The 288,358-nt window shown below is 41.4% G+C and overlaps 1 protein-coding gene across 2 annotated transcripts; it reads right to left on the bottom strand.

Moving 5' to 3' along the window:
- Window positions 1-65,164: 65,164 nt before the first annotated feature.
- On the bottom strand, window positions 65,165-187,170 carry ZEB1 (zinc finger E-box binding homeobox 1). Of its 2 annotated transcripts, none has more exons than XM_065830699.2 (9): window positions 187,059-187,170; window positions 90,472-90,672; window positions 85,232-85,294; window positions 83,442-83,603; window positions 79,608-79,810; window positions 74,457-74,562; window positions 71,180-72,993; window positions 69,426-69,606; window positions 65,165-67,629 (listed from the first exon to the last, which is right to left on the bottom strand). In XM_065830699.2, the coding sequence occupies exons 1-9, from the start codon at window positions 187,114-187,116 to the stop codon at window positions 67,085-67,087; spliced, it is 3,333 nt and encodes a 1,110-aa protein (XP_065686771.1). In that variant the 5' UTR covers window positions 187,117-187,170; the 3' UTR covers window positions 65,165-67,084. The 2 variants fall into 2 exon arrangements, with proteins under 2 accessions (XP_065686771.1, XP_065686772.1); XM_065830700.2 differs by lacking the exon at window positions 187,059-187,170 and adding an exon at window positions 186,105-186,248.
- Between the last annotated feature and the right edge of the window lie 101,188 nt (window positions 187,171-288,358).

The following is a 288,358-nucleotide window of genomic DNA, read 5'->3' as shown; positions in this document are numbered from 1 at the left end:
AATATCGTACATGCCTCTAACTTTATTTGTCTCCAGCTACAGCTCTAGAGACCAGATCCCCACTGCAGCTGGTATGTGATCATGTCAGCTGAGCTGCTGCTGGAGGAAAGACTTCGCTTCATCTCTGGGATATACGCTGAGTAAAACAGTGCCTAGAAACCCTACTTTGGCAGGATCTGCACATCTTCAGCTAGTTATTGCATTTTTTTCACATAGTCTGCTTAGAAGAAAGTAATTGTAACAGAAACTGCTCTTGCAAGCAGCTGGTAAACAGCAGAAAGGGTTGAAATTTTACTTTGGATTTGAAATGCTGTTGCATGCAAGAAGTGTTTTCAAATACTTCTGAAACCTAACATCTAATTTAACTCACCAAAACAGATGAGCAACAACATACGAGCCTGAAAAATAAAAACATCTAAGTTTTGCCAGCCCTTCACAGTGATCTGCCAAAGAATAAGTATTTTAGTTTCAAGTCCTTAAAGGGTATTTGCTCTGAGAATGAAACTGGAAAGTAAAAAATAAATTATCTTTTCATTTATTTCTCTGGTAGCATTCCCAATAGTGCTGAAGTAATGCAGGCAGGCTGGGCTGCCTTCTCCCCCTTATTAAGCGTACAGGGGCTAGGAGGCACAAGCAGGGCTGGGGGACACTGCCCTGGGCAGGGCAAAGCCCCACTCCCCACTCAACCAGACACCTCTCTGTTCTGCTGTTACTTCTCCCTGATATTAGACAATGTACACTTAGGTTGCAGAGTAAAAGTCAGTCAATTTTCTTCAGCACAGTCTAGGGCAAAAATGAGTATAATGCTGCTTTGCTCCAGACAGGGGTCTTTTTTTTTTCTTTTTAAACCCAACCCTAAAATTCAAATTAGCCTCCAGCTCCAAGCCTTTACCACCAGGGCATGAATGCTAAATAGCCTGCTCCCAGTCCAATCTGTTCACTGCCTGGCTAATGATTATTCTCCATAGAAACCCTACCAGAGTCAGTTATTATTCTCTCCTCATGCACTTGTATCTCTCTTGTATTTATATAAGATTAAGTAGCCCTGTTAGGTTTTTACCTCTCTGATTGGAGCTTATTTTAACCTCAATTAAGCCATCAGCCCAGCTTTCTGAAGGCAGAGCAATAGCATAGCCATTATCATTCTCTCCACCTTTTGTATGAAAATGATGTTGAGGATTGGTTGCTTTGGGGATTGCTCGGTGGCAGGTAACCAGCGCCGAGAGTCGGGGAGGATAAATGGTGCCAGACTCCCAGAGGTGCCGTGGCACTGTGTAATTATTGTTCCAGACAGCTGAAAGCAGCAGGGTTTCTGGTTCCCCTGCTTAGTTTCAGTCTGCCATGATTGCTGGCACAGAAAGATGCTGATTATAAGTAAACATTAATTATGCCCTGCTACCCCACTGCTAGCATCGCTGGGCTTGCAAGCAACAGAAGCACAGCGCTGCACTCGGCTCCCACGGCTGAAAAGTCAACTATACAGATTTCAACATCCAGATTTTCAATGCTGTTGCTAAAATAATGACTCATGTACTTATTCTTTGAAGAAGGTGAGCTCAGGTGATGCAACAAGCAATTCTGTTATCTGCTCCGGAGCAATAATTTTAACACCTTTAAAGGAAAAAAAAAAAAAAACCAACAAGGCAAATAAAACTTATCAATCATCCTATATGTCAAGGTGATTTTTTTCAGATGATGTGCTTTTTTAAAAATGGCAGCCTATTCCTTCCTCTTTTTTTATGTGCCTTTGAGATTTCTTTTTTTCTCTGCTAAAGGAGGCTTGAAAATGCAGAGCTCCCAGCGTTGCAGAGGGCATACAGAGCTCCTCGAGTCGTGTGGACAGTTACAAAGTGATTTCCATGGCACTCGAAATGCAGCCTCCGACGCTGATGGAATTTCACTGCGCTGTGATTGCGCCGCACTGCAGTGAAATAGGTTCAATTTGATTATCTGGCTATTCCATTTCGCCTATATTTACAACCTGCCTGACCTCTGGGGGAAGGGGAGGACGGGCAGCCAATCATGCCGGAGACATTTCAAAAGGTCAAAGCAATACAGCGTTTACCACTATAATTCACAGGCTCTACAATTCGAAGACCGTGCTCTCATGACAAAAATTGGCAGAAGAACGTAGTTAATGTGAAATATTTGTCCATTCCCAGAGCAAACACAAAAAATGGAGGATGTTTTAAAAATTCACCCCTTTCTCCTTTTGGCACATGAAGTGCAAGCGCATAAAAGCAGCACACCGGCAACATCACATTTTTTAAAAGTTACCTTGGCCAGTGCCAAAAGGTTTGTGTTGGACTGGCTACCTGGGAGCTGCCCCCTTGTATGTAGCCTTAGCTCTGACATTAACACACTTACAGCTCCATGGGGATGATTTGAATGTGCTGCTGCTGCCAACACCGCTCCCAGGTGGGTGTTCCCTCCGCACCTTGTCTCTGCCATCCCCACCGACAGCGAGGCCGCATTATCCCTCCTACATCACACCAGTGGCTTGGGGGGCACGAGGGAAGAAAGCACTTCACAAATTTTAATTAATCTTCATATGCAGCCCTCCCATTCTGAAGTACAGGTTCATTAAGATCATAAACAACCACCACCCTTTCCAACTGGTTAGCTAATAAATGATAACTCCAAAGCATTATTTTAAAAAATCTTAGAATCATAGAATCATTCAGGTTGGAAAGTACTTTTAAGATCATCGAGTCCAGCCATAAACCTAACACTGTCAAGTCCACCACTAAACCATGTTCCTAAGAACCTCATCTACACGTCTTCTAAGCACCTTCAGGGATGGTGACTCAACCACTTCTCTGGCAGTCTGTTTCAATGCTTGCTAATCCTTCTGGTAAAGAAATTTTTCCTTATATCCAATCTTGTATATTTAAAAGAACTCAAAAGTCTGGGAGGAATAAAAGCAGCTTCAGGCTTCTACTAGTCAGTGCAGCTACGCAGTTCTGACTTTTCCATCTCTCACAAATCTGGGTCCCAGGTCTGGGTGGCCACACAATCTGGACCCACATTTTGCCTGTTTGCATTCAAACACTATTTAGTCTTAAATCCCTGCTGAAGTTACGCTTGCCAGAGCTTTTGGGGCCAGAGGCAGTGTGAGTTATAACAGTTTCATTTTGAAACCAGACTGGTTTTTGTTTGTTTTAAAGTGAGCACTTTGTATGACATCTCCTGAGAACTCCCATCTATCATTTTACACGTTATTGGATTAATACAGGGGAGAGTGGAGTCCAAAAGGCAACTGTAAGACCTACTTCTTAGCGTCTTTCATCTTTGTGGGAAGGATCTATTTGAGGCAGCCTAACAGAGCAGACCTGCATCAGCTCTACAAGTCAGCAGACATCAGAAACACAAAGTGGTTCTTATAGCATTGAGATGCTGCATCAAGCTCAAAAAGGATTGTGCTGCTGCTCTCCATGGCTGCCACAAGTTTCTGCTCCTCTTCTGTGTCCCTAACAGAGGTTTCTGGTAACACCCCATCACTTCACAGAGCCAAGCAGATGAGGTTTCTGTCTGGGACAGGGTGAGCACTGGTTTGACTACTGCTACTTGGACTATTTCAGGCAGAAAATACTCTGTTCATGTAGCTCCCTTCACTCTAAAAGTCAGCAACACACCCCACCACCACCTTCTGCCCAGTCTAAACGGGGGTATTTGATAAGACACCAAAATAATAGCAGCTTGCAGGGAGGAGAAGAAGAAGAAACAAGACCTATGTGCTGTTGAATGTAAGTCAAAAGAGTAAGGAAGCAAAAAGGAGAATGACAGTGATGCAGACCATGCTTGTGAAGCGTGTTCAAGTCTCACACACAGATTATCTTCGCCGCATACCAGCTCACTCTCACAGCAGTACCCAGCTTGGGCCAAGGTGCAGTTATCTGGTTAGAAGGTGGTTGAAATGAGCTTTACACCAGAGGTCAATACTGCTTCAAGGTCACAGCAACTGGTGCCAGCTGGGTGTGCAGCAGGACACAGGCAAGGTGCTCGGGGGTCTTCAAACCAAGCTTAACCATTGGCACAGGTTTGGGGTTTTTCATACACAGAAAAGGTTACAATTTGCCTTCACCTTTAGTTCTGTTTAACCATTCTTGTTTTTTTTCCATCTCCTTCCATTTCTTTTTCCTCATGATTCATTTTGTGTTTCCAGTCCTCAGCCAGGATCGCTCACCTTCCCCCACCCCTTTCCCAAAGCATCTCAGTATTTATAACTATGAACAGTGAAGGCTGTCCAAAATTCTTTAATACAATACTATTTTGAAGTGGATTATAAAACCATCAAAAGCAGAAAAGTTGGGCAAGTTTTACTATGTGGTATTTCTGCTTTGGTTTGTAACCTTTGAGAGACACCATCACAAAATCTGCCCAGAGAAGTCTCAGTAGGAGCTCAGGGGAAGACCCTGAGGTGACAGACACTTCATTAGGGAGCATTAGCACATCTATTGTTCAAGACAGTAATATAGAAAGTTGTTGAGAGATCACCCTTATGCTAGTGGTGGCCTTTGCCATCTCTAAGAGATGACCAAATTTGGTCAATTTATGAGCGTTTGAAAACTCTCAGACTGCACTCAGGCAATCAATGCTGGCTGGAGTTCGACAGCTAGAATATCTCTGTGCTGAATGTGCTCTGGCTGAGGGGCGGTGAGAAGTGGACTGAGGTTTCCACGGCTCCCCTCGTGGGGCACAAGCAGTGGGAATAAAAATCTGTGGTGTCAGACCCGGGATGGGGACCAGGGGCAGGGCTGCAGCGTTTGGCTGGGGTCTCACAGAGCACTGGGATGAAACCGTCTGCTCAGGACCATCTTCATTCATCAGTAACACTTGTTTGTGCCTGAGGTTAATGGGTGGTTGTACAAAAGAGGCATTATCATGCAGTTAGTAAGACTGGATTTGTCAGTAAGGGACCAAAGTAAAATTGTTTTAGAAACCTTGATTTTAGAGTTCCTTTTCTGTTAATGCTCAACAAACCTACTCAAAGCTATGTGAATAGACAAGATAAAAACTCTTGCTGTAACTGGGCTATTGAGAAGTTAATATTCACTTGATTTAAAGTATGCAAAAATTAAGGCTTCTGTGAGTAACATGTTCATGGCACCGTGAGTGTCAGAGATGTGTCTTTATTGTTCATCGAAACAGTTCAATTATTTATAACTCCATATCACATTGCCAAGATTTACATGCCTGTTCAAATAACAGAGTTGCTTAAAAGACCAAGATGATGTATTTATAGAAAAAGCCTGTGTAATTGGCATAACCTCATCTTGGCTGGGCTCTATCATAGATTGTCCCTAATATTAAATTACTGGGATATGGAGTAAAAAGGAGATAAACCCAGAGGGTAAGGCTGGGGGTGGGGAAAGTTGAGAAGTATGGGAGACAGTGCCTGCTGAAGCGAGCTTTTCTCATGAGCAGCCTGGAAAGAAGGTTCAGCAAAAACCTTTGTAAAAGTGAAGCAAAGGATAAAAATAGCAAGGCAAAAAAAAATGAAAACAAACTAAAAATACCCAGACCAGGAAAAAAATGTATCTCCAAGGCAGCATGAGAGAGTAACTCAGGAAATGTTTCTGCAGATAAGACAGCTCAGTAAAAAAAAAATGAACAAAACAACAACCGACCCCTCAATCCTGCAACTTGTGTATTGATCATGGGAGGATTGTGTTTACTGTGGTGTCAGCCACAGCAACCAAGGTGAAGGAAGGGCGCTGTGTTGCTTTTACAGCTTACAGAGACCACTGCCGCTGCAGAAATTGGCCTGGAAAAAAGAGTCAAAATGCACAAAACTGCCAAAGCCATCACCTGAAATGTCAGACACATGCGCATTGAGCAGAGCTGGCGAAAGGCGACGGAGGAATATCAGGCTGAGGTGGAGGTACAGCCTCCGGGTGCAAGGTGGCTGGCAGGAGCCGTCCAGGCCAGGTAAATAGATGCCCATAAGCAATATGAAGAAGCATTATACAAAGTTACTTATAGAAAGCCTAGAAAAGAAAAAAAACATCCTGTTGTACTTCTTGCTAGCACGCCTCCTTTCCTAATTTGTTTCTATTTAATTCCGACAGTGAGCAGAAGAAAAAACTTTAAGAAGAAATAGGACAAACTTCTAACCCAGCAGAGAGTCCTCCAGGCCATTTACAGCCTTCCAGACAACTACAGTTACACAGCCCTGACATTCCTGATCTTTTACAACAAACTGGGCATTGAAACAAGATTTTCCATGTTTGCTTTCTTCATGTTGCAAAAATTAGAAAGGAACAAAAAATTACAGGCTGCACCGAAACACGCAGACCCAGAGGGACATTCCTGAGCGTCTGCCCTGCTTCAAACCCCGAGCTGGCACATTTAACTCAAGCTGCTCTGGATACCCCAGTCATGTTGATGACCACCACAAAGCTTTCCTGCCATGGCTGTAATTTCAGCAGCAGGTTAGTGAAGAGCCATGGAAGCATTACAAGAGCCCTGTGGTCCAAATGGTCAGTCAGTGCCACCATCCCTCAGAGGCACTGGTGTCTGTGGCTCTAGGGTCCCTGGAGCTTTGCCTGCTGGAAACAGAGTCAGAATCATAGAATTATCAAAGTTTTGAGGTTGGAAGGGACCTCTAGAAGTCATCTAGTTCACCGCCATGCTTAAGCAGGCTGCTCAGGATTGTGTCCAGATGGCATTTCAATATCTCCAAGTATGGAGACTTTACCACCTTCCTGGACAACCTGTGCTGGTATTCAGTCACCCTCACACTGAAAAAGTGTTTCCTGATGTTCCAAGTGAACCTCCTATATTGCAGTCTGTGCCCATTGTCTCTGGTCCTGTCATTGGGCACCACTGAAAAGAGCCTCACTCCATCCTCTTTGCACTCTCCCTTCAGATATTTATATGCATTGATAAGATCCCCCTGGGCCTCCTCTTCTCCAGGCTGAGCAGTTCTAGCTCTCCCAGCCTTTCTTTGTGGGAGAGATGCTCTAGTCCTGTAGCCATCTTCATGGCCCTTCACTGGACTGTCTCCAGTACGTCCATGTCTCTCTTGCACTGAGGAGCTCAGAACTGGATGCAGCACTCCAGGTATAGCCTTTCTACTGCTAAGTAGAGGGGAAGGATCACCTCCCTTGACCTGCTGGGAGGGATAAGGCAGCCTGCAATACCATTGGCCTTCTTTGCTGCAAAGGTACATTGCTGACTCATGTTCAGCTTTGGGTCCATCAGGACCACCAGGTACTTTTCTGCCAACCTGCTTTCCAGCTGGGTGGCCCCTAGCACATGCTGGTGCATGGGATCATTCCTGCCAGATGCAGGATTTTACACTTCTCCTTGTTGAACTTCATGACACCCCAGGCTGGCCTGAGCTGAACCTGTAGCCTTGCATAATCTGACCTGAAGTCTCAAATCTGGCATTCCTCCTCTCCACCTGCTACCTTGCAGAAATGTGATCTAGGAGACTTGCTCTGTACTCAGTTTAGACTGTGTTTGAAAGTCTCCTTTCCCACCAAATAAGCACTTCATGGCAGTATCAGTACTGCTGTTTCTTCCCTTCCGTTTCCCCAAGCTTCACCATCGGAGCACTTGCACAGCATGGACAAGCTCAGCATTCAGCTCCTTGCCTGGCTCAGAAGGTACCAGAAGCCCCCACGCTGTGGTTGCTCTCCACTCACTGATCATATGATGACCACAGCCACATGAACAGCAGTTGTCCTCTATAGCAGGCCACGCAGCCCAGCATCTGTGCTTGCTCCTCATCCCTCCTCTACATAACCGTAGGGCTCTTCTTCTGGTGTTGAGGCACCTTGACAGGAGAGCACAGCCACACCGCTGGCCTGAGATGGACCAGAACTCAGGGGAGCAATAGTGGCCACACAAGGTGGGGGAAATTGTCATTCAAACCCCATTTCTTCAACTGGCATGATGCTGGAGCCATCCTGTCTGCCTCTGGCCAGGTGTGGAAAGAAAAGGCTTTTCCCTCAGCCCATCCTCAGTGACCACTTCAGGAAAAAGTCTCAGCAATGAACACTCCAAATAGCAGGACCCATGGCCCTAAGCAATTCACCTCCTGTATGCCAGGCTATGTAACCCCCCTTGGATTATCCTTTTCTCTGAGGACCACATACCCACCAAAGAGAAAGTACAGCTTCACATTACAGATTGCTAAAGACCGGGTGCTGCAAGGAGTGGCATTGCAGCAACCAAAAGTTTTTGAGCCCATAGGTCTTAGGTTCTTGCAAAGAATCAGCTGCAGAGGGGAATAAGACCCAACCTGCCAGGACTTCCTTGGTGGCTGGCAGGCAGAGAGTCTCCAGCCTCCTCCCTTCCCACCACAGGTTTATTGACTACTGGAATCACGGCTGCACTCACTGCCAAAACAAAATGAACATTGGTGCTCAAATTGCTAACAGATGTCGGGACCATCTCAGAAAATACATAAAGCCCTAAATTGGTCTTTCACTGAGAGATTAATATTATAATGTCATCCCGGCGCAGTGCCGCTCACAGGAATCTGCCAAGTCAAAGAAAGTAACTAACACAGTTAAGACTGTGCTGTAAGTCCAAATAAGGGAAGAGGAAAATGGAAGTTTATCTTAAGCTATCCTTAGCTCACCTTACTGTGTCTAGATGTGGTAGGTTGTCAGAGAACTGTCTAAGCATCTTGGGGGCAGGTACACAGCAGACCAAGTTCTTCAGCTCCCAGCTGAGCAAGACATGCCTGATGCTTGCAGACTGGAGCTCACTGGGAACCTTGGCAAAGCACGGTTGGATTGTGAGCCCACGTTTTTCAGTCTCCTGAAGTGTCAAGACACAAGGTGAATTTGGAAACAAACCCAATATTGCAAGTCTTATGCAGAAAGGTGTGAGACTTTTGCTACTCTCTCACTGTGTCTTCTGGACATTTCAGAAGGGTCTGAAGAACGCCTCGCTAGAAAGACCACTGAGAAGCATCCTATGGTATGTTAGCTGATTTATAAAAGGCAGAGAGTTAAGTGTCAGCATAAGGACAACACAAAAGCCATGAAATTTTGCATTGACTATGATCTAACACCACAGACCCCTTACATGTACACAAAAGCCACCCTCAGGAAGAAAGATCACATTGGTTGAGAGGAGGAAGACGGGTAGTAAGGCTGTGAATCCAATAGTTTTGAAAGGAAATTATCATACCTAAATAAAAGGGCCACTAACACTGAATTATTCAAGTAAGAGTTTAGTCTGATCTGCTGGTGCTCTTTGACATTACATTGGTGCAAAAGAACTCCCTTGAGACACAGAGTTTTAAAGGAAGTCCTTGACATGTTTTGCCTTAGAAATTAGTGCCTAAGATGCAGCAATAGAAGGAGATCAAGGTAAGCAAGAGTTGGTTACAAAGAAGGAAAAAGGCAAAAGGCAAATGGAGCTGGGAAGGGTCAATAAGCATGAACAGAATGCAAAGCAGACTGTAGCAGTTACATTGTCATCTTGCTCTTATGCCAGTACTGTGTTTTGAAAACAGTGTTTTTCTGTTCCCTGCGGCATAACCCACAAAGTTGCAGGCTTGCTGTGCCAAAAGCCTTCAAGTTAACATGCTGTATATTTACATCATTAAAGAAATAAGAGGCCACTTCATTCATGGTATTTAAGCCTATATATTTCAAGATCTAAACGGATTTTGAGTGACAAGGCTTAGTAAGGTTATTCCATAATTACCTACTATGAAATTCCTCTAAAGCTTCTGACTGACTGCTGCTACAGGCACATACTGGCTTAGCCAGACTGCTCAGTATAGCAAATTCACTCTCCTGCAAGTCTCTGTATTGCACACATCCTTATGCTTACCCCATCCCTATCTCAGATCAAAGGTGCCGCTGTGTCCTGGTTCATAGCATGCCAGGAGCTGAAACTGGAAGTGACATGTTTAGAGAGTGGTCATTTAGCACTAGCATAGTCTTCATGAGTTTCTACTCACCTTGATATTAAACAGGTGTTAAACAGTAGGCAATTTTATAAGTTTCTTTTAACTGGAAACTGTCTTGAAAGCAACAAAAATCTCACAGAGCAGGTTTTGTGAAGTGTCAGAGGGAAACGTCTGTTATTTGAAACCCTAATAGGAGGAAAGCACTTCAGGTAGAAACTTCTTTTTTGCACATTTTTCCCATGCTGGGAAGTGCTCCTTTGGGGCTCTCACTCTTGCCTGCCTGCAGCTTTGCTGGTTGAAGGCTCGATTGCAAGAACAGTAGGATCTGGAGCTGCTAGAGGTTCAGGCAGGACTTGAGCCACCAGAGAGCAGTGAGGGTGAGACAGGTCAGCATTACACAACCCTTTCCTGGCACGTGAGGCCTTGCCACAGCCTAGCACCTTTTCACCTCCCTAATTTGCTGCATTTCCAGTGAAACCTGACTTTTAAGCAACACCGATGTTCATTAAATTGTGTTGCTTTGAGGGAAAGAAGATTATTTTAGGGCTTGGCCTTTATCTGCAGTTTACTGAGGACACCAAAGAGGACTCCAAATACTGGGAGTAACAGATAGGAATGAATGGCAAGTGCTTACAGTGTATGGGGATTTACGGAAGATTTGGCGAGGAGATTAGTTAAATGTAAATATGCTCAAGTGACTTGCACCTGTCTGTAGAAAAAGCACATACATCACACTAATTGTTTTACTGAACTTGTGTGCTTGATGAGTAGAACCTCTGTGTTAGATAACATAGGCCTGTGAGAAACTCTAGGCACCTTATCACTATGTCTGAGATCCCTGCTTTGTTGTGAGAAAGAGCGGGAGGCTGCGCCTGCCTAAAGCCTTGAAATACAGGGGAGCTCAGCAGGCCCAGCGATCTCCCAGCAGGGCTGAACTGACCAGCGCCTGCGTTCCCGCTTGTGTCACCTCTGCCGGGGAGCTCAGGTGTGGCTACGGAGATCCCCCAGTAGAGAGGTAACTAAAATAAAACTTGCTCTTTGCAATGCATTTGTGGCCTCTGGCTCTTCTTGTGACGTGCCTGCATATGTGTACACATACAGTATAGACAGATTAATCATATTCCTCCTCTCAGCATCTACTATTGGCCACCAACCACAGGCAGCTTAGACAGGGATTATCATAAGGGATAAATTTGAGGTGGCTCCTGAAAAATGGTGTTTCAGTTGTGATGCAGCCCTGGCTGCTCTGCTGGGGCTCAGGGAAGGGAAATGATACTTTGCAGGGTATTATGGAGCTGGTGTTTCAGCCTCCCCTAACATCCTGTCCTTTGCTGCCTCAACCTCAGGCACAAGGGTGTTGTGGGTCCCTCGTTTCGCACAACCTCAGAAACTCTTGACAAGAGCAGTTCAGTGTGAAGCAGTGGCTCCTAGGAGAGAGCAAAGGGGTCGCTTTTCTGTCTATACCTGGGGCTCGGGGTATGACCCAAGTCTGATTTACACCTTGATATTATTCTTATGCAGAACGGGGACATCTGAATTAGATCAGCAAGACAAAATATACTCAGATTTTTGTTTCTACAGTCATTTCTTTATTCTCCAACTCAGCCTGAGAGCAGTAGGGGCTGGTATCCTCCCATACCAGGAGAGAGAGATTTGCAAGAGGAGCCATCAATTTTTTCCTCTCTGTCCCATGAACTGGTGATGATCAAAACAGAAAACAAACCCAGTTCTGGGGGATTCCTATTAGCTCCGTTCGCCTTAGGGCAAACTCTCAGAGCCAAAGACACTAGCTGTTTACTGTTATGCTGTCAGCTTTAAACTGCTCAGTGTGACCGTTTTGGGTAGAATAAATAGCTTTTGTTTCACTCCTCCACTGTCTTTGGCTCCTCCATGTACGGGTTTATTGGATTAAAGCACACAGATTAGGGGGATAAGCTAATCAACAAACAGGCATCAAACTCCACAAGGCTGCAGCAGATGGTGGTGCAGTGACCCTGTCAGCTCATCCTCCACACCTGGGAGCATCAGTCCTCCCAGGGCACACCACTGTTGATGTAGAGATGAGTTTGCTTTACCACAGCACCACAGCACCACAGCACAGGCCCAGATGAGAAGTCACATCCACATCCTATTCATTTGGACTCACCTTCTTCTAGGTTTGTGTGGTCCCATTTGGTCTGTGTATGCACCGCGCAGATCTCCTGGCATAATTTTAGACCCCAACCAAGTACTTGCAATGTCTGTCCTGTCAAAAACCTCAGGTGACCTCAGCCCATGGCCTGTGACATGAAAACCTATAAATAGGCCACGCAGGCATTTGTTAGTTACACATTTTCATGGGACCCTATTTAGCCAACAACAGACAACTGGCACAGGATGGAGGTTACGTATGCAGCAAACCCTTACCAGGCATCCCTGCACTGATTCACATGGGCACAAAGACCATGTGCTAGCATGTGGGTTGCTGGCAGGACCGGAGAAGCTGGCTGACACTTGTTTCTACAGCCTTCCAACCTTTAAACAACAACAACAACAAAACCCCAAAACCTTTTGGGTTTTTTTGGGAATGGAAAGAGTGACACACGTACACACATAGGCACTTTCTTGTCCAGGCGTGGGCTCAGCCAGATATGGTCTTTTTGTTTTTCTTCTGAGTAATCTCTGGAGACATCACACTTGAATTGTCCTGGCTCTTTGCACAGGCTGTTTGTTGCTGTGCCACATCCCCATGGTATTTGCTATAAGCTACGCTCCTAAAAGGCTTAGCATGAAGTCCCAAAGTTATTTGACATTCATCTGCTGCTCAGTTCCAGGGAAGGTTACCTTGAATAGGCTGCAAAGTTATGATGTAAATACATGTAGCTTTACATTACAGAGCTAAATCAGCCCTGCCTGGGGAACCCACTGCTGAGCCCGTCAGGGAAACCCAGAAAATGCTTCTGCAACCATCCTGCAAAGTGTCCTGTACTCCCCGGACACACAAGATTCCTCTTTTGGCAGGCCATCGAACCCCATGCATCATGCTTCACAGGTGGGGCAGTAACACAGCCACCTCTTTGCTGCAAGGTACACAATCAACCACCTTTTAATGTGGCCATTGCAGTCAGCCTCTCCTCCTTCCACCTGCTCCCCCGTGGTCCTATTTCCCATGTCCTCTCCAAAAAGTGGTTAGTGATACTGTTGCGTGTCCATCCATAATCCGTTCACGTGCTGGTCATAGAAGAAGCACTTCTGATGCGCAGACATTGGGTCACAGGGCAGGCAGTGGCTTTGAGCACCATGGATTAACTTCATGAGTTACAAAATAAGAATAACCATTGTATTTTCATAATTCTTCTAAAAATTCAGAGCGGAGCAGGAAACCTGACCTCAGTAATTGCCTTCTCTGCAGAAATAATATGAAATAAAAAGAAGACAGCTTCTCACCCAAAGGAATAGTTTTAACCTCCTATGAACCCATAAAGGTGTTGCAAAATGCCCATATTTTATCTCCAAAGACTATACTAGGCTGAGACAGCACAGGCTGACCCAGCTGGGCATGGGCTCTAAAAGCAAATAATGTGCCCTGAAACACTATTTCAGCATGTGTTCTGATTAGAAATATCACCAAAAGAGAAATCGTAGGTGAACAGATAGACAACCACTTCACCTTTCAGGGAAGTCAAGACTGCCCTTTCTGGTGCCACAGTCACTGCTGCACAGACTTAAAAGCCCCAACCGATTCTCACCTGGGCTGTTCAAGCCACATTCTCCAGTCTCTGTCCCACTTGTCTGCTTTCAATTGCCTGGATTTTGTGGACTGAAACATGTGGATGTTTAGTGTAGGAGCCTTTTCCCTTACAAAACCCCAAGTCTTGAGTAGTCATGAGCTTTGTATGAATGATTTAACCTTCACTAATTAGGAGCACTCTTTTTAAGGATATATTTTTTAGGCTATACTGACATCTGCAGGTGCACCATAATGGAATTTGGAAATTAGACATGCTATGGTTGAAAAATCAGCCTCCAGGTTTGCAAAGAAAACGATGATTGCACTGCTCTGAAGGGAATAGAGGAGCGGTGCAAGCTCCCACGAGATGGTGCTGTGCAGTTCAGTGCCCGAGCTCTGCTGCCAAACCTGCGCTGATGCCCTAAGAGCAGGCTGAATTACTTCTTGCTCATGAAATTGTTCTCAGGTCAGTAAATCACATCAGGCCAACACAGCAAGGCACCTGCAAGCTGCAGGTCCTCAGGATTAGCAGAGCTACATTTAAGGATATTTTTACTGGTATTCAAATCTATGTTAACCAATGCTTGCCTTAATTTATTATTAAACTAGAGCCAGAGAGATCTACATTTGGAAAACCACAAAAGATTGTACATGGGGATGAGGATCAAGTTACCTTAGGTCATTGTTACTTGAACTTAGAAACACCCATCACAACTGTATTCAGCCCAGAATACAATGTGCTTTACAAATGTTCTTGTTTTCTACAGTTCTGCTCTTATACTGAAGTATTATATTTCTGCTTGCTTGCAAAACTACAGCAACGCGTCATGTGTTCTTCAAAATCAAGAAGGATTCGGGGTCTCTTGCCTTTAATGCAGCTGTATACAAAATACCCATGAGAGATGCAACTTGAAGCAGTTGAAAGGTAAAAATGGAGCCCAGGTGCCAAGACAAGAGGGTATTTCTGTGGCCTAATGCACGCCTGGAAGTTACAGAGCTGAAGAAAATTGACTGAAGCTTGATTACCCATGGCAGTAGTATAGTGTAACAGTTTTGCAAAGGTGAATTGTTCTTAGATGACTTCCTCATAAAGTAAACATACACACAGAACTATCCTCATTTTCCTATCAAAGACATTGTTCTTAAACGATTTCCTCATAAAGTAAACACACACACAGAACTGTCCTCATTTTCCTATCGAAGACATTTCTGGCTTGTAAAAGGATTCTATTACCAATACAGGACTTTCTGTTTTATCTCATCCTCAAAGTATTCCGCAGCATGAGGAGCTGGACAGCCATTGAGTTACTGCTAGGTATTCTTGAAGTATTAAAAAATAAAAAATCCACAAAAACAACACACAGTCCTTTTAAATAGAGAAACTTCCAGTATCTAAGCTGCGATTCATTTGTCTCACATCAGGTTAAAGTTCAGGTTCTTCACCCACTGCCTAACGGGTCTTAACAACCCCACAGGCCCACCTTAGCACAGGAGTCGCAAAGGAGAGGGCTGCAGGGAGACAACCTGTACCTTCTCCATCACAAACCACCCTTGTGCCGCCTGTGCTCAGAACCTGTGCCCCTGAGCCCATGGGGCACCTTGCAACTCATCCCTGAGGCAGCAGGGACTGATCCTGGAAGCTGTTATTTTTAAGGTGAGATTGGTGTGGTTTAGTAACCAGTTATAAGAAGAAATATGTGTCATGCAAATAAGCCCTGTCAGCTGACACACAGAGCAGCAGGAGAAAGCCAGGGATTAAGACACCCCTCTTTCTTGTGCCAAAGGCCAGACTCTGCTCAGTTTGTGTTTCCAGATGCTCCTGCTGAAGTCAAAGTAGCTACTGGAGCAAGTACAGAGAAGGTACCTGGACTGTGTGTGTGGTAACGTTAGAAGATGTTCTCCCCCATCCCCAAGACACTACCTCCAAGTGTCGTCTTAGTGACCACACTGATACAGAGCTGCCTTTGCACCATTTCTGAGACCCGATCGATCTGGTGGGTACATGGAGCAAAAAAGGTGCCTTCTCTCCTGTGAGAAGAATGGAAAAGGACTCAGGCAGCCTGCTCTTGCGTGGAGGGCTAAGTATCCCTGTCACAGTGTACAAGAGGAGACAAGTCAGTTAACAGAGCTGTCCTCTGCACCATGCTTGGAAGGAGCACCACAGAGAGGGCCTGATGCCTTGCAACAGCTCTCAAAAAATAGCAGCAGAGCTTAAATATGACCCCAGTGTGTGTTAGAACAGGGTGTTGATCAGTTGAGGGTCAGGAACCTGTAAGCACAAGCAATGAACTCCTACCAAACCATGCACTCTATACATGCCTCTCAGGGCTAGATTCACAAAAAAGGGTTTTTGAGGTCTGAACTGTCAACTAGCACCCGTCACCTTGAGTTACATGCCTAAGCTTTCTGCACACTGTATGACTGCAAGGAGTCTATGGAGTGAGGAAAACCAAACTGCAGGGTGAGGAGTTAACCTGCACAGCAATTTGGAATCTGGAAACACTCAGGACAGGTCTGTCTTGTGCACCTCCCTGGGTACCCAGAATAAGATATATAAGTCCTGCAGTAAGAGCAGTGGTTTATCTTCCACTGAGATTCACACCCTTGGAGCTATGGAGTCTATATCCCTCCAGGCACAGATTTCTGCACCCTTTTATAAATCCCGTAATAGCTCATTCTCTGATGAAGCAGGAGGCAGAGGTACAATGCAGAGGTACAGTTCTCCTCTGTTCCAGTGGATTCGGGCATGCCCCTCCCAGCCTGTGGTGCTCCCGCATGGGGGTCCGAGGTGGAAGCAATGTAGCTTTGCTAGCCTTGCTAGCAGGAGTCTTTCCTTTTGCAGCACAAGAACAGGACAAGGCTGCAGAGCTGGAGCTACAGCGGATCAAAGAGACAGAAACTCCCTTAGCAAGTCAGGTATGAAAGTTTGCTGGAGGCTGCACTGAGTGTGAACTGAGCTTCTCTTCTCTGTCCATTTAACCACCACAATGAACTACCCCACCTGGGGAAAAACTGGTCCTTCTGATTTATCTGTGCTGGGAGGGAGGACTTCAAACACCCTGTTAATAAGATGAAGGCTGAAACCACATGAATATGGACAGATCTTCATTGCTTTCTCTCATTTTATGCTGGGCATCTGGACAGGGATCTTGCCCTATGTGTGACCTGTGGAGCAGCTCAGCAGCCCAGAGGACATGCCCCAGAAGTCCTCAGCAGCACAGCATCTCCCAGGAGTTCATCACCTGGCCATAACTTTGCTGTGTGGATGCTTGCATCCTTGTGGTCAAATTCGATGATACAACAAATCTATCCTCAAAGCAAGCAAACTAGCCATGAACCCACCATTTCCGTCACAGCTTTATACATCTAGAGAAAACCCAAATCTCCTTGTCTTTTCATTTCCATAAGAGAAGCCCTGGGGCAGGTAAATCCTGCAGCACACCTGTCATACCGTGTGTGCAGCACAGCTGACCGCTACAAACAGGAGACATCCATGAAAAAGATGAGGAGGAGAGGATGAGTCCAGTTCTTATACTGCCATCCCAGCAATAGTAAAGACCTTGGAAAGCAATCCACAGGAGAAGGACACAAGTGCCAACTACCTACTTCTCTATGTCAAGAAGATTGTAGTACAAATCTCATAACAGGTGGAAGCAAGGTCATAAAAGCCACGGCCACAGGGCGAGTCTTCCTCTTCTTTTATGAAGATTGGACATTTAATAAAACAGGGAAAATTCACTGTGAGCAAGACCCGCTGAAGTTCCTGTGCTGAGGACTGTGCTTACTTGCTGACATGACGCAGTTTAGTGCAGCAAAGAGCAAAATGAAAGCAGATAAAATTCTCATCCAGTCTTACTTGTGAAAAGTGATGAGGAGAGTTGTCACGGAGGCACCCCGAGGCTAATTTAAGGGACAACAGGGTCCAAAACAACTTTTATTAAACCGGTGAGAAACAGGGTTTTAGCACTCCAAAAGTGACTTAAATATAGGTTCGGGTATCAGTTGAGGAAAATTATTAAGGGGCAGCAACTGGTACAACAGGCGGTCCACAGAGTGCATGCACGTGGCTTCACCCAAAACAATGCCGGAACCACCCCCAAGTCCCAGAGGAGTACACACTTGCCTGAACACGGTGCGGGATTATTCTTAAAGAGATACAGGTAAAGCGTACGCTCGCGATTCCGCAAGGGTAAATTTATAATACACTCGCAATTCTGCGAGGGTTAATTTACTTACACGTGCGAATGTGCACGGAATACTACACGTGCTTATGTGGAAGCACGGGAGGAAAATACACTCGCGATTGTGCGAGGATAAATTTATAATACACTCGCAATTGTGCGAGGAAATAAAGTTACACTCGCGATTGTGCGAGGAAATAATTTAAAGTACGTGTGCAAATGTGCACGGAATATAAATACACTCGCGATTGTGCGAGGAAATAATTTTATACGTGCTTGTATTAAGCACGGGAAGGACAAATATACTCGCAATCCTGCGAGGGGTTTTAGTCACACACGTGGCGACAAGGCAAGCGGGGTCTCCATCCCAGGGAGGGGGGGTCTCGGTGGCAGCATCTTCCTCGTGCTCCGAGAGACCGGCGACAATGGGCCCAGTCTCGACGAGAGAGTCCCGTTTTTATACTGGCTGATCAGACCTGACTGTAGGCATTCTAGAAGCTTCTCTGCACCCCCACACCGTGTGTGGGGTGCCCCTGAAGTCTCCAAACATCCCCCACACTGGTCACAGGTGCCCAGCAACTCACTGGGGCCTTGGCACTCCCTTCTCCTAATGGCCCTAGCCAGGGTGCTCTGGGCCAAACAAAAGAAGCTGTTAGCCTCAAGTAGCAGAGAGAGAGGGAGATGTGCCTACTCCCTCCATACTGAAGGAGTGGGGGGAGAGAGGGGGGTTTGCATTCTGCCAGAAGAGTAGAAAGTAAAACAAACCTGAGTCAGGACCCAGAATGTATCTTTTGGTTTCTGTTTTTTGATGGTCTAAATCTAAAATCTGATCTGACTGCTTCTGAAATGAAAGGAATTCAAATTCAGGTCCAGACTTCATATTTGAATCCAATCTAAATAAAACCAAAAAGGACAAAGTCTTCTGCTGTCTGAAGATTAGACACCTTTATGTGCCAAAATGTCTGTTACCAAGCATGAGTTTAGCACAATTAAAAACAAAACAAACCAAAATCCAACCAACCAAACAAACCCAGAGGGGGCAGTGGATTGCATTTGTTTGATTTTTAAGCAGTGATTAAATAGTCTAGAATGGAAAATGTCACCTATGAGGAAATCAGACACTAGCCCAGCTCTGAAACTGGGAGCTTTCCAAACTATTAAAAAACCATGTAACATGTTGTCAAAATAAGCTACAGGTAAACAAGCACACAACAAGTGAAAAACGTGACTGCAAGGGGTGTGATGACAGTTCTGTTTGCACAATACATTAATTTCAAGGTACTTGAGCATCTGTTATATATTTAGTTCCTTTCTGCTAAAGACAATAAAGCAGATGAGCATCACTTACACCTAAAAGACCATATGTTTGTGAGATGCTAGGATGTGCACTCAGTAGAGAGAGAAATGCTTTCACTTCAGGGCAGAGCAAAGTAGACTGAATTTCTTCTTTGCACAAACTGCTCTTTATTATCATAAAGTTACTTATGCAAGTGATTTAAAATCATGTACACAGAACCTGGGCTAAATGTCTCTTCTTCCTTGCTCTCCAAATGTTAAACAAGAGTTTTCCTATGGCTTTTGTGGACAAATAAAGTATAGAAAGGAAAGTTAAAATTGGCTCCTTTCTTCTATCCTTTTTACTCCATCCTTTCCTAAATTGTCAGAAGGGGAAATTGGAAATGAAAAGGTGGCTTGCAGGCAGGTTTCTGCTGTTAAGGAGAAGCTTCCAGGTGCTTTGCTTAAAGCCTCAGTTTGAGACAGGAAAGGAATAGGCAAATTTCTGTCTAAAATTACTGTTTATGATGTTCCCATTCCCCGAAACACGACGGATGCTTTTGCTCCCACTGTTTGAAGTACATTCTCATGTATTGAGGAAGCAATACCTGAGGAAAGCAGTGACACCCCTTTATTCAGCATGCGTGAGGCCACACTGGTGGTACTGTGTCCAGTTTTGTACTCTCAAGTACAAGATAGACATTGATATACTGACTCACGTCCAGTCGAGATGGTTGGAGACTGGTGCACGTAATGCACCAGGAGAGGCGGAGAGGGCTGGACTTGCCTGGCCTGGGGAGGGACGGCTACCAGGGCTCCTGCAGCTACCTAGTGGGAGGAAATAGAAGATGGACCCAGACTCTTCCTGGTGGTTCACAGCAAGAGGCAATGAATACAAGCCAGCACATGAGAAATTCCAGTTAGCTAGTGATTTGGGAGTTACCTGCCATGAGTGAGGTTTGGGTGAGATCTCCTCCCGAGGTCCCCTCAATCTACATCATTCTGTGATTCTCCAGTTGGGTACTGCTCCATGGAGAAACAACCCACCTTCACACTTCAGGTTTTGATAGGAAAATCAACAAAAGGGAGAGAAACCATACGAAAAGGAAGATGCATTTTTGACTACATGGCTTCCAGGACACTTCAGCTAGAAAGGCCCAAGCAGGGAAACTCCCCCACTTGTAACTGCAGCAAGGCGAAGTCCATTTCTCTCAAATACTGAATGTATCCACTCTTTTCTGACCACTGCATTGTTGAGCCAGTCAGGCCTCAGACTGGAGAAAGGTTACAAATGTAGAAACAAAATTTAGCTGCATGCACTAACTGGCCAAATGCTTCGGTATTAGTGTAGGTGCAAAAGTAGGGCTTCAGAGGAATTTCACTGCAGCTGAGGAGGCTGGTCAGGTCACAACAGCAAAATCTTGCTAGCTGTGAAGATTGCCAAACTGCTTGCTGAAAGCATTTTGAAGTGTTTAGAAAACAAATAAAATGACACTTTTCCAAGTCGAAGGAATCCAGGTGCTACACATGATTGTGCTACAAAGACAGAAAAATTATCTCTGAAAGACATTGAGAGGGACTATGTACATATGTGTGTTCTGTAGTGCAGAGGTGCAAGTGTTATGGTGTAACCTTGCATTATAAGTATGCGGAATGATAACAGAGGGGAAATTCTGTATTAAAAAAACCAATGGATTTACGGCCTGAATGTGTTTTCTTTACAAGTAAAGCATTGGCATTCCAAATAGTACTTAATGTGTTTTATTAAATATACTAAATATTTGTTCATTAAGGAACCATACAGCATTCTCTTGTTGATGTCAATGGGGACTATTGACACATTCAGTCAGGAACTAAAGTCCAAGTAGTGTTTTTTGGAAGAACAGAATTGAAGCCTTGGTTTCAGGAAAGGGTTAAACAGAGATTCCCAGTAAAGGAGAGCTGGATGGTTATACAGTAAACAAACCTGCCAGTGTCTCAGGGCTGGTGATTTAAAGGTGCCCTTTTAGCATCCCCAGGCCCTGGGGAACAAGAAGTGGTCAGACCTGGGAGCCATTTTTCTGGGCCATGCAGGCTGGTCCCTCTCCGCGGCTCCTCACTTTCCCTTGCACCAGTGCTCCCAGCAAGACAGCACTGGTGTCAGGGGGAGCAGCCCTGGGGGGACACATGGCCACTCAGTTGTTCTCCTTGGGCAGGCCCCAGGGCTCCTGGAGTGACATGTTGTGTTGGCCTGGGGCATTTGTTGGGGAGCAACAGAGCAGTATAGACTCCCTAGCAGAAAGCCAGTGCTGTTCCCTCTCACTCTCCTGCTGCCTCCTCCCCAGAAGCCCAGAGCCCCCAGGGCCCACTGCCTGGCACTTTATTCCTCTTGTGAGTATGAGCTTAGAGCACTTCGCCCTTCAGCCCTTCCTGAGCCCTCGAGGGAGCAGCTAATGGAAGACCTGGCAGAAGATGCAGATGCTCATCAGCCTGGGGCCCCTTGCACCACCTTTGGGGATCCCCCTCCACCGGAGGCTCCGGTCCTGGGAGGAGAGCACGCTGGCATCAATAAACATTTATCAGCGGTGCCATCATCAGTGCATATGCTTTTTAAAATAAAGAACGTGAACCTAAATAAAGACAGGGAATGTATATATATATATATATAAACAGCAGGAAACACTGGAGACTTGGAGTAGCATCTTTCCTTCTGCATAAGCACAACAATAAACAACAAATGCTTCAACTAACAGCTATAAATAGCATATCATGCGCACACTCAGATGATTTACATGCTTGCCCTGGAGTGATTGAGCTGGAATGAATTGCAGCTTGTTCCTCTTCCTCTGTGGCATGAGTTCTCCCATTACCTAAGCTTCATTGTTTTTACATGTTTTATTCGAGGGCTTCACGCATGACTTGTTTGCTGCTCAGTTCCTTCCCATGTCCAGCTTCCCTCCTTGCCAGCATTTCCAGCAACGGAGATGACACCTGATGGTGAGATGATCAATGGCTGGTTTCCTTCCTCCCCACTCGTCCCGTCCCACACACAACACAGCCCAGCAGCTTCCCAGATGTTCCCACTTGTTTTGTTTTCCTAGGATATGTGAAAATATTTCAAATCTACCAGTGGCTGGAAGAAAATAATTCAGACCTTAAGCAACTGTGCTGATTTTAATCATATGTGTTTCGTTGAAGAGAGGACTCACACACACATACTGTACACACTCTTGTCACACATGAGCATCTATACATGTTTTCTTATGCAAATAACATGTTTCTTCTGTTGGCTACTCTTGGTATGAAACAGTATCTTTTGAGTCAGAAAATATCTCATTGAACCAAAAAGAAATTTATATTATTTGGATTGTTATGGCAAAGGCACTGATGGAAATTTCCTTTGGGAAAATACATAGCACCTGAAATTTCTCCCTACATTCATGAACATATATAAATGAGTCATGATTGTATGAACTGGTAATCAAGAAGATACAGTATAACTCCCCTTGCTATCCTAGCTTCATAGCTATAGAATTGCATGTGTCTTCTTTAAAGCTTTCCTGACACCTCACTAAACAGAGGCCAGAAAAAGGGAACTACCTTGGTAAAACACGCCTTCGTCCTGAAACAGGAGTTCGCAGACTTTAATCTGATGTGCCAACTCTCAGTCTTTTGAACTGCAGCTCCACAGATGAATGCCATCTCCTCTGCAACCCACATGTTGCCGGAGGTGGTTCAAAGACATATGGGGAGTGAGAGGCTGCTAGAAGAAGACAGCACCGCTTCTGCTGGAGGCAGGAAACGAGCCAAAGGAGAGCTTGTGATGTACAGATGAAGTCAGGACTGTGCTTGCTTAGCCCACTGCTCTGTCAGCCTTGGCAGCTCCCACAGGAAACCATGGAGTCACAGCCATCGACTGAGAACTGTTGGCCCAGGAGAAGTCGTCTGCTGCTTCGATATTTCTTGTAGGGAGATGCAGAGGCAGACCTCCCGGTTTATCCCAGCTCCATGAAGATTCAAGTTTCTCAAGCAGCTGTAACATTTGTGAAGTGGATGTGTCTGTGCTGAGGCTCCACGCAGCTGCAGGGTGCCGCAGAAGGGCTGGAGGCGCTCCCACTCATGACGGTTGTTCGCCTGCAGCTGGATTATGCACATGGTTGCTTACAATGTCCACAAAAGGTTGAAGAATGCAGAGAAATCATCTCAGACAATTTTTTATTGGTGTTAAAAAAGGAAAAGAAAGAGACTCTCACAGTGGAGAGCATCAGTTCGTGGCCAAGCATGTGTCTTTGGGACTAGAATAAGTGGTGCCTCCACCAGAGGAGATGAAAGATTATATCTCCTGCCAGGCTGGGACATGACACCACCTCGTGCTTCTGCCTTACCACAAGTGACAGGACAGCGTCTCCTGGAGCTGAGGTCACCAAAATGAGGGTCTCAACCTCTTTGTCCATTTGTCAGTAGAGGGCAATGTAGTTACAAATAACTGACCTGCTCCAGGTCCCCACCCAGCAGAAGACATAGCCCTTACCTAGTATTTTATATTGCCACGTGTTACCTAACGGTGTATCCTGCCGTTATGTGCCGTGTTTAACATACCAGTAACGCTATGTCATGCAGCTGATACTAGAATTAAGGTCTAGGATATTTGTTTATGAAGGCAGGTTCCCTTGTGATCACTGCTATTTGTGACAGGGGGCAAGGAGGGGACACAGCACTGGAATGGGTTTCCAGTAGGAGTTTGTTTACTGTACGTTCAGTGCACTGGTTTATCAGGCCAGAGAATAAGTTATAGCTTCCCAGCCTGCCTGTCTGGTTACAAATTCCAGTCTGTTCCTCCAAGCTGAATATAGAGAGCAGCTGGCTGAAGCTAAATGAATAATACTGCCTCACAAAACAATAGTGGTGGGCTCAACATGTTGCACAGACATCTATTTTGAGTTTGGATATTTAAAGACTTAGGAGGCATGACAGGCGCATTTATGGGGCAGCAATTACCAGCAGCCTGCAGCCTGTGCCTTGGATGTGCACAGATTAACACCTTCCTCCCTGCGAGTGTCAAATACTCTAGTAAAGAGTTCACCTCTACAAAGAAAGTGTCTCTGAAGAGCTGACGAGTCCTTCCACCTCTTGTACATCCAGCATTTGCTCTCTTTCATCACCTGACTACAGCTATGTATCCCTGCATATACCTGTATTCCAGGAGACTGGATTCCTATTTTGAGTAGAACTTGCTAGCTCCTACTCATTTCAGAGGAAGCTGAATGTGTACAGAAAAGTTACTTGTATAAATTCGTAGCCTGACCCCGCAAAGGATGTTCTGGAAAGTATGGCTCTCAGGACACTGTCAAGACAGATTGATCCAATCTCATGCAGAGCAGTCCTAGGACAAGGCCTTAAAATTGACTTGTTTTCCAACTCAGTACTATAGAACCAGATACAAGTAGTCAAATGAACTTGCCAGAGGTTTTATAAGCTTATGGTACCTTCAGGTACTTGGAAGCTCCAAACTTTGACTATTCTCTTCAACAGGAAGGAAAAAATACTCTCATTCAAATAGTGATTAAGGGAAAAATTCAAGCTTTCTTAAAAAGCTCACTGGTCAGTGGCCCTGGGGTTAGAGAAAACTCCCAGTCACAGTAGGAAGTGACACTATAACCCACCTTTAGGGGCTGAAATACAAATGAACACAGGATAGGAAAGCTCCGGGTCCAGGCTACAGCTAATTAGCAGTGTGGACTGGCTCACAGATAGCTTGTCCACTGACGCATTAGTAGTTTTATGACAAGTAACTCAAAATACCTAGTAAAAGACACTGAAACAGATTTTAAAAGAACACTAAGAAATTCAGAACAGCTATTCACATCAGCATTTGCTGTCTTTTTCCGCAGTTTTGAAAACAGCACTATCCTTGCATTTTATGCAGTTCTGCATGCAGCGGACAACTAGGACAGTGAAAACTAGCAGTGGACAGAAAATCCCAGTGAAAAATACAGTATGCCACACTTCTGACTTTTGTCTGAAGATGGCACATGATGCAAATGCTTCGGTTTCACCAATAGCGTCCATATTAATGAAGCTGAGCATGTGATTAAATGCTTCGCAATATTATCAGTATTTAGCTGAGGCTTTTGGAAAGCTTAAAAAAGAAGTGTATAATCATTTTGTAAGATACAAACAGATTAAGGCTCAGGTTGTGATTTCCAGAAAACTAGCAGCAGCAGTGCAGCAGAATTTAAAGTTCACAGCTGTATTTGTGTCATAAGGCTTACAGTAGATAATTAAGGATCATATTTCCACAATTCAACACTGCACACCTATTTACCTGGCTAATCTCTCTGAGGTCTCAGTGAAGAGTGAAAGGCTCCTTTATTGGGTAAATCAAAGACCCTAACCTGGAACTGTGTTCTGGAGCACAGGCTTGAGGAGAGCAGGTGGCCAGTTTCACCTGGACAGTGCCTTAGAGCCACAGACTCATTTAGGTCGGAAGGGAACTCTGGAGGTCACCTTGCCCACCTGCTGCTCAGAAGAGGGTCAACTACACCAAGTTACTCAGGGTTTTGACCAGCTGGGTTTTGAACATCTACAAGGATGGAGACCCTAGGAAACACGTTGCAGTGTCAGCAGCTTCCCCTGTCCCACTGATGGAAAAGGTTTTCCCACTGTCTAACTGGAATTTCCCATGTTCCAGCGGGTGTCTGTTGCCTATTGCCATGCATCACTGAAGAGCCTGGCTCAACCTGCCCTTTCAGGGAACCCCCTCCTGAAAACTTGCCTTCTCCATGATGAACAAATGCAGCTGTCAGCCTCTCCTCGTGCATCATCTGCTCCAACCTCCTCACCGTCTCTGTGGCTGTCTCTGGACTAGCTCCAGTTTGTTGATGTACTGTCCAAAAGTGGACACAGTGCCCCAGATGCGGTCTTATATCCCTCAGCCTACAACCTCTCCTCCTGCTCATACAGCTCAGCATGGAGCCAGCTGCCTTTGTTGCAAGGGCACACTGCTGTCTCATGTCACATGTGTGGTCCACTGGGACTTCCAGCTCCTTTTCTGGCAAACTGCTGTCTGTCCGCTTGGCCTCTGGCTGTCCTGCTGCATGGGGTTGTTCCATCCCAGGTACAGGACTTCGTGTTTGTCTTTGTTGAGTTTCACAAGGTTTTTCTCAGTTCATTTCTCCAGCTTGTTAAGTTACCCCTGAACAGTGACAGCTCTGGTCTCCAGTATATAAATTGTCCCCCCCATTTTGGTATCATCTGCAAACTGCAGGGTATAGGTATAGGAAACAATTAGTGGGGAGAGGTGCATCTAGGTACTCCAACCAAGCCGTGCTTGAAGTTTTCTCTGCACAAGACGCTATGGCAGCCATCATGCAGAGCCCTCCTGGGAGTCAGAGCGGGGACAGATGCTGAATACCTGGCAGTGCAGGGTCCACTGGTGCAAACTCCTGCCACTTGCAGATGGTCTTTCTAGGTGCCTCTCATATTTCAGATAGGCAGAAGTGTGGGACTGCAGTGACTGAATGTCTAGGCTATGTGTCCTGCTCGATCCAAAGGATTTATTGTTACAATAATGTAATATTAGGACAATAAGCAGGAGACAAAATGTCGTTGTGTTTGTTATCAATCCTTTTGCCATCAGCCCGCACTGCTAAATTTTTAACAACTAAGGGCATGGAAAGTAACTGAAAATATCTAATTCAGCCAACAGTTTCCCCTGATTTCAGCAGTTCCCTATCCCACTTCTCATCCCAATTTTAGAGGGCTTTTCCTGTGACCAGCTCTGTCCTCCACTGACCAGGTTGCAGCTGATCCAAATGCGGCAGGCTAAGTGCTCTGTTCCTATCTCTGACAATGTTTTACTGCTCTGGAAACTTTGCCAGAGCCATGTCTCCAATTTGAATTTGATCTAATAAAAGTCACAGCGTCTAGACGGTGAAGCAAACTGCACGGGGAGTGCACCGAGTCCGACCTCCACTCACGGCCGCAGCGACACAGCGCGGTGCCACACGACTCCGTGCCGTGGCCTCCTGCCCGGGTGGCTGGAGACGGCGCTTTGTGTCCGCTGGAAGATACCAAACCCTCTTCTGTACCAGGGAGAGCCCTCCAGCAAGAACAAACCACTTCTCCTTACCTCATGCAAATGTTATTCAGCACAAAAGGTTACGCCGTTTCCCAGGGATGTGATTACAAAGTGGAGGAGACACACTCGCGTTGCTTGTTACTAACTGTTTGGTTAGTTAGACAACTTAAACCTCCTCTCTGTGTGCTGAGTTTTGGCAGTGCCGGCCGTGCAGGGCCTCCAGCTTCTCCCTGCGGTGTGCACAGCGCGTCCTGACTCCACACTAAATAAGCTCCCACCTGCTGCAAGACCTGAGGAATCACTTGCCATTGCTTACTTATAAATAGCATACACCTAATCTGAGTGCTAAATTAAATTAGACTTAAAATATTCACACGATCTACACCTGGTTCCCGTGAATGGCAGCTAACAGCTACATTAGCAAATGCTCTTTTTCTGTAGCAAAGCTCTCCCCTCCGAGGCAGCTCTGGCAGAGCTGCTGGCTCCGAGGGAGCGCAGCAGGGAGGAGGGATGCGCTGCCTCTGCCCCTCGCTGCTGCCACGTCTGCCATACAAGGGGGCCACCCCTGAGGGCTGCTGCTGGTTTTTCTGCCTTCCGAGATTTCCCAAGTTTGCTATTTTTATATCATGCACAAAGTACCAGCTCCTTTTAATTTTAAATATTGAAAAAACAGAGAAAAAAAAAAGACGTCTTGTATTTTCAGAGATGCTGAGAGAGTGTTTACTGGGCACCTTTGAAAACACAAGCCAATATTTATTCAAGGTATCTAATAAGTCTTTAGCTAAAATCTTTCATTTTCTCAGTGACACACTGCATACAGAGATCGATGACATGGCCTTATGGTTTAAGGATTGCTGCGTAATTGTTTCCATATAATAATATGATAATAGTTGCTGTATTTTTAGTATCTAACTTTGGCTTAAATGGCAAATTGCCCTGCTAGACTTCCAAGGAACTACTGCAGGAGACAACAGCTGCTGCTGTGCAAGCGGTTCAGTCAGCAGAGCCTGTATCTGAGCAAGTTATGCCCAGGCCAGGCCACTGTGCCTGTCGTTACTGAGCTGGATGGTCCCGAGATTTGCAAGGCAATGAAAGCTGTTAGCAGGTTTGAACAGTGACCAGCCTGGGCCAAATCCCAACAAAAACCATCTCCCCAAAGAAAACTTTGAAACTCCTCTGTTTTTAAATTTAAAACAAACAAACAAACAAACAAACAAACAAAAACGAAAACAGAAAACCAACAAAAAAAAAACCACCCCACAAAACATTTTCATTTTTATTTTAATATTGACTTATGCTTATCAGAACATAAGGAAAGGTAATTCAGAAAGAAAAAAAAAGCGCCTTTATCTCTGGCCTGAGGAAAGTATTTGGGGGTTCACTGTTTTGTAACAGTTTTGGCTGCCAGATTAAAAAAAAAAAAAATCCATTATTCATACAGCTCTCTTCAGGATCCCTCAGCCTACATGTCCCATATGGCAATGTTTAGGCTTTGAGAAGTAGCAAATATCAAATATTTGATACAATTTTGGAGTGGGGAGAGGCGAGGAAGACTAAGCAAATGTTTATAATTCAGGTTCTGCTTAACCCATGTTAAAAAAGTCTTTGAAAACCACTATGGAGGCAGCGTTTAATGTGTTTAACTCAGGACTCTATCTCCTGGCAAGCTGGAACCGAGTGAAAGGCATTAAAAACAGCTTTCACAAGCTCTATAAAGCCCTTGTACACTTCCTTTCTGCTGGCTGTTAGGTGCCTTGTTCACAGTGGTGTGGAAGCTGCCAAATGCTGTATCCCTGTAAACAGGACGCCTAACTTGATCACTTTGGGAATGATAAAATAGCAGTAATACTCAGGGCACCCAAATAAATGACAGGCAAAGTTACAAATAATAGGTATAAAATATTAATCATTTGCAAATTGTCTATTATATGCTGAGTATTGTGTAAAAACAGAGATGCTGCCTGTTCCGACAAGCATATAGACCTTGGTTTTTGACCACTACCCTGCAGCCAGACTGCTGTGGCTGAAGGGTGAGCCACTGCTTTCATGTGCACTTTTCACCAGCAAATCTACGCATTAAAAACTACTGCCTAAACAGCAGAGCCACCCAGGAGGAAGGATGAAAGGGAAACCAGGATTTTGAAAATGGACTTTCTATTCCCTGCTTTACCTCAGACGTGGTGAGCAAGCCAAAGGCTCATGTTCCCTGTCTTTGAAAGACCGATGACAGCACTCCACTAGCCTGCAAGGATGGTGAATATATGTACTTTTAAGACTGAGACACTAAAAAGACAGAAGTGTCCTAGACAGATACAGAGTAGACAGGCTGCCCTGGAAAGCCCCAAGTGAGGAATATGGCTCAGTATTTGCAAATTATAGTTGACACTTGTTTTAGGACTTAGTATTTTCTGGCAATAATAACACTCTCAAAGGAACAGACCCACAGTCTCTTGCAAATCATGCACTAGAGCAGATGTCATACTTCTGATGCTTTGGTCCATTACATGTATTTTTGGAACTCTAAAAACTCATAAAGCCTCCAAATGTAGATTGAACACCCTATCTGTGTTGCAACATAAATATGCATAGCTGAAACCCTGGTTATGACTGTCAATACTAACCAGAGAACCCTAATGTGCTTAAATTTAAGCCCACTTAATTTGCAGAAAGCTATTCAGGTGCTGTCAATCAAGCTGGGAATTTGAAGAATATTTAAGTTGTTGATTAAGTACTTAACATTACAGGTTAATGCAAAATTGTCTGTCCTACTTTTCATGCGGTTATATGATGACCTGTATAAATACCGGAGTTCTGTCTCATTCCTTCCACTGCAATTAGATTCATGTCACCCTGAACAAGCTAGGATTAGTGGAGGTACAAATGTACGTTCCCATGTCAGGCTGCCAACTAGTGACTCACTTGTGCTGCTCATTTGTCCTCACCAGAGAGATGCAGATGTTCCCCACTTATGCTTGTGAGACCCAAATAAAGCGGGAGTAAAAAGGTAGAAACTCCGGGGAGCTATTCCTCTTTCCAGAGCTGTAGTGAGGTCTCCTCCTGTGGGAAGGGAGAAGGATCATGCTGACAAAGGCCTGGATGGGAACAGGCGGGCTCTTCCAAGAGCCTGGGCTTTATCAGGGCTCCAAAGGGCTCTGAATCAAGGTGAAACTGGCAACACTAGATCCCTCTCTGCCCACAGCAGCTCCCAACTGAGAAAATCCCGACCCTGTTACCATTTTGCACAAGAAAGCAGGAAGGTGCAACTCTCTCCCCTCTAGAGGCTGGGGATTTGTATGCAGGACAGCAGGTCAACATCACAGAGCAGAACAACGTTTGCACTGCCAACACCAGAGCTTTCATGGTGAGGCTTTGATTTCTTTTTTCTTGAAGTCACAAACTCTGCAACAAGAGTTGCAGGATGTTTTCAGCATAAATCAAACAAAAATACACACAAAAACTCCCCACCAGCTTTCTAACCCTACATCCTTAAAGAGAAATGCCAGAAATGATGACCCAATGCAATGTAAAGACCTTAAAATTCAGAAGGTCTCCAATCCTTCTTGTAGGCTATTGCAAAATCATGTGATTTTAGGCAGATGGACACACTGAATGTTGAGGCTGCCAGCATTGCTTTGTTGAGCACCACGTAGGCCAGGGCAATTCTGTATTTCTGAACTTAGAGGTGGAACTGGCCCAGACAACAAAACAGAACTAAAATATACCCGTTACTACTAATAATGCATAGCCTGTGGTACTGCAGGAGACCATATCTGTCCCTCCAGACACCATGTTAGCAGTGCTGTGCTACAAAGCTTCTATGCAGGTGTGTTTCTTTCTTGTGAGCCTCATTTAGGGAAGAGGAAGATGAAGACCTTAGATGCCCTCTGTCCTCACAGGTGTTACTTGATGTGTTTCAGACCAGGAACAGTTCACATTTACCTCCCCATGACGTTGTGTCAAGAGCTGAAAATATCCAGTGCGGGGGTTGAAACTCATTAACTGGTTGGGGCAGAGGTCGCCCAGTGGCAGTGTCCTCCACCTCCACATACATTCGCAGAACCCACCTCATCTCCTTCAGCTGCTGACATGCCATCCCCATAGCTGCTGCAATTACCTACTCTTCTATGTGACACCAGGGAAGAGTATCATTGATTTGTTGGCTTTTTAAATGGAGTTTAGCAGCTAGAAGGGAGGTGGAACAAATGTGGCATTGTCAGCCAGTTCCCACAAATAAACACCAAATGGTTCTCAAACTGTTACTGGGAAAGCAGCTGATAAAGATGATATGTAGTGACATATATATGGACTCAATGTGATGGAGTTCCTGGTACTATTCAAGGATTAGGATTTTTGGGGTTACCTACACAAACCTATATATTTACCTAGTCAGCTTCTCTGCAGCTACAGAAATCAGACTACTGCCTGCCTATTTGACTACTAGACTGTAAGGATGCAGTGGGTAATTAAAATAATATATTCTTACAATGTGATGCTCATGTTCATAAAAGGCCTAAAAATCTAGGTCTTGTCACAATGACACATGGAGTATGAGCCTTTGGGTTAGTTCAGTTCTAAATGTACACAAGAACTGAACCAGTATGTTGCTTAGTCCACAGTTAAAGAAAAATGCTTGTGACTTATTTCTATGTGTTTATTTTAGTATGTTTTCACTTCCCTGGGAGTTGTTTTTTTAACTGTATTCCCAGGGTAGTCAGGATGTTGGTAAATATTCATTGGCAAAAACATCCCCACATGACTGGAATTCACTCTCAGCAGGCATTAAATTGGAACAGAGGAACAAAGGATATGCCAGACTTGATCAGACCACTGGTCTGTCAAGCCTGGTACCCTGCCTCTGGCAGTGGCCCATTTTTACGCTTCAGACAAAAGAAAAAAAAAGGCACCTGTCTGGAAATGCATCACAGATACTTAATTCAGACTTACTACATCATCTTGAAGTAGCTGAGACTGGAGTTACAGAGAATAAAACAACTTTATACTGTATTGCAGGGAATGATTGCATTCACTTAATTTTTGCTGCACTTTATTGATCATCTAATTAGGAGAGACCTTACTTGCAGAGACCTTGCAGCTTCTCAGTTTCTCTGGGCAGTGGCTTCTCAGGGGTAATTCTGGCAGGCGAGTGTCTCAGGAATCGGTCAGATTTGACTCTAGCAGGTTAACGCACAAAAACCGCCTTTCAATTACAGCTCGATAGCCCAATTCCGGGAGAGCTGGGCAGTACTCTGAAGTCAGCACCTTGGGTGGCCTTTGCAGAAACTGATTGCAACAACTAGTATATGCTTTTATTACCATAGTTTATTTTGTATTAAGGCTTCTCTATGCCACCCTGCTCAGGACCCACAGTGGTGGCCCATGCACAAGCCTGTTTCAGATATGATGCTCCCTACCTTCACAGACTTTAAGGTCCAGAAGATAAATTATGGTGAGTGAATGAAATTAGTAAGCCAGTAGGAAGGTGGAAGGTGGACTAGTATATTCATTAGGAGAAAATTAACGTGTTTTTCCCACACTGGTACAAGAACAGATCTGATCTGCTCATTGAGTATGTGGTTTTATTGGTGGTGTCAGCAGAAAAGCTGAGGTTTCAGTGACATGGAAACTGAGTGATGCTCTCAGCCCAGATGCATTGCCCTCTGGAGCAGTTCTGGGGCATGCTGATGAAGTAGGTGCTCAGCACCCAGGCTAGAATGGCAAATACAGGCTCTTAGAAAGCCTTAGAGACACCCAATGCTGTGTTCTTCATGGGCAACACACAAATAATACAAGCATGCCATATCTTTGCATGCACATGTGCAGGTCAAGTCTCTTCAGGTCTGTAGGCAAGCAGAGCACTTCTGTTTCTAGGTGAGGAAAAAGGGTCTTCAGACACACTTTCTTCAGATTTTGAGTCCCCCTGACTCAGGCCAGTCTTAAGCACTTCAGCTGAGAAACCTTTGATCACCACTGCACTATAAACACAAGGGGTCTTTGTCATTAGTGCTTTGCTTTTGACCCTAATAAATTGTAAGCACGTATGTTGTGTGTTGGTGCTGTGTGAAGCTAGTGCGTGTGAAAAGTGGTGCTCACAGAAGATGAATGCGGTGAATGCCACTGGCAATAAATGAGTGACTGCTGGGGAAGGTGGACACAGTGAAAGGGACCAGTGCTTTGACCTTAAAAGCTGTTCTGAGTACATCCAGTCTATATGGAAAACTCAGTCAAGAATGGACATCTGTGTTTTCAGTCTGTTAACTTCTATTTGACAGCTTGGGTTTTGGCAGCCTGAAAAGATTAAAAAAAAAAAATGCAGCCCAGACGGGGCTACCCTTGCACTAACACAGATAGCTGTGAGAGGATTAGAGATGGAAGGGTGGCTAAGACGCCAGGCGCAGCAGTAGTGGTGGACCCAAAGCTCTGCGAACAGCCACGGTGCTTGCTTTTCCTCAGCTGGTAGGTATTTCTTGGAGGATCTGAGCTGCCTGGCCTCTGGGCAAGGGTTTGCGAAGTGCCTGCGTGGAAAACATTTCCATCTGTGCTTCTGCACGCAGCTGCTGAAGGAGAGGAGCATGGCCTTGGAGTCCAGCAGCGCTCTGCACACCCCTTCTCCCTCGGGCATACCCCGGCCTGAGCAGCTTTGCTGCTGATTTTGAGCTCTTCCCAATGCTTTTAGAGCTGGTAGAGCTCTTCTCCTGGCCCTAAGGAGTGTCTGCTTGCTGAAGGTAATTAAAAAGAGGAGCTCACGTATCTGACTGTCATGGGTTATAAAACTGGATGAAAAATAAAAGTGTTGAGCCACCAATAGGTAACATGAATGTCCAAGTCTGTAGCCGTGGTCCTATTGCTCGATAAAATTTTTTTTTTCATTGCCTTAGGAAAGGAATCAAGATTTTCACCTGATTGAGCCTGTAACAGGACAGCAGATTTAGAGGAAGGCACTTGTCAACTTTTTGCTGCTAAATGGCTAAATGTGAAGAGAGATAGATGTATGCAATACTCATGCCAAGACATTTATTAACCCTTGCCACTGTTAGGACTGTGTCAGACCAAAATACCCTTCGTCACACTGAAGCGTCTAATGGTGATATGCTGATGATGATGATATGCTAATGACAAAAGATTTTTCAGGTGTTCTCCTTCCGCCAGCAGCAAGACTGAGGAGACCGCTGTGTTGATTGTAGAAATGCATATATCCTGATAAAGGTGTTCTTCTGTGCTCTGAGACAGGAGCTCAGAGTACTGTCAAATGTCATTCTGGAATAAGTCAATTTGGTGGAGGGGACAACTGTTCTAAGACCCAGCAGTGCTGTTTTCTGCCAGTGTGGTGAAGGCAGGAGCCAGCTGGAAGGCAAGGGTCTGCAGGCTGCTCTGCTCCAGAAACTCACCCCATAGCTGAGTGGCAGCACTAGCTGAACCTTCCAGACCTCTGAGAGCCTGTGACCATTCCAGCTCAGGGTCATTTAGCAATAACGGCTGACAGAGGGAGCATTTCTTACAAGCAAACATGCAACTGCAGATGTTTTGAGGCTGAAAAATAATCCAGTCAGTAAAGAGCAATAGGAAATGCCAACCTGGCTGGCCATTGTAAGTAAATAGTTTGTTTAAAGTTGTGACTGGTAAGAGGGCAGAATTACATTTCAAACATATGTAATGTTTATAATGAAGTAAGGAACAGAAAAGCATCATAAAAGCCCAGTTCTATTCTCTGGCAAGGACGGAAACACTGACCATTTGGAATTATTTTTGATTACTTCTCTAGAACAGCATGCACAGCCCTTATGGAGTGTCCAAGCTGCCATGTGGCTTGTTCAGAGGAGTCGCAAGTGTCTGAGCAGACATATGGTGAGGTGAAGAACCAGCTGGTGCAGGTTGACGCAGACACTGCCAGCTCACTTTCTGCCACTGCTGGGCAATTAGGCACATCAGGACCTCAGTGATTTTTTTTTTTCTCTCTGTGTTTGTAAGTGAAAAGACATAAAATGTCTGCATGGCTCACACACACTTTCCCTGCCATTGTCCTCATCTGTGTTCCCCTCCAGCAGTCACCAGAAAATAAGACAAAAATAACACTGTTTGAGCTGAATGTATCTCTGTGCAGATGGATCATGTAATGCCCTCTGCAGTATTCAAGTCTTGCCTTGGGACTGCATATGGCTCATGGGTGAAGCAGCCGCACAAAGAGAGCTGTTGTATTGAACAAGTTCCTTTGGCACAATAAAAGTCTCTGCCATAAGAATAAAGCTCCTTTGTGCAGGGAGCAAACCATTTCCACTGTGCAGCGGCGGAAGGAACAACCCTGGAGACTGGGCAGCATCAGACACTTGCCATCATCCTTTCCCACCATGAGGCAACTTTCTCTGATGCTGCCTTCTTGCAGCAAAACACACAGCAGCACTGATTTCAAAGAAAAAAGCCACCGAAAGACGCCTTCTCCTGGATCTGCCTCTGCTCCCAGGCAAAGAGGCCAGTGGTGGTCACACTGTGGTGGGGGGAGCTCAGAGGGTGCAGAGCTGAGACCTCACTGCTGCACGGTAAGGGTGAGGGGCCGGGAATTGATACCGTTGAATATCTGGAACAACCTGGGACATTCTGTCAAGGATGCCAGACATGGCTGGGACACCAGGAGCTTGTCACCCCTTCTCCAGGGCCAGGGTTGCAAATTGTGTGCCAGCTGGAGCTGGAAAGCCCCAGACAAGTGCTTATACTCCGTGCAGAGACGCCTGTTCTTAAATGCTCTCCTGATGCTGTTCCAGATCCAGCTCGTGAGCTGAGGGAGCCCCTGCTGCTGCTCCTTCCCATATGAAAAGCAGTCTGTAAAGGCAGCGGCACTTGTGAGGCCTGTGCTCAAAACCACATCTAAAAACAGACCGTGTCAACAGAATATCAAACCAGACATCAGCTACCTCTAAAACCACATGCAAGGCCTGACTTTAAGCTGAATCTGCCAAATGTGCATGGCAGAAAGGCTGGTGTGACCACATTTCCTGTTGTCCCCAGGCCCAGGGCACTGTGGTGCCATGAAGCGGAGCTTTCATCCCTGGCAGCACTGGCGGGGGGACACAGCAGACTCAGCCACTTCAGTGCAAGCGCTGCCATCGCTGCTGGTGATGCCCAGCCCTGCAGCTGCTCCCTGGCAGGGCATGGGCTGTCCCAGTGCTGGGATGCTGAGCTGGGACAGTCAGCATGACCCAATTCCTGTCTGCCATCACAAGCACAGAACACTTTGCTGGCTCCTAAGGTGGGAGGTGAAGAGGAGCAATCCTAAATGAGTGTGGTCTGCAGAGAAACAGGAGCTGCTGGGTGTTTACTGGCAGCCAGCCCTGTGCGCACCTCAGTTTCTCATTGAGCCACACAAATAAAGCTTTTGTCTGGGTCTCTTTGCAGCAGGACCTGTGTTGGGTAGGAGGACCTTTCAAAGAGGCCTGGGTGATGCAGACAGAAGCTGCGGGTAGAAGCAAAAGGCTCTGGATTTCAGGGTTCTTGGTTTGGGGAAGGGATGCTGATGGTGGGAAAGCCAGGCTGAAGAGAGCTCTCAACCCACCATGATCGCTCCTATTGACACGACGTGAGATGCAGCCCAGTCTCCTCTCCTGGGCTAAGGAGAAGGCTGATGGCTCCCAGGTACCTCTGATGGTGACTGCCAGGGCTTTGTCTGTGAGTGGTGGCAGCTCCACTCCACTGGAATGTCTGGGGAACTTGTGCCTTAAAACCGACCCTGGCTCCAAAGCAATCAAGTGCCAGGAGTAGAGCGGACAATTAGAGGGACCCATGGAGAGCAGGAGAGGCTGCAACGCTGTTCATTCCTTGTCACTTCAAAACGGTTTTCTTTTCTGTATGCTTAATATGCAAATATTTAATGGGGTGTATTAGAGCATAACATCCATAACTTGAGACCTTTCAGTCAAGATTAAACAGCTGCTGAATCTTTCTTTTCAAGGCCCAGCACAGTTGCGAGCCTGCCCTCCCCAGTACATGATTATGGGATGCTGCTGGGGCCTTTTCCGCATCCCTCCCCCATGATGCCTCACTGGCTCCTGCAAAGACCCTTTTTTTTTGTCTTTCTACAAGAGACTGTCCTCACCGTTCAAATGGAGCAGGAAAAAAGAATTGTGATTTATTAGCTCTGGCGTAGAGGGCAAGGTTTTGACCTCAGGTGTGAATGTGAGAAAAATATTATTTTCCTGACAGCCAGTCCTCTTGGAGTGAATTAAAACTGCTATTGTGAGGAAATGGATTAAAGCCATTTCAGCTTTTATGACAATATCAAGGCAGTTACTTTACAGAGCATCTAGGATGTAGATTCGCCCCAAGATGCTTTATAATCATCGGTTTAAAGGGAGAGAATTTGCCTGCAGAGATGAATCAATGGGTGTATTTTATGAAACATTAATGACTGCTTTTGTAGATGTAAATTTGAGGGTATGCGACTGCATCTTTCCGTGCTGTCCTGCAGCTGCAACTTAAGCTCCTTTGCTGTTAGTGAGGATCATAATCCAGCAACGCAGTTTTGCTGGAGGAGCTTTACATCATCTTCTAATGTAAACAATATTGTAAGAGAGCCCGACAGCCCCACAGGATTTTCATTGAGCTATGATTGATGTGGAAAGGGATGGAACTGCAGTGATTTTGCATCAGTCACAGCTCTCGCTTGGCTCTAAAACTGACCCTGTTAGCACAGTCTGACTTGGATCATTTGTCTCAGAAGTACCAAGGGATTTTAAAACAGCTGTGGATTCAACCATTTCAAATGGGAACATATTTTTGGTTTGTGGTAAGAACAACATAAACCGTATGTGTTTCAGAACTCAGGCCTCAACATTCCTGGTTTGTTTTGTCAGCGCGTCTTTGCTCTTCCCAGCAGCATTCACACATGTGGGTCCACAACGCCTTTTTTTTGATTTTGTTTTTCCACTTCAGGTCTTCCTCCCTGTGTTTTTCCTCCCTTCCCCAAAGAAAGAAAGAAAGAAAATACATTCACCTTTGCTTTTTACAGCTAGGCAAGGTTTAAGCTGCAGGAATGCTTAGGCAAAGGAAGTATTTGGTTTTTAGCCCGTGATGTATCCCTCATCTGATGTGTTTTCTCCCAGATGCTGTTGATTGTACAAGTGCCCACTGGTAAAAGCAAGTACCAAACATCATGACAGAGCCCTGTGCAGTAACTGTGTACCGCCAGCCCTCTCTCTGTGTCCAGCTGGGTATCCCATTTCACTAATGCAAAATTACTCTGTTTTTTTGCTCTTCTCCCCAGTCCTTTCCATCACTCTTCCCTTTCTCCTTCGGCAGGTTTCTTCCCCACTGACATCTGTTCCAAGGAATGATGAACCAAGCTTTGGAGCAATTACCACAGTTTGCATTTCCTGAACCAGCTTGCAGTGTGTGTATTAAAAACATCAGCACTAAAAGTCAACAGGGTGTAAAAGGTAACAGAATCTCCCACCTCAAAGCTAATGATGTTTTGCCATCTGAACAAGAGCTGTGGATCTTAATTTTCTGGCTCCTTTCGCATTTGTACAATTTTCAGCTGTTGCTTAATGAAGGCCGCCTGGTTCCCATAATGTGATATTATATTATCACAATGCTCACGTTAAAGGCTTCATATTTCACCCCAAGCACCTGTGGCTGCTCAGCAAGGATGAAAGCTCTAATGTGCCAACTTGCATTCAGATTTTGCATCAGGAAAAGCCTGATTTTGGAAATGCACCTCTCCTTGTGGCTGAGCGCAGCAGGGGTTGGGGAGCCGGCGGGCTGCTCGGGGTGCCTGCTGTCCGAGGCAGGCTCTGTGCTGCAGCCAGCGCCTGGGGATTAATATCACAGAGAGAGCGAGAGCCGAGTTATTTCCGCAATCTGTTCGCATAATGGATGTGAATGTCAAGATGCCGCCATCTGAAGTATGAGCACCTTGGAACAAAACAAAAAATTACTGGCGGTGTCAGCTTTCAGGAATGCTTTTCAGAGGAGGTGGAAAGCTGCACACGCAGCACCAGCTCTCTTCAGCATCTTCCTTTCTGATAAAAGGGTGACCTCAGGCCCTCTCCTCTTCCTCCACAGGCAGTCACACATGGATCTCTCATAAAGTACACCCTCTGCACACTTACTACAATGTGAGCAGCTTTTTGATAGGTGGTGTCTCAGGGTGGCACCCTGGTGGGGGTGGATTTGTTGCTCTAGTGTGTGTGGACTCTGCCAAAGGGCTGTGAATCAGAGCATCTGCGAACCCTGCCTGAGGTTTGATTCCCCACTTTGCTGCAGACTGCCTGGAGCTCGTGTTGGACATGAGACATGGGCTTATTTGGCAGTGTCCCCTGCACAAACACCATGTCTGGATCTGGGGCTCTAGGACCAAACTGAAGCTGGAGCAGGGTTTAGTGCTAGCCAGGAGATGTCTGTAACCACCCTGGATCACCAGCTTCTTGGAGGGAGGTTTAAGTACTGTCCATATCATAACCATCACTGCAGTTGGTCAGAGTAACTAGTCTGACTATTAGCTCTGATTACACTGAAGAACCATATGCTCTCTAGCTGTTAAAATAGTTTTTGCTCAGTCTGGAGACATGAGTAGAGAAAGCTGAGTTGCTCACATGTCAGCCTTGGATCCCCAGCAAACCTAAGCCACAGGGCTGTAGCACTGTTATATGGCATTAGTAGGAAATTCCAACTTGTATTTCTTAGAAAAATGCTATTGACTTTGCAGTGGGTCAGTGTGTGGAAGAGTGCTGCTCCCCATTTGGAAGGATACGAGCCCAAACCCTGTAAGAGCTTTGTAATAGGGCCATGGAGGGCAGAAAAGGAGTTTTCCCAAGGGTTCCTAGCTGTTAAAAATAATACTTTTCTCCTAATCAGGCACTCCTGCCCAAAAGGGCCACCCAAAAATTTTGTTGATGGGCAGCCCTCAAAGCCTGGATATCACTCCTTCCCTGCCCCAAGTCAGCTGCAAGGAGATCACCGATACTGACAATATTAGATGCAAAATAAGTATTAGACCCCTAGATCTGACCCCGCCCATGGCTTATCAGGGTACTTCAAGGGTCAAACAGTATTTCCAGTCTCCTGCCCCATGTCACCAACTTTTCCATCATGTAATGAAGTTTCATTTCTAGGAGAACGGGAGTGCTCTGGTATTCAGACCTGATTGCCTGATTTGAATTTATATTATTCCGTCAAGGTAATAGCAAGATCTGGGATCACGATCTCTTGGAATAATTTAGTAAGCCATACGAGGTCACTATTGCTTCTTACAAATATGCCTAGGACATAATTTACCTGGCAGTAACTTGACCTGGAAGAGAGAGGTTTATCTTCTTGGCATGCTGTGTCTGGGTAACTTGACAATCTCTACATAAATTTGAGATCTTTCATTCTCCAGCTGGTTGTTATTACTTATAATCTCTTAATGCAAAAAGTATTCCTTTCAGAGGCCCCTTTCCTTGCCTTTCTTATTATTATTTTTTTTTTTTTAAAAAGGATTTATTGCATGTTGTTTTGTCCTAGGACCTCAGGCCCACGCCCTTGTAGCCATTATAATTTGGTAATTGCACCAAAAGCTTTTGTTATGTTTTAGGTGCCACCTCACTTTTAAATGTTACACTATATTATAACATAAAATTTTCAGGAACCATTGATTAAAGGACCTATGTTGAAAACCTTTCCTTGTGAATGCATCCTGTAGCATTGCTTAGAATCTCTTTTGTGGGGAGATTATAAACAGAACTGGGGAATCACAGGATTATGGTAGAAAAGGGAAGAACTGCTGCAGGGATTGCTGGGGGAGGCCTGACCCCGGTCTCTCCTGGGGCAGTACAGTGCGGACTGTACACATCCCACTCCATCCCTCTCTGAGCGTCGGAGACCAGACATGGGTCAGTGTCTGCCTGCACCCTGCAAGTACACGGCCCTTCTCCATGCCTTGGGACACCCTCCCTGTCTCTTGTGCCCTTCCTTGGTGCCAGCAGGGACTGAGTGACCCCTTGTCACTGACTCAGCCGTCTGCCAGCTGCTCCCTTCTGATGTCTGAAGCGCTGCTGTTAGCTGAAGCACCGGGAGATTTCTGTTGCCCTTTGAACCTCTCTGGCTGCTGGAGCATGAAACACCCCCTCAGTATTTCCATGTTCTAGAAAGGGCAGTTTCACTTCCCTTTTGGGTTTTTGAACCCTGGGAGGGCAGCTCACTGCAGGCTGCACTTCTGTTCCTGTACCAGAAGGAACCAGCGCTGAAGAGCTGCCCTGTCCTTATGATCAAGTGTTGCGGGATGTCCTGCGCTGTCTTCATCTCCATAAAGGCAGTGGGGGAGAGAGAAAGCCCAACTGAAAGAGACTTGTGCCTCTGGTGTCTGCCCATTGCTGGCAAGATCCACTGTATGAACTGACTGACGTGTCCCACTTGTGTCAATAATGGGTCCACAAGCATGTGGTGACCACCCCTGTCTGTGCACCAAGGCTTCCCCAGGGAATCCCGGAGGCCTGGCCCATGGACAGGCGCACTCAGGTGATTCCCATGGGACCGGGATGCTGGGGAGCACTGTGGGGTCAGCCTGCCCTGCTGCACAGACACAGGACCTGAGAGTTGGAAGACAGCAGACCCTTGGTGTCCGGGCTCAGCGTCACTGCCAGGATAGAGGGTTGGTGTCTTGACAGGTCCAGCACCAGCACTGGGCCTAAAGGATCGGCACCAAAATGCAGTCACCTGGAAGGCAAGAGGAAGTTCTCTGAAAACGATACTGTTCACTTTTCAGAACATATTGGCCGTGAATAAACTATATTGCAATGCAAACATCCAGTTTGATATAGACATTATAGTTGTTGCCTGGGTCTACGCACTTTCTCTCAACAGTCTTTTATCTTTTCTGCTATGACCTAAATCACTATCAGTGTCTCCTTCATTTTAGCAACACGATGAACAGTGGCAGCCTCAGAAATACCCGTAAAGAGTGACTAAACCCTCACCCACACTTTTAAATTGGGGCAGCTGAGAAAGAGCTTTTATGTAAGATGATGCAGAGCACTACCACGATACCCATCAGGTTGGATTTTTTTTCTTCCTCCCTTGCCTCAAGACATTGCAATTTTAGCTTGTATTTGCTTTTTTTTCCAGCTCATGACTCCACTTCTGACTGCAAGGCATAGCCTCTGAGCAGGGCTCTGCTGATGTCTGTAACATCGGTACAAGGCTGCCAGGGAGCAGACAGCATGTGATCAGCAGAGGCTAAACTGGGACGCTGTGATTCAGATAACCAGCTTCCCTATTTCTGGCTCTGCTTTGAGGTCCAGGTTCTGCCACTCCTTGTCTCGGAGGCTGGGGTGCAGGGCCACGGCATCCCGCCATGGCCAGCAACCAGTGCCCAGGACCATGTAGAAGCAAAACGTGCATGAAGCAGAGCATCGGCTATGGAAGAGGAGTCAGCAAGAGGACTGGGCTGGAAATACCCCAAGGAACAAACATTTTTATTAGTCCCATTGCAGAACTTCCTGCTTCTCTGGTGCTGAGGAGCTCTCGGCCCCGTGCAAAGGAGCTGTTCTGTCCCCTCTGCCACTGCCCTTCCTGTGCATTTCTCAGCAACTGTCCCAACAGACTGTCACCCCCAGCTCTTCCTCCAGACACTTAGTCAAGTACCTGTGATGGATGGGAGGTAGAGGGGGATGGTCCTTAGAAGTTTATCCAGCAACCTTCAAACTACGCAAAACTCTACAACTTCAGCAAAATTTTAATAGGCCCCTGGAAACTGTGGGTCATTTTTTATTGAAAGAGAGGTTTAGTTGAAAATTCAGGGCTATGTCTCCTGTTGGACTATTACTTATGATGAGTGTAATTGCTTAAAGCACTCCTACATTTATATAGTCCTAAAATTACATTTGGCCCTTTGAAGGCAACAGAGAGGCTGATGTGGCCCCTGGTGAAAATAAGTTTGACACCCCTGCCTTACAGTGAACTTCACTTTTAAATTACAGGGCAGTGTCATAAGAAAGGAGCATAATTTAATTCCCGTAAGAATTGCCACACACATCTGAGAGAGATGCTCTTCCTGCACAGCCTGCCAGAGGCCGATGTCTGAAGTGCACAAACCTACAAAGGGCAGAAAGCAGAAACGAAAGCGCCGCTCGCCAATTTGCACTGCATAAGTGCTAAGAAAAAAAGATTGCTCAACACAAACCACCTATTTAATTCTCATCTGCCATTGAAAATATACCAAAACTCCTATATAAGGCCATTCTGTCATTACAAATATTATGGCTGATGACAAAAAGGAGTGGGATTAAAGCTACTCTCGTTTGATGTTCAGTAGGTGGCTCTGGAAGAAGCAGCTGTTGCTGCATTCCCACAGGTCCAGTGTAAAAGCTTTAATGGGGCAACAAACAGTGACAGGCCTGAGCCATGACGGTGGTTGCAGGTGGCTGGTCCCTGCCCCAGCCAGCAAGCCTGTGGCACAGGCAGACTGTTGGGGCTCAACATCTGTGTGAGCTTCGCAGCTTCTTTGGCCCAAACCCTCAGCCTAAAGCCTGTGCTCAAAGACCAACCCAGCCCTGTCTCTCTTCCTAGGCCCCTCTGGCCTCAACCGGCTCCTGGCATAGTTTTCTTTTGCCCTTGTTTACAATTTCTGTGATTTCTGTCTCCCATGCATCTCTCTTGCTGTCTGTGCCCTGCCAGATGTGTCTTCCCCACAGCAACTCTCCCGTTTTCCTTCATCCCCTCCTTGCTTTTCTGTGCCCCAGGTAAATGGAGCTCACTGCAGCTGGGCTGCTTCATGCCCTTCTCATCATCTCTGCCCAACTTCTGTTGATTCTTCCTTCTCACACCTCCTTGTGACCTCCTGCATTGAAGACCAGTTCCACCACTGCCTCTGGGTATCTGCATTTGCTTTAGAGAATCCTCCTGCTTCCTGAAGGAAGTATTAGACTCAAGAGGACCCAAAAAGCAAAAATTTGGGTAGCCCTCCTCTATCAGCAGTTGGGAAGAAACTTCTTAGCTTGACCTGCGAGGACTCCTCTATTGTCTTCACCATGGGCATCTGCCCTAGCAGAAATGACTTTCTCTCCTGACTGCTTCTCCGTCCCACTCTCTTCTGCTGTGCTTTTTGCCTGTGGGTTCTCATGTCCTTCCCCACCAACCCTTCGCTCACCAGGCCTTTTCCCACAGACATCCTCCCTGTACCACTGTATGGTTTGATGGTAACAGCACCAGGTGCACCTCCGCCTCTCAGTTGCAGCCATGCTGTGCCATGTGTCCTCTGCACCTGCCCAATGACACCCCAGGCCTGACACACACACATTTGCGTCCTGCTGCTGCTCTTTGACTTTGACCAGCCACCCACCAGGGTGGCAGGACACTGCCAGGAAAACATCCCTGGTCCCCACCTGGCCTTCTCTTTGCTGGGCTTTCCTTTTTGTCCACCTTCCCTCACTCCATCACAGATTTTGTGTGTTAATGTGCCCCGTTTTGATTTTTCAGTCCACTCTGAGGGGTAACAGTTCAGCCCTCTTCTTGATCAGGTCTCACTTTATTTATTTTTGTTTCCTTCTTAGAAATCTTCCCCACTCTCTCCAGCTCATGTTTTTTCTGTTGGTCCCTGCTCCTGCCTCTCAAATAAATCCTCCTCCTTTTTTTTTTTTTTCCTACCGCCTCTTGCATCTTATGCTGAAAGGCATATTTAGATTGGAAGAGCTGGGGAAGCTTGTGCTTTTCAAGTTTCAGCAATGCTCTGGTCTTGGCAGATTTCAGTGATGTTGTAACATATTAATCTATTGCCCGGGAAACAGAAGCACCCCACCTGCGTCCTGCCCTGCCCTCGGCAGTGACAAGAACTTGGACTCGGCTGGGTTTGATGTAATTATTCCTCAATATGTCTCTCTGGGCTTGTTATTTATTCCATGTAAGATCCACTTCTACCTTTTCATTTCTGACACTGACCACATCTCTCCCGCTGTGCCCTCTCCCTTACTCTTATGTCAGCAGATCATTCCAGTTCATTTCTTAGCAAAAATTATGTGTCTTCATAAGTCTCTACCACCACACTTCTCTTTCCAGTCAAAAGAAAACAGAGGTGAAATGAAACTAAATTACTTTGGGTGTTTTCCTTTGTATATATGTAATGTCATTCTGAAGAGCACTTCAAAAAAGTTACAGAAGAGCTTGTGATAACTAATACAATGCAGTCAAGCATTTAGCACCATACTCTTTGAATAATCTGTCATAGGGAAGAAATTATCATTATATCAAGAAAATGTATCAAATCCCCAAAAAAACTAACCATCCTGACATCAAGATATCAGTTGATCATTTCAGTCACTCGCTGCCACATAACCTGGGTTATTATGCAGCAAGTCCATGTCTGAGCCCTTTTCTTCATTGAAAACAGTGGTTTGCCACACCATTCATGAAGAACAAGCCAGTCCAAGAGCTTTGCTCCAGCGATATTTGCTATTGGAAGTTTCAAAGGAATATCTAATCTTCACTTGCATGAAATAAGGCATATTTTTGCTGATTCTACTTGGCAATGAAGTTATATGCTTAAGGAGAAAGGTTGCCTCTTGTGTAGTTTTACAGTCCCTAGCATAACCGCAGGTACGGATATTATTGTTAGAAGTACATGAACTCTATGCTGCTGGTTTGACTGCTGAAAAAAAACACTAAAGCCTTATCTGAGTGGAAAGTTTTCCCTTGTCCCTGTGGTTTTGGGTGCTGTCTGTCTTTCATCTTACTCCATTCCCCCACACAGTGTGAGCCAGGGGTGAGCCAGGCACGTTCTGCCGTGCCTGCAGCACAGGAAAAGCATTTTAAATTCATTGTTCACCAGCATGGTGGTGAGGAGTCAGCTGAAGCTGTGTCAGGAATCAAAGTGATTTTATGTGCCGTAACTCCAGAGGAGAAACACATGCTGCAGCAAGTACAGGGTCTAAAATAATAGACACTAGGGGGAAATAAAAGCATATCAGTGGGTGGACTGTTAAGCCCACACAGTCAAATCCTGAGAGGGTCTTAAGCCCTCACAAGCAACTCCTGTTAGCTTCAAGAGGACTTCAGGTGCTCACCTGCCCTCAGGATCTGACTACAAGGCTTTTACTTAATGAAAAGGTCTCCACTGACTGAGTGGAGAGTGAAAGGTTTTTGAGCAAAACAAAGTTGTTTTCCTGGATTTGTGGAGCAGGCGGCATGGATCATGGTTTGTAACAGCAGTACCTCTTCCCCTGGAAATGGCTCCTGGTGTTGGGAATACATTGCTGCTCCTGGACTCCCTACAGTGAAACAGTGCATAAAACGGGGAACAGAAAGAGTTGTTGTCAGAAGGGCTCATAGGTAGCAGATGCCTGTGTGGCTCTCTGGAGGGAGGAAAATCTCCTAATTCATACAGCTTTGGACTCATGACTCTTCTACAAACTGCATATTGTACAAAACAAAACTTATATTTAAACGAAAGAGACTTCTTTTTTTTTTTTTTTTTTTTTTCCATGTGGTGTGGAGGGATTCCCATATGACTCTTCCTAGAGATGCAAAGTGATTGCTAATAAAACAGTGCTTGTGCATTCCACAAGGGTCAAATCTTTACCATGAGACTGTCTTAATGTTATTACTAGTATTATTTAAAGACACTGAACAGAAGTGCAGTAACTCGGAATATTATTTTCAGTAGTTCCAACAATGTCTGCAGCACACCTGTTCTCCATGGTCATTTCAAGCAAGCTCTGGCTCTGTTGTTATTGGCTCCATATCAAGAGCCAGCAAAGCAAAAAATTTTTCACTTAAGCCCAGACTTACTGTTCTCCTGTCAGCTTCCCTGTAATGTATTACTTCACCATGTCCTTTGACCTCTTGAATGTCTTTGTAGAGAAATGTAATTAATTGTGAGCCACAGCTTAGCTCCAGGGGTTCAAAACAGTTTCACGTGTTTACTCAAAACATTAACTTTTTTCCTTTTTTTTTAATTTCCAGGCAGAGAAGGTGATGAGGGTTAAACAAAGCATCGCTCCTTCCAAGAGCTCCAAATCCCAGCAGGGCTGGAAAGAGTTGATTGGAGGGAGGGGGGCGGGAGTGGTGGACAAGGGGGTTTCTCAGGCAGACCCCAGCAGCCAGAGCTGTGCCTCGGAGCTCAGGTGCAGGAAGGAATGAGGGACATCTCTACTGCATAAACAGCCTCAGCCCCAGGGCAATCAGAAGGAAAAGGAGATGATGTTCTAGAAAAAAATACAAACAAAACTATGGTCATTGAGTACATAACTACCTAAGCTGTTAAAGATGTAGGGGTATGATGCTGCAGCCCTGTAGGAAGCTCTCACCATGCAGGATGGACAGTGTGGTCCAAGATCCCACCAAGAGAGCCATGGGGAACCAGCCATGGTGTGCAGCACCAGGCAGCCCTGGAAGCTCATGGTGTGGGTGTCTGGCAGCAGCAAATCTGTTGCCTGGCGTTCAGTGCCCAGCCCTTGCCCTCAAGCAGAGGGTTGTGAGCAGGAGACCCAAGACCAAGCTTGCAATGCAATAACCTTCAATATACTGAGCAACTGGGCTGTGAACACTATCATGGGTTCCTGTGCTGGCCTGAGGCGCTGGCAGCTGGGGGCTGGGCCAAGGCTGCTGCACCCTTCTCTTAGCACCATGGGGGTGCAGGTGATGGTGGACCTCTGCAGATCTTTCTGTGTTTTGAGGGAGTGTAATAAGCTACTGCTGCCAAAAGTAATGTCATCACTTGCACTTCTTGTGCAGGCTCCCTAGTGGGGAGAACTCGCCTAATACAGTGATGTCCCAGGGAGCCAGGTCAACACCAGTATCTTTCCTTCTCACTGGGAAACCAGGACACAGAGGAGGTGTTCAAGTGACCTGCCACTTTCCTTATTCGCACATTAATTCATGAGGATTGTCATACAACTGCTGACAAATCTAATCACTGGAGGAAGGTCTTATTCACTCGTCACACTAATAGCACCTCTGTAGCAACTCTATGATACAGTAGAAATCCTGCTTCATTTGTGGATTATTTTCAGAAGACCCAAGGAGTTTCTAGACACCCTGAAGGATGCAGTTAATCTACTTTCTCCATCCTCTTTCTGCCGCAGAATCGTTTCTTGTGTTGCAGGACATGGTCACAGCCCATCTGATGGCAGCTGTTGCAAATCTCAGATGTGGGTGCTGTTAATCCTACAGGAATTTTCTTAGGAAGTGGAAGAGGGAGGGCAGTTGTATGTAGATAGAGGAATAAACAAAAAAAACCCTCATAAAGCTTCAGCACATTTCTATTTTTCAGGCACCTAGAGCCATCCAGCACCATAAGCAACCAATAACTGGAGGGAGAGATATTCAGTAATAATTAGAGATGCGCTTGGGTTTATATTTTGAAAGGGATGTGAAGTTTCTAGTCCTTATGAACTTAGCAGAAGCCTCTGAGCTGGTACTCCACAGAAAGCCTGATAAACCTTTGCAAGACCAGTCGGTACCTTTGTAGTCAATGACAACATTGCCACAGTAAGAGCTTTAAAGAGCTATGCTGCCTCTTACGTTGCTGAAAGACCAACTATTTTGTACCACTCAGGCTCTTTGAACTAACACCTCTCCCCAAGCTTACAGCACCTGACACATCTGCCATCAAGGCTCTTCGCTGCTTTCTTATTGCTTTTCCCAAGCAAACTCTCCTATAAATTAATTTTTTTAATTGACTTTAGTTGGAAAAGAAATCTGGCTCCATAAGAAAATCAATGTGTAACTTTGCAGGAATGTTATACCGTCTCCAGTCACTGGAGATCCGCGTGTCTCTACACCCTTTTACTTTAATTCCATTTCCTCAAGTAGTCCTGAAAACACTCTTGCATGGAAATTAATGGGAAAAAGGTCTAGATCTAATGTCAAGAAAAGTGCAAAACTAGTTGGAAAACAGACAGTGGGGTTTGTTTTGGTTTGTTTTTGTTTGGTTGGGTTTTTTTTTAATCAAAATTTCATTGTCATATTGAGAAGATTAAGTAATGTTCCAGCAAGGTTTGTCACAACTCTGGCGCAGAGTAGGTAAAGGCAGAGGATAAACGTTACTATAAAGACCGAATCTGGCATGTAACATTGTGCATCAGCTAAGAAAACACAAAATCTCACAGCTCAACTCTGATCTAATCGTGACACATTTTACAGCTGGATGTCAGAAAGTTCTTTGCAGCTTACTTAATGGTGTGACGGAGTACCAAAATGTCAGGGTGACGCCTCGAGTCTACAACAGGAACCAAATGCTTGATGTTAATGCACGACACCTCCCAGAAGGAGGATGCAGTAACCTGTAGAAGTTTGCATACCTGGGGGTGCACTTGCCTTGGTTGCTTTCTGTGCACACCATGAGAAGCAGCGTGCTCAGTCCTGGACACCAGATTAGATCCCAGTGCTCCCTGGCTGCTGCACACCACCCACCACACTGCCCCAGTAACCTGATCGGCAAACCCAGCACTGAACCGAGCTTCGAGGCCACTTCACATCTGGTCCTTAGTGGGAGTGGATTAACAACCAGTTCTGGAATAACGGTTGTAGTGAGGGACCAGCAGAAGCAGCTCAGAAGGCAGTAAACAACCTGTACAATTTTTTTTTTTTAATCTGAGAACTGTCTGCTAAACATCCAAATCATTATTATATCTAATAGGAAGGGAAACCAATAGTAATTTATCTGAAGCGTTATGGTAAACTAATTCTCCCTGCCTCTCAAGCAGAAGTCCCTACAGCCAAAGCAGATTGGCTACTCTTTTAGTACCCAAACTAAGATAAATGATCCTCTTGTCCATGAGTCATCTATACCATTTCCAATATGAAGACAAGATTTGAATTCAGATTGATCCTGAAAAGCCCAAAGGAACAGACAGAAATCAAATAGATGACAGCAAAAAGCACTTAAGAGAGACATGTCGAATGCAAAAGTCCCAAACAAACAAGCCCAACCTGTGGCACCTGCCAGGCAGCAGGGTGCAGAGAGACCCACAGCCTTTAGAGATCCAGAAACCGGGGTAGTCCTTGGTCTTGTTTACACACAACACAAAAAAAGGCGAATGTCATCCCCAGACACACCTGCAAGAGTGTTTTATGTAAGACACGGAAGAAATTATTGTGCTCTACTTGGCACTGGTGCGGTTTCAGATGGAGTTTAGTGTCCAGTTCTCAGCACCATGCTTTAAGGAAAACTAGAGTTGCATAAGGTCCAAAGGAGCTCATGTGAAAGACAAAAGGGTTAGAAAATGCAATCTGAGACAAAAGGGTGATGGAGTGGGTGTCTTCTGTGTGGAAATGGGAAGATGAGGGAAACCTCAAAACGCTTAATTGTCAGGCAGAAACGTGACTTCTTTCTGCCTGCTATAAACTGGCGATGTGAAGTGTGATGTCTACTGCTCTCTGCTTTCATTTGGTGGGCTTGGTACAGCAGGACTATTTTTGCAGTGCAAATTTAGACCACCTGTTAGAGCATTTTCAGGACTTTAATATGTCCCTAGAGGAACCAGACTTTCCTCAGATCAAAGTCCCTCAAGATTCCCCTCAGGATCTGGTTTTGTGGTCAGCATCCATTACAAACAACTGCTTTTGAACACATTCAGTTGTCTGGGAGATTGTATGGCTTAGTCCTACGATTTAGCTGAGACAAGCTCTGGGACATGACAGTTCTTACTGCACAGCACCAGTCTTCCTAGTGACTTCTCGGTCTAGGAAACGCAACCTGGGTACACAGGGCTTGAGTCATTTCCAGTATGGGCATCTCCTGTGGTACACCTGCCAGGGCTGGCAGGTACGAGACAGAACCTACATAAGACCTGCATGTTTCTGGAACAGCAGTTGGACTCAGGTGGCATTTCCAAGAAGAAAATGGCAACTAGCCTGTGCTCAAGCAGCTGAACTGTGCCCACTGCCCAAGGAGGGCAAGCAGCATCGTAACAGCAGTGTGTTCATTAAATCACATATAACAGGGGCACTCAGTGTGTGGGTAAAGAATTACACCATGCTGCAGTGACACCACTGGGCAGGACATGGGGTTTCTGTCCATTCTACGACAGAGGCTCCCAAACTGAAGCCTGGAGCATCCACAAGCACAACTTGTCCAAGGACCCAACTGTAATGTGGTGCCCAGCAGGGCTGGCAGCGCAGTGCACGTGTGAAAGCCAAGGAATGTGGCAGGACAAGGGGGCTGGCTGGGATAGCAGCTATGTCCCCAGCAAGTCACTGCAGCCTCATACCCCTGCAGGCACTGCCTCCTCTGCCCTTGCTGGAGCCACCACTCCCAAACCCTCCACTTACCCAGGGTACGGAGTTGGCACAGACCCGCATCCTGTTTCTGGGCCATGCTGACCAAGAGTACAATCATGCACACTTCCTTCCACATTTATGCAGAAAGCATTCACCCCACATGCATTTCCACTGTATTTCAGGCCTTGTGTAGTCTTGGCAGAAGTGGATGGATTTTGCCCAGAATACACAATTTAGTGCTAATTATCTCTTCCTGCTGGGCTTCAGAGCACAGAGCTTTCAGCTCAAGAACAACAGCTACAAGAGCTAATGGATTGCTCTGTTACCAGGAAGCAAACCCTTTGCAGAGCGTGGAGGATCCTGCTCCACTGCAGGTCCCAGGGAAACTCTGCAACAATAGCAGGATGGAATTTGTTAACTCTTCAGGGAAGGAGAGACCATGGTCAGCATCATAATTGCCTTCCGCTGGTACTGCTGGGGGAAACACCCCAAGACAAAAGAGCATCTCACCACTCCCAAGGCACAGCAAATTATGTTGTAAAAGTAAGGGAAGAAAACTTTCCTCATTGAGTCAGTGAGAGGCTGTAAAAGAGAAAAGGAAAGAAAAACTGTGGCTGAGAGTCATTCACTTCCATGTCACATACAGTAAAAATCCATATATTCGGCTCTCATTTAGGGTTTAAACTGTTGCTTTCTGAATCCCATTTCTCACATGCCTTTATCTCACATCTAGGCTGGCCTATGGCCTCTCTGCTAGGACTCCACTGACAAACCACTTATTTTTTGGTGATGATACTCCCTGAGATGTGAAAGAGCTTCTACCACGCTGCTGGCAATTCGGCATATGAGAGTCATGTTTGGAGCCAATAATTTAATTCACCTGCACTGGCACTTAACCATCCAGCAATAACCACTGCAGAGGTGCTCTCTGCACAGCTAATTTAGAAGCTTTATAGACCTACATATGGTGATCATTGATTCTAGCACTGACATGTTACCTGAAGGAGGGTCCAAAGCACCTGCTAGCATAGTGAGTATTTTGGCTGATGGTGACCACATCTTAGCTTCTCTTTCAAATGCAGTTTTTTAGGTGTAGATGCTCACCTACTTGAATATCCATACAAGTGTAAGAAATAAAATACTGAAATATAGAGCAGATGCTTCAGTATCTTGGACTAGATCCATTATTGACACAGGACCAACCAACATCACACTCTTCTCAGAGACACTTTCTCACTTGTTCATATGGCGCACAGATGCAGGTTGCTGGCAGCCATCTCTAAGGCAACGAGGGCAACTTCCAGATTTCCAGCTACCCTTTGTCTCCATTTCTTGTGCAAGATTCTGGACAGTATATTCTGGTTTGGGTCTCTGTGGTTCTCACACTAACCTCCCTATTGCTGTATTTGACTCCCTCTTGAAAACAGGGTAAGGGAAACACCACTGGATGAATGGAATGACACTCAGCAATGGAGGCAAGGAATGATGTCCAGCCCCGGCAGCATTATCGAAGGCCACTGAGATAATTCTGTGACCTGACTGCCAACCTGCAGAGGTTTTAGTGGCAGCTCTTCTAGCAAGCCTGTTACTACCAGTAGCAAAGGTCTCCACAGTGCCAAATCGCAACTACCAGCACCAAAAAGCACAAGGCTGTAAGGAGTTTAGAATCCTTCTTCATGAGTCAGCTGAGGAAACAGCTGGACAATACCTGACACCCCTTTGCCGAGGTGGTCGCGAGCATCCTCCATCATGTTCAGATGCAGTTTCATGTCTCTAGAACAAGTTGTCCTGCAGTGGCTCACTGGGAAACACCTGAAGAAAAAAAGAGAAATACCAGGTTGATTTCATGGAAGATTTTCATCTGTGAAACAAAGGTAAGTAATTCTGCTGCTTTGTGACTGGTGGTTTTACCATGAATTATTGCACAACAGGCCTAAATAATGCTGAACTATGGCTGCCCCCAGTTTTATTTGGCTATAATGCTTCTGCTTAGCTCAGTGCATCTCAGAGAGGTTGGTTATGAAGAACAAAAGCCTTTCAGGATGCAGTCTGCTTGCACATGGACCCTTCCAGCTCAACCTCAGTAACAAGTATGTGAAGTACATATTGAAGTCATTCTTCAAAATGTTTTGTGTCATAACATTTCAAATTGAAGTAAGACTTTTGCTTTTACAAATAAATATTGAGATAATTGTATTAATAAACATAAAGCAAAACTGTATATTTTAGCCAAAAAAAAAAAAAAAAGGCAGAACGTGCTCTTCCTATCCTGCATGTGTACAGCCCCAGTTTCCAGCATGAGCAGGTCCATGGGGGACCACTGTGGGCAGCTGCAGCAGGGGACATTAAAGCAGCTGGACACCCCATCCCCAAGGCCCTGGGAGCCCCAGCCTCAGGCTTGCAGAGGCCCATCTCTCCCAAGTCCCTGCCTGGTTGGCCTCTCCCTACTTCTGGCACATTTTTAACAGAGTTTGCTGTGCTCCTTTTCTGTCCAGGTGGTCTCTACCCTAGTACTGTCCCAAGAGACAGGAGTGACCCCACCTCAGCAAACCTGCTGCCCACTTGGTCCAGCAGAAAAAGAAGGAGTTGTGGCAATGCCCACCTTTGAAAGAAAAGCATTTATTTGCCTCTTCTCATGTAACACTGGTTTTCCACCAACACCTTCCCCTTCCATCTTCTCAAAGGACAAGATGCTTGTTTTATTTCCCTTCCTTCTTTTTTTTTCCTTTGGTTGTAAATGTCGAACAGGCCCAGAGATGTGTGTCTGCTTTTGCGACATGTTTTCAAGCCCAGTGACCTGGGTGTGCTGCAACCATAGCAGAGTTGTATTGCATGTGTGGGTTTTAACTTGATGCACAAAGAGTGCAGGAAAGCCATGGCCTCCCTTCCCTTCAGAGATCTGAGCAGTGAGTACAGGACAGCCCATATTTCACAGGGCATCTGGTGGCATAACACCAGGTGGCCTCCATACTGCAGGTGATGCTCCAACCCCATCCGCATGGCTACAGCTCTGCTCTCCTAGAGCTCCTACACTTCACCAGCTCAGCATTGCTGAAAACAGACCCCACAGCATGCCTGTGGATAATAATTTATACTTATATTTCCTGTAAAGACAGGCAAACTGGAGAAGAGACAAGAATTTTTTTTCCTGCTGTAGAGATGTTTCAATTATTTTCACCCTTGAATCTGATGTTTGTGATCCAGGATTTCTGCCTCCCTCCCCACTTATTCCTGCACTGGGGTAGGATGTGGGCACCTGGCTGGCCCCTGTAGGTGGCTCTGCCACCTGGCTTTGACAGAGTGGGACAATGTAAGGCAGGAACAACCCCTTCTGATGTCTACAAAAAACATGGGTTTTTTTATTCAGTAGGGCAGTGCACAACTCAACTGGAGGCGGGGGGAATGAGGCTGATCTTTGGGAAGTTCTCGGAAGCTTTTCTGACCATCAGTGGATAGCTATAAAAGCACTTGTGTGGGGTCAGCTCTGAAAACACTGCAGGGGTTTTGTATGGAGACTGGGTGAAAACCAATGAGGCAATGGACATTGATGCATTTCTTTTTCGTTGTCATGGCTGGTAGAACCAGCTGGTTTATTTATTTGCTGACATGACGTAGATAGCAAAAGCTAGGTCTAATGTAAGTGCCTGTAACAGCCCTTGGCCCCTCCAGCAGGCACCCAGAGGTCTGGGCTGCCCGGGCATCCAGGGCCACCCCAGTGCCACCAGGTCTGTTGTTTTTTCCTGCCCAAGGAAACAAGTTGAAGGACACCCAGTTTTTGGGAGATCCCAAAAATCTCACAAAGAGCCTGATCTGCTGGTTGTGCTCAGAGCCCATGTCATGAGGGCTGATGATTTCTGCCCCTTATGAAATGCAGGCACAGCCAGTGTTTTCTTCTAAAGCTTGGGTGGAGGAGGTACCTGTCCCTTATCCAGCAGCTTGTAATGAAAGCACTTGCCAAGGGTGCTGTATTGTGCTCAGGTTGGAGCTCCTCGTCTCCTATTCCATAATGGTGGCTGAATGTGCATGGGCATCTCTTCTGCCAAGGGAGCGGTCTTCATATGGGATCAGAGACAGGTTCCCTCTGGTGCCTGTGCTTGTTTGTATGTCTCCTTTCCCCATCTTCTCCTTTCAGCCAGGTCCTGAAATACTGTCTAAAAAGGAAAACATCCCCAGCAAAAGGAAAGGGAGTGCCCCAGCCCTGCTCTGAAATAGCCTGTGTCCACTGGGTCACACTTCTCAGTCACTGAGGTGATGATGGGTGGATGAAATAGGATATCGAGTTCCTCCTGCTGACATGAATAATTTTACCTTTTGGACATGGGTAGGATTGGGGTTCGAAGTAGCACAGTGAGCCCTGCCCAGCTCATGTCAAGGACAATGCAGATTCTCAGGGAGAAATCTGTGTTTTGGAGCATGCGTGGACAGAAGGACCCAAGCGCATCCCTGAGCCAAGGCACTGCCAACTGATTTGCATCACATTTTGGTGCACCCAGTTTTCCCTTTGCATTGTATAGCTTCCCAAGAGAAATCCTTGGACTTTATTCCAGGGTCAGACCCTCGAGTCCTTTCTCATGTCTAGCCTGTAGTCTCAGCGTGATGACATCCTGCTGCCAGTGGCTCATTTGTAAGCAAGGGAAAAACCAACCCATTCTAATTTTGAATATGCTAAATGACTAATAGAGCTAATTGTGGCCTCTGCTATTGTAACAGCTTGAAAGTGAAAAAGAGGTATTGACGCAATAGGGCAAAGGACGTTTTCCATCTCTGGCAATAACTCAGCAGCCCCGTGCCGAGAAGGCGCCGTGCTGCCAGCAGCCCACTCTCGCTGGGGTCTTGCTCACCATTGTAATTTACTTTGAGTTTTGGCCATCAGTATGATCTTAAACACCATCACTTTTGGCTTCATTCTGGCACCAGAACATACAGAAACCCTGTGATGGATAAAGCAAACCCGGAAGAGTAGAATACTTGTAATCCAGCCTCTACTTTTTATTTTTACCAAAAGCAGCAGCACGCAGAGCACAGACATAGGAGTGGGGAAGCACTGTTTTAAGTCAACCAGCACAGGAGGTTGTTCATAGCTCAAAACTAAAGAAGCTTTTAGTAATAGCTGGAAGTCTGTGCAGCCACATACACAGGGAGCAAAGAAGTTAGTTCACACAACACTGTTTACACTGCATTTCAGGGTGACAAATATCAGTGCAGAACTAAGAGCAGAGCAAACCCAGTAGTCTGGGTTTAACTGTGAGCTGTTGCTGCTACAGATTGCAATGAGAGCCTCTTTCCTAAGTTGTTTCCCCACCATTGATATTTGGGCACGTGTCTTAGCCAAATAAACTCCGCACAGGTTGTTGCTCTTCGGCAAACCAGCTTTAAATTCAAGTGGAGAACATTTCAGAAGGGCAACACCAAGTGTGTTAAGAAGATGATGAATCTTATCAGTAAGCATAAAACATCTTCAAAAAGCAGTTCAGCCAGATCCACTACCAGGACCAAATTGGTCCCTCTGAGCTAATTCTTACTTTCAGCAGTTGTATATGAAACTGTGGCCCTCAGAAGCGCCAGCCTGGCACTGCTGTCCTCCAGAGGCAGGGATGCTCCGGGCAACCCAGGCTGTAGCTGAGCACATGCTCAGCACCTGCTTTACACCAGGGTAAAAGAAGCAACCCCACACCCACATCCTCCCTCTTGCCCCAGTAAAAGCTTTTGTGTTAGTCAGTGAACTGATCCAGCTGAAAAATAACCCAGGAAAAATGACTGGTTACTTGTTAACTGCATCAGTCCTGATGTGGCTGTACCAGCCTGGGAGAAGGCAGATTCTCCGTTCCAGCAGCAGCAGCACTCGCTAATACTGATTGCAATGGCTGTTGAATTACAGGCTCAGTATTTGGAAAAAGAGTTCTTGGGAGGTTTAAACATATGCTTTTGGGTGTTCCCAGACATTCACCTGCATCAGTGTGCAGACTAATCCATCAGAGCCCACAGACTGAGTCTTCCTTCGCCTGTATTGCTTGGGGAGTGTGGTGAAACAGGCTTAAACCCACTTAAATCATTTGCACTGAGCTGCACACTGGTGCAGGAATAACATGGACATAATCCTGGATTACCCTGTTACAGCACTCATGAGGGACATATGAAACCTGTGCTCAGCTTTTCCATCTAAAGGAGGAGGTTCAAAGGCAGAATGCTTTGTTCTGGCCCGTTTGGAAGACACAGACTCCATTATGGGTGAGTTCTACTTTGTGTGACAGAATTTCGTATTTGCTTGGCTGGAGAGTAAACAAATAAATATAATTCTTAGCCTGTGACAGAGATGAGGGTGACAGTCCTGTTGGCAGTGGCCAACGTAAATAATGGCCAGACACTGTATTTAGTACCATAATTCAAGTTTCCTTTTTAAAGGGAGTGTAATAGTCAACTACTAATTAGAAATTCATACTTACTTTCGTGTATTTTTTCTTTTCTCTTTTGTCCTCTCGAATAACAACACTAACAAGAGACCAACCAAACTAACAAAACCCTATATCACCTTCCCTACCTTTTTTGGCTGGACAAGCAGCGGCATATGCTGTAAATGGTTCAAAACTGCACTTAGGATAGGAAGCAATTGAATAATACGTGTCTTCGCTTAGTGAGGATGTTAGTTTGGTCCTCTGCCCTAGGCAGCCAAGCTTCACAAGTCATGCAAGGACTCCACATCTTTGACACATCATCTTTTCTGTCAAAGTTGGCCAGGAATAGCCATCAGGACAAAATATATTGTAAGACAAGAGAAGGGAACATGTAACACAGGCTCACAAATGCCATCTCTTAGGAGACCAAGACCTAAACCAAAATAGGTGGTTATAACATATTAATAACAAGGGAATAGTATTTTGAAAGGATACTTAATTTATTACTGCCAGTTTTTGACTAAGAAATATATCATTATCCCAAATTCAGAGCACCCCAGAGATTATACAGCAGCATTCTTCCGGCTCTTAACACTGCTGGCCATTCGGCAGAGCATCGCCGTGTGCTGCAGGACACTGCTGGCAACATGGACCTTTTTGGGGGAGCTCTGCTTTCCACAAGGACACCTGGGCCCTGCATGCACTCAGCGAACTCCACATCAGGTAACACCAGATGTCTAATCACCTAAGTAGGAAAGTGGGCAAAACACACTTCAGAGGCTACAGAAGACAGCCCATTTAGTAGAATTACAGGAGAAGCCAAATTGTGAAATATGAAGGCATCAACCATGAGAAATCCCACAGAAATTTAAAATTTCTGCTTAGACAGAAGTATATGATGAGATCATGGTTCAATGGTCTGATTGACTGCATAAGCCAGTTCTGCTATGACAACGAAGGTCGGCTGCCTCCTGTTTAGGTGTTTTCAAATGCTTGTTTTTCCAGCAGTAGAGACAGTCACTGAAGCACAACATGACATGAGATTAACCTTATTTACCTACAGCAGTCACAAGGGGTGCACACAGGTTTGGGTGGATTTGGCCTATGGTGCAAAACTGAGAGCAGCTGGGTGGAAACCAGGTAGCAGGAGGAGCAGAAAATGAACTTGAACAGCACTTTTCAATATACAGTTTAAAAATTCAAGAACATAGATGGTCTTCAACATATATTTCATGACCAAAAACATGTATTTGCATTTTTGACATCAAATACTCCATATATTTTCAATTAGTTTTAAATACCATGAGCTAAACAGATGCAGATTTCCCTGAACCAAATACATTCCCATTATCAGAGAGCAAGCAAATCAGCACTGCCATTCTTTAAACAGAGATGGCAGGGCCACAGTTAGGAATGAGATTAAATGCTCTAAAAAACTACAGTTAAACATTATTTAAGTTTTTGTTCTCCTTAACATTAAAACCATCAGAATATTCTAACTGCAAAGGAGAAAAGATAGATCCTGCAGTGGTATTGCTTACAGAAATAATCACCAACTGAGCAATTTCTGTAAAGAAGAATTATTCATACATGGAACAATTTGCTGCAGTGAGGTGGGTTTTCCCCTCCAGGCCCCTGGGGGTTACAGCTGAAGTCCCCACTGGGGAGCCATCATGACCCAGGCAACATGTCCCTGATGGGTGGCCCTCACAAAAAAATCTACAAGGAGCAAGACGATGTGTTGGGCCAGCAGGTGCCATAGAGAATCAGCAAAGTTTTTATTTCCCCTCCCTAAGAGCCGCCATCAGAACCTGAACCATCCCCAGACCAACAGCACAGCCAGCACTGAACCCATAGCAGGAGCCCTGCATCAGCCCATGCAGGGGGCAACAGGACTAAAACATTACTACTTTCTGGGAACAGCTCTGCAAGTAAATTGCTGGTGGCAACCAACCACCAAGCCAAATGTCCCACCAGCCCTTTTTTGGCATCCGCTGGCCGCAAGTAAGATGCTTTTATTGTATACAAAGTCTGAGTCTTTGCTGCTCGAGCTGAAAGAACAGGCCTTGTGACTGCAGTGTAAGAGGATAAGCTTCTCATGCAGTGGAGCTGCTAAAGTGTGAGGCCGCTAAAAATAACAGAAATGCTTCATTTGCCATATTCCTTCAGAATATAATGCATGGTAAAGTAAAAGGCAGGTGGCTTGGCCACATTAGAGACCTTGGTTCTCTTCCCAAGTCTGCCTGAAAAACCTTGTGCAAGATATATTAATATTCATCAATTCATTTATTTTTTTTTTTTTTCTCTCCCCTAAGCCAAGAAAACTGGCCTCATAATCAGGATTGGGAAAGACATAGAAACTGTGAGAACACTCATCACAAGTGTAAATGCCAGAGTTCCTTGTTCCTTGGTTTATAAAGGGCCTCTCACTAAGCTTCAGGAAGTTTTAAGAGCACCTGACATAACAGATTGTCTCAAAGAAAAGAATGCCAATACAAAGAACCCTGATTAAAAAGATTTTAAGAGAGATTCTAAAGACAATGTCATGTTTTGGGGAACATGAGTCACCACTCTCAAGAATTTATAATTTAGACGGAGGGCTGGCCGTTCTCCATCCCCAGGTGATGCAGGCCAGCAGCTCCTCCAAAGCACAGCTGCTGGCTCCTGCCAGAGGAATTCTTTGGAGCTGTCTAAATAGGGAAAAAAAAGGTGACTCGAGGTCAACTTAGTCAGCTTGCCTTGATTGAAGCCCCTGTTATCACTGCAACCCCAGCTGAGATCATTTGACCTGGTCAGCAGTAACCATGACCACTTCAAACCCTCGGCAGTTGTTAGCAGCAGCTGCCCATGGCAGCACAACCAGCTCCACCCACCAGAAAGGTTAAACCTTCCTCCTCCTCACTCTGACACTTACTGCTCATAAGGACTCCCAATGAAGTATGTGTAAGTGAGAGAGTTCTTCAGCTCCTAGTTTGGAGACCAGTGACAGCACCACATCCAGCTTGAGCAAAAGAAATCGAGGACTACTGTCCACATAAGTGGTTTCCCCTTATTGGCTTGATTTGATTGAGGAATGGAAAAAAATTCCAAGTACCCTTTTTGTGTATAGCGATAAGACCTTAGAAACCTGCTGGAAGCCCTTGCTATTTTCATAGCTTTGCATGAGTTTCCAATGAAACTCATTGGTCCAATGGGTTTTATTCTTGCACACTGAAAAGAGTGCAACATGCTTCCTCTATACCTGTGCAATAGCTTACCTGTCATTAAAAATTTAGAAAGTGTCCTGGAATTCAACAGTTCCAGTGATATTCATCAAGTCTGTAGGATGTGGCCTCAAGAAAGAGCTCCTGAGCAGTGAGGGGTGGAAACAGGACCCAGTCATACAGTCAGACTTGTGGTATGTGTTTGGGCCCAGAATATGCTAAAAGTGAGCAGACTTTCCAGGTAAAAGAGGAACAGAAACTCATGGGGAACAACATGAACTTAGTGTAGGTGTGTTTCAGGTTTTTTACTGTTTAACTCATTTGTTTCCTTAATTCTTGAATTAGCACACAATGCGAATCTTATGATTATTACACAAACCTTAATCCACACAAAGATGAGCAAAACCCAAGGAAAGTCCCCAATACATAAAGGTTAAAATCTAAAAGCAGAATCAGAGAACTTGAGACTCACCAGAAAACCAAAGGAAAGACTAAAATGGCCTACTCAATATGTATAAAGATTGCTTCCCACTGTCCTCATAGTTTTTAAAGGTTTTTTTTTTGGGATCTGCTAGGGTAGAGGTACAGCCTCAGAGGATTTTCCATAGTTGTAGATTAATCCTACATGACTTTCACACTCCGCATGCCAGTAGGACAAACTTTGCCATGAAAGTGCTCGACATCAGCACATTTCATGCTTAATCCCAACTCCCAGTTTATTTTCTAGGTACAGTTTAAAAGAAGAGCAGATCATTTTTTTTTCATCAAGCAATGAAATAGATCATAATATATTGTTTCCCGTAGAGACAACATATATACAATGTGTATGACAGGCATAATAAACACAGTTAAGACTGTGTGACAGATTAGTGACCAGAAGTCATGAAAGAAGAGAGAGATAAACCAGAAGTTGTAAATATTTGTTCACTTCTGAGAGTTACTTTAATCATCAATGCTTTGTATTCATCTTTTTTGTGAAAACCAAACTGTGTGAATATCATTAGAACAAGAGTCCAAGAAGAAAATGAAGACTAAGTGATAAAATACAGACACAAAAGATACTCTGTTACTGAATTTCCATTATGAAAATTAGAGATTATTCTAAGTGACAAATCAACGAGCTGTTCTGCTGAGGAAAGAGAAAAAAACCCCACAACTTTTGTATTTAAGTACCAGAACATGAATTGCACAACATAAAACCTTTATCTGAGCATATATTGGCACACAGACTCAAAAGTTGACAGCAAGAACACACTCCCATGAAGTGCTCAGGACAGCACAGATCAAGCTCTTTCCTCTCTCTGCTGCTCACAACCCATCCTCCATCTTCACTACAGCCTCCACGAGTAAAACTGACTTTCCTTATCCTCTAATTGTCTTCTGTACACAAGAAAGTATTTTCCTTTCTCCACTATAGATTTCTATGTTGGTTTGTAGTGTGAACTCCCGATCTTTTGTCGCTTTGATGATAAAAGCACCAATGTAGCATTTTGCAGTGGCAAAAACTGTGCTTTTAGTATTGTGATATTTTCTCTCTTGTAAATGGCTTTGCTTTCAAATTGCCACTCAGGCTGGTGGCCACCGCCATCCCAGGCACACTTTGTCAGCACAAATATCACTAAAGTGCTGCTTGTACAGACAGTGACCGGGGGTTTACCTGTAATAATCGCATTAGAATAATTTTACCCAAGAGTGTGAATATAACACTTGGTGCCAATTTAGGACATTTTTACTCAATCTGTCTGAATAGTGCCTTTTAGGGTAACTGCATTGTATCCTGGGTTGATATGCCATGGTACATTCTTCTACTAAAGTTCAAGATAGCTGTTGAAACACACTGACGCTCTCAGATTAGCCAAACTAACAAAATTTCCCAATTTCTTTTTTTAGTATCTATTAATGTATGTGATTATTTCAAGCTCATACATGCAATATTGCTGAGCACTGCTATACTACCAATTATACATCTGTATAAGCTGCTCCAGACAACTAGCAAGCAGACAGTGACGTGGCTATGCAGAATTTGAGAGAATGTCACCAGAATCACCACTGGGATGCCATACGAATACTACTAAAAGAGCAGACAGCAGTTACTTCTCTTCAACATATCTTCTATTTTTCTTTGTAGCCTTAAGTCCCTCTTTCTGCTCCTGTTTGCTGAGGACCTCAGAAGTGTATTCCCCATCCCAGGGCAAGACACTTCATATTTACTTCTGTAACATTCTTCCTGTAGTTATGCTGTAGTGTTTTTTCCTATTCTTAAATTACCTGGTAAAACAGGACATACCATCGTCACAAATTTGCGGCTGTAACTGTGCTTTTGAAACACAGAAATTATTTATATTCTGGAGTCATAAAATGAATCAGAAGCAGAACCAAACCCAGAACATCAGTCTCAGCTCAGTGCTCTGGCCCATGCTGCATTCAAAGGTCACTTTTCTCTTTGTCAGTCTTAGCTGGTGACCGTTCACCCTCACGTTTGCTCACCCAGGATGAGCCGGGCTGAGCATGAGGGAGCAGCAGGCACAGACAACAGCCTGAGCACACCGGCGAATGATGCGCTTCACGTCTTCTGACCGAAGACGAGGTCACAGGACAGCGAAGTTTTGTGAAAACTACATTCCACTTTTACAACTCTTTTCAACTTTTATCTTTAAAGGACAGAATATGAAGGCTTTATACTTTCGCTTTCACTTTCTTTTCATGCGTGAAACTTACTCGCCTTGAAACTGCTTTGCCATTAACCTATAGCGAAGGTCCCCGTGGCCGCAGCTGGGCTGCCCCTGGTACCGGGGTGGCCAGAGCAGACGGAGCCTGTGCCTGGAAGGTCCCTGCGCTGTGGAGCTCAGCACCAGCTCAGCTGGGGGCAAAGCCTCCGCAGCGCCTCTTTGTGCCAGCTGGCTTCACTCTGCCAAATGAAGATGCATCACAGTTTTTGTGCTTTTCCAAATGGATAATAAATAATGTTATAAGGTTGCAAACATCAGAGCCATCTCCGAGCTTAACAGATGCAAAATTCAATACACCGATCCATTTTGAAGAGAAAAAAACGTTAATAATGGTTTCCTAGTCTAAGTAATGGATATACATTTTCTCCCCCAAACAGATGATATTTTCTGAATCAAAACTGCTTGGAGTTTGCTCTCTGTCCAAGCACAGGTTTCTCCTGCTTCTTTTCAAGTTCTGGAAATTGAAGTTACTGAGCTTTCATGTGCAGCTGTCGCTTCCATGAGTAACCTTGGGTTTATTAAAATTCTTTGCTCTATTACTTAGGAGAGCAAAATATTATTTCCATCATATTTTCAACAAGTGGTTCACTGGGTTTATTACTATAGACAAGTAAGATGTTCCTGAATTATGAAAAATGTGCAAAATCTTAAAATAGTTCCAAAAAGGTGCATTTCATTACCTAGAACAGAGCACAGTCGGTTTTACCTGTGAGAAATCCTGAACTACTTGATCGATTCTCTTATGATATTAATTACGAGGCAACATTATCAATGCAATATGTATGGTTATTTTTTTCAAAACAGCTTTCTCATATCCACCTTAATGATATAGTACTGAGTTAGGAGCTTACTCGACTTAAAAATGCAATATTTGTTATGTTGTACAACAAACTATAGACAAAGTAAAACAATATATGGGATCATTTTATATGTATCAACATTGAGATAATATTCAGAATTATTCAAAACTTAGATATGCATATATAAAATAACTTATATGATAGTTGTGTAAAAAAAAATCAAAATTTAATAACTGAAATCTCCTTTTGGGGATCATTAAAGAACAGAACTTCGCTCGAAGAACAGTCTCGAAACTGCTTAAACTGTAAAACACTGTAAACATGTACATGTAATACAACTTTCAAGCCTTCACACCTACAGGACTGAAATTATATATATCCATAATGTTGATGCTGTATCTTTGGAAAGTTCAGCAGCGATATATATATGAAGTTTTGCACGAGCTTATTGCTAAAGCAGGAAAACGGTTACAGATTTACTTCCTTGAAAAGCAGCCTTATTGAAAGAGAGGATTAAACTGTGTATTAGACAAAGGACAAAAATAATATCACAAAACCACATGGTTCATTTTGAAAACTCAGTTGTTCTACTAACATTTGTAGAATCAATAAACTCATGTAAACTCATGTAAACGCTTTGCCTGCACACAGTCAACCCTTCCACCGAGTTTCAATACTGAAGCAGGAACCGTGTCCGAATAACATCTTACAGAAATAACTTAAAACCGTTTTCTAAATTACCAGAATAATGACAGTAAGTCAGACTTGTTGACGCATTTTATTGTGAGATGGGGAGTCTGGTAAAAAACTAGAAAATGACCATGATGTAACAAGGAACTTAAAAATGAAGTTTCGGATTTGTAACATACATACATGAATACAGGAACAAATTGGCACAAAAATGTTAAACATTGTTCCCAACACTGTTTATAAGATTATTCTATTTTGGTTTACTAAGGAAATGAGAGTTTTATGGTTAGACTAATCTCTTAATAAAACTGCAGAGCATCATGCTATTAGTCACACAGTGAATTTCAAAATTTAAGAGCTTTATATTAAAAACTGGGTAAAGGTAAAATGAATTGATTGCAATTGTAAAATTAATACATTCCCATTTTAATTCTTCTGTTCTACAGTCCAAGGCAAGTATAAATGTTAACATAACACTGTTAAATCAAATCTCAATGCAAGAGAACCGATTGCATCTCTACTTTAAATCTTATCAACTTTCCAAATTTTCATACTAAAATATATTATTGTATTAATACAAACTACAGTATTATACACTACACTGTGTAATAAATAAAGAAATATAAAAATAAGACACATAAATATAAAAGTTTTCTAAAACTAAAAAGGTACATATGTCAGTAAGAAGGGTATTAATACTGCCAGGTTTGAAGACATACAGTACAAAATGTTGCACAGATCTATAAACTAAAAGAAATAAAATAATACTGATAGGTAAAAATCAGCTAACATTGTTAATAAATGGGGTCCATAATAACTAACATTTGAAAATACTTATGAGCCAAATAACATGTCATGTATGTGTCTGAAATTAAAGTAAACCAATAAAGCAGATTAGAAAATTTCCCTTGTAATTATTGTAGAGAAATTCTGCAAGTCAGGTATTAACCCAAAATACCACCAAATAATTAAATAATGAAATATACCAGTGTTCTTACTTCTCTGATGGCTGAGTGTTTTTTCCCCATGATTAGTTTGGAAGTTTGATACAAATCAACAAATGCTAGTTATTGTAGGCCACGCATTGGATAAAGGCTGCTCAGAGCCTTTATAATACTGATAAATGGCACTTACAGCACACAGGTCTTGCATAAGGCCAAAGGAGATACAAAGCTTCATATCATATCCTTCATATCGTTACTACATACTCAAAACACAAATACAAACACTGATTTCGACGACTTTGCTGTCCTTACCAGTATTAACACTGTTAGTCCCTGCAATCAGAACTCAATGACAATCTTTTCAACTACATTTTTCATCACATGAGTAAGAAACTTCAGTTCTTCTATCACCTGCTTTCTTAAGGCTAACAATACACTTTAAATGAGAATATGCTCTACTACAACATCTAAAGTCATAAACCGCTACCTTCTAGGTTGAATTTACAAAGGTAGCCAAGCACTGTTCGCAACTGCATTACAGGTTTCTGCAAAAGGGAATTTTGTAGTGCAGAAGTTCTCACATTTTAAAACATAAGAAAATACTGAAGTGGATTTAGGAAATGTTTTACCATTAAAAAAAAATCATATAAATCTCTCCCAATTGTACAGCTTAAAAATTAATCAACTTAAGAATGAAAATTAATACTGATAAAACAAACAATGCCAGATGCTTGTCTAATAAATCAGGTTTCCTACAACCAGTTGAATCTTTGCTTCCAGAGTCACTGTATTTTTCTAATCTGCTTCATGTTATAAACTTGTTCCTAACTTTGAAAACTGTGTGAAAAATTACTAAGTTTGAGGTTCAGGCACACCTGGATTTCTTTTTTTTTTTTTTTCCTTTTTTTATATATATATTTTTTTACACAGTAGTGAACAGAAATCACAGTATGCAGGCTACTGCGTTTCCATGAAAAGCATGTATAATATAGAACGAACTTCATTACCAACTTTTTTCCTTATAGAAAAAACTATCATTTAAGCTTTATTTGTTTTTTTCTTCTGACACCTGCCCATTATTCTGTGTAACTTCTGGTTCTGCATTGCTTGCTTGATTTGCAACTTCATCATTCTTGTTACCTTCAGTTTTCCCTTCTTCTTCTTCTTCTTCTTCATCACCCTCTACTTCTTGTAGTTTTCTACATTCTTTTTCTTCCTGAAGTCCTTCTACCTCCTTTTCTTCCTCCTCCTCTTCCTCCTTTTCACTGTCTTCCTCTTCTTCCCTGGTGAGACTCTCCCTCTCATCCGAGTCGATCTGCGATGGAGATGCCCTGGCACCAGCGTGCTCGTTGCCGAGGACCTCCTGGCTCGTCTCCTCCTGCTCGGTGCCGTCACGCTCTTCTGCCTCTCTTTTGCAATAGGAGTAGCGATGATTCATGTGTTGAGAGTAAGATCCCGAGTGTGAAAACCGCTTTCCGCATTTGTCACATTGGTAGGGTTTTTCCCCAGAATGCAGTCGCATGTGTTCGATCAAATGGTGTTTGTGTTTAAAAGCTTTTTTACAGATTCCACACTCATGAGGTCTTTTGCCTACAAAATAAAGAACAAACAATTGGACATCTTGTAGCTGAAGTTTTAACAATGTATACTGTTGTTTTCATCACAAAATACATGTTACCAACAAATAAGAACATTATGTAATGAGATGTTCTACTCCACACATTCTCAAGCTGGGTTTCTCACCTGAGCCCAAAGGGTGCAAGGGTATATTTGTCACAATTAGGTGAGTAATTTCTAAGTTCTTCAGGAAAACTGAACACAGAATGACAAACAGATTCTCAGATGCAACTTTTAGCACCAAAAAAGTGCTAATCTAGTATATTAGAAAAGGAAACATTTTTATTGCATTAAGCATTATTTGTACTCAAAACCACTTTAACTTTCTATATCGATGGAAATTTAAAATCAGCTAAGCTCTTATGTTGGTTTTTGTGTATTAAGTCCTTCCATGTTATAGGTAAAAGGAAAACCATTCTAAAATCTAGGTTGGCACAGTTAAGTGCCTCAAGTACAAAATTTGCTCAGTACATGTATATTAACAAAAAAAACCCTGCTTGTTTCACTTTGTTCTCTTTTTACTCTGTTTTCTCTCTTTTTACTTAGTTGCCTTCTTTTTAGCATTTCTTATAAACACAGCATGAGCTTAGTAATGTCATTTGGATTTCAACACTCAATGTTGTTATGCAAAAAAACTTTGCACAGTCTTAGCCCAGGCATAAAAGAAAGAGACAGTAAGACAGCAGTTTTCTGGTCCCACTCTCCAGAAGATCAACACCTCCGTGCCATCTTGTGCCACACAAACAACGAGGTGGGTGCTGGTCTCTTCTCCCAGTAACAAGTGATAGGATGACAGGAAATGGCCTCAAGTTGCACCAAGGGAGGTTTAGATTGGATTTTAGGAAAAAATTCTTCACGGAAAGGGTTGTCAGGCATTGGAACAGGCTGCCCAGGGAAGTGGTGGAGTCACCATCCCTGGAGGTGTTTAAAAGATGTATAGATGAGGCTCTTAAGGACACAGTTTAGTGGTGGACTTGGCAGTGCTAAATTAATGGTTGGACTCACTGATCTTAAAGGTCTTTTCCAACCAAAACAGTTCTATGATTCTATGATTCTGAACACTGCCCTTAAGAGCAGAATGGAAAGAACAATTGTGTTATGAAAAAGAGAAGTTAAAAGTCTCAGGACAGGTATGAAAATATATAATCTTAAGAAATACAACCTGAGAAACTTGATCAAGTTGTAAAGACAAAGGGGAATTTTTAATATTTTTAATTCTATTTGTGAGATGAGATTAAAACATTAATATGCAGAATAAATAAAATAATTTAAAAATGCCTTTTTTGAAAGACATCAAAGAAGAAATAAGAGACCAAGAGTTATTTAAAAAAAAAAGACAAAAGACACCAGAACTGGAGCTAAAATGAACACCTATGAGAAATTAAAAATAAATATTGAAGCCAAAACAGAGTTCTTTTGGGCTTAGATTCCATGTCTAATGAATGGTTGTTAACTTCAGATAATTACAAATGTGACTGAATTTGAAAATCCTTCATGCGTTTCACGTAAGGTATCATATACATATGTGATCCTTTTTTCTTAATTTATAATTTTGATTTTTAATTTTTCTTAATTCATAGCCAGGCAAGGTAAATTAGAAGTAATACATACTTGATTACAGGTTATGGCCAAGAAACTCCCTTTTTTGTATTCAGGGTTTAGGATTACTGTGCTTGCGTACACTTTCCAGGAACCGGATTCCAGTTGAGATGATCAGTTACACGCTACCAATGAAATAATGATCTGAAACTGCTTTTCCTAGTACATACCTGTGTGTTCATACTTATGTCTCAATAACGAGCTACTCTTCTGGAATATTTTGTCACATAAATCACATGCATACATCCCATTTTCTGTCTTTCTCATCTTTTTCTTTGGGGGTGTTGAATCAGAATCATTTTGATCTTCTACATTCGATACTCCTTCTGAGCTAGTGTCTTGCCTTTCATCCTTAAGAAAAATTATGAAAAAGGTTGAGTTCAATTAAAAAAAAAACAACACTGATGCAGCACACAATTTATGAAACGTAAGCTGAAGCTGCACTGTTATTTTCATTCCATTTCGTAAACAGCCAAACAAAATTGCTTAGACTTACATAGTAAAAAAACCCTCTTGCTGCATTATTCTGCTTTGCAGTCCCTGCCACTAGACAGATGCAGAATTCTCACTGGGACTGACTTTAATCACATCCAAATGTGACTGTTGGCCAGGTTTAAGCTACACTGACACATCATGTTTTAGGGCCCATAAAATTAATGCAATGTTAGGAAGGAAAAGAACATTACAGATCTATGAAGTACCTCAGTAAGTTGGAAGAGAAAATTCAATATCTAAGTGCATTTTCCAACCAATGTTTGTCACCCACATTTTGCTTCCTCATGGATTTCATGGACATGATTATTTTTTTAATGAAGTTTTCACAAAAAGATATTCAAGTTATCATTTGACTTTGGTATTTGACTATACTCTTCCTCATAAAACTACCACAAGTCCTATTTAACCCCAAATTTGGGAGACTTCAAATGTTTCATTAATAAAAAGTTTTAAAAATATCATAACTGTTGTCTAATCTCTGAGCACTTCAAGCCCTGTAGCTCACCTGTAAAGAAGCACAGTATTTTCTACTGATATCAGCAGTATCACTACACACAGAATTCATTTTATTATAGAATATAAAATCTGAATATAAAAATGTATGCCAACCACCTCAAAAGTTGTCTGTCTCAAACTTTAACATATAAGCAATCATGTAATTCTTCAAGGCTCCTCAGTCTCTGGCTATACAGAATCCTGTATAAAGTGCTGAACAGTCAATTTCTAAGACTTAATCAGAAACGCCAAGTCTTTACAAGAGTCACTTGTCTGTTCTGCTCTGTCCCTACCTCAACCCGCACAGGTATTTCTCAGCAGGACTGACCTCCATAGATCACATCTGGATGCACCCAGGGAGGAATGGGGCAGGATACAGAAACAGTAGATGAAGGTAAATACCTGCCTGACTTTCAATTGAGAATATATGTGAATATAGTTTAAAGTGTTATTATGGTGTAGAATGAATTCAGCTACTCTGCTGAGTCAAGAAAGCAGAGCAGCGTGAGGGGAGTAACCAGAAGTGTCAAATAGTTTATATTCTGGATGTGGAGAAAGAGGAGATAAGGAGCCAGCAAGAAACACTAGCCATGGCCTTACTTTGCTTTATGTTCAGAAGAATTAAACTCCCTTTAAAATACTGAGCACTAATGTCCTAGAAGACATTTCTGAATGATGGAATAAGGTGAAGAACTGACTCATCTGTGCACAGAACTCTATAGTTCCTGTCAGCCTGGACTGCAGCTGCTGAGGTAGCTAGCTTTGCTGAGGTCTTAACAGTAACATTTATTACACATTAACAATCAAACCAAATAAACCCGAAAGCTTATATTTACATTTAATTTAATTTATCTTGACAGTTTCCAGCTAGTTCAGCATGGACACAGAACAAATACGTCACACACAACATACAGGACTACAGCGACCGAAGTACCTGATTTCCATTGGCTTGGATCTGGTTTTTTGGTGGTGTTTCTTGAACTGCAGGACTAACTGTAGTAGAGTATGTATAAGCCACCTGTGGAATCAAAATGGTTTGCTTATTGGCAGCAAGAGCTCTCAAGCATGGAACACTGTTCTGGTCAGCAATGGCAACAATTGTAGGTAACTGGGCAGTGACTGCAGGTATAGCAATATTTATGGGATTGGCACTTGGTGGGATTACATTTACAATAGGATCAGAGTCTGTAACACTGTTGTCCTTTTGTGGTTCTTTTTTTGCACAAGTTAAGTTCAAAGGTTCTTCCTGGACAGAATAAACACTGTTCTGGTAAACACTAGTTATGGTAGATCTTTCCAATAGCTCTCCATGTTGCTTTGGTAGTGAAAGGTCAAGAGGTTCAATTTGTGGCTCTTCTTGTACACCCTCTGCTGTGTACGTATAACCCTGTGAATTTCTTGATGAAGAAAGGTTTAGTGGCGATGGGGATGGCGTGCTACTGCGTGAACCATTCAGAGTGGATCCCTCTGGTAAAGTCTGAGATTTTGTTGCATTGACAGGATTTTGTAAATTATCTGTGCTGCTCTGGGGTTCAGCCACATTTGTAGTTGCTGCTTGATCATCATTGTTTGTGGGACTGCTTGATTTAACTGGTTCGGGAGAAGATGGTCCAGAAGACTGCACAGAAATTTGTCCAGCTTGCATTTTTTCAAACCACTTTTTTACCACATCGAGTGGTAGGTTCACTGAATCGGCTATTTTTGAAAGCTCTTCTGCGCTTGGTTGTGCATTTAATGCATAATATGCTTTTAGGAGCGATAAAAGGTTCTTTAAAGGTGGCTGACCAGGAGATAAGTTGTTCTCCCCAGTTTCGGATGGGACAGGAGAGCTGGGCTTCTCAGCTTCTGTTCCACTGGGTTGAGGAAGCTGAGGAGGATTTTTCGTTTCATAGTGCTTTAATTCTTGAAGTGCATTAAGATCCCCTGGACAGTCATCACAAAGAAGACAAGTGCTATCATTGGTCTCTCCTTCACAGTTCTTATCTTTCTCAGACTTCACTGTAAGATCTTCCGGTGTTTTTTCATTTTTGCAACTATTCGGAGGAACAGAGTTTTCTTTTTTTAGATTTTGTGGAACAACCTGAAGCTGACTTGGCTGCTCCAAGCTGTAGTTGATGATAATTTTGGTTGTCCCATCTTGGTCAACCAAAGGAAGACTGATAGCTGAAATGAGGGAATGGCCAGCTTGTTGTATAGATGCATTGCTGATTGTTTCTTGTTCTTTGGACGCAAGATTAGCATGATTGTTTTCCAACACTTGCCTTATTACATTACCATCCACTGCCACTTTAAGTACATTTTGAATGTCACTTAAGTTGATGCTTATGGGAGACACCAGACCTACTGTTGGTAGAACAACAGCTTGCACCACACCCTGAGGAGAACTGGTTGCCTGCAATGGGCTACCACCACTAAAAACCCCATTCTGCAAAGGGGTCGAACAATTAATTCCTGAAGCAACCACTATGGGCTTGAATTCATAATCCACAGGTTCAGTTTTAATTTGGTTAACAGGAAGTTGCTCTTGCAAGGGTTTATTTTCTATCTTTTGTCGTATCTGTGGTCTTGCTGGGCTACCTGGTGATGCAGAAAGGGAAGGGGAGGAGCACTGAGACGTCTTGAGCCCTGATCGGGCCCGACCATTCACGGGCATCAAACCAATACACTTCTTACTGCTTATGTGTGAACTGTATGAACCAGAATGGGAAAAACGTTTCTTGCAGTTCGGGCACTCATATGGCTTCTCTCCTACAGATTTAAAAAAAAAAGAGAGAAAGAGAAGAAAAAAGGCATATGCAACAGTATACTAGGTTACAGCGTAACTTCATCAAGCAATAGTAACTAGAAAGGAATACACCCAAATAACCTCTCAAATAATCCTAGGGAAAAGAAAATCTTACACAGTGAGCTGAACAGTAAGGAGTAATTATATCATCTATAGCTCTGATCCTAGGGTCCTTTAATAAGTTTGTGATCCACTAGTAGATATAGGATGGAGCCCACATGATCATGATCAAATAACAGTCTACGTATCACATGAATAAGTTTATATGATGCTGGCAGATTTCATTAAACTCCATTAAAGTAGTAGCACTGCGAACTTCAGAAGCTGCATAAACTGCTTCAGAATGGAAAAAAAAAATACGATTAACCAAAGAAAAATACAAATGCCATAAATGCAAGGCATAATTATATAAGGAGCTAGGCACATTTTACTGTGGCAAACTCAGATACAAGATATCCATGTCTGCCTACAATATTTATCAGATGAATAAAAACAGGCAAAGTTTAAGTAAAAGGAAATGAGACACATGCAGAAGACAGATTTAAGTTTGCCTTCAGAGATGAATGTCAGGTTAAATTGTCAGGAAGATGCACACAACTATGTGATCGTTAGACCCATAGTCAGAGTCAGCTTTTCAGGGGATCTGTACTACAGAAGGAAAGAAAAATCTGAAATAGCTGGATTGCTTCAGATGGAAAAGTACATTGACTGAAGCTTTCTCACTCACGGGCACAGCGCCACTACCCTATGGAAATGAAATGAAGTTTGCTGAGGGAGGACTTCTATGTGAGGGTCTCTTAATTGCTATTATCATAGCTGAGCAACTGATAAGAAAGTCAAAGATCACCTAAACCTTGTTTTCAGATTTCTGTCAATGGGTAAATTTGAGTTAAAGACACAAATCGAAAATCTCTTCTGAGTGACCACATCTTACTTATTATAATAATTTAAAATATTATATATTAGATTTCTTAAAAATTGGTACTTTTCTTAGAAATTGAAACTTTTGTGATAGTATATCAGTATTCCAGATATTTTAATAATGTCACATCCACAGACAGTAGGAAGCATAGTTGTTATGTCCCAATTATTATAAATCAAAATTTTCTAGCAAGGTTCCCAACATGCTGAGTGCTGTGCGAACACTGAGGAATAAAAAACAGGTAAGTGAAAAAGGGCCAGAAGGATGCCCCATTTCTTCTGCCACAAGTGAAGTTTTCCTGAGCTGTCAGAGCTTAATCTGCAACTGTAAATCCTCTTGAGTTATCCTGCGTGTTTCCTGCACACTGCCAAAGGCTGCAGTCAGTGCTTATAGAAGGAAAACACTAGTGTTTTAAGCTTAGAGTTACAAGACTGATTTCACATCAAAGTTATAAAGAGTAGAAATGGCAACATTAGTACATAATTCAACACTTGATTTATTTACCACTGTGGATTCGTAGGTGCTCCTTTAGGTGATGTTTATATTTAAAAGCTTTTCCACATTCAGTGCACTTGAATTTCCGATTACCGCTGGACTGCGTCACATGTCTCTGTAAGAAAGAATTGGTAATTATTGCATAGGACAGCGTGTTGGAAAAACCTCTTGTATTTTCATATTGTAACAGTGAAAATGAGACACAAAACTAAAAGAATCAATCATAATTTTGAGAGACTGAAGGTGGTATGTGTTAAGCATGAAAAAGAAACAAATTAGAAGTCACGTTAAAACTGAGTCATATGTATCTTCTGAATAAATCTAGTACAGTAAAAAAGGAAAAAAAACCAAAACAAACCAAAATATATTTGCCCCTTATCCTAAGTCAGATGAAGCTTGCACTGACATGTTATTATGTAAGAAGTTCCACGATGCACACTAATTCTACTTGTGAAAGCAAAAAAAACCCGAGAAAAACCCCAAGCCCATCACCCACAGAGTATGTAACGCAAGACAGAGAAACATTAAAGCATAAAAAAGCCTGTTTATTAAAGTTTAATCGGTTGACTTGATTTTTCCATTTACATGCTTCCAGCGCTTACTGTTGGCCTTGGATTCCTCTATGTAATGATGCCAAAGGATTGCTCAAGAGAAGATGGCTCAGTGACAACAAAGGCACTCTCAGTCACAATTAATTCTCAAAATAAATGCAAAAAACTAAATTAAAATACATAACAATATGGAGGGATTTCCCAAGTATACAACATCAAATGTCTTCTCTATGTGCATTGAAGCTCTGTTGTTATTTTTGTTATGTTTTGCCTCGTGAGAAAATTTATTGTTAAACTCAAAGTTGAATTTAGCTTTATTGTTATACTACTTTATAAAAAAGCAAAAGGTAAGAAAGGTGTGTAAACATATGTAGTATATATGTCATATATACAAGATAAATAATTTAATTATAAATGGTATATATCTATGAATGTGTATTTTTAAAGCCAAAAATTACATACATTTTTGAAGTTGGAGCAGCTTAATTACCAACATGAAATAGAGGAATTAGAAATTTTTATATTCAAACAAATCGTTTAGTTAAAAAAGCAGAGTTCCTTTTTAAGTACAACTCACTTTGCAAAAAGAAACTCTGCCACCATTTGGATGCAGCTGCACATTTTTGGTAACTGGGGCAAGTATTTCCATATGTTCTCTGGGGGCAGGGTGTCGCGGATCAGCAGAGGTGTGTTCCCTCCTGGGGTGAAGTGCGGTGGGGAGCCCCGCACCTCGTCCCACTCCGTCGCGGCTGGCGATGCTGGAGCTGGTGCTCACCCAGCGCTGAGGATGTTCCCCGAGCGCGGGCACAGCACCTGGGACTGAGATCTGTGCTGGAGAAGTAGGGATGGATTAAAAAGCAGGATGATGTTCCTGCTCTGATTTGTTCCTTCAGACCTGGTGAACCTGCGGCACTGCAGTTTGGTGGATGAAAGTTGGAGCGCTCTGCTATGAGATAGGCTGTCCAAATTATCAGCCTCCCCTGTTCTACATCCTGTCCTCCTTTATAGGATGCAGACACTAACAGAAGCCGAATTGAAACAAGATAATCTAAATTGCTTCTAAGTACTCTAATTTGACAGTTCCCTTGGGATAAGCGTTTTGATAAGCTGCAGTTTTCACCTCTTGGAGATCCTGCTCCCACCCTCCTGGTGTGAGCTCCTTCCCACCTCCTCCCAGGCTCCGCAGCAAGGCCTCCGCTCTGACTTATCCTCATTAGCACTTGACCCTTATTGCCGGGTTTGTCAGCTGTCTTTTGCTAGTCCAAACAGCTTTTCAGTTTTGTTTAACTAAGTCCCTTGAAGATGATGTTCTAGGTGATTGTGCCTGACTCACTGCATTTCACTTTAATGATCCAGCTTCACTGAGTCTAGAGGACCGTGTCAGGATTTACTTAAGCCTGCAGAGAATCAGTTACTACTGTTTGACTTGAGATTATACCAGTTAAAGGATCGCAGCATATATACAACTACTGCAGATGCTGGACTACATAAATATTCATACTCAATATCAGTGCATGTATTCAATCTGTCAGAAATGTTTCTGCTCAAGTCTTTAAAATTCAATGTTCTGCTTCCAGAGCATGGAAGTCCACATTTCTCGTATCAATTTTTTAATGAGATTTCCTGCTTTCCTGGTCACAGTTACAAGCTGCTTTGAACTTTCTGTTAGGCAGTGTTTCCATCTATTATATTTTGCCCTGTTTTCTTATATTTGTAATGCTTTATTCAGTTTTCTTGCTATCTGTCCTATACATTTTTTCAACAAATCTGGGACATCCTCACAGTTACTCTCCAGGATCTTCTTTAAAACTAACTGACAAATCATAACTCTCCTCTAAAGTACCATCTTTTACACACTTTCACCTTCATTTTCTTAGATTCAAACGGTTTTCCCCCTTTCAGTAATGTTAAATCCACTTTGTGTGCCTCTGACATGTAATGTATTTCTTAATGCACTGTATGTAACTGCTGTTTTCTGATAATTAAAGAATTAACTGAAGCATTCAAAGAATCTCCTCTGAGTTCCTTTAAGGACGGAAAGAAGAAACATCGGCGTTACGGTCTGTAACTAGCCACCAATACGTCCCTGCACCAAATACTTACAGTGCTTTGGACTACAGTTTACTGTTTTCACACTAGAGAACTAAAACTTATTCAAGGGAATCCTCAAAAATTATTTGGAAAACAGGAATTACAGGTACATCAGGATTTTTTCCACAGACAGCTTGATCACGGCCTTCAAGAACTGCCATTTCTCAGTGGCGTCCACAGCAATAGGCGATTTTAACAGACTACTTATGTGTGCTCTGTAAGTTGATGAGAAGAAAAATACATATAAGAGGGCCTTATTCATACTTCAATATCTTTTTTGGTGCTTCACAAGTGAAAGCAGAGGATACAAACGCAGCATCACCTCCTACCAACTGTTAAGGAGTGACAGAGCAGCCAGGGGAGTGATGAGAGATGGCGGGGACAGGGGGATGCAGGAGAAGAGCAGTGATGGCTCTTGGTCTCTGCTGGAGCAGGAGGAGCCACAGTTTGACATATTTTCCCCTTCCTCAGAGGGAGGCACAGTGCATTCATCTTCCGCTGCCCTTACTACACTAGTCATTATCTTTGCTCATTTGTGACATGTTGAACACTAACCAGCTAACAAAGTTCTCCAAATAATAAGACACTAAGTTTGGAAGATGCAGCTGTTCAAGATCCACAACCAGGATGTCTATGCTTTACTGCGGAAAAAATTTAATTTTCCATTACACAAATGATGTACATGAAGCCAATTTTGAAGACACGACAACTTTGTAGACATGACAACTTCGTGACAGTAACATAAATAAATACACATTTCAAATTTACCAAATATCTGAACTATTGTAGTTTTGATCCTGGTTATGGTTCTGGAGAAAAAAACACACTTAAATGGGTGTAGTATTGACTTCCGGATACTGCATAGGAACAACATTCATCACATACAACTGTGCCTTCAAAAGTATAAGCCGATTAAAACATATCAGCAGGAATACAATTTAAGTTTTCCTTTGTAGTAATTCTTCTGAGATTATTTACTTACTTCGTTTTTTTTCTCTTTTCATTCAAACTTCATGCAAATATGGGAAAGGCTTCTAGCCCTTCCAACTATGTTATTCTCTGCTTTTAGGCTTCTAGTTGGAAAAACTGAAAATAAATCTAGTAGCTCACAAAAAAAGGGTTAAACAAAAAGCATTCACAGATTATACAGTTAGAAACATAAGCAGTATGGAAGATTTAAAGTCAAAGCCAAGCCAATAAGAGGGCAAGACAGAAATTAATTGTTCATGGGAAATATATTTGAATAAACAAGAACTGTCACCTCAGAATATGCTGGTGAGGTCATTCCAAACCCTGTGAGACAGCAAAATCCTTGCAGCAGGATGGCTGACACTTGTAACAATTTTTCCTATTTAATTTACCCACGAATGTAAACACTCAGGTATATAAACCTATAGTAGGTTTTTAAAGCCTGCTGAATTCTTAGTGAAGAACAGAGGTTAAGAGGCAATGTTTAAAAAAGCATCTCCTTTACTTTGTGATACAGCCTTTTAGCTTAATGAAAGTTCTGTTGGTTTAGGGCTGCAAGAAATATTGAAGTGCCTTTCCCTTTACATTATTTTCATTAGTTACTGCTTTGCACCTCTCTCTGATGCTTTTTTTCTCTCTCTGAAGAGTATCAACCTTTTTGGTTTGTCCTCAGATGGGAACACCTCCAAGCCCCTCTCTCTCCAACCTGGTGGTGGAAAATCTGTTTTCTTGGATAATTTCTGACTGTTTCACTGAGTTTCAGTTGGTTCCTGAGCCTCATAGTGTCTCTGATAAGCTATGGAAGCATGTAATTGGGAATGGATGACAGGAAATTATGGGGATAAATGAAGAAAAGAAAAAGAGTGAAAGCAAAACAGAACCTCAGGACCTTTGGTAGTGATGAGATGGGTAACTCACGGAACACATTTCAAGGAACCATGGCCTCAGGTCAGCTCATGAACCACGGAGAACAAGCTCAGGGTACCTTTAGCCCTTTATATTGCTTTACTTAGCATTGAAACGTTTCATTTTACGCACAAGTTATCTGAACATTTTCCAATACCATGGATTGCATTTAAAAACTGCATCTCACAGTTCAAGCAAATGAATCAACACAGTGATTTGGTTTTTAAGGGCAAAAATGGGTACAGTAAATTTTGAATTAGCCAAATAGGATTTATGAGAGAAAAATCTAAGTGTTTCTCTAAAGATCTACGATTAGATTTGAGTAATAATTTTTATGTAATATTAGCCAATGAACAGAGTAAAAAAAAAACAACTATAAAGGCAATAAAGCACTTTGGAAAACTAAAATTTACACTCAACCATACTGCCTAGATGAATGAAAACACAGGAATTCAGATCTCACTCTTTGACAGCTATGGAAAAATTCTGACTTGTCAGCAAGTTTAAGTCCATGCCCCAGGACTGGGACTTCAGCATGTAGATAATCTCATGTGAACAGCTCACTTGCATTGTACATTTTTGCTCATAATAAATCACAGCTTGTTACAAAGGACAATAAATCCTTAATCCAAACACCACTTACTTGATCTCTTCCTGATTTGTGTGATGTCATGTGGCGGTCGAGCTGTGTTCTGTACGCAAACGTGTAACTGCACAAGGAGCAACTAAAGTTATCTTCATTTTTTTCATGGCGATATTTAATGTGTTCCTTCAGAGAGGTAAAACGCTTGTACCCTCGATCACAATACGGGCAAGTAAGCAGTTGGGAAAATGCATCGGGCGTTCCTACACAGAAGAGACAATACACCATGTTTAAATAAATGTGTGCTCCAAACTTATTAACATCAACAAACATGCTTTACATTTACATATATTACTATAAGATAACATGCAGATGCTAGAAGCTCCATTTGTTTTAGAAAAGGAATAATGATATTTTTTTTTTCCACAGGTATTACTAACAACAGTACGGTACAGTTGCCCCAGTGTACTCTGGAGACAGCCAGCACAATATGATCACCCAAGATCTCACCTCTCACAGTGAGTCTGTTGGACTGCCCAAAACAGCACTAGGGCTTCTATATATATTTCTGTTTAAAAAATGCTCTGAAAATTGTGAAACATGGTTTTAAATTTAGTCATCTTGTAGATCTGGTTTGCTCAATCACAGGCTATCCTCAAATGCTCTTTATAAATTTAAGTCTATCGCTGAAACATTCAATGGCCATCTGTTTTCAGATCCTAAGGAATAAAGAGTCTTTGCGAGCTACAGAGAGTATTTTTTCTTTCTCTTTATGTAGCACAGAATGGTAAGTGAAAAGATAATTGAAAAGAAATTATTAGAAACTTGGTTAATAATTTTTATAACTGGACCTGTTGGAGAGGGTCCAGAGGAGGCCACCAAGATGATTAGAGGGCTGGAACAGCTCTGCTGTGAGGACAGGCCGAGAGAGTTGGGGTGGTTCAGCCTGGAGAAGAGAAGGCTCCAGGGAGACCTTACGGTGGTCTTTCAGGACTTAAAGGGGGCTCATAAGAAAGATGGGGACAGACTTTTTAATAGGGCTTGCAGCGATAAGACAAGGAGTGATGGTTTTGAAGAGTGGAGATTCAGACTAGATATAAGAAAGAAATTTTTACAATGAGGGTGGTGAAACACTGGCCCAGGTTGCCCAGAGAGGTGGTCGATGCCCCCTCCCTGGAGACATTCAAGGTCAGGCTGGACAGGGCTCTGAGCAACCTGATCTAGTTGAAGATGTCCCTGTTCATTGCAGGGGGGTTGGACTAGATGAGCTTTGAAGGTCTCTTCCAACCCAAACCATTCTATGGTTCTGTGATACACGGATATGTACCTGTAAGCAGAACCTACTGTCAGCAGGACAGAAAGGAGAGAGGACACAGTGTCTGAGTGACAGGAATGAGATCAAATGTGAAGCCATTAACATGATTCTGATGTGATCAATGGAATCTATTCTGCTGGCTTTCATGAAGTTACTTCTACCTGATTTCACTCTATGTTGTACTGATATAGAAACTGAATATTTCACAAATCCATTTCTGAGAAGTCACCATTTATGAAGGATTGGAAAAAAAATTATAGTTTGATAAAAGTATGTTTAAATAAATGCAGGGTTTGCTGTATTTCATCAAACTATCAATTTATAAGGTGTGATATCCTCCAGTGACAATACTACTCTTCCATGCTTCAAGGGGAACGGGAAGCAAATTTTGCAAGGATGCACCGACCTACTGTGCTGAGTGACAGCAGGAGAGGAAGGTGGAAGGTCTTTACTGTTAATCATTTATGCTCCGAAGCACGAGGGGCAAATTTGTACACGCAGTCATTTTAAGTTGCAGAAATATAAGCATTATTAATACTCACAAAATTAACCAGTACTTTAGAAAGTACTTCTGAATTATTTATCTTCGTGACCTCTTCCAGCAGTTAACACCATAGATTGATTATATGCTCCGTACAGTAGTAATTAATTCTGTTGTGTGGAATTCACTGATTTTATTTGTACTGAACATGTCATTGATCTTGCAACAGTGAAAAAGGAAGAGTCAGACCTGTTTTCATTATTACTAAAACTCAACACCACCTCTGCCATGTAGGTTCTTTTACACTCGTTATGGTAACAGAGAAGGTAACGTTCATGTTGTGCTGGTTTTCCTGTTCTATCCCATTCTGCTTTTCCTGAATTAGCTGGGCTGTCCAAAAAGGAACCTGTCCCCACGCATATAGACACAGTATGTTTCCCTTCACTTCTCATTTTCCACCTACAATTCAGTTCACCTGACATAAAGAATACTCCATCTCAGCACAAATGCAACTCAGTGGACATGTCACAAGCACATTAACTTAAATTCTGTTTCCTTTGGAGTAAATACAGAGATGGCAACGGTTTCCCAAAGCCGGTGAAGACTCCAGCTCTCTGTTACTTCTCTTGTCCACTCCCCCAGTTTGGAAGCATGTATCTGTAGCAAATATCACTATATTTTTTGGCATTTTCTATCCCAGGTGATTAGCACACTGAACATTATTGCTCAGCATTGTGATTTTCAGAATACTCCCCTGTGAACTTACTGGGCTAAGTTCAATTTAAATTATTCATACAAATGTATATTTTTAATGATTACATGGAAATCATATTTCAAGCCTGTAAAACTAACTTGACAAGCTATGCCACTGCAACTACCGATTAAAACCTTAAATTACTTAAACTGTAATTTCTAAGATGCTACTGTTGAGCATGTATCATACTTGAATTTTGCAAAACTTGTAAATGAGAAAATATTAGTAATTTGGGTCCTATTTCTGTATATAAATAGGCATGTACAGAGTTTAAATTACTCAAATATTTTCATTACTTTTTTTCTTTCTAAAATCTCTAATAAAGAAAAATCTCCGAAACAGTAGAACAAAATTGTTAACATCCTCCTTTCTTTGGTCTCCGTTAGACTCCAGTACAGTAACAGAGCTACCTGGGCATGTTCTGTGCAATTATGTACATTTTTTTTTAGTGACTGGAAGATAACAACTTTAACGTAGGATGTTACTTTGTTTTGTAAATCTTAAATGCTTCAATAAAGGAACACAATCTGGTTGAAACTGCACTTTTCACAGGTTATGAAAGCTGAACGCTTCAGAAAGCGCAGAATGCAAAACCAATCTGAACGGATTTTGCCTTCAGATACTTCATGATGACGATGCCTTCGATGTTTCATGATGAAGAAATGAAGACAAAGTATGACTTCTCACTCCAAAGAACTTTTCTCATTTCATTGCGAAACAAGACTTTCAAAGTGTATTTGAAAGCCAAATAGTATTTCTTAATGGGCTTTCATTACAAATAATAACAACGTGTCATTAGGTTCTTTCACACAGGCTTTTTGTATAAACAATGTTTCTTTTTTCTCCACTGCTGTCTTTTCAGGAAAAAAGCCCTAAACATGTCATAGACCGGTTACCTAATAAAAGAACTTCTATCTATTACATTATTTTGAGAGTTTAATTTATAAATATGAAAAAAAAAGTGTTATAACTCCCCCTGCATTATTCTTATATAAAACTACACTCTATTCCTTCAGTGTCATTATAATTAATAAATGTTTGTTCTGTTCTTTTGTATAATGCCAGTGAACGAATTTATGAGAGCTTGAATTCTTGTTTCCAGTTACTGGATGTTACTATTTAGGTACCCACATAACTGAATCCCAGGGCATGTTTTGTTCCACAAAATCAACTAATGTTGTTTTTTGCATGATGATCCTGTTCTCTTCTAATTATTTAATTAGGATTTCTTTTTTCCCAAAGCTACACAGGTATGCATTGTTGTCTTCTAAAACACAACAGAACTTTGGGGTCAAGTAGTTAGCACAATGTATTTGGTAGGAACTGAACTGGTGGCATACTTACCATTTTCATCCTGACCACTCGCTTCTGGTGTGCCTTGTCTCTGGTCCTCCTCAGGTGCTTCAGGGTAGATAACAGCTGTATCTTCTTGTTGCAGGAATTCTTCAACATTAGGGTCATGGTTTTGTTCATTTTCTGCATCAGAATCACATTCATCTTCTTTTACTGTGAGTGAAAAACAAGATACAAAACGAGGAGTTTAAAAAGAACACAAATGGGATTCAGTAATTCACATTTTCAAATCACCCTCTATCCATGGATTTCAAAACTCTTTAAAAATACTTGCATAGGTCAAGCCCTTTAAGAGGCAGGAATATGCCAAGTTTTAAAACTGAGAAGTAGTGGCATAATGACATTTAAAAATTCGACTAAAACCACAGTTTGCTTCTTCAACTCAGTTCATTTTAGATTTAACTGCTCCTCTCAACTTTCCTAAAAATCCTAAATGCAATATTAATTATGATTTAGCCCTTGTAGTTTGAAGGCCAGCTTACAGTGTTGGCTTCTACGTTTGCATAAGTCAGCCAGTTGCCTTCAAGACATATTTTAAAGTGTTATTTAAGACCTGTTCATCAGTGCAAGCTCAGAAGTTATTTCAACCCTGAATAACAGCCTGGTTGGCTGAAATGCAGCAAACTTGAACTGGCAGTGGCTTGTTCTTCAGGGTTGGAAACAGCTATCAAAAAGGTTTCAAGTCTAGTTAACATCCTTCAACATTTTCCACTTTAAAACTTAAAGGACAATCAATTAAAAACTGTATTTCAAAGTTAGCAAATAATTAATTAAATATTTCACTTAAATTTTGTACGATAAATATTTGCTACCAAGTATTTGCCTAAATACATTGCTGATAGAATTTACTTATACCATGGTGGAAATTTTTCTGAGAGCTCTGCCTGTGGCACACTAACCCATGACAGATCTTCTCCGTTATTAATAACGTGAGCTATATTTTTAATAAGAAGGAGAAGTTTTATGATTTGTATCTCAGTGTGAAGTCACATACTCAATTTACAATTTGACATAGTCTTTTTATGACATAAGACAGTGTTTCTCATATATAGACTGTAATTTAACACATAAGGTAGTTCTTTGTACTTATTTGGAGAGACCCGACCTTAGAGCCACTGAAAGGAATGGATGTAGCTACGCTTTTAACATATTTCTGTTCTGTTTTTGTTTTTTTTAATTTTTTTTTAATTAAGAAGGCTTACACCAATAGTATCTAACCATTTAGTGTTCAGGGCATTGAAAAATAACATACAAATATTTTAGTAAGTTGGATGGGCTATATGTTAATTTTTCTTGCCAACCAAAGAAATAACAAAATAACAAAGCATCATGTGTTTTGGTTTGATTCTGAAACCAAAGATACACATTTTATTTGGCCTTCTCTATAATCAGTACAGAGAAGCTGATAATAAGATAGAGTATTAAGTTTATTTTGTAATATTCATTATTAGTTTAAAACACTATCTATTGACCTGTACTTGTATTCTATACAAGCATGCATAGGATCAGTGCTATTCTTTGTTTTGCTCTCACTCCTAAGTCCTCATGAGAGGGGACTGCTCGATGTCACTGGGCAGCTCCACCGCCAGGTCCAGGCTGTCCAAATGGAACCCAGACTTCTTCTTCAGCTAGAGTACTGTTCACAGTTTAAAACCCCTAGCACAGAATAGCAAAGCAGTTTGTAAAGAGAGGTGGGAGAACTTCAAAGCTTTCAGGATGCTCACCTAGCCAAAATCCAATAGCACTTCATGAATAAGGAACTCAAATTAACAAAGAAATACCTGTACATCCAACTTCATCTGTCTGAGCTTCAGGCCCCAGGATTTCCTTTGTTTCTTTTCCAGCTGAAACAGTACATTTCGCAAAAGAATATTTATAATCAAAACAAAACAAGCCACACACAACAACAACTTAACATATTTGAGTTGTTTCTTCAGTCATTTTTTCAATTTCTGTATTGTTTAGAAGTACATTTAAACACAATGTTATTTCAAAAATATGAATTACACATTATTTCTGCAGGGTGTAACCAGTTGAACCACAAAGATCTTCCATGGTTAAAGAAACAAAATCTTAAAAGGACGCAACACTAAACACAAACCATTATTTGAAGAAAGGTAAAACAGGGACAGTGTGTTTCTCCAGCAAATATGGATTCAGCTATTTAAATAACCCTATCTACAAATGCAGCTGATACACAAGAATAGTATTTGTAGAAGCCAGAATATCATAAAACATTTACATGATTTTCTCCAATTAGCAGTTTTTGGAAATGATTGATGATTTGCTGGTAATGTCTGCAAACAGCTACCTAATGTGTCTTCTTTCCTGTAAACTGTCTAGAAACCACCTAGAGGCTGCCACTGCTTAAGCAAACAAGGATTTTAAACACATGCTGCCCACTTCAGATCAACTGTGCACTACAGAAACACTTCACCTATCAATTACAAACCCCAGTATGAGTTTGCAGGTACCAGATGTCTAAGCTCATGGATCCCACCTGCCTGTGAAGCTCCACCAGCTCCTGCTGAGCTGCAGCATTCCAGGATGCTGCACAGAAGTTTTAACTCACTATAGGTTGTTGGTTCAAATAAATACATAGCCCTAGTTGCTCCTAATTTACATTCACTGGGTAGCCCGGGCTGGGAAGTTCCTATTGGAACGGCCACCACTGCCATTTCTGTCAGTACCCAGCTTATGGCAGGAGAGCACAGCATACACTAATAGATGTGAAGTCAAAGCATTCTTGTATTATGGAAACCTTAGATGCTTCAGAGTTGCACTGCAGAAAAAGACTCTTGCATGGCACAGGGGGTTAGACTGCACAACTGTTCCAATGTGAAATGGCAACGGTTATACTTCTATTTCCCTTACCTCACTCTACTTCAGTAAGCGGAAAAAACCTTTGGTTTGACAAGTCAAATCCCCAGAACATTTCAGTTTTTAAACTACAGGAGGAGCCAATTTCTCCTTTATATGGAAGATGATAAATTCTCGGTGAACCTGAAGTTCTCAGTTAATACCAGGTTCCTCAAAGGAAAAGATTGTTAATTCTATCTACTTTGATAAAATCCCACAGACCAATAATATCTGCAGATAGTCACAAACAAGAAATACACTTTAAAGGAAACGGTAACTCTTAGATCTTACTTTAATTTTAATTCTCACCTAAAAAAAACACCCCAGTCTGCATTTTATTGGTCAATGGGGGGGCTTAGAACTAATTATATTTTTGGCTCATGATACTACAGACTTGGTTCAGAGTTTGTAGCTGGATGACTGCATGCAATGCAAATTTAATACCAAAATTTAATTGCTTAAAACCAATCGTGATGCAAGCCCACTGTTTTTCTTTAAAACGGCTTCGCGGTTTTTCTCCATTATGAAATAGGCTCTATGGAAGAGAGGAAATATCAGTAAGTTAATACTCATAGAAATTTAAATGACACTGTCTCTAGCAAATTCCATTGGCTTCAGTACAAAAAAAAGCTATGCTTCTCAATGGAATGTCAAGGAATTTATGGCATAACAGATTAACCTTGGTGAAGTTAAAAACCCTCTCAATTCTAATAATCACAACCTCTGTTTGGTACTATCTCTTCCCAATATCTAAAAGTGGGGTATCAGACAGGGAGGAGCCCTTTTCCACAGGGAATGACCTTCCTTAATGCTGTAGGAGTAATAATTTGAAAAATGTTATGTAGAACTCCATCTTTATAGCTATGTATGGTCCACACAGGAAGACAACTTCAGTTATGCCCTCAGAAGCCCCATTACCATGGTGAAAATACAGCTGCTGGGAAGCAACAGAAAGGGATGTGATGTGATGATGGAGGAACAGATCTTAGGACACTGTTCCACCAAGTAGAACTCACAGCTCTGAATTCCAGAAGAAATCCGAGCTACCTGTTGAATGACTGCTTAAATACAGGTCTCCATGAATAGCATCTAGGGTATGAATATCCATCTTGGCATTGCATTTGGACATAGCAGAGAACTGTAAAACATGTTCTTGGACTACTGTATGTCATCGTCACTTACGAGCAGCTGCTTCGAGATACGCTGAGACTTCCAAGGGTTAAGCACTAATGATTTTCAGATCACAGGCAGCAGTGACACAATCACTGTGTCACAGGCTGACTGTAAAGGTCTCTGCATGGGTAAGATAACTGATCAAATTCAAACCACTAGGAAAATGGAAATTTTGGTTGTAGGCAGAAAGACAAACTTCACTGAAATTTCCACTGCAGTCTTATCTTCAGAGAAGGGAATAACTTCCCAAGCCCATCAAAGAGTTTCTAATTTAAACTCTTTAGAGCAAATTTTCTGATATGTGTGTGGCAAGTTCTACTTACAGCTCACAGTATTGCCTCATTCTTTGCTTCTGTGGGTAAGAACTTGATCAAAATGATGTCACACTTTTATAGCCTCCCTTCCAAATGAAATCAATACAAAATAGTGCTGCAACCTTCCTCAGCAACCCACCACACTGAAAGAACACAAAGCACCTTACAGCACATAAACTGAACCTAAAATTTGATGAGTTAAATTAATATTTGAGTTCCTGGAGTAACTTAAACAGAAAACATAACTTCATTATTTTTTAGAAGTTATTTCAAGGTCTGGACAATTCTTAAAATTTTCAGTTTTTCAAAGATACGTTAGTTCCAGTTCTCAGATCTCTGGATTTGCTAAATATTTATAATACATAATAGTGCTTTTAAAGCGTATTAATATAATAAGTGAATAACTTTAACCTTTGCTTAAAAAAAATAAGTAGTAGTTCAGGTTTTACCTTAAACTAAAGGAAAAAAGAAAAAAAATCATATTACAGAATCATTGCACATATGAATGCTGGCACACTGCCAACAACTTGTGCAGGATACACATGGTTCACTTTTTCAAACCCGTACGACTGTTTCAGTTAAACCTCTAGAGATAGACACCTTATATTTAAAACACCTGTTCCGAAGGTCTTTTAGAAATTCTGTTAGAATGACTGGAAACGGAAGGAAACTAATCTGATAAATGTTACGTGTGTTGTTTCTATTCTTGGGCATTCGTGAACAGAATAAATAGGTAAAAAACTCATTCTGTCAGGTTCAACTAAACTCGGGAACTTTCAGTACTACTTTACCCATGAAACACAACTTACTAAACTGCTCCAGTGTATGTTTTCTAAGCCCTGAAAATGGTATTAGTGTTGCATGGACGCCTGCTTCAGTACCTTTCCCTGTACGAGAGAGAGATCACGTATTCAATCTTTAGATTGCTAATGCGCAACCAAGATTGACAATGGGATTTTCAGCTCACACCTTTTGTTCTAGGAAAGCTGTAAAAGAGTAAATAGCACTTTGCTGTAGCAAATCAAAGCTCCATAAAACCTAATGTAGCCTTCATTCATCTCATGTAGCCATCACTAGAAATTCAAACAATTTATTAAAAAAATCCTTACTAGCAAATAAGAAACCCTCCAGAATGCTACAAAAGAGGCTCCAGAATACATAATTTTTACAGAAGAAATTTATGATAGTTTGAGCAAGCCTGTATGGCAGTTGTTTAATCTTTTGTCTGTCTAAACACTCATGAAAGCCTGCCTTTGTCAGCAGTGATCAACACAGAGAAAGTATTGCCCATATTGTGATTCTACAATCACAGCAGAATTTGGTTCAAACGCTTCATTTTAGCAAACAAATTTCAAAAGGTTAAAAATGGTGCATTTGAAATAAGGAGTCAAAAAAGATACCACCACGTGTCTAGAGCCCTAAAAAAGCCCAGAAGGTTGTCTGAGGCAAGACGCTGTGTAGTGACTACCTGGGGATACATCTCCAGGAAACCAAAGGATCTTGAACCAGCACCTCTGTGAGCCAGTGCTGCTCTTCACTGCCTGCTTCAGGTTTCCTACACCTGTGCTTGATGGGTTCAAGAAATAGCCTACACACAGCCCATTTTATGTAACTGCAATTCCTGATAAATATAGCCTGCAGTAGAGCAAAGATATTACAGGAGACCTAAGAAAATTACCTACTAATAATTTAGCTCCAAAATACTCATTTCCCTGCACAGCATACCTTGGCAACAGCAGCTATAGAAAACAGGCTGAGTTGATGCTATTCTTTGAACTCTCAGCTGTTCCCTCTCAGCTGGATCACAGTTAGGGACCATATGACTGCTTTCTGTTTCTTTAGATGTGAACTCATGCAATTTGTCTTAAATGACCAGTTTTAACAAGGTGGATGCTAACGGATTGTGGCTGGAGTTCAGACACAAACAGGGTTATGTTGGAAAATATTCTTTTAGTGGATTAAGGCCAAATTCTGCAATAAATTCCACTAATTTATGCATTTATCCCAATTTGGCTCAAATGTAAGCACGCTGTGTGACATTATGAAACTCAGTATCTGATTCCACAATAAAAAGGTCGATTTCCTGATTGCTTCAAAGTTTCAGCTTCCAAAACTGCTACATAATACGTGCAACATTTACCTCCTTCCAAGGTTTTCAAAATACAGATTCACCATGAGTAAGATAGCCAATTCTAAAACTAATCACATAAGAATTATTTTTTCTGGCCATATTTTCCAAGAGAAAAGGCAAAAGCAGCTCATAGGCAGAAATTTATATTGGAAAGTTATTTTGTTTCATGTTTTTTGTCTTACAACTTACTCCTCAAGCTGAGCAAACCTTGAACCTTATTGGGAGGTACAGCAGAGACCTGCCATAGAAAAAAGACTTGGAAAAACTAAAAGCAAGTAACTAGTCTCTGATCACCCTTGAAAATGCTGCATCTACAGATTTTAAGCTCCTTTATAACAATACAAATGGAATGAATGCACATCCTAATTTGCCTCGAATATTAAATAAAGAACATAAAATATATCACAATAAATATGTTAGAAAATCTGTTTTTTGATTGTGAATATTAGACATTATTTCGGTAAAATGTGACCAAAAAAGTTGTATCAAATCTTTATTTTAGAAACTTTCTTCTGCACAGCATCGTCAGTGAGAATGAACATACCTTCATCTTCCCAGCAACTGTTGGTACTCCCGTCTCTTTCACTGCTTTCTGGTAACACTGTATGGTCTGTTGGCAAGTCATCTTCTGGCACACTGGCATCACAGTCTGCTGCATCAGTTACACTTTCTTCTTCCACTATATGCAATTTATCTTCATCGTCTGAATCTGAGTTTGCTTCTACGACGTTATTATAATTGGTGACTGTGGACAGACAAAAAGCAAAAGCCTCATCAATATACTTGTGATTTACAGCATGGAGGTCCAAAGCTTTCAGTACTGTGGCCAGATCCTACATCTGGGGCATCTCTATGGAGTCACATTATCGTTTCTTCTTTCCACATGGGGAAGGCAGTGGCTTGTGAGCAACTTGGACGCAATGGTGGCACAACAAGGAGGCGTCTGACAGCTGCTGGGCTTCCACCACTGTGAGGAAGCATGATACCTCTCACTTCTGCACACCCAGCACAAGGCTGCACAAGAAAAGAGGGCAGACAACTCTGGAGTTGTCTTCTGGGCCACACTGAAGCATCAGGCTTCCAAATCCACCGCTCTAATTCGGAAATCTTGCATAACGTTTCCCACAGCTAACACAAAAAGGTAATAACTCTACCTTTTCAGTCTGGAGAATGTATTTTGAGACTCTTATGGATAAAGAACTATACAACAATATATATGTTTCTGTCATACAGGAGTAGATTATTATGAAAATAGTCTTCATTTGTAAGCACAGAAAATCAGTTACAGCCATTTCCATTTAAACCATAAAGATTACGTATTAAGAAAACAATTACTTTCATAACCTGTTGAAACGTCTTGTTACACCAAAGTTAAACTATTAAACACTTATATCTATATGTGTTCTTTACTGCCAACTTTCTTACTGAAATGTTTCAATATACAGTTTGATAAACAGAATAAATTTATCGATGACAAACTATCAAGACTTGTCTTGGCTGTAGCACTCGTTCAGTGGTTATCAGAACCACACCTGGGAGGCACATGATACCTTATGATACCTACATCCTGCCACTGTTAGCACATGAGAAGCCAGACTGATTCTTTCATGTGAAATCCTGCCTACTAAGGTAGATAAAAAGCAAACCAGACTCCTGCCCTTCTGAAATAAGCTTCTTTTTTTTTTTTTTTTTGTAAAGTAGATATTCTAGTCATTTAAAAATGCATTTCAGCAGGGAAAGTGAGTAACATTATGAACTAACAGGCTACTATCTAATTTCCTTCCAATTCAAGAGAAAAATGTATCATCTAGAACAAGCATAAGCATGACAAAAGAGCCTTTTGAATTTAAAATAATCATTCCATGTTTTCATATTTCATACACATAGTGTCATTTGAAAAATGTAGTAACGCCCCACTATTCATGATATAGACCTTTTCTAAGACAACAAATTTAGGCAGATTGCCTAAATACTAGTATCTGCTCCATTTCAATCAGTAAATTGATATTCCCTTCATATTCCGTAGCTGATTTTGCCAAGTAAAATCGGTACTGTAAGGCATGCTGTAATGTGCAAAAGAGAAGACACTCATTTCCCTCACCAAAGCAGAGATTTATGAATTTATTTCCCTGAGAAATGGTAAATCCAACTTAAAAAAAAAAAAAGCGTAAGAACAGGTATAAAACAGAGGGCCATGGAAAAATTATTTTAGCCTATTGTTTTAACTGGGTTTTACTGTGGTGCTTAGATGTAGAGAATTATCAATATAAAACAACAATGTATTTACCTTTGCTGCACATAAAGGAGAACAGTAAGACCAGGGATCAAAATTTATAGGCATAAATTCAGATTTCAGTAACATAGATAATGAATACTTGATTTTTCAAAAGTAAATTTTCCAAACTAAACAGGATATTAAGTGGAATCCCTTATATTAGATTTAGAGTGGTTTTTATGGAAAATTAAAATATAATCAGAAAGTTTGTCCTGAAGAATTACACTTATAGAGAAAAAACATGCCATCTTTTCTTCATAACAGAGATTTTGATTTAAAATATAACCTATTCATTATGGGTCTATTTGCCCTTAAACATTTTCATACACTCTCACTACACTCACTCACGTGCTAACTCCGCAAAACATATAAACTCCTCCTTCTCCATAAAAGGCAAAGAACAAAAAGGTCTTTGGGATTTCGGTTTCCTCCACCAAAGATCAGTTGTCAATAAGGTAACACAACAAAATCAGCAAGAAATCTGGCTCTAACATTCCTGCTTTCCTCTTACAATGACCTTTGAGGGAAATGAACTGCCAAACCTGTCGCTAAAAGGCCTTGGCACATGTGGGCTGGTCAGGCAACTCACACGCCAAACACAGCTCAAAGTTGAGCACTTAAAACGACGGACACATCCATATATCTCAGTAAATGATCACATGCTGTTTCCCTCTACAGGATCCCTGCCTCATCTAGTACAGTGATGACAAATACACAGGGAACGCTCAGTTTTATGGAGTGAACTGAGTATTTGTAGGATCCTGCCTCATTTTTCCAGATTTCAAAGTGATTACTCATTCTTTTTATTCCCATCAACCAGCAGTGTTCCCAAACCCTCACTTATATGATGTTAGCCAACATGGGTTTCCTTGTTATACATTAAATATCATATAAGATATTATAGATTATATATATATATTTATATACAATATATCATAACTATATGTTACATGATTATATATAATTTCCCTACATGGGATTCAGCAGGAATGCTTCAAAACATATAATTAACTGAACCATAGCAAGGAGATGGTATTTCCATTTTACAGAGAAGAAACAGGCTATTTAAAAAACAGAGGATTATTTTGCCAATCCTGGCATTGCCACATTGGTGTAAAGCATTTTAGGTCTTACTTTTCAGAGGATTTTGCATTTTTGCAGTGTTTTATATATTCAAAGCACACTTACATTCATTCCAAACGCAGCTGTGCTGAGAGCCCAGGTACCTCTGCCTGCGTGCCACAAAACACAGAGAACACCTCCAAAGTAAGTGACCTTCCAGAATCACATAAAAACTCCTTGAAAGAGAAAGAATAAAATCTAGCCTTTCAGTAGAGCTTTCCAATGCCTCAGAGAGTGTGCTTTTGATTCCTGCAGCCCTCTACTTAAATTACTATGCTTTCCAGCAATTAAGGCAAGGGTTCTGGAAACAACAGCTTCCTTTAAGAAACACCCTGATTCATTCTCCAGGCACCAATCCTCCTGTGAAAAAATTATGTGATCACATAATTAAAGATCTTATCATTATGCATACACACAAGGAACAAATTAAAACAGTTTGAACAATCTTCATTCTGACATTTTCCAACTTTTTTGAATGCTCGACTTTCAAAGTCAAGTGTTTGATTTCAAAGAACGTATTAATATTCTTTAATAGAAATGATGGTTAAAAAACAATCAAACCCTGTAATTTGCTGTATTTTTAGCTAATTAAAATTAAAATCCCATTACATGGTACCATACTGATGCCTGCATGGCTGCAAAGCTTAGCTTTAACAATGCAGATCTGCTTCTGGTGCACTAGGAGACTAAGTGGTGGCAGTAGCAGGCATTTGCTTTTGACACATTTTGGCTACACGTTTCACAGGTCTTGGAATACATTAAAGAAACCCTTGAAGTAGGGCACCCAGCATCCAAATTCCAGGGGTAACCATGTTCCTCAAGAGCGGTTCTCCTTTTCCCCTACTCTACCCTGGTGAGACCACACCTGGAATATTGTGTCCAGTTCTGGGCCCCTCAGTTCCAGAAGGACAGGGAACTGCTGGAGAGAGTCCAGCGCAGGGCAACAAAGATGATGAACGAGTGAAGCATCTCCCTTATGAGGAACGGCTGAGGAAGCTGGGGCTCTTTAACTTGGAGGAGACTGAGGGGTGACCTTATTGAAGTTTACAAGTACATAAAGGGTGAGTGTCATGAGGAAGGAGCCAGGCTCTTCTCGGTGACAACCAAGGACAGAACAAGAGAAATGGGTTCAAACTGGAACACAAGAGATTCCACTTCAATTTGAGAAGAAACTTCTTCACAGTGAGGCTGACAGAACACTGGAACAGGCTGCCCAGGGGGGTTGTGGAGTCTCCTACTCTGGAGACATTCAAACCCACCTGGACACCTTCCTGTGTAACCTTATCTGGGTGTTTCTGCTCCGGCAGTGGGATTGGACTGGATGATCTTCTGAGGTCCCTTCCAATCCCTAACATTCTGTGATTCTGTGATTCCCCCTCTCCCTTCTCCACTTCAATCCTAGAGCAAATATAGACCTTCCCTATTGGCATGTCATTTGGGGTGTTTTCTCCTCTTGTCCTCAATGTTGCCTCAGAATAGGCACCACTGAAAGAAGAGGATGACAAGCTCACGAGCTTCGCTTGATACCTGGCACCACAGCAACTGCTAAAGTGAGGAGGAATACATTTAATTAAACTTTTTTAGAGGGAGATTGAAATATACTCAATACAAAAACAATATATAGAGACTACTGCTTACAACCTCTGAAAGAATTTCAATTGAACATACGTAAATGATGACTTCAAGGGGCTCCTCATTTGGCCAAATATTCCATGCAGAAAATAAAACTACACAAGTAAAACCTTGCTCAGAAGAACAGCTTTCTTACGAAGTAACTACAAATATTTCAGAATTCAGTAACACATACTTTTAGCTAATGCCATTTAAAAGTAGCATCAACTTAAACAAAATAACTCAGCCTGGCTCGAGCAGCAATCGATGTCTCCAGGATGAGACACTGCTCCGTGAATGGCAAGGACGGTTGGAGAGGCGATGCCACCCCGGGCAGCGCTGCTCCAGGGACGGCCGGCAGCAGTGGGAGAAGCAGCAACCAGTGCAGGTAACCTCATCTGCAACTGGAAAACCCACCTCTGACTCAGAACACGAACCATGGCTGTAAGCCTCGGCAAACAGCTCACCAGAAAAGCACATATATTTATAACAGATGTACAGGCCTATTCTGTCCACGTTATAGCACGTAACCTTAGCATGAAAAGGTACATTACTATATTAAACGGTTTCATTATTAATGTCAGATTTTCTTCCATAGATACACAGAAAAGAAGTCCCCATTTTCAACACATGTATTACAAATTATACTGAAGACTAAATATTTATTCAATAAAAATCAATTTTTATATTATTAGCATGCATCTTCTGAAATAAAGATGAAATATTCATTAAAAAACAACACATAAAAAATAAATCTTATTAACTGTAATTACTTTTTTCTTGTTGATCACTCTCTTGCTACAGTATCCTGCTTCTTAAAGAATAACCGAGTATCTGTAGTTGAAGCTTTCATTGCTCTAGGAGTAAATACACTGCAGAACGGATGGCAGAAAATGAGCTTTGCTTTCTGAATTTTCACAGTCCTAAACGCAGAGAAGATGTATGATGTTGTGTAATTCTAACTAAAAAAGAAATATGTTCAAATGGAATTAGTGATTAAAGAGCTAAAACAGAGAAATGTATTATTTTGCTGGTTGAATACAGCTAGGAAACCACAATACATATGTCTACTCAAATTCTAACATGGTATTTAAAAGAATCTTTAGTTCTCTGATTTAAAAATCAATGAACCCAGGTAATTTAAGGTAAAGACCATAGGACTCGTTGTTTCCATAGCATATACTATAATGGGACAGTCCCTAAGAAGGTGAGTGACCTGTGTGGCATTAGAAGGAAAGCTTCTCGAAAGCTGGCAGCAGGTACCCATGCATCAGTTCCCCCATCCAGACCTGCCCTCAGACTCATCAGACAACACGAAGTTAGTTTACTTTACCATTCCCAACACAAAGAATGACCCAATAATGTTCATATCACTCAAATTCTGATAGGAACTTACCTCAGCAGGAAAAAAAAAAGTATGCGATGGAATATGCACTGGAATAATTTGAGATCATGCGGCAACAGCACAGAACTGCACTAAAACCAGAACTAATCCGTAACCTATAATTCGTATTACCAGGATCTGGAAGCGTACAGAGGGATGGATGTTTTGAACCTGACCTGTTACAACCTTTTCTTCAATGCTTGCCAGTGGTCACTGTCTTTCACGTAGAGTCTGCTCCAACATTTTTACTACCTGCCTCTTTTATACCTCTGCATACTTAATCCAACATCCTACCTGCTTCCAAAGTAAAAAAATAAACTATTTGGAATTTGTGAATTAACACCAACTCCCTAGAATTTTTCATGAAGTTGACTCATGTAAACAAGACATTTGAGTTGTCTGGATTCAGCATCTCAACACAGAAAAGCCAGGAGACCTAGAACAGGTGCAATATTTTAGAAATCCTACTTCTATTAGCTCTTCCAAGTTCTAATAATAAATTCTGAAAACTTATTTGAGATACTGTTAGGAAAGAAACCTCTGATTCTACACACTGGAACAACTCCTGTGCCCTGTGAAACGCATTCTTGGCTCACAGATTTCTGCTCTGACAGCCTACAATCATCCCTTGGAAACTATTTACTCTGTCAGCTCAACTGAAAACCTGCACCCATATATTACTTGAGCAAAATATATTGCAAAGGCAGAAACCTGATAATTTAGCATTCAGTATTCTATATTTAGATTTTGGGGTATACTATTAATTTTATTGCTACTCCAAAATGAAATGTAATACTTCTGCCTCTCCGCTGATAAGTGGCCCAGTATCTTTAGTAAAAGTTAGACCTTTACGTTTTTTCCACATTTTTCCTCTCAGTTTAATACATACATTTGAAATTAATAAGTAATTGGCATGCAATAATATATACAGAATCATGTTACCATCTGAAGTAGAAACACAGGGAAGAGCTTAAGAAAAAGGAAGACACATGTTGATGCTTCTCTGCCCGTTTCCAGGAGGTTTTAGCTCCTGGAATTCCTAAATGAGACATGTTGCCTTCATACCTAATAGACTCATTTCCTATGAATTTGTCTAGTTACTCTTTGCATTCATGAAAATTTTGGCATCTACAGTATTTCAGGCAAGCAGTTTCAGAGCTCTGTGTTAGGGGAAGAATGAGTTCTGTTGATTTTGAACCTGCTCTGCACTAGATTCATGGGGTGCCCCCAGATCCTCCTGACTCATGCCCTCTGTGCTGTTCGTGACTTGATGAGCTTCATTGCACAGACCTGCTTGCCAACATGAACAGTTTTTGTCCACTTGTTATTCATACAGAAGTTGCTCTATTGATCATTTTTGCTTCATCTCTCCGGACTTTCTTCTGCTGCATCCTTGCTTACATGTGGGAGACATGACCACCTAGAACCACACAGAGTATTCGGGACGCACACACATCATGGATTAGAACAGCAGCATAACAATGTGCTGTTTTCTTCTTTGTCTCTTTTCTAATAATACAAAGACTTTTCCTGACTTCTGTAAGTAATGAAACTGACACAACTACAGGTGTATTTTCTGTAAGCCCAGAAGTGCTGTCCCTTGATGGTAACAATCAGGTCAGAATCCATCACAGGACTCCATCCTTCCGCCACATACATTGCTTTACTTTTATTTACCTGAGATTTTATCTGCCTGGCTTCTGCTTGGCTATTTGCAAACACTGTCATTACTTCTCTGACAAAAGCAAGTAATCCCTAGTCAAAATATTCACTGCTTCCCAATGGTGTCACAGCCTCCACCAGGCAGCGGGGTGACATCCCATAGTGTAACAGCCAGCACTGCTACAGAGGGGAAAGGAGGCAGCAGAACACCTCAGATTAGGCAGCCTGTTGAACTCAGTAAAAATACACTACAGTGAGATCTCGTTATATGGAAGGTGTGTGGAATCTGTATTATACTCTTAATCAAATCATTTAAGAAAACAAAAAAAACCCCAAATGAAAGCAAAACAAAAAAAACCCATAAAAACCCTCAAAACATCCTACCAGAGACTAGTTTCTGAAATAATCAATTTAAAATTTAATTTAAAAGCGCATTTTTAATTTTCAGAAAACTAATTCTGCTTTTAAGAGCAGTATATGTGCTTCAACTGTGGAGAACAGAAGTGTATTGTATATAAAAAAGGTTGACTCAGTGCTTATTTGGACATACACACATAAGCCTGCTCACAAAGGAAAAGTGGAACTGGATTCAGTCCTTCCTCTGCCTGAAGGGATCAAACATCTCCCACGAGTGTTTATGTAAATATATGAATAGTTGTAAAAATGTAAGTCTAAATATTTACACGTACCAAGCACACTTCTGATAATTTTATTTAACTAATAAAAATCTCTTTCAAAATGTTTTTACACCTCTTAACTGAATGCTAACGTCCACTTGAATGCAGTTTGACACACATTTTGATTGAATACTCTGACATAATAAAAAACCTAAATCATCTCAATACACATGGATTATTTACTCTTCTGATCAACTCAAAGAAACTTTGATTTTAAAATAAATGCTTTGCAAGTGGACTGCATACTAAAACGTGCCCTAAACGCTGTCCCAAAAGCGAGACTGAGTGTCTGGCTTGCCTTACACACCACATATTAAAATCAACAGTGCAAACACACATTTTCTGCCTGTCAATTTTAAATCATGGTTTTAAAATCAATCAGTATTTTACATTAAAAACAAATTGACCCTTGGTGTTGAATTTTTCTATTGATATGGCAAAGTCAGGAGCAAAGCCTGATGACTTAAGTCAGGACCAGTTTCCCAGCATTAGCGTAATGGCTACAGCTTTAGCACTGGACTCTGAGGCAACATACACGATACCTGGAGCAAATCTGGAAAAATATTCCAGCCTCAGTAATTTCATTTTTTGCTGCTTGCCTTTGTTCATCTGATCATCAGCTTGATTCAGGGTTAACTTAGTCCCATATGCACAATCCCACTGGAACAGGGCAGTTTGGCAGTGTACTACTGAGTAACCCAGCAGCAGCTCCAGGTTTCCCAGCGGGGCAGACACGGTGGAGTTTCTGCCGCCAAGGTGCACAAAGACAGCAGAGCCAGGCTGCTGCTGCCACCTCTGCCCGCTGCTTCCGCGAGAGCAGCCGGGAATCTCTGCTCCTTTGGCTGCTCCTGGTCAGCGGCTGCTGTAGCCAACTACCTGCTTTGCCTATGACTAAGATGAGTTCTGGGCAGAAGAATATATGTACTCCCTCTATCCCTCCCCCAAACTATTCAAACTACATACCTAAGGCATTAGATTTTATGTCTGTTTAATTTCTGGGATGCTGAGCCCAACACTGAGTCTGGAGAGGGATCCAAAACCAAGTCCCACTGATTGTAAAGGATTCGTAAGAATGGTGGGTGCTGAAAACAATGACAGCGAGCTTGTACCCACGCTGACAGGCAGAGAAACAGGAAGAGAAACAGAATTACACGGTGAGGCCGCTGACACTGAGAACGCAATGTTCACACTCTCTGTTTCCAAACAGTCTCTTAATAAAACTAGCTGTGCTCTGGTCTTCTGGAGTGAGTTTTTGCTAGTACATGCAACACACTTAAGAGTGCTCCCAGAGTACTCTAAAGAAATGGCATGCTCCCAAATCAAAGCACAGTAAGTGAGGACAATCAGAAGATTCACTTTAAAAACGCAGTTCTGAACTGAATTAAGACACTGAAGGATGTGCATCTGCAGCCAGACACCTCTGGGAAGGATACACACTGCTTGCCTGCAGAGTCTGGAGAATAAAACTTTCCATTGCTCATTCCACTATAAAAATGATCAAATGTGTGCACCAAAATCTCAGCCTGTGTTGAGGAGGGACCTCTTGGGTCATATGCCCTCTTCCTCCTTCCTGCCAGCAACCGGGTCATATACTCCCTTTCACAGGTCATATTCTCTCTCTCACAATTTTCTTTTTGAAAGGATCAATCAAATACTTCAGAGACTCCTGAGTGCAGGACATACCAGCAATTGAAAGGAAAGCTATACGTGGTCTTTCCAGACAGACACCTGTGGTGACAGATGCCAGCCAGAACCAGTAACCACCATCTGTTAGTGATGAAAGTGGATGAAGTCGTGTGACAAGTTCTATAGGTTGAATCCCATACTCCCCAGAAAGAGTCTGAATCTGTACTGCTAACAAACATTCTGAGAGAGAAGATGCAATAGCAACACAGCAAAGCTTGAAAAGGACATTTGGGAGAGAGAAGAATGATGGCACAAGAGACAGGGATCCCAGTGAGCACCCAAATAGCTCAGCACTGCTATGTGGGTTCGAGATGAGTGAATGGCAATGGAGCTCTAGGACTGGTAACAAGCTGTCATACACAGTACATGCAGTCCAGTAACAAAGAGACCACCACCACCTCCTCCCTTTGGGTTGCTTCTTGAGTGAAACCCTTTTTTTCCAGGCTCTTGAAAAATCTTAAGATCATAGACATGGTTGTTTCCATCTGCAGTACTGACGGGCATCATCTCTGAACACTGGCAAGCATCATCAAGTAAGACGACCTGCCCACAGCAACCACATGTGTTTAGGTAACTCCTGCGACTGCAGATGACAAGCTCAGCTGGGGAAACTGGTTTCACACTCATCAGAAACAATCACCAAAACTACACGGGCAGACCGCTCAACAAGAGGGCTGAGTTCAGGGGATCGCTGGGTCACCAAGTGGGAGCTTGTAAGGCACCCTCACATACCTTGTAACGTTAACTGTCCATCATCTGAGAAATAAAATCACAGCAGTTGTACACTGAGATACTACAGAAGCCTTTCCTAGAATCACTGGTCCAAACGGAGGCTACTTTGAATGGCTTTCCAGTTGCTGTAATGGTGCCTTAATGCTACATGTTAAATGTCTATAGAACTTATAAGAGCGGGAAACAACTTTAAAATCTACTCCAGCGCTCATAAGATAATTTATTTGCATGTGGAATTGACACAAGTCCAGAGATGAGAAGCAGAGAACACACAGAAAAGCATTTCAAGTATTTAGTCTTGGTCCAATAATGATTTTAAAATACAGTAAATACATGTTTATATATATACTTACATATATATTTTCAGATTTAGATTTTGAAATGTATACCTATACCATCATATAAAAACAATATAATTTTGAAATATTTCTCTTATTAGGCCTACATCAGAAAAGTAACTTAAATGTCATTTTCAGCACACTGCTTTGAGACTCTTCATCATTCTGCAGCTCTTCTGTGCTGAAAATGGAAGCTTTACAGCTTTGCAAAATGAAGGCTTTCAGTCTTTCAGTGAGACAGAGGGACATGCAGTAGTAATTTCCCTGTTGGGTTTGCAGGTGATCATGCCTTTTCTAAGGAAAATGCTAACTAGTGTCTGGATATTCTCTCCTAGTCTCTAGATTGATGTAAATTCTACACGCAAATAGAAAAACGATCAGTGGCAGCAAAATTTGAAAAATGGTATTATTACACAGTGCTTATAAGTTTGGAAATACTGAAAGAGCCCCATAAGAAAAAAAAAATTAACATTCAGAAACAAGACAGTCAAGGGTGTATGAGAAAATTAACTGTACCCTTTGCCTATTGTCACCATTGCATAAGCCAAGGTTGCAGAGCTTCCTGCAGCTGAGAACTTCACTCTGCCTGTGTAATTCCATGCCAACTGCTGCTCTCAGGAAGTTTTACAAAAACTTACTCTAATATTTTAAGGAAATATTTACAAAACCTTAGAGTAGTGAACAGAAAGAACCACATTCCCTTTCCATCCCTCTGCATGTTTAAAAAAATCTACTAGAAAAAAATAATCTCAATAATTTTATTGCAGCTTTAAACATCTGGCAAGGGAGAAGTCACACTTTGGTTCATTTCTGTGTCTCGCAGCTCTCCCATTTTCCATGCTGTCCCTCAGGTAGCCTCACAAAATGCAGAAAAGGGTTCACTCATTATAGGTGACAAAACCTCTCCTAGGAAACACGAAAGTTTTAAAAAGTATTCAAATTTGTAAATGTATGTGGAAAAAATAAATATCAAATAGGAGGCAGGAATAACAATGTAATATACAGGCAGGAACTTCTGACTAAATCTCTGCCCATTTTTTTTCTCCAAAAGAACACACATAATTTTCCCATAAAATTATACCCACAAATACAAAATACATAAAATCTTGATGTTTATGATTTTTTTAAAAATCTGAATTTTCAAATACTATATGATGGGGACCAATTCTAAGCAGGCAGCAATAATCTAGTTATTCTCCACTCCAAATTAAAGAGGCAGAAAGTAGAAACTTTTCCCACATGCCTTATTTCATCCCAGGTAAGTTTGCATTTCTGTCACCAGTATCAGTTTTGTAGTCTATCGTTCTACGCAGAAGCCTGGAAACCCCAACCTACCCACCCGACTGGAGTCCCTCACAGCCAAGTACAGCCTGACGGCCGCCACAGTTTGCTGCCTCCGAGACAACTGAGCATGGCCATCATTAAAATTAAGCACGAGACGTATAAATATCTGAGAAGTAAACTAATCTGAGGAGAGGCCGAGAGCATTTCCATGGCTTATGTAATTGTTTTACTCTTCAAAAATTATCTGTCCGCTGGCGACTGTACCACTTTATTTTATCTTCAAAACACTTTATTTATAATATGACCACATTGTTTCTACACAGTTCCTACTCCAGATGCTTAATATTTTTTTCCTTTATAGACTACAGTTGACATCTTTACAGAAATTTATATTATATATTTCACAGTATTGGTGATTTTATATAACATCATTACCCAGGTTTATATACAGTAAATATTTCATGGATAATAAAAAGACTGAAATACAGGAGTACCAGTTTGGCTTATAAAGTTTTCAGATCCTCCTAGATACAAGCGAGAAGAATGATACTTCAAGAGCCACATTTTATATACAATAATAGCCTATTACACCAATTCTTTCTTGCCCCCAAAGTTTTGTGATATCATAAGGTGCCACTGGAAAGGTCTTCTATATTAAGAAAATTATACACATGGTAGAAATATCACTGTAATGAATCACATGCCTTATGAAGCCTTTACTTTTTTTTTTCTCATTCCTAAATTAACAGAACAATAAATTACGCAACTTCGAACAGATGTTGCATAAATACAATCTAAATTAATAAATTATTGAAATAATTTTTTAGAAAGTATAATTTTATTTCCATTTCATATTTCACAACATTTTTTCTTAACCTCTAATTTCTTAAATATACCTCTTGAAAGAAAGCTAGTTCATCAAATCCATAATGGTCAGTTATTTATTCTGACTACAGGTTTAAACACTCCAATATTCAAGTAACTCCCCTGGCTGTTCCCCACTTGTGACACAAGATTCCCTCCCTGCCCCCTTTAAATTTGTCTTTTAAGCTGACAAACTACATTTTGGCTTCACTCTGATTTCACATAATAGCAGAAGAGTATTTTTAACGGTGTTCCAGGTTTCAGTTTTCAAAATAGGGGTCCTGGCTTTTGGATGCAGGGTAACTAGTTCGTAGAGATTACATGTTATTATCATGACAGACTGTTATATCAAATATTCCTAATTCACTTTTCCTTAAAATAGAGATTACAATGAAATGTTAGAATATCAAAATGTAGACAGACAGAGCTTTAGTATGTAATTTGGATGTTCTGGTTTGCTTATATTGCTTTGCATCTTGAGTAACATGAGTTTATTAGGCATGCACATAATTTTTTGCATTTATATTCACAGCTAATCAACCAAAACACTGGCAGTAGAAAATTACTGTCTGGGAGTGGTATGACAAGTTCCAAGTCTCTTCAATTTTTAATTATCTACGATATTTTTACTATACACTCTTTTACATTTCAGATTTTTCACATTACTGATTTTCAATTATTTTAAAATATTAAATCACTGACCATTTATATACTTTATTTGTCTGAAGTGGGAAATCAAGCACCACCTAAATTCAAAGTGTGGCTTATTCATTTTGCAAGCTAATGAACAGGTATCATTCCCAGGAACCTACTGCCGTGTAGCAGCACGCATAAAGAGACAGTAAAAAAATAAGCAATGGATTTACAGTGTTTTACTGGATTTCAAGGTAGGCATTCCTTGGTGTCCTATTTAAACAGGTCTCATCCTGGTCAAATGGAAGTACAAAGACTAAGGAAAAGGTTAATTTTCAAAGGATGCATTCCAGAGGGACAACACATGTTGCCAAAATGACAACAGGAAATTACATGATAGTGAATTTTTACACATTTAAATAAAACTTAGTATATTTATACACATCAGAATGAAAGCAAATTGATATTTCTGACATCATGTTAAGGAAATAAATATGTTTTGCCATACTAATCCCTTTGCTTCAAAAGGCTGTGAACATATTTCAGGGCCCACTTTATGATAGATGCTTCCAAAGGCAAGGTTGTTAACTTATTTAAAACTCTATTCTGGATTTGTTCAGTTCCACTGCTGTACACAAATTGTTCACAAACAGCTACTAAGGCTCCATGCAAAGGCAATTATACCCAGATTCTTGGACTAAAAATTGGACAAAGCAGCTCTTCAGGCCCCATGTCAAACAATAACCCCCATCTAGTCATCACACTATTTTACAGACATAGTTTGCACACGCTTCAGCAGAAGTGGGGTTCAGGAGAAAGCATAAGAAGGGAACCCCATGAGCTTCCAGAATTGCACAGCTGTGCTGATGCTGTAGCTGCTCTGCCATCAGAGAGAGAGAAGGATTCAAATCAGCACTGAGAAACTGCTGCACAAATGACAAGACTATAAGAGACCCTCTTGCTGGAATACAGACGCACAAATGCACTCTAACACAAAGAAATACTAAATGTAGGCACTAGCCTAAATTAAAAACAAGCAAACAAACAAACAAACTCATTCACCTCTCAGTAGAACTACTTAGAAAAACTAGCAAACTAACAGCTGTACCAGTAAACTATCTCAGACTGTTTTCCCTAAGATGTGGAATACCATCCTAAGCAACCTGAGCACTGTTGGCCTTAAAGAATAATAGCATATCTCTCCAAAATAGTTTTAATGAATAAGAAGATATCTTGCAAAGCCAGAATTTCAGAGCAGACATAACATGATGACATATTATCTGTCTGAACTACTTATGTAACAGAAAATGCTACTACTAAGGAAAAAAAGATCTTATAATCTTAAAACTATTTCAGTAGTGAGAATATTGAGCGTATACATGATAACTAGTAAAGCATTTTTCTTAACTACTCAATTCAACACGTAGATACTGAGCATGCAGTTCTACTGAAACACCACCAATGGCGGTTCCTACCTTCACTCCTCACCACGGCTTCGTGCAGCCAAACCATGCAGCCCCCTTCCCCCTCCTAACAGCCACACTCATCTATGGAGAGCATAAAACACATTTTCACATAGACTTCGACGACTTGCCAATGAATACGAACTTGAAATCTGACAAGTTCGATTCCCTGAGCCTGAGCATTAGATGAATGAAGTGAAGAACAAGTGGAGCTGGCGCAGAGCCCCATGGCCCGCCTGCCCGCACCAGGTACAGCTCCCGCTCTTCCCGCCTTCCCTTCTCCAGCACTAAGCCACATTCCAAACGGCAGTCAGTGCTTTTAAGCTTTATGTAACACCGATTCAAGTTCATTCTCATATTTCTGAATCCTACCAGCAACTGTGACTCCTGTCAACTACTGATAATTTGTATAGTCAATGATTTAGAGAAAAAAAATCTGTGTCTCCCTTAAGACAGGTGTGGACTTCACAAACCCAGTGCGGGAAGAAGGGGTTATAATTGGCACAAGGACCCTGATTTCCAACATTTTTATCTAATTTTATCCAATTTAAAGAATTTATCTAGTTTAAAGAAGAAAGCATTTTTCCAATTCGAAGAGAAATAGTTTTATTTACTAAACAAAAGTACAGTAACTGGTTCTGTAACAACCAAGCTTCAGATTCTGTCCATTGTTCTCTGCTGGGCCTCTGGAGAAACTCCTTCAGCTCCTTTCTTCATTCAGTCTCACATTTGTTTCTTTATAAACTCCAACATGAGTTATTCCTTAAGCTATTACAGATCTTCCTGTCACCAAAAAAAACCAAAAAAAAAAAACAGGGGCAAAAATATTTCAAATCTTTCATGAGTTTGCTGCTGCTTTTTTTTCTTTTAAATATAAAAAAGTGACTGAAGATTATCTATAATTATTATTTAGAAGGGCAAATGAAGTGTTGGCACAACATAGTAGAAGTGAGAACTGAGAGAATTCGACATTCTTCAGTTAGTGTAGTGTTACTGTAATACGAGCTGAATGAATAGTAGCTAATAAGCTAATGCTAAAACCTTTCTTAAATATTCATAATTACTTTTTATAGTATGCAGCTATATGATACACTGAATTTCCAAGAAAGCATGCACTCATGTTTGTACAGGATCAATACACAGCACAGTAAAGCTTGTAAAAGGTTCCCAACAAATAAATATTTCAAAAAAAGAGTCCAGAAAATGCAGAGGATTTAAAATATCAGTCCACAAAACACAACTGTGAGATTTTTAACTATGATATTGCAATTTACTGTACAGCAGGTATGTTCCAAGACTTGCTAATGGTGATGAATAACTGTGTTCAATTTAGTCCAACACCTCCAAATTCTCGCTGTCTACACAAGGATGAAGTTAAACATTTTGAGACTTTAATTTAAAAGAGCTTATCTGTTCCATTTGACATTGAAATTCATATGTAAGGTGAATGAACAGCAATAAAGAAGACTAACAAAGGATCGACTACGGAGTAGCTTAAATAAAGAGACAGGTTTCCAAAAAAAAAAAAAAAAAGACAACCCATATTTATTCATGTAAATGACCTGACAGGCATTACAGGCATTCTTAAATTTAATTTTGCTGGCCTTTGGCAAATGAATGGAAAAGATAGTAAGAAAGTAACACAGACATGCCTGATTTCAGATGAATACTGAGGAGGACAGTAAGACACATCTGTGAGTCACTTCAAGACAGAGAATTGCTCTTTGTAAAGGTTCCTACAAAACCAGCCGAGCGCCAACAAAGCAGATAGGAGGGTTTGGCTTAAAAAAAAAAAAAGTTTTGTTTGGGAGGCAAATTATTTTCAAGCTTACTGCATCTGGTCTCTTACAGAGAGACAGAACTTCTAAAAAGGGAGAAAAAACTATGAAATACCTTGTGAATTGTTTTCTGCTGCTTCATAGCCAGTCTCTTAGAAATTCCTCAGGAGCTATCTGGTTACAATTACAAGCCAGAGAGATACTGAGGACTGCAAAGGCATAGTGTTACCTGTAGCTATTTTAGCTTATGTAATCCTTCATACACAGGATTTCTACAGCAGATTTTAGTTTTTAAGAATCTTATTTACTCTATCAGATCAGTCCAACTGCAATTCATTGATATGCAACAAAAAGGAATAACAGCAGTAACAATAATGCTAACAAATCGAAAACATTTTAACCTAGTTACTCCATTTGTGAATGGATAAGGGATAGTTTGCTGTTAATATCTCAGATATTAAACATCTCTAGGCTTACAACCCTTTATTTCCTAAGGGAAGAAGAACAAGGAACCACTGAATTTGAAGAAGAATGAGGCATTAAAGTGTGATCAGACCTGACTTTTGGATCTTCTGTAATGAGAAATATGTTTTCAAACCTCTGATAATTTCTCCAAGATGATACCCACACCCATTTTTAAGGTCTATCTAATCTTCTGTTTCTCCTAAAAATAGCTAAGACATCTTTATGGTTACAAATATAACTAAAATGATCAGGGAAGGGGTTACATCAACCCTTGACTGCTTCTGCAGAGGAACTGAGTATTTTAAAAGCCATGATGACACTATAGAAATGGAGGTGCAGGGAAGTGCGCTGAGGATTACAACAGTCAGTGAGCAGAAGGCTATGTAGAAGTCCCTGAATAGGAAATCAATATGCCCATGAGAAACAAATGGCCAAAATGAAGGTAGAAGGATGAGATGAGCAATGTTTAAAAAGAAAAAACACAACTCTGCAAGGCAGGCTGACAGAAATAGCACTTCTGAGAAGGGCAGGAGTGCAGGGAAAAAGATCTGTTTCCACCATGCTGAGGATTGTGTGGAAAGACTGCATGTCTGATGGTTGTCTGAATTTCCCTTCACTGCAGAAGGTGCAACACTCAGAGGCGTTACAGCCAATGTGAAGCAGTTGAAAATATTATCATATATACCAGTTGTAGCCAGTTATATCCATACTGCTCAAAAGTCAGATAAACAACTTTTCTCAACTCAGGGACTGTTAAAATAGAGAAGTATTAGGATGAACATTCATAGTTAAAACCCCTTCGTAGAAGCTTGAGACATCTGTTGTGGACTGGTGAAAACTGAGAGACACATCTATGAAATCTGTTCTCACAATTTATTTTTTAAAAGCTCAACTTGAGGTATGTGAGGTGAAATAAATATTCCGCCCTGAAAATATGAGCCAGTAAATTTACCCTTGCCTTCAGAACACTCATCTTTTTGCAAGCTGATATCAATGACATTTTGGTTCTTTTTGGAGAACGAGCAAACTAGAGAGATAAAGAACAAAAAGTTAAGAACAGAGTCAGAAGGCTTCACATTAAAATTGAAATACTACATGACTTAGACTACTCTTCAGTGTAAAAGTGAAAATCAACTTTTTTTACCAGTTAAAGTTAGACCAATTAGTAATCACTGAACTCTAATAGGAAGTAACTAGTTTTGGCCACTGCAGGCAATCCCTGTGCTCCGGAAAATAGCAGCTGTAAAAGGTATTGTAACAATACATCATCTGGCTCACTTATGAGGTCTGTTGATTAACAAACTCAAGGCCACACAAGTATTCAGTAAGGAAAGGGGAAAAAAAAAAGGAAACATGAGAGAGTAGAGTGGGTAATTTAACTTTTCCAACCTCAACATTACTACACAGTGCATAGAAACACGTGAATATTCCCCACACTTCTTTGAGTCCAGGTTCCTTCTCTGACTTATTACAATGTCATATTACCACTCATATCCATGTAAAGCCATTAAAAACCATAAAAGGAACTAAATTTCTTTAACACAAAAATGATGTAAACTCTCTATGACGAGGAGTTTTGAACAATGACAGGTGACTTTTGAGTTACAAAACTTTCACGCTGGCCAGGATGAAGAATTCAAGATAACTCCACTAAGTAGTTAGTGAAATTGTACTGCGCCCGCTGACCATCAATACATAGCATACAGAAAGGACAGCAGCACTACATTCCCAAGTAACATGGAAGAGAGGTTAAAAATACAAGAGGAGGTCAGAAAAGGTAGGAACCTTGAAAAAAAAAAAATTAGACGTAAGAGTAACTACTAAAGCCTATGGTCAATTAAACAGCAAGATCTGGTAATATTATTTTAGCTGAAACAGTACAATCTTAAGGAGTTTTTCTGAGAATAAGCTATAAAAAAATATCAGTGCAATATAAAGGATTTTATGTCTTTAGAAAAACTTACACAGTTTCAGATTTTTTTTTTTTTAAACTCTAATTCTGTCTATTTTGCAAAGCTACACACTCTTTTCTTCAAGCCACATTATATTCAAATTCCTTTCTCCGGGAGAATCCCCAGGCATTTTGACTGCCTACCTGCGGAAACTCAGTGCTGCAAACCAGCCAAGTCCCGAGTGGAATATCCTGTGCATTTTGGGTCGGCTAAAGCAGAACAATGTTCTGAGGAGGGTGAGTCAAGTGTTGTTATCAACCAGAACGGCCAAAAGAAGATATTGTCAGCATTTGAATACACCTAGGAAAGAGTATCCCTGATCTGTAAAAAGCACAAGCTAGTTCTTAGGAACAGAATTAATGCAGACTAATCTTACAATGTATTTATTTAAACAATACTTAGATCTCGTCCAATAACTCAGTGCACTTGGAATACTAATTCCGCACTGTCTCACTTTACTGCCTGATGGGGTAAAGCCTGTGAAATTATGAGCTGACACAGAGATCCTGTAAGATAGCATTTTGTCTGTAAGCACTTATTCTATTAAGAATTTTTAAAGGATCTAACAAGATTATAAATTCTTTCTGTGATTCTACTGTGATTTGTACCAGTAAGCATGGCAGTGCAGTAATATCAGTAACATGTTCTTATTAATAAGCAAATATGAAACTATTAATTGCTGCATCACTTATTAAACACTTTGAATAAACAGTTCTCATGTGTTCAGTAAGATTCAAAGTATGGCCAGGTTACCACTAAAAGAAAACACTGTAGTGAAGAAAAATGACTACCAATTTCTGGTTACAAGGAACTCAAGATGCACATGAAAATCCTTGCAAATTTCTGACATAGCCACTCCAAAATAATTTAAAATGTCTTATGTTTTACACTGTCACCATGGGATGTACAGACCTACAAGGAAGTATTCCCATAAAACAAGACACAAGAGTGAACAGGGGCTTTAATTACTGTTAACCTTTAAAATGGGTCCACTAGGTCAAACGAGATACCAGTAACAGCAGAGCATAAGCCATAAAGTTACTTGTGTTTATCAGCTGTATGGATAAACACTGAGTATTATCTGATTATCAATCTTATCTACAAGCTCATTGGTATCGATGTATGTTGTTACAAAAAACGGAATTACTTCAACATGATTTCCAACTAGATAAGCCACAGTCCTTTCTTCCTTTATTCCTATTTTTGAATAGCAATAAAAAAAGTACCTGATCGCCATTCTGGAGTTAGAGAGATTTAGAATCCTAATTGAAGATCAAAAACATCAGAGACCAGTCTTACTCTTGTCAGAAAGACTGATGTCTGACTGCTTGATCAAATTCATTTGGAGCTACTATTTCTATCATCTGATTTTTCCAAGTAAAAATGGATTTGTTCACTCTTATTTTAAATAACAATACACTCTAGACAGATCATTAGACACAGGGTAAGCAATTAAGTAACCTTACGCAGTTAAAGAAATACTTTTTTAAATAATAAAAATGTCAGCCACATATATCTGTTCTACACACTTGTCAAAATGCAGTTTCCCCTCAGAAAAATGAGGTACAGCTGAGCAGCATAAACGTTCTAACAGTGGTTTAGTAAACAAGGAGCTGTCAACTTCCAATAAGCTATTATTCACACCTCTTTAATCACTGCCACAGAGTCGATTATAAATAGCCTCATACATTTTTAAATAAGGTCATTCTGAAATGAAACAACAAAGAGGGTAGTAAATATTCCAGTACATAAGCAATTTAAATTCTACAGCATAACAGAAGTGTGCGTTCTCAAATATTAAGCGTAAAGAAAGCCAACAAAACCGTTTATTAACTGGTGCAGTGTCAGATGCATAATCTCTGTGAGATCAATAAAACCAGCCCAATTATGTGACAGTTTGCAAACAGATCTGAAAGAAATGAAACTATTAAGACTTGCTCATAAAATCCTGCTCCAACAGCATTATTTACAAATGCACACTACTACAAATTAAGTTAATACAATACATGCATTGCATGAGTAAATCTACTACACAAAGATTTTACACAAAAATGAAACAGCTCCTCTGTGCCTTCCCAGAAGCGAAACACAAATAAACAACTTCTATAGAACCCTGATTCATGAGACCCTGTTTTCTACTTTTCTGAGATTTTAAATAATTAGAAATTAATACATAAAGATAAACAAGAAAAGAACTGGACAACTCTAGTTTTTCTCAGGTTCAAGATTACTTGATAAAATGATATGATGAGATAATGCTAGTATCAAATCTTTACAAATTAACTTAGAGAAAAAAGGTAAAAATTAGAAATATTTATAATTATACAGAATTTTTCTCAGAAATGCTGTAATAATTTCATATCTTAATTTGACAGCAATTTAAATAAGTTACTTTAGCACTACTAGAAAAAGAAAGAATTGGAAGACAAAAATAACTGAACAGTTCTCATCTTACTGACCCTCTACCAAGCTGTTACTGTGATAAGTACTGGAATGCTCCTTCCTGTTACAGGGTGGTTTTTTTGGCAACTTGATACTCATATTTGTAGATAAACACTTGTGTTTTTTCAAATTCATGAAATAAATACCTCCTGATACATTGTGCTGTATCCACTGAAACATCAACAGTCCTTATTGCTCCATTACGGACAGCTCATTCCAGAAAACAGTTTCCATGTTTAGAGGATTCCAATACCTCCCCACACACCTTTCTGAGGTATTGAACACCATTGCAATTTAAGCCACACTTATTTCTTAGATGTAGCTCAAAGGCATTTTGAGCGTGAGGTAAAGTTTATCTTGTTCATAGGCTGCTGTGCATTTGATTCCTAAAAATCTAACATTTCACATGAGCAGCAAACACGCCTAAACATTCCTGGCTAGAAACATACCTTAACATTACAAAGTCATGTTTAAGTATTGATGCATTAGGACAGAGACAGATTCATTCTGCCTGTGCTTCACATTGTCCATGCCCAGAACCTGTATCCCCACAGCACCATCCCCAGCCCAGCAGCCCAGCCGTGCCTTCTTGCCTTCTCATGTTCTCACCATAAAGTAAGAGCGACCTCCTGGGCAAAGGGCATCCAGATCTATTATAAATTTCATAATTATCAAACCCTTTACCTACACCCACGGACACTCCAGAAATCAGTGTAAAGGATCCACTGATGGCTTGTTCTCAGTCATTTCCACAGTAAGGCAGTACTGCTATTCTATGTGGCTATACCTTCTAACTGAATTCCCATGTCCTAAATAAAGCATATTACAGCTACTTACGCGGGGAAGGGATAAAATTGCAGCCGACCACAGCAAGATCTACATAAAAGCAAGGCATGACTTCAAGGAGCAAACTTTGTTATTTCAGTTCCCAGATAATACAGAAGTAGAAAAGATCCAGATGTCAACAGGTATCTTAGAACATGTCAATTTCCACACAAGTCATGTTACTTTTTCCTCTAGTTCAGTGTCATCTCCCTCACAACAGTCTGTACCGAATACTTCAAAAAAGAAAGATACCAATAATATGTTGGGAAAAAACTTACACAAAGAAACACTCCTTCTCAGTCTTAATGCCAAAGTCTGATTCATGTCCCAAAGCTTGAAAATTTTCTTTTCTTAGGTGTATATCCTCCATCTACCTTAAGTTCCATAATTCATTTCTAATAGCTAGGACAGTATTCCAGATAAGAATTTCCTTATGTCAGGGAAATGGATCATTAACTGAATAGAAACCATTTTCTTTTTTTTTTCTCTCCAAAAATACACAGTATCTTATATGCTTTAAATACATCATCATCTATTATTCTGCATTCATTGATAAACCACCCCTGATTTTTCCATTCATTCAGTAGAAGACAGTTTTCCTATACTTCCATCCTAAGAACTTCTAATAATGACAAAGCTTCTTACATGCTGTTTACAATACGTTCACATCCAGTGTTTTCTGGAAGAAACAGAGTCAATTATATGTGATTTCTTACTTGCAGGTATATTTTGGGAAGGGCAGTTTCAAGCTCTTAATATTGAGAGAACATCTTCATTGAACTATCTGCAACAAACCAGAAAACCTTCTTCTCAGGTAATATAGAACTAGGTTTTTAAGTTGGTAATTGTGAGAAAGCAGATTCAGTGGTTGCTGCAAGTCTCACAACAGTTTGCTTTCAGCTGCTTCACAACATTGGAGAAGCCATGGAGGAATATTCAGTTCTGATAAAAAAGAAAGAATTGTGACACATTTCCCAGAGAGCGCAGTTCAGATCCACAAAGCACAACAAACTGGAGAGGTGACAAGTCTGAACTGCGAAGATGTTTCAGGACAAAGTTACTCAGCACCATCATCAGAAACCAAGAAAGTCACAGTCCCATGGTGACACTCCACTAGAAAATATGAAAGGATCATGCACATAAAATTGGTCAAATCCTTTGGTACCAGTAACAATGTTACATATTCCCGATACCGGAAAAAACAAATGCACCCCTGAAGTACAAATGGGCATAGAGCAAGGTGAGCCCCAAACCCAATGAAGAGCAGAAAAGACATAAAACATAAGGAAACTATACATGTTATTTGTATTTATTAGTATCAGAGGTGAACTCTATGAAGAGTAAAAAACAAAAATACAGTTTACGGTTTATAAAATATATATAAAGAATGCACATATACATAAATATTTACACACATACATATAAATAACTATAATTATTTATGAAGTGCCTAGCAACCTTGAAAAGCATTGCTACTTATTTGACAGTCAGCTAACCTATAGAGGACACAATACTATCGTAAATCCTGCAAAGAGGACCCCGCTCCTTGCTGTGCTTGTACTCCAACTGTTTGAGCTGAGAGCAGAAGCAGGAGTGGAGAACGGAACAACACATTAGAAAAGATATAACTCAGCTAAGAACCAAAAGACTTAAGAAGAAACCAAACTCCCACATGACAGAAGATCGTTCAATATGTTAGGAACACAACACAATAAGCGGAGAAGAATGTGATACACACGCACAGATGAAAGCAGCGTAACAGCTACGCCTATATGAACTGTAAATGAGAATGAAAACTGATACCTACATAGTAAAAACTTCAAAAACTAGCAGGTGGGCAGCCCACAAGATGAAATCTCATCTAACTCAATTTAAGTTTAGACATAACATTCCAAAAAGATCTTGGGGCACACACAAAACAAATCTGCAGATGAAGATGAATTCACAGCAACAGGGGCACTGCTCAAAAGCACGGCCTTCCTTGTACCATAACAGAATAAAATTATTTTTAAGTATATAAATCAACGCTACTAATTTAAACTAACCTATTCACAATAAACACACAAGCTGGTTTGTTGACCTGCTTATGAAAAGCCCTGCTTTATTTCGCACTTGGGACTTGTCTTGCTTCAAACACTTCCATCATTCTACCTGCTCATAGCATAGTTCAAGCCAAGCTGTTATTATCACCAATAACATACCTATGCCTTGCTAAATGCCTATCTACATCATTATAAGAAATGTGGTTCAGTATAATAGATATACTAATACAGATTACATAGAATTTAATAGTTGAAAGACAGGTATACGTCTCCCAGTTACAATGCAATTCCTGACCGAGATATAGTAAGTCATCAATTACACCTTAACATACTTGTGCTCCATTGGATATGGCATCAGGGGAATCAGTAGTAAACAACATCTAAAATTATGTTTTGTTGTTTAATTTTCCTCTTCAGTGGCTCTACAAACAATGAATTTAAAACTTCTTTTTTTTAATAGAATATATTTGGCGCTTCCAATGGATACCCAGTGTACTTTGACAGCCGTCCCCTCAGGAGAGGTGGGCTGCCCTGAGGAAGTGCTTATTCCTCTCCGAGAATAAGCAGAATGAATGTAGCAGGACTAGCCCAGATTTCAGCATCTAAAATGCTGACAACTAATTAGCATAGGTGACTCTTGTCCAGTATGACAAAGTACCTAAGAAGAACATACTTAGGAGAAGGTAGCTAGCAATCACCTGAAAGGGAACAGACACCTTTAGGATTAAGGTGTACTTGAATATCTACCCAGCAGGTAGCAGGTAACCAGCGTGTATCAGCAAACCGAGATAACTTCCCTTGCACAAAATCCGTTAGGCTTTCAGTTTTACCGCTGGTTTTCTCTAACATTCTAATTTAACTACATTTGGGAAGAGATGTTGAACTTTCCCAATCGTGCAGAAATTGAGTGCCACCTGCAGAAAGTATGAGGGGAGACAGCATCAGGGGAGAGTAATCCTGTCCAAGTTTAGCTCATTAGCAGCTACTATAGAAGGCTGACACTATTAGCATCACTGTGAACCAGCCTCACAGAAAACTCAGGAGTGCACAGAGGTGCCTGCCTTCATATATAGACTCTTCTGCAAGCAGAAGTGAGCTGCACCTCCCCATGTTCCAACTTGGTTCAATAGAAGCGGATGTCAACCCAAAACCCTTGCAGGTGTCGTAGCACCGTGTTAAGCCCAAGCAAACCCATCCTGCTCTTTAGTCTGGCTTATTAGGTTAGGTGTGATGTCATAGAGATACAGATCACCCATCTGAAACAAATTCAGAGCAGTGGTACCAGAAAATTGGAATAAAAAAATAATATGTAACTGAGAATAACCTTAAGGATTTTTTAAAAAAGTCGAGATTGGCTAGGAGCTCCGAAAGCCTGCAAACAGCAGCCACTCTTCAGCTGCAGGTGCCATTCTCTGGGCAGAGAGCTCTTGTTGTAAGCCAAGATTTGCCACTGCAAACCCTCTTCAGACATATTTACAGCCTGAAAGAGATACAACAAAACAAAAAGGTGTCACCTAATCTTCAGCTCTGAACTTTGCTGTTCTTCCCTGAGCACAGGCTAACCTGGGCTGTGCAGGCCTGCCCTGCACAACCGGCCGCGTGGTGCCTGTCAGCCATGTCCAGCTGCCCTGTCGCACTGAGTCCCCTCTTCTCTCAGCTCACCAGCAGCAAATTTCTGAGAGAATTTGTAGTTTACCCTGCTGAGCAAAGGAATTAGAATGAAGAAAAAAGGATCAGTGACAGAATGGTTTAATGTGGTTCTTGCCAATAATCTGAAAAGATAAGCTAGTTGTCAGAAAGGATCTATGGGAAGATCCATTTTGCTTTTTAAAGTCATTCTGAATTATCTACACACTGGTGCAGCTGGCACGTCTGTCGAAAGCAACATGACAGGACACTTTTTTCCTACTCTGTATCTTAGAAGTTAGGTATACCCAGGTCCATATTTCATTCTCAATGCCTAAGATGAAAATACATCAAAGGGTGATTTCTGTACCCATTTTAATTTTTTAAACTTCTTATTAACTGCATACACTGAAGACATACTACAAAAAGCTTATGGTTAGTAGGAAAGATCAGTGAATTTGCATTTAATGTACAACTTCCCGGATAAACACTGAACAATGTCAGCAAGTGTTTTAGGATCCTGATTGCACGAGGAACAAAAAACGTGATATTGCTATGAATAAAAAAGCACTACAATAGTAAAAATAACTCCTTCAGATCAGGGGTGTCAAACTCATTTTCACTGGGCCCACATCAGCCTCACAGTTGCATCAAAGGGCCGAACGTAAATTTTAGGACTGTGTAAATGTAACTACTCCTACGTTTATATGGTGCTAAAATTAAATTCAGTCCTTTGAAGGCAACAGTGAGGCTGAAGTGGCCCCAATGAAAATGAGTTTGATACCCCTGGCTTAGATGAAGGCTCACCTCTGCAACTACACAGGGCTTCAACTAATGTATCAGAAAATATTTCTGTTCTTTAACCTAATAAAATATTTCAGACAGTAAACCTGATAACTTAAATAATCAGCTACATTTGGAATGACTTCATATGGAGTGGAATTGCACAGGTTCCCTAGTTGTTAGGCTTGCAAGGTATGATGCTAAACTGCATTCACTTTCAGAACATAGAAAAGAACGTTTCAGAGAGAGACAACTTCTTCCACCTTTGATTTTTTACAATCGTTCTAAAAGAAAAGGATGGTCTCCTTTGACGAAGGGCAAATAAAAGTATGTATTTCCAAGTGGCAGCGAATCTCTAACCTCTCCACACGCGGCCCACGGAACACGACATTCCCCGAGGCTCTGAGAGGACCAGGATAGGTCAGAGCGGAGCTCCAGCCTCCCGCAGGTCTGGCTCCGCCGGCCACCCCAGAGCGAGAGGGGAGAGGGGAAGGAGGCAGCTCTCCCAGTTAAGGGCTCACGAAATCCCAGGACAGGTGGAGATGGCAGAGTCAGGAGAGGCTTAGATTAAAAACAAACAAACAAACAAAAACCCCCCAAACAAACAAACAAATCCAGAACCTACATCCACTGGTGTGTATTTATACTTTATTAATTAGGAGCTTAGACTTTGTTTTGTACCCATTTGGCAGCCTTGTATACTTAGACTCAAAATTGTTCTTAAGACCATCCTTTTACTTCCTCTGGTGGAATTTTTTTAGGAAGTAGTTACATGGCAACTCCTCTGCTCCCAGGTTAGCTAACCAAACCTGTGCACAGAAAAAAACCCCACATTTAAAATGTTTTCTAAAAGCAAATTTGAAATAATAATATTTAAGGAAATAACAAATAGGTCTGAAGGAGAGAAAAAACCTCTTGTAACACAAAGTCAACTTTAAACTTGAAACTAAGAGTTTATCTTAAGAGATTAGAAAAGAAGAAGTGGAAAGGTATTTTTGCATGGTACCATGTGAAATTAAATGCTTTATTTCAGAAATGCTTCTGCATTAACTTCAGATCTTAAAAAAATCAATTATTTTACAAGTTAAATAGAAAGTTTCTAAAAATAGATTAATGATAAAAAATTCCACAAGAAACTTTTTTTCTCTGACATCAGTAACTAGCAGTTAACAGATCAACAGCCAGAAATGTGCCATCTGCAAGCTATGACAACTACATATTGTTTCCAGTAGCGTAATATCCTCTGTACTCCAATCACTAGATCTTTCTTATTTCATCCAACTCCACAGTATCTCAATAACACACTATCGTCACAAATCAGCATCAGCTCCATGATTCAGAGCATCTCTGCAGAAGCGGCTGAAGGTTGGACACCATGCACCCTCTCCTTGCCGTGCCCTCCACCCGCTGAACACCCAACACGTGTGCACGCATGTGCCCATGAATTATAGAAAACAAATCATGATCGTGCTTACTACTCTGAAATCACAGGTAAGAGACCACAAGAAATATTTAAATTTTCAATATTTTCAATAGTAAGGAAAACAAAGCTCTCCACAATGCTGCTCTTCAGGTGTAATAGCAATATCAAAGCAAAAAGGAAATCACGACCATCACTTCAGCAGATAAAGATGCAGTCTTTACAGCACTTGTTAGGAGCCAACTGTGCATTCAGAAACACAGAAAAAAAATGTTTTTTGCAATGAGTAAAAGAGAAACAGAGATGGTAAAGTATAAGCATGTACATGACTGAAAAAAGAAAATTTGACATTTTGTCTGGGACATCTTTATGCTTCAAGCAGAAGAGGAGAGTGGCCAGGTATTTTTACTTGCGTATATCTTCAAAAATGCAGTGTTTGTCTTCTAATGCTCACCATTTTTAGTTACATTAGAAAACACATTAATGAGCTTCAAATAAATTAAAGTTACAGAAATCTTATCCCTTCTGTTCCAAAGTTCAATTGTGAGAGACATTTTGTTAATGTAAAGACTAATTTCAGTTGTTCCACAAGATATGAATGCAATATCCTTACAATGATTTCATGATATAATCTGAAATCACTTGGAAGAAAAGAAAAAGTACGTAGTTGCATATTGAAACCCTGAGACTTAACTCATTGACTGTCGTTCTCTGAAACATCTGGTGAGAGTTCACTGAAATAGTGCGTGGCTTTTGATGTGACAGTGCAACCTCATGGGTCAGCATACCTGGGAAAAATTAAGGTTTCAACCGTGTTACTCTATTCCAATAAAAAGATCCAAGTGACAGACCTGATAGCTACAATCATCAACAGTTAAGGATTTCACTGACAGGAGAAAGAGCTTGGGTGTCACAAAGTTAAACAGTGAAAAAAACCTCGATCTTGTGACTGCAGGTCCTACCCTCTATGCACACCACCATTCCAACAGCAAACCATAACAGACTTGAGAAAGGCACTTAAAGCCACAGTTTCTCCTACCACTTATATTTAACATCTTACAGCTAAACTATTAAGCATCACAAAACAGGCTTGAAACAATGTTGCATTAGATACTCGGGATGGAAACTGTATGATCACCCAGCTGATCACACTGCACAGCAGCAGCTGATGGAGTTCATTGCAGGGACGAGTGGACATTGGATGGCAAGAAGAGAAGGGGTTTCCTGTGGCTCTGCTCTGCTAGCTCCTCAGCCACAGGTCTACCACCCCAACAGCAAAGGACTGCTTTCCTCCCAAACATTTACAGTTTAGGGCTTTATTTATTACTACATTTTGCTATGAGCATAGGAAATAGTTACAGCCTGAGTGATGCCTGAGACATGTTATTCTCCTTCAAAGCAGAAGAAAATAGAGACTATGGGTGAAGAAGTAGCTGGACAAACTCCCCTGGCAATGGAGTGGGCAGTATGCTGGGATGAAGAAAGTAAAATGCTCTTTACTGCTGCTGCTTCCAGGCCTCTGGCTAACTGCATGTCTCCTCCATGACATTAAGTGGCTCTCAGCAGCAAGATGGGTATCAACCTCAAATGCAAGCAGCTTTTCCTGTGTTTCAATATTCAATGAAATCTATGCTGTCTTGCTCATTGACATTCTGTCCAATTTCCAAGTCTTTAATTAAATGAAAAATTACTTTCAGAATCTATTATATTAAAAAAAAAAAAAAAAAAGTAGCGTCCAGCAGCCTTTGATGAATCAACAACATTGCTATAAATATATGGGGGTCCCCATTTTCGGAATGAAGAAAGAATTCCATGTCACAACACAGCAGAAACCACATGCCCACTCAAAGAGCGGCTGAGAGAAGTGCTGCTGGAGGCTTCAACATTATTAGTATTCTGTTTGCAAAACAGTAAGATATAATTCTTATGTTGTTCCTTTTCATGTACAAAGCTATTTTAACATTTTCTGGTTTATTATCGCAATGCATTAATGTCCTAGATACTTATCAAAAGCCAAATCCTGTAACCAGTTGCTGTGCCGTAGCCATTAGGTGAGCAAGCTGTACCTCAGGAGGACATGAAGCGGTCTGGAATTTCAGAAGCTAAAAATAGTCGGCAGTTTAAAGCAAAACCAAAATTAAGAATATTAAAACAGTTTTTAGTATGTGAAGAATATGTTATATCTCAAAACGTGTTCTAATTTAGATACCATGCTAAAGCTGAACATCACGCACATGAAAGGAAAAGGAAGTTAAAGCAGGTCTAAGTTGTTGTTTTTTTTTTTTTTTAAGACTCAAAATCTACCTTAAATAGTTTTACTTTAGGCCAGTGCTCCATTTCCCTGCTTTAGTTAAGATGTCTTTAGAAGCTGACTTTTTGAGCCTTTCTGCAGAACAGATTAAACTACTTTAAATAAAACTTTATTTCTACAGGTGTACAATTTCCAGGTGTATAGGATAGAAACAGGACAATTTTAGAAATAGTAATAACCATTAGGTTTTATTTTATAGATCAATTACATTTTAAAAAAATCTGCTAACAGTTATCTAGGAAAACGTATTACTGAACTTGAATTCATAATACAATCATCTGCGTCATCCTCAGAGAAGTTTTAGGATCTACAAATTGAAAGCTGAAAGCTACTGGCAGATACCCTGTGCGTGGCACATGATACATCAATATCCTAATACGCAGTTGTAGGGATTAAACTGAAAAGCATCAAGACTTGTAGAAGAGACATGAGCGGACTCAGAATATAAAAATAACTCAGCATAAATTACATAAAAAACATACTCAGAAGTTAAGCAAAGATTGCACAGTTGAGTCAACTGAGGGGAAAACAATGTCTCATGCATCCTCAGGCTGCCCCTAAGACATTTTACTACACAGGCTTCACCTACACAACTACCTGCCATTCTTCCACGTAACTTCTGTCTCATTCAGTGTACAGGATAGGCCATGCTCTCCCACTAAGCAGTCAGTCAGATTTAATTTGCACAGGTATCACTGAGTGATCACTCCGCCCAAAACTTCTTGCGTTCCTTCTTTGTACACGTATTTAAACTTCTTCACAACATCCTGCTGACAACTGGCTCCACTTGACCGAAAAAGACCAGATTAAAAAACAAAAAAACAAAACACAAAACAAAGTGCTCAATAATCTGGAGGTTCAAGTTGAAGTACTTATGTCCAAGGTTTTAGAAGTATTTGTGGATGTGCAGATGAGAATTTCAAGAGAGCGCAGCTGCTCCTGCAAACACCAAGTGCTTCTGCTGAAGTGACCTGCGCAGCAGTGACACAGCCAGGGCAACCTCTGACCGCTGAAGGAGGGACAGATATGACGGAAAGTACGCAGCTATAATTAAAGACCATCGTAACTACTACCACCCCAAACACGGAGTGACCACATTTCACGTTTTATATATGCTCTTCTTCCCCAGCTGGTGACCAGGCTGATCTCTTGGATCTTGGCAGCTCCCGGTAACAACTGCAGTAAGTCAGGGCACAGCGCTGCTCCTTTCCTTTCTTCTCAACGCTGTGGGTCATGTTATCAAATTTATTTTGGCTCTCCAGAGTTTCCAGCCACCTGAAATAATCTTGCATTGACATCTTCAAAAGATGCTACTAATTAAATGCTCAAGAGAGATGTGAATGAAAGCAAAAGTTTGAAGGATGAAGCTTTACCTGTACAAGTACCTTATAAAAGCCTCTGCAAACATTTATGCTGGTCCTGTCTGCCCCAGCTCGGCAGATACCAGCCCTGGCAAAGAGCTGCCGCCTGCTCTGTGATCGCTTCCTTAAAGCCTTCTCCACCCCATCGGTTCGTTCCCAGGTTTAGTCTTTACAGTTTCTTTTCATTTGAAACCACAGAACTCAAACAGGTTAACATAATATCAAGATTATAAAAGTAATGCAAGAGGCACACAGAATATTCAATTAAAAAATAGTACGCCAAGGCTTTTTTCAAGTGCATGCATCATTGGGTTCAATCAAGGTTTTGCAAGCAGTTTTTCTGCAATTTTTAAAACCTTTGGTTTTGAATTATTTTTCTTTTTAGATGATATCCCAAGACTATAAGCAGTTAAGGAAACCATATTAAATGGAGCCACACTAATCGATGAGGGTCAACAGCAAAATCTTGCTGAGTAGAGTGGTTTTTCAGCTACAGATTCAACTAAAGAGACCTAAAAATGATTGTTTCAGAAATTCCTGTAATTATGAGAACTAATTTTACTAGCAGCATAAAACCTGTATCATCTAACTATTTAGGATGGAACATACCTTATTTAACAACATTCTGATGATAAATACATCTTAACAACAGTACACATTTATGAACTGTACCTGAGGATCCCGAATTTCAAATATGGTATCATTAAAGGTACATTAATAGCCATATTAGAACCCTCTTTGCTGACCTTCAATCTGCAATCATTTGTAACATACAGATGCCTTTTTTCAGATAAAAAGCAAAAAAAAAAACCTTGATCAAACCTTGCAGAACATCGCATTTTGAGGTTAAGACAAATAATTTGCTCAAATTTCACTTCTTCAAACTTTGCAAAGTTGTGCCACAGCAAAAAGGAATTTTTAATAGAGACATGCACACTAAGGTGGAAATGTAGCACAAACTCCATCATGAACACTGAAGTTTTCACAAAGCAATAAGCAACAACAACAACAAAATCTTCCTTTTACAATGTAAAGTGTTACCCAGGTGCTGCACATATTTAATGCATATTTTAGACTATTTGTCAGATGTTGGTTTTAAGATTCAATCTTAGCTGGTGAAGCAGATGTTTTAGAATAAAAAGGAAGAGAACAGATGAGGGCAGTATAGATTTTTGTCAATTAATACTTTAGAAGATAAGGAAGTATCCATAGCTATTTTTAGCCACTGCTTCCTGCTGTTTTCCAGACTTAGAATGTTTAAATCAAAGTGCCACTTGCAGGGTAAAGCCGCAACTATGACAACTTTCACAAGCTGAAGCTGTTCCAAGGAAAGGGGAAAAAAAAGCCCAAACAAGATCCTTCTAACTCCTCTTGCCTAAGTGACTTGGTAGCCAGGAAGGATCTCAAAGGGTCATGTCTTTACTGCTGTAATGTAAAACTAAACACTGAAAAACAGAGGAAAGCGGCTATTGATTTCTACAGGTTAAAGAGAAGCAAATAAAATCAAAGAAATACGCAGTGTTAAGAAAAAAATAAATTAGCAACATTTCCAAGCAGAACAGATTAATTTGACTAGTCACCACACTACCTAGTGAAAAATAGTCTCTATTTTGTCTAAGGATGTGCAGTAAAATATATTCCATTTCCATTTTACAGGTGTACCTAACTTAAAACAGCATGAAACTGATAAATCGGCAAAATCAAATAATAAATTTACTCAGTTGTCACACCCAATTCCACCTCGTATGTCACACTAGGAAATCTTAAGTTACTACCATCAAGTTTTGGTTTGGTTTTTTATTCCCCCAATTCACTGAAATCAGAAAGAGAGAATATCTATGGTTTTTTGTACAGTCTTAAGAAAGAGGAAGAGAAGTCCAGAAAAGTAACAATTCTTACATATCAAAGACAAAGTTTTGCCGAAGTATTTTCTATGTAATGGCACGTATTACTGGGTTTTTTTGACAGTTTTACTTACTGAAATTAGGTATTTAAAGAACCATAATTATAAAAAAAAAATAAAATACAGACACACACATAAATACCCATGCACCTGTGTGTTAAGGGGGTAAAACTAAAATCAGTGTAGTGAAAAGCTAAACTAGTTCTACACATAGTAAAACTTAGGTAAAAGTAAGTATAATTCCAATAAAGGTATATAGAAACAACCACATCAAACGCCTTTCAAGTATTGCTATGGGTTGCTGGTAAAAATCAAAACCATGTTAATGAAGTTTCTAAAACAAAAGGTTAAATATGGAAATTGACATTCATACACCCACATTAATATAGAAAATGAAAATCTTTGCAAACATGCACAAAGTCAGTGCTTAATTCACTGAGAATGTTTTCAGTGCATTTCAAAATAGCTACTACATGTTTACAGAGCTCTAACTGAAACCAGATGGAGAAGTCGCTGCTTATTTTAACATACTAAACAGAACAATTACGAAATGTGTGACAGCTCAGGTAGAAATATCAGTTGTTATCCATTAAAACCAAAGTAAGTGTCGTTTCAGGTAATTTACTACTCTACAAAATAGCTGTTATTACTGTTGGTTTGCCACTACAAAATCTCTCCCCACGAGTTACATGCAACAATTTAGAAAAAGCAGAGTGAAAAGCAGGGAGAAAACCAGAAGATCCAAATAGAAAAGCAACACCTTTACACGAGGATGATGAGAAAACTTCGTAGAGTAACAAAATGCAGCATACTAGATCATACAGAGGACATTTCATAGAACCAAGACATAAATCCTTCTAGCCTGACTTTTAACGTATGCAGAGGTTTTGATTCAGGAAGTTACTGCTGTATTTGGATGGCTTGGTGTTCTCCTTTTTTCATGTTGTTCCCTTAGCATTTGCTATTAGTCACTATCTTTCGCATTCTTCTCCATTTATGGTTGGGTATTAGCCTCGCCCTAGCAAAATCAAACAGCCCAAGTGTCAAAGTAACAATAAATTAAAAAATTGAGAGGGTTTGGAAGCTGCAAGATGAATGGGAAGGAGATACCAGACAGAGCAGACACCTGCTGATCCCTGACGGTGTCCAAGGAGATGATGGGATATGCCCAGTGGTGCTCTGCCCAGAAATGTGAGTCCAGGAGGACTTGCTTGAGACAGAAGATTGCAAGATGTAAAGCAGCCCTCGAGTTCTGCAGCAGAGGGAAATGAGGTGGGTGAACCAGACAAGCAGCATGGGATCCTCCAAGGCCAGCCAAATGTAGCCGTTGAGCTCTCTTGCCTTGGAGGTACCCACCAGAACCAGCACATGGCATGGCTGGGGGCATTCAGCCCTGCATGCAGGGATGGGCATTGTGCGGCAAGGTTTCCTCCCAATCTCCCTGTGATCAAGGGGGATCCAGTTGTTCTCAAAAGCTTTCAGGTTCTAAAGTGGTTTGGTGAAAGACTGGCAGCTCAGAATAAGTCTTGGAAAACATCTTTTGATAGAAGTGTACAGAGCTGCTGGTCATATTGGAACCCCCAGAGATGCCAGAGAAAAGCCCAGGCCAGAACGCTCCACGCAGGAAAGCCTTCACCACACAGGAGTCTCTGTGGAGCCTGGAAGGAGAAGGTATGAACCTGAAGGTGGATGCAGCCCAGGTCCTGTTTCCACTCTCCATTCAGAGGGAGGCTCAAAAATAATAAAGAGGACAAGTGCAGGATCCTCCCTAGCTAGATCCTTGGTCTGACTCAGCGCAGACAGTCCTTATAATCAGATTTGATGACTGAGTTGCAGAAAAAGAGGCAACAGTTTGGATGACTAATTTTTATCTTATGAGACACTAAAAATCCAATTCCTAGACCAGATTTTACTAGTTTGGCCCTGGTTGAATTGCACTCTCACCACTAAGGGTGCAAGAACAAAGGGACAGCTGAGGTCAAGAGGCAGAAGAAAGTCTTTAATTATCTTGTCATCGTGGTTGAGGAATAGCTCCCTCTTCTAACAGACCAGCAGGGAACCAAGGCATTTGTTGTTATTCCAAGAGAACTGTTTAGAATTATGCAGTATAGAATGAAATTTCAAGATTGCCCAATACTCAAGTTGCTATTAGAACACTGTACTTTCATTTGCTTATAAAAAGTAATATCAGCCAACTTCGTTAAGAGTTTTGACATGTAATCTAATCTGAGGCAGATACTCAACATGGAGCTTACCTGTTGAAAACCAGCTCAAATTATTTCAAGAAACCTGGATACAGGAAGAATTTTAAAACCTGAGCAAAACGCATGAGCACACACACAGAAATCTCGTCACTGAGCAAGTGGAACCTCCACATTTAGTAGAAGGAACTTGATAAGTTTAACAATGTGCAATTCATATGGCAGAAATTTGCCTTCTGCTGTCTTTGTCCCCCTGAGTTGGCCTAAAATACATCTTCAGGGCACTGTGGGAACAGGAGTTTTGTCTATACTACTGACATAAAGAAACTGAGATCCACAGCACCCCAGAGTGAGCCTCTGTTGGTTTTTTCAACTTTATCAGCTAAGATTTCTAAAAACTGTGGTCACCCCCTAGTACTGCCAGGAGTCTCCATGCTCCATTTTCCCCAGAGTAAAAGTTTTCAAGTTACAGCACCCAAACAGTTTTATACAGTACCCAGACACAGCCCAAACAATTGAGTATCTTTTGTGCATTGACATTATTTGGAAGAGTACTGCCACAGTGGCAACAGAAAACGTTTTGGAACTTTACCAAGAAAAAGTTTTACAATCTTTAACAAACATGACTTTAAGGATAAAGTTGGTCGTCTTAAAAACGGATTTTCCCCACAGTTTTAGCCCTTTGGTTACGTAAGCACTGAAAATACAATCCAGAAGCCAGAAAGTTTCTCCTATGCTTTCAACTACTCTGTGCTGACACCTAGGCAACAGAGAGAGGAAAATGTGACTAGAATGCTAAGGGCATGAATGAAGTGAGGAAAAGGAAAGAAGTAGATTGCAGCAGACGTCCAGAGAGGGAAGCGGCAGGAAGTTGGCGAGGGAGCATCTGAGCCCACTTGGCAAGGCCAGTGGGAACTGGAGGGTCAGTGAGAAGCCAGATCCTTCGGGCAAAGAGGATGGAAGACAGAAGAGGTGACTGACTAAACATCAGTGAGAAAAACAGTAGATAAAAGGCTAACAAGCAGTCGGATGAAGAGTGAGAATGGGAATGCTGAGAAGGCGGTAAAATTCTGGGAACAGAAGGAAAGGCACAAGCAGGGACTGACATCAGAGCTGGGAAACTCAAGGGACCCAAGAAAAGGGACATGGAGACACCGTCACTGGTGCTGAAAGGCAGCAGGAATAAGATGGATTCATGTAGCTCTTTCCCCGTTCTCCTGATAGACACAGGTGAGTTGGGGACACAAGAAGAAAAAGATCAAAAAAGGGAGAAAAAAATAGGTCAAAGGAAGGAATTAAAAGAAATGTAGTCAGAAAAAAGGAAAAGGGAGAAGGGAACTGGGAAAGCTTCCATGAAGATACTGGTATAGACTGAACAAAGACTGTGATTGATACAGGAAGTCTGGATCATGCAGTATCATGAACAAGATTAAGACAAGCACCCGAAGATGAATCAGGGGTAGTGGAACGAAAGCAAGATAGAAAGGGGAAATTTTCAAGCTCAGAGCTGCAGGAAAAGAAGTGAAGCATCTATGCCTTTGAGAAAAACTTCTTCAAAGCTCCTATTGGAATGTATAACTCCTAAGTGTTATCTTCTGTCTTAGCAAACACTATACAACCCGCTAGCAAAACACACCTCCCTCCTGTTCTAGGATGGTCAGTGTAACTACTAGCAATAGCCCAAGTAATATAATTCATTGTGGAATTTAAGAGTTTGCAACCTGCTGCAGAACTGCGTATGGGCTGACAGAATGAAACTGAAAGTGAAAAGGTATCAGTTGAGGCTGCTAAACTTCAATTCTCACACCCCACGTGAAAATCAAGTAATAGGAAACCACTATTTATGAGGCCCTTCCCACCAAAACTATATTACTATTCAGTGTAGAGGATGCACCTCCACTGGGAAAGAACAAGGATCCGTACATGAATTTGGCATCTTTGGCTCATTTATTGCATAATTTGCAAAGTTGTGAATGACACAAGGATTGCAGTAAAACAGTCTCTTGGCTGATACAACTGCATGCTGTTCCTGTCTTTGCTACAGAGTCTCTGTTAATGCCAAGTAGACCACTCAGATAAAATTTCTTAAACCTTATTATTAAAATTATGCTACTCTTTCAATTTTTCTGCTATCCAACTTAATTTGGTTCTAAAGCAAACAGCTACTAAATAATGAGCTGCAGCTACAGCCAGTAGGAGCTGTTCTTGGTATTATACCGTACCTCTGTGCTTGAATCACAAGTTAGGCAGGTTTAAGCACTGGAATATTAAGTATGCAAAAAATCAGCCCAAATTGATGGAAAACCTTCCCCTTACAATCCCACCTCAAAGATGCACTGGAAAAAGAGATGAAAATTGTGAAGTCTTCTGAACACCCATTTAGAAATCATTTTTGTTTCAGAATAGCATTGAACACTATACTGTGAGACACAAAGCAACACATGGAAAAATAAGGTGGAAAAACGTTGCAACTTGCTTTCAGTTAAATATATACCACCCATCTTCATTGAGACTGCAGTTCTGTGGAAAAAATGCATATGATCAGGGAATTAACTGCAATTATCCATACATATACATGCACACACATTCACTGAAGAACATGCACATCTGCGTCTGGAGAAGAAAGAAGAGAGGGGAAAAGTAGTGAGATAAATTAACTGTGTATGTTGTCATTTTTTAACCTCTGGATGTTTACTTAAAGCTAAAATTACTTTTAAGATATAAGAGCGTGCAGATCAAGAAGGACAGGAATTCAGAGGGGTCTTGCTTCAAGGGATCTTTTTACTTTTTAATGCTTTCAAGTCCTAGAATACAATCTCCAGGTACTCCATTTGCTGCCATGCTTCTTTCAAAGCAAATTACATTTGACAAAATTTGGATATCAACAATTAATTAAACCCAAAGTGGCAAATTACGTTCACGGCCCACTCAAAACATTAAAAGCTTCTTTTATGTTAAAGTTTAATAAGTAAAATTAACAGGAAAAAGCCACCGATTTTTAAAAACAATGCTTTTCTGGTCAGATGCCAGTATTTGTTTCTTGGTTAGAATATCCACAGATCTGCAAAAGGTTGAGAAGAAACTAATGTTACACAGGGAATAGGTCATCTCCTCTACCTTTACACCATGAATAAAGAATGAGCGATGGTGATTCATTTTATATGCATATCGAAGGCATGACTAAGGATGAATCTCCCTGCAAAATATAGTAACCTGTAGTCCAAAATAAACTTCAACACCTGTCAATCATTTATAAAGAATAAATATAAATTAAGAGAATTGCTGACACATTCCTTCCCTACAGGCACTCTCTTGAGCTGTATTGGAAAAGCTTGGTCTTAAAGGTACGAACTAGCATAAAAAGAAATCCAGAGAAAGGCTGGAATGGAACTTGTAGTGCATATTTAGAGTGGGTGTGCTTCATTTACAACAGAAATTTCCATTCCTGCAGTCGAAGACCGAACAGAGAATGCATTTTAAAAGAAGTCGTCTCACAGAAGAGGTAACAGAAAAGGGAATGCCAAGGAACAGTATGGCCCGTACTGGTCTTGAAAAAGGAAGAATTTATGGCAACTAGATGGACACTCTGGAGCCTGCAGTATTCTAGTTCAGATGGAGGGCCGCTTAAAATCCACTGCTCCCATTTTTAATGTTATGTGTAGTCTCAAGGGGAAAATGTGATTTGACAGTGAATTAATCTGTTCTTTTGGTTCTTCTTACCAGAGAAGTAATTCTGTGACAGCAGCAACTGTGTAAAGCAACTATATTGCAGGATTTTTCTTCATTCTTGCATAACACTTGCCTCAGACTGTAATTTTTATTGTTCTTTCCCATTCTGCACTGGTTTTTGTATCGTACTCATTTTAAATTAGATTACGCTGGCTACAGACTTGATGAAATGTAGATATTTTCCCTTTACGTAATTTGGTAAATATGATAATCTGAGATATATAAGGAACTATAAAAGCCTTTTCAGAGTGTCAGTATCAGAGTTTTAGTTCAGTTCCATGGTGTGTTATGGTATCCATATCATTGGAGATGGAGACTAATCACCACCGTAGGAACTGCAATCATTTACCCCAAATAAACGCCTATAGAAGAAGTCAGTTTTCCTACCAGAATTTCTATCACGTTTCACTCCAGTTGTCCCTCTCCAATTCTCACTTTCTATGCTTTTGAAATTTTTCTTAACATTGGCAGCAGCTATATTGTTTATGTCAGCTGATTTTTACTTCTGAAAAATACATTTCACATACTGGCTCTCACAACCAGTTGTTCAAATGTTGTAATATTAAGTTTCAAATATTAGAGCAAAAATTAACTTTACTGAAATGGCAATTTTACCTGGGTCTAAGTACAACTGTTTCCTGATTCTGCATTCTACTTTTATCTATATATGTACTTTATTTGCCATTTGAATTTTCAGATGGCCATTCCATCTCTTTTGAACTGTGACTCTACTTCTCATACACTTCTTGTTTAAAACTGTGCCTAACTTGTAAGAAGAAAAAAACGGCCCTGTTTTAATAGTACTACATTTATTGCTTATTTTCTTGATGTAGCTGCTACATCACTTGACTCTTCTTATTGCATGAACGTCTGTTGAGAAATGCATTATTTATCATGTTACTACCTGTTCTTTTAATGCATGTATTTGGAGTCATAGATCAGCTACTTGTCCTTTATAGTAAGACAAATACTCTTCTTTAGTATCAGAGTTTTAAATACACTGAATTTCTTCTGACCTTTTTGCCTTTCTAGCAGGAAGTGTTTCTGCAACTTCATGTCATCTTATTTCTATGATTCTGAATAACTTTACATCCTTAGTAGGAATTATGTTTTTGCTGTCCACTCCCTTTTCCAGATCATTTACAGCATTAGCAGTGCACTGAATAGTGCAGATTCCAGAAGGGGCACTCGCACAAATACAGAAAACTATTTTATCACCACTCCCTTTTTGCTGGTATGCTGAATTTTAAATTAGTTTCTCTATCCAAAGCCCTTCCTTATCTTACTGCAGACTAGGAGTCAAAGAACCTTTAACAAGGGTTTTTGTGGACCATGCCAACTGCATCCCCCTTATCTGCCTGCTCTGGGACTCCTTTGGACATTGCTGGCGTGTGCATCAAACCTGCAGCTCCGCAGCTCTCTGGGCTCATGCCCCTTCCCAGCCGTCCCGAGCAATACGTTATATACCACAGACAGCTCAGCCGTGCCATTCTCCTGGCATTCCTGAGGAAAATGACACTTACTCTGGGGGTTTGTTATTCATTTTGCTCACTCTCTGTGCCCTCCTCCCCCAGACTCTTAACTTGTTTTAAGGTGGTTTCCTTTTGGAAGGCAGCAGAGCTGGACCAAGGGAACTTTCCCAACCTCCTGCACTGTGAACAAACACAGTTACCTAAAAGCATTCCTTTTTTTCCTTCTGTCACCTTACTTTTTCAAGTGCCACTTCTATACATTAATCAGTTTCTAGTGTTACAGCAAGCTTCTTGTTTCTGATGCTTGAAAAACAGGCTTTATTAGTTTTCAGGCACCTTGTAAATTGTTCCCCAAACTCTTGTTTTGGCTTCCTCCTTGGTGTTTTTAGATTAAGCTTACCAGAACCTAACATACTTTCTATTCCCTATGCCAGGCACCATTTCAACCTTATGAAAGAAGGTTACTTTCCTCTTTCTGTAGTTCCATTTATTGCACTAACCATACAAACTCTCTTGAACTTGCACAAGAGTCAACCACTTGCAGGTAATATGGCAATTTCAAGGCTTCAAGAAAAATCACACCACTTGCAGCTACCACTTTTCACATCTTTAGGGTTAAATAATATTCTTACAGACTTCCCAGTCAAGGGCAGCTACAAAGGACCTGTTTTGGGCAGCTGGAACGACCCTGCAGGAATAAAGTACAGTCTGATCAATGTTAGAACAAGTCCTCAAGAGCAGCATTCCAAGTGTTAATTGGGTTCAGCACATAGTTTAGGACAAGTCAAAACCAGTTACCTTTGCAGTCTAGTCCATGATATTTTTGCTGTCTGATTAAAGTGCCAACTTGTGTACTGGGATACTGACGACTTCTGGTACAAACTTCATAACCTTTCTAAAAGAAGGACCAAGCATGTCTGTGGGCTGCGGGAATCTGAGAGTCTTACAAATGTATTTTAAAAGGCAGATCCGCACCCTTCAAATGATCACTGTGGGCAATGAATTTATTGTGACCTGGAAGGGACAACAAAGTTCAACTGGGAACAATGTTATTGTCTCCATGTGCATATATTTACATTTTAGTACCAGAGAATGGTAGCAGCCTGAACTGAAAGCTCTGTCACCCCCTTCAGCAATCACAGTTTTTATTTTTGCACTTGTGCAGCTCACTTGGGTGTTGCATTCTCCACTGTAAGTACCTAATTAAATACATTACAATCTTTCCGCACTATATACTCTGCTAAAAGATTTTTCAGTTTGTGAGAACTCAGTAATGTTTACAACCAAATTAAACATTCCTTCTGAAAACAAATTGGTTTGGGTTGAGTTTGGGCATTAAAAAAAAAAATAATTTAATAAAAGCACAGAAAATGCATGAATAAGATGACTAAGATGTCTTAACACTGCTTTTTTTTTTTTTTTTAATCGTGATTCCTATTGTGATATGCAACTAGAATTCGCTTTCATATTAGAAATATCTATGGGAAGGTCCATCTGTATTCACTGTTATCCAGGTCAGTACTGACTCATAGTGAAGTCACAATGACTGAAACAGAATTTTTTGAAGTAATAAGCTCATTATACCAACAACACTTGTAAAATATACCTAGCTGATTTAAAGATCAATACATTGCAAACACATTTAACCTGAATGCTACAAGTGTCAGGCTGTACTGTCAAAGACAGTACAAGGTTATGTCACCTGGCAGAGATGACACACAAGTCTCCGTGTACACATGAAAAAAATTCCTTAGGGACAGCTGTATAGAACAAACTCTTACCAACAGCCATAGTCATAAACCACAAATTATTTGTATGCATCTCCACAGTGCGTACTGAGGTTAAACTGTAAATAAAATAGCCTGCCAGCTTTTCTTAAAAAAAGTTTAAAAAACAAGTGAAAAAAAAAATTAGCTACTGTAACTTTACAGAACTTCATTTTTAGACATTGTTATTCACATGCATTTAACTATTTCCTTTGGTTTCTTCAGGCAATGACGTAAAACAGGCTGCCTAGGGGGGCTGTGGAGTCTCTTTCTCTGGAGACATTCAAACCCGCCTGGAAACGTTCCTGTGTAACCTCATCTGGGTGTTCCTGCTCCGGCAGGGGGATTGGACTGGATGATTTTTTGAGGTCCCTCCCAGTCCCTGACATTCTGTGATTCTGTGAAAATTTGAAGGGATTATTTGCATTAAAAAACAAAAAACACACACCAAAAAACCCCACACAAATTGAAGCAATTTTAAGGCAAACCCACATTAAAATTAAAAGTATTCATGGCCAAATCTTGAGGTTATACACCAAAGGTAATAAATACGCAAATACTTCATATCCATTTTGACAGGATACCTTGAAGCTGAAGAAACTCTGAATTTCATATTTTCAAATATCTGAATCATCAAGGCTTGAATATCATACTGAACTCTCAGACTGGTAAATATTTTCAGTAGCTGTACGAATGTATAAATATGAAGAACTACAATGTATTCATTAATCCCTATAATTCTAATCAGCACTACTATTCATCCATCCCATATTAGCAGTAGGAAACATTTAGCATACAGAAAACTCCAATATGATTTCCAGATGAAGAAAAATATTGTCCTGATTAACTAGTAAACAAGTTAGGAGAACATTATTCTATTAGATTTTTCAAGTTACCTTGATACCAGTAAGTTGCACTTTTTTTTTTCCTCCCACTTCTGAAGTGTGCATTTTCATTTAGGCCATTTCTAAATTTCATATTGATTAAAAGAAAATTCCATTAGACTTACAGTTACGTCACTAAACAAGGAAACTGATTCTGCTTGATGATACACTGGCAGCTGTATCAGCTTCAGTGGAAATTACAGATGCTCTCCAGTTGTGAAAATTAGAGAGTAGGTTTAGAGACAAGTTCACCTATTTTGTTGTATGTCTTTATTTGCTTTTAAAGGATCTTGCCATTAATATAACTTTTTCCTCTCAGAAAAAAGATTTTTGGTTTTTGTTTCAGACAAATTTTTAAATCTGAGTTTATCATGCATTTTTCAACCACGACATGCAAGAGTTCACCAGCTACTGCCGCAAGGAACCAGTCAGGCTGCCCAAGGCTGTTCCCTGGCAATGACTGAGCATCGGGCAGCGGCGTGGGAATGGGGAGGAACGGGAGACCCGTCTGGGAGGGGGAACATCTCAGTGGTTAATTAGCAGGGGTACAGTTGATGCAGAGCACACAGCAACGGGTGTCCTGTTCCAGCACAGCAATATCAGAACAAGAAGGTAGTAGAGAACATTTGGCCAGGCCCAAGGTCTTGTCACAAGTCCTACAAAAAACCATCCCGTGGTCTTTCTGCACAAGTAATTCTAAGATCCCACCTCTGAGGCTTTGAGTGTAGCCCACGGGACATTTGATATGATACTAAGAATAGGTGAAGCTATTTATTACATACATTCCCTCAAAAAACAAACCACAAAAAGCCCATGACCTCCCCAAAACAACAAGACTACACCCGATTCATGCATGCAAGAGGGTTTAGATAGAGTTTGCAGTTTTGGACAGAAGACAGAAAGCCTGTTGTTAATTTTTGATGGGCTTAAGAACAATACTGAGCACAACTAAAAACTGGAAATAGACAAGAATATGAACTGAAATTTAGCATACAGGAGTAAACATTACAGGCAGTTTATGTTAACTTCACCGTGTTTCAAGGGTTAAGTAGCCAGAAGACAGCGGAGACACAGGCCAAAAGTTGAGATTTTCTGTTGACAAGAAGTCAGAAGAACTCTTCTTACTCAAAAATAGGCAATAAATGCCTCAGCTGCTTTGTACCCATGCTTTACTATTCATTATAGTGCATGCCTTGATAACTATATCTAGCTACTTAGACATATTTAGTAATACTTTTTTACCTATTGCCATGAACACCTAGTCTCTTTGATAATGGTTTCTTGAACACTGTTGGTTCTTATCTAAATACTTGGAAGCCATCAATATGCCATAGTTGTGCAAAATTACTTTGAATCTTTAATCTGAAAACAAGAAAGAAATAAAAACACTGGGGTTATAATAAAAATTGTTAGTTCTCAAGATTTGCTTTGGATTAATTCAAAGGAGGAAGAGGAGAAAGAACGATAGTTTTCCAGTGATCAGGGTCTTTCCCTTTCAACTTGCATGACAGGAATAGAGAGATCTTTTGCAGTACCAAAAGTAGTAACCAGGCATTTTATAAAACTGTTTTATGAAGATTTACAAACAATTTAAGAATAGAAAAGTATTTTACAACTAGAGCTTAGGAACAGTTTCATAACGGGCACAGGAGAGAGAGGAAAAGGCAGGAAATAAAATAAGAAATGTTTCTTTGAAAAACATGTTCAGCTAAGGGGACCAAATGCAGTGGCACCTGCATTTTCGTAAGTGTGACGAGCTTGGACTTGTGATGAGCTGGTGTTCTTTACCTATAAAGTATGGTAAGTCCCTTCCACCTGACCTTTCTAACTTCCTTTGAGTTGTCTTATTTAACTCTCTATATGCTCTGCACAGATGTGCGTGTGGAGGAACTATGTAGGTCACAGAAATGTACTGATGTGTAACTTCAGTACCCAAATTCTGAAGCACTGGAAGTACTTTGAAGTACTACATTTTTTTTTACTTGCCTTTAATAATAAAAGCGTAGGACAACAGAGTAAAATCTGTTCATGTTCATATTACACACAGGTATCAACAATTAAAATACAAGTAGTATGCACATACAAGCTTTTCTACTAAGGGCCTGTTTATGTGGTATCTGTAACACAAACCAAGAAAGAATTCATAGGAAAAACAATACACAAAGTAATGTAAAGCAAATGGCGTCTACAGAGTCATACACACAGAATCCGACAAGGCAATATTTATAAGTTTTATAGAAATTCAGAGAAAGCATATAGATATCACGCCAGTTCTAACATGACAATTACTGCTGATGGCAGAACATCTGCATGTCTCCTCCATAAGGGGCATTCACGTTAGGTATTGGCCTCAATAGCTCAGCTCTTGAAACTGTATTATGCAAATAATATCATGTGCATTTCCAGGAGGCTGAACTCTTAAAAGAAAAAAAAAAAGGGCGGGTTACTTTTAGTATCTCATTGCTGAAGCTCAGCTAGGGTCTGATCAACTTGAATGCCTTTCCAATATGAGTACTGTAGGTTGTTTAATTACCTAGGATAAACAACATCTGCTCAAATAATTGCCTTACTTATACCACTGTTTATCATTTCCAGTTCTTAAGAATTTCACGCTGCTCAAAAATATACTCAAAACTGTAAAACAATCCCATCCCTGAAGTTATCAAAGTAATAACTGGCATAAAAGATTTGGACTACTATTTTGAAATAACAAATGAGAAAAGCATTTACTTTTAAACCACATACTAGTTTTAGGAAGAAAACCAACAAATCTTAAAACCAAACAAACACAAAAAAGCTTGCTCAGCATGCAATTAAATGCACCAATATAACAAAGAGACCTCTGAGGGTTAGAGTCCCAGACGCAGCGCCCCGACACAGACACAAGCACATACAACAGCAAAGTTTCCTGTATCTCTGCATAGGCTGAGGAAAGACTTGCATACATATTTCCATACAATTCTCTAAGTAGGTCAAGACAGTATAGCTAAGCATAATTACTATTCAAAACAGCTTGAAACTTCCTGAAAAAATCCTAACTGTATTTTTTTACCACCTTAAAACAATGAACGCAACTTGTCCCCAAACCAAAGGAAAAAAATATAAATCTGGAAGTGAACTACAAAACATTTAAGACAGTCAACAGCTTACTGTGTGTAACTACCAAATTCTCAAAAGTCACAGAAGCACCAGAACTTCTCCTTCAGTGTAAGATCAGCTCACGAACACCTCTACAACTCTGAATCTGTTCGAAACAGGTAAGTTCTCTCCCCCCGCCCTGTACCTGTACTTTACCAATAAACTATCGTAAAGGTATATGAAAAGTATTTAGCATTTGAAGATTAAAAATACTGTTTGCCCAAAAAACTCCTTCCATCTGAGTACTGGTACAGGAGATATCTCTGCAATGCTTTCAGGGATGAACCTTTCATCTTTGCAGAGATGGCTTCGGCATCTAGTAGTACAAATTTGAAATGTGTCTTTAAAAACCAGTTTTCTAACATCCTCCCAACACCCCAAAAAGCATAATCCATGCAGATAAACCAATGTGCAAACAGGGAGAGCTACAAGGTTTGTCTGAGTGTGTGTGTGTTTGGGGTGAGGGGGGCAGGTAAGGAATTAGGGAGGAGGGGAGCACAAAGAGATGGTATTTTAACATCAATCTGCAAAATGCTATGTCAAACTTGAATCAGACAAAAGTACCTGAACATAATTAAAAAGAGTAGGCTTCACTTAAAACAGATTAAGTAGAGAACCAGTGTCATACTTCAGATGTTCTTAGGCTGTAAGGGACGTTGCTCGGTTATTCCAGTTTCAACTATTCTTCCCTGGCCCTAAGTAAGGGGTTATTGCCTGGATCAAGTTTGTTGCCACCCGTTTAGACTTGTAAGAAAACGGATTGTGAAGCTGTAAAGACTTTTACCAGTGGAGTAAATAATTTTTTCCTGTCTCTGGGAGTACAGAGAATATCAAGAACTGTTCTCTCCATACAGCTCCAGGAGAAACTCTGGTTTAGAGTCACCAACAGCTCCCCTTTGCACTGAACACCAATGCCGTCAGCTTCTTACACCACCTGCTGACTGTTGAAACTTAGTCAGTAGATTTTTCTGAGTTTTATTTTATTTACTCAAGCTTAAACATGTCTTTTACTAAAAAGAAAGAGCAGCAAAAATACCTTTTTTATATATGATTAAGTGTATGTGTGTGGGAGGTATTAAATAAATAAATCCACGCAGTGCAGCCTGCATCAGTAGAAAAGGAAATCATGTGTTCTGTATCTCCTAACACAGAAAACATGCTTTCTGTAGCCTTCCTCCTGAAAGACTGATGGCAGGGAAGAGACTTCCAAAAAAGTGATTCTGTGTGTACCTGTTCATTCAAACACCACTGAAAATCTCCCTCCATATTTCTTCTATGATGCGCCAGGTGAGTTTGTATTGATTTATGATACATATGTCCAGAAATCATAAAAGCACTAACACTCCAGCTCAATAGTGTACAATTGATAATTTTGGGAACATTAAGATTTCTCATTATAAAATTGTTTAAAGTTGGTAATATCAAAAATATTGAGCATAAAAATTCTAGATTTGTGGTTTGTTGGGTTTTTAGTATAGACTTTTGAGCTTACTTTGGATCTTAGAGGCCCAGAGATAGACAGTAGCTATGGGGAAAAGTCTGTGAGCAGTGTACCTTGTGGGCATCTTGTTGACATAGGCTGGAAACAGACTCGGAGAGCTGGTAATGTGAATACTAACAGCACCCCACCTGACACCCCAGACACACAAAATTCCCTCACAAGGAAGTTGCATCCAGAAAGACAGAGTAGAAAGCTAATAATTTACAACTCCTTTTCAGACAGGTATGGACTATGAAATAGTATTTAGGGAAAAGTGATATGCCCTCGCAAAACATTACAGATTAAGCGACCAAAAGGGAGACACCAGAAGTAATTAAAAAAAAATTTACACTGACAGTTTGGAACAGAAACACCTCCCCTGACTCTCTGATAAGTTCATGATCTCTGAGAAGCAAATCCAGGTAAAACTAGAGCTGTCTTAAGCAGAAAAATCAGGAAAGTAACTGATCTTTACTGGTTGGTCACAGCCCCGGCCCATTCTGTACCTCTCACCCCCCACACTCCCATCTTCTAGCTTAAATGACACGTGCAGCCTTCTGGCAATTTTGTTTATTACATCTGTCCATGAGCTTTATACATTTTAAATCTTCTCATGTTCAGTAATACCACTCTACCCATGCATTTGCGTACTTTGTTTTCTCTCCTACAGAGTGTAAGCCCAACTCCCAAGCCCTAAATCCTAGAAAGATACATAAGAAATTTCTTTAGGCAACAGTTTCATTTGAAGTTTTCTTAGAAATACATTAGCCTTTATAAAAGAATATCCATACATACATATATGTATATACTTAGATATTTTTAAACCAGCAAGCATATGGAGTTCTTTTTTAGGTGGGAAGTTATTCTGAGAGGAAGAGTCAAATGACTTATTGCACAAACTGTGCACCAGGATCCAAAACTGCAAACTTAATAGGACGCTCATCTGGGGATTTTTACCTCTTCAGTGTAGCACTAGAAAACTAGGAGACAACAGAGAAGGTGTGAGCCCGTTGTTCAGAAGTCACACGTTGTCTCCAAAACAAAACCTGTGCTCAAGCAGGTATATCACTCCTCACATGTGTATGGAATAACTGTTTCTGGCTACACAACCAGAATCCACTGAATGTTTAATGTTCTTAGGAAAGCTGCATGGCTTAACAGCAGTAACATAAGAGAAAGTCCATCCTCATTGATTGGACACTGCTGCCACTGACATGCTACCCCTAGCGCAGAAAACAATTATTTGGAGTTTGAACATACAGCCAGAACACCACAAATAGGAAGAAAAAGGAGGAAAAAAAAGGAGGAAGAAAGTTCAGGACCTGCATCATGTAACAATGATCCTGTTGGGGTTTTTTGTGGGTGTCTGTTTTGCTTTTTTGTGTTTTTCTTTGGTTTTTCTTTTCTGAATATTGTCCCTAGCCACATCATCCAGAATTTTCATTTGAAATGATCTTGGTTCCAAGCCTTTTCTAAACCCAAAAAATTATCATTTAAGCATGCTAGGGGCAGGAGGTAAAGGAAATCCCTCAACAACAATACTAATATAAAAACACACTTGTGGAATTACAGTTTTAAATGTAGCCTGTTTGATTCACTGTTTGGCTAAAGTGTTCAATATGAGATATGAAGAGCCACCAGGATCATGACCTTTCTGATCCACTTCTGTGTAACTTTGTATGACATAACGGCATAAGGGTAACAAAAGGAATCAACCCCTCTCTTTGACAAGCACTCTGGCTTATTTTGTATTTGTTAGCAGACTCAATAAATATCTGAAATCGGACTGGAAAGCTATGCTAACAGTCTGACATTCTTCCCCACCCTTCTGCCCCTCCCAAACAGAGGAGATTGGCGGGTTTATTGTTGCTCTGCACAGTAGAGTAACAGGAATAAATGCCGTCGTTGTGCTGGCCTTGGAACAACTTCATTTCAACACACTTTTTAACATCAGTATGACAACAGCACTGCAGAGTCTCTTTACTTGCGCAAAACTTTAGCCAAATATTCTCGTCAAGTACAAACCATTAGAGCCATAGATATATGATAAACTCTTACCTCTCTATTAACAGTGAATTTAGAATATACTTTCTACAAGATTATGCATTTTAAATACTTCTTTATGAGAAACCTAAGTGCATAATAACTGCAACCAAGCCTGTTCCATAAAAGAACGCATGGTTTGCTACAAGTGTTCACAAGTTCAATTCAAAATATGAGTTATAAAAACTTCACTGTGTTGATGGCAGTCTGAATTTGAGATCATACAAGGTAACACATGTTCAAACTGTGCATTTGATCCATTCCCAGACAATGACAACCAATCAGAAATAAAATTTCACAAGCAGAAATGCATCAGCCGTCTCCAGTGGATGTCCCTCAGCAACAGGCAGATTACAAAGCAAAACCCACGAGCTGCTGTGCGAGGTTGTGCAGGGCAGAAAGCGCGATGCAGCAGTTTCCATCAGCACCAAGGCCTGCACACATCTTACGTGAGCAGAGCCTCTTTAAATGGTTCACAAGGACATTCTGCAATTTGTTCAGCAACTATACGTCCAGCTTCCTACCCCTCTCTTCCTGCTGCTGTTCTACACACTGACAACGGAGGTGCAAGAAAAACAATGGAAGCTAGCACAAGGGATGGTAGTTCACACTGAGACAGCTGATAGTTTGAAAGGACTTTTTAAAATCACTCATAGCACCAAACTGACAGTGAATATCCATAGTGCAGACTTACATCACTAATTCAGAGCACCACTCGGCTGTTGACTCCAGTGTTCCATCAGTAGGGAGAATGTTTATGGAAGTCAAAGAGAACAAAGTTTTAATTTGGCCCAGTAGCTTTACATTTTACACACTACACGTTTGTACTAGTAATAGACTGAAAACGCACTCCACATTTAAACCTACATTAGATTAACTGTTTGTGCCCCTTAAAATGAAGTATTGGAAGTTACATAAAAGGAGAACAAGTGCCATTTCTTTAGTTTGCTTTCAATCTCTTCTTCATTCTTAAACATTTTTTTTAAAGCTATGAAACTGTAAGCATTTTTTCTTCCTTAAACTTAATTTTTATGTGTTCTAAAAATCTGTTCTGTTTAGTGCAGCTGCTAATTAGCAGCCAGACAATATCTGGAAATACTATAAGGAGCAGCAGATTAGCTGAAAGAAGCACAAACATATGGATGAGGAAAGACTGCAATAGAGACGGCTGAAGAGTAAAGAGGGAGAATAACTTAACATTTGTAAGAACAAAAAACTCCCCACCAAAACCATACCCCATGAATCTTAACCACGGCAGCATCTTCACAAGGTATGGGACGGCAAAATATTATACTAATAAGAAATGCATGTGAAGTTTAAAAATCTATTTCATGCTGTGTTTTATCATCCATTGATCTTGCTCCATTGAAAATAAAACATGTAAAATTTAAGATTTAGTCAAACTGCAACTGTTTATGTTTCCTTGTTATGATGGAAGGTAGTCATACTTTTTTACAAATGCTTTTGAATAATTTCAACTTTCTCTTCTTTCAGTTAAGAAGCATGCAACAGCACTTGCTTGTGTATAGTGAGTACAAGTGCTCAGGAAGGACACCAAAACATGTTCTGTACTGCTTTTTAACTTTTTTGTAGCTTGTGATGCATTCAGTTTTCAGGAATTTGATTTGCAGTTGTTATCTGAGGTGAATATGTAGTTATACACTTCTCTCTGCGAGGACAACTGCCTTTTTAAGAGCAACATTTCCTACAGCAGGCCACAGGAGACACAGCGTTCTCATCATGATGCTCTTAACGTTACATGACTGCAGAAAGACACTTAAAAGTATCACTCTTCAAAAGGATAAACTGAAAGAGCTGAGTAGTTGGAGATAAGGGTAGGTTACCTAAACCAAGAAGATGTCATAGTAGATTATGAAAGGTAATAAGCCTATAATAAAACACTCCCCTTAACCCTCCCCCCACCCCGATATGAACAGTCTTCCAAATAGACTGTATATTTAGCTTTATTCAACAAATTTAGAAATTTAGATACTAACTGCCAATAAATACTATCACTTGAAGATTAGATATTGCATTATCTTTTATCCTGTTAATTCCCAGCTTCCCTGTGAACAATGCAACTTAGTTAATACCTAGATGGGTTTTCCTAAATGCACAGAAGGGCATACCACATTAAACACTTATGCCCACACATACAAACAGAAGTATCATGGACAGTGTTTGACAAGTATTAACTGATACGAGATTTTTACAGAGAATCCAGCATCAGTTTTATGGAAAGACCCTCCCATTTCAACTTAAAAAACCCAAACCTCCAAAAACCCCAAAACACCACCATAAAACTAATGATAAATTAAGATAAAAATATTTTGACTTTGAAGAGAGAAAAATAGAAGGCTGTAGTTTAAAAAAAAAAAAAAAAGAAAGAAAAAAATAGAAAGGTCAAATATCAGTCTGAATTTCAGTATCTAAATTTAAGTATTAACCTTCATACTACCCTCTCATTTCCGTATTTCATCTAAATTAGGAGACACAGATCATGACTATTTAAAATGGCGCTACTGAGTCCAAAACCAGTTAATTATTTCAGACTGCAAAACACATGCTCTTCTGTGCCAACTAAATACCACAAGGACTCTCCTACTACTGGCATTGCCCCACAACTCTGTAAGTTCCCAGGGCTCTCGGTAGCACCAGGACAACGTACTCAGATCAAGGCCACCTCCACATGTAACCACAGCAGTGGTCCAGCATCATTACACTCCTACACCTCACAGGTGAAACTTCTTTCACTTCCAGTATGGTGTAAAGAAACACCACTCTGCCAACAAGGGTCTGGGGTCATTATAAACAAAACCTTTTCAGCAAAAGGGGCTGCTATTAATGTCCCTGAACTACTCGAAGGAGGAGTCACTTTAATGGGAGGCAGCATTAATCTTGCTGAGAAGCTTTTTCCTCTACAGAATCCCTGCAACACAATGAGACTCTTGTCCATATTGCTTAAAGTCAGGCCCTTCCTCTCTTCAAACTTTCCTTACAGAACATCACAAGACATAGGGAAGTGCTATTTTTATTTCAATAGGGGGCCTATCTTCCCAGAATGTGAAGATCCTCTAGTATATTAGGACACAGATCAGTGTTTAGCTTGCGCTCTCAGAATAGGGGACATGCCTAACTCGTCCTGCTTCCCAGCTCCACTCCCATCCTAGATGGGTGATTACTTGTATACCCTTTCTGCTTCCTCCTTTAAAACGAAGATCCCTTACACTGTAGAAACTATTACTGTGACTGCTTTTCAACCAGCAGTTCAAAAGCAGGCTCCCAAGCACAACTTCAACTTCAGTGAACAGAGACCAGATGGCAGAAAAAACATGAATTACAACCTTCCCTGAGGACTGCCAGCACTAACTTCATTCATGAGCTGGAGTCTCAAGGAAAAGCAGGAGCTGGTGGACACAACGGCCCGGGGAATCTCCGCAGCGATGGGTGCTGCAGGACATCAAGTGAGTGTGGTTCTGCCTTGAGACTACACAGTCTCCTCCAGAAGCATTTTTCTCTCATGGACTGAAGTGCCTTAGTATGGTACTTGAAAGCTTGACAAACATTGTTACAGCTTGAAGAACTTGGATAAGCTGAGTATTTCTCTTAACTTTTTGAACAACTACATGGCCCAGCTTTCAATGACCTTTACACGTATTAAAAGCTTTAAAGCTGCCAGACTTGATAGCACAAGTATCTAAAGTTATTCATCATTATTATTTCAATAATTTACCCGTTTGGGTATGCCATTATTATTTGTCATCCTGCACAGGGTGAGAAGAGGTTATTAATACAAAAATGGTTCATACATACATTCCTGCATGTTCCGATTTTCATATTGCTCTAGCCAGAGCATTTCTGGATATGGTCTCACTATGAAGGTCTAAATTTAAAAGCTTGACAGGTATGGTTTAGATATATTAATACCATAAAAGCTTTAATTATACTGACAAAGGCTGCCTTTCAAATTTACTTTGTTCAGGAAATACTGTAACGTGCTATTGTAAATTATTATTTTGCTGATAAGAGATTTAATTTAATTCAGAAGCATTTGCAGTTATTAATAACACCACTTCTAGTTATGCCCCAGTGTACAGCTGTTCTCCACCAAGAGAATTACTCTGAGTTACACAGTACTTCACAAAACTTCTGCAAAACATGCAGAGGAACCCACTGCAGCTCAGCATTTACTAAACCCATGAGCGTAAGTTGCTTTGACTTCCAATAACTTGTGTCCTTATTGTATCAGGCATCTCTCAAATGTCACAGTTCAATTTAATACTAATAAGAACTATAGTTCAAATTCTTAGTTTGTGTTTCATTTGATAAATTAGCTGGTTCAAGTGCTTTAGCCTTATTTTTTTAGGTAAACAAAAACTAATAACAGTCTTGGGAAAAAGCTTAAAATAATTATCATCAACTTTCAAAATGGCTCTGCTTGGTGGATTGCTATCAATAGCTCCTGTCCATCGCCACCCCTAAATAAACTTCGAAGTTCAATTTCCCCATCACTTTATGGCAGCTTGAGCTGAACTTCAGAGAACATTTACTGTATGCAGCTAGCGTATTTTCTACAGCCTGTGAAGATTCCAGCATCTCTTGCATATGCTTCCTAGAGTAGATTAAAGTCATAATTCATCCTACAACTTTGCTCTGAACCTTCAACAAGGATATCCAGACACTGAGAAGGAATCAGGGTAGCCTAGAAAACACAGTTCACCAAAACCAAGTTTTAATTTCTCATCCTGTATTTAACGAAAAGGAATCTGAAGTCAGAAATGAAAAAAGTCATCAGGAGCTAAATACTGCTAAGAAATTTTGAACAATTTCAGAAACTCTTGATAGAAAGTCATGTGGCCCATACTATTTAAAAGAGTTACCATAACACTTGTTATTGTCCTAATTCATGGAACTAGTAGTATAGCCAAACCAGTGAGCTATTTATGAAGTTACTAACCAAAATGCAAGTCCATGTGAGGAGACTCTAGCAATAGGTAAAATTACTTTGGATCAAGCCTTAGAAGAGTTCTTTATAGAGCTCTGGGGAAAGTCTTCAAATTTAGCCTTAGACACATGTAACTTCCTCATCATCTACTCTACTGCAAGAAGCTGGTGACTAGCTTTGTTTACCAACAAAACAAAGTGATTCCACATTTACCTACATGGTACTTTAAAAGATGATATAAAAATGGCAATCAAAGAAAGCAACAAGTAGTATCCTAAATATTAGTCAGGTACCTTCCTGAGAAGTATAAAAAGCAGATTATCATTATTGTACAGAATTTTCCACAGTAACCTAATGCCTAATAGTCATCTTCTGTAAGGGGTTGGATATTGCTGACAACACTTGGGAGCTGCAAGTTACCTAAATGGCTTTAAGTTATAGAGTTATATTCATAGGCACAGTAAGTGGGAGATGCTGTACATAAGGAGTCCATCAAATAAAACAAACCAAACAACCACAAACAAAAAAAACCCCACCAACAAACAAATCACAAAGAAAATCCAACAATGACTCCACACTTTTCATTTGCCATCAAGCCAGTGTCCACTATTATCCTGGAAAATTATTCATTCATTCAGAAAACCCCGGTCATTGATTAATGGAGATTGATAGCACCAGAAACTCAAGACAACCACTCCATTTGAATCTGGTGACGGCACAGGAGTCGAAGACACTAAGAAAACTGAAGATGAGATTTATTTTTGGTTCACAGGGTAGATACTACTCTTCACTACTCTTCTTTCAGGATAGCAAGGAAGAACGACTGTGTAATTTATGAGTCAACACTGAGTGTTTATTACAAGAACACACACCAAACCTCAAACTCCTTCAAATTAGACAGTTCAGAAAGGTTAAAAGCAATCACCTGTTTCACTTTGTCAGCAAGCTCTTCACCCACACTCGCACACCAGAGGAGGGAAAAAAAAAAAGAAAGAAGTGGAAAAATGACTAACAGAAACAGCAGCGAGATTCAGTGTGGAAATACTGAAGTGGTTAACCAGAAAAAGTCAGGCTTCCTTATAGCTCACCAAGTTCAGCTCAACTTCTGCACCTTGTGAAATTTCTTGAAGAGTGTACTACGAGACAGGCATTAATTTATTTGAGAAAGGTTATTAAAGATAGGTTGGTTATGATAACTTTAGAAGAATGCTCAGCTTACAATTCCCTGAGGCAGGATTATACAAGAAAATAAAAAACCCCTTACTTTAAATTCTACTCATGATTTAACATTTGATGATCTCAAAACTCTGGCTGTGGCATGCTTCGTCCTTCAACTTACCAGTTTTCACTGTAAAATGTTAGGTGAGCCATGAATTACCCTTTTTCAAAATCAAAAACATAACTATATTATTTCCTTCATCTTGGGAACAAAGGTAAGTTAATTGAGTATTTTCTGAGACATGGCCTTTTCTTTCTTATATCCTTGCTCAAGATGCAAAAGCTGTTCTGCTCAATACATTTAAAAGAGTGTTTTAAGCCACTGTAAACTTAAACTTGGGTATAAATGGCTGTCTGGTTGAACTGAGACAGGTTTCTAACCAAGCAGAGGCTAACAAGCAACAGAATTGTTACCCCCCCATCCTCAGGAGCTTACTGGGGGGGGAGCAACCACCTCGACAACTCGAATGATTACAGGCAGCCTAGAGGAGCACACAGATTAAGGCAAAAACATGACTTCTTAAACACACATACACAAATATTCACACAAAACCCCACCACTTGCAGGCCCCTCCATTCAGACGGATAGCATAAAATGCACTCAGGCTACAATCATTCAGTTGCAGAAGTACCTGATGGACTGCAGTAGTACGTGAGGAACACCACCAAGAACTCCAGAACAACAACAAGTCTCATTTAAGTTTGTCAGAGAAGACTGAGTTCTTCCGTGCACCTGGAACCAACTTTTCTAAGGAGCTGCCTTAACAAGTATTCAAGCGCTGTACATTCTATGGTTCTTATACAACGAAAATTTACGAACAGAATGTGCATTTCAATTATCTACTGAAAACCTCTATTTAATCCAAAGACTCAGGCAAACCATACTGCAGGAGCAGTTTGCCTCATCACTTAAAACATTTTACACCTTCCACAGTTATGTAGAAGTCCTGATGGGATCAAGGCATCTGTGCCTCTTTAATCCCTCTGCAAAGCCCATTCAACAAAGACACATACACTGCACAAGGAATTCCCGTTCTCAACACACGTTAAGTGTATCTGCACAGTTTGTGTGCGCATGATACCTCTCAGTGCACAGAAAATGGATGAGATACAAAACTGTTCTAGTTTTCTAAATTCAATCATAAAACTTAGAGATCTAGAACTCCAAGTTCGACAGTCAAGTGAAACGAAAAATTACTGTCATTAGGTTAAATTATGTGGTTGGTGCATGAAAAGATGTCGAGATAAAACACTGTATCTGGTATCGAAATATAGACCTTACAGTTAAATATAGATGAGGTTTCAGTTTCAGAAGAAAACATTATCAGCTTTCTTCTGCTAAGAAATAGAAAATTAAGTAGAAACAAAAACAAACAAGAAAACTTAACTCAGTTGTCTGAAGATGCTGGTTTCTGTCCACCAGACAGAAATTCCTAAGCTAAATTTCTTCCTCCAATGAGTTCATTTAGATAAATTCCATCAGACAAAGATGTAATTAACATGAAAAAATATAAAAGTTTAATTGTTTCCAGATTCCCTATTCATAACCCCCTGTGAAACCTTAAACATGGCCATTTCTTTCAAATGGTGCAACACATAAATCTGTGCAAAAATGGTTCTGGATACACGGCAATCCCCTCAGAGGCATCGCTGTTCTAATGCAACAAGCTTTCAGCAAGGTGTCAATAGTCAATGGTCCCACTAAAGATTTTACAGAAAACAGATACAGCAGTGGCAGCCAAAAAAAACCTAACAAAACCTCACAAAACTAATCTTTATATAAAATCAGAAATACTCTGGGACTTTACTACCTCTCTAATTTTTTTCTCTATCGTAGTCAGAGAACAGTCTCCACTTCTTGTAAGTCTGTGTCATAGTTTCTAGATCTTAAGTGATAAATACATACACCAAAGACTGTAAATTAAAGGAACAAGTCTCAACTTCCTCAAGGTGTGATGCCATCTTAAGTTTACCTTTTTAACCTTAAGAGTTTAAAACACAGAGAGGGTGGGTGGGGTGGTGGGAGGGTGGGACGGGGAATCACTCTTTTTAACTACTACTCTCCTTGGGTAACCCAAGTAACAGGCTGATATTTAACAGAAATTACCTCCCTATAATGATATTCAAACGGTCTCATCGTTTCCTCTAGCACCCCTTGCTCTCATATTCTTAGATGCTTTGCATGGCTTTGTTCAAATAGATGTAAAGACAACGTTACTCCCCAGCATACAATAGGAAGCTGCACGCTCTTCTGGAGTCCAGACCTCTAGGCTTCTAGATCTTGTGTGTTTTGCTCTAAGATGAAAGATGAGGCCTTGCACTGTTCCCTGAGAGAGAACAAAGGCTTCAACACAAAGTCCATCACAAGCTGAACAGAGATTGCAACAGTGAACAGTCACAAGGAGTACAAATATCCCATATACTTAATTTTCCCATCATGATTTGGTTTGCTATACAAGGATCTTCCGTGCAACGGAAAATACAAAAGTCCTTTGTGCAGAGGGCAAGTGCAGCTGAAACAGTGCCAAGAAGACTGACATGCTTTTTGCTCCATCTGCCTGCTAAAGACCACACGAGCAATCAGCCACCTGTCCATGCTGTCGATCTCTAACTCACAGAAATTCCTGACACACACACAGAAGTCCCTAAATCTCTACCCGCGTGAAAACCACAGTGAGGAATGCTGTTTTCCAGAAGAAACTGGAGGACGGTGGAATCAAGAGGAAGATTGCAAGGAAGTCCAGGCAATTTTTTTTCAGCAAGGATGAGAGGCAACCCTACTCATGGCACAGTGAAAAGTCAGGGTCACAGCAGAGTTTGACCAGCAGTGGCAGTACTCTTACAACCAAGGAGATCCAGCATAACTCCAGCATGACATTAAGAAAACAATACGTGCAAGCCACCGTTTTAAAAAAGCAAGTATCTCATGGGCTTTGGTAAATGCTGCAAACTCCAAAGTGAACAAAACAAATACAGGGAGGGGTGGGGGGAGATACAACACAAACACTACTGTCAGCTTTTGCTTTTGTAATACCACAGGGTATTAAATAGGATAAAGCCTAAACAGACATAAATGTAAAGTAAATCTTTAAAATGTATCTAGTCCCACCTCTATAAAACCATATTAATCCACACTGCTTTCATCTGCATATGTGAAAGGTATACTTAGCCACTGGAGGGCTCTTAAATCTTTTAAGATGTATATATTGCTGCTCTACTCCAAGTATCTTTTACTTAGCTTTTCAGACTTGAGAAGCACCAACTGTGACCCTTCAGCATTTACTTAATGCTAATATTACACTTTGATCTCAAACTTATATACACACTTTGCTTTAAAATGAATATTATCCCCTACCCCCAAAAAATTTCGCACAGTTATATACCATACTATCGTGATTTGTGGTTTGGCTTTTTTAATAAAATAGGAGTAGAGAGTGATCCAAGGTGCTGCATGTTAATGAAGCTGGAATTATATCTCAAGACTCGGGGAAAAAAAGACAGCTTTACTTTTTCTAAACTTACTTTCAGTTCTTGGCAGAACATTTAAAAAGGAACACCAAGATATAACCTGGTCTGTTTTCTTCATCCCCTGAGGTTCCTTATTTTTCAGCTGTAGTGGCTTCAGGCTCTATTTGCCACCCAGTTACTGCAAATCAGATTTCTTCTTGGCAGCATGTGCTACAATTGCACGTTCCAACATAAGGCGGTGCAAGCTTGCCCACTATACTACTGATTAGAACCGACTCTCCAATATTTAATATAGACAGCTTGGGAAACCCTCACAAGAACGTCTATTTAGAACTGTATGTTCTAAACAGACATTGAGACAGGGAAAGACCACCTAAGACATCCTTGATGTTGATACTAAAAGTAATTTTCAGGCATTTGTTAGGCAAAGGATTTCTGAAAACGGAAGAATGACATTTTTGGATAAAGAAACTGAAGTTATCTGTTTTGATACTGCTTCTGAAACACTATGCATAAAACTGATCAGTGTAAGACATAAGAAGCCAACACGCAAGTTAAAAAACAAACCAAAATGAAAATCAAAACCTGCCCACCAAAACCAACCAACTGAAAAACCAGAACCATGTCAGCAATTATTTCAGGTTTGGTTGTAATACTTCATTTACATTTTGCTACAAATTACATTTCTTTATACGATCAAATATGATTAAAATAGTCTCTCAACTAAAGAACAGCATACCCCAACTAGCAGCATGATTTAAAGTACTTCATACTTTTCTTCCTCCCTCTTTTTCCTAAGTTCCCTGCTTAATGGCTGGGGTTTTTATGCGGGAGACATTCAGTTAAGATCCACTTACCAAATAATTTACAAGTTCCTAAAAAAAAAATCTTCGGAAGACTTAACTTTCGTAAGAGAGTTAAGGGGGTAATTTCTAATCCTGTGTTTAAAGCAGTCATGTGCAACTTTTTCAGATTCATGATTTTGGAACAAGCGTGGTTATCTAAACCCTTTTCACAGAAATCACATCATTAATGCCAAAGTTTGGAAAGTCTATATAATATTGAGTTGTTTACAATCCAAGCCTTCTGACTTCAGAGTACAAATGAGAGTCTTATTTGGATGTGAATTACGAAGCAGCACTGTATGTGCTTCTGTCCGGAAACTTTCACCTGTGTTGTTATTGCCATCCCTCCCATGGCAGAACATAATAAAGTATTCTATTGTGACTGGTTGCATCTGAGAAAAAAAAAATGAATAAAAGCAGAGAGAAAACTAGAGGATGTTGGTTTCATACTTTTGAGCAAAATTTTTGAAGTGGACTAAAGTCTAACTGACGGGGTTTAACTCTTGCTGAAGTTTTTTGTTGTTCAAAGTCAAAACTCACAAGTTGCTTCCAGTAAGCATGGCGTGTTAATTAGTTTTAAACAGGTCATAAAAGAGTCATAGTGCACATACAAAGCAATTTAACCATTCACTAAAATCCTATTCAATAAGCAATGAAGCTTAACAAACTGCTTCTTCCAGAGGTCTAGCAAAGACAAGTTCCAAACACTCTTGAAGTGAAAATGTACGTATTGACCTTGCTTAGCAAAATATACCCAACACAGAACTTGCAGCCAAACTGATTTCCCCCTTTGGCCGCTGCTCCCCCAGCAAACGGAGCATTAAAAAAATAAAAAATCACTGTCAGAGAACTTAAGTGAATTTTTCCACAAGTTGCCCAACCATAAAATGTATTTGAAGGAGGAGGAGGAGGTCATCATTAGCAGTTAACATTTACAAAAAGTTACTGCAGATCCAGGTGTATTAAGCCAGTTTCAAATCCATAAAAGTCATGTAACGTCTCCCTCCCCCAAAAGAGGGGAAGCAAACAGAAGGAAAATGAAAGAATGTAAGTACGGAAAACACACAGGGAGAGACTTCCTTGAACATAATAGCTACTTCTTAGATTTCTGAATCATACAAATTCAGTTGCTTTAATACCACTGACTATTGTAAGTGCTAGTTGTGTTAAATTTGTCTGCTTGCTGAAAATCTCATAGTAATGTTTTATTCTGTTACATAATGCTTCCTTCACACAAAGCTAAGTTCCAGAATCCTATCCCTTTACGTAATACAGAGCTTGCAATCCCTCTCCACAACCTTCCCCCACATTTCACATTACATTAAGATGACACCAGTGCAGCCCATCCCACAGGACAGACTCTGCCTGTCTCCTCTTGTTCCTGTGCACCCTCTCCACTGCAGCCATGTTCCTACAGCAGGTGCAACAGCTCAAAAACACAACTCAAGGCCACTCCTGGCTCAATCTACCCCAAACACTGGAAAATATTCCTACTTCTTCACCCACAATATTATACAGAAGGAGATAAGCAGTTGACGAGAAGGCCCACTGTGGATGGTAGGGGATGAACCTACAACAGTTACACAGAAACATCTTCAGCCCAGGTTAAGTGCAAGGGAAATGGCTGTTAAATGCAGATAATAAACGTTTTTGAGAACATGGTTCCTTCTTCCAGCGCTTTTCCGGTCACACCCTAAAAAAGTCAGCCCCTTTGCTGCTCTTTGACTAGCATGATGGCAAACAAGGCTGTCAGAGGAACACTAAGACTTCAGTAAAGCCTACAGCCTCTCAAGACAGTGTTTACTGACAGTTACATACATGTTTTCCTTTAGGGTTTTTATGTTGCCATCATGGCTGGGATCAACTCTTCAACGCATTGTAGAGGCAGGAGGTCCTTACAAGAGACTGAAGAGCATGAATCTGCTTGGCTCGAGGATTTTTTTATTATTAACTGAAAACAAATGACAATGTTCAAATATTAAACTGTGAGGTTTACTAGAGGAAAAATACAAAACCAAGTTGGGCAAAGAAGCAGAAAACATCTCATTCCAATGCCTTCAGTTCTTGCTTAGGATTGCTCTTCCACATTCAGGCTTCATAGTGTATGTTCAAACACATTATGAGTCCCTCCATTTACATGGAAGTGCTTTCATTGTGCTTTTAGCAGCTACTATTCCCTCAGAAAAAGCACCACACCAACCACCTGTACTTAAAGTAAGATTTCTGATAATTCTTCCTGTTTTTTCTGAAGTGTCTTTTAAAAACAACTTAGAACTGATTTTCTCCCCTTGAATTAAAGCACAGCCTTAAGCCACATCAGCTCTCCTGTGACTAGGCAGTTCCCAAAAGCCTGAAGCTTCAGCCCTGGGACACCTCCACCCCACAAACTCCCTTATATTAGCAATGTCTGCCAGCTGCTCTTCTCTTTTCATATATAAAATAATCTTTAAGCAGCATATGGCCTTGACTATGCGTGTATGTTCTGGCAGGTTCAGGCTAAAAGGGTTTCAGGCCATTTGTCAAGCCGTCTCACATTTCCTCCACACCCTTCCTCTCGTGAGGAACCCAACGCCACTCACAGCTTTGGTGGGATGTAGAAGCGCGGCCTTGGCCAAGTGAAGGCTATTATTTGAACCCAGCAAAATATGTTGGTGCACACGCAGTGAACCACAGCTATGAAAACAAAGGGCATGACACAGCAGAAGTCAAATTGATGGGAAATTAATAGTTAATCAGGCTTGAGGAGAAACCAGTTCTCTAAAATCGCAGGTTCATTGGGGCACAGCCCCCAGTTCTTGCATTGGGACAGTCGGTTATACAGCTGCTGGATGCCACACACCAGCACAAAAGTGAGGTTGCACTACGTCATCCTTCAGACTCACGGGCGAGGAAACCCATGTTCTATGTGCTTGAGAATCCTGTTCCACTCTGTGCAGCGCGAGATTTGTAACTGGAAGGCTTTGTCAGTACAACACAACCAGCCAAGTGCTGACTCACGTAGTCCTCTCAAGGAAAGGACAAGTGTTACAGACAAATGAGAGTTTGTCAATATAAAGTCCTATGTGATTTAGGGAACTTTTGCTCCCATAGCTGTATAAGTCACAAGTCGCACTGCCAAACCACTTACCAACACCACTGAAACCTCTGCAATCAGGACGAGTTTTCACTACACTAGATCTTGGCTTTGGTGTCCCACTTTCTCTGCAGTACAGTAGTGCTTTGGGACGAGGTATCAACGGATGGCTGGAATGTCAATTTAATTCACCCCATCCACAGCTTCACAGACAAGTTTTCTGTACTCCTCAATAAAGCCATCTACTGAGCCAAACTTTTCCCCTTCCAAATAGTGCATTTCAAGTGAGTTAATTACATATAACAGCAGAAATCTCTTCTTTTTCGAAACATACACAATAAATCACATACAGAATGAATTTTCATATTAACAGAAGAGGGATGACAATTGTGAGGGATCACACCGAAAGCTTTATCAAGAGAACTATTCTGTTGAACACAGGTCCCTGAACAGGTACTTTACAATATACACTTCAGTATAAGGATAAGGACTTTGTCTACCCCCAGCCTAGATATCTTTGGATAAAAACAATTAACTACCTCTTAGTATATTTAGCTGTAGCTGAGGAAAGTCTGTGGATGCTTCCACACTGGGGAAAAGGTCAGTAAGTTTTGCAACTTGAAATGTACAGGTATTGCAGCTCTACAGGAATGAGGAAATCTATCTATACTTAATGCCTCTGAATTTGATAATTCCTAAATGACCTACAGGAACACTGACTGAATCAAAGTTCGTCATAACAATTGGGTACTACAGCAAGAATAGGCTATATAAATCTGCTTGCATATCTGCATGTTTAAATATGAAGTCGCTAGTTTCATAAAGCTACTTGTGAACGGGTGGTCACAATTCAAAGCTTATTATCCAAAAACCATAGTGGCCTAATGCTTGAGAGACAGAGGTAACTGCAGGACACAAAAATGTTCAGAACACACATCTATTTGAGACTATACAGCATACAGTAATGTACACACTAAATAATGAGACACAATCAACATGCAGCAATAGATTCTGGGTTTACAACCTATTCTACCAACTGCTTTCTTATTTCTTTGTCCAGGTGACCACATAACACTACGTGGACAATGAGAATGTATTACATTATCTACTTTCCTGATCTTTTAAAGTTACTTCCAAGATATCCTAAAAGAGGGGGTTCCACACCTGACACAAGACCAAGCAGTTATCCACAGAAAATACTCTCATCTTGGGACACACTTCTCTTGGAGTTGCTTACCCTATGTCCAATAGAAAGGTATGAGCCTAAATAACAGAAGCAAATTACAAAACTTGGCTTCAAGATATTTCTGTGCAGAAAGTTTGTCACAATCGTTAAGTATGCCATTAAAAGCATCTAGAGCATAATAAAGGAACCACGGGAATGCCCACTCAAGATAAGGCTGAGTATCATTGCTACACCTCCAGAAGTTAAGAGTTCAACAGCTAACACAGAGATAACTTCACTCCCCTGCGGTCCTCTCTCTCTCTCTTCTCCTGCCACTAACATTCATAAAAGTGGAGTAAGTTGAGGGAAGAGCAGAAAACAACTAAGACCACCCAAGCCCAGATCAGTGTTGTCTGGAAAATACAGTCCTGCAGTGATGTTTGTATGCGCTGAAGAGGCATCCATACAAATATTTCAAGTGCCAAAACATAACCACATCAACTGCTCAGGACTGCAATTAGCACTGCAGTGATCCTCTCTACTGAGACTGTTAATGGCACAGTGTCACACAAGACAGTCACTGATTTTGCCCATCTTGCTCCAAGATTATACTCCAAGGAAGGGATGGAAGTGGCAGAACGTTTATATAGTGCAATAACATAGGAGCATTGCAACATTTTAGTAAGTTTGGTCACATTACACATAGCTTAGTAGCAAGCTGCACGACAACCCCACAAAAGCTGCTAACTCAACAAGGTAACAGCTTTCAGGTTTGAGTCACTGAAAGTAGAGCAGCAAAGTTGTGTTCTCCAGTTTGAAACACAAGTTGAGCTCTTCTTTTACAACTCGCCTCCATGGATAACAGTGGAAGCCTTTAACAGTGCCTCTTGCCATACCTAATATATTTTGTTGGCTGTGCTATTTATTAATGTAACAATAGCATGTGCAACATGGAATCAGAAATAGCAAAACTAATACCAGTGACATTTATTTCTAAATGTAAATATCCAGATTTTGAAACCCTGAATTACTGAATCAGAGTCTGAACAGCTTCTTACCACCAGCTAAATGCCACACATTCTGCTTGGAACTGAGCCACAAAACAGACGGTCTGACATATTTGCATTAGTTTGCTTCGTGGTTTGTTTCACCTATCCCAAACACATTTTAAATTGCTATTGTGCTCTCTTGTTTTGTTTGTTTGTGGTTGTGGGTTTGTTTGTGGGGTTTTTTTTTGGTGGGTTTTTTTTGTGTGTGTCTTTTTGGTTTGGTTTGCGTTTTGTTGTTGTTGTTTGTTCTGTATTTTTTGTTTTTGTTTTGGTTTGTTTGTTTGTTTTTAAATTAGCTACAAAAATACTCCTATGGGGACTTTTTCCAAACTCCTACACATCGTACATCTGGGGCAAAAACTGCACTTGTTCCACGCTTCTCCTACTAGTTACACAGGAGGCTGGATCTGTGGTATTGCTAACAGTTTTGGGATAAGAAATTCTCATCTGAATACAACTTCTCCCCTCATTTTTCCTCCCCCTTAACATTCATTAACTTTCCAAATCACACCTGACAGTTGCCTGCTTTCTACAAGTAAAAACTGTTACAGTCCTGGGTATCAAAAACATCAGTAATAATTTGTAAGAAATTCCTTCTGGGTCTTTTCAGAACTTACTCTTCAGGAAACGCTTCAAACCTACCCCAAAACTGCTCATTTGAAGCTGCTCCACTTGACTAAACAATTCTACTTAAGTAAATGCCTACCAAACAGGTTCTAAATGGTGCCTTGTCCTATAACTGCTGCTTTGGTGGGTCAAAACAGCCACTGGAGAATAGTGAGCAGCAGTCCAGACTCTAGCAGACACCACAGCAGGGTCTTACTTAACCGAAAATTGCTTGATATACCTCAAAGGAAAACACTGACAGATATGATAATGTCCTTAGCAATTAACCTAGTCATAGGACAAGAGATGCCTATCAGTTACCAAGACTGTCATCACTTATTTTATCTTGATTCCACAGCACCAGGAACTTGCTGCTGTTACTTGGCAGCAAGGAAACACTGAAACACTGAAGTTGTTAACCAACAGGTTTGCTTTTTACTTTAAAAACAACATACGCTTTCCTGACCCGTTCAAAATAATGACAAGGTACTTAACGAGTTCAAAAAAGCTCCCATTACAAAACCAGTTATTTAATATGGATGTCCCTGTCCATAGCCCTTCACACACAAATACAATTCTACATGATTACTACAGGACTGTTCTGGGGCCTTACTGACCTTATCTAAAACATTAGAAGTTTAACTTCTGAGCCCCATGCTAAAACAAAACCAAAGGCTCAATTTCATATTTGTGTATTCGGTATGTTAAACACATTTAGCAATTTATACAGCTGTTCTGTACATACATAGCTGGCAGAAGCTTTTCCCTACTTCACCAGAAATTAGGTTCTGACCACTGTTAGAGCTAAACACCCCAGTTAGATTTGGGGGGGACAGAGGGAAGACTGGGGAGAAGAGGAAGGAAAGGGAAAAAATCCCACACAGTTCCAGAACTGGTAAGGTCCACTTGGGTTCCAAAGCCAAATAGTATCCATCTCTCATTATCTTTGGAATATAAACAGAAAAAAAAACCCACACCAACCCAACCCAACACCAAACAAACAAACAACAGTGAAAGAGCATAGCAAGAATGGGGAGAAAAGGAAAAAACAGGGGGGAAGGGGGGAACAAAAAGAGACACGAGGAACTATTTAGTTAACTCAAGAGAAAGTTTTCGATGAAATGGATGTAACTTGGTCTAAACTTGATTTATTCTAGCATAGATTATGGATCTTTTTCCCTGTACCTGATCAACATCTCAGTGCTGGAGTGATACCAACAGACTTCTAGCCCTGATTCAGTTCAACTACTGTTACACCCTACTGCAACAAGACTACACCAGAACAATCACATCCTCCAAAACCGGAATAAGTCTAACCAATTTACAAAAACCAAAACATTTTCATGTCATGTATGTCCCTACACTTGTGACAGAACAAACATTAAAATCCCTACAACATCCAGAACTTATAGATATTTTTGGTTTCTATTGCTGAAAACACATTTTTAGCTGAGAAGCTAAAGGAACACTCTCCCAAAACTCAAAGAAGATTCAAGTAGGATACACTTCCTACAGAAATTCCAGCTTAAACAAGATGCAGTCATGGAAAGCCTATAGCACATATTGTGTGGGTTAGACTAGACCTTAAGTAAATCTGTTCTTTTCAAGAGTTTATCAAGTTAGAAAAGAACCAGATTTCCTGAACCAAAGTAACTATAACTCTGTTGCTTGCGGCAAAGTAATTTGTAGAGCTGCAACCAATGATTGAGATTGTAACTCTTCACCAGCTTCTGCTAAGATCTACATTCTACATTGAAGAGAACTGCACTGCATCTGGATATTCCTTATCAGGTAACTCTTCTTCCCAAAACACTCTGCTGTGTTTTGTTTACAGGAGGATATTATTAAGTCAAGTTATGAAATATTACTTGTTCATATCCAGTAAAGCGGACGTTAACCGATCCATGGGGACTAGTCTCATACAGTGTCACTGTTACCGAGTAGAGCCCCCCCCGACAAGTCCTGCACAATACAGAAAGCAGACGGGTTCCTGGGGCTGGCAGCATTTCCAAGCTGAGCCTGGCCAACACCAGAGCCATTTGTCAGCTGTGCAGCAAAGGGTCAGAGTGGGCTGTGCTTCCAGAAGGCCAGGCACCTTCGGCATGCTGAAGCACAGGGTACGTAACTGAAGAGCACACATTCATCAGAAAATCAGCTCTGAGGAAAAGCAAACACGCTGCATCTGCTGCACTGCGGAAGCCGACATCCCTGGTTACCTCCATTATATACTGGCCACCAGCTGCACTAGGAAGAGCCTACAGAAAAGTGCATCCAAGAGAGGAAGGGGGAAAGAGATGATTTCACATCGTGACCCTCACTTTGCAAAATAACTGGTAACTATATATAGTTGCTGGGATGCTGGATACGAGAAGACTTCCTTTCCCCTTACTGATCTATTTGAAGCACAACTGCTTTTCTCCCTGTCTGGAAGACACAATATCTAACTGATATGATATGGGGGGTCATGCTGGTGGTGTTTGCTTTAAAACCAAAGGTACTAGATCTGTATAGTGCTTTAAAAAGTGAAATGGCAACCCTTCCTGGTAATGGCACAAGTTTAAGGTGCATTGGCACATGAGCGAGGATCAATCACCTTCATCAGTTATTCTACTCAATAAACAGCAGAAAAGAAGATCTGCAGTATTAGCAATGTATGCTTTCCCCTTCCGCCCCAGGAAAGGGCATGTCATGTTTGAAGCTATAAAAAATACTATAAACATCGGGACGGGGGAGGGGGGTGAAAACAATCTTGTAACAGAGGGATGTTATCAGTGCACTAACTCCTCGCTGAGTTTTTAGCAGCCAACAGCAACTAACACATTGTGCAGTGGGACTATCTATTTTTCTTCCCAGTACCACAATCTGGGACACGAGGTGCAGGCCAAGAGCATCTCCAGCTTACTGTAGGCACTCTGCTGCACTTGGGACTCAGAGTGCATCTGGCAGCATCCGGTCCCTACAGAAACTATGGCCAGGTGCATTACTCAAAAACTCAAGAGGTCTGATATTTGAACAGATAAGTAATGCAAATAATCTACAGTTCTACCGGAGTAGACTTATTTGCTGTTCTCCTGATATGACCCAAAGAAACCAGGCATCCTCCTACAACCCTTTAGACATCATTCACAACTCAACAGCAGAACTGGTGTAAGAATCAACTATTAATTCACTTCCCAATTTGCCTGTTGGGTCTAATAACAGCCCCCTAGCAGGCCCCAGATTTCCCCAGTACTATCCGTGGAAAGGTATCACAGATACCAGTGCTACTCACCAACTCTTCCACAGTAATGTACTTTTGTCAGGGGAGAGAGATGCAGGCATACTCATTTTAAAATAAGTGAACACTTAAGGCAGAAGATGGACAGTCATCATCTAAAAGACTATTTAAGAAAAAGGCTGCATATATTCTTCAAACTTAGATGATGTTATATTAACTAAACTGCATCCAAGTAAGATTTTAACTTTTCTTAAGCAACCAGCATTTGGAAAAGTTTTTCAGAACACAAACACTGGAAATTTTGTAATTCATTCACCAGTGTGTAAAGAATTGCATTCTCCCAATCCCTGGTTAAAAAACAGGGATGATGACCTAGTCTAATATCTTCAATAGCACGTATCACAGAAGTTTCACCCATCAACTTGCGAAGTCCACGGTCTCTGGTTAATCTGGAAGCGAGTATTTAGAAAGGTTTTTAAAACCCATTTAAGGAATTCACTTCCAGACATCACAAGCCAGCTTTTGGTAAATTCCCCAGATTTAATTGTCTTTTAAGATCTGGCACACAGAAGCAGAAGCTATGCTTAAAGTAGCTACTGAGAAGCAATACATATGCACCTTTGTGCCTGCTAGAACTCCACAGGGTCAGATTTCACATCTGCCCTTGAGCTATGAGACTCACCACAGCACTTCCTATCCTTCTTTCAGGTAAACTATGCTGCTTTATTCTCAGCACTAATAGTTTTATTGCAATTTTTATGTTAGTTTCTTTCTGTTGGTGGTGGTTTTGGTTTTTTGTTGTTGTTGTTGTTTGGTTGGTTGGTTTTAGTTTTATTATGAACACAGACACAGTCCTTCCTGTACATCACACTATGCTGGCAACCATTCTGAAGAGCTGGCACAAGAATCAGACATGATATTCTAGCTCTGGTCTTCACTAGTGACATACACAACTGCTGCACCACTTCCTTAGAATTTTCCTGAAAAAAAAATGAGGCATTTCTGAAGGTCCTGGATGCTCACAATCAGTTCGCCACCATGAACCACAACATCTTTCAGGACCACTCTTTCTAAGGTGTGTGCACATCGACAGCAGTGGGTAACTACAGTCTGAAGAACGTTCTAGTGTTTCCTGTAATTACTTTCTAACTGAAATGATATATTCAAGACTGAAATCTCCAAAAGAAAGGTCAATAGGAAGAGTTAGCAAGTGAAGATTCTTTCTGAGGAGATAATCTCACTTACTGCTACATATTGGAGAAATTGTTTTCAGGCCACCAGTTTCTTTTATGTTACATTTCATAGGTTTAGCTATCAAATGTGCATTTGAATTCTTCAAAAGGATATTTGGAACAGCTAAAAATATGCTTTAAAAAAAAAAAAAAAGTATTTCCTAAAGACCTCTCAAACTTTACACTAACATAAAAGGATCGGAAGATAACATTGCATTAACCATTTTCACTCAAACATCACATTTTCAGATTATTGAAGGAATGTGGTGACTTCTAATGTATCTTCTTGTATAACTAAGAGATTTTGATTTCTACAGAAACAGATTAATATAATGTTTCATCTGTGAAATTAAACTATTTTTTTTTCCAGTGGCAATTTAGATAAATGAATGTAAAACTTCTAATACAGCTGTGCAGATAGTCTTATCTCCTCTGTAATCTTAAATCACCTGACAATTCTCCAGTGAAAGCCATGACACAAGAAACAAATACAAACTGCTGTTTCAAAGTAGACAGATACTACTCTGATACAGTTACGGGTAGGATGAGATGGAAGCACAAATCTACTTGTCAGACTGCATGATTTTGTATTTGCTGAACAAGACGCTGAAAAACACAGAATGCTTTTTCAGAGAAACGGGAGTTACAGTTCCCTCTTAGTCACCTCCTGAGAAATCTGCACCTGGAGGGATGGTTCAAACAGTCCCATCACTTGACCTCAGAATCTGAGATTTTCCAGGAGACAGTTACAAGCTGAATTCCTACAGAATACCTCCCGTGAGTTTCAGTGGTCCACTAATTTATTGCAAAGGTACAAACCTACTCTTGTTCTTGCAGAAGTCTCTATCTCCATAAATAAAGTCAAAAAGACTGTAAAAAAAAAAAAAACAAACAAACCACAGTATACTATGAACATTAAAAAATGAACAAATTTCAGCTAGACCTCTGCACAATGCGGCAGACTTAACTAAAGCCAGCTGGTTGTTTAAGAACCATTCTTTAGGTTCTTGTCTGTGTCCCCCCACCAGCCACTTCACTAATTAAGCACAGAATGTATCCTGTGGTAAGCGAGCACTCTCAATAATCGAGGGCACAGCAAAACCCGAATATCCAGAGAGATGCTCTCCAGCTATGAAGAAACCTTTAAAAAGGAAGTATTAATATAATATGAAGAGAGAACAAGGGAGTAAGAAAAGGCACTTTTGTGTCTAAGTTGCTTAGTTACACAATTGACTCTTCCTTGATCTGAAACAACTAGCAATTACTCTAACCACATTGAACTCAAGGCCATTGCACTGAAAAATTCACTGTTATTATATTAAAAATATATATATACTCTTAGCTCTTCATAGCAACATCTCATACTTCAAAGCAGCTTTTCCCATTATCAAACCTCTCCAATCCAACGCATCACACATCGGTTTCACTTGTGATGATCAATGCAGTAAAAAAGCACTGTTTAAGTAATCAGAAATTAACAGGTTAAGTTAAAAGCTAGTTGTGACCAACTCTGATAGCACATGCAACTGAACAAGACAAAACAGAACAATTTCATTGCTGTTTCCTAACAAGACTTCAAGATAACATACTGGTTGCAAGAAGCTCATTCGTTTCCTGTTATGAGACAGCAGAAACCTCACTTGAGTCAGATGGGTCCAGCTCAACACCAAAATGTTCTGAAGGGAGGTGGCTGGGGCAGGGCAGGATACCTGCTTCCCGGCTGAAATGAGACACCAGTCTCTGAGTCCCGGAGAAATGGAAGATACTTCAGATCAGACTGTTAGAGACAGTATTGAGACTCGTATCATCTTCAAGATGTAGCTTCTAGCACTCCAGAATTTCAACCATTATTATAATTTTCAAAAGAAAGTAACACAGGAAAAAACTCAATGGGAGTTTTAATAGCAAAAGAACATCAAATGATGTTTTAACTGATAAAAATGGCATCAGGGTGAGATACAGCTCACAGATAACAAAACCTAGATTTAGGAATACATTACCTAGCTGCCTAAGTTCCTGCTATAATCAATGGAATCTAAAGAACTATTCTGCTCATCCCAAAGCAGATACCTACGTTCAGTCAGCTGAACAGCTCTCCAGGCCCACTGACTGGGTCTCCAGAGACTATAATGGGAGCACAGGCAACAAGCTCACACCCTGGCATCTAAATTTAGGTGCTCTAGTCCGTGAGCCAGCTCCACAGTTTAGAGAGCCAAAGTACATAGGCTTGCTGATAAGCCAAACATACACATGCTGGAAGCAACTGCTGGGAGAATGGTCCTTTAAAAAACCCTACTCCAAACAAGGATTCTCATGAGAAGATACGAGTCTGTATAATAAGAAAGCCTACTAATAGGGCACAAGTTGAATGCCCGAACTACGTTCCATACAAGTTTCAGCCTACATGAAAAGCACATGGTTTCTAGATAGACTTAAGGAGGGAGAGATTCTGCCCTACAAAAGTTGTCTTTAAAAATAGCAACATGTCTGAATGATTTCCAGCACACAACTGGTCAGGAAAAATAGCCCTCATTCATGAGCTGTGTGAGCAGGGAAGGGTTGACAAGGATTTCTCTTTTTAATAAGTGTTATAGTTGTGCCACATTTTTTACCAGCTGCTATATATGTGTACCGGACTTACAAACTAGAAAACTAAATAAATAAAGATTTAGTAAAAGAAAACAATCTATTCTTTAAAAACAGGAAAAAATCCTACACCACAGAAGCCAGGAGAATTTGAGTTAGGGCATGCTCAGACACTACAATATGACGATGAAGTACCACTTCCCTAAATTGCTGTAAATTGACTACTTGTTCTTAATCTGTCCCAATTGTGAGATAAAATAAATATAGAGGATAATCTCTGCATCCTACGCCTTTCATAGATCCGCTTGTTGACAGAGCCAAGGACCACATCAATTGCTTGCCCATAGAATAATGCTGGGACCACACGCTCAACAATTATGCAGCCTAAAATCCTTCTCTCTCTCTCAGTCCCTCAGTATGACACAGTCACAGAAAAAGGCAAAAGAGCAGAAGCAGAGGCTGTGTTCTTGACCCCTGAGATACCACCAGTTGGCCTAGCGAGGGGTCCACCTGCAGTCAGTTTTCTTGGTGACCAGGATTCTCCAGGGCAGAGGATGACTGACATCTCTCTCTACAACTCATCAGTTCTTTATCCTTTGGGTTACCTGCCAGCTTGACCAGGAATTATTTTCAATCAAGGACCAGGATGTAAAAGCATAGATTCAAGCAGCAGTTACAAGGAGACCTGAACAAAGTACTGCTGTAAATAACATTATATCAGTTCTGCCTTATTCTGTCCTCTTGAAATTTCACAAAAGCCGTCACTTCCACACTTCTACTAATATTGCAGCATGACTACCAGAGCCAATTCCATAATACTAATAGTGCAGAGCTGTCACCTTGTTTGAGTCCTTCGTAGTTCTCACTTAAGTAGGATCAAAGTCAGCTTTAAATTAACAGGTAAGGTAACTTGTAGTTTTCCTTTCACAATGGCAGTATTCTACAACATAACCAAATTATAATATTTAGCTAGAGGTCAAATAAGAATAAAAAACTCAGGGCTGTCAGTAGCCAGACATGCTAGAGGAGTCAACTCCACTGTCCCCGGTGGGAAACCTCGGGCCAAACTCACTTGTTTCACATTTTAAGATGAGGCCATTCACATGTTCAACATACAGATATTCTTTAGGAGCTAAAATCCATATTGGGGCATAGTGGCGTACTGCAAATAAAGACCTTGGTACAGACTGGTGGAACGCTTTACGCCAGCAGGCTCCAGGCCTTGGAAGGAAGTTTTCCACATTAGTAAGAAGACTGTTGCAGTGTGGCAAGTTGCAGGGGCAGCTGAGTTGAAGGAACCCCCCATGGCAGGCTTCTGGTCAGCTATTCTGCCAGGAATTGTGGCTCTGAATTCTGCCCATGCCTTTGTGCGCTAATCTATTCCACATTAGACAGCCTTTAAGGCACAATAGAGTTCATCTTTTCTCTCAGGCACTTGTGTTTAGGACAGTAAGAGAAATGTAAGACCAGACATGTTAAGTTTACATTCTAGAATTTCAGCTGTTGATATTACTGAAGTATGTAGCTGCATCTTTAAAATGAACTGCATTTGTGCATCCACTGTGAAACTAGATCAGCACCACACAGCTGGATTGTTTTGCTGTTTCTGTGATAGATTTTTAGCATCATCTGAGTTCTAAAAACAAGAGCACTGTTACCTCCTTAATATTCATATCACTTTAAAGCAATGCTGCTTAATAGCAGGCTTGCCTGTCTGTTCTCTGCTCTGCCACTAATTTATTCCCTTGCTTCTTCTCTCTATTATACGTCTTCCCACCTGAAGCTGGCAGAAGGAGAATAGTTATTCTGACCTTCTTGGAAGACCCTAAGAGCAACTAGGGGTGGCCTACTTCACAACTAGGTACAAAACAGCAGGTTTGTTTTCTTCAGTATTGCTCCTCCAGTTCGGCCTTCACACTTCACAGCTGGTGCAGCTGCTCCTCCAAATCCCACCTTCACACTACTAGAAATTTAAAAACCCCCAAGAGAACACACCAGATTCTGCAGGTACAGACTAGCCATGAGAGCATTAGTTACTAGAAAACCTCCCTTTACATCTCTAGACTGAAACAGTCTTGAAAAAGAGAACATAAAGAAAAGATAAATTCTTACACAGCATGTAGTTTCACAGTCTGACAGAAGAGGAGGGAGGCAGAAATAAAGGATGAAAAGCTGCCATTATATAAGCGGCATTTTAAGAAAGGGAGGTTTGATTTAACAATTAAAAAAACTCGACATTACAAAAATGAACATTTGACTATTGCCTTTTAGCTCTGATTAATTTAAGCAAAGGATTTTCTGGTACTATTTACAAGTATCCAAGATTAATAGATGAGAGCTCATAAACAGCTCTGAAAAATGAGTTTCACTCAACTATGGTGGAGTTGTTCAGAGTTCTGCTATACTGTGAAACAGTAAATGTTGTGGCATTTGTAGGTGGATATCCTAAATATAACTAAGTAGTTTACAGCCTGCAAGCGTATGGGAGTTTTAAGATGCAAAGCTCTTGCTGCTATTGATGTTATACAATTAAAATAAGCATGCAAAGACACTACAGTCAGATATGTAGGCTTCAAGATACGGGCTGGTGACACTCAGGTGTGTAAATGCAACATCCAAAGGAGCAGAGTACGGCAGGTCGTGATGGAAAGTGGGGGCTTAACAAATTGGAGGAAAACTCACACGAAAAACGTACCTTGCTGCTCAGCCTGTCTCAGATACTCAGCAAAATTATTTTGACAATGTTTAACAAAGGCACTAAACTTATTCCTTAAAGCAGCAGGAGATAATGATGAGAGTAGATTCCCCAGAATTACCCTCCTAGAGCAGTTATTGGTAGCACTAAGCAGACTGGAGGCTGAAAATGTCTCTCTCCCAGCACATGCAAAACTTGAAAGGAGGCAGCCAACAAGGAATGAAAGCCATTACTGAAACCCTATCAGACTGCTTCCTAACCCCAAATACCTCTCCTGCCAGTGGCTACTGCCTCCACAGCACAGACAGCTACTGTGGGCATAGGTCCAGGCCTCTGCTACTTCATTTTAAAATCACTCTGTTGGGCTGGAGCCTGTTCCAGCTCATGTGCTGGGCTGCGACCTGAGAGGCTGAGGGCTCCTCCAGTCACCCCTACCATAGAAGTAGGAGCCTGCACCGGGTGTTCATCCTGCTCAGCCACCCCAGCCCAGTGGGGCCAGGGCGAGAGGGGCCGAGCCCTGCTCTGCACAGAGCGCTCCTCCTCCTCTCTTCCTAGGGACTGAAATAACCCAATTCTCCCTTTAAAAAAACAAACAAACAACAACAAAAACCACAACAACAACACAAAACCAAAAAACAAACAAACACCCAGCTCATCAGCAAGTCTTTGTGTGAAAGTGTTTTAAAGCTGAAAATTGGGTGCTGAGTGAAGCATGTTTGTTTTCAAGCAGAATGAACAGGCTTTTAAGCACTTATCCCCTAAGATAAAAGAGAAAGTAAACAGTGAAAAGCATGGAAGAAGCCTAAGGGAAGTGCAGATTTAACACAAAGAACATCAAGTTTCAAAGTTTTGTTTAAAAAAAAAAATATTAAAAAGCACACTCACACTTTCAAGGTGAATCTTTCTTAAAAATAAAATAAAATCTCCTTGTTGCTGAATGTTGCTTTTAATCTCCAAAGTTAATGAGGGTGAGTTATTTCCTAGCTCAGAAGCCCTTAAAAACCAATAACCCCCCTTTTTACTTACAAATAAACTTTGCAAAGTTTGATTACCAAAAGGAAAAAAAAAAAAAAAAAGAGAGTAAAACCCCAAACAAGTGCACATGTAAGGCGGAAAATACTGGCTGAAGTGTCAGATCAGAAGGTTCTCACCCCGCCAGGAGTAGGGGGTTCAGAGAGACGTGCTAAGCTGTTTCGGGCAAAGCCTCAGAAGGCACAGGGTAAAGCTACACAGGCTAAAAACCCACAAGTCGGAGAGAAATTTCCCACAAGCCTCGTGTGAAAGACTGCCTCCTTCTACTCAAGTCTTTGAATAGTGCTTTTCTTCTGAAACAAAGTGTATGAGGTACAGCGAACAAACTGTAAAGGTAACTAGGCCTTTTGTCATATAGTTCCTCCACCCACTTGTACTTTACCGCACAATAGCTCGTTTACAGATTCAGACCACTCCAGCTCCACACAGAAACAATCCTGTATTGTGAAGTGTATCTACCACAGGAGTAAAATCTAAAAATACTGCAAAATGTCTATAACAATCATTTAGTAGAACTCTACGGTTCTTCCCTTAGAGACAAAGGCTTTCCCAATTTGAATGGGTAATAACATACTTAGTCACTCCTTGCTTGAGTATGACTAATAGCCTGCAAAAGCAAAAAATACGTGCTGTACAGTATATGAAGCTGTTCATCTCTTAAAATAAAAAGATGATTTGCACTGTAGCAAAAGTAGTTGTAGTATATAAATCCATGTTATTTCCTCTCCCATCTCCACTGGGGAGAACAAAGCACTATGTAACACAGACCCATTTCTGCACATGCTACCCAAGACAAGCTGTATGTGCTTGTTTACATCAGCAGGTAGGTACAGCAGTTACAAAACAGTGATGGGTAGAACAAACAGCAGATCACATGGATCAACCAGCAATCTGCCTAGTCAGCCATACATTAATGCAACTAAATCAAGGGAGACCAGTTAGGTTGTTGGGAAAGTGTGGAAGAAAAGACGGATAGCCTACCTACACTCTACTTGCACTTTCACCTCATAGAGAATAGTTACTCCATCCCCCACAAGCCACTATAATAGAATAAAGATAAACGCAGGGATTATGCCAAGTTGACCCCAGGCTTTGTTCTTTCCCTCCAAGCACATTCAGTGAAAAGGTCTAAACACACATCTGATTTGACAAGCATTCAGATTCACAAAGAACGTGGTGAAAGTGAAATCATACTTGGGGCATTCATGGGTCCCTATGTCAAAGGTCATTCAGCAGCGTTTCAGCTGCTGCTTGCTAGGATTTAAAATGGACTAGTTTAAACCCCCATCAGCACAGACAACAACATATAGTTTATGCCAACCAAGAATATTTCATAGCATGTTTAGCAAAATTTAGCTCAGAGATACTGTAATTTCTGGACAAAAATTTAATCCTTCACAACTGGCACTTGTCATCTGGAAAAGACGATTTTCGTTTTCAGTCAGATCCTTGATATTAACTCACATAATGCATCTGCAGAAGATTGAATTATTATTAGAAAGGTCTGAAAAAAGCATTTATATGCCTTCTCCCTTTTAAAAAAAAACACCCCACAGTTTTTCTACCTAACTAAAGGTTCATCAGTTGATTCAAGAAGAAAACACTCATGTTTAAATCACTTAGCTAAACCAGAGAGCTCAAAAAGCTTTATTAAATAACTTTTCATTGATTTTTCTTACTTTATCAAATATTATTCTAGTCTACCCACCTTCACTAAGGATGTTAAAAGAAGGTGCATTAGAAACTAACTTGAAGCAGTAGCAGGCTGGGCAGCTTCAGGGCTATGACAAGTGGGGGAGCAGCAACTGAAAACCTGCTGAGAAATAACAACAGCACAGGAAAACAAACGTATTCTTCCAAAGCCTTTGTGAAGCGCGCTCTCAGTTACAGGCAGCACAGTGGTAAGCCCAGCTGTCGATTCAGCAAGCTGCAAGACTGTCACTCCAAAACAGGTCACAGCTCAGCAAACAAGCTATTTGTTTTTACTGCAGATGAAGAGGTCTACTTGCTAAAAAGCAGCACATCTGAGGCAATGTTTCCTAGGAACAAGTATATGTCTTTACATACTATGGACAACATAGCATGTTACCACCAGCAGACATAAGTAGACTTCTTTACTGGAGAAAATCTCAAGCCTCACTTTATTACAGAAGGTGGTTTCACATAAGGATGCTGGTTTGCCATAGCTGGCAAACAGACAGGTCTCTGTCACTTTGTTGGCAACATGGACCTTCCCAAAGTTGAATGGTAGGAGATGAGCCTCTCCTTCTCCTACCCCTGGCTCCTATGCCGAGGTATTTTGAGTGCACCTGCCAAAAAGCAGCATCTATTCCTTGAGGTTTCCAAAGGCAGACAATTTGGTAATGACAGGCATAGGACACAAGTGACTGCTTCTCAAGGAAGCAGCAAGTCGGCCCATGCTTTGTGGGACATGCACCATTAGCTGACAGGAATTAGTTGAATTACATGCTCTCATCTCATACACTCAGGCATCAATTTAAATAATTTTTGGGCAGAAGATAGCCTTTATCCTTTTGACACATGAGAAAAAAACAAACAAACAAACACACACACATCCCCCACCCAAAAAAAAAAAAAAAAAAACCAACAAAACCAAACACAACTCTCAAAGAAGCACAAAACATGCTTGTTCTTTTTGGCTAAAGAAATAGGTCCTCTCAAACCTCCAGATGTTCAATATGACTTCTTCAATATGACCCTTCCCCCATGAATAACTAAGAATCCAATTTAAATAGAAGGTTGACTTCCTCTCAAAAACTGAATATGTTTTTTTTTCCAGAGCCCTCATGCCTAAATGGAAACCCACATGTAACAGGCTTTCCATTAGTGTCCCACTTGCAGAAATGGAGAAAAACATTAAAAATAAGGACACACTTCTAAAGGGTTTGGGACAGGAGAAATGACTAAAAAACACCTTGTTCTTCCTCACATGATACTACGAGGATGACAACACAGACATCACAAGGCAAGACAGGCCTCATTTTTCTCCAGATTCTTTCCATCCCCCAGTGGGAACAAAGCACATCGCTTTGCTAGTGACCAGCAGGTCAGTTCAGGATAGGCTGGAAATCACTCCTATTCCATCATGCTGTGTAAGCAAACAGATTTGTCAGGTTGGTGCAGTTTGCTTACTAGTTTTAGAATATTCTGAGTTCTGTACATGGCTACCAGATAGTTTAGCAATCTGTGAGGTACAGAGGAATAAGATTCAATTAAAAAAATATAAACACCCACCAAAAAACCCCCAAAACAAAACAAAAGCCACCACAAACAAAAACAAACGACAGGTGTATTGACATCATGAATAGCATCCAAGGGGGTCATACCAGCATGCTTTGGTACATCCTTATGAATCAAAAGGAAACCTGAAGACAAGCACATGTGAATGAACCTGAAAGATTTCAAACACATGCTTCCTCCAAAACAGAGTTTGACACTCATTTTTCTCATCACTACAAGCTGATCTGCTGAGGATTACATTTCAGTCTTTGCAAGTTACACAAATGAAAGAGTTCCTGACTGTAACAGACTGCCCACTGAAGTACTCTGAAATAGTCACAAAGGTTTTGCAGAATCGCATGAACTGCTCCAAGAAACCTAACTCACCTATTATTACAGCATAGATAATCATAAGCCTTATTTAAGCTCAAAAAACATCAATTAGGCTTTTTTGTTAGGTTTAAAGTTTTTTGGTAGTGGTTTTTTCCCTTCTCTAAAATAGGAGGAGAGGGATGAAAGGAGCTGAAACACACTGTAGCTCTGCATATCTTAAAATCTTGAAGTTCTTGGGCAGCTAGATAAGAAAACATGACACAGTTCACTACCTCATCTGGGAGGGAGAGCAACATTGCACTGACACCTTTAACTTCTTATAAGAACTACACAATTTCAGGATAAGGTAAAAAAATGAGGTTTTAAACATTTGTCTCTGAAGCACATCTGAGACTCTTCTTTCTATTCATAGAAAAGAAATCCCACAAAACTGGAGTCACCAGGACTCACATAGGGCCTACAACAAATAGAAAAGATGGAAACAATACCTCAGATAACAAAAATACATACTCTGATTCTTCTACTTCAGAAACACACTTCTGTTCTACCTCTGGAAAACAACAGACAAATAAAATGGAGGTAACTACATGGTTCTGGGCTGAACTAGGGAGCAACAGCAAATCACTGTAAAACCTAAAAGTTTCCATATATTAACAGTACTGTGTTTATCAAAGCTTAAGGCAAGGGTTGGCCATCAGGGTTCAAGAAAGCAGAACTGGCGAGAGGACACAAGAAGGCACCTTTTCAGGCCTGTATCCTCCAGGCACCTCATTCTGTGGCAAGCATTGTACCTTTAATTGTACAAGGCCTTCTATAATTTCATATTTTATATATTAGATACTTTACACAGAAGACATTAAGATCTTGCCTCCCCTCCTCACTACAACCAACAAACAAAAGACAATTTGTCCATAGGAAATTTTAAATACATTGTACTTCCAGTTAAATCTAGTGATAAATATTCTGAATAGGTTACCTTTTAAACCTGAAAATATGCATTTCCAGGTCTGAGATATCTCCCCTCACCACCTCAGGCACTCCAGAGCTTTCTTGCTCGTGGCCGTAATTATGGTGTCCTAAATTTGGGATTCCAGCTCTGCTACACCAGTACTTGCCAACAAGAAATGACAAAGTGATCTTAAGTATCAACCCAAAAGCTGTTAAAATTGAAATATAATCCTCTTTATTAGTACTAGTACTGTATTTTTAAATACAGAACCTCAATCACACTAGTTAACTAAATGTTTATTTTCAAACTAGCAGATACGAGACCCAGGTAAAGTTATCAAAAATTCCTGGTTGCAGTGATTCGTCTGAAAGGGACATTCGGACATGGTTTACAGTTTGGTCAAACAGACTGACATACCACATAATTTGCCACTGATTAAGAGTAATCACGCAACTTTAGGAAGCAAAAATTTTAAGTTTCCTTCCGCTCATGTTATACCCCATCACAAGACTTTTATTCATGTTTGGAATAATTCAGCACAGATTTCATACCTGCAAACTTTCCTCATACATGGTATTTTACCCACCTACTCCATTGTTGTAGTCTATTATAAACACCACAAAAGACAGCAAGTAAAACTATCTGCCAAAAGAATAACTTTTTCTCTATTACCTAAATACCTTTACGTCAATAAAAACATTTTCCTGCAGTTCCTTCTGGTTAAGTGAAGCTGAACTTTTCACTGTTTTACCACTCTGTCTTTGGTATTCTGCAATGTTCCCAAATCTGTCCTGAAAATCAGCCACAGCACAACACTGTAGTCATGTCAGTGCAGGTCAATCCAAGGCAGCACCACCCTTCTCAGTATGACCTGTGGTTCTAAAAATCGCATACCAGGCAAGAATAGTTCTAGATTTTTAATTCATATTCATAAATGCAACTTCCCTAAGCTGCATTAATGTACAACATACTGCTTTCAGTAGTGCCAATTAAGTCACAGATGTTGAAGGATTTGTAAAATATGTAGCTACCTCCTTCCCCCATAAGAGAGTTCACTTTCTTATTTTTACTCAAATTGCATTACTTACCCGTGACTATCTCCCTTTATACCCGTGACTGCAGAAACTAGTGACTTCCTACTGTAAACCACAGCAATCACATGGGGCAAGGAAAGAGGAGAGAAAACCCACAGGCCCTCTCTTAATTAACTAGCCTGGAACGTATTTTACTTGTCACCATCTACAGGCTGTCCACTGTTAGTTAACTAAGCTTTTGTTTTATCAGCAGCTTTCTTCACAAGTAGCCACAGTCTTCAGCACCATAAAAAGCTCATATGATCACAGGAACAATTCTGAACTGCAAAATAAAAATGCAGGTAAAGTGAATTAATACTGCTATCAAGGGAGCGGCATCCATGGAACTCAATGGTATGATCGGTCTCAAGATCACTCTCAGTTGTTTCCTTTTTATTTTGGGGGGATTTGGGGAGAACAACTTTATTGAGGGAGAGAAAGAGAGAGGCAGAAGTACACACAAAGTACACATTTTGAGGCAGGGTTTCCCTTAAGGAAAACCATTCCAAGAGACTGGGGAAGAGCTGGAGTGTAAAGTACAGATAAAAGGAGATCTCCAAGGGACACTGTCCATATAACAGGTGGAATATACATCCAGAACAGCCACAATGAGACCTGGCAGAAGCTGATAGAATGACAAAAATAACACACAAGTTACTCAAATATTATTCCCATTTTATTTATTACAAGTTCTAATCTGTACATTTTGTTGCTAATGCATAGATTTCCAGACTCCACTTCGGTTGTATCCACAGTGACATACTGAAGAGTTTCTAACAGGCGAAACAAACTAGACCAAACATCAGCCAAGAGGTTTCTTTAAAATTAAGAATTTTAGGACAAGTTTTGTGTGATTTAACAATTCCTCCATGTTCTATATACTAAATTGGTTTTATGCTCACTTGTCAGTTAGTTTGGAAGCTTGTGTTTATTAGAAGTTGTCTTCATTGCAATCCAGGAAAATCCTCCATTTAGCATAAATGAAAGTAGCATACCTTTCTTGGGGGAGAGAGTACCTTTTAAAGCTTGCATGACATACAACAACAAATATTCTTGAAATCTATAATTGGAAGTTTGGAGGGCAAAAGCAGCCACTACTGCTTATAGATACAGTAAAGTGTAGACAATCGAGAGGTTATTTTTAAACACCAGCTTCTTATAGTGGGTAAGTATAGCTGTCAAAGCTTTGATAGGAAACCTAGATATTTTTCTTGCTACTGCTTCTGTGCACAGACTTGTGTCTCTGCTTGATTCCACTCACTACAGCTTTACATTTTATATCCTCTTCCAACATCTGGATTCCCTCTGTCAGCCATGTTTCTGGACCAATTTCCTTCAAATCTATTTTAGCGTATCTTCCAAAAGACTTAATAAGCCCAACACACTTCTGCAGGGCAGATTATGTAACCCTGTAACTAACTGAAACACAAGAAACAAAAAATTGAAAAGAAAAAAATATACACCTGCACAGTGAAAATGAAACTGAGCCATCATGCTATTATTCCCTTCCTTCCCCCCACTCATATATAGCAAGCAGGAACTGCAAGTAGCACGTCATCCATTTAGCTCATCAGTATTTTTCTGCTAGAAGGATCTTCAGCACTACTCTGTAAAACACCTAGGAACATGTTAGACAGTTGAAAAAAAATTAAGTTTATTTTACACCCATTAACGTGCTCATAAACCAAAGGCTACTCTCTCCATCTCCCAATACAGATATCCTTCATGGCAGGCTTGTCATTTTTTTGCTTTATAATGGAGTCATTTTATTGTATGCAAGAAGCCTCAGGCATTTTGTGCAGCCCATTACTCTCTGCTGCCCACATTCAGATGGCTAATCTGCTATCAGCCAGCAACCTGACAGACAAAAGGAAAAGGCAGGAAAACAGCACACGCGGTTGCTTGTGCGCACACCCTTCAGCTACAGCGTCTTTCAACAGGAGACCCAAGAACCAACAAGACACACATTTGATTGCAGTCCTACTTAATGCTTCTGTGGTTGAAGGAAGATGTAAGAGTTCTTTAAAGACAGACATTAAAAAAATGAAGCTTAATTAGGACACCTCTTAAGATACTTTAAGGCACAAACTGTGAAGGCTTTGCTCAGTAAGTGAGCATCTTGTAACTTGAAAACTCAAACATTTTTCTACTCTCAGATTTTGCTATGCAAGACCTTCAAAATGCTTAAAAAATATTGGTAGAAGTTAGAAAGATGAAATAAAGGCTAAATATAAGTAACTGTAAACTATTAGAATAAGAGATTTGGCAAGTTTTCAATTTCAGCACTCCTGTTTTATTACCTGTGGAGAAATTAGATTTTTTTTTAAAGTTGTATATTCTTTCCTGTATCTCAGACTATTGTGATATCATACATATGCAAAAACAAATGGAGTGAAATGATTTGCATATCATACTGCATAACAAGGAATATGTATTTTTTTTTAAGAGGTTGGAGTAATTAAATGGAGAAGGCTTGCCACTTCACACCAAAACAAAGAAAATGCTTGTATTTGCTGGAGTTCTTAACTACTTTAGTTATTGTGTTTCTGAAGGAAAGCATCTCAGCAGAGTCACAGGCAGCACTGCCAAAAATATTCTTTGAGCATCAAAAACCTTGTAAGAATTTTCTGTCAGGATCATAAACCTCTGTTGTGCATCATAGTTTTTATTCAGTTAAGTCTATTTGTATCCTTTTCAGCTGGAAAGGTAAAACTGACCCTGTTATGTGAACTGGCTTAGCTCACAGAAAGTCCGCCACTAGTTTTAGTCACATGCTGAGGTACAAACCTGGCTCATCATTTGAAGAAGTCTGTCTCCATCATGTAACTACCACATCAGCTGTGCAGGCTGACCCCTGAAGGCATGATTAATCACATGGTGAAATTCAGAGAACTACGGCATGTTACACTGCACTATGTACCACTGGAACTGTTCCCTCTTCCTATGCTACAACTACCAACTCAATTTTGCTTCTCATTTCTGTTTGTTATTATTTCACTTTTGTGCAGAAAGAGTCTCCCAGCGTTTTGATTGCCAAATAGAACAGATTCTACCTTACCTCTATACTAGTTGTTGTAAGACATATTTAGGGTTTCAGGAATACAATATGGCAGTTAATTTACAATCTGGAAAAAGTACAAAGTAAGCCTTAATATGAAGAGCAGAAGTTGTCAGAATAATCTTTTCTATAGAATTAGTCTCTGTGGCTTTAGTACCATTGCAAGACTGTTAGGAATGATAGAAGTTTACCTTATGTTACTACAAGGAGCATTCATGCCAGCCTAACAGATTAAGTTATTGGGTATAATAACTATACATATGAATGTCTACAAACCAAATTCCTATTGTTAACACAAATTCACTCTCAGCACTCAGTAGCTAGAATGTATCAAAACAGGTTATTATGACAAGTCATCCAACAATCTGCTCCTATTTAAAGTTGGCAAGAAGGGTATTTTCTTGTTGCTTTTGAGTCACAGAAGTTCTGAAATCCCCCACGAGTCTTGTCCTGCATGACATACTTCTCTCCTTCTGTGGCCATCTGCAGCACCTTCTCACCAGCAGCACCATCCCCAGCGGTACTCTGCAACCTTATCTTTCTCTCCCACATGTACAAGGTAAGAGGGGGAAAAAAATACTACATTTGCATATGTAATTATGCTGTAGCTCAGCAGTGAGCAAAAAATTACTGGAAGTTGCAAACAGATATGCCCGATGACCACACCTTAGTTTTTCAAATGAAAATGCTTTGCAAGGAAGGGGAAGGGACAGCGGCAGGGAAGGAAACTAGTCATTACAGCTCCAAATCTGCTTCAAAGGCCTCTTTCACCACCTCATGCTCTTTGCGGGGCCGTCTGTACCTAGGTCACTCCTGTGAACAATAACACACTAATGAAACCAGTAAGTAGTATGTGACTGGTTCTATTTCGCTTGAATTTACCAAACAGCTGTACCAGGAATAGGAGGGAGGAAAAGGAAAGGAAAGGAAAGGCTATGAAAAGATAAAAACAAAACAAGACAGAAGATTAAACAGCAAACAGATGCTGAATGGTACTTCCTTTTCCAGTCTAGAACTTCTCATGACTTAGAGTAGATAGCACACAGGAACTTAAGAGAAAGAATAACATGGACTAGAATGTGGGAAGAAGGAAAGCCTGATGCATACCTGGAAGAACACGAGGCAGAAATTCCTCAAGGCATTGAAAGAACTATTTAAAAATATGTGCATTTAGGAAAAAGTGACAAGTCATCTCCCTTATGTTTTTGAGCATTAAGGAAAATGTTATGTTAGACTGGGGGAGGCGAAAGGTGTTAGAAAGACAAACAAAAAACACAACCTCCTTCTTTAAGTCAAATCTACCAGTATAGCAAACAGCAACCTAGTCCCTGTAATTAAGGTCTGATTTTTCTGTTCTTTAGTTTGCACTTTTTCAGATGGAATAGATTTCCCCAGGCCTTTTTCAATCACACCACATTTGTGATGTTTTGTAATTTCATTTTGTTTTCCCCCATACACACTCTGTAGACAGATGTCTCCATAAAATGGAACAGAAAACTGCCCTCAGTGTCTGTCAGACAGAATTTGAAAAAGGAATTTTGCTGAAATAATGAAAACACTCCATATCACAGTAACTGAAGGTGCTCCCTAGCATCACTGGGCCAAGTAGCATTTGATCCTAATGAGGACAGGCACACTAGTTCATAGGTAAAAATACTCTCTACCACATGAGATTCTTTTAACCCCTTTATTTCAAGTGTTGTCCATGAAAGTCACTCTCAGAATCACGGTGAAAGGCCAGGTTTATAATCCATCTATCTCCAGCACTCTTGCCTGTTCCTCCAACTTTCCTGATCTAACACTTGAGTTGTGAGAAGCTAAAACACAGAAGAGCTTGTGGAAAGTCAGAGGATGTCCAAAAACATACTTAAAAGAAGTTCATAAGAGACAGTTAATGAAGAATTGTTTCTTTTCTTTCTGACACACACCAATATCAGATGGGGTTCTTAGCACTTAAAGAAGTAATTTTACACGTCCTTTCACTCAAGGACTGCTACTCATGCTTACAGATCCTAATTGGATAGGATGGATTGTCATCTCAGCACAGGATTGAATTCATCTTTTTTACTTTCTCTCTTCAGTCATAATTGCACCCTCTAACACATCCGGAAGAATACATTCATCATTAAACATGGTCATTTGCTTTACATAGGTCTCCAAAAACAGGATAGATGGAACACACTGAAGGCAGAGCAACGACAGAGATGCTACCAAACCAAAAGCAAACATTTTTAAGGGAAGCAACAAAGGATGCCAGTTACAAGATTTTAACCTTTGCATAACAGCAGTTGTTAACCAAACTGCTTTGCAACAACAGGCGTAAAGTCCTCACATCAAGGAGATTGTGACAGCTGGGAATGACAGCTGAAAAGGAGAGAACTGAAACAGGCTGCTTTCAAACAGTGCTGACTCCTCAAAGATGAGAAAGCATATTTTTAGTTAACTTCTGTTGCTCTGAAAAAGCGTGTCAAAATAAAAGATATAGTTACACTACAGTAACAGCATCAGAAACAAGCACAGAACAAGACAAAGTAAGAAAACCTCCTTTCTTCCTTATTTGGGGTTACTTTGGGGACAAATGTGCAAGTCTAAAGAGCCCTGGTTAATAGCACTAACCAACTGAAACATTTGAATCACTGCCTGGCTGCTCCACACATAAAGATACAAACTTAACAAGTTTCTTCTTTCTGCTCTACCACCACCTATCCTCCTAACATGTAAATGTACGCTGCCATGTACCCACAGAAGGAATTAAATGTACAGGCCCAAATACAGGAAGAAAAGACTCAGTACATATATTTTGACTGTCTTAAAGGTGCTTACATACTGTGGTAATAGGGGTAGTATTTTTCTCAGGAGTACTGACATAGATTTATGAAGCTATGCTGCATTTAACTGTAGCCAGTATTTTACGCATTAAGTCTCAGTCTTCTTGACTAGGCTTCTCATTTCCTCAACTGTCACACAGGAATACTACTTATCTATGCAACAAAGTGACAAGTAGATAATTAAATAAACTGAAGCTCAATACAAAATAAAAACTTAAACTTAGTCTTTCTTTAAAAAATAAAGGTGCTAAGATTGAAAAGCTGCAACTGTCAACAGGTTTTAAAAATATCAAACTTCTGTTACTTAAAAATAAGACTCTAAGAATTAGCCAGAAAAGCAAAGCAAGACTGAGAAATACCCATGTACTTGACAATTAGCTCGAGAAACTGATTAAATCAGAACATCAGAGGCAAAGGCTTAGTGAAAGGTTTAAAAAACTTGCCAACACTACCTGGAAGCAGAAAGAAAACCATACACAAAACCCTATAGAATCCCCCCCAAAAATCCAGTATTTCAAGACATCACCTAGTCCACTGAGATCAAAGCTCTTTTCTGCTGTGATCTTCTTACACGGCCAGTTAGGGAGCAGACCCATCACTCCCTGAAAGGCCACCAAGGTGTGTCAGAAATCAGGAATCAGACCTTCCGTGAGCAGCAGACTGCTCCCCTCCCTTCCCCTTCTGTCCTCCCTTCTTCCACACACGCTCTTTCCCTCGCCAACATACCCTTGCCCATTCAGACACACATCCCTCTGCTTTCCACAGTGTGCTTGGGATTTTGTTGATTTCTATTTTAATTATTGAAGACATTAGACATCATTTCCCCCAATAAGAAAGAGTCCCTGTCATAACTGGTCCATCGCACTGTCTGGTGACCAGACGAAGCACCCGTCTCCACTGCTGAAGACACCAGGCCGCTCTCCACAGGGGCCTGTGAGCCTCCGGCCCCCGCATCCACACGGTCTCACCTCGGCAGCCCCTGTGACAGACGGGCACGGTCATAACACCGAGACCTGGCACAGGCTTGTCCTGGTCAAGTAGACTTTCCAGGCCTGACTTTATTGATGCACTTCAGTGAAATTTATGCTTTTTAATTTACTTCATCATTTTCAGACATTAGAAACACCAGCCACATGCTGATACTCTTCTTTAGTCATTACTGTCCCAGTAAAACCAATATCTGATTAAATCTCTGCCCGAATGTCAACCTCTAAGACAACAGTCTTCCAAACACCTCACCCATCAGAGTAGGGAGGTTGATGTTAGCAGTGTAAGCTTTAAGCCAGTTCCCTCCCATTGTGTTTTACTTTTGTCTACCTACACATCACTGAACTTTTGATTTGGGAATATAAAAAATATCAGAAGACAAAATTGTACTTCTCTGGCACATCATGACATCGACTACATAGACAGGAAACATCATCAGTGAAGATACTACCTTAGTACCACCTAAAAATGAGTGAAGAGAAAATTGAGTTTTGCATATTGCCACTTGTTTGTTGAAAGTACAGGTATTTCAAGGCAACAGATATGGAAGAGTTTAAATACTTAAACTGAGCGGAATAGTAACTGCTGAATGATAAATCTGTTCTTTCTCTTTAAGGCTCTAGATGAAGCCAAATGCAAAGGTAGTCCCAAGGATTTAAAATTGGATTGAGACTCAGTCTTGCTATGGACTTCCTGTGTGACCTTGGGTAAGTCACTTGAGAATTTAGTTCTCAAAAAAAACAGGCCTGTTATAGCTGCTAGAATGAAGCACCAAAGTTTCTGAGACCACAGATACAAACCGGGTCCTGCTTACTTGCCCATAACAGAGGAGATCCTACCTGGTAAGCCCTTCTGAAAAATGTAGATAAGTATGACTAGAGCTTCAGAAATATTGATATTAAGCACTTGAAAGTTCATCTGGAACTGTACTTTGAAAACTGGTATGAAAGCCTACATAAACTCATAATTATTTCAATTTTTTCAAGCTCTTGTTTTATGTATTTGTGTGAAACCTATCATAAGTAAAATCTTTATGATCTCCAGAGATGCAGTATGTACTGTTAAATACTGGATTTACAGTCAACAAAGCACAACATATTCTAATCAGCTTGCAATATCAATTAGTTAGAGTTTTTGAAATTACTACAAACAGCTAATGAGTTGAAAGCACTGAGCTTATATTTTTGGTAAATAGCAATGATTGAATTTAAAAGTAGGGATTCTTAACAGCCATTTGGCTAGGTAACGTAATTCCAACAGTTTCCCTGCAATAGAGAGCAGTTGGTCAAAAAATTAGTTAAAAAAAAAAGGGGGGGGGGGAAGGGGGCAAAAACCCCCACAACCCAAACTTCACAGAAGTTGGCCTTATTTCTTTAACATAGTAATAGAGTCCCCTGCATGTTAAAAATGTCTGCCCTCCCTCACTGATATTTTTAAACCCTGTTAAAACAGATGTTTCCACATGAAGACACTGCACTGATATTTTTACTTTAGATTACTCCAGGCGCTCTCTTCCCCCAGTGAGAATTCTGTAAGAAGAAATGCCAGGTTGGTACCACCAACAGACACCGGGTGGGGAAGGAGGCAGAGGAGGCTGCAGAAGCCCTACCTGGCCCAGGGAGAAGCTCACCTGCAGAGAGCTGGGGTCCCTACTAACGGGACCTGTCCTAAAGCCCAAAGCCAAGAGAATGACTCAGTGGAGGGGGACAGCCAGTAGAACAGAGAACGTTCAACAGAAAATTTGGGCTAAGTTCAAAGAAGTCAAATCCTCAGACTTTTAACTAAAAAAATTAATCTGAATGACTTCTATGACAGGGAAGCCCATATCAGAAGGGAAGTTTCATCTGCTTGCTACTTTTCATCAACTGTTTCAGCAGTATGTTTGCCAGAGTCCTAGAGACAAGGAAAACTGTTTCAGGCAAATGACCGCCTTAGGAAACCTGCCTCAGGTAGCTAATTACCTTAAAACACTCTGCTTCACAACTGTTAAAATAACAATTACTGAGAGAAAAAAATGAAGGAATAATGACATTTTAAAGTGTATTCCCATTATATTTCAGTAGTTAACATTAAAACAGAACTATTACTTGTTTATGTGAGATATTTCCCTGGACTCAAACAGTTAATTCAGTTGTCCATGTAGACCTGTTCACTGTGCCTGGAATTTTAACTCAGGCTACATTCCTCAATTCCCAAACTGCAAATTTAAATTAATGCTGGAGTGAAAACATGATACCTAGTGAAAAAGAAAGGGAGGGAGGCAAGAGAAGAAAGGCACGACAGGGAATGTTGTATCCCAAGCGTCACTAACACCTGACATCCTGCCAGTAGTTAACACCTTGGAGCTAACAGAAATATGCCATGCTTTTGCCTTATTCAAAGGCATTTATGATCTTCTTACAGTACTTAGCTTTGTAACAAAACTTTGTACAAAATTATTATCTAATAAAAATTAAAAGAGAGGAAATCCAACTGTAAAGCAACTGAAACGGCACTCTAACAAGTTGATCTACATAACCTTTTAGTAATGAATCCACTGCTAACAGGGAGTAAAGTAAAAGCCTGCCTCATACCCTCTCCTCACATATTCCTGACAGCATGCAGAATTTACTCAGTTTCATACATTCTTCTTTTTACCATTAAATATGCTCCTGAAGACCTGAGGGCATACTTACATTATTTTCAGAACATCAGTATAAAAGGTTGATAGCTTTTTAACTCTCTAGTAAGGGAAGTTTAAAATATTTTGCTTGCTTTACTTGTCTCACAGCATTGCTGAAGAACAAGATGTGTTACTTTTAGTTTTGCTGTTTAATTAGAGTTAAAACAAGCCTATAATATATATGAGATGCTAAAAAGGCAACTAATCCTAATGCTGCAAGCCAACTCAAAATAAGAAAACTTCTGCTAATACTGAATCTATTCAAAGTCCACACAGGATTCGCACAGTGTGGCAATGCAGATGACTGGCAAAAATCACATCCCTCTTTTTTCCTCTTCATTTATGTATCAAGAGAGGGGGAGAAGGGAGGGAGAGAATGGGAAAAGGTGGCTAGGACGAGAGACTCCCAACCAGTGCATGTTCCTGCTTTATCAGAATGGTGCTATGGTTCCAACATTTTGACAACTCCTCTGATTTAGCAGATGTTTTTGTGTACTGGCCAAAAGTAAGGACAATGACACAGGATAGTTTTCTTCAGGTATGAAGTGCCAGATTTTCTTTCAAGTGGAGGCTTTAATGGCAGCATCAATCTGCTCTTTTTGCTGATCTCCTGTAGGCGCCCATAAACAAGGTAGAAAAGGAACCAGCTCTAGAGTTAAGAAGATAAGGCTGTCTTTCCAGCTAATACATCAGGGTGGCAACCATAAGTTCTGGCTCCCAAACACAGAGAGGGAGAGAGAGAGGAAAAAACAAAAACAAAAGTTTACAGTACAAGAATAGCTGTGTTAAGTTTATCAACAGATAAACAGAAGGAAAGTTTGAAATATAACAACTTGATGCCACAGCCCATTATCATTAACTGACATACTGGATGTCAAGTGCATGTCTCTCTAATCATCTCACATTCTGTGGGAAAGTGGAGGAACTAGAACAGCATAAAATTGATCTAGTGTATACTATGAACAAGCCAGTTGCTGGAGCATCTCCTGTATGCTGATCTCTCATTAACAGAAGATATTCACCTATAAGAGTAAGGTACATTTAGAAGAAAAGTCTGATACCTATTTATTTTAAAGGGTTAACATTTTTCTAGTCATTTTCTTTAGTAATATTTGCAAGTCAAACATAAACCCACTGCTGAGAAATCTCTATTATCCAGAATCTATTATCTAACCAACCCTGATGCTTCAACGCACAATGACTTCAGTTGGTTTTAATTCCTTAAAAAAAAGGAACCAAAACAAACCTAAACCAAAACATACTACAATTCTACCTTGCAGAACTAGTTAATAAAAAACACAGAGTGCAGCGATGAGGTCCAAAAGTGATGAAGATGAAAGACACCTGGAATGATACCACATCTTATACACCTTTTGTTTTCTGTGAGTGATACATGCTGCAGACAAAACGAATTGTCCTGAAGAGCCTCAAATCTGGTTTTCTAATATTAAGCACAAAGGAAAAACACTGACAGCAAGCATGGTAAATAAATCCCTCCCTTGAGAACGAAAGCAGCAGACAGGAGGGGGCTGACATGCATGCAGGCGAAAACTAAACACCATCTTTTTTTCTACCTGCACAAGTTGCCATTTGCTGCAGCGATCAAGAATCTCTTTTCCCCGTTGATTTCAAAAGACAGGTTTTCAGAAAATTTCTCTCCCAACTCATCTGTTGATAGGCTTTAAGAGTATGATATTCGTATCACTGGATCTTTAAGAGAAAAATCCATTTTCTTTCCTGCTCAGGTAAACATGTTTACAGCTCCTGCACAGACGCTGGGTGGTTCAGACTCACATGTCACACACATGTCGTCAGCAACAAGAAAAGCCCCTTTCTCTGATCAGCAACATTTTTAATAAGGTAAAGTGAAAAGCACTTTCCAAACTTACCTTTAGCACAGCGAAATCATGAGCTAAATATAAATATTTACACTATGACAAGGAATTAATAACGTGAACGTGCAAACAAAAACACTTGCTAGAAAACGCACACAGCGAAAATAAGAGACCCCTCCTAAGTTCAAAGCAATGAAATCAACTCGTTAGCCCCTGGAAAGGCTGTTATTTATCACCACATTACGCCTGAAACAATCAGGATCAGAGAGAAGGACCGATCGTGACTCTGGTCTATTTCAGAGACCGTCCACTGCGTATGAAAACACCTCAGATCGCTGGCGAAAGCCTTCCTATCTGTGACCCTGCACAGGAAATGCCACATAAAACCTAAAATTGCCAAGGAAGGTTACAAAATCTCCTGCTTTAGATCCTATTGCGAAGAGTCGCTACAAGAACCGAACTACTTCCCCATTTTCCAGAAAATAAGTACAGAGTGGGTGTTACGAGCGTTTATTCCCCCTGCCGTATACCTTCCAAATGCATCTTAAAGTAACACACATACCAAAGGGAAAGGAAAAAAAAAAATAAACCAACCCCACGGCAGCCCTTGGGTCTGAAATGTAAATGTAATTCCTTATATAGACTGCAGCAGTTGGTCACACACGCACGGAGAGCGGAGCGGGGGCCCCCGGCCAAACCGTTACCACCCATTATTATACAAACAGGTACCTCCGAAGCCAGAGGGAAGGGAAGAAACTTCGCCGCCCGCCCCCGCCGCTGCCCTCCCTTCCTCACCGCCCCGTCGGGACCCGGCCCGGGGAGGCAGCGCGGCCGCGGGGCTCCGCCGGGGACCGACTCTCGGTGGGCAAGCGGCGAAAGCAGCGAGCGGGCGGCGGGGGCGCCGGTCCCCTCCCGCCGGCCCGGGGCGGCCGCAGCGCGCTGCCCCCGCACGAATCGCTGCCCGCTGCGGCGTCGGTGCCTCCCCCGCCGCCCGCAGCCGTACTCCCGGGTGTGCCCCCCTCCCCCCCAGTGACGGCTGGCGTCCCCCACCGCCGCCCCCCGAAAAGCGACCGGCAGCCCGGCCCGCCGGCCGGGAGTGAGGAGCCGGCCCACTGCCGGGCGAGCCAAGGGAACTCTGGCGGGCAACGAAGAAGCGCTCCCGGGCGGGCGGCGGGGGAAACCCGCCCGCAGGGCCAGGGGGGAGGCGGGCGGGGAGGCTCCGCTCCGCCGGGGCGCGCAGGTAACAAGTTTCGGAGTTGGGGTTGCGGAGGCTGGCCGGGCGACAGAGACTCCCGCGCCGCTCCCCGCGGGGCTCAGCGTCCCCGCCCGGAGCGGAGGGCGGCGGCACGGCCCAGGGGGGGGCCCGAGCCCGCTCCCCGCAGCGGTGGCGGGGCGGTCGCGGGGCGTGTGGAGGAAGGCAGCGTGTAACGGTCCCGGACAGGCGGCGGAGTGCGGAGGCACCGCTAGGCGGAGGAGGGAGGCAGGCAGCAAGGCGAGGGAGGCACCAGGTAGCGGATATAACGGTGCGGAGGGAGCCGGGCTCCCGGCGAGGAGCGGCGGGGAAATTACTTTCGCGCCCGCCCGACCTCCCCTCTCCGCGCTCGGGACGGCTCTGCCCGGCCCCCGCCCCGGCCCCGCCGCCGCCCCGGCGCGGCCCAGCCGCTGCCCCGCGGGCTGACTGACCGTTATTGCGCCTCGGGTTCGCCTGCTTCCTGCGCTTACACCTGGGGCCATCCGCCATGATCCTCTCGCTTGTGTCTAAATGCTCCAGTCACCTCCTCCCCCGCCCTCCCCCCTCCCTCCCCTCCCCTCCCCCCGGACCTGGTTTACGACACTGGGTGGTTTTACTTTTACATCACCTTCCTACACCTAGTGCTCGGCCGGAACCTTGTTGCCAGGGGAGACGGGCGCTTTACGGCAGGACGTTTGAACGGCGGCGGGGGAAAAGTTGCGGCCGCAGGTACCGGGAGCGGCGGCCGTGGCTAGGGTTGCTCCCGGGGCGGCTGCGGCGCTGCCCGGGGACCCTTGTCTCGCCGAGGGGTGCGCCCCCCCCCAGCACTCCGCCGGCGGCAGCAGGGGGGATCCCCGTGGGGCGGGGCCGGCCGAGGGGGCGGGAGCCGGTGGGGGGACGGTGGGCGCCGGCCGCCAAGGCGGCGCAGGGGGATCCCGGCCCGCGGGGGAGTTCCGCCCGCCCCGCGTCCGCCGGCGGCATCGCCGCGTTGAGGGAGCAGCCCGCCTCCCGCTCCGGGCGGGCGGCCCCGCTGCCAGGTACCTCCCGGCCCACTGCCCTGCGGCCTGCTCGGCGCAAGGTGGAGCGGGGGCGGGCGGGGCCCAGCCTGGGCCGGCCCAGCTGCCCCTCGCCCCCGCGCCGCCACCTGCCGCCCGCGTCAGAGCCGCCGCGGCGCTGGCGCCGCCGCAGGGTCCGCTGCTCTCTCGCGTCCGCAGCCGGAGCCCCGCGGGCCGCCCTCCCGGCACCCGGCCGGGCTGGGGGGCAGCGCGGCGTTGTGAGCGCGGGCCGATCGCATTGTGACAGAAATCCTGCGTTACGGGTCTGAGCAGCTGGACCAGAGGGGTGCTGTTCCCACCGGGTGTAAAATCTCTCATTCCTGGGCTTTCCTTAATCATAACTTTTGCTTTCAGGAAGAGGAGAAGAGGTATAACATTTTATGACCTAAAAGAAAAAGAAACAAAAAGCCATTTTTTACAGATAATTAATAAACAACCTAGACTGGGCTTAATAAACATATTTAATGTATTAACAATGAAAACATTGCCATCAAATACTTGCTTTTCACTTCAGGCAATAAAATAATTTATTAAGTTTCCATTTGTTTCTAGGCTTTCTTATTTCCATTTTTTTCTTATCTTGAGATGATTCTGTAGAATTTGTAGTTCCGTGCTTCTGGGGAGTGCTTTTATCCGAACAAATTAGATTCAGTGAAAGCATTTTTGTTAATGGAATACTTTTAACAAGTAATTGACTGAATTTGAGGCCTGTACCTATCCTACATTATCTCCATGTGCTATAAATTCACACACTATAATGTATCACCTCATCTCATGGAAGCAGCATAACATCTCTAGAAGATGAATGATGGAACACTGGCAGTTTGGGGAAGTACCTTGCATCTGCAGTTCGACCAGAAGTCAGTACAGTCAAAAATACTTACAAGCAGGTATAGGGCAGAGTTAGGTGAAGGTCTAGAGGGATTTTTCAAAATTGATTGTACTGTCAGAAATCTACACGAGTTGTGGATTTGTGTACTCATGTGAAAACAGATATTGCCATTCTTTACAAGTACAAGTAATTTGTCTAATATCTCTCAAAAAATGGTTAAATTTAGGTTTTTACTTATGTATCTTTAACCAGTGTGAGTTGGCTGCTGACTTGAATGACTTAATGAGGATCTATCTGAGAGTCATTAAAGAAAGGTAACAAATCAAGCAGTACAAAGTGTTCAATGGACTAATAGCAATAATTTAAAAACATTAGATTTGGCATTAGCTGGGAATACTAAAACCCAAGTACAAAGGTAGCAGAGAACTGTAACATGAAACCAACTGCAAGATAAAAATGAAACTTGCCAGGAAGATTTTGAGTGATTTGCAAAGCTTGAGGCAGAATCTCAGTTTTGTCCTGCTTTAATAGTTTGACACTCTTGGTTGTCAACTTTATGTACAGAAGATTCCCATGGCTGTGGAGCTGCTCGCAAACAAGGGCTTAAGGTGGTTTGGAATGCTTGGATGTTTTTATCATTCTGTGGATTAATTTAACCAAAATATCATCTGCAGGTTTTCATGTTAAGTTTTCAGTTCCTTAAAATTTGTCATGTTTCTGAAGGTGGTTGCAAAAATACAAATATTAATAATAACGTATCTATAAATACCTTTGTAGATTTCTAACAATATTCCCTTGCATGCCCACACAAAATTCCAGGCCCCTCTTTAAGTGACTTTCAAGTAGTTTGTTTTCGTTGAGTTTTGTCACTTTTCACCTCCAGATGAGAATTCTTGTCTCTTCATTTTGAGCAATGTATGTTTCCTAACAAAATGAGGAGAGAAGCAGTCTTCTGGTGTTTGTTATTGCTCTGTTGCTAGTAGCCATAGTGTCTGTTTGAGCATTAGTCTTCTAACATTTCCAAGCAGCTGGGAGAAACTGGTGACAACTCTTGCTGCCCATTAGTTTCTGAGAAGCAGAACTGAAACTGGCAGGAACGTTGCTGGGTTTACACTGCTATGGTTTTGATAAATCAGAAGAGAAAACCAAAGCAATCTTTGTATATGTTATCTTAAATACCAAGGAAGTTTAGAAACTAAAAATGCAGAGGACAGTGTTTTGCATCCAGTTATTGATTACCCCAGTCATTATGGAAAGTGCCTCATTCACAACTTGGAAATAGATATATGGATGGGTTGCATTTTTGGTTGTGTTTTTTGTTTTTTTTTATAACCTTCAATATATTCAATATAAGGAACTGGACACTTCACATCTTTGTATACAAAGTTTTCATTATTTACTTGCTAAAAAATCATCACAATTGAGGATGCGGCCCCTGTCAAAGTGGTTTGACCTAATACATTCTTCTAATCCTGGATGCAAACCCACTAGTTAAAATTTCTTCCGTCTTTGTAGTGTTCTTTAATACATGACCACATTGTATATACAATTTAAACTGATTTGTGCTGTGAGAATTAGAAATCCTGTTTTCCTTTGTGGTGCACAACTTTCAATCTAACTCTTCAATCAGAGATGCAGGAGTTAATGTACTAATTTGCAAAATCTCAGCAAAGTAATATGTTTTCTGCATCTTCCTACATGTGGCAGGCTTGCGATTACATTTTTTTAAAGGAGGAAGTCTAAGAAGATGGTCATTCGTAACAATTAGTTTGTCTCTAGTGATGTAATTTGTGTGGGAATTTAGGCAACCTACATAGGCACAGTGTAGTTGAAATGTCAAATTGCATAGCTGCTGTACTTCACCTTCTTTGAAATTTTTTTCCATTGTCTGAAGAGAGGAATTAAAGTACTTCCATAGTCATACTGGAGCATGGATGCCCCAAAACCATCTAATGATTATTACAGACAGTTTTTGCCATTTTAAAAATATGTTGTGTTATGGTTTCTGATCTCCTGAGTATGTATTATTAAATGAAGGCAACCAGTCATCTCTTTGTATGCTTACTCCTTATTCATGTTTATGAAATGAAATTTCACATCCAATCTTGAGTATTCTAGATTTAACCGTGTTCATTTAGATGAATGAATTTAGAATTACAGTGGAAAATGACTCAGGGAATTGTTACTTGTTTCATTTCTGGTTTGTGAAGATTCCTTTTTCCTTTTTTCCTTTTTTCCTTTTTTCCTTTTTTCCTTTTTCCTTTTTCCTTTTTCCTTTTTCCTTTTTCCTTTTTCCTTTTTCCTTTTTCCTTTTTCCTTTTTCCTTTTTCCTTTTTCCTTTTCTGATTTCCCTTAGTAAAACTTTTGTTTTCACTTCTATATATTTTATTGGAATGTCAGTTCCTAAAACTTACTTTTCAGATGATGCTTTTTTCTTTTTTCGGTATATGCTTTTGCTCCTTTATAGAAATTGTAGTTGAAAGATTTACTAGGAGAACAATGACCCAGAAATATGCAGCTTGACTGCAGCGAGCTGAGGAACTTATCTTGAATTAAACGTGGATTTTAGAGATAGCAACATACGGTTTTAGTCCCCTTCCAGATGGCCTTTCAGTTTCTGGTTTTGCTTCCAAGTGTATCTTATAAGTCTTGAAGGTGTACCTTGGGATGTTTTAAAGTCTCAAAAAAGGTTAAAGCCACTTGAAATTTGCACATTCACTTAGAAAGGCATTTGTAAACATTTATCAAGAGAAATTACCCTTTTTTCACTTCCTCAGCTTTTTTTTTTTTCCTGTTTCTGTACTTCACCATGAATTTATTTGTTCATTTAAAGCTTGAAGCTATGATTCCTAATAGATAGTTGTGTCTTGCACAACTTGAGAAGGCTGCACCTGCTTGAAAGATTTAAGGATAAGGATGTAAACTGTGATAAAGCATCTATGTGTACATAGTTATATATCGCTATAATGACTTGTGTATATGCCACTGACTTTTCAAAAATTCTGCTTGTTATGAAAAACTGTTTGTGAAGATGACAAAAGCCTTCAAAAGCATTTTGTTTCTCTTGCTCTCCTTTTGCCCTACTTGTTGCATATTGTTTTTCTCTTGAAAGCAATTAACCTATGCTGATACCTATGTCAGGTAGGCGTGCTGTATAAAATAAATGTACAACAACAAAACCAGAACCTAAAATTCCATACTTATGCTAATTTTAACTTTAGATGTGATCTTTGTTTCAGAGCCTTCACACAAGCAAAAAATTATTTTAGAAAAAGGAAAAGCCTGAAAAGGTCATTCCGCATTATTCATCCAAAAGGCAAATCTTGCGTGTTCAAAATGCAGTTGGAATGCAAATTTGGGTACAAGCATTAGATTGTGAGCAGATGTGATTTTTTTTTGTTTGTTTTCAAAGTACCTGGAACTTTAGTTGAGAATGTCTCCTTCAATCCTTTATTTTCTGCTACTAGGTACAGTAGCAAAATACTGTATCAAAATATTATTTTTTGTTTTAAATTACATCTTAACTTGTGACTGATCAAATTACAGTTGTAGTGCGGTTATATTACCCGGTTTTATTAGTAGCACATTTTCCATTCGTCTTTGTTTATGATGACTCTGCATAAGTGTCCTTATCCATTATATTGTCTAATTAAATGTATTGTGAATATTTTCCCATATGGTTCATGTTTGTTTCCTTCTATAATTTACCCTCTGTTTCTGATTTAGTTCTGTTCCCCAGCCCTCTTGCAGTTTGCTGTCTCACAGTTTTGTGCAATTGCTCATTTGGCTCTTGTTTGGAGTTACTCTCTTTGTTGTGATATCTGTGCAGCTGGCTCACTCAGCTCTTTAAATCCCAACTTAAAATTGATTTCTTAATTATTGCATACTCTTCTCATTTATATTTGGGGGTTTTAATTGCTGGAACACATTCTAATATTAGACTATATTAATTTTTCATGTCTCATTTGTCTTTTTTTTTTTTCCTCACTACAAATTACATAGTACTTCTGCAGGAAATGTTCGTTAATACATAAAGCAAAACTGTTGTTTTGGAGTGGCTATAGTTTTGGAGCTTGCAGTGTGTGTTCTCAATATACAGAATTAACATGAAAAACAGAAAAAAAAGATTAGAGTCTACCAAAAGGAATAAATACAATTAAAAGACTAATTTTGCTTAAGAGACCTAAAAAAATCATCATGCCATAAGGAGAAACACAGATACTGTAATAATTATTTTCTGAGATGTGAACTGGAGCTTTGGTGTACTCAGCATAGCTGGTCTGATTCTCTTGTTAGGCAAGATAGGGATGTGTCTGGTAGATACCAACATATGGTATTAAAATGCACAATAATATGTTTGAAACTCAGATGCACAGACCAAATTTATTGGCACTGTAGAGCTGTGTAAAATCTAGGGTAATTATATCTGAGTTCAGTTTACTGGAGCACGGAACAGAAGTTCAGTGCAAGAATTATCATGTGTTGATAAACAATTGGAAAGGGATTATGAGTCTCATGTAAGGCTATGAATATCAGGAATTTTTGGTTGCAAGATCAAACAAGGAAAGCCTAGTTTGGTTCCATCTAAACATAAAACTTTTTTTTTCTTCCTTGTGGAAATAAAGGCCTAAAAAGATTTTATGCGGGATCAAGTAGAAAATGTCTTTTTTACCCACGTATTAAAAACTTGGATTAGAGGAATTGTTAGAAGCAGAGCAAGTGGTACAGGAGTTTCCATGAACCAAATGGTCTGAGTTTGGACAGAGATGTTTGTGGTGGGCAATACCGTAAATCTCTGTGCTTTAGATATGCTGAAGAACCCTCACTTTCTCTTACTGATGCTGACTGACTGTGCAAGTACTGGAAGAAGGACAAGAGCACCCGTCTTGTCTTAAGAGAAGTACTTTGAAATACTCTCTACTCCTCTAACCACTTGGATGTTCTGACCATTAGGTTATAGTCTTCCTTTAGTTCGATTACTATTTTAAGTATTTTGTACAAACAAAAACCATTAATCAGTACAGATGAAGACCACCTGAACGGTTTTCTTTAGGAAGGTGAATTGACATAATTGGTGAATGATGATGATGATTCATATTTCTTTGAGGAGAGGATAGAATCAAGCCTTGGTTTTTAACATCCTGGAGGAGCTGAGTGACAGGACAGTGACAGGACTTTCGTATTAAAGATGGATTGCACCCAACATTTCATGTACACGAGGCATGTCCTGAATGGCCCAAATCAGTTTCTGCAGAGCACCAGGTAGAGAATAGCCAAGCTTGAAGATCTGCAGATGGTTAGAGAGGGTGAAGAGCTAGGCAGTTGTAGGGACAACCAGAAGCAGATCTTCATGGGCATGGATAATTTAACTGAAAAATCCTGAGTAACTGGGATTAGCCAGAATCTGGAAGTGATAATGGAGAGCTTTGTTTGGATTTAGATGCCTGCAGGATCTTGTCTGACCACTGTTTTGCAAATACAAAAGCTATCTGGAGTAATAAAATTTGATGTGCTTTTAGGTGGTTTTATTTCTGTTTAAAAGATTCATTATCTATTTCAGCAGCTGTTGGTAGGCATTCATTGGAGCAGTTGATTTCTTGTAGGTGATGACTAATTCGTGTTTAGTAACTGTGGTAGGTGATCATTTGTGGGAATTACCTGCCTTGTGTAGAGTTTTACATCTGGGCTAATGTCTCCAGACGGCCTTTGTAGTTAATGGGGATCTAGTCAGTAGAGCCTGGTACCCCTCACAGGCGGCTGAAGTTAAGGGAAGTGAACCCACACTTACTCTTGACATCAGTCCCGTGAGTGAGATGTGTTTTGCTGTCATGAGGTTGTTGGGGTTTATGGACATGATTCATCTCTCTGCTCTAACTTTTACTCCCAGTTTTGTAGGGTGAAAAGTCCTAGAATTTGTTACCTCACCTGCAACTGGTGTCTTTTTTGCTGAGTATCTTTAGACATTGTTCCCTGATAAGGTCATGCGACCTCTGTGGATTTTCGCACAGTGTACCATATATCACACAACACTAAAGGCAACAAAAGCATTTGTTGAATTAAAGAAATGTTTTGTTTTGTTTTGTTTTTTAATATTTGTAATCCAACCAAAAGTTTGTAAAACGTGGGCATTCCTAGCATAGAGAGGAAAACTGTGAAAACTATTCTGCAAAGATGTATAATTCAAAAGCTCAAAGTTTATTCCTGCAGCCAGGTGTGCTTGTATTTTGATTCATCGTTGCATCATCTTGAAAATGACAGAATTAATTTGTTATTAGTTGTTATTAATAATAGTACCTCGATGCCATGACATTTATTCTAGATAACATCAAGAACTTCATTATATTCATTGCTAATTTTAGATGTAAGATTAATTTGCAAAATGGAGAAACTTCTCACTACAATAACATTCTTCATCATGAATCTAGGACTATACTTACTTGCATGCTTCACCTTAGACTGCTTTATCTTTAGTTGGTGATAGCTTCATAAAGACTGCTTTGCTCCTAAATAGTATTTATGGTGTTAGAGAAGCAGACGTTTTTAATCTTAAGATTGTTGCTTGCTTAAATGTTTATTCCAGAAGGTCTGAAAAAATATGTTTGTAACTACTGTTAATTTCCCCTGTGAAAAGTAACTTATGCACAACTATTTTTCAGAGTCTATTTTGAGACATTTTAACTACAGTCTAGTCTTAATCTGAGTCAGACGATATCACAGTCACATTTTCTTTTTAATAGTGAAGCGCTGCATTAGGTTTACAGCCTCTGAAACTGCATGTTAAGGACATATGCGTTGTGTGGGTCTCCGTTCTCCTCAAACTGATACATACTGATATGAATCCTAACCAAACAGTTTTGGTGCTGTGTTCCCAGCCACTTCCCTGTGGTATGGGGATGGATAATGCTTTCTGTTGACTTGGGCAAGACTGAAGAAAAAAAAAAAAGTAGACAGAATTGACCATTGCTGCGACTACCTAGACTGAAATGCCAAATTCAGCAAACAGGCTGTTCTTCCTGCGTAGGAGAAAAGACTAGACCGAGTATCCAGCCAGCCAGGGATCACCAGATGTGCCAGAACAAAACCTGTGGCTAAACTGACATGGAAATATTTTATGTAAATTTAGCTGTGCGCCCTTTTTCTTGCTTGCTACTCATTGCTGTTGCTCATGTCCTACCACACGAGAGCTCAGGGTGCCTTTCTTCAGTACCTTTTCTTACCTTTCAGAATATTAAAAAATATACAAAGCAATTTTAGATAACGTTTATGGTGTATATCTGTTATTTATGTTGCATCTGTCCCTCACAGCATCCTCACAGCTAAATTGAGGAGGTGTGGTCTAGACAATAGAGTAGTGAGGTGGGTTGCAAACTGGCTTAAAGAGAGAAGCCAGAGAGTGGTGGTCAATGGTGCGGAGTCCAGTTGGAGGCCAGTATCTAGTGGAGTGCCTCAGGGGTCAGTACTGGGGCCAATATTATTCAATATATTCATTAACAATTTAGACGAGGGAATTGAGTGTACTATCAGCAAGTTTGCTGATGACACTAAGCTGGGAGGAGTGGCTGACACGCCAGAGGCTGTGCTGCCATCCAGCGGGACCTGGACAGGCTGGAGAGTTGGGCGGGGGATAACCTGATGGAATTTAACAAGGGAAAGTGTAGAGTCCTGCATCTGGGCAGGAACAATCCCAAGTTCCAGTATAGGTTGGGGAATGACCTATTAGAGAGCAGTGTAGGGGAAAGGGACCTGGGGGTCCCGGTGGACAACAGGATGACCATGAGCCAGCACTGTGCCCTTGTGGCCAGGAAGGCCAATGGCATCCTTGGGTGTATTACAAGGGGGGTGGTCAGTAGATCGAGAGAGGTCCTCCTTCCCCTCTACTCCGCCCTGGTGAGACCCCATCTGGAATATTGTGTCCAGTTCTGGGCCCCTCAGTTCAAGAAGGACAGGGAACTGCTGGAGAGGGTCCAGCGTAGGGCAACAAAGATGATTAAGGGAGTGGAGCATCTCCCTTATGAAGAAAGGCTGAGGGAGCTGGGGCTCTTTAGTTTGGAGAAGAGGAGACTGAGGGGTGACCTTATTAATATTTATAAATATATAAAGGGTGAGTGCCACGAGGATGGAGTCATGCTCTTCTCAGTGGCAAACAATGATAGGACAAGGAGTAATGGGATCAAGCTGGAACACAAGAGGTTCCACTTAAATTTGAGAAAGAACTTCTTCTCAGTGAGGGTAACAGAGCACTGGAACAGGCTACCCAGGGAGGTTGTGGAGTCTCCTTCCCTGGAGACATTCAAAGCCCACCTGGACACATTCCTGTGCGACCTCACCTAGGCGTTCCTGCTCCAGCAGGGGGATTGGACTAGATGATCTTTTGAGGTCACTTCCAATCCCAAACATACTGTGATACTGTGTGTGATACACACACCCCTGCATAAAGCTATTTTTAAAGATTAGGAAGGTCACAAAGTCATGGGCTTGGCCTAGATTCCTGATCCCTTGGTTATACCCGCATCTGCCTGCCCCACCCCTCCCCAGGAGATTACTGTACCACAGCCGAGGCTCCTGTTCAAATCTCCATGTATTAGCAAACTGAAAAAAGCAGTAGTTCAATTTAAAAGTTCTACACTGGTCCAGTAGCTGCAGACCCAGTCTTTCTCCCATGTATTTGAAGTCTGAAGAGGTTACGATTTTCAGTTGTATGATCCATGCTGTTTTCAGCTCTTCCAGCTATATCCAGCATGGATGGCAACACTACAGAATGGAATATTAATGCTTCCCTTTTCAGTTGTAGAGTTTTAGTTTTTACTCATATTATGTTAGCTACATTACTCCATCTCTTCCTGTGCCTTGAAAAGATGTGTCACTTGGCAATGTATTAATATATCTTTCCTCCTTGTTCAAAATAGTTCCCAAATCCTGATCATGCAGGTTATGCAAAGCCCACTCAGAATACATTATTGGGATTTCCATGGAAGACAGTTCTAGACAGATACTTATGTTTGATTTTGACATATATGACATGCAATATATGATACGCAATCATGTCAGACACATTTCGTTCATCAGAGTTGGCTTCCAAGATGCTTTTAGAAGCTAGCCAAAAATTCCTTTAACCAATAAGAGCGTTTGAGGATTTGTTTGGACGTTGTTGTTTCAACAGTATCTACTTTCATGATAACTACCAGGTAGGGGTATACATCTCTGCATCTCTGTGGGTGAGTAGTACAGGGAAGTAGGTAACAGAAAAGCTCCAAGTACTTTCATTCCATGGTACTTCTAGCAAAAGATTCAGATTTCTCCAAACCTTTTGCTCTTCCCCGTCAGAATCTCAACAATCTCATCAGGAAGCTCTGTCTTCCTCAATTAAAAGAATGTTAAAGACACTTAATTTCCCTTTTGCAGTCCTACTCGGATCTAAATCTGCATTTGACATTTTATGCTACGCCCAGTTCTGGCAGATGTAGGCTCTGTGGCCTTGCAATTAGCTACTGTGTTAAGTGATATCTAATTTTAGGAGATGCCATATGGCTTTCCCTGTATTTTCCAAGATAGTTTATGAAAGGTAAGCATGCTGTTTAGTGACAGAGATCCATCACTTCCTGAAGCCGTGGGAGGGTTTGTGCTTCCTCAGGAGGATTCAGTGCTCCTTGGACCACAATCCACCACCAGACTGTGTGGAACCCTTCCTACCTCATTACAGATATGATCTCAAAGAGAAAACAGAGGGGCTAGTTAGTCTCTGGACATTGATCTGGAGCATGAGAATGTAAGTTTCAGGATGATGGTGTAGCAGTACTTTTTTTTCTCTCCCATTAGAACAGGGGTTTAACTACTTCTACATTTATACAGTCCTAAAATTACATTCGACCTTTTGAAGGCAACCGTGAGGCTGATGTGGCCCTTGGTAAACATGAGTTTGACACCCCTGCATTAGAAGATGACATTTGATTTTAGGGACTAGAAATCTCCAATTTTTAAGTTACTATTCATTTTGGTGTAAGAGACATCTCATCTGTTATCTGACCATCTGGATTGCTTTTATAAGAAAAACATCATTCCAGTATTGGAAGGAATATTTCAGCTTGCCATATTTAATCAGAACATATTGAAGCAAGATGCAAAGTAGTATCAGATGAAAGCTAAACTCCTCTGTTAGATGCTAAGTGAGTATAACCTTACTGTCTAAAGACAGAATCAAAGAGTTTAAGAAATTACTGGCTTAGTGTTGTGCAGAAAATAATAAGGAGCAGTCATTTAATAATAACAATGACATAGTTAAATATAATTATAATAATAAAACACACAAAGATTAAGTTATGTTGATTATGATATATGTCAAGATATTTTAAGGGTTAAGATATACATTGAAGAGAGTGTCGGGTTTGTCTCCGTGCTTCTCCCGTTAGGGTTTAGATCACATTCCACAAGGCTAAAGGTAATCTCCTTGTTATCATTTTCCATTATGAAATTAGTGGTGCTGCTCTGTCAAGCTCTAACCATGTGTTTCCTAAGCAGAGTCTGTCTGACCAGTTGTCAGCCGCTCTGCTTGGTGGCAGCGCATCCATCACTCGGAGCGTGTTCCCTCCTCACCTGCCAGCGCTGCTGACCCGACTGTTCCCAGAGAGGGAACCTACAGAAGGCACTAAAGGAAGAGATGGAGGCTCTTCCCCAGAAAGCAGCACTCCCTGAGAGGAACACAAGGAGGCTTTCGGCTGGTGCCTCACCATATTCTGCTGAGTCAGGTCAGCAGTAGGTGAATACAAATTCTCTTTTGGGAGTCCTAACTACAGATGAGGGTCTGAGGAAATTATGGAAGAAAACAGGAGGGCTGGAGTGCTTTCATAGCCACTTCCTTGGAATATCCAGGAAAAATACGGAGAGAGACCCGTGACCCACAGCATCCAAGAACTGCAATCGCAGGTCATACCCAGGTTCACCTGTATTGATTTCACCTGCAGGACTCCTATTGGAGAAGGATTTTTGGAGTGACCTGCTCATCACTAGCAAGTCCTTACAGAGCTGCCTGTATTGGGCATTACTATAAGATTTGGCAGCATCAGTGCTGTACCTTCGTACATACAGCTGCAGGTGCGTGGTGTCTGTTTCTCCTGGCTTAAGCTGACATTCATGGCATCTGATTATTTTTTCAGTGCTTTTAATATTTTGTAACAATTTATATAAATGCAACTTGTTGAGAGTAGTTACCCAATAACTGCCCTTCATTCATCTAAGGGCAGTAAAAAGTAAAAAGCAGTTACGGTCCTTTCTTGGAGTGATACATCTGAAATAAATCCATCACCCAAAACTTAATGGTAGGTAATATTGTCTGGAGTCAGCTGTGCAGATGGAAGGAGGGATGGGTGGCAGTGGGTGTCACTGGCATACAGCCTGCAAAGCTGCTTGCAAACAAGGCAGAGAGAAACAACAAGAGGAGAGGTAAAAATGTGCTTTGGGGAGAAAGTCTTGCAAAAGAATTTTTTTGGCAAAGCACTGGCTAAAAACAGGCTTGAAATGGCAAGCAAAGAAACTGCCTTCTAGTGTTTAATTCCCGCTTGGTTAGAGGAGCCATAAACCAGAGGTTCCTGAAGATTCATTTGATTAGTGTTTGGCAGCCAACAGCTTCAAGTGCAGGTCAGGGCATGGAAGGTTTAGGTCAGCCCCTGCCTGCTGTACCTTGCCTGGCTCCACGGGACACCCCACTGGCACCCCGACATGCAGTGTGGGGACAGCACCTGTGGGTGCCTGGTCAGCAGAGCAAAGAAGCAAGATGAGGTTGGAAGACTTCCTAAAGCATCAGGTGGTTATTAAGGACCGTCAATGAGGAAGAGCCATGGGGCCTGGGAAGAAAAGGTTGGGCTTCAAGTCAGTGTCAGTAGCCTGAGACTTCCTGGGTTGGGCTTCTTTAGGTTTGGTTGTGGTTTTTTGTTTGGTTGGTTTTTTCTGTGTTCATTTGGGCAGGGGGAGGGTTGTGTGTGTGTTTTGTTTTCTCTCTGATTTTAAATAACCTTAATTTATATTCCTAAGTGGTTTAGAATGAATTGTTCCGAAATCGTAAAGCACAGTTAAGAACAAGAGAATTTCCAAATATTTGAACTAGTAATCATCCCCAGAATTTTGAGTACTAATTTTTGACACACAGTTTTACAAAAAAAATTACAGATCTACCTGTAGTGGGACATTAGGGAGACCTCTCAGAAAATTATCTGTAAATGCGCGGTGTCTTGAATCTATTGAAGGTCCAAAGGAGTCGGATCTTCACGTTCTGGCACAAACTGCTTTGCTTTCAGCCATTTTTTACGTTTTGTTACTGCCCATCCACTTTCAGATGTAACTCATCTCCCCTGGGTGGTGATTCCAGCACTGCTGCAGAAACTGTCCCACTGCACATTCTGTAATAAAAAATACACCACAACAGGTTATACTTAACAAGGAAAAGAGGAATAGAAAGTGGTACATCTGCACAATGAATATAATATAGCATTGACTTGGAATTTCCTGACTTCAGCAGTCCCTCCAAAATAATAATGCATTAATAGAATTACACTTAGCTTTCTGCTTTTGAAAGGAAAATATTTGAAAGCAAAAGTCTTTTCATCTTCCAAGTTCTTCTGGCTCTATGTGTGAGATAGTGGAAATAACACAGGACTGTGTAACCACAGCAAACAAGTGGGGGGAATTCTGGAGCTGCTTGGCTGGCCCGAAGCAGAGTGGTCGTGAAAGAGCAGCCTGGAGTTTGGATTTAGGTGAATTATTTCCCCCCCTAACCTCCATTCATTTCTATGGATGAAACTAAAATTACTCTCTTGTATGCAGAACTCATGGTGACCTATAATTAAGGATGTCTGACATTTCCATTATAAGAGGCAGGTTTTAGTTGGCTATAATTTCAGCTTTTGGTTGATTTAAATTTTAACTGATTAGGCAGGAGTTTCCTTTTCTGGATATCTCCTGCAATCTGACTTTTTTGAGAGGGATGCAGTAGAGAAAGAGTAAGAAGTTCAGCAAATTGTTCATCAGTATTTATAAAACAATTAAACAAAAATACATTATTTTGACCATGCAGAGAAGCTCTAAACATCTTGCTTAGAATTTGGCAAAGATGTCACCCTCTTTTTGAGATGTTTTTTCTGCTTTCTGAGGAAAATATCAGCAAATTTAGCACATGTAAGTGCCAAGGAAAAAAAAAAAAACAAACAACAAAATTACTCTGAGCATGCTCCAAAGCAGGGACAGAATTAGATCACTGAGGAACTCTTGATTGATCCACCCGTAAAAATGCTGAAAGGGAACAGAAATATGTACATATTTAACCTCTCAGCAATTATAACTTTAGTGAAGCGTAGCTGATAGAATGTATAAAGTTATTTTGCTAGTCTGTTTTACCAGTAAAATTCTGTAATATAGACAGAACTTCAGAAGCGTAGACTTTATTCTCTCTCTTATAAATTAATTCTGTCTTTAGCATTGTTGTAAAACCAAAAACATGAACCTTTGTCTCACTGACTTCTTCGTAGGCGTTTTTGTAGAAGGCATTACCAAATGCTCTTTGCAGACTGATATTTTAAACCATATCAATAAAAATATCTACGAAGTGTAAAGATGACATAACTTTGGGATCTTGGTTAGTGGAGATCAATCAACATTATTTGTATACAGCTCTACGTCTTAGCTCCATTCTTCATTAAGTCCAGTTTTAATATCCAGCCTGTTGCTGCCAACCAGGGTTATTGTTGATGTGCCAGAGATGTCAGAGACTTTGGTTCTGAAGGTTCCTCAGTGCTATACCGAAGTGGAAATCCCTTCTGCTCTTCATTGTCCATGTATCCTCAGAATACAGAATACATTATTACTAGTAGTAATACAGAATACATTATAACTAGTGGTAATGCAGAACCTGCATTACTACTAGTAAAAAAGTGGCCTTACTGTTGTTTACAGAAACAGTGCCAATCTTCTGTTTTCATGATAAGGGAGCAATTTGCACTTGTTTTCCTTCGCAGGTTATTCTGTATCTCGACAATTTAAGATATTAGTTTTTGACACTTCACTGTTTTTATGTGGGTGTATTTGGAGATAAGTTCACAAACCAAAAGGCTTTACTGAAGATGCTGCTCCTGCTTTGGAAACAACTCTCGGAGCTGGGAGTACTGTGCACGGAACACCAAGGGGCCCGGCTGACAGGTTGGTGCCACCACTGCCAAGGACTCGCGAGACGCTGGTGGACGTTGGGTCAGGCCCTTGAGGTTATCTGTCTCCTTCCATTTAACTGCACGCCTGAGCAAGCCTGAGCAGCTTGTCCTGCGGTGAGCCTGAGCGTGGGATCAGTGCAAACACATATGTTCTTGTGGCTTTGTTGGGCCTTGAAAATCCGGTGGGAGTATGTAGGCAACTTAGTTGTGATTGCAGCAGGCTGTGAGCATGACCAGGGACATCACAGAGCTTCAAAACCTTGTGGAAGACTGTGTTAAGGTTAATGACGTTGGGTATGCAGCTGATTTACAGCGTGCTGAAAGCTTCCCTCCTGTATAAGATATGCAAGAACAAACAATGTGAACTGGGACTTTTTTGATGTGCAAGTTTAACACATTGCTGTATCCTAAAATCATCTTGGAAGTTTTGTTCATTTGTTTCAGTCCAAAGATATAATACCGTTTTTCAGTAATTAAAAATCGCAATGTGTATGGTGCTTACAAGTTCTAGAAGCTAAATCAGGGTTTTGTCTACCACTTAGGTGGTATCTACCTACTGCATGTCCTATGATTTAGCTTAAGGGGAAAAAATGTATTGGCATTATTTTTTTCCATCTGTTCCATAACCTCTGATATTGAGCTTCTAAAAAGCTCAAAGCAGACTAAACAGATCACAGTCAAAACAGTAAGGTTGCTTTTCATGCATTCTTTAAATCAGATGTTTTAATTATAGTTTTGGGTTTGTTTTCTAATTAGAAAACAGGTCCACAATGTGGTATCTATCTTCTTCCATTTGAATCAATAAACAGAGAAGTCATGAGAAAGGGACCTCTTCTCTTCAGGGAGTCTTGTTAATGTTGACTCAGGTTGTTAGTGCTTATTCTTGTCTCTTTTCCTCTCCTGCCTACTTCCCAGTCTTTTCTCTTTCAGTTCCCCCTCTTGTTTCCCAATCTGCTGCCCTACACATAACATGTTTGCATTTGTCCTTCATATTTACCTGCTGTGTCATGAATGTGCTGTATTTTTCAGTCTGCATTGCAAAAATAAGTTCAAACCAGGCTAAATGATTTCAGACGTTTCATTGAAAGTGAAGCAAGGTAAATACTTCAGCTATAAATAGTGGATAAGGACTTCTAAACAACTTGTGAGACCTGTTTGGAATTATCCTGAAGGTTTGCCTCCCACCTGAAAATCACAGTGCTGGCTGAGAAATGAGTACTTCATGTGCTTGCAACTTGATTAAATTGAGATCAGTTACTAAATGGTCTCACTCTTTTGTTTGCTCTGTGCTTTGGATGGCATAGTCAGATTTTATAACTTCTCTTTTATGGTTAGCTGAGTCCAATTCCTGCAAAGACTTAACACGTGTATTTAACTTTATTTTGGTTAACTATGTGAAGACTTTTGACGTTTGTCACGCCGATTAGTTTCTTCCTTGCTGAAAAGACCGCTGTAAATTTCAATAGGGAAACAGAAAAGTCCCTTAACAATTTTTAAGGAAACTTTTAAAACAATAATTTGAGGATGTACTATTCGAAGTGAATTGTATCAGATACTGCATTATTTTGAAATAAAAAATGCCTGAATAACAGTGACCTGTTTTTTCATGTGTTCAGCCTTGCTACTGCACAGTTGGAAGTTCAGAAGTTCAGAAACTATTTGTAGGGGAGCAAGTAATCAGAAATTCAAGTATAACGAAGTGCTGTGGGTCCAAGGCCTGCAATTCCCACTTGTTTAACCAGGAGTGCAGGATATTTTGGGTCCCTGAAGACTCCAGACACATCTTGCTTGCACTCCATATTGCTCCTGTGTGTCAGCTGTGAAGGGCTTCTCCTGGGATCTGGAAACAAATAAGTCAGTTCAAACAAATACCATAGAAGGACCAGTAGAATTTTTTAAATTTTAGAGCTATTATCTCTCTTCAAATCCCTTCACTAGACCTACATTAAAATAATGATCGCAACCCAAATATAGAACATTTGAACTGTCCTTTTCCAGGACAGATGTGCTATGTTATGTAATGCCATTTTAGGGTGATTGCTGGAGCTTGGCGTAAAAGGAAAATGAACATATTGCAGATATTGTTCCAAAAAGCAAACGTCATAAAAAAAGTTATAAAACTCAGGGCCTTGAGCAAAAAAAAAATCTAGAAAACACAAATTCTACACAGAGCCTTGCCTCCATCAGGCTGAACTCTCCAGCAAGGTGCAATCCAGCCACAGGCCCCAGAGGTTATGATAAACTCAGAGCCCAAATACACTTGCCTGCACAAGCACGCTTTACCAGGATACAAAAGCATTGTAACTCCTCAGAGCTTATTCCTGCAGGCATGGCACATTTCTAAGTTAAATGCACCAAAGCAGAAATTTTCTCCATATGCTTTTCAAAACCCTATTAAATAAAAACCATCCAAGCAAGTAGTTGTCGATACGTATGTGCACCAGGCTTCCCAGAAATTCTTTGTAAATAGAGCATCAATGTTTTCCACTGTTCGCAGTGAGGAAATCTGCTGAGTTCAGACTGCTGTAATCAAATCCACATTGCAAAGTCACAAATAGAGAAACAAAGGACAATCACTGTCCATTTTTCGCACTGCGGATGCATTAATCAGACTCCATTTTCTTCACTGCTTTGGATTGCGTTCCCACAGTGACGTGCCAGCCTCCTGCCTCCCTTGGTTATGTAGCTGTCCCTGCCATCACCGCAGCCAGAGCTGGGGACAGCACACTTGCCACTTGAAGCATTTCACAGCTGTGATCCAATGCAGAAGACCAACATCTCCACAGAGCATTGGAGAGGCAGACATAGCAGGAGGAAGGCTTGGAGTGTCTACATTGAGTGTCTAAACATCTATAGGGAGCATACCATGAGAGCCACCGAGCTCTGTTGGCTCAGGGAGCATTTATTCTCTTTCAAATCTCTTTTCACTGTGAAGAAAATGTTGTTCCTTTTCAGGCATTCTGGAGCAAGAGTGAAAACAGGAACCCAGTTATGCCCGGCCTCCCTGCAGGGAGGTGGGAGCGGGGAGGACCGGGGATGCTGTGCTGCAGTAACGCCGAGGGCACAACCTGTCCCTGATGAGAAACAGGACCTTTAGCCATCACTTGTCGGTGGAGGTGGAAGACCAGCTACACCCTGCAAGAACCGCAGGGAGGATCAGGTCCCTAAAGGGATAAGCCTTGTAGTGTTTGAGAGAAACTTGCTTCCCCCTGGGAGAGGGACTCAGCAGTAAATGTGCAGCATTTGTAGGCCATTATAGTACACCCGTGACTTCAGACTCTTTGTAAGGCCGACTAAGGGGCAGGAATAGGCAGGACTAAAGGGTAGGAGCAGGCAGGAATAGGTAGTTGGTTTGAGCACAGCAGATATCAGTAATGTACCAGCTATTTTTGCCGTACGGTCCGTCCCTAGACCCGGGTAACTGGGCCTGTCTGGGCCCAGTCAAGATCTTTGACTTGGCTCTGGGAAGGCTGGGGTACCTGCACAGCTCTCAAGTGTTGTTCAGAAAAGCCAGTATGGCTTTTCAAACTCGTTTAGTTTTGCATATCTGTTTCATTGCTATGGTGTTTCTAGATCTGTGCCTTTTTTTTTTTTTTTTCCCCTTTTAGCAGCAATAACATCAGTAAAAAAGATATAAAGAGAGCAATTATATCTCCTCTTTGGCTTTGTTTAGCAATTATTTTTAGTCTCCCAAGGTAGTGCACCCATAAAATAAACTGCTTAACTTTGTAGCCTTCCTCTGCACCTATCCCAATTTGACTTTGTCTTTTCTGAATGTGAGTGACCCAGTTATTCAGAAGATGTCAGAGGAGGTGTCATCAACACCTTGGACAAGGGCCTGAATTCTTCCCACACTTTTTTCTATCCTGTGACCACATTTTGCATCCTATGTTTGTCATTTCCCAGGACCGCACTGACGGGTAGGCCATGGTAATCCTGTGATCAATCAGCATCTTCATGCTTATCTCTCTCTATTGTTTCCGTTTCATTCTTGTTGTTAGCTGAAGCTCTTGATCTTACACTTTCTACTTTTAAGTTCCAGCTCATTTCTATTACCTTACTCCCCCTTTCTGACTCTTTCTGAAAAAAAAAAAATGTTATATTGATGATTCCACCTTATCCTTATTATTAACTACTCATATTCTTCAAGGCATTGCTATTTTATGTAAAATAATAATGTAAAACTCTTAACGGGAAGAATCAGGAGGCCTAGGTCATTTTTGAGTCGAACAATCTCAGACAGCGTGTGCCTGTCACCGCATCAGGGCTGGGAGCTTGTGGAAAGCGAGTGTTGCAGTAGCTGGCAACACCCACAGAGCCTGTGGCTCACAGGGAATCGCTGTATGGTTTTTATGCAATTGATTAAATGATGTTGTGCACAGTCATCAAAAATGGAGCTTCATGATATATGTAATGATGTGCTTTGTTTCAATCTTTGCCCGAATGGTATCAGACGAACATCGATTTCTAGATGAAATAAATGAAAATGAATGTAACCAAGCCTGACAAAGTTATCAGACATTCCAATTGCTGGAGGTAAACCGAGAGAATATAATTTCCCCATCCTGCCCCCAATAAAATCTAAAAACTCACAAGTGGAGCATTTGCTCATATAGGGGGCCAGTGCAGCTGGTCCCTGAGTGGTCCTGGAGCAGAAACAGCACTGATCCCCATGTCCTGCAAAGGTGGGCTTAATGAAACAGTAGAGATTTTATAGTGGCTGAAATATAAAGAAAGAAGAAAGGCAAATGTCTGAGGATGAGTCAGCCAAGAGGTGAATCTGTTTACTCAAAAGTGGGCTGTTTTGTAGATCATGCCGAGACTTAGAAACGAAGATAAGGCTGCAGTGCTTGAACTTTTTAGAAATGTTTAATTAATTGCTAGAGGTTGACATCTAAGGTGTTCCTGGCCCTTTTTTTTTTCAGCTCTTACTTCTTTAGCTTTCTGTTCTCCTGCCTTTTCCTTTTTCTCTTTATATTTTTCTCTAATTAAATATAAATAAAAAGGACTGTGTGTTCTGTGCTGTCACTTATGATATATAAATTCTCACCAGCAATCTGAGATTCATTAGTGATTTTAACTGACAGCTTGTAATTAAATAAAGATAGAAGGTTTATAGGTTTCAACTGCATATCCCTATTTTTTCTCTTCTGGTTGTTTTTGCAAACTTATCAGCATGTGAATCAGGGCTTTTTTAACATGTGTACATGTAGAAATATTTCTGCTTTTGTATCTGATCAGATTAGAATTATTTAGGTCACTTCCAGTCAAGAAAGCCGCGCTGATATAGCTGATATATCAGCTAGGGGAGTCATTTTTTTGTTTGGTTGGTTTGGTGGTTTGTTTGTTTGCTTCCCTTTCTGACTGGGGAAAATCCAAGTTTAATGCGCCGTGAAGCCAGGATAATCACCGCAAGGACTTAACAAAAATTCGTGCTTTTTTTCGGCAGGGCTTATTTTCCTTCGGGTAAAGCTCTGCAGGTAAGATCACTCCTTTTCTTTTTTTTCCCCTGCCCGTTTCCAGCACGCCGGTTCCAGCCGACCCGGGCTGCCAGCGCGGCGGGGCCAGCGACCGTCCTGCCACGGCCGGGGTGACGCTGGCTGCCTCGGCTGGACCTTGGGTACGAGCCCGCTCCTCGCACGGCCGCCCGGCCGGGAGCAGGAGGAGCGGCAGGACCAGTTCTCCGTGTCCCCGGCCGCGGTCCTGGCTCCCGGCAGGGCCGGCCCGATGTGTTTCCCCGCGTCCCGCCAGCCCCGGGCGGCCGGGCCGGCCCCGGGAGCAGCCGCCGAGCGGGAAGCGAACGGAGAAAGCGGCTGGTGAGCAGCAGCGGCCGGGCAGGAGGATGCTCGGTGCAGCTCTGCTCCCCGGAGCAGCGGTGGCTTCCTGCCCTTTGGTGCTGGTTGCCCTTGCGAGCAGCTCGGTTTGGGTCATCCCTGGGCGGTGTAAGAGCTTCCCAGCGGGACCCTGCTGCGGGAACGCTCGGCTACACGTCAGGAGGCGAAGCGGCATGTATTCACCTGTACTGCAACAGGCGAAAAACCTCTGGGCACCTCGCGTCATTTAAAAACAAACAAACAAAAACAAAACAAAACAACAACGACCACCACCACCACCAAAAACACACAAAACCCCAAACAAACAAAAAAACCCAGCGCCCCTCCCGCCCCCCCCCCCCCCCAAAAAAAAAGACCATAAACCCCAACCCAAATCAAACCAAACAAAAAACCACAACACTATAATTTTCACAGCGTAAAATCCAGTGATCTGATGGTGAAAATGTTTTCTTCAGCCACGTAGCAAGAAGGCTTTCTGAGGAGAGGCCTTTTCTATTGTTCTTCAATGAGACAGCTGGCATTTTTTTTATGGAGGTGATCTGCATTGCGACACCAGGAGACCTGAAAGTGGTGCCCCCCGGTTCTGCTTGGAAAGCCAGGCCACCTTGGCTCCAGGCACACTTTCCATAGAAGAGGATGCTGTGAAACAGGAAAATCAATTCCATCCTGGGTCCTATTCACATCTAACTTGGCAATCCCACTTCATGTTAGCAGAAGTACTAAAGGCTGGGAAAACTTAGTTTATGCTGTTCTGCTACAGAGCCTTCCTATTTTGTCTGTATTTACTCCTTTTTAGTATCAGTACTGCTTACTGGGAATTTGTTATGAAGTAAAAGCCTTAAATGCAAACTGCTTCCCAGGCCAGTAAGAAATATTTAAACACTTCAGGCATTCAGTCTGTGATTCAGAGATTTATTTATAAAACTGTTGATTTTGGGACACTAAACCGTTGCATTTAAACTGCAGAAGTGAGTCATATTTGTGGGAGGTAATTACTACCAGAAAGTACAACTAACTTTTGTAGGTTTCTCTGTAAAATGTCCACTTATGATCTGCAACTACTAAAAATAACATGCTTTGTTGAATTTTAGCACGAGCTATCTTCACAGAACTTTGTGGCTTTATACATGTATTCTGTTTTCTTGCCATATGATGAAATAAATGACTCAAATGCCTGAGAATTTATTTGGGTGTTTTAGGTGAACTGTCCTGACCAGGTAACTTGTTCAGCTTATACACTTTTCATGAAAAACAAAGACTTTGTTGTAACAACAAGGGAAAAGCCATTTAACATGGGAACAATTGTAGCTAGCACTTACAAACAGTGCTGGTTCCTCAGAAAAGACTCTGATTTCTTGAATCATCCAAAACCACAATATCTACTCAATCTGTTCTCTCCTATGCGGTTAGCGGATCTTGGGAGCTGAGGGACTTCCAGATGTCCAACACCTGCATAAGCTACTTGCAGAGCAGGAGGGAACTTTCCTCATTATCCCTCAGTCATGACTGAGGAATTCAAGTTTATTTAACTTGTGGTCACTTAGCAGCACTCTCTACTAGCAGATGAGTCAGAAGCTATGCCACCTATCCCAAGAGAGTACCCTGCAATGGGGTTCAGAAAAATAATGTCATCCCTCCTGGCATACTAGGTTTTGAACAGTTTTTCCCATGTCAGTCACAGAGACCTTAAGGTGCACCATAAACCCAAGAGGCCTTTCATTGCCAGCAGACCAAAAATGGAGCTGCTATACAGACTTTAAACTACAGTCCTCTGAATATCACCTTCCCCTCCAAAATGGGCAGTTATAGAAGAAGGCTTCCTTCAAAAACTGCAATTACCTGTGTGCGTGATTTTCCAGGAATCAGTTACTCTTTGCTACATTTCCCAGGAATCTTGTGATAGGATCATGGTCAGGAAGTCTTTGCCCTGTCCCCCCTGCTCATACAAAGTGATTCCAGCTCTGCGTAGTCTCTGTGAGGTGATGGGGGTCAGAGATGGGGAGGATGGGACTTGCCTTTCCATGGCTTTGCAAAGAAGAGAACTAAATATTATCATCCTTAACTATGTCTGGTTGGGCAGCTCCACCCTATTCTACCCGTGGTTCTCAGACAAATAACAGTTTATTTTTCCTTGCTTTCCCCCCCACCTTTTCTAGGATCAGGTTTTAATTAACAGCTGGTTCTGGGCATTGTGCTACACTTGGCCATGGCAGTGGTGCTGGCTGGCAGAGGATTTGTCCACATCAAGGGAGCTCCCCATGCTGCTGGAATGTCACCCTGATGTGCCCATACAGGAGAAGGTCTGAATGAGGGACAACCTACGCTTCGAGACACCATGCGTAGCGGGATGTCAGCTGGTGGTCAGGGAAGGTCAGGACTGTTGCTCATCGGCATTGAAGTGGATGTGTGTACACTTACATTAAGTTGCAAATTGCATCTTTGAGGTGTTATATCAGTACTACTTACTACAGCAAAGTAGTGTTGGAAGGCAAATTGCCTTTTCCCTTGAATTCATTCTACAAGAATAGCGGAATTATGACTTCAGATTGATTAATGGCCTACTCACTCTAGTTTCTTCAGCCAAGGAGCAAGAGTCACTAAAGCTTCAGAGAAAGAGATAAAACCTGGTAATAAATATTTAGATAATAAGATGCTTTTTTGACAAAATACTTCCTAATATCAAAGTTATTTTTGCTTGAGAGGTTCATGAAAAATGCACAATACCCTCTTCTTCTGATGGCTTCTTTGATTACTTCAAAAAAGGAAACACTTGCCTCCCAAACAAAGCAACGATGGCCACTTCAAAACAGATAAGCCAGGGACAGAAATGCTGCTGGGACTGTGCTGCTAGCCCTCAATCACTAGCACTGATGCCAAATACGGTTTCTGGGGGATGTTTGCTAAAATACTGGGTTGTGTTTGCACCTCAAACAGGGGGATGTGAAGCCAGCCCAGCAGAGCTCCCACCACCTTGGTTTCTCCAGAAAGAAGAGGCAGATAAAAAGGACACTCCTTCTGGGAGCACTGGACCAGCAGCAATGAGGACTAGCCTAGAAGGTTTAAAGTGGTTTCCAGTATAATGGTGCCCCAGGCCCGGCCCTTGCAGCAGGCTGGGCAGGAGTGGCATGGGGCTGAGCTGCCCAGCCGCTTCTCCCACCAACAGCTCCACACAGGCAGCGGTGAAGGGCTTCTCCTACTTCCCAGCTCACCCTGCCCTACAACATGGCCCCTTTCTCTTGTTCCTTCCACCAGCTGCAAGGTATTGCTCTGGTTTTGGGTGAGCACCCTCCTGGGCTTTGCTTCTGTGGTGTTTCCCGCCACCATGGACCAGCTATTTTTAGGCCTCCTGTAAACCACCGCAAGTAGAAACTCCTTTATGGCCTGTCTCCTTTTCTAACAAGGAATACCCCACCAGAGCACTGAGGTGCCCATGCCCAGACCTTGACCCAGGAGAGATTTATTACATGCCTTCTTGCTTCTCTGTCCTTCCAACTTTGGTAAGGACTCTGCACCTTAAAGCTTCTGCCAAGAGACTTTTGCCTGATATGGAGAAGCATTAGAAAGGCTGCCTGCAGCCAGACAGATAGACAGAAAGAATGGTAACTGCATTTTGGTACAGAGCTTGGGCTCTGCAGTCTCTGGTTTAAGGGGAGTCAGCAGCATTTTCAAGTCAATGGCTTCCAGTGATTCACCTTCAGGGAACCTAGAAGTGTAGTGGGGATTGCAGGGAGAAAGACTGGCCATGGATTACTCATAAAAAGAAAAAAAAAATAGTAGAACTATTTAAATGCTAGCTGACAGCTTGTTTGCCAATTTTTAGTCCAGTAGAGTTGAAATGGCCAAGTTTTTAATGCCAAAAATTGAGGTTTGTAAAGGAAATACCAAACCAACCTTGGCAGAAAAAAGAGGCGGACATTAAACTACAGAGCGTAGACTGCATTTGCTTCATAGGTGGAGAAATAAACAAGTTACAAAAAAGAAAATCAGTTTGAGTTCTTCAGTTTGATTCCTGTGCCTAAGCAGAAAAGTCTAAGATTTACCAGTAAAGACTGAGCTCAAGTGGATGCTCAGCAAACTACAGAATTGTCATTGAGGGAAACAGGGAAGGGGACAGATACAGTGAAGTGCTGCAAAAATGCTCAGAAACTGTTGCTCAGTCTCATCATGTAAAGACTTAAAAAGAGTCCAGACCACAAATACTTGACTGCTCTTATTTCAGCAAGTGCCAAAAAGACACATTCTTTAATGTATATAATGTTTTTTCTTGGATACAATGTTGACAATATACACTTGTTGTTGGATATTTGTGTAATTTTTCCTGCATAATGTGTAAGAGTGTGCCCCTGAATTCCTGCAGCAGCAGCAGGCCAGCTAAATTCACCGTGAGCCTTCTCTTCCATCCAAAAGGCATTCCACTGAAGTTGGAGAAACTATTCATGGTGTGGGGACTTGCCAAGGCACACTGGAGCAAGGACAGCGAAATCTTCTCCTGAAATATTATTTCAGTCGTTTCAGTTTTATAAAGGACAAAAGAAAACATTACACATTGCATGGGTAGACTTACTTGTCTACTCCAGAAGGCTGAACGTATTTAATCCAAAAGTGACAGCAGTGCCTGAAAAAACACTTCTCAGAATTAGTAGGTTTATTTTGTAGTGCAGTTTGCCAAGCCTGGGTGTCCAGGCACAGCCAAAGCATAGGAGCTGATTCTTGTACAAGACCAAGCTGGAGATAACTTGATTGAGCAAATTCTGCTCCATGTACATCCCTAACAGATGTGCTGTATGTGTTGTCAGGGGCAGAGGCTGGAAGTCAGGGGCCATAATTTCCAGATGACTTTCATCAGATTGCTTATGAATGACTGTCCCTGTTTTTAACTTGCTAGCTCAATGCCGCGCTTTCCTGTTCAATTAAGCAGATGTCATGCTACAGAAGAGTATTCTGGGGTTTCTGCTGTAAATTATTCATACCTGGGAAAAAAGCAGCACCAGCTAATATTTGGGTACCCAATCACATACAGCAGTCATCTATACACCCCTTTTGTAATCGTTGTAGTCATTTGCAATAAGCTGCTGCAGTTTCGCTTGCTCTGTGCTATGCTTCTCTGTTCTTTCTCAATTTTCTTTTCTGGAAAATAATGTTTAATAAATTTTAAGTGAACATGGCAGTGCTTTATCACGTGCGAATACGTAAATCTTGTGATGCATAGGAACATACAGACTATCGCTACTCTTCCTTAATCTATGCACAAACTTCATAGTTTTAACCTACCAAATATAATCAGAGTTAAGTTTTACTGGTTAAATGATCTGTAGCAGCAGGAATGCATTATATAGTTTTCCTTATATGCTCCTTGCTAGAGGTAAATAAGATATCATTGCAATACCATTCACTGTGTTATAGCTCTGGATGTGTCAGCATTTATGTTACAAACCTCTTCTTCTAGGAGTTTATAACTCAACCGTAAAATGTGCAAGTCTGAAACTTGGCACACAAGGTCTCAGTCTGGCAATGAATTTATTTTACAAAACGTGAGAACAATGCAATATCTATTTGTCTGTATCCAAGCTGTGATTGTTCAGGTTCTTAGCAACGGAGTGGGCCCACATAGAGAAGCCCGCTAAGTATCCACTTGCCCAACACCTCACTCCAGCCTCACCCTTTTAAGGTCACCGTAAAATCCAAATGTGTCAAACCTAAAATGTTTCATGAAGCTTTTCACACTGCAGAGAGTTTAATTCAAAAGGAGAAGTGTCGTGCATTGCACTTCTCCAGGTAGTGCTCCCGCTGTGAGCAGAGCTCAGCGGAGCTCCCAGGCAGTTTGCCATCCATTCATAACCAAACCCCAGGACCTGCTCTGATGGCGTGGAGTGATGCCTGTTTCTCTTACCTGCGTACCTTCATTTCCCAGAGTGTGAGCATTGCCTCCTATGTCCCCTGCCAGGGCCTGACTCTTCTCTCCCCTTCCCTTCTCATACCATGGTGGATCCCTGGGCATCCCTGCAGACACGAATCCCTGCTCAGGGGCCTTGTGGCCACAGCTGGCCTTTGGTTTCCAATCCATCATGTAGGACAAGGTCCCATAACAGCAGAGCTGTTAAAGTCATTGGGTTTCACGTTCAGAGACTGAATTTGCCATGCCCTCCCCTTGGGCACTATCACAAGGCATTCTTCTCCTACTAGTACTGCAGTATAACTTGGATAAGTTTACATCCTTGGATATGCCACAAAATTACCATTTCTAAAGACATTGCTGTATTAGAAGGTAAATACTATTAGAAGAGCAGGCAGAGCACCTTTTTGTGAAGCACATCTACTCCCTGCTCTTGCTCCATGCCACATCTCAGCCTTTCTCCTCCAGCTCCAAGAACGTGTTTTGGCTCTTTTTCATCCGCAGTCAAACTGGGGAACTGAGTTAGCACGAGCTGAGCTTGCCAGGTTTGATATTCACTCACCAACTGGCTATTATAAAAACCATTTAGACCATGCAACATATAATATATAACATATACAGATTCTGAGCGATACTGTTGTTAACCATTAAAGAACATGCTTTATTTAAATAAGAATAGAAAGGATGATGAGATTTTATCTAGAATCCATCTTCAAGGCAGAGATATGAGATGTTGTTTCCAAAGATTAATTCACTCTCATCTTATGATATTTCCTTTTGGAATTAAAAAGCCTCAGCCCTCCAGGTTCTCTCCATTTCTGCACTGCAGATGGTGGAAGATTGTGATATTGATTGCATGTGTTTAAAAATGAGCTGTTTGCTCCGGTATATTTAATCCAAGTACTATAAGACTGGTTTAGAAAAAAAAAGTAATAAATGTGGTTTTGAGGATATACATGTGAAAGCATATTATTGGTAATGCCATCATCTTAAAATATAACTCAAACAGGCACTAGTATTCTACAAAAAACAATGTAAAGAAAAACAGCCGTGGTGTTCTGACTTGTTTAAGCCAAAGTTTGCATTGGATGTACATTCAGGGCACATTTTGCCTGTATTGTTCAACTATTTATGTCATTTGGAAGGAGATTATTTCCAGTCTCCAGCAATGTAACTGATCTTCCAAACTCACTGACAATCTGTATCACAGAAACAGAATCCCAGGAATTAGGTGATTAAGTCACTGACATGACCAATTCAATTAAATATTTGGACTCTGTTTTGAAATTCATAATAACTGACAGTCAAGTTGTTGTGTTGTCACTGGGGAACATTAAGAAATGTGGAGGAAGTAAATCTTTGTAATAAAGTATGCAAGCTGTCATAACAAGGATTTGGGGAGAAAAATAGGCAAATAAAAAATGTGATTCAAATTTTACAAAATTGAGCCAAAATTGTACATTGCACACCTACAGAACTCATCAGAGTTCCAGTGATATACAACCTGCCCCGAGTGCAGGATAAGACTTTGTTTCTTATTTTTTTTTTTTTTTCTTCTGGTCAAGGAAAGCGTATACATTTTGGGAGCATAGTAAAGGCATACATTGAGCAAGTATCTTCACCCTTACATTGGAAAAGCTGGACAGACTTTTCTGAAGGGGTCCCTTTTTTAGAAAAAAAGCAAAAACCAAAAAACCAACAAACCAGAGATATCTGAAGTGCCCATTGTCACCCACTTCCACTCCTGAAGGAAGGAGATAGCAGCAGCATCCCCCTAGCAGACAGCATCTGCGATGCAACATGAGCAAAAACATTGAACCTGTGAATCTAAATAAGAAAATACTTTCATGTCAGCCAGTCACTCAGAAACCTTATAAAAGATTTGCTCTGATAAATTATTAGACCAAGTCTGAATTGGAAGAGGTATTTCATTTGTTGTGGTGCTTTTTGTTTGTGGTTATGGAGACAAGATGTTTTTCCCTGTCCTGAAACCCTTGAAATGACTGGCAAAATTCAAAGAATGAAAATATGGGTCTCAAGCGACAAATTGTAAAAAACAATCTCATCAGCTTTCTTGGAAATTTTTCTTGTAATGTATGAGTTCAGGAAATAGTCTGACGCTCTGAAAGAAAAGGAACTGGACAGTGTCTGCTTTTCTACCTAAGGCTTCCCCCTCACTGAACTTAGTGGTCATGTAGAACTGAGCTGGAAGGAGCATTCTCAGGGACAGAATTTTCCACCCATCCATGAGCAGCTGCAGCGAGTCGCAGACTTTTCCTCCCTGTCCCACAAGCAGCTCCAGCCCAAAGAACCAGCATCATCAGGATAAACCCTTGTGGCTTCTGTGGCCTAATAAATGTTTGGTTTTATCCAGATACTCAAAGGAAACTCATCTGGGCTATGCCAGCTCCAATTTGTGTACACTGTCAAATGAGCACAGCCATCAGTTGAGAACAGCTTTTGATTGCTACCAGTCCTCACTATTTGACAGGTTTTCTCTTAACAGTTCTCTGAGTCATTCAATTCTTCTGCTTTGCCTTTGGCCCTGTTTAGCGGTGATGTGTGTAAACCAGAATGATTTATCTTGCAAAGGTTGGGTCTTTCTGTAGCACCTGTAGAACCAGATTAACACCTTTAAAATCATGTTGGCTAACTCATGCTGAGTGCCTCCACCAGGATCAAAAGCTATGCCAATTTGGTAACACACCTTCACCCATCACCTACCTATGATCTCTCATTTGCTTTCTTGTCCATGATTTCAAGGAGGTTTATTTGTCACAGAACTGCTATCTGAACCGTGGCCTGACCTGACAAAAAAGACAGCACTGGTTTACACATGATTTTGTGCATCAAAACCAAACATGGGTCAGAGAAGGGAAAAGAGCTTCCAATTATTATTTTCAAAGTTGGCAACTAGCTTTGAAGTCTAAATGGGCAAGTTTTTATTTTAAAGGCAGTCTCAGCTAAAGATTGCCTTGTGGCAATGTTCAGTGAAACATACTTAAGCAGAAGCTTTGTGGTATGAATCACGGAAATCTTGGGCACACTCTGTGAAAAAGTTTAGGTCATCAGCTTGGTGAAGGTACTAAGTATCTACCCAAAAGATACCATCACGGTTCATTCCTATTTAAACAAGAGTGAATTAAGCTGAGTTTGGACACAAATCCCCTGTGAAAGGTAGCATTCACATCGCCAGCAATCAGGTGGAGTGAGGAGACCAGTTACAGGGACAGGCCAGCCCTTCTCTCCCTCCGAGCTCCTCTAAACCCAACATGACTGTAGTCTGTACATTCACATTTGAACCACGAAGATGTTCACATTGTTGCATACCAGGTGGCCAGCTGCCTATAGTTCTCTTAAGAATATGAAAACTAGAAAATTTTGACTGGGTCAGACGCAGCCCTTTCAGCCACCAGTCCTGTTCCAGTGTAAGAGCCATGTTAGAGCCCTGTGCAGAAAGGGTGAGCCTCCTTAGTACCCTCCCAGTTTATAAAAATAAATGGTTTAAGGAATTTTGTAGTAGAAAGTTCAGTCTGTAGCACTGGGCTCATCACCCATAGATCAACACATCCTCTGTTATAGTTTTTAATTACAAACCATGAATCATGTTTTTGCACCCAGCTATACTTTCAGCTATATCCTGTCACAATAAATTTCAGAGATTAATCATTAATTGCAGGAAAAAGGACAAACACATGGGCAGTCCCCAGTCCTATTGTGATGGATAGTATCTAATTGTTCCCTTTAATTTTTTGTCTACAAACCATTTGTAATTTCATAGATTTCCACTGCAACTCTCTACAAGAGGAGTCATCTCATCTCTCAATTTGAAAGTCCCAGCCACTGCGGGTTCCCTGTACAAATGCTGTTCCATACTTCTGATCCTCATCACACACCCTTTATTCTACGGAGTTCCACCGTGTCCTGTCTGAATTGAGATAACCGGACCCGCAGGCAGCATTTCAGAAGCAGGAACCCCATGGACTGACGTGATGGCACACCAGTTCCTGGTCAGCTTGCTCTTTCTCCCCTAATAACTCTGATAGGCTGCTTGTCTCTTTGGCTGTTGCAGACCATTATGCTGGTGTGTTCAGACTTGGCCATCTCAGAAACATCCCTGGTTTTGAGAAACACAGGCCTGGTTCTCCAGCATGAGGCCAATATATGGCTACAGATGCAGCAACATATTGAGACTAGAGCAAGCTTCTTGCTAATAAAGTTGTAGGTGAAAAATGCAGCTGTCACAGTTAATCTCTGTGCACCAGTGGGCAGCTCTGGACTCCCAGCTGGGACGGGAAGGTGCATGGGAGAGGAGGATGCCAAAGATTTGAAGGAACAGTCTTTTTTTTTTTTTTTTTAATTTCAGTTTGTACTGCAAAGCAAGTGTGTTCTTACTCGCTTTAACGAGTAAACATTTCTGAGAGAAATGGCTTCAGATTACAATGAGAATTTGATCCTATGAAAACATTTTATTAATTTTATTTATTCAGAGAGCTTTGGAAAGGTTACGGAGCCTGTATTCTTGACCAAATCAGCCTATCGTTAACCAAATTTAACCCTTCACCCCAGTAAAAAAGAAAGGGTAACGTAAACACTGCTTAGTCTCATTTTCCATATTCCCAGTGTTAGTATTTCAGTGTCACATGGGCCCTCCACGTACGTTTAAAGTGCATATGCTGAGAGGAGCCCTTTGACTCTGCCCTTTTTGTTATTTCAGTGTCCAGGAATGAAATGCACTGTTTATGTGACTCCAGGTTTGCACTTGTTCATATGCTGTGTATACTGTTCATAAGCTGGGTTTATAGAATGGAATGACCTCAGCCACCTAGTTTTCAAGCCCCAGGTCCAGATGTTGACACAAATCCTTCAGTCTTAAGCTCATTTCTTTCTTTATGTTATTAATATTTTTATTTCAATTTTGTATTTTTTTCTTACTACTTAGAAAAATGTGTAATTAAAATTAAAGGATCTCAGTATCCAGCCTTGTCCTTCACTGAAACTTTAAAACTCCCTTAGAGGCCACAATTCTTTCCTTTGTTATTTATTTACTTTTCCAAAATATGCTTCTAAGAAGTTGTGGTTTCTCCTCATTGCAGAAGACAGACAGAACTTTATTAGTTCAAGATACCAGACAGATTCTGCTCTAATACCACACATGCAATACATTTGGAGTGGGACCTGCAAGCACCTGCATTGCCTAGATGGAGCGAACACAAGAGCCTTGTGGAAGTAACTTTTACTCTATAAATTTCCGAGTAAGGAAAGGCTGTTATCCTTGTTTTATATTAAAACAATTATACTATTACATTTGCTCTTAGCATGGGATCTATTAGAAATTAGAAATGTCTGATATTCTACTCTGCCATTGCACCGGATCATCTGAAGTGTTCTCTTGTCTGCTCTTATACCATTATATAGGAATAAAATATTCCTTGCCTCTTTCTTATCGCTCGCTTTTATTCAAATAAACCGTTTTGATTTGGTTTGTTTTTTTCCCTTGATAAAAGAGGTGAACTTCTGGAATTTTTGGTTCCCTGTTTGTGAAATAGACTCAGACTACCTTGGAGAAATGTTTTATCATATGCGTGATTTCAAGGTAGGAGGTCATGCTGGTAGGAGGTCTTGAACTGGGCTCTGAATCTATGAACCTTCATGGAAGCTGGGGGAGGAAAACAGCCTGCAAGGCAAAATATTTTGGAGAAGGCAGTAAAAGGTCAATCATTATGCACATGGTTCAGTGTTTGCCACAGGTGCAACATCTTTGTGTATTATCCTTTCATTTTCCAAGTTTTGGCCTCAACACTTGATACGTGTTATTAGCAGGTTGTGGGATTAACAAACAGATTCTGGGAGTAGATAAAGCAGGTCAAGATGTATCAGTGCTGGATTTCCAGGCAAAAGATACTTTGAGTAGGGAGCAAGTGGGAGCAAAACCTGAATGCTGGTACAAAGCCATGACCATAGCTATGAAAAGAAGAAATTCAAGGTAAAGTCTTTTTATCTACTTTCTTTCTCTTGCTCTCAACACAGACACACAATGACAAGGAGTGAGTGAGACTTCAGCAAAGAATAATGCCCAAACCACAGATGAATAGCCTGTTCCAGGCAGATGAGACTGCCCAAGAGGAAAATAGAGATTTATACTATGCAGATGAGAAATCTGGCATCCTCCATGAATTTGGAGACATTAAAGATTCCATAGTTAATAATGGGGTCATTTGTGAACATGTGCTTCCAACTTGCAGGAATGATCAATGAAAGAAACAGTTCCAAGCCATAGGTAAATGCCTCAAAATAGCGAGGGCCACTAATCTGTCCTGGGAAAAAATGGACACAAGGACAGACAGATATGGGAGACCAGAGTGGGTCTGCCTGTCCTCCCCTGCACAGTCAGAAAAAAACATTGATTCTGGCTGTGGGTGCAGCTGGGTGAGTGGGCCACTGCTGAGCAGCAGAATTTGGTGGAGAAAAGCTACCAAGTGCTGGGTCATACCACAAACCCACTCTGTGGCCAGTAAGAAGATGCAGGTGGCTGTTGAGACATCTAGAGCCAGAGCTGTTGTCACCAGGATCACCCACTGCTTCTGTGGGAGCAGAGAAGCTGGGTGGATTGCTGAGCAGCACCGGAACAATCCTCCTGGAACTGCATCCTTTCAGAGTGCGAGATGTGGCTGAAGCTAGATAGTTTCCCCTGCCGCATTTCACCGGGTACACCCGTGACTGCCGATCTGCAGACCATTTGTTTTGGTGAGACAGTGACAAAGGACAGGCAGGCCTGCAAAACCAGGCATCATTCATCCTCTAATCCCAGCACAGAGTGGGTCTGCCTGTGGCTGGGAGAAAACTGACAGGTAACCAACGCATCTGCACTGGCCAAAAGCAGTTAAACTGAATATTGAAAATTATTATTAATGGCTGAGGAAATGCTACCTAGGAGTGTATGGAATAGCGTGCACCACTGGTGGCACAGGAACAGGTCACGGCTTTCCAAGACAGATGAGACATTCAGCCATCTACCGATGCTGGATGCAGCTCCTGGCAAGTAAAGTTTGGCAGAAATGCCCCTGGGCATCAGGCCAGGTGAAGAGGTGCTGCAGCATGGACTGACCTGCACCAGCCACTTCCAGGCATCACGGGGTGTCGCAGATAGAGCCACATGCCAGAGGATGCAGGCAGGAATGTGTCGCTGTGCTCTGCAACCTCAGCACAAAGGTCAGAAGGGGAATATTAGGGCAAAATTAGCCCAATGCTAATCCTTTACATCTGATGTCTGTTGACCTCTGAAGAATGCTGATTGACAAGCCCCAACCGAAAGAAGAAATCTGGCCATTTGTGTGGACAGACAGCTGTCTTTCCTTGCTCTGGAACAGGCATGGGGAGATCTTGGGGGTTCCTCAGTGAACCACCTGCCTCAGTCCCTATGGGACAACCAGAGCCCCAGCCTGCTGCCTCAGGAGCACAACCGCAAATAAGGCAGAGCAAAATCCAGCAGCCCTGGGCATTTGCTAGCAAAGTCCCAGCATATCCACCAAGACTGCAAGACGGAGAAAAGAGTTTCCCTCCTCTAGTTTCCTTGGGTCTATTCATTCAGCTCTGTGTTTTTGAACATCACTGGTATCCAAAGAGGTTCTGATGACACATGCAATTACAGCAAGCAACTACATGAGTATGTTTTTCATACTACAGTGGAAAATCAGGTACTGCACTTACAACAACATCCAAACTGCATTTCTCTTAGGAAAACAAGTAGTATTTAACACATGATGACAAATGTGTTGGGAATGTCTAGACATCTAACAATGCGTTGAAAAACTCTGGATGCTGTAGAGAGTAAGGCAGCTCATGGTCCCTTGTAAAGGGATAGTGCCAAACCAACTACCCATGCTGCTTGGGAGGACACCATCCATGACCGTGGAAATAGACAGAGCAGACGTGCAGGCAAGCCAGTGAGTATCTCTGCCAGCCAGACTGGGGTGCTCACCTGAGGTACATTGAACAGTGTGAGCATTGAGTGATCAGGCCAGGAAAATACCAGCCCTTAAAAAGAGTTAGAATTGACTTGTTCCGTTTTAAAGACAGGAACTGCACGGCCATATACAATTGTTAGATCTCTTTCTAAAAAATGGGCCATGTGGAGGGCATTCAAGCAAGAACTGAGATCATGAAACATAAAGCACATTTTCTCAGACAGTAGGCTGTAATGCACTGCAGCAAAATTCAAATTATTCAGTACCACGGGAATCTGAGCACAGGACCTCTTCCCCTGGGTGCCTACAAAACAAGTGAAAGGCAGGAATGACAGTAAAGAGCCAGCAGCAAAAACTGCACAGACAAGAAGAGATGTCTACTTTGAAATGCTGTGCTCTTACAACAACCCTCCCAGGAACTGAACACCAGCTCAGCAAGAGACCAGTGAATGGGAAAATCGAGACCCCAGGGTAAGCTGACAGAAAGGCTGTCAGCAGCCGCAGGCATGACGACACTCGGATAGACCAGCAGCTTACAACAATACAGGGAGCTGAGGGTGAAGCCACTGCAGGACAGTGGCCAAATGGAATACCAGCCATCAGGCAAAAGGCTGTGAGACATGGGGCATAGCAGGTAGTCAGGGCAGCAGCAGAGATAAAACTGAAGAAAGATAAGCAGAAGGCAACAGGAAATCACACAGGATAACAAGGAAGACGTAGAAAGAACTCAGGATTAACTGACTTGACACAGGAGTGCTGGGGAAAGGAGTGTCCCAGGAAGCCAGAGGAGCATCAGGGCACCAGCCAGCAGGACTTAAGCAGCTGAGGAGATTTGCAAAGCCCCATCAGTAGCAATAACACAAACAAGATGTGGAAGGCTGGACCGAAGGGGAACACACTTGAAAGATAACAAGGCTCGAGGTACTGCTGGGCAGTAGCAGTAGAAGTCAGAGCCTGGTTCAGGCTATGCTGAGGTAGCTGTGCACTCAGCAATAGCTGCCAACATGGCGACAATAAACAGCTAAGAGATTAACGACCTTCATGAGTCTGGGAAGGAGCATGCGTGGCCATGGCAAAGGGCTTGGAGGGGGCACCAGGAACTGCATCTGTGTTTACTTGACTCGAATGGCTGTGGCAGTTCAGGTTTTACAAGGGCGAAGGCCTTTCATGTTGTTGTCCAGCGCCCAGAACATGAAACACTTGAGGTGAAATCCTGCCCTCACTGAAGTTAATGGGAATTTTGTCTTGAGTCTGGTTTCTCTCTGCTCACACTGCCTGGTATAAGGAGAGACAGATCCCACCTTAAGAGAAAGAAGGGGGAAAAAAGAGGCAAAGAAAAGCATTAATGCAACTTTGCTGGTGAGTTTGTGTCGGGGGCGGGGGGACAGGGCTGGTGTCCCTCACTGCCGGGGAGCAGGGCAGGCCCAGGGCTTGCTGAGCTGAACAGAGACCAGGAGCAGGGCTGGGAGGGCAGGAAAACCCTCAACACAGAGGGAAGGAGATGAAGGAGGGAGCTGGCAGGAGAACAAAAGAGCAAACTCAATTAAAAGCTGCAGCAAGGGGGACCATCCCCATAGTGCAGGAGGGTGGACAGGGGCAGGCCACCAAGAAAGACACCTCAGTAGCACCAGCAAAGACACAACAGAGTTAGGAAGAGCATGTGGACAGGTTTTCTGCAATGCCTCGCTGGTGTCTTAGTTTTGCTACTGCATCGGCAAGGCAAAACACGCTCTGCTGTACTGCCAGGGTAGGTAACTTCAAGGCTTTGAAAAATGAGAAATCGGTAAGTTTATTTCTTCATGGTCATCATGGGAGGAAGGCAACAACATTACTGTCAGGTCTCTGTGTACTTCAGCAGGAGACCTGAGTCCACACACAAAAGGCCGTTCAGTGTCTGGAAGTTGTGTAAGATGCTGCTAGAGGAAACGTAGCAGCTGCATGCATCTGAGCGGTGCCAATTCCTATGAGTCAAGCAAGTAGTTTTCATTATATCTTTAGAAGGGAGACTACGGAAGACACAATGAAAGAGCTTGCAGAAGAAGTCCTTCCCTTTAGCTGAAAGCTACAATTGTGACCCATACAATTCCTGATTGTCACAGCGCTGCAAGTGCTACAAAAAAATCTGAAAGGAAATTCCCACAGCAGAGCTGCCAGTGACAGATGACAGGAGTGCTGAGGCAGGTAGAAAAAGAGCCAGAGCAAGAGAAGTCTGCAGGCAGACCTGCTTAGGGCTTCCCCCCCCACCCCCCCACTTTGTCTGGAAAGTTTTCTTATGGGAAATGCCCACTTGACTATATTGACATTTCCGTTTTTCGTTTCCTTCACAAATGCATGTCTGAAGCCAGTTGCTTGCCTAGAAGTCTCTTGTCCCTCTCTGGCCAAAATGGACATGAATTTCCCAGGAGGCTGCAATGACCGAATCCTTGCCCCACAGGACCTGGCAGTGGTGCCAGGGGCCCCATCCCACCACCCTCAGAACCAGCGCTGGGACAACAGCCTGGGCTGGGCCACCATGAGCCCTTGGTAGAGGGAGTGGACAGGCACTGAGGAAGCAGAAACCTTTCAGTTTTCACTTTCCTTGTTCACGTAGAAAGTAATTTGCGGGAAAAGCCTGTGGTTTCTATGCACTTTCCTCCTGGACATAAAGGGGGCCATCCTTGGTGCACATCCAGCTCCCATCACCCCATGGCCGCTGGGCTGTTGCATATCTGGTTGGCAGCCCAAACCCTGCCTGTCTCTACACAGCCTCTGCTCATCCCTCTGCACCTCCACAAAGAGTTGTTCCCAGCTCCGTTGGGCTGTTGTGAGGCCTAATTACTGAGTGTTTATGAAGAACCTTATTCATCAGAGGAGCTTGAGCTATAGAAGTGCATATTATCGTTTAGGATACTTCAAGATGAAAGGCACTTAAGTACTTGACAAACTGAGAAAGCAAATGTATACAGGAATCACGCCATTCACCTCTGAAACAAAGCATCTGGGCTGAGACGTAACAACTGCTTCAGGAGAGAACGGTAAGTCCCTGAGATTCAGCTAAATGTCCCAAAGTAGCAGGGACACCACTGCTGGGGGGGCTACCTGGGGCAGGGGCCTGCTAGAGGGACCTGGGCACTGGGGCTGGTGTCCCTGCATGGGGAGTCTGAGCCCAGGAGCAGGATGGCTCCAGGTGGGTCGTGCTGGGCCACTGGACCCCATAGGGGCTCACCCATCTCGAAGGATATCACCAATGGGTTTGCACCTGAAGCTTCTCCTCAGGGTTCTTTCCCCTGGGAGAAGAGGAGAAGGGAGGAGGACAGGGATGGGAGAGGTTGTGCACCTCACATCTGCGCCAGAGCGAGTCACCTAGGAAGGGCTGTGCAAGTTCAGGGCAGGAAAGATTCATCAAGACACACTTTTTATGGCTATTTTGCATGCATAACTTTGAGCTGAAATAAATACCAGTGGATGATTTAAGTCCCCTCCAACAGGCCCCGTAGCCTTTCAGAGGTATTAGCAGTGTGACTCCAATAAGGAGTGCTCTGTTTTTCCATGATAAATCCGTGCTACACCATGCCTCCCACGTACACAAGTACTCGATTTCTGCAGCAAGTAGAGATAGCAACGAAGAGGCCTGGAAGGAAACCAGAAAGTAGATTACTGCATAGTACAGACCATTTAAAACACATGCTGTAGTGAGAATGAAGCTTTCTAGAGTACCTTAATGCACTACATCCCTGCGTTTGCTTTGCCCAAGCTAGGAGTCTGGAAAAGTATGTATTCAATAGCATTTTTGCCAAGTTCCTAAGCAGCATAGGATTAGTATGTATTACTAAATGTCTTTTTTTTCCTTTTTTGTTTGTTTGTTTGGGTTTTTTTGTTTGTTTGTTTCTTAAACTGTGTACAACACCCTGATAACAAAACACTGAGTGAAAAATACACTAGACTATATTTTCAAGACTCATTAGGGGAAAAAAGGCTGAAGAAAGACTTCTTAAGTGCTTTCTGAGTTGCTGAGCTCTAAACTACATGTGGCCATACACAAAGGCTGAAAGAAAGGACTCTGCTCATCTGACTTGTGTATTGTTTCTTAAGATACAAGACAGACTGTTCCATTATTTACCTCATAATAATCATGGAGGTCTTTATTTCCCAAATGTCAGTGCTCAAATTTATAACATAAATCTGAGGTCATCCATTTGTCTCTCATTAGTTGCACTCTCAGAGGAGATTTTATAATTTGCACTGTCCACCTGTGCATGATTGCTCATTTTTTGCATCCTCTACTCTGCCCTGCTCTCCTTTCTCTTCCTAGTGACCTTGTGGCCTGAGTTGCATTATTACCATAACTTCTAAGAACATGTGTGGCCAAATCCCAAAACCTTCATAGGCCATTTTAGCCAGGCCATAATATATTTTGGGCTGTGTCTTTATTTTACTTTTTGCATTAAATCTTTCATCTCACAACAAGAGCAGATGCAAGTTATTCAAAACATTTAGAAGGAACTAGACCAATTCTTTTTGGTTCAGGAATTATAAATAATCAAATCCTGCTGACAACGCTTTGTAAGTCAGTAGATCTTCATGACCTTGGAAAGGGTCAGGAGGGCTTTCCTCTTTTACAAACTCCAAGCTGTGTGAGTGCCACATGGCATAACCCAAACTGAACTGGGTCTAGGACTGAGGAGGGAGAGAGTGTAGGGATCCCACCCCACCATGCATGACAGCTGGGGTGTCTCCTCCCATCTCCTGCCACACACCAAAGGGCTTTGATCTTTTGCTGTTGTATCCCCCACTTTTATCATCCCTGTGGCATCCTCTGCTGGCTCTGACATGCTCTCACCAGCCATTGCTGTTATCTTCCTCTAGGGATGTAGCACAGAGCAGCTCTGTTTCTGCTTTGTGCACGCATGGGCCAGGGCCGTTAGTTATCTACAGGACCATACGTGAGCAAGACAGCAGTTATCGGCAGGTTGCTTTGCAGCTCACCAGCCAAACAGAACTTCAACCTAAAACAATGGTTAACTTTAGCTGGCATCTGTACTCTCTTACATCCATCTCTTTGAAAAAGATCCTCAACTGGGAGTCTGGAGAGTCTTAAAACTTCCCAAGTCCTTGTACTGATGGACATCTCCACTCCAGGTGGATCCCAGGAGAGGTATTTTGCTCTCTGCACTTCTAAAAGTGAAACTGTTTTTACTCATATTGCTGTATTTAGGACCAAAGTTGTTGGCTCACACTGATAAAGACACATTGAGCTGAACTGATGCTGACAAGACAGTATATATAACAGTCAGAAATTGCTAAATGCCACTTTTCTGTGAATTTAAGGTTTCAGAAAAGCAATTCAGCCTTATGCTGTGCTGTATAAAATAAGATTGTTCTTCTATAATGAAAGAGTGTAGCACAACACAAGGAGGCAGAGTACTGTCTAACTTGTACAAGCATATGGATGTATCTTTTATATTTTATTCATATTTTCTTATGAAAAATCAGTGATTTGGAAGATTTCTAATACAAAGGATCCTGTGATGCAACCATTACCTTCAGCTCCCTGGGGCAGAACTACAGCATCTCTCCCAGCAATGCCCTGCACAGACAGGGACTTGTTCTGAAGAAGACTGAGCTCCTTCCAGCATCATTGGCATTGAGCTTAATTCGACAGCATTCTCAGATAAAGTTAAATTTCAGCAATGTAGAATTTCTTGTAGACCAAGGCTGAGGCTTTTGAGAACTTCAGCATAATGTAAAATAGTTCCTGAATATGTACAAGGTGGACACAGGGGAGGTATGATGCTCTCCTCATACACGTGGAGATTAGCAAGCATCTGTGAACAAAGACGACAGTGGAGAAAGAAAGGGCGAGAGGAAAAATCAGGCAAAACCCAGACAATGTATTAGGGCTAAGGCAAATTCACAATTAGTGTATGCTGCAGTATGGAACCCCTAAAGCTCTATAAAGTCCTGAAAGTCTGAAGTATACAGCTGAAGGCACAAGCTGAGTGGACTCTCATTAGGACTGCTGAAGTTGGCAGATATCTAAGTCAGGCTTTAGATGTTGATTATTCTGAATGGAGATATGAGAAACACACTCTCTAACATAGAGTTTGATCTGGTGCGCCAGTTTCAAAAGAACAGCTGCTGCAAGTGTGTTTCCCAAGGGTTGATTAAACATTGGAAGGAAATTTCCAGAGTCAGAATTTGCATTGTGGAGAAGTAATTTTAAAAATAAAACACAGCCTAAGTTTAACAGAATGTTTCTGTACCAGCTGCTTCTGGAAACAGTCGCTCCAAAGCAGAAAATATTTCTTAATAATATGCTCTTCTGTTGCATAAGAACAGGAGAGGGTTATTAAGTAGGCAGAAAGTCAAAATTGAAATAGTTTCTTTTCCTTTACCCAACATTACAGATACACGGGATGGAAAAAAGCACCAGAAATTGCTCATGAGTGAATGAAATGTTAGAAGTTTTTCTTTAGTGGTAATAAAATAAATGTTATTCTCTGCTTGTCATAGGGGTAGGAGTAAAGAAGGATGAAGAATGGAGGTGCTGAATATAAAAACCATTCCACATTGCTTGCAGAAACCAAAGAAATCCAAAGTGGCAATAAAGCTAGGTTTGCTAGAGACAGCAGGAAGTCATCATGTCAGGGTGAGGGGCTAGATGAGAAGAGCCTTCATCCTTCTGTGCCTTCTAAGGCTGCCCTCCTTTGCCAGAAACAAGACTAGTAGCACAAATTCACATATAGGTTGGGGAAAGTTACATCCTTTTGGTGTTTCCTTCAATCCACCTTCATTTACTTCATTTTACATGGATTCAAATGTGTGTATCTTATATGTCAAGATGCTGAAAGATAGTACACGCCAAAGCAGCATGTAAATCACAGCAATTAATTTTCTTTTCGTCAGGTGAGGCCAAGAAGTAAAGAGGAGTCTGATTTAATTTAATGGGGAGTCTAATTTAATTTAATGGGGTCTAAGCTACGCTGCTGTCATACAGACATGGTCTAATCTTGCTCAAGGTTTCTCCAATCAGTGCTGTTACAAGTGCTCCTTAGGCACTTTTCATCAAGACTGACAGGTCTTAAAAGTAACAGAAAAGAACATTTTTCCTAAAGAAAAGGATTTTTAAAATTTACTACAAAATCTGCTCTGGTGTATTGCATTAGAGAATCTGTGAAAATATTCAGTGAAAACAGGAGCTAGAAATCATCCTCCCTTTAACCTGAATGAGACCCTTTTCTAATGGATTAACAGAGGAGTTTGTCTTTCTACCACAGTGCTGGAGCTGCTTGTCAACTAATTTATAGAGTGACCTGAGGAAAACAGACCTTCCGGCCTTGTACACACACAGATTTGGGGAGGGGGGAACTCAAAAAGGAAAAAAAAAAAAAAAAGAGGAAAAAAAAAAAAAAAGGAGGAAAAAAGAGAAGACATTTGTCAGGCTTTGCTTAAGGGCAGGCCATTTTCTGTGTCACAGCTTCCTTCTGTGCTGTGAGCACATGGAGGATTTTGTCACGGCAGAGAAGGGTCAGAGGTTCTGATAGCAGGAGAGGGACTGTCAGGGTCTGCTCTTCCCCTCCTGGAGGGAAGGATGGACTTCTCCAGGGACAGACACTTGCTGGGCAGGCCAGGCCACGCGCACTTGCTGGAAAGCAGTTGACTATGTTGCTATTCAAGGTGGCTCCATCTTCCACCTGTTGTGTCCCCGCAGAGCGATGGAGCTTGCTCCCGCTGCCACCGAGCCCTCCGTCAGGAGCCCACCACTGCGGACAGAAGGTGTGGAAGGGCTTTAGCAGCTGCTCCTGATGCAGGCAGCAAATTTTAATTGTCCAGGGTCCATCAGCAGAGCCTCTTCCATGGCATGTGGGAAACAGCCAAAAGGGAAACGGTTTGCAAAGCCCAGTTTGCAGATCAGTGGGTTCATTCTTGGTTTGAATGGCTGAGAAAATATGTGGGATTTTCTGTGCAGCCGGGAGGAGCTCAGTCATACGAGGTGGAAAGCCATGCTGGGGTGTTTCCCAACTTTTCTTTAAATTTAAACAGCAAATAAAGCCATTATGGTCATGAAAGGGATTATAGTCACACTATAAATCACTCCGTCAGGAAAACACTGGGAATTTTTATGTGTATTCACGGGAAGAATTTTAGGGCCTGTGTTGAGGCTCTCATAAATAAAGCCCATCTCTTTAATTTTATGACAAAATGAAAAATCTCTCAAAGTCTCTATCTGGAGTTGAAGGGCACTAGGCATATTTACCATGCAGAATATTTACTGTGCAGAAGACGCCCTTAGCTTTGTTGGTGATTAGGTTCAAATCAAACACTGTGAATCTTTCAAAGATGAATAAAAAGCTTTGCACTTTCTTCTTTTCATACTTACTTTGGGTGTGAATAAAAAGTAACTTCATTAAAGTCAGTGAATGACACTGACAACAATTACCAGTATGGGAGGAGAATGGACTCTCTGGATAGACTCCAAGGTTTCATCATACTGGTTTGCAGTCTGTTTTCTCACTACAATCCCTTTTCTGTTATTTTGTCAAGTCAGGCCGAGAGAGTTCAAATCCCAGCTCCAATAACTGTTCAATAGTTTAAGGTCTATAAAATATTTATGCACTCAGCAGTTTGCTTCTGCATAATAACTTTCAAAGATTGATAATGTTCCATCTCTGAGGTTTTTGACTGATGGCGTTAACTTTTAACATGCACTTATTTACTGCCCCTAATGCTTTCCTTTTCCTTGGCTATCTCCAGCAAGCAGAGCCCACGCCACCGGCACATTGCAAGGAGAGGTGGAAAGTATGATGAGGAAAGGGCTCACGAGGGACATACAGCTGAATGGAGCCTTTCCTGCTGCTGCCATTTGGGTCTCTAATGAGCTGGAATCCTGGGACCAGCCTAACCTGAAATGTCGTGATGTGGGTCTGCCCCTGGGAGGGTGGTTATCCACCTGCCACTGGAGACGGCCGCCAGCTCTGGCAAGCATGAGGTTTTCCTTTCGCTTGACAAGCCTCTGCCCCCCACAGTTTCAGAGTCCCCCCACATCTCTTTTCACATTTGGGAGCAAATCAGCATCATGTACTGGTACAAAACATGGCCAGGAAAAGAAGAGAACCCCTATTTTGAGAGAAACAAACCAACAATGGGCTCAGCGAGTCATTTGTGGTCTGTTTGGCAGGATGGGGATCGCTTTTCTTCCCCAGCTCTGCACAGCGATAGAAGCAGGGCTGCAGCACTTTAAGTCTTGGCACTGTCATCTCGGTTGGGATTTGGAGTTACTCCAGGAGGCCCAAGAAACCCGCACCTCAGGCCAAAAACTGGAGGCTGGGAGTACACGGGGCTGTTCTGGAGGCTGGATGATTTAAGGTAGATAGCAGCAATTTGAGAACGCCTATTGCCTGGCTGCTCCTTCAGCCTGTGAACCCCTTTGTGGATGGCTCCAATGTTTCAGCTGCTGCAACAGTGCAGTTACTTTTCTTTAGGATCCTTGTTTTTCCCAGAAAATACTTTCATCTGGAAAAAAAGCCCAAAGGAAAAAAAAAACAGTAAATTCAAAGGAAAATCTGCAGAGGCAATTAAGAAGGAGCATGAAAGCTCCTCACTCAGATGATTTATTCTGAGAAACTTATTGTATTGGTTGCTTCCCAGTTTTATGTTGGGACAATGACAAGATCAATAAAGGACAGGAATGTCTTTGACGCTTTTCCAGGAACAAAACATGTAAAGCTCAGCTATGTCCTTGGACTCACAGAGTTTCATCTCTCTTTTGTCACGGTGGTTCCATGATCATGACAGGGTTGTCTGGATGAGGTTCAAGCAAAGCATTGAACCTCAGGTGGCTACAAGCAAAACTGCTGTGCTTAAGGTATTTGGCCTTTCTGATTACTCAGCCTTGGGTTGCTCATTTCCAGAAAATTATGAATCATTGTGGGTCACTTTGCATTTTGTGCATTCACTTTTAGAATAGACTAATAGTTTATTAAGATTGGGGGTGTAGAGCAGCATCCTCCTGGTGGGTTGTGTGGGAAAACAACTACACTAATGGATGTGTTCTTCAAGCAGTGAGTAAATTCACCTTCCTGAACAACACTTTCCCATAGAAAATTCCCACTGCTGCTGTAACTTCTAAATGATCATCAGCAATTGGAAGACTATGGGAAATTTTTCAGGATTAAAGGAGTCATTACTTTGCATATGAAACTGAAATTCTGAAAACGGCAGAGTTCTGCTTGCAAATCACGAGTCACAGTGTCTGGAATCCACACCTTTCATATATACATTGGAAAAACAATGCAGGTATCCCAAGATATTCTCTGCCTTATTCTGATATATTCTGCTGATGCTGATTCTGAAAAGCTCAAATGTGATGTCTGCCACAATGATAGGTTGGTTTTAAATTGAATTCTTAAGAAACTACATTATCGAGAAATGTGTTAGTATTCCCCTGATGGACAATGGAGGAATTACATGGACAGTTTAAAATCACCCCATGCCCATACAACGTTGGTATTTGATGATGGAAGCAGAGAGGTTATGAAAGCAAGACATGGTGCAAAGGGAAGATGTGGGATCTGATGGAAGCTATGGCATCAAGGCTGTAGTGCTCACATGCTTACAGTGGAGACCTTGATGTCTGGATCTGCCTGTTTAGTCCACAGCATTTACCAACAGCTCCTCTGCTTGCAGTCACACATTTCATGTAAATTCTGCATTGCCAGTTCCCGAAAACATTACCCTGATGGCTTTAACTGTGAGATAAAAGTGATCTTCTTCAGATACAAAATATGATGTTATACTGATGAGGTTGTCTACAAGGGAAAGAGTAAGTGTGATGGCTGGTGGCACTGACATTGACACTGTCAATGTGCAGAAATCCAGCTCTGGAGGAGGAGATGTATGTCTCAGCCCAAATGGCTTTGGAGATATGTGTTATCTGGGATATTTTCAGTTACAGTGAGCAAGAATTCACTAAAGAGACTGCAAGCTCCATGTCCATCTTCTTCTACTGTGGCACTTATGGTCAGTGCTCAGCAAATCCAAAGGTCTTTCTGCCTGTTTTCAGTCCAACATTTTTACAGTTCTGGGCAATTTCTAAACTCTCAGTTATGACACTGATTTTCTTGACATTCACTATAAATGTGTATGCATGAGAGAGAAATGGAAAGAAAACCCAGGGAATATTTATCTTCTGGCAACACTTCTGTGGCACTCCCCATTGAAAAAGGGAAAATACATGATGTTTATAAGTCATGGCTGCCATAAATGTTTTATGTACCAAACTAAAAATAAAAATCTTTATGTTCATTAGTTCAATAGTAACATTGTTACTGAATTCAAAGGTGCAGACTTGTGCCCTAACTAGGAAAACCTCTTGCAGGTTCTGTGGATAAATGAAAAGAATAACTGTGTTCAGCATAACACTCTAATATGTGTTGGAAAAATAATAGTCTTTAGAGAATTGCTTCAATAATTTCAGGATTAGCATTTGGACAAGCTGCTGATGTTCAGAAAATCCCTCTTTAGAACATCGAGACTGTGCATCAGTGGGAAATGTGCTCCACTCCTACAGGGACAAGGCAAACATATGTTCATCCAGAGCAATGACTGTACCCACTTCAGAGAGGTTTGCTTCAAGTGACTCATGACTCCCGTAAATTGTGCTTTTCCATCCTACCAGACTCTTCTACCAGCTTTATTTTCAGCCACAGCTTCTCTAAGGATTTAATAAAATATTTGAAGATACAGCAAACTTCAGCAGACAGCTGTTTTCAGATCTGTACAGTAACAACACTGCTGGACTCCAGAACGTCTCCTGGAAGGATGGCTACAGTGAAGAGTGTCATCATCTCTGGATGTGACCCTCATGATCAAGAGCGTATTGCTTGAAGTCCAAGGAAAAGATACATGCTTGTCCACAAAAGCTGTTTATCTTGTACACGAATCAGACACTTATTTCACTAAGGGATGCCTGTAGCTGCAACTAAAGAGCAAAGCTCTTGTTCAAATAGTCTGTGAAAGCAGGTAGAGGAGCTGAGTTCAGTTCTTACAAGGCAGATGAAACACTGGTAGATGCAAAAGGCTATAAGGCTCAGTGATGCATTATGGTGCCATCCAAAAAGTGCCATTTTAGGTGCCTCCGGTTCAGGCAATACTTTAAAGTAAGGTGGCTGGGACAAGGAAGAGGATGCCAAAGCAAGAGTTAGATCTAGCCTGTTTACAGGCTCGAGAGTGTGTGATAGGGTTAGGTCCTCCGAAAACCCTGGCTACTGCTGGGGGAGCTACCTAGAACAAGGCAATAGAAAACAGTGGAGGTGCCTCTGCTCTCTAGGAGTTAGAGCTGGCTCAGAATTTGTGTGTCCCCAGTCTCTTCCCAGCCATGGCCCAGAGGTGGAAGCCTTCTCCTGAGAACCAGCGCCCAGCCAGGCAAGGCTTGAGAATGAGGTGGCTATGTTGCCCCATGACACCTGGTCTACCTGTTGTGGGAGGACCTTCCAGATGCTGTCATTGCCTGAAGGGGTTCTGAATATCATGTCCTGCTTTGAAGTGTACCCAGTCGACTAACTTAGGGTGACTGAGAGTATCAGGGAGGCTGTGGAGTAGAAGTGGTGTGCGGAGCATTCCAGTGGCCATACTCCACGGTAGATTTACCCCTCAGTCACAAGGGATCAGAGCCTCAGTTTGGGGAAGGTTATTGCAAGTGTTTTTCTCCCAAACCTATCAGAAGTTAGGAGAATTAATATCTAGTTGTATGGCTTTGAACAACATGGGAACCTGGCCTCGTGGCAATGAGAGATTGTTCCCTGCAGGGTACGTTCTGGAACTAATGCAATTTTCCTGCATATTTGAATGAGATGCTATTAATATGTATTGACTGTTCACTTAGCAATAATTGTATCTACTTAATTACTAATGTCAGTTATGTTGCGATTTAGAAATTTTATTAAAAATTTGCAGCTGAGAGGGGATCCCAGTTTACATACTGGTTTCCTAATAACAGAGCTTAGATCAGAGACAGCCTCTTTAATAGTACTTGAATGCAATGGAGACAGTTGGATACTCACAAATCATTAATATTAGAAAATCTCATCCAAGCTTATTTAATGATTGATCCATTCAGCAATTAAAAGAGCTAGAGTAAAGGTGAAACTTTTTGTAATCCAGTGCATTGGCTTGGCTGCTCCACAGAGCTCCATCTAATTTGCAGGATCAAGGGCACTTTGTACCTCTCACGTCTAGCTACACAACCTGGTGAAATCCTAAAACCATAGCGGGAGGAGACCTGGATGCACTCTGTGTCTGCTGTGGTTTCCAAAGAAAGGCAAAGCTAAAAGAACACTGGCTCTCGGTGCCCTGGCTGATAGATCATGAATGCACCAAGGAGCACGTCTGCCTACTTTAGATCTAGTTGGCCAAGCCTGCAGCTGCTGATGTCTTCAGGTCTGGGTGCAGCCTTAGAAGTGAGAGACTGAATTGTTAATCTGCTGCTCCCCATACTTCTCCAGTTTGCACGGTCCAGTGTGTCTTGTGTGTGTGATCACAAGAAGTAAAACACATCAAGAATATTCTTGGTATTCTTTGAAATTAAGATATGTTCTCTTATCTGGCTGACTGCCTGCATGGTCCTTTCTACAAACAGTGGCCAGTCCTACATGAATTTTGTGACCTTCCACCCTTCATATAGCGTCTACCCTCCTACTAGTAATAGTCTTCCTCTAGCTGACAGAGCCTCACAATGTGCTCTGAAATTTTAACTAACATCTCATATGCCTATTAATCTCATGACAAATCAAATGAATTAATGGTGAAATGAAATCTTGTGCCCTAAGTGGATGGGCCTTGCAAGGCTTAACTCAGCAAAAATACATTGAGATGTCAGTCAGGCAGGCATTGCCAGGATAATGGGGGACTTTCTAATAGGATTTCTCTCACTCTTCAGGGTTTTCTCCAACACTGGAGTAAGCGTTTTACTGGTCTTGCTGACTAACACCTTTAATTAGGAAAGAGCAATGTTTTCTGTTCTCTGAATAATATGCTTAAATAAAATGTTACAAGTACTCAAACATATTAAAATATTTAACAAAATATTCCATAATTTAATGTCATATATATTTCTTGGCAGCTGTGAACTCCAAGAGCCTGAAGCTGTAATTGAACAATAAATTTAAACCATGATTTCAACACATGTATTATAGATGTGCTTGGGGTCTTTACCAACCTCCTTGCTGATACCATGTCATCAGAATTCCTGTTCTTCAGGCAAACTCTTTCTGTGCATTTTTAATAGACATGTCTTAGTATTGCAGTGGTAATGCCTGTAAATTCGTATTTGACTGTAATTTTGAGGTCTTAACATGTGGAAATCGGATAAAACTATGAGGCCCTTTCCTTCAAAGCTGAAAAAATTCCACTTAGTTTATTTTTCTGACCTGAGAGTTTTTTGGGTAGGTTATTTTCTGACTTCTTACAAATAGCTTAATACTTTATTCACACCTTGCTAGAACTTGATATTTATGATATTTACCTTTTCAGTCCTTCAGAGATGTTTATCCACTGTTTATGGAATCAGATTTAATCATTACAGATGCTCTGTAGAGATTACTGAAAATAGCTATCCAGCAAGCTAAGAGAAAGCTCCTTTTCCTCCAACCCACTGTGCAAGAAGAACCAGGTTGTGGCTCTGTGCTGGATCTCTAGTCAAGTTAATCCGAACTGCCTCCATTCAGTCTATGCAAAGTACGTCTAGCTCTGGGAAATGCGTTTGTTATTTTTCAAACGTGTATGCTTTGATCTGGATTCAATTGCTTGCCTCTGTGATGGCAGAGCAATATGGCAATGGAACAACTTCAGGGTCTGCTTCTGCTTGTGTTTTGGCCAGTGCTTCTTCTTGAACCTTCTCAGGGCCTCAAGAGAAACTGCTCTGTGAAATGTCATCTGTGCCCATGCCCTCCACGGCACATCAAAACAGATCCAAAAAAAGTGCCAAGCAATGACATTTGCCAAGTCCACATTGGGGGGGAAAAAATAGCTGCTACTGTTTCTTACTGAGGGATTTGGGAGAGCTCTGCTCCAAAACCTGTCCCTTGAGGTTCACCACCTGTCGTTACTGAGCTTGCTCCAAGCCCCCTGTTCCTAAGCATGACTGTCGAGAAACTTGTGGTCAGACAGTCCTTGCAGTCTGGACGCCCTCCTGTGACCCCACGCTGCCCGGCGCCCAGCAGCAAGCAGTGACAGTCCATCCTGTTTGGGCAGGCAGCAGCCAGCAGCAGGGTACCTGCTGGCACAGGATGCTCCAGTGGCCACACTGGTCCCATGTTAGAGGTTGTGATTCATAGGAGGTTTTTAGGAAGGTACTGTGCATGGGGAGCCTGTTCACCCAGGAGCAGAGTGTCGAATGTTACCTCTTCTTGCTTTGCCTGTGCAATGTGAATTTTGCCCAAGAAAAGGACTGGTATTTGATGTCTATCTGCTTTATGCTCCATAATTTAAGGGTGTTTTGTAGACTTCAGTCAATGAGAACTAGATAGGTCTTGTGTCAGGCTGGTGCAACTGAGCAAATTCCTTAGTTTGAAGCTAGCACTGGGTCTGCATGAAGACCTTTTGTTCCCAAGGGCATAAGCTCTTTTTTGGTACTATAGGATTTAATCCCTTTCCTTTACTCTAGCCCTGAGGGCCATGGTATTCTGCTGTTCCTCTGTACTCATGATGTTCCTTAACATTAAGTCACCAGCTAATTTATCAGCACAATTATAAAGGTTTTGACATGGTCATTATCAAAATATTAAGACTTTGGAGTCTTGCCTGGTAACCTCCCTCCAGCCACATACTTTTTGCAGGATTACTCATTGCCTCCTTTTCCTTCCACACTCCTATCTCTAAGCCAGATTCTTACTCACCTTTCATTTTCCCAGTTGACCCCAGCTTTTCCAGTTTAAAGAAAGGATTTCCATATGACCTATAGCAAAATATCCTACTGAAGTCCAGAGAGTTTGACTGGAACATTTTCTTTATTAGATAGATGTCTTATCAAAGGCAATCTGGCAGAAGCTACCTTAAAGTCACTTCTGATGTGTTTTATCACATTTTCCCTTCACATTCATGTCTTTAATTATGATTTTCTTCAGAATCTTTTTTAAACCCTGAATACTGCTGAGACAGACTAATGGGTCTAGACTTGATGTGAGCACTTTGTTTTCTTTCTGAAGCACCCGTCTTGCCATTTTTCGTGCCAGTTTTTTTTCAGAACATGGGGATGAAATAATCCAGTTTCTCTGAACCAAATGCATTGAGCTCCTTGAGATTTCTTTCCACCATGATTTCTAGCTCTTGTTCCCATCGTCTGTCTTTTGCTCTCATGTTTGAGCTCACCATCCTTGTGGGAAACTGAGGCAAAGTCTGGATCCATAGTGCTTCACTTCCGTTTTCCCTGTTTTTATGCTGCTGAAGAGCTTCTGTTCTTTTGCCTCAGGCTTTGTGAGATCAATCTGTTTTCCTCTGGCAACATGAAGACTAGCTTTGTTCCTCTCTTTTTGCATGTCGGTCCTCTTTGTACAGATTTATTCTCTTTCTCAAGGCTCTCCCTCCAGTCTCGTCCCACATTTTACCCCATTTGGGATACAGATTTCTGATGCGATCCCTTGACATGCTTGTCCTGACAGTAGTTCCATCTTCTGCATGTTGAGGGCTGAGGCAGGTTGCCGGAGGATGAGGGATGCAGCTGCAGCAGACAGTGGTGTGTTTCAGCTCTGCTGAGTAACCAGATTCCTCTGTCAGGGTTGCAGGCTGGAGCATCGTGGGCAATAGCTGGAGAATGAGGTGACTGCTGCAGGTGCCTGCTGGAGGAATCAGCCCTCTCTGTGATTCTGCCACACTCCCAGGTGCACATGCACAGTCCCAGTCAGTCCTCGGCTTTGAAACTAAGGCAGAAGCCCTGGTATTTTCCCAGCCATTGGTAGTCTGTGTTTGGACATGACAGAAAGTGAGAACCGGGAAGAGAACACAAGGTTCACCAAGATGTGGGCTGGGCATGAGACACAAAATAGTCATGAACCAGGCTTTTAACCCACACTGTCAGCAAGGATTATTGCAGATGATCATCTCAAGCTGCCTGACAGGGAAAACGCCAGGAGTTCATGCCGAACCAGCGCTCCATAGGCTGCAGGCCAAAGCTCAGCAAAGGCCAAGGTGGCCTCAGTGTAGCTGAGAATGAGGAAGAAAATAATGGAATGGTGCCATTCTTGATGTATGTAAAAGTGATCCTGGGACCCTTACTGCTGCTTTGAATGTCCCAAGGCCTGAGGTAGGAGAAGGACATTGAAGGGATTACAGCTAAATTCTCAAGACCTCTCTTCCTTAATCATCATCCCTGTTCTGGGACTGGGAGTAGAGATGGTAAAGAAGCAGCTTTTCCCACTAAATAACTCCCTCACTGAAGGGAGTCCTGGGCAGATTAAAGAAAGGTTCCCCCCGATAAAGCAGGACGACTTATCCTAGCGGTGTGACAGATTTGAGCCTTTCCTGGATTTTTGTTCCAGCATTTGAGTCATTTATACCACAGCTGAGAGCTGGGTTTACTTTAATTCTGGGGTTTTCGTCTGTCTGGGTGTCTAGCAGCGTATGGTAAGTGAGCAGAGGCAGGAGGCAGGCTCTGCTGTTGGAGTGGCCACCACCAGCATGTGCTGGGCACAGACACTCTTCAGGCAGCACCTGCCATTCCGTAAGCGCAGCCCTTGTTAGTTTAGACATGAAAAATAGTTTCCCATTGAAGGATCGACACTTGAGAACCCAGGAGCTTTTGCAGAATCTCTGGTTGTGTCACCTGGCATGAGCACAGCTTTGCTAGGTCACCCTTGTGCTACAGGTGGGGTTGATGTAGGTGCTGGTCGCTGTGCCCTGGTCCTGTGCTGTCGATGCCAGCTGCTGCACCCTGGGCCTGCACGCCCACAGAAGAGCTACAGCTGAGCAAGCAGGGGGAAAATCCACATGCAGTGAGCAAGGTGGGCAATGTCCAGGCCCGCAGCACAAGGCTCAGAGGCTCTCAGATAAGTGACTTGAGAAAGCAAACCTGCCCTACCTGTGCAGCCCTGTGGTTGTTGTTCTGTCAGTGGTCACCACAGTGGCCAAACAGGGGGAAATGTCTGCTCTGTAGAAAACACGGTCGCGTTTCAACACCAAGCACTTTGGAAATATTCGTGAACTCAATAAAACTAAAAGTATTTCTAATCTGTAACCCCCTGCACAGCACAGAGACGTCATTAAAGTTATGAAAGCTGAAGTCTCAACTGATACGAACTGGCACTGAAATCAGGGGGGGCATGCTGACCTTAACCAGGTGCAGGTCTGACCCTAAAGCCTTTAAAACCTGATGATGTGTATATCTGGGAGTCATGCAGCACTGAGCACTTATTTCTTTGTATCTAAAAGGTATCTTTCTACAAAGCCAGTATTGCCAAAAGGAATAAAAAAGTAGAGCACACCAGTCTTTACAAGGAAAATATTACACTGAGCCCTTAAAATATTTCTGTATCTTCTGTGATCTTTGGATGCATATTTACCAATAGGGTAATCCCCAGACCATTACTGTGCTGATGGAAAGTGGATTTTTTTAAGCACCTGTGTTTTTATTTTAGCAAATGAAACTTCATGTGTGTCACTGGTATGTTTTGATCACAGCATCATTTTTGTAACACAGTGGAAAGTCTGAGATTTTTTAACGTGAAAAAAATCGAAGAAGAAGGAATGATAAAATGATTTTTAAAAGCACTTTATATAAGAGAGAAAACATAAACCCCACAGCAGTGTCTTATATAAAGTAGCAGCAGGAAATTCTTTCCCTGGGAGGGAGAAGTGAAAAAAATCCAGTTGCATAAAGCTGTTTTGCTGTTTATTAGGTTATTATTTCTTTGTCTAGTGCAATACCAGTCCCTGTTTGATAACTAATACAGAATGAGAGCTGTGAAGATGACAGTTCAAATTCTCTGAAATAAAACACAAATAAAATTCTTTAGTTATTCAAGAGCCATTGGACTAGAACATCATAGAATAGAGTATTACATTTTATCATGATTTATCTACCTTTTAAGCAACTTTATTGTTCTATTTATTAAAAAAACCCCAGTCCTCTACTTGTCACATGTGATCATACAGTGTATTCTTTAATGCCAAGTGCATCGTTATGAGTGCCTGTAATTTACCATCATCCCTGAAGATGTTCTTGAAAATGAAATGTTTCATCTCAGTGGTCATACACTGCTGACATTTTTGAAATAAATAAATTATCAGTTCTGTAGTACAGTTGTCAAGGTTTAAGAGGAATTTACATAGAATGCTGTGCTTCTGTGGGAATTGTCAAATCTTAATCTTCCAGTAAGCTACAAAACTATTATTAACATATCTCTAGGTAATGTTGTTTAGTGTTAATACTCAGTGGAATATACCTTTCATTAAAATATGAAAGCAGTCCAAACATGTTCTACCCTCAGGCATAATATCAGCTATGCTGTTTCTTGGAATGACTGCAATATAGAAATTAATCTAGTCTTACTTCAAATGACTTTATGTCACTGTACAAACTCTGGATTTCTTTCTGGGTGGCAAGATGAGCCAAGACAGGAGAAAAAAACCTGGCAAGCAAAGCCAGTGAAAATGTGTATTAAAGCCAGAAATTTTCAAAGTAATGAGGTCTTCCCAATGATGTGCAGCACAGCTTCTCTGCTCTCTGTGGCACATTTCATCTGATCTAGGGGTTCCCTCTAGCACGTCCCGTTTGGTGAATGTTCATCTCAGCCTCATCACATGGATGAGCTATGAGAGTATAAATATGGAGCTCAAGTTGGCCCTGGGACATGGCAGAGTGATTCCCACTGTGAGAACAGCAGGCACTGTATTTGGCAGAGTATGAACACGCAGTCTAGGGCTGGGTTGTGCAGCTCCCTCTGCCAGATGGCTGAGCAGACCGAGCAGGTTGTTGGAGCCATCCAGGTATCCTTCAGAAAATGGAAATCCCTCCTTCGTGTACCCTCAAGAAGAAATGTAAACAGTGTCAGATTTAAAAATATAGTAAATATTAAACGATTGTAAGGTGTGTTTGCAGCAAAGGTAGCCCTAGAAAGAATAATAATTAAAAAACACACAGAAAAAGAAGAGAAAATGTTTTTTCTCATTGTGTTGACAATAAGGTGCCTTCAAGGGATTCAGTGAATTCATTGGGAAGTGAACAGGATAGCTTATTACCAGGTGGATATTGCAGGTATAAATTACATGATAATGCCACTTTAAGTTAGGAAAAGTTTATTCCTAACTGATAGTTTTATCAGTGCAAAACTGGCATGTGTGAATTCAGCCTAATAAAAAATAACAAATGGGAGTAAATAGATGATTTTCACCTGGGCAAAGTTCAACCACTGGGTTAAGTTGAAATACTGTTCTAGAAAAAGGAACACTTGAAATGTGCATTAATGATGTGACCAGAGAGATGGTAAAAAGTAAAAGTTAGGCAGGGTGCAGAAGAGACTGCAAGGAGCTTGAAATATCTGAAGACAGTTCATGGGCAGCCCTAGAGAGGACGAAAGTCGATCCCAGTGCACCCAGGGCTGAGCAGTGTTAACAGCAGACTCATTGCTGGGCTCTGAGTGCATCACAACTGGTCAGAAAATAAAACCTGGGTGAGGAAGAAACCAATGAAATCTTTGTAGGAAGAGTAAATTTGCATGGAAATGTGGTTTTGAATGTCCTGAAGCTATTTGTAACTTTGATTTGAGGCACTCAGATAGTTTTGCTTCATTTACTTCTTTTTGTTTTGGCAAGGAGGTAGGGAAAGTGAAGGAAGAAGGGGGGGAGGGAGGGAGGGAGGGAGGGAGGGAGGGAGGGAGGAAGGAAGGAAGGAAGGAAGGAAGGAAGGAAGGAAGGAAGGAAGGAAGGAAGGAAGGAAGGAAGGAAGGAAGGAAGGAAATAGATATGTCATTTCATCCTCTTTTGTCTTCTACCTCACCTTTGCCTTTTTCTGGGACATGAAAGACTCAGCTCTCAATCCTTTCTCCTTCTGAAAGGTCCAGACCTCACAGAAGTACCTAAAGAGATGGTCATAAAGCACTCAAGGGGACGCTCAGCTTCTTGCACTGAAAGATCAATGGGACTGAGGGCTCAGGAAGGTATCTGACCAGAGGGTTAATGGATTCTCCTCACACTGTCTCTGTGATGATTTAAAACTTTTATAGAAAGTAGAACTGCTTCAGCTGCAGAGAAGCCCTGGGGAAGGTTACAGGCCATGAGTCAGGAGACCTCTGTCATGTTCCTCCTGCAGATCAGGGCAGGAGCTGAGCTGATGCAGGTCTTTCTCCTCTCCAGTGACATCTGGGACAGCATTAGCCCTTTCATTCTGCACAAAACACACAAACGTGTCTCCTGATGGCAGGACATACCAGTGCCCATCACCTTCCGGTGAGAGCTTATTTACATGTGGTGGACAATGGTGCAAGAGACATTGCTCCTCTTAAACTGCACGTGGGGAAGTTTATGGAACTAAGTAATAAATACAGCCTTTGGGCAGCTCCAACAAAAGAACCAGGATGGCTGGAGTGATCACTCTGAGGAAAGCACAACAAGAAGCGAATGGACATGACCTGGAGGGAGCACCTGAAGCTCAGGGTCAGGATGACTCTGGGTCCTCTGTGCCATTTGTTCTGCCCAGAGCCAGCTGGGCCACTGCATTTCTTGAATTTCTGACACTTTGGTGCTGTTGGGCATCTTGCCAGGCAGTGGGAACTCAGACCCCGGGTGCAGGTCAGGACTGCCCAGTGAATGCCTCGACACCGGGGGTTTGATGAAAAATTGCTTTGTGTTGTGTGGGATAAAAGCAAGGGAGAGGAAAGAGGGTCCATTTCTTCAGGGAAGAAACAGTTAGGAGTTTTGTGTCTGAGGGATAACTTACACTCCAGTCTCTCAAAGGTGAAGTTTTCCAAGCAAACTGGTTTTCATCACAGTCTTTTGGAAGAAGATAATCTTCAGATGTTGATCAATACCTTTCTGAAACTAATCTGAAAGACAAATTAAATATTTGACAAAAGAATATGCCAGACTTCCTTTTTTCTTATTTTTCCTCCACTGCTCTGAGTGAGCACTTCAGCTTTTCTTTTTAAATCTCACACCCTACAGCCTGCAGTAATAGCTCATTCATTATTCAAGTAACTGTTTCTGTAACTGGGTTAATAATAGTCCTCATAGCTAAGTACAGTAGTCTAGCTGGTAGAGTTAAAGACCCCGCAGAGCTTTTGTTTTCATCAGTTTGCAATAATATTCTCAATAAAGCTGTTCATGAAAGCAACTGTGCCACAGCAGCTTGTGTATAAAACCCAATGAATTACTATAATAAGATTTGTTAAAACTGTAGAGGATATTTGTTGTAAAATAGTTATCTGCAAATGATCTTTCAAAAACAATCATTGAAAGCTCTCATTTCAAGCTATGCTGCTTTCTCCACTGCAGTCAATTCCGAGAGTTGACCAGCTTACTGTAATATCTGAAGGTAGTTTGTGATTAAAAAGCTGAGAGAATTTTCCCTCACATGAAACAAAAGCTAAGGCACTGATACAAGTAAGAGTGCTCTATATGAAGCCCACATTTAAAAGAAGAGTTAAGGATAATTCTTGAATCAAATACTTCAGTATGTAGAAAATTGAGAAAATCATTAGAGTAATAAAGCACAGGAATCTTTATAATTTGATAAGGACATATTGGCATCACATACATAGAAGTAAATTACACTTCTAAACTGGACTTCTCTGAGTTAAAAAAAATAGTACATGAAGGCAAGATGATGGATATAATTTATTTAGAGTGCCGAAAAGCTTTCGATAGGATTCTGCCCATGAGACTGTGAAAGAAGTCCAGTAACAAGAAGGTGAGATAAAACCTTGTCCTGGATTAACAACTGCTGAGGAGACAAGCTGGCAGTAGGAATAAATGTCTGAAGTCTGAGGGTGAAAAATATTAAGAGCGAAGTACCCTAATGATGTCTATAAGGACTATTTTTCATCTATCCATGTGCAGGTGACCATGTTCCACATATATTATGCTGATTTTCTTCAGTTCCTGTGAGGATCTGTTTACAACAGATAGGAGACAAATACAGACTTGCAGATAAGGAATGTACCCATTAGGTTTTTTAGAGATTTTTAGAATTATTTCCTATGTCTTAAAACTGTGATCATAGTTTCAGTGGATTCGCTAAGTACTGCATTTCCTAATAACACTAAGAATTAGATGAACAATGAAATGTCAAAATATGCTGCTGATAAAGGCTTCATCAGAAAGGAAAAGCTGGAAAGGATTGTTTGAAACACCAGACAACTCTAATACCACCAGTGGTTGTCCTAAGATGATGTCAGATGAACTTGAACTAAAAGGTAATGGATTTGAGAAAAAAGAATTTAAACTACTCTGACACACTGGTGGCTTCTGAATTAACTGCAATCTCTGGGGAAAAGAACCGAGCATTATTGTGAACAGCTCAGTGAAGGTACTAAGCAGCAGCAGCAAAAATTGTGCCTGAGATGCTGAAGCGGGGGGATGCATTAAGAAGAGAATAAGAACATACCTGCCCTGGTGCACAGATGTGGCTGCACGTGTAGCCACATGTGCACACAGAGGGGTGGCTCATCAGCCTCATTTCTGCATGTGACTTCAGATACTGCATGTAAAACGTGAGCTTGGCAAAAGAACATCTGAATAATTGACGTTTCCCAAGTGAGTAGATGGGCTGAGGATGATGAAGTTGGTCACTTGCATCTAGGAGCCGGCCAGTCTCTGGAAATGCACCAAAAGTTGGGAGCCTGGAAAGGTTTGCGTTGGCATAATGGGTGTCTAAGCACTCAGACTTCTCATTAGCATTGGCCCTGCTTCTCTTTTTCAGGATATTTCCAAATGCTTCTGCCAAAGTTTCCCCCTCTGTCATTTTCCAACCAGGATCATGGTGTATCTGGCCTCTTATATTTATTAATTATGGATATACTTATGGTCTGGGTTCATAAACGCATATGGAAGAGGGAAACCATGTCTGTCAGGACTCATGAAGAAACCATGCAAGAAAGGGCTGAGGGGTGAAGCTGGATGAGAGCGATGTCAGTGAGTAATAAGGAGCCGAGAGGAGGCAGGAGATGGCAGAACCACACGGGAACCCCCGTCCAGGCTGGACTAAACTCTCAGACAGCCTCACTTCAGAAAAGTTTTTCTCTGTCTCCATTCTGTGGTGCACCAACATCCCTGATGCATCATTTTACAGTTACCTCCCTTCTGAGATAAATAGAGGAAGCTCATAACTCCACGGCTTAGTTGCAATTTCTTTGGCTTTGACACAACAAGATAACCTCTGCAAAACGGAGACTGAAGCATGGTTATCTTTGCAACCAGAAGGGCTAAATGCTTCATTAGCTTTTTAAATGAAAGCTTAGGTTCTGGAGAATACAGTCAAATCTGCAGGAAGGACCTAATTCCTCCCACATTTTTATGAGCACAGAGGATCAACATCTTTGCCAGTCAAACACTCCTGTTTTGCCTGTCCCAGAATACAAGGAAAAAAGGAGGGTTGCATTTACAAGACGACATGTTTAAAGCAGATAAAGAGAACCATGAATAAGAAAGGTAGAGAAAACCTGTAGAATTCACTGATGAGAGTTTTTACTGGATTCTGCAGGATTAGGAAGGCACCAGCCATTTATACAAATGACGTTTGCAGCTGCACTAGTTACAGTGGCTGCAAATGATGTTAAGAGCAAAAACGTTTTCCCCTCCAGGCAGCACCGGCCTGGCCTGGTGTAGTGGGTTGGGTTCAATTCAAGCTGGGGGCGCACTAGGAGGTACAGTCTGGTGTGCAACTCTGCTCATTAATTAGGAAGCTCATCCCTGCGTTACCACCTTTCCCAGTGGTGCTAATACTGTGTGAAAATCAAAGTTTCATTAAAAGAAGGAAGTTAATTGCTTACTTTCATACCTGCAGAAATAAGCTTAAAAATCTGGCTCCTGAAGTCTCAGAAAAGCAAAAAGAAAAAAATTAATGAAATCTGCATCTGTTTAGTTTTGATAGGTCATGATATGTGAATGGTTGAAGTTGGCGATACTCAGAATAGCTCCTGGCATGGACAGGAGTTGAGAGGAGTGTTGCAATAGGCATGAGGAGGTACAAATAGTCATTAACACCAAGGAGAGACTGAGAAAAAGGAGTGAAGAGCTAGGAAAGAGAAAGTAGCTCTGTATCTCCCTATTCTAAAATTCTCTGAAGAAGGCAGTGAAAAGGCTCTGAAAGAGGCTCAAATAACTCAGCAGACAAGGGAGTATGGATTTCAAAGGACTGCTGAGAGTGAAGAACAATAGCCCCAAGAAGAAGCGCTTAGTCCTGCAGAAGAGCAGGCGAAGCCTTCAGAATGCTGGATTATTTCATATTTTGAATGTGTGTTCATTTGGAGGGCATCGAGTTTCTGATTTAGTGGGACAGCTAAAATATCCTAATAGGGGGAAAAAAGTAGTCATTGGCTAAGTTACCATAATAAGAACATCACTGTGTAAAGGTTATGAGCTTTTCTCTTCTAGAACCAGCAATATGGGTTTTTTTTCCATTACTGGTGTGACAGGAGAGCGCTGAAGACAGTGTGGTAGATGAGGGCCCCATGTCCCCATGGATCATCAACAAGGATCTCTGAGACCTTTGAAATCTGAAACATCATAACTCAGGAGCTCAATGTGTCCTCTCCCATTAAAGCAAGTGAGAACCAAGGGGAAAATGCTTGCTTTCTCCTTTAAGTTCTTTGGCAAAAATCTAATGAGGAATTGACATAGGACCTCACTTTGAAGCATAACTCAGATAAAACCCTGTAATTGAAGCTGAGTCAATGGGAAATGTCATGCTGGCTTTCATAATGCAAACCATGCACCTGTCTCTATAATGCCGTACCCCACCAGAAGATACAGTGGTGGAGTCTGATAATGAGCCAACATCACACAGCCACATAGCTGCTTGGTGTACTGCACAAGGTGCCAGTATCCTGCCAGACTTATTCCCTGAATAGGCACGGCTGATGCTTCCAGGACCTGTAAGACATCTAGGAGAATCACCAGCGGGGAGCAAAACCAATGCTGCCAGTAGCAGAATGAGATAGTGCCAAATTAGTACAGAAGTTCCTGCATGTGCCAAATAGCTTTCTAATTACAGTGCGATCAGCAGGACAAAATAGTGTCTCTTTAAAAACGTATGTCTGTATTCACAGTGGGTCTTCAATGCAGAAGGGGAATTTAGAGGCAAAATGGCAGACAAGAAAGACTTGTTTGTTTTCAGATGTGTCTGGGCTTCGAGGATCCCAGCCCCTGGGACTGAACCCCTCCACTCCAGGAAGAGGAAACGAGAGGATGAAGAGGAGGTGGGATCTAGCATATTAGAAAGTGGTAGGACTAATTCAATGTATGGGCACATGTTGAAATGCATGCAACTCTGGCAGGTACCTTCCTGCTTCACATCAAACAAAAATATTTTGGGTTCTGTTTGTTAGACTGCTTTTAGGTTGAATAGCATCTTATTCTAAACATAGCACTGGACCATTCGGCCCAGTTCTCTTTGTGCTTTCTATTTCAGTGTAATTTTCTTCTCAAATGAATGTAGAACATATTTCTAAGAGCTGCGTTGCAGCAGACCGAACTTGAATGAGCTGGTCCAAATTGCCAGGATGCATCTGATACTCATTAAAAAGAGGATACAACAGCTTTTGGAACAGATAGTGGACTCCTAGGAGTACATCATGGAGGAATTTACAAAGAATGAACAGTGAATCATGTTGCTGTAGAAATAATTACTCAAATATGTGGTAAGTAAAATTTCATCTGGATCCTTTGCACTCTCTCAGACCTTCCTTGAGCTCCTCTAACTGGTAATGTAGCCACCATGCAACAGACTGATGATGGGGTGGTGTGCACATAGGCTTAAGCATCTGTCCTCTTCTTCAGGCCATTACCCTTGCGGGTAAAGGGCACTTTGTATCTAGCACAAAAAAAAAAAAAAAAAAGAGGAGAAAATGTGAAAATATTGACTGACCTGTTGAGTTGGTGAGTGGCTATACTGTTTTTGATTTGGAGAGATTAAGGCAGAGTGAGCTATGGTGTAGATCTATGCTAGCGTACCTACACTAGCTACCTTTCCACACTCCTGGAAGTGACACTAAGGCAGAAGAGCTTTCTCCACTATCAGTAGCCCATAAATTCATATAGGACAGGCTTAATGAGATCTGTGGGATGGTCAGGGATGCACAGCTGGGGAGTTGCTCCTGCCCCACACACCTCTGTATTTTTTGGGGGCAGTACTGGCCAGTCAGGCTACAGTATATGGGCACCCCCTTGAGCTGATCACGCATGTTTCCCCTCTGAATTTGAGTCCTTTGACAATCAGCAGTACCTGACTATGGTGAAGATTCAGCCCTTTCCTACTTCTCCCCACATCCTTGGTTGCAGTGGCCTGTCCTTCTTATAATGTGAAATGCCTACACCACTGCCTCTCCAGAACCTCGTTCAGAGCAGGGCTGCGTTTGCCCTGAATTGTCCTTATGAGGGACAGTCCTTATAGGTAGAGGTGTCAAACAGCCAAGTGTGGATTGCACAATCGTGAGTTTTGTTAAGATAAAATGATAACTGTGCATTTAGAAATAATACTAATAAATGTATTTGGTATGGCCATTGCTATCTCTGAGCATACAGGGTTTGTGCAGGACTGCTGAGTTGTCGGCATCATTTAACACACTCCAGTTCCCAGCACACTCTTTATTCTGCAAGGCAACTATGCAGATCCAGCACCTTGCAGCAGATGCACACACAAAAAATAGCAGAGAGTTTAGTTTAGTTACTTTTTGTGAGTTTTGTCAGGTTTGTCATGAACAGTTAGCATGAACCTGCAGTATAAAGTTATGGATCCTCCAAAATTAGGGAGAACTAATTCAGCAGGCCACTGCTACCCAAACTCGAAGTGTAGTGCTCTGACCACCTGTTTTCTTTGAGATTTCATACATTCCAGTATTTCGAGCCATTTATTGTAGAAGTCTCCTGGCTTCTGTTCAAGAAAAAAAAAAAAGACATTTACTTCAACAGGAGGTAGTCCCTTATGAGATACATCCAGCTGGCCACAGCAGGGGCCGACCTTGTCGTCTTTACAAGCAGGATATGTTCACATGCCAAAGTCAGCAGAAACAAAATAGATGACACATCCACAGTCTGAGGGTTTGTATTCACAACAAACCCAAGCAGAAATAAGACAGGATGGGGAGCCAGGTCCAAATCAAGCATTTAGTTCAAACATTTACATGCCTGAGATCAAACTCTTGGATTATGGATTAAATCCATAAAATGTGTTGGAAGGTGGGAGCTGCCAGTGAATTGTCTCTTAGACATGTCTGGGGACGTTTTGTGACATCTGTTGCACAAGTTTGGGTTTGTAAAACCCACATGCAAACCAGTGGGTTTAGAACAAACTGCTGATGTCTGAAATTTTCACTCTGCTTGATACGAGGCACTGCCAAATCCCCAGCAGTATCTGTGTCTGAGACTCCTTTCCTTTCATCCCACACACCTTGAACGGATTGTTACTTGTGCAGCCTCTCGCTCTTGATACTTTGGGAGCCTTATATCAAGAGGAGACCTGTTTGGGAGGAGAAAACAGGGATTCTGTTTATTCTCTGATCCTTAATGCAGTTTTCAGCTTGAGGTAATTTAAGTCTTTCTGTTCAAAGAATCTCACATCAGTCATACAGTCTCAGCCATGTGAGGTTACTTAAGGTTTACAGTTTTCTCTTGTGTGACCATTCAGTTTGGAGCAGTTTTGTTAGGGTGGTGTTTACTGCTGTGTTTTGGGGACGCTTTTGAGTCACTTTGGTTCTTAGGATTTGGTGTCCTTCCATCTTTGTGCAGAAGGTGGAAGAGCAATGTAGCTCAATAGCACTGTGCAGAACATGCTCCCATGCTCCCATGACCCGCTGGTGAAACTGCTACAGAGCACCAAGCCACCTTCTCTGTCTTCTCCTGGCTGTTTTTGATCAGGAACATGCTCCCCACAAGCAGTTTCAGAATTCTCACTGAAGTTTCTTGCAGCTTTGTGGAGTGAAGCCTGAAGCACTGAGCAGAGGAAGCCCTCACGAGGTTCAGTCCTACCGATGGCTGCCAGACGATAGGGTATGTCCCAACCCTTCCTCCCACCCATACACAGCTCCGGAGTGGCAGCTCTGAGGGTGCAAAACCACACAGTGCTAGAAGAAGGCAGTTGATTTCAGTGGCACCTGAAGAAGCCAAAGATGATACCTGCAAATCACTGCTGAGGGTACGTTTGTTCTTTCTGTTCTGAACTAACTGGAGAAGACTTTCCCTTTTACCACACAGTTTGGTTTAAGGAGACAATGTCAGCAGCTGTCCATCACTGAGAGACAGAAAGTGTCAGATCAGGCCTTCAAATGGACTTGTCTGTGGACCTGGCATTTCAGCTCTGAATTCAGTGGGGAGCAATTCAGGGCTTCTGTACACTCAGTGAAATACAGCACGGGAGAAGGTAGCCCAGGCTACTTCATTCACCCATCGCATTTGAAAGGCTAGCAGCGATATCTTTTAGAGCAGTTGCACATGTTTGGGAAATCTTGTCTGATATAAAGGTTCAAACAGAAGAAAATATACTATTATTGCTGAGGGACTGGGGTAAGGCTACTTGTGACAGTCATGAAAGCTATGTCCATGTTATGCTGCTACAGACAGCTGCCCCACCACACAAACTCACTGAAAACAAGGTGGCTTGAGGTTAAGAGGTGCAGAGTTCCACGAACACCAGTTTAATTGCTTGGAAATAAAAAGACTGTTGATTAATGGGACCTCTTTTATATAGTTTTTACACGTTAAGTTCCATGCTTGCTATTTTTGTAACCTTCACTGCATTTGGTCCAAGTATTTGTTAACACACTTTCCTTCAGATTAGCTAACAATAAAACCCCTTGACTTGATAGAGCTCCAAGACACCATCCCACAGATAACCTGCCATGCAACATGCGACTGTATGTATATAAGTGTACATAGGTAGTGTGTGTGGTGCCCTCCATAAAGGCAGGACTGTATGCATTAGTACTGTTTAGCATCAGCGTGAACTTGGGCAACAGATGTTTTTTGCATTTTATTTCCCACTTCTCCTCTTCATCAGAAAGAGACAAAGTAGAAATTGCTCATTTGAGCAAGGTTCATCCCTGTTGGATCAACACTGTACTCTGGGGGTACATGAACTGTGAAAGCTCAGACCTGGCATTGCTGCATTTGTGTAGATCAGGCACCATGTGCAAGACAGCCCAAATCCCAGACCAGCAGATCTGGGTGGTGAGCTCCAGTAGAAGCAGACGAAGTTGGCCGAGGCTGTACACAGAGCTGTGCTGGCACCATTGGTAGCTGAATGCTTCCTGGAAGGGTGGGCTGCATGCAAGGACATTGCAGGGGTGCAGCATGAGGCTGCGCCCCACCAACACCCAGTGATGGGTGTAGGAGTGGTGCGGTGTCTGCCCATGGGCATGAGACCAGGCAGCATCCTCACCCAGCAGGATGAGGCTGACCAGTGCCTACAGGGATGTACCGCTCTGCAATGCTCACAGGCACCAAGGAGAATTTGCACCTAAGAGATCTTCTCCTTCCAGTAAAAACAAATGCAGTGAGCAGTGAACTGAGTGAAGGGCGAATTCCTAATGTACACATCTCACACCTGTGTATCGAAGGCTTATAACTATTTGTTTCCAGTCCTGTTACTGCTTTCTCGCACCCTCCTTTCCCCCTTCCTCATCCTCTGAAAGTTTCTCCCGACTTCCCAGCAGATTGAAGCAGCCAGCTCCAGCATCTGCTCCGTGGTCACCCGGAGGCGTGCAGGGCCAGGGCTGAGCTAAGAGCCCTGGCTTGGCTGGGCTGCACAGAGCTGGCTCAGCTGGCTCAGGCCCGGGATGCAGCTTACCTGCCAATGGAGAAGCCACCCATGGATAATGGAAAGTGACTGTAGCAATGGAACGTGTTACAAAACTCCTATTGACTTCATGGGAGCCAGCCGGCAGAAATCACTGTGTACTTACACTAGGGAAGTAATCTGGGACAGTAAATTAATCTCAGCAGTTTTAGCTTCAGGGGCTCTTAAAGCTATTTTGTGCAGTTTGGTTTGCATGGATTTGTTCCCTATTAAATTCATAAGGATGGAGCCAAACTTCTCTCAAACTGCTGAGCTGTGCTTTGTTTTGGGATTTTCAGAGAAACAGAAAAAAACAGAGTTTTGTCTGACTCCCACCTGGAAGCAGAAGTCGGTCCACATCTGCTGAAAGGCTTGTGACTCTCTGCAAACTTGAATCAGACTTGGCCTGGGACACATATCTGTGTCCACCTGGCTTCATATCTCATTACAGAAGATCCACCCAGCTGGAGCTCAGGGGTAGAACAAGTCAAGCTTCGTGTATGAGCTGGACCACCTGTGGTATTGGTTCAGTCAAAATGCAAAAATAATAGCCATAATCACAACAGACAGTGGAAATGCAGTTTTTCCTCTTTAGAGAAAGATGTGGGAAATTCAGGGGAGAAAGAGTAGAATGTCTACATGATGTAGGGAACAAGTATTCACTCATTTTACTTTTTGCAGTTAAAAATTGGCCCAACCCAAGTATCTCCAGGGAAGATCAGATTTTTGTCCAGACCCATGTTGGTATTCCATTTTTGAATGTCAGTGGAACATAAAACAATGTTTTTCTTTTAAAGTTGAATTTCCAGCTATGGTGCTGTGAGAGGCAACACTGTGGCGAGCGAGAGGAAATCTCTTGAGTTGCTATGGATTATCACACAGCGCAGGGAGGGAGCAGATGAATGCACTCTTTATAAAGGAGCCCGGGCACAGAGGAAACGGCTTCCCCATGGGTGCAGGGGATGTATTGATGGCAGCATTAGCTGGGCTGCTGCTTAAGAGATGCCCCTCACCTCCTTCCTGCCTGGCCTGACAGGGAATATGGGGAGAGAGAAGATGCTGCTCTCCCGCTACCCTGGCTACTACACAGAGCAGTGCAGCACCTTGCAGCTCAGTGACTGGTATGAGATGCTCCTAGAAATGTCAGTGGCACAGGTGGGGAGCATGGCTGCAGTAAGGACACCATCACCTAGGTGGGACGCTGCTAGGGCAGCCTCAAGCCACTTGAGATAATTCTGCTCTGGACCTGCAGCCCTACCTGCAAGAGCCACCAAAAGTGGCAGCACCACAGCCACAGGGAACAGGATCATTGCCGCTTGTGTGAGCATTTGGGAATTGAGCCCATGCAGTCAGGGCTCTCTCTCCCTCTGCCCCAATCCATCTCTCTGTGCTGCCAGCCTGGAGACAACTCCCCTCCCTCAGGGCCGCTGAGAGCCCTCCAGCTTTCAGGAGTGCAGCTGTTCAGTGACCTAACAAAGAAACAACAAATTTGTTACACCTGGTTTATATTTTTATTTGCATTAGAACTTCTATGACAGGAGAAAGGGAAGGTTGTACCTTCTAAGAGACTGAGAAGTGAAGAACATACTCATATATCACCACTGGTAATGGTGGAAGATGGCCACACTCGCTACATCCACACTCGCTACATAGCAGCCCAGTAAGTTGTAGAGGAAAGAAAATGCACTCACTGAAATGCCTTTTTGCTTTTGCTTGAGAACTACCAGCAAATCAGATCTGCTCTTGCCTCTGTACATGCAAATGCTTTATTGCTTGTAGAATTAAGTATAGGTTTTGGATTGCTTTTCTTAAAGTAGTCCTACTTTCTCAGCTGCTCTCAGGATGGTGCTGCTGGTCAGACGTGCATATTGCAACAAGCATGAATGTCTGCGAGCTGAGACACTTTGTTTTCCCTTCAAAGGTTCCCACAGCTGATGTTCAGTGGCTTCCCCTCTGTATTCCTGTGCCAGTGAATCATTTCCCTGTCTACCTTCTGCCTACACAGTGTCCAGGTGCTGACGGCCTCGCTGGGATGTTGAGCATGAAACCAAAGTGATTTGCTGAATCAAGACTACATTAAAGTATTTCCTTTTTGTTGACTTTTTTGAACATTCCACCTCACCCCCTCCCCCATCTTACTGGAATGCTTCATCACTTCTACAAATTAGCTTGGTCTGCAGACTGCATTTGTTTTCCATCGATAGTCAGGCCAAACAAGAGTGCTTTCAAATAGATTTTTTCCACCCCTCTCCAGTGGGGGAGAGCGATGTCAGCTGGGGACCAGAAGGACTTCACACAAACTGCTGAAGGGAAGACAGGGAAGACACCCATTGAATCAGGCCAATGAAGAGATAAACAATAGCTAGAGTTTGGAAATGGGCTGTTGTGAAGTCTGTGCACTTAAACGGAGGATCTAAAGGAAGCGTGACAATAAGGTCCAGCCTCAAATACTGTGGTGCACCTACATCTGTGTCTGGTTTGGGACCAGGAGCCAACTTCCAAAGCCAGTGTCCCAGTTGTCCCCACTTACTGTTCTTCCTTTTAACTGATGGAGCAGGTCTGGAAGAGATGAACCTGATGCCTTTCAGATGAAATACACATTCAGAGAGCCCACCTGGTGCACTCCAGGCAGAAATGCCTATTCAGTCCACGCCACACTTCAGGTAGCACGTCATTCCCATGTGGTAGTTGCTAAGGGGCCTGAATTTTAGGCTTAAAATAACAAAAAATCAAGCCTTCAATGGGAACAAAGGAACAGCGGTCACTGCTCCATTGTGTATCATACACAGAAAATCAAATGATATTTGGGAATAAGATCATCTATGACCAATAACTGTGTTTAGAAAAACGTACAGAGACGTCTAATAGATGCTACATATATTGCATATGAAGCCCTTTTACACATTTTAGAACCCTTTTAGTCTCTCTGAAAATATATATTGATATCTAATCTATAGGTAAGAAGTATTTTTAGTATATCTATGGATAAAATAGTCTCCTTGTGTATGTTGTGATTTTCAGTACAATGGATCTATTCTTCAATCATGCTAACCTCCCTAAAGGAACCATAGGTTCTTTATTGTCCCAGTCCTTCCTTTGTATACAGAAACTCTGTAAAATTACTGATGTATAACCTGAAAGCAAATAAATACTATATCTGAAACATAAACTTTTCTGCTGCTACTGTATCTTGCTCTACAGGATACAAGGATCATGAAAAGCAGCTATAGTAGTGACAGCTTAATTATTCTTTTCTAATTACTGGCTGAAATAAATTAAATGTCAAGGGTGTGTGTAGTAAAAAATGACATAATGTATGATATAATTAAATACACAAAACTATGTTTAAATAGCTGTAAGTGTCTGGCTAAACCAAATCAACCAAAAAATTCAAAGACAATATTGACAAAGGCCATTACATCACACTGTTGTGAATAAAACTTTGTAACAAAAATCATGGTAGTTTTAGTAATGATTTTTCTGGTAGGTCAGAGTTTATTTTGTGTTTTTATGAGTATTCATTTTTATTTCAATGGCAATAAAAGCCAATGAGAATGTTACATTGAACAGTTGGCATATGGGGGGGGGATAAAAATGAGTTGATCAGTGTATGATACTGCCTTGTGATATAGATATAGGTATAGATAAAAGTTAGCTTAAGGCTTTGGGAAGAGCCATCTAAATCTGTAGTGTCACAGCTATCAAGTTTTGTGTCTTCAGCAACTTTGACCTCATGTGATCACAGTAAGATGTCTCCAATTGGATGTTCCTGATGTTAGCGTGACTTGAAAATGTTCATGTGGTCTGACTCAGGTGTACAAAAGCCTGCAGCAGAGCAGGAACTTTCTGTGGCTCAAGGGGTAAGTTAGATGATCAACTGGATCTTCTCCCTTCCTGTAGCTCCAGAGAATCTCAGCATTGCTCTTGCCGACAACTTTTATCCTAGGCTTCAGGATGAAGCAGACATTACCAATACTAAAATAAGAACTTTTAGTGTAAATGCTGACAGTTCACCAAACAGGAGCAGCGTGAGTGCTTACTGTAATGAAAATCCTTAGAAGAGGTGTCATAACTACATTATTTAATAGTGTAAACCTTGACTTACTTATACTACCCACTGACACATTTATTTTTCAATACCAGGTGCTTTCAGCTGATTTGAGATGAGGAAGCTCAGCCGCCCCAGCATTTCGGCCGAGATTGCGGCAGCAGCAAGGCGGCAGTGCCGGCGTGTCCAGCGGGTCCAGCGGGTCCAGCGGCACGGGCAGGGCTGGCTGCTGCCCGCGGGATCTGTTCCTTTGTTCCTCAGCCCCACTTCCCCAGCCAGACCAACCTCCACACAGCCTGATCGGGGCTTTGCTTTTTTTTCCCCTTGCTCACCTGCAGTCCCCGTTCATATTGTTTTATGGTACTTTAGACAACGGGTCTTAACAGCTAAACATAAAAGCCACTGAGAGCATAAACAGGAAACTTGTGTTTAGGTGGGAATGCCTAGGAATTTTATACTGCTGACCACAGAGGCCATGGGAGAAAGGAAATAGGAAAAACACTGTAAATACCTGGGTGACTAATGACTTGTGCTGCTCATCTGGCTTTTCAGAACACTAAAAGTTCAGCCTTTTCCAGGCAAAGAAGCTCAGGGCAGGCATGGTTTCTCAGGACAATACTCTCTGTGCCCCTCTGCTGCTATTTCCTTGCTCTGCTCCCACCGCTGAAAGTGCCTTGTTTCTTTAAAGTCAAATTAACCCGCAACAAATTGTCACCCGGCCATCGAGGCTGCATGCCTTGGTGGCAGAGGGAGGGAGCATGACACCCGCTCTCCGCATTTGCACCATCTAAGAGGATTTAGATGAAAGAAGACAAATTTGCACCCCCCTGTTTTGTGCTGAGACAGCAGCTGGAGTTTAGTGCTGCACAGGCCTTTGTCCGGCCTTCCGTCGCCGGCTCCCAAAGGGGTTGCCATTGTTCCTGAGGGGCCCGCTCCCTTTTGTCACCAGCTGCGTGGTTTGCGAGAGGTTTTGTCTTTTGCTGACGGCAGCAGATTTGGCTGGTCGGCAACTCCCACGCAACGGCTCTGGGGCGGGATTTCCAAGTTGTCCATCTGCACAGGGGCACTGGCAGAGTGGGGCGTTTTGGGACCTGACGGTTTCCCTCCCAGGGCCGGTGCTGCTGGTGAAGCTGCAACATCTGGTCACCTTCACCAGGAGCACGGGGTCCGATTTCACTGGAAAGCTGGGGCAGTTTCTCACATTGTGACCTGGCAGGGAAGGGCTGAAAGTAAATGAGGAGACTCTCTGAGGGCCATGTTTCTGGGGGGAGCAGCAGGCCCTCAGGAAGGCACCGAGGCTGGGCCCTTCAGCTGGGGTGGGGGTGTGAGCGCAGCCCCCCAGGGACCACAGGGCCCACCTGTAGCTCTGGCCGATGCTTGTCCTGGAAAGAGAAGGAGCCTGATCCTAAGGGTCAGCGCTGCAGTCAGGGCAGGGCTGGGCCCCGAGAGCAGGGTGCAGGGAGCCCCTTTGGGGTCCTTTATTCAGTCCTTGCTGCTTCTATCTCCCACAGCACAAAATCTGATCCAGAATAACTGGCCTGCTTTTCATCAAGCTCCCATACAAAACCAATAACCTGCAAGGAGTACTGCTGTGCCCAGACGACTTCAGACAAGGGCCAGCATGAGCAGGAGTGGGGGTCCTGGTTCAGCATCTGGGTCTTGCTGAAATCCAGTGTGTTACTAAACAAAAGTAGGATTTCACTCACGGAAAGCTGAGCACTTCTGTAAGCATTTCTCTGCATCCAGGCTGGAGTTTCCTCTGTAAGGAACTTGTTTGACTGCTGAAGTGATTCCATAAGCTATGGCAATGTTTGACAGGGAGCTGGGGAGGAGAGCCTCTTCAATGTCCAGGCATGATCACTTCCAGACTGTATAAACATTACAGTTCTATTGATACAGGTGTATGTATACGTTTGTATGTATATGTTACTTGTATGTATACATGTATATGTAGGTTACATGGACACAGGTGTAGATATAAATTGATTCAGTCTATAATAACATAGTTACCATTTCCTATGCAATTATAAAAATATATAGAAAAGGTTGCTGTGATCACAAAGGAAAAGGCCAAACACGTACAATTATACTACTTTATTTTTCCATGAATACTGTAGTGATGAAAGATCATAGAATCGTTTATGTTGGAAAAGACCTTTAAGATCATCAAGTCCAACCGTTAACCTAAGACTGCCAAGTTTGCCCCTAAACAATGTCCCTAAGTGCCACATTTACCCAATGCAAAAGTCACAGATGGACTTAGTGACAGCAGCATCACAATGGTGAATTTTTAGCTCCCTGCCACAGCTGATGCAATGCAGGTGCCTCACCTGGAAGGGATTGCAGTGCTCAGAGGCCAGCGAAGATGATCTCCAGAGGTCCCTTCCAACCCTAACCATTCTGTGATTCTGTGAAGCAGCGTAGAACTGCCCGTGCCGGCCTGTGGGAGATGTGCTGCATGGCTGATTTGGGGTGGGAAGGACATCGTTGCTTCCACTCAGCTGAGTACCTGAGCCGCCTCTCACCCACCAACCCTGAAGCTGTGTCCAAAAGACTGTAGTGGCCAAAGCACTTCTCAGGGTTTTACTTCTAAATAATACTGAAAAGGGACTCCTACCCAAGACTCTCCTTGGTTAAATAACCAGGCTGCCAAGCTGCAGATTTCAGCGATTCCTTTTGAAACTCTTCCACTTTGTACAAAGTGATTAAATATTCATTGGTGCAGGGACTAGGAGCTGGCCTCCTGGATGAGCACCCCCAACCCAAGCCGCAGAACCCTTTTTGTTCCCATCCTCTGAATATTTAATCAGCTCATACAAAGCCAAACGGCTTGATCAGGGGAGCCTAGGAGAGACCCAGGCAGTGAGATCCGCTGATCTCTGTACGCAGCAGAAGGACCCGATCCCAGGCCCCTGCTCCAAAGCAGACAGATGAAGGGTTTAAGAATTCAGCTCAGCATGGCTGAGAGCATGTCAGCTATTCACAACAGAGGATGTGACACTTCCTCTCTCTTCTCTCCTTCACCCCATCTGTCAAGTGGGTTAGATGTGGTTTAACCACCTCAGAGTCCAGCAGGAAGACAGGATGAGGAATACTTCATTGGTGTCCTGAAAACTGTACAAAATGAATGGATGAAAATTTGATGAGAAGTTTTTCAGCTATTCAAGCACCTCTCTCAATAATTCAGATGTTTGATTTTCTTCTTCAGTATGCAGTAAGGATTAATGCACTTTGGGGACAATGTAGAAACTTCAGTTTTGAGAACAGAAAAAACCCCTCAGATTTTGAAACAAAAATACCACAGAGAAATACAACACTATTATATGAGCTCCTGTTCTTCTGATTCTCTTAACTAGTGACTGGCACAGGCTTCGCACTGAAATTTCAGCACAGAGAGATCTTTGCAGCCAGACTCTAATAAACAAAGTTCACAGCGGAAATGCTGACAGGCTGTGATCAAAGTTTCACCCTCAGGTGTTGCTGTGATATACTGCTTGCTTACTAAAACACAGCAGTTCAAACAGCCTGGCTGTATTTAATTGGGATATATGGTATTTCCAGCTCAGCTCTACACCAAAGAGGGTTTCCCTTAGATCTTTCACTCTGCCATTGTTCTGCCATTTGCTCAGAAAAAAGACACTTAGGACACCAAGTTTCAGTGGCACAAGGACTCTAGGACTATCCATAGCATCACCATGAGCTTTATGGGGGGCTACCCTGTGAGCACTCATCTGCTGTTTCCACTCAGAAGACCATCCTCTCCTCTTGACAGCTGACAGCTGACAGCTCTTCCCCAGTGGCGGCTGAACATAGAATCAGGGAACCATTTAGGTTGGAAAACACCCTTGAAATCATAAAGTCCAACTGTAAATCTAGCACTGCCAATTCCACCACTAAACCATGTCCCTAAGCACCATGTCTACACATCTTTTAAATGCTACCAGAGTTGGTGACTCAGCCACTTCCCTGGGCAGCCTGTTCCAGTGCCTGACAACCTTTTTGGTGAAAATTTTTTTCCTAATATTTAATCTAAACCTCCCCTGGTGCAATTTGAGGCCATTTCCTCTTGCCCTATCACTAACATCTTTACTTCAGTCGCATCAATTGTGTATGCAACAAAGTGACACTAACAGTACACCATAACGTAGTCTTAGTGTCTTTAAAGTATCATACCGGAGAAAGAGAAAACCATACAGATGATGAATTCTTGGAATTACCAACACAATCGCTACCAGCCACCATTCAGGACTTTCTAGAATCTGGAGCAGTGCTTGGCTCCATACTCAAAGTCCACAACTCATTCTCTGAAGTTCAGATGTGTGTCTAAAACTTTGGCCCTGCCTGACTGTTGGAGATACAACCTGTGTCTCAAGGATGCCAACTGGATCTGAACTGCTCGAACAGTCAACCTGGGACTAGAGCTGAGAGATTTCTCTCTTTCAAGAGACCTCTGCAGCAGTTAAAGGGAAAATAAGCAAAGTCTTTCGGGCAGTAGGATCTGGTCCCATCTCAGAGAAAGCAAGGGAAACCTTGCCTGCCAAGTGCTAAAGACTAAACATGGTGCATCCAGGTTTGTGGTGAAGCCAACACATTTTGAGCATTGTCATCTCTATTCTCAAGACCATGCTCTTGGATGCTGCACATGGAACAGAATTCATAAGGTGGGCAGGGTACAAGCCAAATGCAGGACCATGGATCAGCATGGTTCTCTCCACACTCTTTCACCATTGAATCGAGCAGGGGACAGGCATTGACATCTGAAAGGAAAATCTTGGGGAAGACGATAGTGATGTTGCACAAGTGAAATGTCAGAGAGAATAAAGGACTTCTCAAGAAAGAATATTTGTTTCTTGCCCAATTCTCTCACAACATCCCACCACAACCACAGATCCTCATTCTCAGCTTCTGTCTTCTTAACCAAGCAGTCCAGATCACATCACTGTCACCTCCCTCCATGTTTGGTCAGTGAATTCCCATTCCTAATCTGTTTCTACTTCTTGGTCCCACTGTCTATTTGTGGTTTTCCTTTAGTTATGTTCTTGCCTTCTTTTGAATCACTCTGAAGAACTCATTGTTTACACTGTCTAGATTCTGGCAAGGATGTTTCTGAGATCTCCCATCCTTGACTTCTACATGAGGCAGCCATCACTGGAGAATCCACTTTCTTTGATTTTGGATGGAGTGTGTTCAGCCTGGGGTGAAGATGGTGCACACATTATTTTGGTTCCAGGCAGGAGATGTGAAGGGACAGAACATGTGCAGTCACTCTGTATGGACGAACAGCATCTTCTCTGCTCCACACCAACCTTCACGGCACCTTAAATATGAGATGCATAGAGATATTAGTTTCTAAAATAAAAATGTCTCTACTTAGCGTGGGAGAAGTAAATATTGTTTCAAAAGTTTCTAACCAGACCTAACTGAGAGGCTTCTATAAAAACAGCAAAAAGCAATTCACAACTGAAAAGATCACTTTGCCTCCACTCCTGCATTTTGAGTCCCTGCTACAAACTCCTGAGAAATCAGACCTTTTTGAAAAGCAGTTTGTTAGCATTTTTTTTTAATATGAACAACACAAAATGTTTTCGCAGTTCCTGTTCCCAGAACCCGCTAAACTGTTTTGACAATTTCTTTCAAAAGTTTCAGCCTTAGGCATATACCTGGAATATAAAATATCAGCCCAAATAGTTATAGTTTGACAAAATCTCAAAATGTGGTTTTATAATAGGAAATGTTGGGCAAACTTAATATTATGCACTATTAGCCCCATCTATAAAAATACTTCCTTATGTGTAGCAAAGATCTTTATACAAGCTAGCATTTGTAGATGTAGTCACTATTTCCTAGTGTGAAATAGCTCAGTAATTGTAATTTTTTCAAAATTACCAAGTGCGACAAGACAACATTAATAGAATAATCTCTTGATGAATTTACTTTTGTAAATGAAAGCTTGCTTTGAATTATGCTAAAGAAAAATGCATCTTTAAGTCAACTAATTTCCATTTAATAACATGGATATTAGTTCAAAACAGCTGAATAGACTTTTTATTTTTTAATTGTGAAAATTCTCTCCCAGGTTGAACTCTTCTATGCCAAGTTTCTGTGCCGAGCACATTTTTACGGTCTAGTTATAAACCCTAGAAAAACAACGTTTATAGGAAATGTTGACACAACCTTAACTAAAGTGGTGCTAGCTGACACCTCTATATTTTCAATTTGGGGATTTCTACTGGGAAAATATAAACGCTAATGCAGTAAAGGAAGCCAACTATAATAAACCCCTCATAGTCTTCCTGTTCACCCCATGAAGACCTACTTCAAAAAGCACCAACCCAGACTGGAGATGAGTTAAGTTAACTGCATTCCTCTGAGGGTACTAAAAATTACCTGCAGGTAGTTCAGCCTTACAGTTACTTGCAAGATTTCAGTTTGGTCAAAGCCACATGAATATCCATTAAAAAATCCCGAAAAGAAAATGAGAATGTGCATAAGCTTAAAAAAGGGTGCTAGTCCATTTATATCCTTCCTAGCACAACATAAAAAGAGGAAAATAGACTTTATAGATTCTAGTGAAACAAATGTAAGTACACACAGGGGAAAAATACAGAGATGGGAAGTGAAAAGTGAAGTTAGCTTTCCTACCTGTAACTTTTAAATTTGGCTTGCCTAAAGTGAATTAATAAAGGAAGGGCTGGGGCTTCTGCTTAGCCTTCTTTTAAAGGTGTTTGCATGGACTCATGAGCCAAGTAAGATTGGGATGATTGTCAGGATGGCTTCTGAGTCTTGGTGAACAGGACCTGAAAGTCTTGGGTAGCTGCCTCAAAATGAAAACTGATATTAGTGATATACTGGAAGTGATATACAGTGAGACTGTGGTGGAGTAAAAGGTGGTAGAGTCATCTTAGAACTTAAATGTGAAATTCAGAAGGAAAAAAAATTATATTGTTTATTGGTAAATTGTGCTGAACCAGCCCGATTGCCTTCTGTGATGAGATGACTGGCTCTGCACATGAGAGGAGTACAACAGATGCCATTTACCTTGATTTTTGCAAGATTTTGAAGATTATTCCCCATAGCATCCTTGTAGCCAAACCAGGGAGATATGGACTGGATGGCTGGGTTCGAAGATGTGTGGTAAACTGGCTGAATCATCAGGCTCAAAGGATAGCAGCCAGTGGTTCACAGCTGAGGGGCTTCCTGAATTTAACAGTGGGGCTGACACTGTTTAATGTCCTCCTTAGTTATTTGGGCAATAACATATAATGCACTCTCAGCAAACTTGTAGATGATATCAAACTGGGGAGAATGGTCAATATGCTGGAGGGCAGAGCTGCCATTCAGAAGGACCTTGACAATCTGGAGGAATGGGCCATGAGGAAACTTGAAGTTCAAGTAAAGGAAATCCAAGTCCTGCATCTGGGCTGAATTAACCCCATGTGGCAGAACTGGCTGGAGCCAGCTGGCTTGGAGGTGGCTCCCCAGGAAAGAAGCTGGCAGTCCTGGTGAACAACGTGTTGAACCTGTCAGTAGTGTGCTCTGTGGCAACAAAGGTTCATCTGAATACTGGCCTGTATTAGGAGGAATAAAGCCAGCAGATCAAAGGAAGTGACTGTTCTCCTCCCCTTGACACTCATGAGACCTGATATGAAATTATGTGTCCAGTTTGGAGTCCCCTGGTACAAGAGACATCGATATGCTAGAGTTGAGAAGAAAGCCAGAAAGATACTCAAGGGGCTGGAGCACAAGGCACATAAGGTGAGGCTGAGAAAACTGGCTTTGCTGAGCCTGGGGAAGAGAAGGATAAGGAGAAATCTTTCTGTTGTCTTCAATTACCTAAGGAGTGGCTGTAGAGAAGATGGGGCTGACTATTCTTGAAGCTGCACAGAATAAAGATAAGAGGTAAGACAAACATCAGAGTGGGAAATTCCAATTGGACATAGGAGAGAAAAAGTCCTAGTGAGAATAGCCGAACAATGGCCAGGTTGCCCAGAGAGTTTGTAATAAGTCTGTCCTTAGAGATAGTCAAAGCTCAGATGGACAAATTAATTCTGCTTTGAAGAGCAGGCTGGACAAGCTGACCTCAAGAAGACCTTTTCAACCAAGACTTTCCAGTGTCACTTCTGGCATTTACTTACTCAGCGGAAAAGGAGCAAGTGGGACGGTGGCACTCTGAGCAGCAGCCTGCTGGGTTTCAGATGCCATTCAGATTCCTCCTTTAGACAAACTGCCTGTTGATGGAGCTGGACACTTGCCTGCTTCTGAGAGTCCAGCCTTCTCTGTTTTTGAAGAGAGGCATGCTGAACCCTCTAGCAACATTAGAAAGTACTGGCTGGACTTTTTCTTTAGTTGATAACATACATAACCTTCACCTCTTCAGAGGCAAACACTAGAAAGTTATGTAAAAAGCCAGACTGAAACATCCCAGTAAACAAATGCAAAACATATTGTCCCTGTCTTGGACCTGTAATGACCCACCCTTACACAGCTGTAACCCACTTCCATTTCATGCAGTTAACAAACTGTAGTCCTTTCATTCAGTGAGACATTTGCTGCTTTTACCATTACTTTTGTGCTAAGTCTAATTGTCTATTAAGAAGGTAATTTGGGTTATACCCCAATTAAAGTCAGACATACCTAACCTTCTGCAGCTCCCAAGAGACCTTTCAGCAAGGTACCTTTGTGAGCAGAAGAGCTTTGGACGATGTTTTTTTTTAACCTTGCTGACATTTCAGCCATGCTGGTAGCAATTCATGTAGTTTCTGCCCACCGCCACCTTCTTCTATTTTCCTCAAAAGGTTTCACAAGATACCACAGTAACCTTGGCAAAAATGTGAAGTCTACTTTAAGGTTAATGCTAAGCTTCTGTAGTACCTGTCAGTACTAAATGATTGTTCATTTCCTGTGAATTGGGAATAAAGTAATAACATACATCTGGTGAGCAAAGACACGTTGCTTATTTCTTTTTCTTCTCTGAGCCATATCCTTTACCAGCTGTGAAACATCACCATGCAGAATCTCCAAATACCTTTGAGGAAAATTAAAACAAAGGAACAGAGGGCTGGTAGGGACCCCCTGTGTCTCAGAGCCCAGTCCCCCGCCAGCCCCAGGCCACATCACACGATGCCTTTCATCAGCTGTTCGCACTCCATCTTACAACCCCTTTTGTGCCCCCATACTTGCACTGGAACTCTGCTCTCTCCAGCGTTGATTGCTCAGCTGGCTGGATAACATCTTTCAGTTTCCAGTTAAAATGCATTCACGGGCAGTTTATGCCCATTTGTTCTTGTGCCAACAGTGTACTTTATCTTCAAAAGATCTTTTCCTCCTTGATGTTTAACCTCTTGGGGTATTTATAGTGAGCAATGACATTCCATATTAGCTTTTGTTTTGCTACACTAAATAAGTCAAGATCTTCTGGCCTCCTTACGCAAAGTAGACTTCCCATTTCCCATCATCACAGTCTCTCTTTGCTGCCTTTGTTCCCAGGTCATCTTTGACCTAAGGGGCGGTGTTCCAGATAGGGTCTTACCAACTTATGAGTTCCTAACCATTTTCTCATGTAAATCATGCCAGAAGACTATATGCTAAAAGGTATACATCACCAAATGTACTAAATACACTGAGAAAAATCCAATTATAAACTTCCTTCCCTTCTTTAATGTAGTATTTCTAAATGTCACGTGCCTGTGGGCTTTGCAAGACAGTGGAATTTTGAAGGCAGATCCTGAAGCACACAATGGAGCCTAGAAAAGGAGGCTGAGGTATGAAAACAACAGCCATGGAAACGCAGTGACCAGAATGAAAAGAGTCCAAGGGAGAGGTGAAGTAGGATTTATTACTGCACTGTAATGGATGATAAAGGAGGTGATTAGAAATTGACTGTCAAATTCAATTCTTTATACTCTCTTGGCATGAAAAACACTTGAAACATAATGATACATATTTACATGAATAAAAATCTCAGCCTGCAGCATTTTCACAACATCTTCCATTTGAAAGTGTTGAGGATGGCAAGCGAAATTTACTTTACACTGTAAATACTGTTTGCTTCCTGCATATCTCCAAATCAGAGCAATAGAAAAACGTAACCAGCATGACTAAGTGGAGAAAAGATCCTTTGCATTTTTCTCTACATGCACAGTCTACTCAGCTCTTGAGCAACTCAGCATAAAAGTTTAAATTTTATGTTCTCATTGTTCTTTTCTGAGGCGTGACCTGAATAAAATGCTTGGGGGAAAAGACCTGAAATGAAGGTCTTATTAACTGAATGTTAGTATATGGTCTTTTATGGAATAAAATTTAAATGTATACATTGTTTATTATGATACTAAAATAACAAATTTCTTCAGTCTTTCACAGCAGTTCCAGAAATTCAGAGTCTTTTTCATGATTCCTGCCAGCACTGAGATATGCCCCAGTGGAGTAATTTTATTTAGTATCATACACCACATAAATATCATAGTTTTATCTGATGGTAATGAATCTAAGAAGCAAATAGTTCTTTTTTCAGCCCGTTCATATTATATTCATAAAGGTATGAGGGCAGCTTGAATCATTAAACATTAAACTGAAGGCAGCATTCGGAAGAGATCTGAGTGGGGACCTCCCCGCTGGATTAAATGTAATGTTCTCCTTGCAGAAAATGGCTAACTCGGCTGCACACAGGTTGGCTCAACCGCCCCTTTAGCTCTCAGAGAGAAGAAATTGTGGTTTGTGCAATCCTGCTTTCTGGAAGAAGCAGATTCCCAGTCATTGTTCAGATGCAGTTGCATTAGGCAAAGTCTTTGTACCTTTTCTGCCCTTTGTGGTTCTGCAGACACAAGAGCGTTGTCTTTCTGCATGTAAATCTCTGCGTGTTTTGAAGATATTTTTCCTCCGTGACCTGCCTACTGGACCAGCTATGGCTCAGATTACAGTGGTTTTCAATGGACATTAAGCACATGCTGGTTCTTTTTCAGGCAGGAATGACCTCTTGAATTCGGAGCTGTAAAATGCAGCTACTGTGTTTACTCAGTTGAGGGACAAATCGTGCTCCACAGGTCTCATATTCTCAGGTTGGTCGTAAACCTTTTTGTTTTGCTTATACTGTGTTCTGGGACTCAAATTTCTCACCCTCCTGGGGTCACTGCCTGTATGAGACTCTTGAAAAACACGACTGATTCAGTCCTAGTTCTGTGTCAGTCACACATCCAAATCCCTACGTCACATTACGCATAATGCCCGATAATGGAGAAAACTCAGCTGCACTGAAACAAAGTTGCTACACGGGATTGTCGTTTTTATCCTAATATCTTCAAATGAGGCTATTTCAGGAATTGAGAATAATTCCCTTGGAGCAACGAAGTTTACATAGCCAACATAAACAAACCTATGCCTGCTTCATGCCAGGGGAGGAGAGAAGGAGGTGATATTTCTTTTGCTACCAACATAGGCTCTTTTGCTTGAATAGTATTTTTGGCAGATGCTACCATATTTAACTTCCCACAATGGCACTGTTTATTTAAGGCCAATATAAAACATCCCGGGCCCTTCTCTTAGATTTTTCAGTCTGTTGGTTCACTTTCACGTATCCTTTTAAGCACATTTTTTGTGGTGCCTTTGGAATCGCTACTCAGTGCCTTTAAACGAAATACTTCCAAGCAACAAGAACTCCATCTTAGCAGAGCAGGGAAATGAGCTGTACCAGCTACACTATTGCTCATGGATTTCACTGCTTTCTGTACACTCTGTTCTCACGAGTAATTCAGAGGAACAAAATAACTGCCAGACCAGAGGTCTACCTAGCCAAGTACCTCGTCACAGGCAAAGCTCAGTTATGATTACTTAGAGAAGAGCGTAAAAAAAGTAGTGGTGCTCTGCTTAATATGTACTTGAACTTCTGGCAATTGCTGTGCCCAAGGCTGCACTGTTTTGTTTTATCAGGGTGACCTAGGAGAAATTCACTTCGGGTTTTTGCTCTCTGCATTTTTGTGGTATAGAAAATGTACTTGCAGCTATAAATCTTTCCCAGATTTGCATTTGATATTAAATCAGATATCTGTAGCTGTAAAAAAATATTCAAATCTTTATACAAAGTTCACCAGGTCCTTGCAGATAATGGCTTATGGTCAGCCTCAGCTTCCTACAGAACATTGTTATTTTTCACCCATTATTTCATGCTGAAGACTCCTTCTCTGTGTGAGTGCAGTGATACCATTTCTGCTTGTACCCATTAAGTGCAAGCTGCCGGCTTCTGGCTTCGCATACACTGGAGCAGAACTGTGCTCACAACCAAAGCCGCTGCCTAACAATACCCAGCTGCTCTGCAAGCTGCCACAGCTGCTGCTGAGCCACCACAGCCTGTCCCCTGTGAGTCACTGTGGCCACAGTCATAGGACATCTCTGTCCAGGAGCACCCTGAGATGTGAGGCTGGGTGGCTGGAGCAGCCAGCGCTTCCCTGCCTGCCGAGGACACCTGGGGATTGCAGTCTTTACCTTTCTCTCCTATGGAAGCAAATGTGTCAGTGATGGCCTTATATTGGCCTGTCTGCATCCTGCCTAATGCTTCTCCCAGATGTGTTATTTCTGCTAAACAGTAAATACTGTAGGTATTTAGGTAAAGCTCTGGCTTTGGATGCTCAGAACTTCCAGTCATGCTCTTCTGTTGTTTTCCCCGGGTAAAAATATCACCTATTACTTTAGCACCCTCATCACCACCATTGCTTTTTTCCTGTGGGTGCCAAACACAACCCAAACAGCCGTCTGCAGAAACAGTGTCTCCCAGAGGAGGTGCAGAATGTGCACAAACATGTGCTCTGTTTTCCTAAGGACACCTGCCAGAATCCTGCTGATGCATCAAGCATAGGAAAATATTTGGCACAAGCCCTGTCTCCAAAGATTTCTCTCCTTGTAGGCAGTGGAAAGTATTCATTTTTTAACATTCTTATTTCATTTTCTTGGTTCTCTCTATATAAGTGAATGCTTCTGTCTTTCCCTGCTGCAGTGTCCAATAAGCACAGCCATTCGATGTTTTTCCGATCTCTCAGAGCACTTACCCAGTCCCATTTTGGCTCCTGCCTCAAGGTGAGTGGTGTGAACTGTTGTCATGCTGCACTCTCTCTGCTCCGTCCCATGCTTCTGAATTTCCTTTGTCCCCAGAAGACTTCCCCTAATTCTTTTTCAGTTTTTTAAGTCCATGGACTTTCCAATAAATGCATCTCCTTAATAGCACTAAGATTTTTTTAACCCATTAATGAGTACTGCTTTCACTAGTATACTCACAAATTGTGCTGAGGTGGTGGCATGAATAGAATATTAATAAACAAAGCATTAGCTTCGTCAGGAAGGACAGGCAAGATTAGACAGAATGATATATACTGCTCTGCATTCAAGGGTACATATGTATGCTGGGAGATCCAGAATGTGGAGGAAGTTACAATTGCTCAGAAGGAAAAAGGGGAAAAGAATATGAGGGGTTTAATTGCGAGGATTGCAAAATATCAGACAACAAAGACCTGAGGCTTTTGTGTACAAAAAGCAGAATCAGCCGAAGGACGACTTTATAGTAGAGATTTTAACAATCCAGGTATTCATTGGTGAAAGAACGCAACAGAATGTCGATGTCCAGTGAGCTCCTGAAATTACTGACAATATTGTTTTAAAAAGTGGAGGAAGGAGTCAGAAAGCAGACTGTTCCAGATTTGATGCTAACCAGTAAAGAATTGTGTGAGAGTGTGAAGGTGAAAGATAACATGTGTAAGAGTAACCTTGGAGTCACAGGATATATGATCCTCGGAAAGGAAATGAAGAAGAGCAAAAAAAGGTGATGGACTAGAAGTGTGGAGGCTTCAATAAAGTATTAGATAGCTGGTAGCTAAGTGAACATAAGCAATAAAGACAGCTGTAAATTCCTCAAAGTGTTTCTAAGGACAGTAGTATACATTATTCCGCATCAGAGAAACGATAGACAGTGTAAAAAGAGACCAAACTGGTTAAACTATGATCATTCCTAATGCATGGCCAAAGGAAGTAAAATGAAACCAACTCAGAATACTCAGAGCACTGAAAAAAGTGGCCTGATCATGTAGGAAAAAAAATCTGTGCGTTGTCTTTCGTGATTCTGTTTCTTCCGATCAAAAATCAAATGCAAAGAGCTAAAGGCATGAGGCCAACAAGTCCAGCAGTAATGAGGGTGAATCTGAGGAAAGTGATTGTTTCTACTTAAAAATGAAGGAAAGCTATAAAGCCAAGAAGGCTGAAGTGGATAATTTTGTATCAGTTTCCACTCAAATGATCAGCTCTAACAGCTGTCCAGCACAATTAAGACTGAGGATTGCAGGGCTTAGAACAGAGAATACATTAAGGAATTCTTAGACAAGGTTAGGTGCTTGCAGATCATTTGCACCTGCTTGATAAACTCCATCTGTGGATGGGACAAAACCTTGGTTAGAAAACTGTATCTAGAAAAAAACCTATCAGCATTTCTCTGTTACAGTACAGGTACATTTCTGGAGGGCTTCCACAGGAATCTGTTCTGGATCATTTTCTGCTTGATGTCCTTCCTGAGGACCTGAATAATGCAATATATTTAATAAGTTTGCAGGTGACATGGAGCTGGAGGGACTGAAGATGGACTTCACAATGGGATTAGAATTCAAAATTATCTTGAAGAAATTTATTGAAGAAATGACCTGCAGAAAATAGAATGAAAATGAATAGGTCCAAGCTTAAAGCCCTACACTTGCGCAAGAATGATCACCTAAAAAATACAGGTTGCAGGGGCCCCTGGCTACATGTCAGCTCTTCAAGAAGAAGCCTGGAGTTGTAGTGGGTCATGAGCTGAGCAGGACTCAACACAGTTGTGCTGTTTCAAAGAGGCAGACTCCATACCGGACTGTGTAAACAGGACTAGAAGTTACCAGGTACAGGAAGGTTTTCACCTGCTCTAGTGAGCATTGCGAGGGCATCAGCTGGAGCATCATACCCAGCTTTAACCAGTGCTCTTCAAAAAGCATGGAAACTAGTTCAGAACAATCCAACGGAGACCAACATGAACGATTAGTGGTAGGAAACACAACCTGAGAGGAAACCCCAAGAGAAACACACTTGCGCAACCTAAACAACACAGAGAGAAGACAGAGGGTAAAGGAGCTATACGCAGTCAATATTCTCAAAAACATAAAAGGTCCCAGGAAAAAAAGTAATACTTTATTTTTTTTTTTCCAAATCCACAGGCTTAGACTCTAGCAAATTTTATAACTTCAGCATTAGGTAAAACTTTCTAGTGGTAAAGTAGTAGAGAGCTAGATTTGATTGTTTGTGAACAGGGAAATCACAGAATTTCTATCACTGGAGATTTTAGGAACAGATGAGACAGAAAACTGTCAAAATTCACTTAGAAATAGTTTTCTCCATTACTAGGTAAAGCGGAGGGCTACATGGCTATCTTTCTCGTAATATGTTCAATTTTATGGAACTGTGCTGCATTTATAATTTAATTTTGCAATTTGTTTACATGCTCCCTTCAGAGGGAGTTCATCACATAGAGGCCTAAATCTCACTTGTTTATCACTTCCTTTCTGTGGATTTTTAGTGTTAAAATACATGATGGTCCTGCTTTGACTAGAGTACCTCTGTCTCCCTTAGGATTTGGAACTGTCCCACTTGCTTTCAGGTTTATAGTCCCTGCATTTTTGATGCCAATATTTTCCAGTGATCCTACCAAAAAAATCCTCTGAACTGGAAGTTCTGTTATTGCCCTTTCCATCCCTGCTGGGCATATTTTCCTGTCATTTGGAAACTCTTACACAGTGATGCTGTCCTTTAGGTCTTGCATTTTGTTCCACAGATCAGCATTACTTTTCCCTATGTCGTCTGCACAGAACACAGCTCTACAGACTGTTTTGAGGGACACTAATTCTTAGCATCAGTCGTGACTATGTTACTTCTTTTACGTGACTAAACCTATTCTAACTGTGGTAAATAAAAGCAGGAAAGATGATTTGCATCACCATTTTTATCTCTATGCTATCATTCCTGGACAGACGATCTTGAATAGGCATTAAAATAAAGGGGTATTTTGAGACTAGATTAATGGTAAGCATGTTCAAAATTTTAAGATGATGGGTGTTTTCCTTTCAAAATATAAAGAGGAGAGTGATTAGAAGAATGAAGGGTGGTGGCAGGAGCACATGGCTTGAAAGTAAATTAATGGCACAGGGGCAGGTTTTGTTAATCTTTAAGATTTTCACTGGAGTAAACTGCAAGGTAAGAAAGAGAATCAGGAGGACCTAGTGACTGAGAACAACTCCTCCTTTTATCCTTAACCCCACTCTTCTTAGCAATTAATTCTTAGGGATTTTGACTTGTGCTCAATTTCCCTAGCAGCAGACTTCATATGTACTTGATTACTCACACAGGAGACAATTTAACCATGAAAACCTTGTATGTGAGGGATTAGCTGAGGGCAAAGTAGGGCTCTTAAACACTTAACATAAGTATAGTCATGACAGCACAGTTTGATTAAATTGAAACATTTCACTTGGCAAAGTATAGATCTAATTCTAATAATTTTAAAGGTGTCAAAAAGGAAGGGGTACACATTTCACTCAGTGCATAGTGTCTGCACATCTGTCTCCCTGAGGGGAACAGTGAACAAACCCTGCACAGAAAAAACCATAAACAATTACCCTCCTGTACATCATTCATCTTCTGGTACTTGCAATTGTTGTGGACACATCTTCATGATTTCCACAAATCCTATTACACCTCATATAGAGAAATGAGGTTAGTGATACAAAGTTTTATTTGAGAAGCAGGACGTGCTCTTTGTCTGCAGTAAGAAAAAATATACTCATAAAAGTGTTAGAAGTTCTCTTTATTTCCTGTAGATATAAAAATAACTTATTTGTAATGTCATGCAAATGTTTTTCAAGATATTACTGCCATCTTTTCCGCATTGTAACAGTTTCTGCACTGACCATGCTCTTCATGCTTAATTTTTATGTTTACCATCAGTCATGCAATTCCAATGGACATATGATTTGATTTTTCTGCTACATAAACCAATTTTACATCAGTGTGGTTCCAGTAACTGAGGTTACTCACGCCATAAGAAAAGCGCCAAGCCCTTTTAAATTTCCTTTAGTTTTTCTTTCCTAAAGTTCTTCGGCCAGATTTTCCCTGATTTAATTTTTCTCTGTTGTCTTCAGCACAGCTTTTTTACTTATTGTATTACCAAAATTTGCCCTTCATTGCTACAAGTTAACTTTTAAGTGAGGCAGTTAAAACTTCTATTCTGTTTCACTGAACTCTTTCCTCTGGATTGAACATTTTGGGCTCTCGTCCTGCACTCATGGGCACCCATGTGCTTTGCTAAAATAATCTGTGTGAAATTGCAGGCCCAACTTGCAAGATAACTGCCTAAAAATAATCACCTTGAAATCAATGGACGGTCTTAAGAAACCTGGTTTATATGTTTTATGTGACGTGATAAATTGCTGCTGCACTGCATTAAGAGTGAGTGACTCAGGTGGATGGTATGAACTGCTTTATTCAGCAGCTAAAAAATCTGTTCTCTTCTGCCTCACTTCTGCCTCGTAGAGAGGGGAAAAAAAGCAAAGTAGATTCCTGACTAGTTCTGACTCCTGTAACCCAGAGAACAGCCCCGCAGGTGTGTGCAGAGGCTGAGAAAGTGTGCAACCCTCACCCCTTTACAATTGCTCACAATTAAAAAGCCAGTCGGCAGCAGGAACAGGAAAAGAAAAGGTCACAAGAGGACAGCGCCCATGGCCAGCATCAGGTTTCAGAGTGGGAATCATAAGGGAGAAAATGAAAAACATTTGGTTTTAATTAAGGCACTTATCTGGAAAAATGAGGAACAGTTGAAAGCTGCAGAGTTGGGGCATTGAACAAACTTATTTTCTTGATTGCAAAGTAACCTTGCAGTAGCTTCTGCTACTGAGAATGAGGAAGGAAGAGGCCGGTAGAAACTATGTCTCTGAGGTCTACCCTGGAGCGCCGGCTTTATAGTGCAGTAGCGTCAATAAAGGCAGAGGAGGGAGGACAATAGGAAAGGGGTCTGGGAGAAAATGACATAAATTGCTCAGAGCTTTGGCCCTCAACAGATAATGCTTTCGCATCTCTGAAAATGTGTATTTCTCCTGGAAATAGCTTTTCAGTTGTCACCTTATATTTTCTGCTAGAAAATTCACCTTGTCCTTATATGTAGTGTATAAATAGCCAGTAAATCTTGAGTTATATAAAATAACATTGTGGATTATATGCACATATATTCACTTGTATTTATCTCATTTAAAAAAAGAAAGGTGATGAGGACAGCTGCACAAAATGAGATGAGAGAAGACAAGATTCTGGGGTACCTCCTACCTTCTGCAAGGCCTATCTATACTACAGCTTTAATGAGCTAAAGGCAGGGATATCTGACAGTTCCAGTCCTCTGCGTTTTGCACAGTACAACACTGCTGAAGAAGAAAATCAGGGGTTTCCTTACACTTGGTGGTCTGCTCATGCTTCAACATGGAAAGCACATCAGAAAAACTAGAGTTCCGGGCATCCCAGACAGGCAGACACTGAAAATGTTCAACTTCAAAGGTTATCCCTTCATCTGCTGTAAACTGGCATAGCCGTTCGTCTGAGTAATGTAGTGCTGCTCAATATGGCAGTGGTATAATTTTACCCATTAGAAGCTGTATGCACATGAATGAGGTAATTGAATAAACAGGGATTCCAGCTAAATGAGAGTCAAACTGGATGTTGCGTGTCTAAATGCATGATTTCTTTTCTTCTTTATGGCCAAAACAAAGACTAAGAAGAAATATATTCTGTACATCTGCAGAGGCTAGGGCAGATTTGCTACAAGACTGGGTAAACATGGCTTACACACAGCTTTCAATGGAGAGACAGATTTCTGGCCCAGAATTCAGGAGAGAGTGATGCTCATGAGTAGGAAAAAGGAACACAGTAGTTATTATTCTATATCAGCTGGTTTCTTCCTTTTTTGAGTCCTATTTAATGGAGAAAACTAATTTTCAGTATAATCAAATGAAAAGTTGGATATTAGACTTTTTATCCTGTTCTAGTTTCCACCTGAAATTTCTCAGATTTACCAGTTCGAGGACCCCTATGGTCACATCCTTATCTGCTGAAATCTAGCTCCATTAAGAACAGAGTGGTGCCGACTTATATTATATAGGGGTATGGCCCTCATTCCAGATATGTCTTCAGTTGAGTGTGGGGCCCAGATTCTCCCACACATTTCTTCATATGCAGCTGAACGGGCAAAACAGTTGCAAACTGTGCATAGAAACCTGCTCAAGTACCTGGTAGTAGCCTCCATCTATTTTGCATAAGTATAAAACCTAGAGAAAAGGTAGTGCAGAATCAAAAGCAACCTCTTGTTCCCTGTCATGTCAGACAGGAAAAGCATGGAGCTTGGACATCTAATGAGGTAAAAAAAATGTGTAATAACTTGATATCATTAAGAAAAAAGAAATATAGCTCAATTTTTGACAGAAATACGTACTATTCAGTAAGTATATTTAGATGCTTGTGGGTCTCACATGAAAGTTCACTTAAAATTACATTTTGTGGCAATTCTTTCTAAAAATGGCTGTGGTGCGCAGTACAGACTATAGTTTTTCCTTTGAAATATCTGTGTCTGCAGTGGTATGAAAATAAAATCCCACATCAAAGAATACAGTACATGCTAGCCCTGACCCACAGACAAAGGATATTTATGCAAGGGGTGCGTGGGTTCTTTTTCTAAGCAATGCTTTTCCATTTTGTTCTTTTTGAATTGCAAATATTTTTCTCTTGTCTTGTTTTCCCATCACTGGTGTAAAGTGTTGCCTTTCAATCATAGCAGAGAACCGGAGAGGTGTGCCAAAAGTCCCAAACCTGCAATTGAAGAGTTGCTTTCACGGTTCACTAAAAGGTGGTAGAGTTTATTCTGGTATCATTTAAGCCAGACGTATGCTGATGGAACATCTCTGGTCATTTTGAACTCAGGGCAAAGACTGACTTGAACAATGGCCAAATGAAATCACCTTACAGAGCAAGCATTGGAAATACCTTTGTTATTTATACAATTGACTTAAGCCAAGTGATCTAATTGTTCATGAATTTAGGTTAAGTACGTCCCAACTGATGCTACTGAAGTCAACCGAGTTAATCTTGTTTTACACACGTGGGATTGGGATCAAGATGTGTCTGAAGACTTTTTGTGTTCATTAAACTGGAAGAAGTGAAACCACAGGTTCTTATTTACAGCTGAATAAGGATGTAAAGACAAGAGTAGATGTGAGAAAGGAAGATTACAGTGAAGCCCTCTAAAATGTCCAGACTACTATGGAGCAGCTTCTGTTGCTGCTGCTTCTGCCAGCCTGTGCAGTTACATGGCCTCCTTATGTTTCCTTTCCAAAAGCCTCATCAAGGAAGTTTCTGCCTTTTATTATGTTACTTTGTTTACCTAGGATATCACCATGCAGGTTTTCTAGTCCTTTTTAGCTCTTGAAATGGTTGGCAGCATATTAATGTTTGTAAGTGGCATCTGTGTGGGACAGCTAGATGGGAACTCCTGTTTTTTTAACCTCTACTGCTGTGTGAGGCAAATTGAGCCATATGTGCCAGGCAGCGATCATTACTGCCCTGCCATGCATGTGTGTGGACTGCTGCAGGGGCCCTGGGTTCAGTCCTGTCCTTAGAAGTGGTATGTTTAGTTCCATCTAGGAGTCACTGAACACAAACACCTAGAAGGCACTGTCAGAGCAAATGAAGTGGAAAAGGTGCTCCCAAAAAACAGTGGACACAAATATCTCCCCTCTGCTTTCTGAAGAGATGCCAGTTCCTCCTGTGTATACACCTGGTAGAACAGCACTGCTCTGAGAAACATCTCAATCTTCCATGGCAACCAGCCCAGAAGCTGATCTGCCAGCCCTGACCTGCTTAACTACCAGCTGGCAGTAAGTGGGGGCAGCCTGCTTCCCAAAGAGCAAGAGCAACCTATTTCTTCTCCACTGTGGGCAACCTTCACACTGCTGCTCTGGCGCTGCAACTCTTAGGTGACTTCTAGGACACAGATTTCTTGGAAGTGTCCTTTGCCTTTCTGACAATCTGCTAGGAGGCCTGGTCACCTGAGTTTGGCTCCACCACCTGTCCCAGAAGCCCTGCTAGCTGGCCGAGTCCACAAGCACATCTCATATCATGTGCAGTGATTCCAGAAACACAGCTCTTCAGTCTTCATCTTCCTGCTCCTTGTCCATTAAGCATATTCCCATATCCCCAGCAGCCCTACGAAACTATGTGGCCAAGTCCACCTGCTTGTGTGCCTGCCAAGGCGTGTGTGCCCTGACAGACACGCTGTGGCACCCAGCAGCAGAAGTGGCACTGGCAAAATCATTAGATGCCAGCAGAATAATCATGGGAGTTGTTAGTTTTTAGTCCAATCCCCGAATTCCTGCAGTTTGTGGTAGGTGTCCTGGAATTGACTGTTAGAAAATACACTAGGGAATTGCTTCATGGAATAGTAAAGTATTCCTTTATACAGACATAGCACTGTAGAGACTGCATGACTAACAATAAAAGCACCTTGACTGAGGAAAAAAAAAAAGGTGGTACAGGTGTGCTTCTGCTTAATAAGGTTTAATTATTGCACTTTCAATAAATGAATAAACTAATCCAACGGACCAACCCCAAGTAGACATATCCATGAATATCCCACTGATGTTCCCCATGGCATATCCACTCCTTGCACCTTTTCTACCTATCATTTAGTAAAAAGGACTTCTAATGTTGTACGCTTTATTCTTCACCCTGTTACAACTAAGAGTACCCCTAAAATAACTTTGTTTCATTCTCTCTTCTGTAGAGAGAAAAGCTTTTACGTTAAAAGTCAAAGCAGCCATTCTCCCATATTCTTCTTTTGTGTTGTGTATATTCTGGTGTCTTGAATTTTACCAACATAAATTCAGAGAGATGATCTCTCTGCATGGGGGAGAGATGTAGTTATTTATACATAACATAGAACATGCTTTGGTATGTGTTCCTAGATAAATATACAAAAAAGACAACTACCAACTCAACAATATCTCTTGAAAAATTAACATCCTCAATTCAGTGACATTTTTCATTGTGCACCTTCATTTGGCTTAGAATGCTCTGCATGACAGCATCAGACAGTCACTAAACTTCAGCTTTTACTTCCTGTCCCTAGGTTGTTGGGTTTTTGTTTGTTTCTTTTGTTTTTATTTCAAGATAATTCTGACTACATTTTCAAGTCTAAAGCACATAATTTATAAAAATATTAAGTAGACATTCACATACATTAGAACCTTTGTTTTCTTCTCAGATTCACCCACTTCATTATGTAGGACTATACTTATGTCTTCAAGGCTTGAGTGTCAATATCAATTAGTGATGTTTCAAATAACCTTTTTGTGTGACATCTGGGAAAAAAACCATGGTGGTAGTAAAATTTATACTTTCTCCTTGTTCCTTCCAGGTGTAAATCAAACTTTGACTTCCCCACACTAAGCCTGTCTTTCAGACGTGTAATTTATACTCATTACATTTCACCTCTAGATATGATGCTCTGACTCTCAGTTTCATGTAAATTGAATTGTATAATATGCATGCTCATGAATTAAAAGATAGTTGTTGCTTTTCTTTAAAAGGAAATAAACAGCAGGATATATGTTATTATCAAAGAAAGCTTTACTGAATTATTCCTATGAAACATTCAACTGTAAATCTCAGGAACTCAAATATTAACAAATGCAGTAACAAAACATTTTTCTGACCAAATTTTCATCTATTCCAGTGTCCTATTTCCTAGAAGATACATAGAGAAGAGTATTACAAAAAAAGCATTTTTCAATACTTCTTTAGAATACTGTCCCACCTTCCACAATTTGTGGTCCAGAGCTCATTTTCTTGCATGTACGAGCCCTCTGTGGATTTTTGCACTTGTTCTCTGAAGCCAGGTAAATATCTGAATGCATCTGAAAGTGTAATCAATAGAAGAATATACAGTGAGCCAAATGCACCAGCAGTCTGTTGAATGCTGTTGGTAAGATGGCTTTACATGTCGACTGTAGTTCTTAACTGATGTTGCATTTTTGCCCTCCTTTCTTGCACACTAAGTGAAAGAAGGTCCCTCCTATATACTTTATGATTGAAATACATCAGCACTCCATCCTTATCCAGTTCTTTTAGTCCTTATGTTTCTACAGAGAAATTTAGCTACAATTAATATATTTTGATATATATTATTATGTTATTATTGTATACATAAGATTAGACTATAACATAGTATGTACTATGTATATTACACTGTATTATATATAGTGCATTTGTAATTATTTGGCTAATGCCTATCTTTAGCTTTACTTTATGACTGGAAATTCTAGCTAGATTGCTTATGCCAAACAAAATTGCTCTCCTCACTTACTTCCCAACAGATCCTGCTGCTCTGGAACCTGGCATGGGAGGAAGGAGCCGTGGGAGACCTCATCTGGAGGTCCAACAAGCCCTCAGCATGGAAACAATCCCAGTAGCTTTCCAACTGAATGGATCCCCTTCGTAACCTCGGTGCATCTATCATATAATGATCATGATCTGCCTCACTCCTTTGCTGTCCTCTCTACCACAAATCATGAGACCAAGCATCTCCTTACATCTCTCTCACATCTGCTAAGCAATTCAGTGAGTACATCTGATCTCCATTTGTGTTCTCGTTACTATGTGGACTATAACTGGTAGGAATTCCCTAGGATATCCTGCATTCTTCTTGTGACATATTTTGCCCTTTACTCAAGAGACAAATTACCAAAATGGGTCAGTTTCTTTCTATTCATGACACAGATGTCTTGGCACAGGATCTGCATTGAAGAGTCACAGCTCAGTATTACCGGCCTTTTCCTTGCTCTCACTGCTGAACTGCCCATGGCCAAGAGCTGGACTGTCACAGGCCCTATAAGCTTCTTTTCTTAACCTGTCTGCTTAAGGAAAAGAGACAGTTGCAACATTGCTTTTCATCTGTATTTTTTTTTCTGCCTGTCAGTGCCCTGCCACTAACATAGGAATCCACTGAGAAACTCCATCTGAATGAGCAGAGCCTTGAAGCAAATGATGTTCTTACTGGGTTTGCAGCAATAAGCAGGTAGGGGAGAACAGCGAGCTGAAACAGTGCCATTGTGGGGATTATTGGACATAAATTGTGCCGTATTTTAGGTGGCAGCAGCTGGCTAATGAGCCAGCAAGCTCATAGTATCCTCGCTGTAGTAGTGGTGTCCCTTGCAAAACTGGCAGCATCAGAATGGTCCTGATTGAGACTGAGGTGGACAAATGTATGGGAAATCAAGGTTCAGGAATGTTAAGACTGTTGGAAAAACTTACTTCCTTGCCTTGTGCTGTCCTTTTAAGAACATACTGATACTGTTTATGGTATTAAAGCTAAAATCAGGTTTTGTGTTAGTAGAACTTTTCTATTTGACGATCTCAATGTTCTATATGAGTATTAGATTGTTGTCGCACATGCCTACTGAAATTAGGCACTCACAGTATTAACAAGTAAAGCATGTAAATTGGCTTTGCTCATTTAAAGTATAGCTCAAGCTTTTCCTTGGTGGGCCTTATTCACCAATACTTCTTTTAATATACCTATGTACAAATAATACATGTGAAAACAAAATAATAATACATATGTCAACTATGTAAAATACTCAGATAATAAACCCTGAAAATTATTAGGCTTCTTCACCGTTGATTAAAAATGATAATAGCTGTTTTCATATACATGCATGACATCAATCCCAAAAAGGACAAATATGAAGAATAAATTTTGAATGCTTTTAAACATACATTTTTTGGGGGGGATTTCAGAGGACAGCCTTTTGTTTAATTGTATTTCTGGTCTGTTGCCAGGCTGTCACTATTCCCTACAGCTGAATCTCAACATCAGAGGCTCTCCCCTGGAGCTGCATCTAGAGACATTAAAGATTCAGAATCATTACATACCTTAAGCTAGGAGAGACAGGGGACTAGGTCCTAATTACAGCTCATGCCCATTCAAAGTTCCTTAAGCTTAATGCAGAAGCCTTGATGCAAATGAAAATCAGGTCCTCATTCACTTCAAAAGTACTCACAAAAAAGGTTAAAATTCTGTTTAACTTCCTCTTCTTATCAAAGTCTTGGAAAAAGAGCGCCTTTCACAAGCACCGAGGCACTACATGTTTTATCTGAAGTCTGCCATTTAAAAAGGAAGATTGATTTTTCCACACTAAGGGCAAAATAGCGGGAGATCTGCACCTCGCTAACTCTCATGCCCATACCTGCTAGCAACAGAGAAGCTCGCTATTCAAATCAGAACGAGATTTCTGGGTTTTAACTGTAGGACTTGCAAAACTCAGTTCCTTTGGCCTCGTCTTAAATGAAAAGCCACAAATTATTTCCCCATGCGACTTCAAGTTAGATCTTTGCCAAGGCCATGGGTCACTTGATTGCATCCAGAAGTCTACTCTAAACTTAGCTGGTGATGTGTTGATGTGATGAGGTTTCAGCACATGATATTCCATAGTGACCAAAACTGGTTCCCATGATTTTTTAATTCAGTTGGGGAATAGGAGTACATAAAATCTGAATGTAATTTTCGGCTACATTTTTCCAGAAATGCAAGCATTTATGAGGAACTTTGATTTCTCACTTCTATCTGTAGGACACAGAGTTATTCATGGAAACAAACCCCAAAACTGCCACGTAGACACACTACTGTGAAAAAAAAAAATTAAAAAATCACTAATTACATGTGGAGTAAGTGAATATGATAAAACCTCTTGGTAATATGCCTGGCCACTGTGGGACAAGAGGTCACGCTTCACGTGCCAAGAATGACAGCGTGATGCTACAGGGGTTTGAGAACCAGTCGGAGAGTCAGTTCTCTAGTTCAGTGACCTCACTTCAGTCGGAACTGTGTAAACACAGAAGTCGACCAAATAAATTCAGATGTATTTATAGCTCCCTTGTGTAGTGAATTACACTGAAGACAAGGGATGTAGAAATTACAGATTGTCAGTAATGCTACAAGAAAACAACGACAAACACCCTTTAAATATATATTATATAAAGCAGACAAGAAAAAAAAACAACCAACCAACCAACCATACAAAAACTACTTTGCAGAGAAGACTGCTAATAGCTTGGTGACACTCAGCTTTTCCATACCAGGGTCCTTTTCCTATCTGGTTTTCCTCTAACAGGAACCTCCATGTCTCCATCTTATTTAACATTCTGGGCAGAACAGATTGGCTGGGGTCCTCTGGGAAACCTGGCAATAACATTATGGCTTCTCTGCCTCAGTGCCTAACCAGAAAAGGAGAATATCGTTTTCTTGCTCAGTGGGTATTATACAGAGAAAGTATTTGAATTATTTCTTTAAAATGAAAGAAAGGAAATACTAAGTAAGAACTGCTTTAAAGGTATTGAACAACTATTTTAAATTTCTTGAGGTTAAAATGAAGAAAATTCTTTGCAATCCAGTCTCCTACACATCCCATTCCCATACATTTTGCAGGGACCTATAGGATGATGTAAAACAAGTCCCAAAGCAACAGACGATGGCAATTTTCATTAAAACCACTGGTTTATTTTGCTATTCAAAAGCAATTCTCTCACCCTCAGCTCTGCATCCAGTGCTGCCCGTTTGCCGCCCATGGGCTCTCGAGGCATCCTGTGCGAGCTGGATCCTGGGACAACCACCTGCAAGAGGGAAAGACCCAGTGAGCAAGTCTTCTGCATCATGGAGCGGAAACAGAGACACATACCCCTGCATTACAGCACAAGCATATTGCAGAAACACAAAAATGAAGATTTTAATGAGAACACATAGCAAACCATCTATAGTAGAAAGCTAGTAGTGTATCCTTGCCGCGGGTCGGATCACCAGGTGTGAAAAGGAGGGCTCTCCGCAGGATCCCTGCTCCGGCCACTGCCATGAAGGGCCTCTGCGAGCTGGAATCTTCATTCAAAGGTTTGTTTTTATGAAGCCTCTCTTCACCATCAGTGTAACAGCTTCAGGAACCAACTCAAAATTCTAAGCAAAAATAACTTAACCCTTCAATCTCTGAAGCACAGCATTCTCTGTTGCTAGACAGCATTTCTATAATAAGATACTATATGTAGTGGTAAAGTATATCCTGGATTGCAGTAACAAAGGGCATTCTATACTTTGTTTTTGAACAAGAAGCTGTATTTGACTTTTTTTTTCTGGCTTCTACTATTTGTCCTTCTTTTCAGGCTTCACTGAGAGTGCTACAGGAAGTTTTGTAGCAAATGCCTTTTATTCCCTGGGATGCGTAGCAGCTGAGCTGGCTGACGGACTTACAACTCTGCACATTTTTCAAATGTTTCCTTAACTGCTTTTTAGGAACAGCTATTTTTATAAACCTTTTGTTACTTTTGAGTTGTCAAACCTTTATGGAAATTTCTTTGCAAATGAATACAACACAGTCTCTTCACTGCTTCAGAATCTTTCATTTATGTCCTTCCTATTCAGTCTTGCATTTATTTTCAGTTATCCCCTTGCCATCTTTGTTCTGTTCGTGAAAGCTTATTTTTCTCATATTTTTAAGTGTAATTTCATTTTTCCTGTCCTCCCATTTAAAAAATATTTTTATTTATGTATTTGTATCTCTTATATTGACATTTCCACAAATACCTGCTTTTTTTTTTTGTCTTCCTATTATTAGAGTTCTTTGTAGAGTCTTTTTAGTCCACAGCAGTAGTAAAAAATGTTTTGATGCTGGGAGAAGTGAGTTTATGTCTTCCTGTTTGCAAGCCTGCAGGTTTCCTCTCAGTCAGGCAGGTTTCCTTGGCTTCTCACTAAGAAAAACAAAAAAAGAGACAGAACTATGTGTTCTTGGCTTGTCATATTATTTTATTACCTTGAAGGACAGAGATCAACTTGTTTGGCATAAAATAAAAACTTTAGAACAAGCAGCTTGGTTTTTTTAAAATCATTTTTATTTGGCACCAGTTAAGTTTTTCGTGTTGCTGAAATCTATCGCTGTCTTTGAAAAATCAGTCATCCTAAGCTGGTACAAAATCAGTTCAAAGAGATTTTTCTTACTTTATGATTTCTTAGAAGCTTTTGAAAGTGTCACCTCAAAAGAAGGATAATAAATGCTTAAAATATGTTCCTACTCTCTTCTATGAAGCAATCATAATAGATATAAGTTCTGGCCTTCCAAATATCACAACACGAAAGCTATGTTGAAAGAACATCAGGAAGTTGAGAAATCCTGAGAAGTTAAGAAATGCCAACCAGAGTTATTTTGGCTTTTGTGCACTTGTGCATGATGATATTTGCTTTCTCTTTATGGCCAGGTGGGTGAGCAACCATATGGACCTCTGCTGTTTTGGCTACTGGGCTGACCCCTAGCAGTGAAGGGTTCTCATCTCCTGTGCAAATGAAGTTGTACGTTTTTCACCTTTAGTCTGCAAATACACATTATTGTAAGGGGAAATATGAAAATTAGGCACCTTGAATTCATTCCAGGATTTGGAATGAGATGTATTTTTGTCTGCAAGACTATTCTGCCTGTTGTCCCTAAATTTGATCTTTCCTTATTCTACCTACTCCTGCAAGACTATCTTCTCCCACTTCAGCAGACCGAAGTCTCTCACCTACTTCATTGACGGATCTCTGCCTGGTCATGGTCTTCTTGTGTCGTCAGTCTTAAGATCGAAATTATTACCTGAAAACCTCTGCTGGGTGATCCCATAACCCAGGAGGTACCTGACCTCTGAAGAATTGGGATTCCTCCATTTGAGGTAGTTGCCGTGAGCTCTTGTTACAGTCAGAGAAGAAACGGGAACTTTCAGGACACCATTGATCCATCTGAGACTTTACGAGAGAAACTGCTGCCCAGACTTCTCTGACACCCATTCACTCTGAATTTTATGCAAAGGTGTTTCTCAGTAACACACTAACTGCCCTACCAATTGCTGGCAGCATTTGTTTCAGATTTTCTTCTCATGTTTTCTAAGCTGTATCTTCTTAGATTTGCTCTTTTCCTCGGATTTTTTTTCCTGAAATTTATTTTACTTGCTAGTTCTGGTTAGTTGATTTGGATCTTGGCTTCTTTATTATCTTAATTGGCATTTCTCTTTTTTTTTTTTTTTTCCCAAAGAGCCGTGTTTCAGCATTTTAAGGGTTTGACAGGTTAATGACGACAAAAAGGAATATACTTAAACCTCATTATATTTTTAAACTTCAAAGAGTTCTCCTCATATTTATTAATGTATCTTCACAACATATAAGTCAGAATTATCGCTGCTGTTTCAAAGCTAGGGGAACCAAGGTGCAGACATTAAAGCCTAACCATCTTATTAACAGGTACAAATGGCCAGCAGGAGGCCTAATCTGTGGGAAGCAGGAGAAGTCTGGTACTTCAAGGTTTTTCAAAGCTTGTGTTTGGTGCTGTCCAAGTTCCCCAAACCCTTTGAGTCTGTGCTCTGGTGCCATGAATTTAAATATGTTAATCATCTTTAAAAAAAACATAGTATTCTCAAAGGCTGCTGTAGTACTCCAGACTTCACCATCTAAACCAAAACTAACCGAAACTATTCCCTACCTGGTCTAAATCATACAAGTACTCTGCAGTAATGCCTTCAGCCCTTTATTACACGTATTGGCATTTACGCTTGCGCTGATATACGGCAAAAGCATTACTTTGCAAACATCACTGTTGATTTCATTCTGAAAATGTACTACATTGCTAAATATGAAGAAGATTGATGTGGGCTCTCACAGTATTTTTTCAGCCAGCTTACTACCCTAAACTACTAATTCTAAGCAGTGTATGTTGATACTGTACACCTTAAAATTCTTAATCATGTAGGTATACTCTCCAGTTTATGTGATAATCCACTATCACTTAAAATTTAGAAATGATGGAGAATATTCTCTACAGAGCATTTATTCTAAATCATTAGTAAAACAATTTTTAAAACAGTATCTCTGTCCATTGCAGGTTGTAAACAGATGAAGTAATATCTCCATGAGGTATCATAGCTCCCATTTTTTTGGTTGTATTAATTGTTTACTGGTTACTAAGTTCTGTTTACTTCCAGTTCTAAGTGTAAACTCATCCTATTACTTTGCTTTTAAGAAAAACTCATTCACAAAAGCCTGTAAAATAGAACTGAGGTCACTGATACGCTTTTCCATAAAATATTCAACAAACAGTGCTTCAGAATATCATAACCTAGGATGCTGAGGCGCTAATCCACACAAAATATTGTTTTCAACAAGTTACAATATATTATTTTTCCCAGTATAGTTTTAAAATGATATTCCAGATTGACATTAATTACTGCTGCTGCGAAGTTTCTATAGTTTATCGAGAAGTGAGGTTTGAGGAAAACTAATACACTCTCTATTAGAAATAACTGATCTTTTCTGTGAACACAGAAAACAGTTTATAATGGAAGTTTACATTGTCATCAGATCTCTTTTCCTTTTCACCAGCAACAGATAAGTCCATTGTAGTATTTTATTATACTTTTAAATGAAAACTAATAGCTGGTAAAGGCACAAACACATTTGCACATCAGAATGAATATTTTGTGTCTCTCCAAGTGGCACATAATATATCAAGAACCATCATATGCTAATTATGCCTCATTTGTGGTTCAGAAAGGCAGTACACACACTGAATATAGCAATGGGTTCACTTAAGCAACAGTTAAGACTTGTATGACTTCAAAAGGAGTTACAATTATTTAAGACCATTTGGAGGATCCACCTTCAAATTAATTGTATTTTATAGGTTCTGTAACTGCAAAGCAGTTCAGCTTTAGCAGGCACAAAAAGGTGGAGAATACGTATGTTTGCTTTTAAACTTCAGTTTCTGTTGAAATTGTAAATGAAAAATTCTGAAGTAGAGGAACAGTTACTTCACATATAGAGCCTCCCAGTGGAACACGT

Source organism: Patagioenas fasciata, chromosome 2 (assembly GCF_037038585.1).
Source record: "Patagioenas fasciata isolate bPatFas1 chromosome 2, bPatFas1.hap1, whole genome shotgun sequence".
Taxonomy (NCBI): domain Eukaryota; kingdom Metazoa; phylum Chordata; class Aves; order Columbiformes; family Columbidae; genus Patagioenas; species Patagioenas fasciata.
Note: the sequence above shows the minus strand (reverse complement) of the source record. Positions and strands in the feature narration are given on the sequence as shown.

Excerpts from the sequence above, each read along its gene's own strand:
- ZEB1 (XM_065830699.2), bottom strand. The coding sequence starts at position 187,116 with ATGGCGGATGGCCCCAGGTGTAAGCGCAGGAAGCAGGCGAACCCGAGG. Across the intron at positions 74,563-79,607 it reads ACAAATCAGGAAGAGATCAA|AGACATGTGACGCAGTCCAG; the intron begins GTAAGTGGTGTT and ends TCTTTCTTACAG. Across the intron at positions 69,607-71,179 it reads TCCAAGCCAATGGAAATCAG|GATGAAAGGCAAGACACTAG; the intron begins GTACTTCGGTCG and ends ATTTTTCTTAAG.